Here is a 267,988-nt window from a genome sequence, read left to right on the forward strand (position 1 = left end):
CGACCCGTCGGGACGCTTGCCATCGTCTCTCGCCATGCCCGTGGATTCGAGAATTGCAGGAAATCATTAATGGTACCGTGGCGAAAGAGGCGGCAACTGTATGTTTGGAAAACAACTTAAAAAGACTTAAAAAGACTTTTTAAAACGCAATATTTTAGGTAGCAGAATGACTTTGTAAGTCCAATAGGAAACATACAAAGTTTATGTTTGTAATCTACCATCATTCAATGCAATAAAAGTCGGTACTGGCCGGCTTAGGTCGCAGTTCACCTATCACGCTCTTCGCTTTACTCGTCTTCGCCCCTATCTTGTCTCTGTCAAATGACTAAACGTTATCGTATTATTATTTTTAGCCAAATGAATGCTTTGGCGAAAGACAGAACACCAAATCTTGTTGATCTTATTAATAATCTACTTAACAATAATTCTCGTACCAAGAAAAACATTGTCATAATGAAAGTTTGCCAAAGTAAATCATCTGCGAAAAGTTGGTTGGCAACTGAAATTCGGCCAAAAAACTTCGGCGAAAAGGCAGAACACCTTGGGGAAGAAAACAGTATAGTTTTTACCAGTCATTATAACCATTCCACGCAGACAAAGTCGCGGACAGAAGCTAGATCATTGTCTAATAATATTTAAATGGAATGTAAATCTTGGTTAAATGGAAACAAAACGATATATTGTATCTAAACATCGTTTCCAATAGTTCACTGACCTCCCTCGTTGCACAATGTACTAGTATTGCACAGAACAAGCAGATACAGTGAGCTGAGAAATTATGAATGAATTCATTGATAAAGTCGCCATGCACTTTTACGGATGAAGATAGTTTATTTTCCAAGTAGGCATGGATACAATGCGCTTATGAAAGTCAAATAAAACCCTACACCTCTGACCCGAGAAGATTTAAATCCCTTCTAAATTGTAGGAGGGTATCCCAATATGGGTCCGGCAAGAAACTCGGCTGATGGTATGTTACACAGAAATAATATAATAAATGTGTACAAAGGCGAACTTATCCCCTTATGGGATCTGTTACGCTATTTCATTTATTATAAGAGTTAGAAGCTTCCAAAAATTTGCATGGAATTAATTTTCCGCTCCCTATAATTATCAAAACAATTGAAGGGATGTTTACAAAAACAACAACTGGTTGACACCGAGGGTATCGTGCATATCGTACGCGCCAGTGGCGCCACTTTTGGGGTAATTATGGTTTTTCTAATAAGACAATTTATTTTAGCAAAATCTTACAAAACGAAAAATAGTGGCCACTCCGTTCCGTTTTGTAAAAAACGTAAAAAGTAAGAACAACTAAACTATATAACAAAACTAAAAGTGGCGGAATTTATAGGACTACAACTTACCCGTGCTAAATTTTGCTTGAAATAAATTGGCTTATTAGAAAACACAATCCCCTAAAGTGGCTCCACTGTGCGCACGATACCCTCTTAACAATGTTCTTAAAAAAGTGTCAACCGCTCATATATACATATAGTTATTCGTTTTACTAGGAGGCAAAGTTGTTTATTAACCGCTCGTGCTAATATCACCACCCGAGCAAGCGAAAGATACCATAATTGAACCACGAGCGTAGCGAGTGATTCGAAAAGCGGAATCTTAGCGTTGCGAGGGTTTAAAGGCACGTGGGTTAAAAAAAAAACAGCAAGTGAAACAACATTTTTCACCACACCAACGCGAGGAAAATCCTAACTGTAAAATATCATACAAGATCACATTTTTTTCATTCAAATTCATCATTTAAAAGTCAATTCTACCAGCCAACATAAGGAAACAATTTAAAATTTGCATCAAATTACTTTGCCCCACATGCAACTTTCTCATCAGTTTTTTAACAATCAAGAGAGCCTTTGCCGGTGTGGTGAAAAAATATTTTCCATACCATGAATATGCAAGTAGGCCTCAAAGGCTCTTTTACAAGTCAATACAACATTTATACTAACATCATATAGTGACATGAAAAATACATAACAACATTTATAAATACAACAGCCAATACCTGGGTAAACATTACATTATAATAATCTTAAAATAAATAATAAATGAGTAAAAAATGGGGACTACGTGTGTATGGAGAGGCAGTCGTTTCCTGTTAAGAGGCAAAAATATGCTTTGCGATCCTAGCGAAATAACGGTACTTTTTCTATAAAATTCCATTTCTGGAGAAAACGTTTTCCACAAACTAAATCTTAACAAATCACTTTGGTTTTGATGTCAATCGCTTCAGCATAAAATATTCTAGGTTTATAGGTCACGCTTTATATTTTTTTTTGTATTGCATTTTTGACAAAAAAAAAGGAAAACCTAATATAAACCTAATTTTTCATTGTGTCAATTCCCTTCTTCCCTTCTTCCTCGCGTTGTCCCGGTATTTTGCCACGGCTCATGGGAGCCTGGGGTCCGCTTGACAACTAATCCCAAGATTTGACGTAGGCACAAATTTTTACGAAAGCGACTGCCATCTGCCCTTCCAACCCAGAGGGTAAACTAGGCCTTGTTGGGATTAGTCCGGTTTCCTCACGATGTTTTCCTTCACCGAAAAGCGACTGGTAAATATCAAATGATATTTCGTACATAAGTTCCGAAAAACTCATTGGTACGAGCCGGGGTTTGAACCCGCGACCTCCGGATTGCAAGTCGCACGCTCTTACCGCTAGGCCACCAGCGCTTCTAATTTTTCATTGTGTCAAAAACATATACTCAAACCAGCCATTAACTAGCAAGTTGCTTGAGCATCACTTTCTATAGGAATTAGAAGATTTAGTAACTTTTTAGTACTTTGGAGGATAATTTCTCCTAATAGGTTGAGTTTGGGCAGCTAAAAAAAAATACCTGTCCGTTATTTTAGACTACTCTATAACATATATAAATATAAATTAAATCGGAACCAGACAGTTGGGTACCTTTCCTTGTAAGTCCCACAGTAAGCTCATTAAGGCTTGTGTTGTAGGTACCTAGACAACGATATATATATATAATATAATTATAACTACTTAAATACATAGAAAACACCCATGACTCACAAACAAATATCCGTGTTCATCACACAAATATATGCTCTTATCAGGATTTGAACCCGGGACCAGCCCAGCATCAAACGGGAACCTTTCATAAGTCGCACGCTTAAACCAATCGGCTATCACTGGCTTAATCGGATGATCATTGCATAATCAACTTATTAACTAAGTAATTAGCGTATATCACATAATTACCAAGATAATTCTTATTACAAATGTCATTGACCTACAAAAATGACCTCACACGCCGTCATCCTGATAAGAACCTTTTTCCAACGTCTTAAGACACATTACGGCTTGTACAGAGTTATCAGGTTGTCGACATGGGGGCGAAGTGCAGACGAATTGTCATCACGTGTCTGGTCTAGTATGTTATCTTACGCGCGTTCCGGAAGGAGATAGCGATATAGGTTGTCTCGTATGATATCACGAAATATCAGTAATATTCTTAAGGACTTTAAGAGTCCGTAGTAAGCTCGGTTCTCTATACAAACGTAGCTACGTTCTCATTATAAAATGACTGGCTATTTTTTAATTATTCTATTATAGGTGCGATAGGTAAATGGGCAGATAATGGTACATTAACCAAGTGCAGTAGTGTATGGCACCAACAAACTTTGAAAGGGTGCAGTTTTAAAGTGGTTGAGAAAAACATAGGTATGGGGGGTGATTTGTCGATAAAATTCGTTGCACTATAAGTGGCTAACGGCTCCACAACACATTGTATATATATATCGGGTGTGGCCTGTAACACGACCAATAAATTTAACTGTAGGCTGTACTCCTCAAACTGACCAACATTTGTACAGCGATTTTTGAAAATTATGAATTATTTAGGCTTCCTATTTTTCATACAAATTAAATATTACCTTCAATGTACGCTGTCATCAGTGTAATTGACGTTGATTGTCACGCTTTAAAGTCTTTAAACATAACAAAATTCTCAATACATTGCGTCTTAGAATAAACTTTAAAGTGTTCCAAAAGTCAAAATAAAAGTTATTTTTACAGTAAAATTTTTTGCTCCTGTTACAGGCACCACCCGGTATATACATTTAAAATACATCAATTGTTTGACATGATGCCCACGGCTACTTTCTATCACCGCACCGCCCGCCGTCGGCAGGGTGTTCATCCTCACACCCTAGAACCTAAATGGTCACGCACTGTGCGGTTTAAGAGGAACTTCCTCCCGCGCACGCTCCGGTTGTGGATGAGCTACCTGCCGAGGTTTTCCCGAGGGTCTACAAAACTACATGAGGTTCTTCAAAAAAGGAGTGTACAGATTTTTAAAGTGTCGGCAACGCGCATATAACACCTCTGGAGTTGCAGGCGTCCATAGGCTACGGTGACTGCTTACCATCAGGCGGGCCGTATGCTTGCTTGCCACCGTCGTGGTATAAAAAAAAAATACATATACAAGAATTGCTCGTTAAAAGGATTAAAAAGAATTGCTCTGAAACTTTGTATTTATAATAAGATAAGGTATATCTATGCCTGTAATTAATTTATGTAGCTTCAGATATTTACCATAGTTACCACAGCGACTTTAAGTTTTACAAAACTTGTTTTTGCTCTATTATGTTTTTTTTTAATGCTGGAGCTGGCTGGATACACTAATTACAGTCATAGATATACCTGTATACACCGTGTTTTTTTTTATTTCCGTTAATTTCAAGGGTGCATCCCTGAGCTTAAATTAAGTAACTTCCTCAAAGACACCGGTATTTTAATTAACTCCATTTCAGAGATAATCAATAATTAATTTTTATTTTATAAGACCATTACGAGCATGTACACTTGCCTTTACGAGTATATATTGATTAGTGTTTAGTACGAGTTCATACATTTGCTACTAAACATAAGTACTATCTCGGACGATCGATGTTCGAAATGACATTGATATGTCACAATTTTGAATGTTTAGTTGAGTTAAATGTAATGTCCGTGTTATAACAACGCTATATGTACCTAACAATTATTTAAAATGAGAACGAGGTGAAATTCGGCCGAGCTTGCTGCGGACTCTTAAGATGACAGATATTTAAGAACAATTTATTTTCAGGCCATGAATTGTTGGAAAGAGATGTATCATAAAGCCTCATGAACGTCAGTTGCCGCTCCGTTGGTAGATTGAGGAATGGTAGCCAACCAAATAAGTTGAATTCTTAAGGCATTTCCTCTAGCTTGATAATTTGTGAAAATACTACTAATTAAAAAAAATTATACCCAATAGTGTAGGCTAAAGTTGTCATGCGTGTAATTTTTTTTATTGAATCTTTATTGCACATAAGAGAACACACTGTACAAAAGGCGAACTTAATGACATAAGGCATTCTCCACCCGTCAACCTTCAGGCAAAGCAGATAAGTATTAGGCGGTGCAAAAATCATACATGATAATTTATTATTTATTTTTATAGATTGACGGATTTCAACGTATGAGCTGTCAATGCTGTCATTAGATTTGTCGTAGTCATGGTAATGACTTAGACTATGTTAAAATTATTATTATATAAATCAAAATAGTGAAGTTGGCCGCCAAAATGCCGAAAATATGCATAAAAAATTTGCTTTTTGATATAAATATTATAGGACATTAGTACACAAATTGACTAAGTCCCACAGTAAGCTCAATAAGGCTTGTGTTGAGGGTACTTAGACAACGATATATATAATATATAAATATTTATAAATACTTAAATACATAGAAAACACCCAAGACTCAGGAACAAATATCCAAGCTCATCACACGAATAAATGCCCTCACCAGGATTTGAACCTGGGACCATCGGTTTCGTAGGCAGGGTCACTACCCAGTACCCACTAGGCCAAACTGGTCGTCAATATATGATATACACAAAAAATCAAAAACTTTCATGAACAAAAACTGGAAACCATTTATGAAACACCCAGTTACGATATATTTAGCGCTGTTACAGACGATGGGAGAAGCGGCATAAGGGTTTATTTATCTATTTGTTATGGTATCCTAAACATAACGAAAGTAAATACTTACAAAATTCCACCCAGTTAAATACGCCACTCTGTACTTCTTCAATTTCCTGATATCCGCATGATCAATGTCCATATTTAAACTGGCCCCAATATTAGCAACATAAAAATGGTGCAATATCAAAAACATATGGTACACTGTTTTCCAGTATAATCTAGCATCACTTCTATCGAATAATTTTTCATTTTCAGTTATTAAAACACACAAAACGTTGTAAAAAATGTTGTTTTCTTTCCATATGACATCCATTATGAACTAAACTAACAAATTTTAGTTTTTAAAGCGCTCCGTAAACTAAAACTAAATTTTCGTTATTTCGATTGCAAATCACAATGAACACTGTTTTACTACTTATTAAGAATTAGATATAAAGTTCATTAATGAACTGTTGTTATGATAAGATGTAATTGGTTACTGTCCGTTGCGGTGGGTAGATAGATAGACTTACGTTACGAACGTTGGGTGGCCATACGCAATGTTAAGAATACGAATATTGCTATTTAATTATTTTCTTTGACACTGGCGTATTCAGTTTTATTTATTTGTAGAAAAATCGGAATCATTTGTTTTATTTAGCATTAGAAGCAAAATTAAGTCACGGCAAATATGTAACAATTATAAATCATATACGATCATTTACATTCTTGAATTTTGAATTTTTGAATTTTGCTTTTATAAGTAATATTTTTTTCAGTATGAAGACACGTCAAGATCGTTATATACGTTATCGTTATATTCGTTATCGTTATATTCGGTATCGTTATATTTTTTTCAGTATGAAGACACGTCACCTTTTTACGATTTTATTAGGTCGACCTGTATGTAACTAACTATGTAATGGAATCTAAGGTAACTAATTTAACCATCTTCCAAGGATCGTAGCGTTATGAAAATTGGCAGCTGTATGTAGTTCTGATGACAATACAATAATATGGTACTGTCGAACTGATCTAATGATGGAGCCGGAAGATATGAATTGGAACATCATGATGGAAGATCGTATCATAGCTGTGTTTGGATTTGTTAGAAAAGTCTTGTAATAAACTTTGACCACGATTAAGTTTCAAGGTCTGATGATGAAGCCGGAACATAGGCACTGGCATTCCATAATGGAATATCGTATTATAAGCGTGTTTTTCTAGTGTTTTTGAAACTATTAATTAATTTCTAATGCTAAAAAAACAAACTATACTTAATGTCAAAAATATTTTCGCGGTTATAGCCTGTACCCCTAGTATACATTTATTCGATGGCGTGACGTGACGTACGCGTTTGTGTTAAGTCTCATTTAGTATGCGATTTTGAGTTTCCAAAACGTTCCGCTTGGCGCGCTGTTTCTAAATCCCATACAAAATGAGACTTAACGCAAACGCGTACGTCACGTCACGCTATCGAAAAAATGTACATTAGGGACTCTGATCTAATCGTCTGAATTGATTGACTTGACTGGACATACATACCTATAGATGTACCTAATTGGTAGTTTTCAGAAAATAGTGTATCCAATTAGCGAGAGTCGTATAGAAAATTAAGCATTAAATTTCAGTCAAAGTTAGTTTTGGTACTACAGAATATGCACGCTAAACAGGCCAAAATGGCGCTCTCAAACATTAACCAAACTAAAGGCCTGGGTTTTTGCAAATAGAACCCTAGCTTAGCATGCCCTTTGATGACATGCACACTGAATGTCATTTTACTAAACTGTACACAGTAAAAATTCCTCCTAGAGACAAACCTAAGCCTAAAGCCTTAAGCCTACCGCGGCCGCGTGATCTAGGGCCTTGGACAGTGAGGTTGAGGCATCTATTTCCGACGTAGTCTCTATACCATCGGAGGCTTTCCTGCAGCTTATCTGCTACATCATGGATTCCGAGGCTGCCACGGATGTGTTAGTTACAGCACTTACGGCACAACATTTTAGAAAAATATTTTTTTATGCACCGATTAGTGTCAATAATATACGGCATATTTTTGTTATTTTAGAAATCATTAAAATTACATCCAGCTAATGCAGACAACACTGTCCCGATACCCAACTATTAAGTGGTTATTATCTGTTTGACGTGTGACTTATTGCACGTGATAGTTTACATGACCTCAGAATTGTAAAGTTTATACTAATTACTTAATTAGCTTTACAAATGAGATGCATTTATATCTGTAGAACATGGTACGAAAATGCATTTTGATTAGATAATCTGGGAGCATGGTAGTGCCTCCACTATGACGTGCCAAGCGGAGCGCAAGGGCACTACCTACCTTTTCTATCTATCTCTTTGTATCTCGGTCACCAGCCTGTATCTCATGATAAAGAATTTTCACAGATGATATATTCCTGTTGCCGCTATAACATCAAATACTAAAAACATAATAAAATAAATATTTAACTGGGGCTCACATATAACAAACGTGATTTTTTGCCGTTTTTTGCGTAATGATACAGAACCCTTCGTGAGCGAGTCCAACTCGCACTTGGCTGGTTTTTTTGAACCCGCATAACATGGGTTTCGGTTACCAGATAAACATAATTCTCGGGATATAATGACTCATCAAACACAGAAAGTTGCAATTACATAGCTCTTATACGTTAGATTCTATTGACATCAAAAAAAATCACGATTTCGTTACTGACTTACTCAAGTAACTTAAAACGGTACTTCCTGAAAACGGTCAAGCCTCATATTTTGACTATCGAGTAGAGTTTGAGAAATTAGGGCTTGTAGAGTTGCTTGGCTCTACGTGAGAGCTGATAATTTTTTGACAGTGCGAGCCTTATATATTTGTATGATTTGATATGACATATATATAGTTTTTATCAAATTTCTATAAAGAAAAGCAAGCTACTTAGTAAATGAATCCTCGCGTAACTCTGGTAGAAACGCAGCCTTAAGAGAGTGCACCCAAGCCCGTTCGGATTACAGCGGATTAGAAAAGGTCCGGATGAGCGAGGATCTACTGTTATTTACGATGCAAATTTGTTACCCAAAAGACATTGCATGTGGATCAAACCCAAAACTATGTTCAGATTTTTGCTGTAGACATACCCAAAAGTGAGGGCTATAAAAGTAAATTTTCTTATTTAAGTAACCCTTATCCACATTTTTCTCTCCTGTGGTCAATATTTAACAGTTTGTGTGTGTGTGCGTACGCGTGTGCGTGTGCATGTGTGTGTGCGTGTACGTGGGGTGCGTGTGCGTGTGCGTGTGCGTGCGTGTGCGTGCGTGCGTGCGTGCGTGCGCGCGCATGCGCGCGTGTGTGTGTGTGAGTGTGTGAGTGTGTGTGTGTGTGTGTGTGTCATGTAGGTAATGATTATATCATACTTATGCAAATAAAAAAAGTACCTATTGTCGTTAAATTAGAAAATTAACCCATAAATAGTTCGTTTTTTTAGCATTACAATGAAGGTAACCAATTTTGACGTCTATTTTTATAGAAAAACACTTTTGAAAAATAAGTAACAGCAGAATATGTAACAATTATAAATCATATACGATCATTTACATTATTTTGCTTTTATAAGTAATAGTTACTGATTTTTAAACAGCATTATTCAATTAAAAAGATATGTCAAGATTGTCTACCTGTTTTCTAATGCTTAAACTAACTATAGTCCTTAACTTGTGGGTATTTAGTATAGTTTTGAGTTTGACTCATGACTGACATAAAAATCTGAATGTTCTATTCACTGAAGGATCGAAAACTAAAATTCATACTTACGAAATTCCAATTAGTAAAATATATAAACTTAAAATCGTTAAATTTTCGTATTTCATCCAGCGGATGATCACTGACGCCCTCGAAAATTATGAACGCGATAATATTCACCATCACAGTATAAGAAAACACTATGACATGAAACAGTATTCTAATCCAAAACTTTGCATGTTGGTTGAATGAATTTTTCACTGAGTTACGTTCTTGTACTTCAAAATCGTAAGAAAATCTCGACATTATCAGAACTTTTGATATTTTATCAACCACTGCTTATAAAGGATATTTAAATTAAAATGTTGAAATTGTAAGATTTTTAAGTAAACAATTTAAACTAAATAAGTAAAACAACACTTAAAACACTAGTCTGTTCTTGATTATTTGTTAAGTTAGTTTTGATGCGTTTATGTATTTACATTCGTGACAAGTGTGTAGATAAAATTGAATAACTACCCTCATATTATTGAGATAACTTAATCTATTCGTGCATATACTTTTTTTCACATTTTTTACATGTTAACGGGATTGGTGCCTTTTGCCGATGGAACATTTTAAAATTAAAACTATGTTTTTTTGCTCCAGTAATGGGATGTATGGCGCCATTAATTTTCAAACTAACAAATATCAATGAAAAATTAAACTTAAGCAGCTCTTTGGCTCTTGTTTATAGTAAAATGTTGTCAGCGTTTAAAAATTGACAGTAAATACTTGTTTTACCGGATTTGTTTATAGGGAACGTGCATGAACTGTAGGAGGCAGCACAGGAGCCGTCAGAATTTTGGCGCGAGGCGTAAATGTGATGTTTATTGTTCCGATGAAGCCCACAAGATGGCAGAACCTACTATGCACAAGAACACACGTGACGTGTAAATGTACATGTTTATGGTTCCGATTCAGGCCACAAGATGGCAGACCCTCCAACGCGCACGGTCCATACCATTCCATTACTGGTGCCAGTCTCATCATAGGGGCGTTACCTACTTAAACATTTTTATTTGAAAGTAGTTTTCAAATAACATTATAACGTTAAACTTTAGAGTACAACGTGAAAGACGAATAAAGAATAAAATACTGTGTCCGCACTAATTCGCTTTTTAGCGATAAGACCGCCTGTTTTACCTCTTCTTAATATTACTATTCTGTATTCTTTGTATTGTTTTCTGTATTGAGGTGTGCAATAAAGAGTATTTGTATTGTATTGTTATTCCGTTTACTGTGGGAATATGCCGAATACTATACTAAAACTGAAGGATTTGTTAGATTCTCACGGAACTGCCGAAATACTACATCCTTCGGCCATCCAAATCTGTTTCCCACTGAGGTTTCCCATTGTGTGCATTTTTATCGAACGAATACAGAAGAGCGATAGAGAGGCAGATAATGAAATTCTGAATTTCCTCCCCTCTGGGACACCCTCGGCTCATAACGTCTTGTGAATATATAATATATTCCACCACATCGTCTGCCGTGGCTTGGCGGGTTAGAATATAATAGAAAAGAAGAAAATGGATTTCACTATGAAATAAAATACAATACAGTAAAATAAAATAATTATATCAGTAATTACAGAAAACAATTGACACTGAGGCGCAATCACACAGAGACAAGAGGGCCTAACACGAAGACTGAAGTACGCAATTTGCGGGCATCTTTCTCTTTTACTCCAATTAAGGCATAATTAAAGTGACAGAGAAAGATACCCGCAATATGCGAACTTTTCTTCTAATTTTCGCGGTTACTTATAGCGAAGAAGCAGTGGGGGGAAACTGCAGCGTTCGGGCGTTCTCGGCTCCGTTCGGCTGAACGTTACTCCGAGCAATTATTAGGGGTGGCACAACTTGACCTTTGCGTGCACAGTCACAGATAAGATAATCACTTGAATTTTGACAACCCTAAATAGCCGAAAGGGATAGTGCCATGCATTACAAAGGGACAACATGATTCGTCCCTGAAATGCTGTCAAACTTTGGTTTTGTTGGAAGTTTCCTTTCTGTACAGTAGTACTTTAATTTATTCTGTGGTAGAAGTCAAATACGACGATGCGTCACAGCGTAACTCAATTATGTGGTCTGTACTATTTGCTCCTAGTATTCTAGCAGGCGCTCAGGTAGTTTATGTTTACTTCTATCAGAAAAACAGTACAAGAACATCATTTATAGCTCAGTTTCATTGGTCGATAGGGTCCGCGTGCGGGTTGTGGGAGATGTCCATAAAGCGTGCCATAGGGGCCGTATTCGGGGAACTGTTTTGATTGGTTGATATGGCCCGTGCGGGGGATTTCCAAATGCATGTCATTATGAGTTTCACTAGTCGTTTTACCACCTTACCGCCTGCGGGGAGTCACCCGCATACTGTATTGACCGTACTATCGACTTATGAGTTTCACTAGTCGTTATACCTGCGGGGAGTCCCCGCACATTTTATATCGACCGAGTTATCGACCAATGAAACTGAGCCATTAAACTTCTAGATCTAAATCGATTCTGAGTTCAAGCATGAAAAGGTAACAAATAGTCTGGGAGAGTAACGTTCGTATTCATAATTGACCGAGCGTTAGCGAAGGTAGCCGTTTCACCTTGGGCAAAAATATTTCGTATGTCCGGATGTCTGTAGGTCACATTCCTCAAACGATTCCTGTGAAATTTTGTGAGCAGTTTCAATAGTTAGATAGAACTTTTCTCACGTTTCGTTTTTTGGAAAATCTTCAAAATGGCAGAAATTGCCAGCAGGGTATATGACACTTTAAGACCATTGTGTTTTGATTTTTTTATGTTTATCACAGACGGATCGTCAAAAAAGCATTGACATACTTATATCTATGGACAGGCCTTATGGACACTAATAATGGTGCTAGTTCAGCGGTGTCACTCACGAATTCAATCCAATCGTGCAGTCTAACGCAACTAGTTGCGCCCAATCGCGCGCGTGATACCAGTCATCATCCAATCGCGTTGTGGCGTTAGACTGCACGATTGGCTCGAATTTGTGTGCGTGACACCGCTGTACTGGCCCCATTCTTATTGCCCGTCAGGGGCGTCCTTAGATATATGTCAAATTAAAAAAGTTACTTTAACATTTCTAAGCTTATAAAGTTTATTGCGAGGTCTGAAGCTCATAGAGAACCTCTAGTATTAATATAATTAGTAGGGATTAAATACTCACTACGACCCAGAATGTAGACCACGACCAAAAGTACTTTGTGGCCATCAATACCCGAGGTTCCTTTTTCTGGTCCTCCGTGATGTGAAAATACAGATACAATCCACCAAAAAACACTACAGCAAAATGCACTAAACATGCATTATAAAAACATATTCTTAGCACCAGAAACCATTTCAACATTTTAGATTTCCATAATAAAATTTCCATCATATTTGACTTGATTTGACGGTTCGTTTTTTTTTTATAGTAACGTCTGTTGAGGTTTGAATTCCTGATTATTTGCTACAAGATAATAAACTGAATTTTTATATGCTAGTCGACTTTGAGGATATTTGATTAGCTTAATTTAACAGTGAACGGAAATAAAACATGTAGGCATTCTGTCCGCTAGGGGGGTTCCAAACTACCTACTCGATTGGCAACTTCAGTTCGACCGAGATTTTTTAAATAAACTTTTTTTTTTATAATTAAAAGTATCTTCATGTGTCGGGCAGTGGTGCAGAAGTTATTCTGGTCATTCCAACAGTTGAATCACATTTAATTGCTTACATGTATGTACATGTCAGGTCTCAGGTAATAATAAAATTGTCTCAATACAATAAAATACAAGTAAACAGTACCCCTAGTGTAACTTTGATCGACATCATAACGTGACGAACGCGTTTGCGTTAAGTCTCATTTTGTATAGGATTTTGAGTTTCCAAAACGTCCCGCTTGGCGCGCTCTTTCGAAATCCAATACAAAATGAGACTAAACGCAAACGCGTACGTCACGTTTGGAAATCGAATTTATTTACACTAGGGGTACAGATAACTGAGATAACTTCAGTATTTGGGGTAAATATGCTGCTAAGCTAAAACGTAACTGTGTCGTATACATTTTCATAACAACATACGACTTTTTAGATTACGAGACTAAAAGGAATGATGTTATGCCAAATGAAGTAGACTATTTTATTAACTTCAGTTCGACCGAGATTTTTTAAATAAACGTTTTTTTTATAATTAAAAGTATCTTCATGTGTCGTGCGTGAAGTGGTGCAGAAATTATTCTGGTCATTCCAACAGTTGAATCACTTAACGTATAAGTATTTATTTATTAAATTTTAGTTGCTTACATGTATGTACATATGGCAGGTCTCAGGTAACAATAAAATTGTCTCAATACAATAAAATACAAGTAAACAGATAATATATTTTTATTTATTTAATTTTTATTTAGATTAAGATACTAACGTTAAAAGTGAGTGCCTCAATTCGCCGTTAAACGTAAGTTTAGCGAACCTAATATAAGTTTAAAATGTACCATACTTTTTTGAAAATAAATAAAAAATAAAAAATGTAAATGTTGCTGGCTGTACCTGAACGTGACTACGCACTGCCATACAGATTGATAATAAAATTTATCTAGCCATAAAAAATACTTATTATAGCGGAATATGTTTACACAACAATGAATATTTACCTATGTTGGGTTAGTCTGTTATTTCACTAGACGTAAGATAAGTAGGTACTAACATTGAAATGTAATTAAGCAATTTGTTATATCTAATTATAATTTAATGTATTAAATTATCATTATATTGTTAAATTTTATTAATTAACTAATTTATTTATTTCTTCATAATATATTATGTTGTTGTGTTTGTTGTATGATCCCAGATGGTCGAAATAAATAATAATTTAATTTAATTACAAATTTTAACTAGTTATCTTTTAATCTGCTTGACTGGTTCTTTAAATGATTAAGGCATAAACCTATCCTTGTCCAGGCCATATTCTAATCAAAATATGAACCGCGAACTCTCAGCTGCCAGTACGTACAGCAAGAAGGTTATTAACGGATTAATGTCGCTGATTGGTAGTTATTGGCATTATATGCATTTCATCTACACTTATAGCTGTGTACATTAGAGTAATAGAGATGTCTATTATTTCGTTTACCGGTTTTGATTACAGGCTCTGTAAACGTATCGTCTTATTTAAATGTGTGCGTAATTGTGTATGTGTGCTTATTGTCCCGAGAATTTGAACGGTAATGTTCTCAAACGCGGCGTCCATGTTTATTTCCGTTTACTGCATTTTAATCACTTATAAGACTGTTAGCTGAATAGTCGTGACGCGATTCATTTAATATAATTTCATTTAGCTATCTGTCGACTGTAATGGTTGAAATAATATTTCGTATACCAAACTATAATTGCGTACTTTTCTCGTATGGAGTCCCAAATCAACTATAATATTCATTTCGATACGCTGTAGACAACTATAAAGAATTTGACCAATCACGTGCCGCCGCGCTCCCATAGAAAAGACATATACGGGCAACTATTTCATGATCATACTCATTCAACTCGCGTTTATGTCTTATGTACTACATTTTTGTCTACTGAGTTACTTACCAATTTTCATTAATTATTAAGGTTGTATAGTAAACAAAGTGTTATCTTTTATAGCTTTTCAATCTTATACCTTACTTAGGCAACTAAGCAAGCTGCGTTACCTAAACATGATACTTAACTGAATAACTCTCTATTATATCATGATTGTATAATTACTTTTTAGTATGAGTACTCTAACACTGGGTATTATTAACTATAGAGACTACATCATCATCATCATCATCTTCCTCGCGTTGTCCCGGCATTTTGCTACGGCTCATGGGAGCCTGGGGTCCGCTTGACAACTAATCCCCAGAACTGGCGAAGACACTAGTTTTACGAAAGCGACTGCCATCTGACCTTCCAACCCAGAGGGTAAACTAGGCCTTATTGAGATTAGTCCGGTTTCCTCACGATGTTTTCCTTCACCGAAAAGCGACTGGTAAATATCAAACGATATTTCGTACATAAGTTCCGAAAAACTCATTGGTACGAGCCGGGGTTTGAACCCGCGACATCCAGATTGAAAGTCACACGCTCTTACCGCTAGGCCACCAGCGCCACCATAGAGAATATAAATGTCTTTTATATTGTAGTAATTAATTATACATTTTTAAATTATTATTGTAATGTTTACCCAGGTATTGGCTGTTGTATATATAAATGTTACTATATATTTTTCATGTCATTAAGTATATGATGGCACTGTAAATATTGTGTTGACTTGTGAAAGTGCCCTTGAGGCCTACTTGCAGAACAAATTATTGAATTTTGACTTTTGTATTTTATAAGATAGATATTTACCTAACTACATAAGTATATGCAAGGTAGGTACTTGAATATAATATAATAAAATACATGTTTTTTTTTTCTTTATTTTGATGTGACCACAGAATTAATTAAACAAAGGGGTGACACATCAAAGACGTTTTTTTAAGTGTTTAACTCTTGAACAATTGAATATCATACGAACTTCATACACAGAATAGATGTAGGTACGTATAAATTATACACACAGTTATTTTCTGATATAGGTGGCAAACGAGCAGAAAAAGCACCTTATAGTAAGCGACTACCATCATCCTTGGACACTCGCAACAACAGAGGAGTTGTAAGAACGTTGCCGGCGCTTTAAGATGAGATTTCTATTATTTCACACTATTTTTGGTTTGTGGGTCGTATCGGTCCGGAAATACTGCAGGCGACAGTTCATTCCACAGTTTACAGGATTCAGGCTTATCGCTAATGAGCGATCTCTTCCAGACCTTTGGGTAGCGGAGATGAGAAAAATGCAGTAGGTTACAAGGCTCGGAACCGGTTTATAAAATACCGGTAAATACCGGTTTATTTCGGTTTCTCTGAACTTTTATAAGAACGCGAACGTTTTAAGAACTCTATTGTAACCTAAAAAACTGTTTATTCGATGAGCGACGAAATGGCCGGCCGACCTGGTGGTGTGCTACGTAAATATGTATAGACACTGACATAGGAAGAAATCGGTTTTTATTGCTCTATATCGGTTAATTTGACAAGAACTGTTCTCATAAAAACCGGTTTAAAAATAACGGTTTTGCGAGAGAAACCGCAATTAAAAGGGTTTGCGCCAAGTACATGATAACGGTTTGGAAATTTTACCGGTTTCCGATACTTGGTAGGTAACATGATTATACTTACAAAATTCCAAAGAGTAAAGAAGGCAGGAAAGTAAGTATACGCCATCTTAACTGTCGGCTCCTTAACCATTTCATCCGTGACTTGCGTTGTTACATACACACCAAAACCAAAAACTACACTGTGATACATCACAAGCCCTAAATGCCATAACGTTCTTAATAAATGCCAATTTTTTGTCGATTTATTGTCACTTATATCTTCTATATCTACTTTAATTTCTGCCATTTTTATGAATTTATAACTAATTAATATTTTTTTCAGTTTTAATTAAGTACAATTCAAAGTTAGATTACTTTTAATTAATTTCAATTTATATTGGTTACTTAAAGCCCCCAGTTTGATTACAACTGGTACATTTTTACTTGATATATTGTTTTGTCAAAATGAACGAATGCATTATTTTGCCACCCGCTTTTAGAGCACTGCTTGAGTATGTTAATTACGATTACTTAGAGCATAATGAATGGATTGACCTGTGAAGGTGAACGAGTCTTAAAGGTATTGGTTAGTTATTTGTTTTTAACAAGCAGACAGTCTGCGAACGATGCTGTTAAACTTAGAATAAATTTAAAAGTGGAAAAAAACTGACTTGAACTCACGGCCTCTGGATCGATACTCCAGCGCCCTGCAAACTGACCCACCAAGACCTCATCCATAGCCAGCGAATCTTTCTATCATATGGGTCTAGGGGACCCTAGCTTCATCAACCTTAAGAGCGTTACACTTCTTAAACGATCCAGAGGCCGTGAGTTCAAGTCTCACCCAAGGCAGTAAGTTTCCACTCTTAAATTTATTCTAAGCTAAGCTCTTTAGTGTTCTAAATTGTATTTTTATTACTATTCGAAAGTCTTAAGCCCGCACGCAGGCAGCGTGGGACCCACTTGGCAACTAATCCCTAGAATTGACATAGGCTCTAGTTTTACGAAATACTACTCTTATATACTCATACTCACAATGTTTTCCTTAACCGAAAAGCCTTAACCGAAATATAAAGTTATATTTACCAGTCTCATCTGTATCCGACGTGGATAAATGGGAATGAAACTGTTCCCATTTGTCCTTGGTGAGAACAAATGGGGACGGATCGTTCCCATTAGTGCCCGCGCCGTTCACATGTGGCGGGGACAAATAGGAATACACCACAGTTTGTACAACCAGCCTAGACTCGGACTATCTTGCATGGTATTTGCATAATATCAAATTCTCATGAAAATATGACGTACAAAGTAAGCTTAGACGATATCCAACGACTTGTACAAGTGCGCAGAAGAATCCACGAATATAAATAAAATAAATAAATAAATATTATAGGACATTATTACACAAATTGACTAAGTCCCACAGTAAGCTCAATATGGCTCGTGTCGAGGGTACTCAGACAACGTTATATATAACATATAAATATTTATAAATACTTAAATACATAGAAAACACCCATGACTCAGGAACAAATATCCATGCTCATCACACGAATAAATGCCCTTACCAGGATTTGAACCCGGGACCATCGGCTTCATAGGCAGAGTCATTACCCACGAGGCCAAACCGGTCGTCAATATAGGTTAAATAAATAAATAAATATTATAGGACATTATTACACAAATTGACTAAGTCCCACAGTAAGCTCAATAAGGCTTGTGTTTATAATAAATACCTTATCTTGCCTGAATTAAAATAATATTTTTCTACTCGTCGACTGTAATGATTGAATTATGATTTTATAAATATTGATACCAAATTGTATTTGCTTATTTTTCATGTATGGGCTCCCAACTCAAAAATAATATTCATAAGCAAACGCTGTAGTCAACTGTAATGAAATTGACCAATCACGTGGCGCTGCTATCCAGTGGCAAAGATACCAACGCGCGACTATTTCATGAGTAATATTCATATATTATGCACACGTTGATGGCTTTTGTACTACTGATATACTTACTTACCTAATATTCTTAAATTATTTAAGTTTAATAGTTCGTTTTTTTTTTAATACTACCTCGGTGGCAATCAAGCATACGGCAAGCCTGATGGTAAGCAGTCTCCGTAGCCTATGTACGCCTGCAACTCCAGAGGAGTTACATGCGCGATGCCGACCCTAACCCCCCCCCCCCCCCTCTCGTTAAGCTCTGGCAACCTTCCTCACCGGCAGGAACACAATACTATGAGTAGGGTCTAGTGATATTTGGCTGCTGTTTTCTGTAAGGTACTTCTCCAGTTGGGTACTCAAAAAACCAAGTTCCTTCATTTGCTGTCGCACTATACACCGTGGGCTGGTAAAATCCGACAGATATTAACCACGTATTCCTAAGGTCATAAGGAGATTTTTATTTCTTTTGCTTGTTCTGCATACCTACGATACATTATTTGTTTCTACATCTTAGCATTTACAGATAACAATTGCGAGTTCCCTTTAAAACTTTAATGTCTGTCAGTAGGTATGTCTTCATCATTTATTGGTTGACTGGTAGAGAATGCCTTAAGGCATTAAGTCCGCCATTTGTACCTTCATGTATTGTGCAATAAAGATTAAATAAATAAATGGCTAAACCAAATCACATAGTGGTAGCGTCGCACCCGAAAAAACTTTTTTCACTACGTTATTAAAGAAACAAATTTTTACAACAAATGTTATTATCTCTATAAGTTGATTTTTACCAGCCAAACCAAATGTCAAACCGAAAATGTCAGACCAGGGCATAAATAAATATTATAAATAGTATAGGACATTATGACACAAATTGAATAAGTCCCACAGTAAGCTCAATAAGGTTAAGGGTATGCTTGTTATCGTTTACTCACCGCATTCCATAAGGTACCATATGCTGGAAAATACTTGAAAGCCATTTTAATTAACGGATTTTCGAGCAGCTTGTCCGGCGTAGTCTTAAATATGTATACACCATATACATTTACACAGACAAAATGTACAAAACAAACTAGGTGAAAAAAAGTTTGGAAAAACCACACGAATTTTGAAGGTTGTTTAATTTGAACATAATTCTTGGCCATTTTATTAAGTTGAAGCCAAAATTTGTATTATATTATTACGGTTATTGTATGAAGTTTATTTATATTTTTGACGGTTTATATTACTTATCATTTAAAGTGAGAAAGTTTTTTGATTGTGTAGTTATTGAAAATTGCTTTTAATATACTGATGAAAAATGTATTTTTAAATAGTATTGCAATATTTCATGCTTCTACGAAGGTTGCAGTGAAAACAATGGATCTATAAAGATTACATTAACATTGCATTTAGAGAGAAATTTGCATAATATTTTCACATAATCAATAACATATATAAATAATAATCGTAAACCAAGTTACTTTGATACCTGCTCCATGTTTAGTGTATTGGCTTTCCAAATAAAAATATAATCATATAGGTATATTATTTATGTCTCTCTCTGTGTAAAATATTAATATTTTACCAACCATAAGGTATAGGGAAAAGTGGGGGAATTGGGAACGGCGGGTAATTAAAAACAGTGACATCTACAGTACTTGTAATTGCACAAAAAAATCTTGCACACAAACATAAAGAGGCCTTCATGTGCCGAAGTGACTGTAAGATTCGGAAGTTACGCACATGTGGTCCCGATTAATCGAACAAAATATTTTCAAATTTTGTTATAAATTTTATCATATATCATGATAGATGTAAGCATAGAGTTAATGGAGTCGAAGACTTCAAATTTTGTTATTATCTTGTAGGAATATGGTATCTGTTTTCAAACCCCAGGTGGTTTCGAATTCACCAAAATTATAATCATGAGTGATACTCATTTTGATTGATATTATTCAATTGGAGTAATTAGGAACTAAGGAAACGAGAGCTTTCCCAATTACCCCTTGCATTCTCAATGGTTCCTACTACATACATATATATTGAAAATCCAATATTGTTGACTTTGTATTTTTTATGTATCCCTTGAGGTAAAAAAGATCCTTAAAAAGTGATACTAAATTGAAAATCTTTAGTATTTCCATTTCCCCTGCGGACTGTTTACAATTACGTTTCGGGTAAAAAGGAACGGCAAGGCTTTTATTTTCACCCAAATTTAGTAGGATAACATAAACTTAAAAATATTATTTTGTTAAAATTAGATAGACAGATAAACAAACTAATGGTTCACATAAAAATTATTTCGGCTTATGACCGTTTTATATCTGTTTAGAGCGCGAGCGTTTGAAGTTAAGTGTTCCTAATTCCCCCACCGTCCCCTACTGTAAATAGTTATTTTTTTTTTTATTTAATTTCAGCACAAAAACCCCAACCAGTTTGTGATATCAAAACAAATAAAATATGGAACATAAATATAAAGACCATTCTCACACTGAATCAACATTCCCTCGGGTGCGGAATTGATTTCGTGTGTGTTTGAGCTTTGTTTATTGTAAAATAGTTATGAAACTATGCATTAAATATTGGTAGTAAGCTCAAAAATGTGCTTAGAAATGTTATAGTACAGTACTATTGAGACCAGAAAACGAACGGTTACAGGGCAAGTAGAAATAGAGATACGCGGCCGGCAACCTCGTTTCTCGCCGAGATTTGTATATTGCTTTTCTCTAACTTGCAATGAAAAAAAAGTCGTCAATTTATTTTACTCATAGGTTTACCCAGCTAAATAAAAATACAAAACGAATCTTCTACTATTTGATGGTAGAATTCTAAGATTATTTTCATAATTTGACGTTTAAAAACAAAAGAAAGTTAATTACTTTACAGGCCTAGGTGTATAAGGCTGTATGAATTCCTTTACATATCATCTTCACTCATCGCACCGGATACGTAGTATTTCCGGAGCTAATTTGAAATAAGTCTGTGTATTTCATTTCAAGTTTGAGAGAAAATATTTTTTTTGCTAGTGTAAATCATCCCCGTACCAAAAACCCCAGGCTATCCTGAGCAACAGCTTTTACCACTAGCTTTTGGGCTGATTATTATAATAGTTAAGAACCTTGTAAACTTACCGCATTCCAATTAGTACCATAACACGACAAATAAGTCTTCATCATCACTATCTGCGGCTCCTTCAACTGGTCTTCCGTCAGGTTCAAAAATATCGACACACCATACACGCTGGCCCACAAGAAATGCACCAAAAATAATAAATGGAATATTGTTTTGAAAAGAGTGAGCATAACAGTTTTTTCACCAACAGCAACATTGTCACTAATTGCTTGGATAGTTTCGGTTTTTGATTTTACCATTTTATATTAATTTAAATTAAGTTTATATTACTTTCAATTTATTTATATTACTAGTTAAATTAACACATCGGTTATGTACACAATAGTCTATTAGACTATTAAAATGGCCCAAAATACTATGATATTTTTTGTACTGTCTTAATAAATGCTTGTATATCAAAGACAAAGGAGATTTTTTTAATAACTAATATGTCACAACTTTTTTGTCTATTTGGGCTGGCCTGTTTAAAAATAATCAAATAAATTATTCTATCGTTTATTGTTTTAAATTCCCCGGAAGGTTGATAAAGCAATAAAGGAGTCAACGTAACGGATAATGTGAAAAGACTACTAGTAATAATTATAAAACATGGCATAGTCTGAGATCACGCCCTTTCAGAACGATGACGTATTTTGAGCTATATATTAGGGATCCGCTGGCAGTAATAAACGCCCTTTAAACGAATGCTTTTTCTCGACCGTTTTTTTTAAGGTTCGTCTACATTTTTCATTTTTACCTCAGTGTAACTAAAAAACGCATCTTTACGAAGGATACGTTTTTTAGTTACTTAAAAATAATGGTTTTCATCTTATCTTAAAGAGTCCGCAGCAAGCTCGGTTCTCCATTCAAACGTAGTTATGCTCTGAAACTTTGTACTTACAATTTACAATATGATCCATTTATGTCTGTAATTAGTTTATGTAGCTTCAGATACCATAGTTAAAACACAGCTAGTTTTTCATGCAACACTTGTTTTCGCTCTATTTCGTTTGTTTTAAAAGATCGAGCTAATTGAAGAATTGGCCACCACATCTATTGCCCGACTCAAAACGTAGACCTTACTGACGCTTCGATCAATAATATATATACAGTGTGTCCCTAGCCATTGGACAAAGCCGAAATGTACGAATGTATTAGAGTATTTAGAACCAGTGTACAAAGTATCATAACAACCGGTGTAGCGGTTTCGAAGAAATTAACAAATTATCATTTTTTGCTTTGGAGCAGCCTGTATGTAAATATTTCGAACAAATTGTCAAACACACTGCCAAAGATTAACACAGTGTGTTTCTTTTTGTTGTCGATTATAGCAAATAACTTTTGTTCGAAAAAATTTTTTTTTTTATCTTTTGTTCTAATTAAAAAATATTAATGTCAGAGCATTCCTGAGAAGTAACCCTACGTGGGATTTCAGGGTTTGTCCAATGGCTAAGGTCACCCTGTATATATATATATATTTATTTAGAAACAAACAGTCTTATACAAAAAGAGTAGATGTATAATGTTTTAATTTTAGGCCTATACTTCCCTAAATTTGTTATAGAATTTTAAAATAAAAAACAGTGAGTAGCTAATTAACAAATTACATTAAGATCAACTAGTGATACGTAAGTGATGCTTATCCATACATAATAGCAATCTATACATATATCTCAAATAAGTGAGTTTTGATAAGTTTTCCATCGGTGCATTTGTTCGCAACCTACGCAAAAACTACTACATATATAGAATTTTATTAGAATTTTTGATATCATGAGTTCAACAGAAAACGCCCACTTTACGCAGTAAGTTCTCAAATAATTAATTAAGTTGTCGGGTGTCAGACCGTCAACATCTCCAACATCTCCTGAGGATGCCTCGTAGAGAGGCGAAATACGTGTCGAGTTTTGTACGTTTGGTGGTGGGTTGTTATATTTATTTGCGTATTTATTTTTGCGGTGGGAGGGTGGGAACATTAATTGCATGTAAAAATACGCAAGTAAGTATAACGGGTTAGCACTGATTGACTCGCACGTTATTTTCTCGCGGATTAGCAAAGTAATATTTCTTGTTTTAATTAGCAGTAAAGTTCTGCGTTTCTGTTTATCATGCCTCGAAGTAAATGCGTCCTTTACGCGAGCAATGACAGTTTCTCAAGGGTCTACAGTTATTTATTTTTATTTTATTTAAGCCATTTAATTCCTTAATAATACATTTCATAATTAAATTAATAAATAATACAATAATAAATTAAATAATTATCAAACTAATTCACATGCATTTTGGTAATTTTGTACAATAAGTTTAGTATTTTTTTTTTTTTTTTATTATTATTAAGGACCTCTTGACGAGTAAAGGCCTCCTCCATTTTACTCCACATTCCCCTGTCTTGGGCTATTGTTACCCAATCGACGCTGGCAAACTTTTTTAATTCTTCTTTTTTTTAAGTCTACAGTTATAGAATAAGTAAATAGTACTGCCGTACAGAAAGGAAACGTCCTACAAAACCGAAGTTTGACAGCGATCCAAGGACGAATCGTGTTGTCCCTTTCTAATGTATGACACTATATCTTTCGGCTATTTAGGGTTGTCACAATTGAAGTGTTTATCAACTGTAGTTGTGCACGCAAAGGAACGTCCAGTTCTGCCAACCCTAATAATTGCTTGTAGAAATACGGACCCGAGAACGCCCAAACGCTGCAGTTTCCCCCCGTCTGCTACAGTATAGGTAAAAAAAAGGGTATACAGGTTTTTAAAAGGCAACGCGCATGTAACACTCCTCAAGTTACCGGCGTCTATTGGCTACGGTGACTCCTTACCAATCCAACTAATAATCATTAATGCTTATTTGCCACACACGTGGTATAACAAAAAATCAATCATCGATTATTAATTAGCTGGGAAAAGTCAGATGACCCGCTTTCACAGAAACTATATCTACGCCATTTCTTGAGGTTAGTTGCCAAGCGGACCCCAGGCTCTTTTGAAACCCTAGGTGCATGGAGTCCCAGCGCGCAAATTTTTTTCACAGAATTCGCGAAGCGTCTGGTTGACGTAACTGGTGACCGAAGAGCTGGCAGCTTTCTTGCATAACGTTACAACGAGGAAAAGCCGCTAGCATCCTTGGTGCAATGCCTCAAGGGCATATATTAGATTCAAGCTAGTTATAGTAAAACAACTGTATATATCCATTATGTATACTGTTATTGTAAATAAAAATAGTTCAAGATCAGTGTTGTAAGTAAAAATAATAGTTCAAGATCAGTGTTGTAAGTAAAAATCACGCTTGACTTATTTTTTTAGCATCCTGAACCGGTTTAAGACAATGATATACACAACTTCAATGTCACGACGTAATGTTGCATGTTGATGATAGTCGACAATTACGACAATGCTAATGACAAACGTTAGCGAATGATAGTTATGTAATGGAATGTTTCATTCTAGCATACCTAATTGTGAAAAAACGGAGAGTAGCAAGTAAAAAAAAGCACTGGTGGCCTAGCGGTGCGTGCGACTTGCAGTCCGGAGGTCGCGGGTTCAAACCCCGACTTGTACCAATGAGTTTTTCGGAACTTACGTACGAAATATCATATGATATTTACCAGTCGCTTTTTGATGAAGGAAAACATCGCGAGGAAACCGGACTAATCCCAATAAATCCTAGTATACCCTCTGGGTTGGAAGGTTATATGGCTGTCGCTTTCGTAAAAACTAGTGCCTACGCCAATTCCTGGGATTAGTTGCCAAGCGGACTCCAGGCTCCCATGAGAACCCTCATGAGAGTACTTATGCACTGCTTCTGGAGAGAGTACAAAAAGCATTTTTAAGGTGCCTCTATAAACAATTGCATGGGTACTATCCCTATCTATACCCTACTAAGTTCTTGCTTGGATCACTTGGCTTCAACTCTCTGGAAGTAAGGCGTAATTACAAGTTTTTGACACGTATGTGTAGCATATTGAGGGGAGTGACTGTCCCGACTTGGTGTCAAGACTTGTAAGACTTTCGGTACCGTTCGTGCCAAAGAACCAGCTCAGGCCGCGGTGCTCTAGTCTTTTAGCCGTTCCTCTTGCGCGTACAGTTTCCTGCAGAAACTCTCCAATTCTTCGAGCCCTCAGAACAATTAACGCGTTCTTGTCATCAGCTCCTGACTGCGATGTGTTTGCTAGCAGATGGGTAAATGTATGTCGTGAATGTTTGAAATACTGTGAGATGATGGATGAATGATTTGTTTTCTATTGTTTATCGTATTGTTTGACATGAAATTGTATAATTGCATATTTTAAACCACTTGACATATTTTTAATTTATAATATTTGTATGACTTAATTGTAATTCAATAATTATGTAATTACTATTTTGCATGTATAAATTTGCCAGCGCTTTGGTGCGAACTGTAATGCTGTGTAAATATATTGTAATAATAATAAATAAGTAAATGAGCTGTGACAAAATGCCGGGACAACGCGAGGAAGATGATGAATACCAAAATCGTAAAATCTGAAAGTTGGATTTATCTGAGTGCAAAGTTAAGCGACTCAAATCCAATATTATGACGGCTAATTTTTTCTCGTCATGAATGGCAAAGGCATTTCACCTATTGTGTCGTAGAATTAGTAAAAACACGAATTGTCAATTGTTGGATTGTCAAAGAAAATTATGTAGCCACAGTTAATTTACTGCCATCTTTCGACACATGTTTAAAACTTTCAGAGCGCCATTTGATTTTAATCGTTATTCTTTCATTAATATGCGAGGCCATAGAGATAATTGTCACCACTCTACTGTACTCTCTCTCAGCCGAGTACCAATTTGCTGTCTCGCCACTGTACGGTACGTAATCAAGGCATTATGCAGAACTCGTTTAGAAAAATCATTAGCAGTGTTATAATGACTGGTCAGAATTCTATTTTTAAACATAATTGCATTAGTAGGTAGGTATTATTAGTAGGTAACGGCACGATATTTTCCGTCAGACAACTCAGATATTTATTTATTTCCTCAATTAATGCGTTTATAGTAAATATAAATTTCAGTTCGCATTGGAGAATATACTCGTACCAATCTACGAAAAAAAGGAGAGCTGACAAAAGTTATTCCATCTCTTGTAAAATGTCAATGGTTTGGCAAGGTTTTAGATATTTTGATATTTATTATATTTGAACAAAAATATCTGTGAATAAAATGCACATTGATAATTATAATTGCCATATTTCAAACGTGAAATTGATGTTTTTAAACATTCAAATAATATCACTTTTTTTTAATATATTTAAAATTATATATTTCAGTCACACTATAAAGATGGATATTTTATGACACTCATTGCAATCAATCCTCCGATCCCAAGTAAAAGGTTAATGATATTACAAATAACATGTACATGTCTTATATAGCCATATACGATTTTATTATTCCACGACACTGTAGACCACAGACTTCGCTGGCTCGGTCACCTACTCAGAATGGGGGAGGATCGCGTAGTCAAGGAAGCGTACTTGGGGCGACCAACCGGCCGTCGACCGATCGGGCGCCCCAGGTACCGCTGGTGTGATGTCGTGGAGGCGGACCTGCGTCGGCTGAATGCCAATTCATGGCAGGAAACCGCGCTGGATCGGGACAGGTGGCGTTCTCTCGTTTCGGAGGCCAAGATTCGTTTTGGATCGCTGAGCCAAAGCAGTTAGTTAGTTAGTTACGACACTATAGGCTCCATAGATGGTAGTAGGACCGTATCTCATACGTAGGGCTGCCATCCGTCCAGGTTTTCCCGGATTTGTTCTAGTTTGGAGGTCGTCCGGGGGCCGTCCGGGGGGGGGGGGGGGTCAAGAAGTGTCCGACACTTTTCATGTAAGGAAGCACATTAAAACTACATGTAAAATTAAAGGTCTTGTTTTTAAAAAATATTATTTTCGGACTCGTCCGGGGAAAAAATGCGATTTACGCCAAATGTTCGGGTTTTTTTAAATCTTTGTCCGGGTTTGGCGAAATTCGAGATGGCAGCCCTACTCATACGCAATGCGACAAAATTAAAAACACGCTTTAACATTCCGGACGACATACCAAAAACAACCTACGTCATTTGGTCGGGTTATTTGCCCACCAATAAACCATACTAAAATTTACGGTGGCGAATAAAAAACTGTGAGAAGGTCAAACGATAATAACGCTTTCTCTGCTACTCCTACTAAAAGATACATAAGACTATCCCGTTCCGTCATTTCCCCCACCACTCATGCCCGTATCGTAGTGATAGTATTGCTTGCCCTTTTCCCTTAAACCGCTGCCGGTGGCATTATAGGCACAGAATAGGCATTATAGGGACGAATCATGCTATCCCTTTCTAATGTATGGCACTATTCCTTTCGGCTATTTAGGGTTGTCAAAATTCAAGTCATTATCTTATCTGTGGTCGTGCATGCATATGGACGTCAAATTGTGCCAACCCTAATAATTTCTCGGAGCAATGCTGAGCCGAATGGAGCCGAGAATACCCGAAAGGAGGAGTGTCCCACTGCTATTGGTTAAGTTTTTTATAATAAGTATGTATATATACAGGGTGATTCAGGAGACGTGAGCAGGATCAAGCTTGAGCATTCAGTAAGTTATAAGCAACTGTTTCGTACCAGTATTTGTGAGATTCACGTTCTTTTATTTTTTACTGTTCAAAAAAAAATGTTTTAATTTATTTACGCCATGTATGGTCACCCTCTTTGTTTTATCCATAACAAGTGACAAATTGAATGTCATCGGAGTCTGGTTACTTTTGAAAAATCGTATCTCACTCAAGTGTGACATTTTGTTTTCTTCATAATCAAACTGCTGTCATAACAGTTAAAGAGGTTTTATCTTTCTTAATTAAAAGTTGTAGGGTGTCCATGATTGTAGATTATCAAATTTGTCCTTCCCAAAAAGTTAAATAACAGAAATAAAACGAGATTGTTTTACTTAAATATGATGATGAACGGTTCATTAACATTTACTGCTTGTGTAGGCTTAGTCCTGCTCACGTCTCATGAATCACCCTGTATATTGTACTGTTTTGTATGAGTTTTTTTTATACACCGTGTTTTTATTGAATTTCGTTAACTTCGGGGTATCGGTAAGTACGTTTACAGAAACTAAAAGGCATAGTTAATTTTGAAAAAAAAATTTTTTTTTGTATTTTTTACTACATAGATGCTAAAAACCAGATAGATGCTACAGTTTAATGCTAACACATACACCTCACGCATACGCGCACACACACACACACACACACACTCCCACACATACACCTCACGCATACACACGCGCGCGCACACACATATACACACACTCACACATACACACACACACATGTGGCTTCAATTAGTTATTTAGCTCCTTTCTATTTAATAAAATTCAAAGTTCCTGTTACGTTAAATGTAACTAAATTAATTTTTTAGTTAATTTTTTGTTTCTTTTAACCATTGTTTTGTTATTGTTAATTAGCAAACCAGTAAGGAAGAGCGGTATCTCTTGACACAGGTATCTTGTATACTTAAAAAGAGATGCCAACCTGCATATTGTTAAGTTATGAAGTTACTGAATAATTTTTTTTTTTTTTATACTTTTATTTTTATAAAAAGTAACTAAATGTTGCATATAGCGTTGTTGTAACACGGGCATTACATTTAACTCAACCAAACAATTGAAACCTGTGACATATCAATGTCATTTCGAACGTCGATCGTCCGAGATAGTACTTACGTTTAGTAGCAAATGTATGAACTCGCACTAAACACTAATCAATAAGTAAACCGGCCCTAAGGCAAGTGTACACGCTCGTAAGGGCCTTATAAGATAAAAAATAATGATTGATTATCTCCGAAATGGAGTTAATTAGAATATCGGTGTCTTTGAGAAAGTTACTTAATTTAAGCTCAGGAATGCACCCTCGAAATTAACGCAAATCAAAAAAAACACGGTGTATATTCACATTATAAAACTCTAACCTAATACCTAAGATAAATAAATAAAAATAAACGTTGCCATAACTTACAGCATTCCATATAGTCCCATACGCCCACACATAAGTCTTCGCCATCAAAATCAGAGGCTCCTTCAATTGCTCTTCAGTAATATTATGATACATAATCACACCATATACACTTATCACCCAAAAATGCACACAAAACGCCAAATGACACAAAGTCTTAAAAAAATTTAAAATTGTTTTGTTTTCGTCACTTTTTTCTGTATATTTCGACATTTTATTTTTAAATAGTAAATCTAATTATAGTTATACCGGATGGTCGTATAACGACTAGTAATGACCAAGTATAAATGCTTAGGACGGTCCGGTATCGTTCATCATTAAGTATTAGGGTTCAGTAGGCTGGGTCGTAGAGAAATAAGTAACATGAGTCACTCCATACATCGATTTTCTACCAAAGTCGAGTAGCGGATTTATCAGTACTGATACTTGGCAATAGATGTCGCGACGAAAAGTCGAATGCTCAAAAATGTTCAGTTGATATTAAAGCAAGTTGCGTAAGCAATATTCGCGACCAAATTTCTGCGTGATATCTCACACTTAGTACATAATTATTGTATATATTGAATTTGTCTATATGTAGGTATATTTAAAATGTATTTTTGTGTAAGTATAGCATCATAGTAGTCGACTTGTGTCTATTTTCATATCAACTCTTTACAACACGTTACCATACTAACTGTTTCTGTTTAGCCCAATGATGAACTAGTAGAGAATGCCTCAAGGCGTTAAGTCCGCCATTTGTACTTTTTTGTAAATTTGTACAATAAAGTTTTAATAAATAAATAAATAACCAGATTAACCGGAACTCTATTTTCAACTCCTTCTGCTTGTAATATTAGTTGTAAATTGTCGAGCAATACACTTTTCGTCAGTCGCGACACCCGTAACATCTAGTGTCAAATAGCAGTACTGAAAAATCCGCAACTCGACGCTAGATGGCGACTACGAAAAAAACAATAACAAAACTGTACCCCTAGTGTAAATATTTTCGACAGCGAAACGTGACGTACGCGTTTGCGTTAAGTGTCATTTCATTTTGTATGAGATTTTTGACTTTCCAAAACGTCCCGCTTGGCGCGCTGTTTAAAAACCCATACAAAATGAGACTTAACGCAAACGCGTACGTCACGTTTCGCTATCGACTAAATTTACACTAGGGGTACTGTACCCCTAGTGTAAATAAATTCGATTTCCAAACGTGACGTACGCGTTTGCGTTTAGTCTCATTTTGTATTGGATTTCGAAAGAGCGCGCCAAGCGGGACGTTTTGGAAACTCAAAATCCTATACAAAATGAGACTTAACGCAAACGCGTTCGTCACGTTATGATGTCGATCAAAGTTACACTAGGGGTACCGATGTATGTACTGAGCACTCTGTGCTCTCTATCACTTCGTAAACAAAATGTAAGTAAAACGCTCCATTTCTGTCGAAGGTGTTTGAATAAGAAGGGTTTTAGGTTTAAGTGATTAATTGATGCGCGTAACATAAAATTCAACTTACGCTTTTCGCTTGCAGTATAACAGGTTGTTAATAGATTGGACGTAGTTTTAAAAAGGTCGTAACTACCTACCAGCGGCGGTACCACGGTAGTATTTTTAACGCGTGTTACCATGCCTGTCACGTTCTAACAAATAAGTAAGTGCGAAAGTGACAGGCATAGTGACAAGTGATAAAAATGAAACCATGCTGCCAGGGCAGGTTGGGGCAAAATAACAAACTTTAAATACAAGGTTACATACTGATGACGATGATAGCTACCTTGAACATTAATAAATAGTAGGCATTTTAAATGTAAATACAGATAAACTATTTTTATTATGTACTCCCCTCATTGGAATAAATCTAAATCTTATACCTACACGCAATACACGTACATCACAAAAAAACCGCCCTTTCATGTAAGTATGCTCACAAATAAGCAACATGTAAGTATACTTACATGTTGTTAATTTCCTCTCATAGGGCCTACCGTGAAAACCGAAATTCGTAAATTGTGCCGATCTTTTTTTTATACTACGTCGGTGGTAAACAAGCATACGGCCCGCCTGATGGTAAGCAGTTTCGGTAGGCTATGGACTGCCTGCTACTCCAGAGGAGTTACATGCGCGTTGCCGACCCGAATAACCCTCCCTCCTCTCGTTGAGCTCGGGCAACCTTACTCACCGGCAGAAACACAACACTATGAGTAGGGTCTAGTGTTATTTGGCTGCTGTTTTCTGTAAGGTGGAGGTACTTCCCCAGTTGGGCTCTGCTCTAGATCTGGAATGACATCCGCTGTGCTTTTCCCTACCACACAAAGCGGGATGACATTCATAATGCCCATACCTTTCTTTTGGACGTAGTTTAAGGATATACCCGGGTCCAAAGGGACCTTTCTCTTTTACTCCAATGAAGGCGTAATTAGAGTGACAGAGAAAGATGCCCGCAATTTTTCTTTCGTAACAGCTTTGGTTTTTGCGGTTATAAGCTCTCCTCTATTGTTTGTATTTTTGTATGTTCCGGTCAAATCTTGCAAGCGACTTACATTTAGACCCACTTCCCGTTATTTGATTGAGATGATACTTCACATACATATGTAAGTTGGGTGACAATGCAATATTATGGCACCATCGAGCTCATCTGATGATGGACACATGAGGTGGCCATAGAAGTCTGAGATAAAAAAACGCCTAATTGTGTTTGGGATTTTTAGAATTGTCTCGATGAGTATTCGTTGCGTGTTGAAAGAAAAGTACAGTCAGCGACAACAGCTTGTATCAGAATTTTTTTTTGACAATTTTTTTTTTGATATATTGTTAAAACAACAACAGCTATTAATTTTTATTATTGCGGTTTTGCAATTCAGCTTTCAGTATGAAGTGGAACTTAACCATTTTTTTCGTAAGGAGATTAGGTATGAATAATATTTTGAATTTATCATATTACAATCATCCTGTATAAAAAAGGTACGTGCGGAACGTGACATAAAGAAATACATACATTTCATATTTACAGATAATCAGATTAAGTATGTGACTGACATAATAATCTACATTATAGTAATCTATAGTGGAAATATTCTAAGATCACATATATGACACTTACGTATTGGACCTTGAGGGAATTATACCACATGATCGTCCATAAAAAAAGAATATCATCCTGTATAAAAAAGGTACGTGCGGAACGTGACATAAAGAAATACATACATTTCATATTTACAGATAATCAGATTAAGTATGTGACTGACATAATAATCTACATTATAGTAATCTATAGTGGAAATATTCTAAGATCACATATATGACACTTACGTATTGGACCTTGAGGGAATTATACCACATGATCGTCCATAAAAAAAGAATACATCTCCAGATGTAATGTATTTTTAACCATAGAGACTATACATCTCTATTGTATTGTAGTAATTATTTATTTTAAGATTATTATAATGTAATGTTTGCCCAGTGTATTGGCTGTTGTATTTATAAATGTTGTTATGTATTTTTCATGTCACTATATGTTACTATAAATGTTGTATTGACTTGTAAAAGAGCCCTTGAGGCCTACTTGTAGAATAAAAAACATATTTTTTAATTTTGAACATGATTTATTTTTCATATATTTTAGTTGGCACTTTTTTATACCACTAACATTTATTGCACTATTTAATTCAACACTTCATAATCTAATGTTTACCATGATTAATTATTAAATAAAGATGGAAAAAGGTTTACCACAATTATGAATATGGAGTGAAAATTCACGATAAAAAAGTTTTCATCCCCCAAAAACTCTATGCATTTGAGTCATTTGACATTTTGAAAAACCTCCGTACTACACTAGCGCCCCTAGTGGCGACATTAAATGCGGTAGCCCTTATTCCCATGGGGTCATTTTTAGGGTTCCGTAGCCAAATGGCAAAAAACGGAACCCTTATAGATTCGTCATGTCCGTCTGTCTGTCCGATTATGTCACAGCCACTTTTTTCCGAAACTATAAAAGCTATACAGCTCAAACTTGGTAAGTAGATGTATTCTATGAACCGCATTATGATGTTTACACAAAAATAGAAAAAAAAACAATAAATTTTGGGGGTTCCTCATACTTAGAACTGAAACTCAAAAATTCTTTTTCATTAAACCCATACGTGTGGGGTATCTATGGGTAGGTCTTTAAAAATGATATTGAGGTTTCTAATATCATTTTTTTCTAAGCTGAATAGTTTGCGCGAGAGACACTTCCAAAGTGGTAAAAAGTGTGTCCCCCCCCACCCCATAACTTCTAAAATAACAGCATGAAAAATCTAAAAAAAATATATGATATACATTCCCATGCAAACTTCCACCGAAAATTGGTTTGAACGAGATCTAGTAAGTAGTTTTTTTTAATACGTCATAAAAATTTTAAATTTTTTTTTTTATCAAACCCATACGTGTTGGGATAGGTCTTCAAAAATGATATTTAGGTTTTTAATATCATTTTTTTCTCAACTGAATAGTTTGCGCGACACTTCCAAAATGAAAAAATGTGTGCCCCCCCCCCTGTAACTTCTAAAATAACAGAATGAAAAATCTAAAAAAATATATGACATATTTACATTACCATGCAAACTTCCACCGAAAATTGGATTGAACCAGATCTAGTAAGTAGTTTTTTTTAATACGTCATAAATGGTACGGAACCCTTCATGGGCGAGTCCGACTCGCACTTGGCCGCTTTTTTGACCTCTAGTTACATAGATTTCTATACTTATTTCTTGCAACTAGTCGCAATCCTCAAAAATTCTATGCATTTGAGTCATTTGACGTTTTGAAAGACTTCCGTCTAAACTCGAGCCCCTAGCGGCGAAATTAAACGCAGTAGTAGATATACTTATTTTATTGTAGTTCGATGAAAACACCTGTACTTAAGACGACCAAGTAACTACATTTATCATAATATTTAAACCAATTGCAGTAGCTTTCATTAAATACCTAGAAAACAAAAAGAGCAAAGATTTGCGCAGAAATTACCGCGAGAAGCGGTAGAAATTTTACAGGTGTCGGTGAAATATCAAAAATACTCCAATTTTCTTCTTAAATGTCCCATGATTGATGCCGTTAACATGTTATATAATAATTTATTATTAATATTAATATACCGGCCATTCGTTACTAGCCCAACTAATTAGTAGTAGTACTCGTACTCACCGCATTCCATATAGTCCCATACGCCAACGCATAAGTCTTCGTCATCAAAATTAGAGGTTCCTTCAGCTGTTCTTCAGTAATATTCAAATACATAATCACACCAAAAACACATATCACCCAAAAATGCCCAAGCACCACCAAATGAAACACAGTCTTCAAAATTTTCAAAACTTTTTTCTTAACACGGTGTTCTGTATTTTTCGACATTTTGTTTTTAAATAGTAAATCTAAATACACTTATACCGAATGGTCGTATAACGACTTAGTAATGATATATGCTTAGGATGGTCCAGTATCCACAAACACGAGCACAAACTGGGTTGAAAGACCCGCATCTAAATTAGGCACAAATGGTTCACTCTGGTCCTTTATCAATGTGTGTAAAATTATTCAATAAAATACTAGACACTATTAAATGGACCAATTTTTTATTATTTCGTCAATTTTATATTTTTCACAGATTTTTATAAAATGATAGATTTGAATAGCTCCTTGTTCTGGTCGGAATAAAAATGACCTCCAAATTAGGGACGAATAATTTATGAAAATTCCGATTGAGTTACAGAAAATTTATGAAACGTATGAACAGTGGAATATTTTGTAAGACACACGGTGAACTTGCGCTTACATCGTACAGAATAAGGAACTTTATCTATCCACCAAATTAAATCAAAATCTAAGAAAAAAGAGAAAGCGAAACAAAATAAAAACGGCCCAAATATTAAACCGACTTCAACATATTCAATAATAATTAAAAAGTATTCTTGCTGAATAAATGCTTCTACTTCTTGACAGAACTGTTACGCACTTAAGAACTTACTGAGGTATAATTACGTATCGGCTTTATTTTAGCCATAAATAATGGTACTCGTAATTTTACCTGCTTGATTGTTAATTTTATTTCAAATATGAATTGTAGATGTAAAAAAAAAATTTGTGTATTATAGCTTTGACCGAGTTGAGTTATTTTAACTTATGAAAAAACCATTGTTTAGATATTATTACTTTAATATCTTTGACATATCTATAATTAGTTTATAATTTTAGAATAAGAATTGCTGTGCCCTTGCAGGCTCGTGTCATTGTACTCAATTATATTGTAACTTTATGTAGGTAAATGCAATTTACAATAAACATAAAAAATAAACAATCGTTAATTATTCTTAAGTATTAGGGTTCAGTCAGTTAAACAAATCTAAGTTATAAATGTTCATTTTTGTCTTAAGTTTTTTTATCATGGGTAAAATATTTAAAACAGAAAAAAAACATTCCGAATTCCGATGAATTGAGTATTAGCTCGCCTTTTTTGAGTTGGTAAAAATAAATTCAATTTTTTATTCAAGTGTAACTATATATTAAACAAACATTGTATACTAGGTGTCCATGGGTTACGGTAATTGCTAACTATCAGGTAATTCGTCTGTTCGTTTTCCTCCTATATTCTGTAGTAAAAAAAGTATAGAAACGCCATTTTTCGCATATTTGGGGTTGGTACTGATGGAGTTGAAAAAGCAACCTGTACGCTGTACCTACAGTATATCTGTTAACAAGAGATTATTATTCCCATATTATATAATATTACATTGTGCAACGAGAAGGGTTAGTAAAATTTTGCATGCATGCATTAAAGACTCGAATTTGCAACATTCTTACCAACGGAGTTACACACAATGTTTTTCATCACACTTTAAAAATAATTCTTAATTGTGACATTTCAAATATTCGTCCGCCATATTGTCATTCTTTGAAAGGTTATGCATCGAAGGCACAGACCTATCCAGCATTCAGACACGATTGAAAATTCTGTAAAAATATTTAAAACGGTTATTAAATTAATTAAATAAATATTGTTTAACATGGGCAATAAAAATAAATTATAAACGTCAGTAGGACTAGGCCGATTTGTGTAAGATTATTCCTTTAATATACACACACTAATATATTTACACGTGTAACACTAACTCAATTTGGGTCGCAGCGTCTCAGTATCCGACATTCCATCACACATCCACAGATCTATATGGATCAAATTGCTTTGCATCAATTTGTTGTATGGTTATCCGACGGGTTAAACTACATTCATGAACAAACCTCAAAAATAATCTCGAGACGACTTCGCCATTTTGAAGTTAAAGCGGAAATTAAATTATATCAAATTCCCGCTACTACTCGTCACATGTTGTCTTTGTAACCTCAACTCTTGTGGCGATACCTATATCTATGTTGGTATGTACATGTATGTATAATTACGCAAATGGGATATCTTTGCGGAACCTAATAAGGAGCAAATAGAGAGTTGTGAAATTGAACCGTGATTCGTGAGTGTGAATCGTGGTTGATGAGATGCGTATTTAAGAGGATGTATCAGCTGAGCCCCGTCTCAAATTTAAGATTTTTAGGTAAGGGTTGTGCACAAGATACGCGACGTTTTTTCAGCTATTTTTTGATAGACACTACATATTTTTTCTTACTTTCGGTCACTGTAGAACTATGAGGTACCCTTGTACCAGCAAAACGTGATTTGTCGTAATTTTTTCGTGCCCTTCCCCTATCGAACCTCGTGCGATTAGTGCACAAGCCCTAATTATCTCCGTCCCGCTGACGGCTCCTAAAATTTGTGCGATAAGGACAACAACAGCTCAGGCGAGAAATCCTGCGTAAATATATCAGAAACCGAGGTTTCGTTCTCGACATTTCCCTCCTCTAAAACTTAACTAATCTCAAAACAATGGTCTCTTCTGTGGATATTACAATCAAAGTTAACGCCTCTGTTACATAGATATTCCGTTTTTATTATTTGAGTCTCAAGTACTGAAAAAATTTATCCCGCCTGCAAAGGTGCCGCGTAAAGATTAGCTTCAGATTCCCTTAAATTTGCGATGTCTACAGGAAAAACGCGAACGATTTTTCAAATAAATGTGTTTGACCCTTATTGCGATTTGGAGCCTGTTTCTTAGAGTTAACTTATTATATCTAGAAAGCAAAAAAAACCTTATTAAAAGTCGTCAAAACTTTTTCACCACACCAACTGATAAAGCCCCTCTTGATTGTTCAAAAACTAATGAGAAAGTTGCATTTTATCCACATGTGGGGCAAAGTAATCAGATGCAAATTTTGAGTTGTTTCTTTATATTGACTGCTAGATTTGCTTTTAATGATAATTTTGAATGATATTTTTTTGAAACGTTCATTTAGATTAGATTTTTTGGTATTTCGTAGTTAATATTTTCCTCGCGTTGACGTGGTGTGAAATTTTGTGTTTCACTCGGAGGCAAAGTTTGTTTAAACCTCGTGAAACCCTCGAAACACTCGTAACGTTCAAGACTGCACTTCTCGAACCACTTGCTACGCTCGTGGTTAAATTTTGGAATTTGTTGCTTGCTCGGGTATCAATATTAGCACGAGCGGTTAAACAACAACTTTGCCCCCTTGTAAAACAAATAACTATTTTATTCTATGGTTAAGGGAAACGCTAGAACCCAAACGCCTATAATTTTATAAAAGCAATTTGTAAGACCGTCGATTATTATTATTACAGCCGAGATGCAGCAATTTCTCGCTGTTATTCAATTAGTACATTACATTATTTATGATACTAGTGTTAATTACTGCACTAGGGCGGTAATGTAGCACCATATGTACTCAAATTGTGTACAATTTTACATAGATAGGGTAGTAAATTAAGAAATAACTCAGTGCATATGTAATGTGAGGCTTTCTTATTTACTGGCCGAGGTTTTTTATTTATTTATTAAAGTCCCAATTAATTTTAAAAAAATCGCAGAGTTCCATGTTTACTCACTGCTAAAGTCATGAATGGCTTATTTACAGCAAGGGTACATATTAAACTAATTTATATAACAAAGACAAAGCAAATAAATATATGTTTACAAAATATAGTCGTCATTATTTGATATGAAATAATTTTTAACTTTTTTAATTGATTTAGAGTTGGATAGGTATAAATCTTGTATGTGTTTCGGAAGGCTATTTATTATTTTCGTAAGTATGAAATTATTAGTTCTCGTAAAATTATTAGTTCTACTCGACGCAGCAGGAAAGTGGAAACTTCGTTTAGCACAGCGGGTCGAAAGTTGACGTTTTCTGGCCGGAGGATAGAAAAATAATTTAAACGTCAAAATTGTTTGAAAATCGAAAATGTCAGTATTTGAATATACCTACTGTACTGCCATATAGGAATAGGATAGACTCGGGTAAAGCCAGGGTTAATCAGGCCAAACTAGTAAGTACGTTGATTTTTGAAATATTACTTTGATACACACATTCTTATTACCTATTCTCTCATTCTCATTCATTCTATTAGCGTAAATTAAGGAGAATACACTGAAAAAAAATAGATAGCCGAACTGGTTTTGTAACTTTACTAAATAACTAAACTACGGTTATAAGAAAATAAACTTTGCATACATTTACAAACTTATTTTGTAGTGTATACCCAGTACCTGAACACTGATAGCCAAACACGGTTTTGTAACATATAACACATAGTTCGCAAGTCCCAATTTTTGTGTAAACAGTAACCAAAATTTTGTTACAGTTATGCAAACATTTCTTTCAGTGTATGTTAGATCTAATAAAATGGTCTCAATCAAAATTGTGTATTCAAAATTCATTTATTTCGTTACTATTTTTTTTTTCGAAAAATCATAAAAAAAAACTCTAAACTGGCTCAACCGATCATGTTCAAAGTATTTTTTCGTACTGTATTATACAACTAAACTCCCGATATTTTTTTAAAACTTTGATTCGAAAGTTATAGAGGTATAAACATTATTTCGGACTTTAGAAATAGTTTGTTTCCAAAAGTATTCAATTTTTCTAAAAAAATTTTTAAACATGCAATTTTCATTCAATAAGACTATTAGTCGTACACCTACCTAAGAGTAGGCACTAAATCTAAGACAATTAACACTAATTAACACTTAAACAGAGCAAACACATTCTTATTACCTATTAGCGTAAATTAAGGAGAATATGTGAGATCTAATAAGATGGTCAAGTGCGTGACGGACCACGCACTATGGAGAACTCAATCAAGAGCGTGTATTCAAAATTCATTTATTTTAATTATTAATTTGATAATGGAATTCAATACAAATTACAAATACTTATTACAAACGTAATACAATTTACTAAACTAAAACTACTGTATAAAACTAAAAATCTTAATCTAAAATGGGCCCCCGTGGCAAGGTACCGAGGATGCTGGCAGCATTTCCTCGCTGGATCGCTATGCTCAAGCGTTGGGCGAGGAAGTTGCCAGCTCTCTTATCCCCGGTCCCATACACCAGCCGGTTCGCGAATTGCCGGTATAGGCCCTGTGCTGCGGGGCCCCACGGACCAAGAGTCTCTACTCCAAATGCAACAAAGTTGTAGTTGGTGTCGAGACTCCCGTATTTGCGCTTTTTGAGGGCCTCTGCCGCTTCCGCCGCCGCGCCGGCTTTGTGTGTAGTACGTGCCAAGACAGAGGTCTGATTATATTTTTACTGTAAAATTTATAGTAATGTAAAATGTTAATATTATGTAAAAAAAATCATAATTTTTCGTCGATAAACTTCGGAGAGCTGGAACTGTATTTTTTTTTTCAAAATTTAGAAACAGTTTGTTTCCAAAAGTATTCAATTTTTCCAAAAAACTTTTTAGATACATGCAAGTTATTTTTAAAGACCCATTTAATGATTTGCAACACGTTGGTGGTTTCTGATTTTTTTTGTGACAAATGGGTACGGAGTGCCCCCCTTTACAAATATATTAAAATTGTGTGTACTTAATCCAGTAGCGGCTTACAAAATACACCAGTATTACATAAATATGGGTGTACTGACTAAATACTGATTATTTACTCGGTATTCACCCGTGAGTCTTTACTCACTACCCATCTCTATCGCCTCGCGTCGCGTGTAACACAGGAAATAAAACGCCTCCATATGGGACATCCCGTGGAATGCTCCATATCTATCTACCAGAGTCTTTACATTGACATCCCGAGAGCATTGTCCACAGAAGTGACCTTTTTTCTAAAATATGTTTGACCGTTTTGCCCTGCTATTGAACTGCGTTTCTGCCATTTTGACAACGGAAACCTAAACGTAGAAATCATCAAGTGTAAACATTGATTATTAACGTTAATCATCAACATTCCATAGAGCACAGATAAATATATGTAGACTCGTGGTAGAAAACTGGGTCGATTGTTCATTCAACGAATAATTAATCAGTTAACCGGTTTTTATGACTAAAATCACTAAGCGCGACTCTTCTATCGTATAGTGTTCCGTCATATGTTCCATATATGTTAACGGCACCAATCATGGGACATTTATGAGAAAATTTGGAGTATTTTTGATATATCACCGACAACTCTAAAATTTCTACCGTTTTATGCTTTAAAAGTTGAATGTCCAATTCGTCCTTTATTTTTTCTATATATTTAATGAAAGCTACTGCAATTGGTTTCAGTATTATTAGCCAATAAAAACTATGGTTTTTTGCTCCAGTCATGAGATGTATGGCGCCATTAATTTTCAAACTAACAAATATCAATGAAAAATTAAACTAAAGCAGCTCTTTGGCTCTTTTTTATGGTAAAATGTTGCCAGCGATTAAAAACTGATGATAAATATTTGTTTTACAGGATTTATCCATACCATCTCATTACTGGTGCCTGTTCCATTATAGGGGTGTCTACTATATGGGTCAAAATTCTATTCGTTGACTTGATTTTTGTCCCCAAAAATGTAACAGAGTGGAGCTTTTTGTATGAGATGTAGTTTTTAATTTTTTTCATGTTAAATATAATCTACAGCTAGGAAGACATAGTTTTTGTAGGGTTCCGTACCCAAAGGGTAAAACGGGACCCTATTACTAAGACTCCGCTGTCCGTCCGTCCGTCTGCCACTAGGCTGTATCTCATGAACCGCGATAGCTAGACAGTTGAAATTCTCACAGATGATGTATTTCTGTTGCCGCTATAACAATAAGAACAAAAAAGTACGGAACCCTCGGTGGGCGAGTCCGACTCGGTTTTTTCTAATTTATTTGATAGAAAACACAAATACAATTGTGATAGAGTAGTCAGAAAAAAACGAAAAGTATTTTGACCCACATAATATGTAAGTAATCATCATTTTCCTAGCTGCATATACGATGTAACAAAAACACTGGGGATCCGTTTAAGAGCATATTCGATATCGTTTTCTGATCAGGATCAGCAGGGTCAGGGGATGTTTTTTTTACAGTAAACGAATCTAAGAAAAAATGTCTACCACACGAGTAAATACTTTTTCTCGGTTTCGTTAAACATAAATCTTCACTTCACACTTCAAAATAGCGAGTATATCTTACGAAATTTTGGAGCGCGTATAATAAATATACATAACGTTCATAACGAAAATAGGAAAATAAACAAGATTTACTATATACAATACTGTTTATCTCAAAATTAGGACGAATGAAAAAAAATAAAAAAAAATACACATGAGGTTATGAGGGGGTCGAGTGACGGGGTGGGGGGGGGGGGTGTAGCCAAGAATCTCACCAAATATCACCAAGGGGGAGGGGAGAGTCAAAAAGTACCCGATAAAACCTCACGTGATTTGTGCACAAGCCTCTGGTGACAGACGGACAGCGGAGTCTTAATAATAGGGTCCCGTTTTACCCTTTGGGTGTACGGAACCCTAAAAATGTATCCCACCTGTAAAGGTTTTGGCAGTTGCGAACCCGACTCACAATTGTCAATCCCACATGTTTGATTGTCTCGAGGCCTAAATAATAATAAGTGTATGCTCTCCCCCCTCCCCCCCTATTAATCCAGTTATCGGCGGACAGAACCGATATGGACATCAAAATTGTATCATATCTCACGTGTCAGAATTTACCCTTAATTAAATACATGTAAAAAGTATTAATTATACTTTATTATTTTTCCTATTTGACCGCCGCCTACTCTATGGATGCGTGGCTGTCGATAATGTCACATATGTCATAAAAAATGTGAAATGTACGAAAGAAAACGTTTATTTAAAATAATTTATCAAATAGTAATATCAGTGATTAAGTTTACATGCTGATAGACGAATAGACATTTAATGTCGTTTATTTTCGTTTCAGATAAAGCAACGCATTATTTTTATTTGTCTATCTTATTAGTGGTAAAGAAATATCTTATAAAACGACATTATTGTTATTAAGTCGATCGGAAATGGAGAAACTTCGCTTCGAATTTACGATATTGCCGGGAAGTGATGGAAAGACAAATATTTACTGTGTTACTTCTATAACTACGAGTGATAATAAAATCTATGCTATTCCGGAAGAGCTACAATCAGTCGGTTATCATAAAGAAATACTGAAAACAGCTGCTTATAGTAAAGTAAAAAACAGTTTAACTAAGAGATATCAGATAAGGAGAGTCTGGATAACAATGACCGAAGAACTTAGGAAAAATTATATAGACGAGGATGGTAACATACAATTCGGAGATCAATACCTAGAAGAATTAAATGAAAAACAACCCTCCACCGAACCTCAAAAAGATACGGATGCCTTAGGTAAATTATTGGAAAAATTAATAGAGAATACACAAGAAAACCGACAACAGAGTTTGAAAAATATTGCGGAGAAGTTTGTTATTGAGAAATTTTCGACCAAGAATTCAAACGCTGTTCAGTGGATAGACATTTTCGAAAGAGAATGTGAGCGTTTTCAAATTGCAGACGAGAAGAAGGTTGAAATATTGAGGCTATTCATGGATAAGAGTTGTGCAGATTGGTTTAGTTCAATGATCATAAAATTAACAATGGACGCGGATTGGTCCAAATGGAAAAAGAAATTCTGTGACTCTTTTGCAAATAAAGGATGGAACCCAGTTACGAATGCAATGTTTTTTAAATATAAAGACGGTTCATTGCTGGACTACGCTATTAAAAAAGAGAAATTATTACTGGATATGAGAAGATCGATTGATGCCGGCACATTGGTGGATTTAATTGCATCTGGTTTGCCGGAATACATAATAAACAAGATTGACAGGGAAATATTAAATGATACTGTTGATTTATTTAATGAGGTCAGCAAGCTGGAACACATGGTAAATAGAAAAAGTTACGTGTTTAAGAGAAGAGTGGGAAGCTCCAAAACTAGCAATAAAAATGAAGATCTAAACGCATGTAAAATCTGCGAAAAATTAAATAAAGGACCCCGTTACCACCCAGAAAACTTATGCTGGTTTAGAACAAAAGACGAAGATAAGAATGTAAGGAATGTTGTGAGACATGTCAACAACTCAGTTATTGAAGCTGAATTAAATGAAACGCACCAAAAAAACGAATAATAACACCATTAATATATGTCAAACTGAAAGTAAATGATAAATTTGAATTGAAGGCCCTTTATGATTCAGGTTCAAATGTTTCTGTTATTAACTCCAAGCTTTTAAGACTGAAAGGGAAAGGAAACAGTTTGAACGAAGCAAATTTAATTACAATTAGTGGTGTTAATAAGACAAAAGGTTTGACAAACTTAAAAATAAAAATCTTCGAACTGGAAAAGAATGTAGATATAGATATTCTAGATGATGAAAAATTCAAAGATGACTTTTTGATTGGATTAGACCTAATAAAATTATTCAGACTGAGACAAGATGAAAACTTAGAAATCTCTCAAAAAGAAGAAGGAAGTAATAATGACAAAGATCCTATAAATGATAAAAAAGTAGACATTTTTAACGATTTAGTATTAAAGAATGAAACTCGAGGTGAAACAGAATACAAAATAAACTTTAATGAACATGTAAAGGAAGATGATTTTGAAATGAATATAGATCATTTGAATGGAGAAGAAAAAGTTAAAATAAATACATTAATTGATAAATACAAGTCAGTTTTTGCAAAACATAAGTTCGATATTGGCACAGTTAATGAATATGAAGCAAGGATAGATTTATTAGTTGACAAATACTGTAGTAAGAGGCCCTATAGGTGCACTGAAGAAGATAAAAAAGAGATCGAACAACAGATAGCAAAACTATTAGACAATAAACTAATAGAAGAGTCTTACAGTCCATTTGCTGCTCCTGTTACTTTAGCATTTAAAAAAGAGGATAATAGAAAATCGAGACTATGCATAGACTTCAGGGATCTGAATAAAATAGTAGTTCCTCAGGCTCAACCATTTCCATTAATAGATGATCTGATGATTAAAACGAGGAATTGCAGTTACTTTTCTACCTTGGATATAAACTCTGCATTTTGGTCTATCCCATTACGAATCGAAGACAGGAAGAAAACTGGTTTTGTGACACAGGAAGGACATTTTCAGTGGACAGTGTTGCCGTTCGGGTTAAAGACCTCGCCTGCAATCTTTCAGAGGATACTAAGCAATGTATTAAGAAAACATAAACTTACTGCTTTTGCTGTTAATTATATAGATGATATTCTCATATTTTCTAGAACATTCACAGAGCATATTGATCACCTGGCACAATTGTTGGAAGCAATAAAGACTGAAGGGTTTAGATTGAAATTTACGAAGTGCATTTTTGCATCAAACTCGGTCAAATATCTAGGTCACATAATCCAAAATAACTCAATACAACCGGTAAAAGATAACTTAATATCTATAAAGAATTTTCCTGTCCCAAAAACCCAGAAAAATATTAGACAATTTCTAGGGAAGATAAATTTTTATCATGAATATATACCAAGAAGTGCAATTATATTAGAGCCATTACATAATTTACTCAGAAAAAATCAAAAATTCGTATGGTCTGAAGAATGCCAGAAAGCATTCGAAACAATAAAAAACCTGCTATGCTCCCAACCAGTACTGGAAATATTTGATCAAGATTTACCAATAAATATTTATACTGACGCTTCATTGGAAGGCATTGGAGCTATTTTAAAACAGATGCAGCCTAATGGAAAAGAAAAACCAGTTGCATATTTTTCTAAGAAATTGAATGTGGCACAAAAGAAAAAAAAAAAGCTATATACTTGGAATGTCTAGCTATTAAGGAGGCTGTGAGATACTGGCAATACTGGCTGATAGGAAAATCATTCACAGTTTTCTCCGATCACAAACCCCTAGAAAATATGAACCTTAAATCAAGAACGGATGAAGAACTGGGTGACTTGACATACTATCTGTCTCAATATGATTTTCAAATAAAATATGCGCCAGGAAAAACAAACTTGGAAGCAGACTGCTTAAGCAGGAATCCAGTTTTAGAATGTGATGAAAATAAAGATGAACAATTAAAAGTTGTTAATTTAATAAAACTTGAAGATATTTTAAAAGATCAGAGTCAAAATAAATATATACAGAATAAAAAGGAGAATTTAATTAAGAAACATAACGTTTATTTAAGAAAAATGAAGACAAAAGAGAAAATACTACTATCAGAGAGGTTTAGCAGAACACTTTTGAAAAATATACATGAACAGTTTTGCCACATTGGAGTTGGACAAATGCTGAAAACTATTAGTCCGTTATATTCGGCTAAAAATTTAACAACTAATATCAAAAATGTTTGCGCTACATGTGAAATTTGTATTAAAAATAAATCAAGAGGACGAGACAAATTTGGACTTATGTCTCATTTGGGTCCGGCTACAAAACCTTTTGAAATTATGTCAATAGACACGATTGGAGGATTTGGAGGTTCGAGATCAACAAAAAAATATCTGCATTTGTTGGTAGACCACTTCACCAGATATGCGTATATACTAACATCCAAAACCCAAAGCGCAGATGATTTTATTAAACTACTCAAAAATGTAACAGAAACAAACAACATTGGTATGATACTTACTGATCAATACCCTGGAATTAATTCAAAAGAATTTAAGATTTTCTTGCAGAACAAGGGTATAAACATAGTTTTTACAGCAGTAAATACAGCTTTCTCGAATGGATTAAATGAAAGATTAAATCAAACATTAGTAAACAAGATAAGATGCAGAATAAACGAAAGAGGAGAAAAACGAGCTTGGGCCACAATAGCACAAGAATGTCTAAAAAAATACAATGAAACAAAACATTCAGTCACTGGTTTTTCCCCATCTTACCTTATGAATGGTACAGATGATAGAATTTTGCCAAAAGAACTTAAGCAAGAACTGCAAAGTGATTGGAATATAGATAAAGAGATAGCACTCGAAAATACTTTAAAATCGCACAACTACAATAAGAAAATATTTGACAAAAATCGAAGGTATCATAAATTTAATGTTGGAGACTTGGTGTATGTGGAAAATGGAAACAAGCTAAACAGAAGGAAATTAGATGAGCTGAAAATTGGACCCTATAAAATTACTGAGAAAATTTCAGACTCTATATACAGAATAGATGTCGGTCATAAAAAAGCAGAGTCGAACTTATTCCATATAACGAAACTTATTCCAGTCCCTATTATAGATGAAGAAGGAGAAGAAACGGAGGAGAGTTCACGATCCTGCGAAAATTTTATTGGAAAAATTTTCTATCCTTAGGGGGGGAGATGTAAAAAGTATTAATTATACTTTATTATTTTTCCTATTTGACCGCCGCCTACTCTATGGATGCGTGGCTGTCGATAATGTCACATATGTCATAAAAAATGTGAAATGTACGAAAGAAAACGTTTATTTAAAATAATTTATCAAATAGTAATATCAGTGATTAAGTTTACATGCTGATAGACGAATAGACATTTAATGTCGTTTATTTTCGTTTCAGATAAAGCAACGCATTATTTTTATTTGTCTATCTTATTAGTGGTAAAGAAATATCTTATATACATATCCGATATTGAGACTCTCGTTAAACAAGAAGTTATTCTGGCGTATTGCACATTTTATTCAACATTTAACCTGACGCAATATTACTTCGCGACAATAGAGGCGAAACGCCAACAGAATACCTAATTTAATCATTCGGCGACAAAATGTGGGTATAACTATGCTAATACAACTTTCTACATTTCCCAATAAAGGCACCATAAGTGATTTCCCAATTATAGCACGAAACACTAAAAAGAAAAAGTCGTAAATATATACAAAATTTACAAAACCGGTAAAACTCAAAACCTTGTCCATCGACGCCATTAAGAAAAAAAAAAAATTACAACAAAGCGCGCAATGGAACGTACGCATGCGTAGACATGTTAGGTTCTTTATAGAGGAAGAAAGTAGGTTCATATAAAATGGCATGCAACTCTGCGGCTCGCTTAGTTTAACCTTGAGAAGGACCGAGAAAGCACCGCGCGCGGTCCAAGATGGCTGCGAAAAGTTTAATTTTAATTCTGTTCGTAGTTTTTTGTAGGGTCGAAAGTGCAAGTTTACTTGAAAGATCCTATGATTTTGTTATGGGTTTGGGGAAGAATCTAGCACCTAGTTTTATGTCTATTTTGGACTGTTTAGGGGAAGATGATGCTTGGAATTGTGCGAAGCTTAAGGCGGGAAAAATTTTGGACTCTTGGGATGAAGAGGTTGATAAACAAAGGAGGAATTGGCAAGGTAAGGATGTTACAATAACTATTAAATACCTACCTAATTGTAAAAAAAAATCTAAAAAATAATAATAATAATGGTTATTCCGTTATACCTATATGATATATCGTGATAAAGTGTAATTTTATTATAATTATCAAAAAAAAAAAAAAAAGAATTGGGTTACGCATATATAAATTTTAAATCTTTTCGCATGCTCATAATCTGAACATTTTTATTCTGTATCACAAAGTTTGCAAAAACCAGTGGGTACCAACCTTCATCAATAAAAAATATTTCAAAAAGTACATCGGCCTGATACTTAAAAGACAGGGGCAACAAACCTTTTCCACATTAAAGTGATATTAATTAAAAAGAGCGCATAAATATGCGTATACCGCTTTCTTGACGGAAGCGTGCGCGCTGGAATTGAACCCCACCGCAGCGTAATGGCGCGACCGCATGCGGTATAGCTGTCATCCTACCCGATATAGGGGGCACAGTTGACATATTCAAAACAGTACGTGGCTAGTTTTACAATGTAGATATGCAAAGAAAATCATAGAACCTAGATCAGACATACTAACAATGTCATCTTACCCGATGTAGGGGTGAATTCCAAAAAAAAATACGTATTTAAGCATAGTTAAGGAGCTGTAATCAGTCCTCAGTTAATTGATTCTACTGTATTACGAAAATTAGAAAAAAAATATATATATATATTATAGGAACATTGTTACACAAATTGACTAAGCCCCACGGTAAGCTCAAGAAGGCTTGTTTTGTGGGTACTAAAACAACGATATATATAATATACAAATACTTAAATACATAGAAAACACCCATGACTCAGGAACAATTACCTGTGCTCATCACACAAATACATGCCCTTACCGGGATTCGAAGCCAGGACCATCGGCTTCATAGGCAGGGTCACTACCGACTAGGCCAGACCGGTCGTCAACCATTAAAACCATGAAAACCCAATTTCATGAATGGTTTTATATGGTGTTTATTATACTTAATTCATACACACGTGCATTTATAGCATACGCCAACAGTCATGCGTGTAACTTTAATAGAAACTGACAAAAAAATATGTTCGTTATATAACGGGAAGACTATATTGTATAATACGATGTGGCGCTACGAGCATATCATGGAATGAGTTAATTTGATCGTACTGCTAAATATTATGAGCACCGTGATCCAAACGAGAGCATACTAACGAGATAACTCTCACATAATCCAGTACGCACAATGCGTACGTTAACGATGTATTTAATTAAGTGAAGTACTTAATTTACGGGCCTAAGTCATCATTGTAAACATTTTGTATAAGTTTTAGTTTGATTTTTTAAAACGTAGGTACCTACTCTAATGATATCATTTTTTATAATAATTAATTTAGCTAGGCTTAGTGCAGTGAGTACAGTTCATTAGCGTATGATTAAATCGTAATATCCGCGTTTATATATCCTTCTAATAATATTTAAAAAGCGTGTGTAAAGTTTAATATAATTATAATAAAACTATCATACACTTGCCATGATGCAATTTCATATATCATTACTTTTTATGATGTAATTATTATTATACGTTGATTTTGTTATATTATGATTTAATCTAAATCGTAATTGATATAACTTCTTTTTTAATATATTTTTTAACTCGTATAAATACATATTTTATAATGGCTGTTGTTATATAATATTTTTATATTTCGTTGTGTTTTATAAATATAATCAACAAACATTATTTTTTTATGCGGGGTCGCAGTTCTAACCTAACCTAACACACTTTTTGCTAGATATGCGTTTGTGTAGGGTCACAGTTTTTATCTAACCTGAGTTAGGTAAGATTTATAGATAGAACTTTTATGTCAGTCCTTTTAATGTAATTATATAATGTCACTATTTAGAACAAATATGTTTTAGTGTGTGTAATAATTATTGCAGTGTATATTAGATGAAGTGTAAATATATCCTATAACCATTATAACAAGAATAATAAGTAATGATAAAAAATGTAGTGCACCCATTAAAAAAAATATGCGTTTATCTCCCGAATAATCATAGTAAAACGGAAACAGTCTTACTGTTTATAATATAGCCACTGCGAGCCAAACGAGAACGTACCATTAACGAGATAGCTGTCAACGAATCAAACCCGTATGCCACCGACCTCTAATTAATATCGCCCTAACGGGTCTGTTATAAGATAACATAAGATAATAGAGGATAATATTATACTTACCTAAAATTATTTGAGGGCTTGAAGATTTGGTTAGGCATGTTACCCATGGGTAAGTAATTCTTGTACAGTCAAAAGATTGAATTGGTGACCCATTTCGTACCTTTCACAGTGACAATAGCATGAGGCCTATAGTCACTTTCATGTTGTGTGTCACTGTGACAAAGTACGAAATGGGTTACAAATTAAATCTTTTGACTGTACTATTTGGTGACAAACAAGCTTACAGTCCTTATGTTAACAAACTAACTGTATCCTAGTAGAGGGATACGCGGCTCTTGGATGGTACAATTGTAGCTCTTTAAGCCACACGAAAATTTAATAATTGAGAGGTCTTACTTAGGCCACTGAAAACAACATTAGTGGCTTTTCGAGCTACACATTATTGCTGCGTTTGGCTCTTTTTCAGAAAAGTTTGCCGACTCCTGTCCTAGGACAGAGGTCGACAAACATAGGACGTAATATGTCCTAGGGCAGGGGTCGGAGAAATTTTCTGGAAAATCAACAATTATGTGCGCAGTGGTCTAAGAAATCTAAAGTGTATGTATCTGAAGGAGTGGCAATATGAGATGTGATCATTATCTTTTTCTAGTTCTTTAGAGAATTCCATAGTGTAGGCCATTCAGAAAACCTCGACAAAAGATTACATAGACATAATTAACTTTTATTATACTATTTATAGCACATCATTTTATATGATTAATCTAATTATTTCGTAATCTCTCACTTTTCAAGGCAACCATGATTTCATCAACAGTTTATATAATTATACACTTGTATCTTTTATTTATAAACAATGCAGAAAGAAGCGTTTATGACATTCTTGAACTAATAAGTTAAAATATGTTCTTTTACGGTGCGCAACGCAACAATGAGCCGCCGTTTTTATTTATATAGTTAAACACATAAAAATATTTTTTTTTAAACTTAAAAAAATACATGGCTAGTAATATACTGTCTTACACGTACAATTATCATGTCAAATTTCTCTCAATTACTAACATCACCACACGAAGCCGCATTGGCAATGTCACCATGACATGTTAAATGGCAATAAGAAACGAAAGTGGTTCCCAGGCCATAAACGAAATGACAATCTTTTTACGTAAATGTCGCGTACTGTCATTTAGACAAATATGAAAAGAGATAAAGCAGACGCTTTCCATATAGATTTTCGTACATTGGCAGTATTGACACGCCTACCGCGAAAACTGAAATTCCCTAACTGCGGGGATCATTATTTTTTACTCTCACTAAGACGTAATTAGAGTGACAGAGAAAAATGCCCGCAATTGACGAACTTCGATTTTTGCGATTTTGGTCCTGTTGCTACCTTTATTGCACCCGCGTATTTATATTGCTGTCCCGCTCATGATGCCGATTGTCAATGTCACTGTGCAAACTTGACAGCAATATAATTATACACCGAACATTCTCCTCACGTGTGAAACTCAACACTGATATTGGCGGTGAATTCGCCATTGTGCAAATTGGCAGGGAGTAAGAGCCAGATTAAAAAAATATATATAATTATACGCGTGCAATAGAGATAGCAACAGGTGAAAGGTATATGAAAAGCGTCTCAGCTTTATCAGAAAGTATTTGAAAGGGGTCGGATACCGGTATTTCCTTCGTACAATTAACCGTGACTATAAATACCCATTTTAAAATAAAAATAGAAAAATTTAAAATATTTCACAAAGGTATTCCAAAAATTTTAAACAGCGTGCACCTGTTAAAGACCCCTGTTTGATTATTGTGGCACTAGATCGATCTGTGTAAAATTGTCCTATATTATTTATTTATTATATACTACTACTTACGTATTTTAAAATGTTGGGGACCCAGATACGTGCATTAAGTGTGCATTGAAACAGTAAATTAATCAGTAAACAGAGCGTGCATAAAATACATAAACATAACGATAAACACGCTAATGTCCAAGTCAACAAGCATAACGGATACAATAGATTTTAAACTCATAATTTTTCGTTTCTCACATTAACTACAACAAAAAGTAATATTAACGAGCGAATATTTAATGAAACTTTATCGTTACGGTTACATTTTTGCATATGCATTAAACTTATACCTTTAAACGAGCAATTCTAGTATATATATATATCTACGACCGGTTTTGACGACCGGTCTGGCCTCGTGGGTAGTGACCCTGCCTATGAAGCCGATGGTCCCGGGTTTAAATCCTGGTAAGGGCATTTATTCGTGTGATGACTAGTGATGAGCATGGATATTTGTTCCTAAGTCATGGGTATTTTCTATGTATGGGTATTTAAGTATTTATAAATATTTATATATTATATATATCGTTGTCTAAGTACCCTCAACACAAGCCTTATTGAGTTTACTGTGGGACTTAGTCAATTTGTGTAATAATGTCCTATAATAATTTTTTTTTTATATCTCGGGTCTCTCGATCGGGATCTCGGAAACGGCTCTAACGATTTCGATAAAATATGCTATATGGGGTTTTTCGGGTGCAAAAAATCGAGCTAGCTGGGTCTGATCTCTGAGAAAACGAGAAAGCTCGGTCGCCCAGATATTATACATTATATGCTGGATGTTTGTAAATTGAACATATTTTAAGGCTATACATTTCTCGCTAACATTTCAAATACTTAATTAAAAACAGAGTGAGTGTAGCGTGTTTTATAAGAACACTAAAACGAAACTAGCCACAATAAATATAATAGAAAATAAGAAAACTTTCGTGAGACATAGACATAAATATTTTTAAACGGGTCACTTTACACGGGTCTTTTTAAGTCAAAGATTGCTCAACATGTTTCACTCCATAATGAGGATGTTTCCGTCCGCCAACGCGTGCTCCCGTTGAAGCTCCTCATTATGGAGTGAAAGATATATTTAATGTAGCATCACATCACACGGAAATGCTATTTTTAACCGGAAATTCCCAAGTTAATTGACCCAGACCGCGGCAAATTTTCTAATCCCCAAATGCTAAAAAAGTGGCAAAATATCCATTGTTCTTAATTCAAACGTCAACGGATTCCGATTTTAGATAAATATCATAGTTGACATGATCGAAATAAATCTCACGATCGATATATCGATAACATTGAAAATTGGAATAAAAATAATCTTTAATTCTCAGGCGCTAGTAACCTTTAAATTAATAGGAATTAGATTAATGGGGAAACAAAAGATAATCTGATTCCGGATTTCCAGGGCACATCGCACGGGTATTTTATTTTTTGCAAGATTTTTTTTTAACTTACCCTGTTAGTTGTATGTTTGTGTGGGTCAAATCTTGAAAGTTAAATTTGTCCCACTTCCCGGTTCCCGATTAAGCTGAAATTTTGCATACATATCAAAGTCGATTTTTATTGAAGAGTACAGATATTTGTTCTCGAGTCATGGATGTTTTGTATGTAATTATAAATATTTATATATTATATATACCGTTGTCTAAGTACCCTCAACACAAGCCTTATTGAGCTTACTGTGGGACTTAGTCAATTAGTGTAACAATGTCCTATAATATTTATTTATTTATTTATACACAGAATACATTCATGACTCTAGAACAAATATCTATGATCATCACACAAATAAATTCCCTTACCGGGATTCGAAACCAGGACCATCGGCTTCATAGGCAGGGTCACTACTCACTACGCCAGACCAGACTCTTTTTAGGGTTCCGTAGCCAAATGGCATAAAACGGAACCCTTATAGTTTCGCCATGTCCGTCTGTCTGTCTGTCTGTCTGTCTGTCTGTCTGTCTGTCTGTCTGTCTGTCTGTCTGTCTGTCCGAGGCTTTGCTCCGTGGTCGTTAGTGCTAGAAAGCTGAAATTTGGCATGGATATATAAATCAATAAAGCCGACAAAGTCGTACAATAAAATCTAAAAATTTAATTTTTTTTTGGGTACCTCCCCTACACGTAAAGTGGGGGTGAATTTTTTTTTTCGCTTCAACCCTAGAGTGTGGGGTATCGTTGGAAAGGTCTTTCAAAACTAATAGGGGTTTTCAAGAAACATTTTTTGATAAAGTGAATATATTCGGAGATAATCGCTCCGAAAGAAAAAAAAATGTGTCCCCCCCCCCTCTAACTTTTGAACCATAGGTCCAAAAAATATGAAAAAAATCGTGGAAGTAGAGCTTAAGAAAGACATTAAATGAAAACTATAGCGGACATGATCAGTTTAGCTGTTTTTGAGTTATCGCAAAAAGTTTTCCCTTCATAGTAAAAAGACTTTAATTAGGTACTGATTATGCAAATTTGCCTATTTGTTTAACTCGGGTGAAAGGTACCATTTACTACACTTTAAGCTCCAGTTTAGCTTATTGTGACGGGAGAGTAACTACGGAACCCTACACTGAGCGTGGCCCGACATGCTCTTGGCCGGTTATTTTTTATAGAAGACAGATACAAGCGTGAGAGAGTGGTCAGAAACAAGACAGCAAAAAGAATTTGGACCCAATTTCTAAAAATTCGAAATATTATCTGTTTTTCTATTCAAAAGTGTAATTTAAACGCGAAATCAATCAAAATGGTCATATTGCACTTTCACCCACAAAACTGGTTTCGTTTTGGTCAAAACTTGACTTATGGTAGACCTCGTGACCGAGATGTAAAAATTCGGTGAAATTTGCATTTTTGGAAAGCTAACTTATCATTGGTTTTAGGGAAGATCGGTCTTAAGAGAAAATTAATTACTTTCTTTAGGAGGTCGCAACCGTGGGCGTATCTAATACCTTGTGTGCTACATCAACATGTGTTTGTTCAAAGTAATACCTACCAATGTGTATATGTAATCAATTTCTGTATCTGTTTTTTATGTAGTGTGCAATAAAGAATTTTATTATTATTATTATTACATATATGGATTAGTGATCCTGTAAAAAATCCTGTTTTCATACAAATCGCATCAAAATTGGCACCCACTTAAGAGGAAACATTTTGTCATACAAACCTCGATATTTTCCACTCCGGGTTTTTGGCCGTAGATGAATATTTTTTGTCTGCTATCTGTATATTTTGCTAGAACTAGGTTACTTCAAACAGGAAAGAAACAAGATGCGACATGCAGGTTCTGCCAGGACACAGAGGAGACTGCAATGCACATTCTCTATTCCTGTGGACCACTAATGACAAAAAGAAGTACCCACTTAGGGCGGCACGTATTGCAACCCTATGAGATACAGAACATTACGGCCCTGGAATTTCCTGGATTCAACGGGCAATAGTAATGAACTTTAAAGGGCTGTCATAATAGATTACTGCCTGGTCAACGTGGCACTCAAAGGCCCACAAACTCCAATAATAATAATACTTCAAACAGCGCTAAAATCGGCCAAAAAATGCGCCGTAAACAGAAACCTAGCATACAAAATCGGCATCAATAAACGCAAAAATCAAAACGGCCAGACGCACATAATTTCTTTCTCATTTCGTTCCCAAATTACCTTCTTTTCTTAAGGTAAGGACTTATATAACATGGCAATATATTATTGACCTGCAAATTTACGTAAAATTATACAATACCAACAACATATAAAAAACTTGAAATCAAACATTTTTTTTTTGCTCTCAACATAACAGCGTAAGCAAAATCATATCATAATCTCGTATTTCCTTTTTTTTATACTATGTAGGTATGAAACAAGCATACGGCCCGCCTGGTGGTAAGAAGTATCCGTAGCCTATGTACGCCTGCAACTCCAGAAGAGTTACATGCGCGTTGCGCGTAACATTCCGCACCCTCGTTGAGCTCTGGCAACCTTACCTACCGGCAGGAACACAACACTATGAGGTTTTCTGTAAGGTGGAGGTACTTCCCCAGTTGGGCTCTGCTCTAGATCTGGAATGACAAAGCGAGATGACATTCACAATGCCCATACCTCTCTTTTAGAGTAGTATAAGGACATACGTGAGTCCAATTTCGGTCGAACGGGTTCTGCCAATAACAATAGAATAAAAACGAAATACTACAAAGTAACACAATAAACTAGAAAACACACAAAAACTCCTAAACCATGCGTTCCCATATTAAAAATCGATATACGAATAATACGAAACATTAGCAATATGGAATAATTGAAACTATTGAAAGTATGTCCGTGGGAATGAGTTTTCACTTTCACTATATTGTTAGTATGGGAGCCTGGTATTAGGTTTCTATTGAATGGCTAATGTTATTCAGGCGCAGTAAGTTCGTGATCTTCTCTTACTCTCACTGAGCGTGAAAGAGATGGATGACTGGCTGTACGCGCCCGAGAGCGAGGATATCATGTTTTTTAATTTTAATTATTTATATGTCTTAAATAAAAAAAGTAATCGATAAATTCCCTTAAACACGATATTACCGACATTTTAGACCTATGTTCGTGATTTTTTTTTCTATCGAACGAAAGTCAAGTACTCAGGATTCGAATCGATAGTCTTTCAGAAGAGAAGAGAAAAACCTAAAGATTGCTAATTACATTTTTGGCAGCCATATTGGGATCTAAAAAACGCGCTACGAATTCATTATGTTATTTTCCTACTCCTCTACTGTTATCTGTCATTTATGCATTCATTAACACGAATATAAGAACATACATAAAAGATTTCAAGAAAAGTCTATATTGTCTATTCCTCATAAAAGCTCTTGTGCTTTTATAAGCTATAATGTTACTGCGATTAATGGCTACCAACCTAACAAAACCAAAACGAATACAGTTTTAAACTAAATATTCATTTGGTTGCATAGTAAAAATAATTACTTCATAAGTCAGAAACACGCATGTGACACCCGTAATATAGCAACACCCATAGAGTACGAAGACCGCTTAGCGTTGCTTGTTAGTCTCCGTAGGCTACGGTGGCCAAAATTGAGAAAAAACTGTCCAAAAACTTAATTTAGCAAGTAGCAAGTACCAGGGCCTCATGAGTTACGAGAAGGTGTCGCCGACCGGCCGGCCGCGGCCCGGGGCGGGCCGGCCGCGTAACAATGTATGCTCGCGCGTCTTGGCTATATACTTTTGCTGTAATTTGTTTACCTAAATTAAGATTTATTTTTGTTGACTCGTAGGAAAAATATTGTATGCAACGTTGTATAAGTAGGTCAAAAAATTCTCGTGGCGTATTCCTTTACAATGTTCGCCTACGCCTTCGGCTCCGGCTCACATTGTAACTCACGCCACTCGCCTTTTTTGACCCTTCTTATACAACTGTTGCATAAAATACTATATTACTATAGAGAAACCATACCAAATAATAAAATTGTCGCAATCGCAATCTATACCACGCGACCAAAACGACGTAAGCGCCGTGAAATTCATGGCGTTTACCCATTTAGGTCGCGAGATTCACGCTCCGCTTCTATGGTTTTTTGTTAAAACAACAACTCGTGGCGCAAAATACTAGTTCTCTGTGCCGGTATCATACGTAGTTATAAAGTTCAATGTACGACTTTTCAAGAACTCCGATCTCTGAACTTACTGCATCTTAAAGCTAGTTCGTAGGCTGATCGACAGATAGGCTAAGTGGTTACATTTTATTAAGCATTTTACCCACGACGGACGGAATGACGGATACGTTTTATGCATTAATATGAGAGGCAGTTTGTGAAATTAATAACCTCCAAATCAGATAGATGCGCTTCTCTGAAATGGATTAGTAAAAATACAAAATGTTTTTTTTTCGCTTTAATTGAATAGTGTGGGGTATCGTTCGAGAGGTCTTTTAAAACGAAGGTAGGATCTCTAACTCTTGAACCATGGGTCCAAAAAATATGGAACAAACGCGTAACAAAAGCTTAGCAAATACTTTAAAGGAAAACTATAAGAAACATGATCGGTCCAGCCATTTTTGAGTTATTGAAAAAGTCTTCTTAGTAAAAATACGTACAAAGCGCTACGAAGGTACTCCCTTATGCTTGTAATGTACATGATACTTACTAATACCCCCCCCCCCCCCCCCCCCGTTAGCCTAATCTGACAGAATGGTAACTACGGAACCATACTCCAGAGCTCAACGAGGGGGGTGGGGTTAGGGTCGGCAACTCCTCTGCAGGGCATGTAACTTCTCTGGAGTTGCATACATAGGCTACGGCTTAAGCAGTCTTAACATCAGGCAGGCCGTATGCATGTTTGCCACCGACGTAGTATATAAAAAAAATACTCGGAGCCTGGCCCGACATGCTCTTGGCCGATTTTATTGTTCGAAATGTAGTACATACTTATTTCGGGTATGTTGTTAAGAAACTAAATTGAAAATATTGCAATGATGGGATGCAAGATTAATATAAACTCCGTATTACAACACTATTAATTACTTTTTATGAAAAATAAACAGGGAAGCGCCGGTGGCCTAGCGGTAAGGGCGTGCGACTTTCAATCCGGAGGTCGCGGGTTCAAACCCCGGCTCGTACCAATGAGTTTTTCGGAACTTATGGGCGAAATATCATTCAATACTCGTATTTACCAGTCGCTTTTCAGTGAAGGAAAACATCGTGAGGAAACCAGACTAATCCCAATAAGGCCTAGTTTCTCTGGGTTGGAACGTCAGATATGTATGCCATTTCTGGGGATTAGTTATCAAGCGGACCCCAGGCTCCCATGAGCCGTGGCAAAAAATCCAGGAAACGCGAGGAAGAAGAGAAAGAAACAGAAAAAAAAATAATTAACGGAAAAAACATGTGATGATGTCGCCTATTTTTCACCTCTGGTTTCATGTATTACGTGCGTTCTTTAGTAAATCATTTTGAGGTTATGCAATAAGGTGGATTTGAGTTGTATATTTCTCTAACCAGAGATTTTTTGTTACAGCGGCGGCAGACGCTGAAGCCGGTTCCACCGGCAGGTCCATGGAAGAACTGCCCTCCAAACTTGGAAAGGAGGTGGAGGATTCCCTCACCTCCTTAGCGGATATTGTGCAACATGGTGTGGCCAGGTAAAATAAAATAATATTGGATACTATTGATGACCGGTCTAGCCTCGTGACCCATGTTATAATACAGGATGGAATTCCGAATGTGATACAAAACCATAAATTATAAAACGCGGTACTTTTACAATTAATAAGTAATGTTTTAAAATGAAAAATTATAGGTATTTATATTTTACATCATGACTTATTTATTCACAAACATTGCATCGCCTGAAGTTCCGTTTCAAATATTATTTAACCGTCAATCTGTTATATGGTTGTCATTACATTATTCAAATCCAGAATTTAAGTTACTAACAATTTATATTCATGGTAGATAAATACAGAGGTAATTACAATACAAATACTAAATTAAATTAATAATCAGCTTAAATCTAAAATAGGCTCTGGAGGTATTATACCAAAGATGCTAGAGGCATATCCTCGTTGTATCGCAATACTGATACGTTGTGCGAGAAAGCCGCCAGCTCTTCGATCACCAACCAGACGTTTCGCGATTTCTGCAAAAAACCTTTTGCGCGCTGGGACGCGCTGGATCAATTTAAGTTATTAAAAAATATTTTACTTCAGTATGGCATTTTAATGACGGTAGTAGATTCAGTGGGATATAGGTAGGAAGTAGGGTCCGACCGAAACCGGATTATTTGCTAGACTGAAACCGATGGTTTGGTTTTGCTCTAATTTTGACAAAATCTTCAATTTCAGTAAATATTAACTAAATATCCTGTTTGTATTAATATTTATAATATGACCATGTTTATAAATCATGAGTTTTAGATATTATAACGATACATTATTATTTTATTCTGATTTTACTGCAATTTTTAGTAATTCAATTATATTTTTTACCATGAGTAGTAGTAAGTAGGTACTTCCCCCGTACCTGTAACTATGAGAACATTTCTCTAAGATTTCTTACATTTTCATTAAACATTTCCTACAGAAAATACCCAATTAATTAAAAGACCACTGATTACGAAAACCACAGCAACCACCTGATTCAAAAAGATCCTATCATTAGAGCTCTTCGCTTCGCTTAAGATTATTTATACCTGAGTGGACTAATAGCGTCAAACGCTACGCATGTAGAGCATAATTACTCCGAGTTTCTCTCGCCCACATATACACATATACATCCTGCTTTCTTTGGTATAAACATAATATGTCGAAAAGCCTGATCATAGGCTTGCTCTGGGTTCTGTTGTGAAAAGTAGCAGCTGCTATATTGCTTTGGAGCGAATCGAATAGATGCCAGTAGTTGGAATTGGTGACTATATCTCTTAACAACACTATATGTATGTAGGTCATATGGACCAAAAACTATGGGGCCAATCCTGAATATGCAAAAAAATATGTGATGTCTCAGAAACCCCATATATATATTGAATAATCCCATGTACTCCGTTAAGGAATTTACGGATTTCACTTTTACTTAAAATAACTAACTGATAATTTTGTTTTCCGCTTACTGCTCCTAGACTAGCTACTTATTATTATTAAGGTAGGGCACTCAAGGTCTATTAACACATTACTTATGTTTACATTATTTTTTGTACAAGACTGTTTGTTGCCTAAATAAATAAAATAAATAAATAAAATAAATAAATAAAATAAAATTAATTATACTGACATATATTTTTTTTTTTTTGGAAAAAGTTATATTTATATTTCTTGTAAATTTTCTCCTGACGATCCTTTTTAGGAGATAGAATATTATATTATTTTATGGTTTTATGGAATTCGTACACGTAAATTTCTAGTTTACGACGATCGTGATACGAATACTTATAAGTTTGGCTTAGGTATTGAAATTTATTTCATGAAATAAAATAATCTAATCTAATCATACATTTATGTGAATCATAAGTCGAATGTTTTCTATGTAACAGCAGATTCTTTTCGACATTTTGGGGTTGCCTTCATAGTAAAAGTACTATAGGTACCAGGCGAATATAAATATACATACATACATACATATACTCACGCCTATTTCCCGGAGGGGTAGGCAGAGACCACGGATTTCCACTTGCTACGATCCTGACATACTTATAAATAAACACCTACCTATATATTATATGTATAAATATACTTGTATATAAATACATGGATAACATCCATAACACTGTAACAAAATTCGTGATAGAAACACAAATAAATGCCCTTACCGAGATTGGAACCCGGAACCTCCTGCTTCGTAGGCAGGGTCACTACCAATCAGGCAAGACATAGTTCGCTGTAGAATTTAGTCGAAAAAAAAACAGGCTTTGTCTTAATTACTGCGCGATGAGTCACCCTGTATTAGACATGTGTTGTTAACGAGTGAGTGATTTACATGAACTATATCTTTTGATTGAACTCACTGAAGATTTAACTCGCTCAGTAACTCATCTATCTCAGTGTTACTTGCTCGCTCTATCCCACTCATGATTCGAATGAACCGGCCCAGCCAAATTAGTAAACCGGTGCGAATTCGGAGCAGTTTGGGAGAAATCGGAGGGTGTCGGGAAAACATGGCGGGATCGTATCGCGTGATTCGCCATCTTGGTCGCACTTATGGCTGTGTTTATCTGATTGATTGACATCTCTCTCTAATCACTCGTGAACAAATAGTCTACAGATCCACTGAGCGCAATGAGTGATGAATATCTCCGCGAGCGAAAGATATGAATCAATATTTTCAACTCATTGAAGTGTTTTGCGCATCTTTACCCTGTATGTCATTCAACACCTAATTTTCCTCACGTTCAACAAATACTTGCGCATGTCCATCGGAAACGAAATCTGACACCGTCACTGGAGAAATTTGCTTTTCTACTCAAACAATGATGTTTGGTTAGCGCATTATCTCGATTTTATTAAGTCGGTTAGTTTTATAAGTAGTTTGACCTGAGAGATGCCACGGTCCGGGCTGTCAGTACCGCTGCTTTCTGGGCATCCACTGTTTAGGGGAACCTCGACACGAGAGAAGAAGAAGATGGGAATTGTACCGTTTAAATTAATCTATAACATATAAAATATCTGTTTAGCCTCTTTATTTTTTTTTATACCACGACGATGGCAAACAAGCATACGGCCAGCCTGATGGTAAGCAGTCACCATAGCCTATGGACGCCTGCAACACCAGAGGTATTTCATGCGCGTTGCCGACCCTTTAAAAACCTGTACACTCCTTTTTTGAAGAACCCCATACTGTAGCCCCTCGGGAAAACCTCGGCAGGAAGCTCATTCCACAGCCGAAGCGTTCGCGGCAGAAATTCCTCTTAAACCGCACAGTACGCGACCATTTAGGTTCTAGAGTGTGAGGATGAACACCCTGCCGACGGCGAGCGGTGCGGTGATAGAAAGCGGCCGTTGGCATCATGTCAAACAATTCTTCAGAGAACAGCCCCTTGTACAAGCGATAGAACACACACAAGGAGGCAAAGTCTCTCCTTAGACTTAAAGGTTCAATACCGCTTGTGAGTTTGGGATCGTCGACGATTCGTACAGCGCGCCTTTGGACTGAGTCAAGTCTGAGTCTTCTGATGTCGGTCGGTTAAGATGCTCTGAAAAGCACCTATATCCAATCTAGGTATTTACCTTAAGGGCAGTTAATAACGCTTATCTATCGCTTTCATTCTGTGAACACAACACTCGTTCTTATAATTTAAAAAATACAATTATATTAAACTAAGGGGCAGAGCTATGGTTAATATACATATCTTCATCAAACTATTTATGTAAAAATATTTTCCATAACATTGACATTAATACAATGATGGTCTTAGTGCCGTGAGGGATTAGGTCTCTCTTTCCGTATTTACTTACGTCTTAGTTTGTGAGGCAGTTATCCAGAGAGGAAAATGGGGACTACATTTGTACGAAGCTATCCACTAGCCTTAACACGTCAACACAATAAAACCTTGTAAAATATCTATGTCTAAATACATATTAGTAGCAAAACGCTCGAGATACTCGTATAGAATAGACACAAACAAGACAAATTACATAATATAACAAAAGCAAAGAACATATAAAGTGCCACGAAATGGCCTCATCTCAGCATTTTGCTGGTGGCTTCCAGCTCTGATCTTCCGATTATTTATTTATCGTATGGCTTCGTTACATGTCACTGGATATAAAGTGGTAGAGAGTATAAATTATAGTAAGTAACAACTTAAAATTTAAAATTTCGCCCTACTCAGGTAACCCACCGCTTCTTCAGCCAGGATATTGAAGTCGTTCACTTGGCCCATGTATTTTGTGAGGGGACATTCCATTACTATGTGATCGATGGTCTGGTCTGGATGCCCACACTCGCAGGCAGGAGAGGCGCTCCAGCCCCATTTATGCCAGTGGTGTGCGCAGTTACCAATTCCGGTTCTAAGGCGGTTAAGGGCTGACCATACACAACGGGGTTCTTTGAAGCCGGTAGGAGGTGTTTGAGGTGTGAGAGGGATAAGAGGGTTTGTTTGGTCCTTGTGGTGCTCCCATTCCATTGCCACGCTGATCTTCCGATGAGACCATCAAGTGAGAAATATCACGAAAGTATAACACAAAAGAGTCTAAATTGAAAACAAACTAACTGCTGTAAATCAACACTTACTACGCCTAATTTGCATGTTTACCATAGTAAAAAGCGAAAGTCACACATTACACACATATTTGTTTATCAAAGTATCGAACTAGCGAACATGACGCATTTCGTTCACTTTCACCGTCCGAGTCTGAACACTCCGAACACGAATTATGAGGGAACCGGTCCGCAGGTGTCAGAGAAGGTCGTGTTTAGTGGATCATGTCAATGATATGTTTAATGCTGGTTCTGATTTTGATGTGGGAAACTTCTTCGTCTAATATGTGAACTGGGTTTTTAGGTATTTATGAATAATTGTATAATTTTGACATCTGAGTGTAAATTTATTCGATAGCGAAACGTGACGTACGCGTTTGCGTTAAGTCTCATTTTGTATGGGATTTAGAAACAGCGCGCCAAGCGGGACGTTTTGGAAACTCAAAATCCCATACGTCACTATGCCTGTGACTTTCGCACTTACATACTTATTAGAAGGTGACAGGCATGGTGACAAATGATAAAGAGCCAACCATGCTGCCACTGCAGGTGATGTTTTCTATAGATAACGAAGTCTCGGGCGCCTCAGCCCGGCCAGAACCGTTTTAATGTGAGTCATTAGCTTCTCAACGTGATTTTCTGCAAATTTTCCCTATTATTCCCACAGAGCCATGTCAAGAAAACATCACGAGGGCGGCGGCATCGACAGCATAACCATCTCCACCGGTGGGCAAGACAAAAAGAAAATGAAAAAGAAGAAACAAAAGCCCCCAAAGATCCACCTAGTCCACCCCATGATGATGCAGGAGATGGAAAAGCCCACAGGTCGGGCGTTCGGGGCGGACCCAGTCCTGGGTCATCGGGGAGAATGCAACGAGGAAGGGCAGGGGGATGATGGAAGATTTCTGAGCATGGGAGATAAGGCGTTGGATGCTGTGGCCGAGCATGCCGTGAAGAGTGATGAGGCTGAAGATGGAATTGCGGATAAGAGTGGAGTTGAAGGTTGGTGGTGGTTGCATGACTTTACATTTTAAAGGCTTAGAATAAAAAAAAGTTGAAAAATTACTGTCTTGGGTGAGATTTGAACTCACGGCAACTGGAGCCGTTGCCCAGTGCTCTACCATCTGAGGTACCAAGACCTCATCCAGAGCCAGCGAATCTCTCCACCATATGGGCCTATTGGGAGGCCCTAGCGACATCTACCATAATTTATCCACTTTTTAATTTATTCTAAGCTTAAGAGCATCTGATCTGATCTGATTCTGCTTGTTAAACAAATTAAATGTATATTCTGACATTCGTGGAACAATTTTGTCAAAGGGGTAGTAGCATATGATAGTTTCCAGTTAACTTTTATTTTATTTTTAAGTACAAGATTTCCATAACAGCCAAATATACAAATACAAATACAAATAATTTTATTGAAAACAGTATAAGTACAGTGTTAGCACTTAAAGACTAAGGATTAAGGATAAGGAAAAGTTTACAAATGCCTGAACTAGGAGTTCCTGTGTTTCAGGCAGAATAGGACCACATTAATTAATTTGTAATTATTCACTTAATTATAATTATAAATAGTACACAATAAAAATCTGGTAGGGAGATAACCTTAACAAAATAACTTATTTAAGTATTCTATATCAAAGTACAGTAAGAAATCATTTTACGACTATTAGTAAGTTCTCTGTATCATCGTATGTCATTTTTTGAAGGGCGCGTCGTAGAATATTCTTACAACCAGCATAGCTAAGTGGGTATAAGTCTAGTTTTGAATTTAACCTGTTGTACAAATAAGGGCCCAAAAAGACAAAAAATCTAGATGAAAATACGTGTTTTCTTTGTACGGTTTGTATACATATAATATCTTTACGCCTTTTGTTACTATATGCAGTGTTGAAAGGAATTTTGGTGTGCTGCTTAAGTGTTGTGCTTAATATAAATAGTTAATATAAATATGCTCTCAAAAACAGTATTCAAATTCAAATTGGCTGTAGTTTGACCGAAATTCGTAAAATAATTCACTTTGTGATTGCAAAGTTTCTACAGGGTTAGTTTGGGTCTACGTACTCTACGTAGACTGACAATTTATAAGGGACATGTTAAAATATTGAAAAATTTTGCTGTGTATTATAAAACACATATAAATTATATATGATTTAATAAGTATATTGAGTACTTCTTAACTTGATGATTATTCTTTAGCTAATATTTAAGACTGACGAGGCTACGCTAGAAAGGTCTGGGACTGGGGCGAGGCTGCCGACACTTTGTTTCATATGACGGATGATCGGCCATTGGATACTTTCTATAGGAAAATAAATATCGGACGCCTCAGCCTGGATTCGGATAGTGTGAGCTATCCATTAATATTAAAGGATAATTGACAAGGAAATGCCATCGGGTTATGTGTTGACGTCATAACCATAATGAAAAAAAAAATGTTTATTGCCAAAACTACAAAAAATACACAAAAGGAAAAAAATACATTTCATTGCTCAATAACTTACACAAAATACATTTACATCATAGAAGTATGTGATTTTGTGGTATAGGCAATGGGTACTAGTCTCAACTTTTTGGTAGATAAATGTGTATACCCTGCAATTGATCATTCATATCAAAGATTAAGATTTACCTAAGCTACAACACATTACAATTGGGATCCCTAACTAATAGTTAAGTATAATTTCAGGAACAAAACAACATTGAACAATACTGGTAAATACATTGAAAATGTAATTGAATGCACGTATGAATACATCTTGACTTGCATAACTTGCATTGCATGTAATATGCAGTAAGGATGAAATATGCATTTATTGCATGTAATGAATATTCTTCTATATTAATAACTATGAGTGCACGAAATTCTTAATGCCCGTAAGGCCCGTCCTTAGATATATGTCAATGGGTTTGACTTATTTTCTAAAGTTTTTTTTAAACTAATTATAAAGGAAAAATCGAAAACACATTAATAATTTTATATACAGCTAATTTTGTCTTATAAGGAATTGTATGTTGTATAAATATCAAGCAAAATAAGAAAGCATCTACTTAGTGAAATCTTGTTCATTTTAAAAGCATTTTAAATTCGCATGAGCATGCATTTTATCATTTAACTGCATTTATAACGTTAAATTTTAACGATTTTCTTATTCAAATTGCTACCGGACTTTTACGATTATGAAATGTATAATTATTCACGAGAATATTCTTAACTATGAATAAATTACTTATTGATTTTCACTTCCGTGTATAGAAGCTATATTCTAGCCATCCTAGATTTTTTAAAGATATACTTATGCAAAACGAGCATCATAAAATTAATATACGACCAATAGAGGCAAAAACAATTCATTATACATATTTGTGATATTTATGAACCGACTTCAATTCCAAGAAGGATGGGGCTCTGAATTCGACTGTAGCTATTTTTAAACGACTTCAAGATTTCAAAAGGAGCAGGTTCTCAATGCAGTCTGTGTTATCATTAAATATAAGGAACTTGGTATTTCCTTATCTGTGGTTCGTCTTCTATAATATTCTTATAATTTTAGAGCAAAGAGGCAAAAAGAAGAAGAAGAAGAAGGCCATCCTGAAGCTGCTGATTCTCGGAGCCGTGCTGAAAGCCAAGATCGGGACACTGCTGCAAATTCTGTCATTCAAGCTGCAGGTAAATTACTTTTTTTCTATACTCAAAATTTAACTCTTTAGCCGCTGAAGACGTCAGTCAAATATTAACTTTGCATGCCGACAAAGTTCCCGATGAGTCAATGACGAGCCGCATACGAGTATGATAGGCGTGGCGTTCAAGGGGATTGATGGCTTCTTTACACGATGGCCCAGCGTAGGCCAGTCCTAGGGACGCATTTATGCGTTAGAGGGATCAAGTGATATTGCTATCTCATTTCACCGCATAGCTGCGTCCCTTACACTGGCCTACGATGGGCAATCATGTAGAGGACCCATTACATATTTCGAACACTCATAGAAAAAAAAACATAATTTAGCTTCGTTTATCGCTATCGGACACGCTTGACACGCTCCTGTATGCTACATAGTCTAACGCTGCTAACAAAACGATTAGTGATAGTGACGTCACGGTCACTGAGAGTCCATCTTGAAGCACCTTTGAAAAACAACAAAAAATTGCGTTTATGTATATAGTTGATATAAAATCTTCTTTTGAATAAAATGTCGAATCCAATTTATTCCTTTTGGTAAGTTAAAAAAAAAAAACCTTAAATTGCGTTTAAGGTAAGCTTCAGGTCCTGTATTTTTTATCATTTCTATATATTATTTTAATTTCCACATTATTGTAATGAATTGCATATTTGCTATCTATTTTACCAGAATTTGTTATAACTACCGTTGGACTATTAGTAATGTCATCCTACCCATTCCGTACGTCGCCGTAGACGTCGATTACCAGGAAGTCTTCTTCGTTAAGAGGAAATATTAGTTGAGCCCCTTTTCAGATTTAATACATTTAAATCAATGTTTCTAAGTTGTTAAATCAGTGTAAAGTAAATCAAAAATGTGCGATAAAGACAACTGCAACTCTGTCCAAAAATCCGACGTAAAATTCTCAGAAATCGAGGATTCATTCCCGATGTTTTCCTCCTCCAAAACCTAACCAATCGTAATGAAATTTTGGGAATGGAATGAAAAATAAATTATCTGTGTCTGACCGTTTTGATTTTTGCATTTATTGTTGCCGATATTGTATGCTAGGCGTCTGTTTACGGCGCATCTATTTGACCGTTTTTAGCGCTGTCTGAAGTAACCTAGTTCTTATCAAAAAAAGCTAAATGTACAGACACAGGTACTGGTAATATGGAACTCGTATATAATAATCATCTAGGGCCAAAATCCAGACAGAGAAATGTCGAGAACGTTTTATGGAAAAATTACATACAACTAATGTTTCCTCTTAATGCACGCATGGTCACACATGAATGTGGATGAACGGCAGGCGATGAGTTTATGGACATAAGTAGTAAAATTACTGGACTGTACCACAGATCATATAATACTGTACAAGCCAAACCACAGATCATATAATACGCCAAACCAAGTAATATCGTTTTATACTACAAGTACAGGGAGCAATCTAAGCACTTACAAAAATATAAATATGCAAATTATTTTTTTACGGAACCCTCGTTGGGAGAGTCTAACTGGAAATTGACCGTTTTTTTTACTTTTTACTAGTTTTGTAACACATATTTTTCCTTGTAGGTTAAATTCTTCATCCTCGCGCTGATCGGTCTTGGCATCAACCTGGCGCGGTTCTGGATCGACGTGAAGAAACAGCATCAACCCCCGCAGAAGGTGAGTGTTCATCATGATACCTTACCAATAAGATGAATGTGGACTAGCGCTACTGTGTACAAACGTAGTCCCCATTTTTCTCTTTCGATTTTGACCAAAAAAATCACTAATTAATGTATGTGACTTATTTTTTATTTATTTATTTAGAACACAAACAGTCACATATACAAATGGATTTGAAGTACAATGTAGAGTACTTAACATACTTAAGAATCATAGACCTGGAGGTTCATTATTAAGTACATAATTACATAATATAATGTTTTGTTATTGTAAACTGACAGGTGAAATTTAAATATGTTAACTCTAATCAATAATAGGTAGTACCTATTTTATACATTCGTAATACAATAGAGAGCTTTACTGTCCAGTCCCGTGTTTAGGCCAAAAAAACTTATTGGGTGACCTAATGAGGGTATGAGATAATGAGGGACCTAACGAGATTGAAAAGCTTGATTATATAACTACTGTATACACTACCTTTTCTACGGGTCATTTAAAATAATACTATTTCTATTATAAAAACTAAATAATTAAAGAAAATTAAGTATCTAAATAGTACAAAATACATCAACGCGTGCATAATATATGAATATTACTCATGAAATAGTCGCGCGTTGGTGTCCTTTCCCACGTCATTAGTCAATTTCATTATAGTTGTCTACATCGTTTGCTTATGAATAATATAGTTCAGTTGGGAGCCCATACATGAAAAGTGCGCAATTACAGTTTGGTATACGAAATCATAATTCAAGTCGACGAGTAGAAAAAACACAATACTCTTTATTTTGACCTTAATAAATAAACGATTATCACAACTTAAAAGTAAAGGTATGATAATTGGTGATGACGACCAGTTTGGCCTAGTGGATAGTGATCCTGCCTACGAAGCCGATAGTCCCCTGGTTCAAATCCTGGTAAGGACATTTATTCCTGTGATGAGCATGGATATTTGTTCCTGAGTCATGGGTGTTTTCTATCTATTTAAGTATTTATAAATATTTATATAGTTGTCTAACAAGGAAGGGTACCCAACTGTCCGACTCCGATTTGATTCATTTTGATATATGTTATAGAGTAGTCTAAAATAACGGACACGTATTTTTTTAGCTGCCCAAACTCAACCTGTTAGGAGAAAATGGCCTTCAAAGTACTAAAAAGTTACTAAATCTTCTAACTCCTATAGAAAGTGATGCTCAAGCAACTTGCTAGTTAATGGCTGGTTTGAGTATATGTTTGAAAGCAGCAAAAAATAATGAGCACGTGTTTTGTTATATCGGCTAAAACTCATTTTTTCCTAAAAAAATCGACATTCAAAGTTTTATTATATTTTATTTATTTATTTAATAATAAAGTAAATATTGTAATATTACATTTGTACGAATTATTGTACCGTTTATGCTCAAATAAACATTAAAACAGGTAAAGTAAGCCCTAAATGGCTGACCTATTAGCTATGTGCGAAGTTGGTGCTGGGGCAAATACAAGCAACACCAACGCACGACTCGGTGAAAATATTAACTTTTGTGGGACATCTTCATACTATTTGGCAGCCGCCATCTTAAAATAAGCAATATGTCCCACACCAACTAGGGCGGCGCCATAGTCATGCACGGAACAAACAAATAGAAATTGTTTATTGACCTACACTACTTTACTCGCATGAAAGAACATACATATAATTTCAATCCATCGAATGTTCTAGTAGAAACTTCACAATCCATAGATAATATATACAATTGAGTTATTTTAATGTATGTGCTTAAAGCAGATACACTTTCCAGATAGATTTTAGGACATTGACTCGCCTATTGCTATCTATATTTCTGTGGCCCTAGTGAAAAAGGGTACAAGTCTCTGGCAGCGCAGGTGTAAAGGGGTGTAAGTTCCACGTAACACTTATGCCCTTATACACCTAAACTGCCAGAGACTTGTACCCTTTTTCACTAGGGCCACAGATTTATTCTTTTAACATTATGGCTACGTCCAGTGCTATTTCGCCAGTATCAAGGTATTAGGAGCTTTAAATACGACTAAAATTGTATGGTTAGTACAAGACAGTGTACGGTGATTTTATTAGCTCTTGTAAAGCGAGATAGCGATAGCTGGACTTTACAAGTAGCCTCGGCCCGTACCAATGAGTTTTTCGGAACTTATATACGAAATATCATATGTTATTTACCAGCCGCTTTTCGGTGAAGGAAAACATCGTGAGGAAACCGGACTAATCCCAATAAGGCCTAGTTTACCCTCTGGGTTGGAAGGTCTGATGGCAGTCGCTTAAAATACTAGTGCCTACGTCAATTCTTGGGATTAATTTCCAAGTGGACCCAGGCTCCCATGACAAAGGGACAAAAATGCTGGGACAACGCAAGGAAGCTAGTCAGAATACACCTGTTAGTCGGCAATTATCTGAAATCGCATGCGATTTGATGCACCATTTGTTGCAACATTTATAGAAGCCTTTATATTTACATATCAGCAGCCGATCTTAAGATCAGGCAGATCCTGAAATTCCTAGGCATATCGTTAAACGTGAAACTCTTTGTCTCATTCCGTGAGTCGACGAAGCCCCGCTATGCGGGGCTCCTCTATTTCTGGACAGTTTGTCATTCATTCTTTTTTTTCTGAAGCCACCTAAGGCACATATCCTACCTATGACTACCGTCAAAACATTACACAGAACATTACAATCTGCCTGATCTTACGATCGGCCGCCGATATATACAAAACGCCAAAAATCATAATTCACGCATGTTTTCGCTTTTCATATCTCACTTAACTAATACGAATGCTTAACGGTATTCGCATCACGAAAGAAAGTGCTTATTACCGCGACCTTAATCTTTAGATTAAATATTATAATTAACTGCATAAAACATGCTTGTGCGCATATTAATTTGGTAAAACTCGGTCTAACGAATATGATCTCTATTTCATTGTGTTAAGGTTGATTTATATTAGGAAAGTACGTGGGAAAGAGGGTAAGGATTAGTACCTAGTTGTATGAAGGATCGTAATACGGATATATTTATACTTCGTCTAAAATAAATAGTGAGTAACCATATTCAGCCATTAGGATTAGATAGAAATTCACAGAAGCAAGCCTATGGTTTAAAAAAAAAGCACAATCTTTATAACCAACTTATTTTTATTGAAGTAACAAAAGAAACTCTACATACGGACACGTAATCTTCCTTGTGCTCAACGATGTACACTTAGGAAGATCTCCTGAGGGATCTCATTAGCAGACAAAAATTTAATTTAATAAAAACCGGCCAAGAGCATGTCGGGCCACGCTCAGTGTAGGGTACCGTAGTTACTCTTCCGTCACAATAAGCTAAACTGGAGCTTAAAGTATAGTAAAATGTTAACCAAGGGATGAAACGGTACCTTTCACGCGAGTTAAACAAATAGGCATATTTGCATAATCAGTACCTAATTAAAGTAAGTCTTTTTACTATGAAGGGAAAACTTTTTGTGATAACTCAAAAACAGCTAAACTGATCATGTCCGCTATAGTTTTCATTTAATGTCTTTCTTAAGCTCTACTTTCACGATTTTTTTCATATTTTTTGGACCTATGTTTCAAAAGTTAGACGGGGGGGGGACACTTTTTTTTCTTTCGGAGCGATTATCTCCGAATATATTCACTTTATCAAAAAATGTTTCTTGAAAACCCCTATTAGTTTTGAAAGACCTTTCCAACGATACCCCACACTCTAGGGTTGAAGCGAAAAAAAAATTTCACCCCCACTTTACGTGTAGGGGAGGTACCCTAAAAAATTGAATTTTTAGATTTTATTGTACGACTTTGTCGGCTTTATTGATTTATATATCCATGCCAAATTTCAGCTTTCTAGCACTAACGACCACGGAGCAAAGCCTCGGACAGACAGACAGACAGACGGACATGGCGAAACTATAAGGGTTCCTAGTTGACTACGGAACCCTAAAAAGCGACCTGCCCTGTCTTCTACGGGTTACACAAATTACACACTTAAACCTTCCTTAAGAATCCCTCTATTGATAGGTGAAAACCGCCGTTCCATAGAAAAAAAATCCGTTTAGTAGTTTTTGAGTTTATCGCGAACATACAATACAGACATACAGACAGACAGACGCGGCGGGGGACTTTATAATATGTAGTACGAGTAGGTATAAAAACCAGACACTATCAGTAATTTTGTCATTATTTTTAACATGTTCATTGGCATTATTTTTAACGGTACTTTGCGTGGGTTCTTTCGACCAGGGGGTAGTCAAAACAGTTGATTACGAACCATTGAAAAAAAGAGATAAATAACAATTCCATCGCTCATAATGTTCATTCTTACCGAGGACAACGCCACTTTTCACAACAGTCATATCACGAGTTCCCATATAACAAGTCGAAAATTCGAACTTGCCTCTAGGGCCGAAGACACTACTTAGACTGAGAAGAGCAACCTCTTATCTGAGCATTGATAAACCTTACGTCTTCTCAATAAGATTCATTTTCCGTTAACATAATGGACGGTGGTAGTTGCATTCCGATACATCCGCGGTGCAACTCTTGGGGTCGACTGTTGCACTTTCTCTGTATGCATCTTTAAATCAGCAACTGGTTATGGCGGTACCCAGAAATATACGATACAAACTGGAAGTATCACCCTTAAGAGGAAAGGGGACGGCCGCTTCTACAAAACGTAGTCCCCATTTTCCTCTATGGATTTTGACATTATGGAAAATATTTTTACATAATTTGATGTATATTAACAATAACTATGCCCTTACGTTTGACTTTCTTCGATTTTTTGATTATTGTAAAAATGAGGAGCGAAGAACAGGTTTCATACAATTTTTAGGGTTCCGTAGCCAAATGGCAAAAAACGGAACGCTTATAGATTCGTCATGTCCGTTTATGTCACAGCCACTTTTTTCCGAAACTATAAGAAGTATACTGTTCAAACTTGGTAAAATGTATTCTATGAACCGCATTAAGATTTTCACACAAATATAGAATTTAACAATAAATTTTGGGGGTTCCCCATACTTAGAACAGGAACTCAAAAAAATATTTTACATCAAACCCATAAGTGTGGGGTATCTATGGATAGGTCTTCAAAAATGATATTGAGGTTTCTTATATCATTTTTTTCTAAAATTAACCGTTTGCGCACTTGGCCGCTTTTTTAAATGCTTCTAACTCTTATAATAATGAAAAAAATCGAAAATAGTCGTAGTCGATATACAACAAATTGTGTCAAAATATTTTCAATAATGTTAATATCTAGAGAAGAAAATGAGGACTCCGTTTGCATGAAAAGGGAATTTCGCGCGGGGCCTCCACTTCGTTTATTGTTTATTCATACAACACACAAGCTTACAGTTCAGTACCCCTAGTGTAAATTTAGTCGATAGCGAAACGTGAAGTACGCGTTTGCGTTAAGTCTCATTTTGTATGGGTTTTTGAACAGCGCGCCGAGCGGGACGTTTTGGAAAGTCAAAAATCTCATACAAAATGACACTTAACGCAAACGCGTACGTCACGTTTCGCTGTCGAAAATATTTACACTAGGGGTACTGATACCAAAGCGCTTACATGTTAAATAATAATATTAATAATTAGAATTATTTACAATATCCACAAATAGTTAAACATTACAAACTAGGTACAGTCAGCATCAAAAGTAGCGGATCAAATAACGATTCATAAGTATCTACCATTCTGTAACAGCTTAACAAAAAGTGATGTCTTTAACATAGAACAACTAAGACTGTAAAAGATATACTTTTGAGCACGAATTTCAGAAATTTATCTATATTTGGAAAAGTTATCCGGAATATCAGATACTTTTGGCGCGTTGTTTCATCCGCTACTTTTGATGCTGACTGTACAATCACTCCATATAATGATGCATATCGTATCCTGATGCGTAAGCCTAGATACTGTAGTGCATCAGACATGTTTGCGACGGCCAGAGTACCTGACTTCTTCGCGATCCTCAGAGCCAGGGTAGCCTCCTTTTCGGAAGCTATTAGAAGCTTGAAAAACGACATTGTGAGGACGATAACTGAGAACCCAAATAGTCATGTTTTTAGGCATTGGCTATCTGTTCATCAGAGCGAGAACCGGAAATAATAATATTGAATTGTTTAATACTCATTATTTTCATTTTGTTAAAGTTAAGCTAGTTTATAGTTAGTTTTTAAACATATATGGGTTTTTTTTATGCCTGCAAGAAAACATTTTATTATTATTTATTTATTATTATTATTAAAAACATATAAAGCTGTGGAAAACGAGCCTGGTGAGTCATAAAAGACATCAACATCAGAGAGCCTACCACAAACCACGTTCGACGTGTTACCTCTCTGTTGCACTTGTAGATTCATACGTAAGTGTGACAGGGAGGCAACACGTCGAACGTGGTTCGCGGTAGGCCCTCAGGTCTGTGGATTGATAGTTCGTTTAGGAGTGAGTCTTTCGTCTTCTGGCAATTAGCGACTAAGATGACCTGCTTTATAATCGGGAAGATTAGGTTTATAGAACTTTATTTTCTCAGAGAAACTTACCTAAAACACTCGAAAAGTATTCAAAATTGAAAAACTTCTACATTAAAAAATTTTGGTTCGAAAATGAAAGTTTTCTAATGTTCTGTGAACTTTCCGAAAACTTTTCCATATACATGAGGGCAACGTACGACCTTGTATTAACTTACTGCCTCAGAGTTGACAGACTGGTTGCATCCCACCGCTGCATGAAGGTCTCGAGGTCACCTTGCACTTTCTCTGCATTGATGCACCTAGCAGCGATAACTTGAAATAAAGGCTATGATAGACTAGATAAGTATCGAACGTGAGAACATTTGCGATAGGCCAAAGATATATACTACACATGTGGGGTAATTGACCTGACTAGATAATACACAACACAACACACACAACACAACACAGCACACCCCAACACAACACAACACAAGACCAAACGATTAAAAGTTCTCTTCTTCTTCTTCTTCTTCGCGTTGTCCCGGCATTTTGTCTGGAGCCTGGGGTCCGCTTGGCAACTAATCCCCATAATTGGCGTAGGCTAGTTTTTACGAAAGCACCTGCCATCTGACCTTCCAACCCAGAGGGTAAACTAGGCCTTATTAGGATTAGTCCTGTTTCCCCACGATGTTTTCCTTCACCGAAAAGCGACTGGTAAATATCAAATGATATTTCGTACATAAGTTCCGAAAAACTCATTGGTACGAGCCGGGGTTTGAACCCGCGACCTCCGGAATGAAAGTCGCACGCTCTTACCGCTAGGCCACCAGCGCTCTACTACTATTACACGCCGCTTATTATACGCCGTCCTATTGCTATTAAAATAATTTAGAATTTGTCACTAATATTTCAAAACATATACTTGTTAAGGTGCCGTAGATTCAGACAGCAGAGTTTTTCTCTGCATTGATGCAGCTTGTATATAGTCAAGTGTAAAAATATGGGTGTCCGCATCTTACTCAAAAATATGTCCCATAGCATCTTATTCCAGTGTAATAAGAGCGTAATACCATATTTATGAGACGATTCTTTCGATACATATTTTTGCACTTGACTGTACCGGCGATAACTTGAAATAAAGGCTATATAGACTAGATAAGTCTCGAACGTGGGAACGTTTGCGATCTTGGAGGATTTAACAACTGGACCCCTGTAATTTTCTGTACAAAACAGTCCGTTTTTGCAGGGGTGGGGCACGCCAAATGTATGGGCCATGTCCGATAAAAATCAGTCCATACAATACATATGACCATTAGCCGAGCTTTCCGACACAGGGACTCTTAAAGGCGCAGCCCAGAAGGTGCGAGAGTTATTTTAAACGTCAAACTTCTATGAAATAATGACGTCTGCTGCTTGCACCGTCTGGGCTGTCAAAATCGCTGCCAACTTAGCTTGGTCTGGCTCTAATTTCTCGTGCAAGATGTACCGCGTGCAGTAGAAAGTGCAACGGTTGACACTAAGTTGACCTTCATTACGCCACGGGCGATAAAAGCGGAGATGACTCATTCATACTGATCCTGTGGCATTCGTGTTTGCAAACTTGTATGAAAGTGAAATAATTGACATTGACTCTGTGAGGGTCACCTCTTTAGGGCACTTCATTATTACACGGGCAACAGAAGCGAAGATAACTCATAACAAGTCTATTTGTTGTCGGCAATCCATATTTGCACATAATTACATAATAATGCATACAAACTAATTGATAAACAAATATAAAGTCATTTTAAAGGACAATTTAACAAAAAAAATCAAAGGATTGTCGGCAATTATTGAAAAATCAGTCAAGTTATTAACACCTGTCATGTGTTAATAACTTGACTGAAAGTGCCATCCTTAACGTAGTGTTATATTGTAACGCATATCTCATAAAATATAATAGGTGACGTGTGTGGTCGAGGCCTTAAGAACGACATTTATTTATTTTAACTTTATTGCAGTATAAAAAAAGTACAAATATCGGACTTAATGCCTTAAGGCATTCTCTACGTTATCTAATTTGTTTTCCTTTATGCTGTTCCCATTCTAATATTATTTCTTTTCATTGCGATTACAAGTTTATATTATAGAGTGTAGAGGTACTTTCAATAGTAATGTAATGTCATTCTTAATAGTCACTATTCACGATAAGAACGTAGATGACTTTTTATTATTTATTACAGCTCTTACCTATAAGTTTAATGTCGGGTGCAAAACTTTTAGTATTAAATTTACTAGTATTGCCACCAAGAAGGCCATCAAACAGTAGAATTGTCAATAGTACTTGTGTAAATGTTAATGCACACATTAATCACAAGTTACACAATTTATCTCCATGACCTTTCTCCGCGCTTTCCATGCCCCGTGGCAAACCATGCATCCGTGACTGAGATTATATTTCTAAACGCATCAACATTAATATCGGAAACAAGCTTGTAAGAATTTGACAATGTATGTGGTATCTCGGTTTGCGCCATTCACGATGACGCGCAGATTTGTCGAATCTCTCCTTTAGTAACATGACAATACGAGTTAAAGCACGCGTCTTCGTGAATGACACGATCTAGAACGGTTTTTAAACTAAGGTATTCCTAATTAGCCCCGATTTAGCCCCGATAAAGCGTATGTAGAGCGCTGCCATTGGTGCTTTAGAAAAATCCCCCGAATACTAGCCAATCCCGGCAGCTGTATTTGTTATAGACCGCGGGCCAGGAGCGTATTCCGTCAGTCATCGCCTCCCGGCTGATACTTTGTCAGATGATAGTTTAGATGTTGTTTTAAACTAAAAAAACCGTCAGCCGGTTCTATCGCGGTGGAATGACCGTCAGCTGTAAAATAAAAATATGCGCATTACCACTTTACGTGCGGCGAAGTATGCGTAATGTGTAAATTGCGTAATCCGTTGATGGCTTTTCAGGCCTTTACTGATAAAATGCTACATGCAAAGTTTCATGATTTGTTATTGCTATCATAAAAGGTATAGCGCTTATTTTTTATATATTCATGCGTCCAGCTGATGTACTTATCACCGTAATATAACCGGCTGAGGTTTTTTTAGTTAACAACAGCATCTGAACGATTATTATTATTATTTAAACTTTATTGCACATAAAAAAGAGTACAACAGGCGGAATTAATTCCAATGGGCATTCTCTACCAGTCAACCATAAGGCAAAACAGAAAAACTTCGAGGTGGGTGCAGTGAGAAATAAACAAAAAGACCGTAACTTTTGAGCGAAATAAAATTTCTAAATATATACTATAGTATGTTTAATTATACCTTATGACTATGAGTACACTAATATATACATATATATTGATAAACAAGGATAGATACGTATACATACAATTGCACGTGCGTTATGGGTTACCTACCAAGGTAGGGCACAGCACAGCGGATATCATTCCAAATCTAGAGCAGAGCCCAACTGGGGAAGTACATCCACCTTACAGAAAACCACAGCCAAATAACACTAGACCCTACTCTTAGTGTTGTGTTTCTGCCGGTGAGTAAGGTTGCCAGAGCTCAACGAGGGTGCGGAATGTTAGGGTCGGCAACGCGCATGTAACTCCTCTGGAGCTGCAGGCGAATATAGGCTACGGAGACTGCTTACCATCAGGCGGGTCGTATGCTTATTTGTCACCGACGTAGTATTAAAAAAAAAGGTGCATTAGCAACAATAAATGAATGTATGTGTAATATTATTTTAATGATGTGCGAAATAATTGTAAATTAATCACCTACTGTAGCCCTCTTATATTGCTGTGCCCTTACAGGGTGTCACATGTACCTATACCTATATGTTCCATTCCATCCATGCTTGTAATGTGATATGCAATAAACTATTCTATTCTAAAACTTGAGCCGATATTTAGTTAATTAGGTATTAGTATTGGTTTATTTTGGTCACGTCAAATCAGGGTACGATTATGAATCAACGCACGTATGCGACGCGCTCTAATCTTATGTATGTATGTTTGTATGTCTGCATGTATATGGGTAAGAGGTACGGCCATCCGCTTTCAGACCTGTTTGTCAACTGGTTGGTGAATTTGTTGTTTTACTGGTTTAAGCTTAATAGTGAATTTATATAGCCGATTCTGAAATATCAGTTTGATATAGATCGTATCATGAATACAACATTGATCGTGAGCACCAATCTGTTTTTTTGGGCTATTTACACTTAAATTGAATAGTAAAGAATAGAGATAGAATTCCGGAACTTAGTAAATTTGTTTTTGGAAACTCACTTTTCATTACCACTCTCTTTTTAAAATTTCTCAAATAATTAATAGAATCAGGCGTTACTTTGCGGAAATCCATGCTAATTAAAACAAGAAATATTCCTTTGCTAATCCGCGAGAAAATAACGTGCTAGTCAATCAGTGCTGACCCGTCATACTTACTTGCGTATTTTTACTTGCAATTAATGTTCCCACCCTCCCACCGCAAAAATAAATACATAAATAAATACAACAACCCACCATCAAAAGTACAAAACTCGACACGTGTTTCGCCTCTCTACGAGGCATCCTCAGGAGATGCTGGAGATGTTGACGGTCTGACTCCCGACAACTGACTGAGCTGTCTAGAATGGTCGGCCATATTTATACCTTGATCAGTCCCCCTACTGTGCAAGTGTGTGTGTTTTTTTTTTTAATTTCTCAAATGTTAATAGTTAGTAAGTTATTGTCTAAAAACAAAATACCGTTTTTTTATAACTTGTGCAATTTTTAAGTGCTAATACACAGTTCTGATATATTTTTCTAGACATAATTCCAAATCCAATGAGGTACCAGGTACCACATGTATTTTTAAGAGCAGTATCTCTTTTTTCACCAGTAGGGCTAATATGGTCGGCTCTTTATCATTTGTCACCATGCCTGTCACGTTCTAACAAGTATGTAAGTGCGAAAGTGATGTGTATAGTGACAAGCGATAAAAATGGAACCATGCTGCCAACACAGGTCTCTATTGTCCCCATAAAATTTTAAGTCATAATGTATTGTTTGTCCGCATTTTCGTTAGCCATTTCGTTTTTCTCAGAAACGCGTAACTTTTCAGGATTGCCATAATACAAACCTAACCTAACCTATCTATAGGATAACCTAAGGAAATTCCTGAAAATGTAACGGTTTCAGAGTTATGACTAATTATAATATGACTATTATTACATTATGACTTTCAATAATTATGCCAAAATAAAGGGATCCGATTTTCACCATTTTGAACTTGTCGACTAGACTATTATGTTCGCAAATTCCAATTCTCGAGTAACAGCATTTTTTGATATTGTTATGTAAACTCCTATGTTTTCTGATGAGGCATTTCTTATAAGGGTGCGCGCTTATTGGTGCGCGTGAGATGCCTGATGATAAGGTCGTATGAAAATGAAATGTAACCACTTCAAATTGTTAAAGCCAAATAGGCCTCCCAATCACGATGAATAGGCAGGTTCAGATATCTCCGGAAACATTCGCCGGAAGAGATATTTATTCAACACAACGGCGCTACGTAGAATAGCTGTCTAATTATTATTAGTACATAGTATAATTAAGGAAGATTGAGGACTTCACACACATTACGATGTTTTCCTTCACCGAACAGCTAATACATTGGCGGTACGTTGTAATATGTTGTCTCGCAGGTTTGCACGATGTAATGGGAATGTCAAAATAACGCTATTTAAAGCGTTTTGCCAGAACTTTTACACGTGCAGTCTGTGGACAAATTATACTAAAAAGGCCCTCAATGCCCTGCGCGTCCAGTACAACAATGGGTTCAGGATGTTGTTGGGACTGCCTCGTTTTTGCAGCGCGTCAGGTATGTTCGCGGAGGCGCGCACTGATTGCCTTGGTACAATAATACGCAAAAGGACTGCCTCCCTGATGCGTCGCGTGCGTGACAGTTCCAACAGCCTCTTGCGCCTAGTGTTAGAATCGCCTGCTTGCGCCTTCTGGAAACACTGGGAGGGAGTACATATGGGATCCAGAGGCTTAGTGTATAATTTATTATGAGTTAGTATAGTAGTTAACTAACATAGAATTAAGGGAATGTACACTAACACTATGGACATGGTCCGAAATAAATAAATTGAATTGAATTGAAATTGAATACTAAATTTCGTACATAAATTCCGAAAAACTCATTAGTACGAGCCAGGATTAATTTGAACTCGCGCTCTCTCGCGCATGAGAGGAGGCCTGTGCCCAGCCATGGGACGTATATATAGGCTAAATTATATATCATAATATATAATTATGGAAGAATGTTTACTGTAGTATAGTTCTTCACCATAACTAATGTAAAAAGTACAGCACCAAGCATGAATCTTGACAAGCATGCAAAATACACGCAGAATTTTTTTTTTTCACCACACCAGTTTGTAAAGGCTCTCTTGATTGTTCAAAAACTCATGATAAAGTTGCATTTTATCCACATGTGGGGCAAAGTAATCTGATGCAAATTTTGAGTTGTTTCCTTATGTTAGCTGGTAGAATTGACTTTTAAATGATGATTTTTAATGATAAATATTTAATGACGTTCATTTGCATTTGATTTGGTTTGATTTTGTTAATATTTTCCTCGGGTTGGTCTGGTGAAAAATTTTGTATTTCACTCGGGGGCAAAATTTGTTTAACCCTCGTCCCTTGAAACCCTCGCAACGCTCAAGATTCCGATTTTAGAATCTTTCGCTTGCTCGGGTATCAATATTAGCACGAGCGCCGGTTAAACAACAACTTTGCCCCCTTGTAAAACAAATAACTATTAAAGTAGCAACAAGTTAATCCTTTTTCCCCTACATACATTAAGGCCCCAGGTTTGTGTTCTTCACTCACTCTCACTGAGCGTAAGCGTGAGCGAGATGGATATGCGTACTCGGGACCGCGGAATTTTGATTTGTTGTAAGTTTTAACAAAAAATGTTTGATGCTATTTTCATTTTTTTAGCCTTTGTGTACAAATTGTTAAAAAAATTTAAAATGCGTTTTAATGTTCGTGAGTTTGCTAATTAAATTATTGGAAAAAGTATTGTTATCTAAAAAAGAGGTGCGATTTTTCAAAAACTCCGCTCTTTCAGAGAGCACCGACCACCTACGGCAACTTAATTTCAGGTTATTTCAAAGTAAACGTCCACGTTGAGAGGCTAATTCCAATAGTTGTTGATAACTTGATAGCCCGAATAAAATAAATAGATGTGCTGTTCACATTTTAAATTCATCAATCTATGAATTCTTAAGTTATCAATAGGGTTGTTTCCAATTTTTTTAAACGCTTGTATTACGTTCTATATTAACTAAAAGTTGCCCTAAAATTCAACTTTTATACTAAAAACGGCTTTAAATATGTTAAATTAACAAAATATATTTTGACAGATGCTTTCGCGCCCAAAACGCTCTTTGAAAATTGTGTGACGTCACAGTTTACGGTTTGACACATAACTACATACACACGTAGAAGATACGAACTGTCAACTGACATTTGTCATTTGTTGTTTATCGCCTAACTGTCAACAGTGTCAATCCGAGAGTTGTGACGTCATCAGAATCTTCCATGACGTTTCGAGTTTGGTCACGTGACGTGTGCGAAAAGATATTTTAAATTCAATATTTACAAAAATATGGTCATTACAGGTCCCCTAAAAGTAGTTTAACATGTTCTTATAAGCCAAAAGAATTTATTGGGATAAAATTCTGCCCTAAGATTTGTAGATGGAAACAACCCTATTATAAATAAAACAATTTACTCTTGTAAACACAGTGCACGGCTACACCCGGCCGACGCCATGACGCAGTGTTGCTAGCGCATCAGCCATTTATTCAGTCAAACACCACAGATGACAACTGTAGAAACTTTGTCATTCTTCGACAATGCAATATCATTTGAAGATTCTATGCTAATCATGATCATCATTCAAATTAAGAAGTCAATTGCATAAACCGGTTCTATACAAACCATTTCGAAAAATCCTGACTTTCTCTTCAGTGTAAGTGGTCACGAATCATGATAGGATCAAGTTGCGGCCATTTGTTTCCGGCGACCGTATTGAAGTCATGACTCAACGAAGTAATTTCGAGAATTGGAACCTTGGTAATATGAATTTCTAGGGATACGCGAGAAAAATTAACACATCCCGTTCTTATGTGACATATATTTTATGTATTTATTAACAACTACAAATTCCCTAACATTCATATTCGCATTCGCACATTCGCATCCGGGACATTCGGATTCGCGAATGTGAAGAATGCGACATTCCTGACAATCCCGACATCCCAGCCTCTAAGCTAAATTTTAACTCATTTTTATTCATTTTGAGGACTGATTTGCTTAGATAATTAATTTGAAATTACCTTGCCTAATTGTGGTGACAAATTCAATACACAAAGGGTCTAGCAGGCTAAGCGAACAAGAAGTGCCCCCAACGATGGATTTTGTCGATATTTCTGGTAGTGTACTGTTAGGTCCTAAGGACCCTCCATGCTTAACATCAGACCTCGATTCTCTTTTGTTTGCGAGTTATTCAGGATAACGTAAAATAATTAGGGTATCATTGAAAGTGTCATATTTTATAAACGATTCAAGTTACGTGAACCAAACAAAATTATATTTGATAACAATAAAAAAAACTACAAAATGCATATTTTTACCAGCATCCTGTCCTTAAACTTCATTGCAAAAAATAAAAATATTTTTTTCCCTCCCATTTTTTTTTTTTACTTATCGCGGAGGTACACCTCCAAAAAAAATATGCATGAGTAGCCACTAATGTCCACTACATACACATATAAAAATATTTGCACAAATCTTCGTGCTTCATGTCAAAAAAAAACGATTCTCCAATAAGTAGTCACTGGCATTATATGTACAGATAGAAGTACATCAACGATGACGTGTCAGCTTTGATAACATCTGACACATAATATTATCTGCATTTGTTTTTTGCATTTTGTAGTGGAAAATGGAAAACATTAAATGCAAGTCTTGTAAAAAAACATTAAAAAATATCCGTGGGAAACAAAAATGCATAGAAACAGAGCAAGAGGCTGATTTATATAGCAAATGCACTAATATGTTAATTTGCATAAATGATTTATTGTGTGGTAAGTGTCGGCTTTTAGTGTATAAACATAAAGCAGTAGCATCAACTTCTGCGAGTACATGCACAACAATTGGCGATGCTGGCTCTTCGTCTGCAACCTACTGATTTATGTTTATACCCTAAAAGTATAAGTGGAAATCTATAGTTTGGACAGGGTCCGTCTCATTTCAAACATGTACAGAGAGAATCATACTGTATTTGTCTTACGCTAGTACGAGCACCCACCAAACCAAAGAAATAGAGGAGTATAGTAAACACCCCTATAATGGAACAGGCACCAGTAATGGGATGGTATAGACAAATCCTGTAAAACAAGTATTTACCATCAGTTTTTAATCGCTGGCAACATTTTACCATAAACAGGAGCCAAAGAGCTGCTTAAGTTTAATTTTTCATTGATATTTGTTAGTTTAAAAGTTAATGGCGCCGTACATCCCATGACTAGAGCAAAAAAACATAGTTTTAATTGGTTAATAATATTGAAACCAATTGCAGTAGCTTTCATTAAATACATAGAAAACATAAAGGACGAATTGGACATTCAACTTTTAAAGCATAAAGCGGTAGAAATTTTAGAGATGTCGGTGATATATCAAAAATACTCCAAATTTTCTCTTAAATGTCCCATGATTGGTGCCGTTAACACATAGTTTTCTCTGTTCTTATTTACTGACAAATTGGTTAGCCCGACCATATCCATTAATAACTTTGGTGAAATGCTATTACACGAGTAATTTACGAGTATACGAGAAAATAATACCTATCTTGTTCCAGTTTGCAATTTGTTTCTTTAAATTGTGGGGTCAACTTTCGAAGTCAAACTATAACTGGTTTTAATTCCATTTCTTTGTGAAATACTGTTTTTGCGTGCGTGCATTTCTCTACAAAAATCTATCAACCAACTTACTTGAATACATTTTTCAATATTAAACTTTATCTACTTAGTTGTAAGGTTCTGAATGCAATAATTAAACTTGTTTGGTAAGTGGGTAAGTTACATGTGTGGTGAAATTTGACATGAATTTGCAAAATTTTTGAGTGAAATTTTTAAGTGTGTGAATGTTTTGTATGCATACATAATTTTCAATATTATTGTCTGTATGTTTTACGGACGTTTATATGGATTAATTCGAAAATGTAGAATTTGATTTAGCTCAAAATGGGAGCCTGTTTTTATACATATATGCACATGTCATGTTCTTGCGCGCTTATATTAATAAATAGTACATTACGATACAAGTGCGAAAAGTAGAAAATTCGCAAAGAGTGGCGATAGATGAAAACACGACCAAATGGAGTGTTTTAAATCGATACGAGTTGCGAATTACCTTTTCGCACGTTTGTACAAGGTTTTACAATGGCTCTTAAAATTTTCGACATAGTTACGTAATGTGCTAATTATCGCACTAGTGCGGTAAAGTATCACCACATGTGTTGAAGTCTTGTCAAAGGTCCCACTTGTCGCTTACCCTGTTAAAGCGTCCATATGGCAAGTGTAAGCATCACAATAGTTAATATCCTGTATGTGGCCTTATACTGATAATAACGTGTAGTATGCACCGGGCTTTATACTTTTTGGTTGTTGTGTTTATATAAATCATTTTAGTTTTATATAGAGAACTGTCAGATTTTGGCGGAATGCCGTCGACCGATATTATGTACGATTTGTTCTTAGTTAATACGGTGTATTGATGTAATAAAAGAAATATTAACTGGATGCAGTGGTTTGTATGATAAACCCCATTTGCTGAGCTTTAAAACAATGGACTTCTACATCTCAGAAAGCGGGATTATGAATTCAAATGCCCACATAGATATTGGATGCACTTAATTTATTTTCACTTGTATAGAGGTGCATAAAAATGTAAGTTGCTTGGTCTTTTAAATGTTTGTTTCATAGTCGAAACAGTTGAGTTGATAGTATATAAATGATACAAGATTTCATTAGCTTGTTTGTTTTGCTCGCTAAAGAGAACGATTGACAGTTCGTTTCGTTTGCATAAATCAAAAGTTTTGTTTTAAATTTTCAATGTACTGTACATAGTTACATACATTTGCTATGGTATTGACCTATTTATTAACCCGTGTTCTTGTCATTGTTTGTTTTCGGTTTTGTGAGATGAGACGGAATACAATGAGAGTAGATCTCGAAAATGCAAGCGCAAGCAATCAACCATCAACTTTCTGGTGAGACAAGAGCCATACTTAAGAGCCTGTGACATGGTTATGAAGGAAGGCAACGCGGTAAGGATGGCATTGTGCAGTGCAAGTGCTCAGTGAATCTAGTTATTAACACTGAGTTGTATAATGACATTCTGTAAGTTGAATGTTGACTATTACTATTTTTGGATGGACTAATGGCAATGAAAGGTTTTTTTTAATTATGCATGAGTATATAATACTTATATATGTTAAGAGATAACAAAAAAAAGGTATTGGATTGGTATCCTAGAGGTTTTTGCTATGATGGAATGATGGTATAACTAAGATGAGAGGAAGAACTTAATCTGTCAGCGGGCTAGAATTGTAGGACAGTGGCCCATGATAGTTTTAAAGAAAAAGAGCTAAAGGAGGCCTTTAGCAAGCAGCACACTCATTAAAATATACTTCTATCTACTTTGGTCTCAATAGAATCTTAATAAAAATCATTTAAATCATTTTGGATAAAATACACAAATGAATTCGTTTATGATTTGATAACAAACAAATTATTTATTTATAAAAGTTATTTAGGTTTTAGGTACTCATATGGGAAAATTCAAAAGAAAAAAGTTAATTGAAGATATTGAATGATATAGGTATAAGCATTTACTTGCCTATCATTGCTAAGTATATTGAAAATTATTTATCTGGAAATTTAAAGAGAGGCAAATAGAAACAAAACTGAATGAATGGAATCACACACACTATATGATTTTTAAATATGAAATGATACTGATAGTTTCATGTCTTTTTCATAATATTGTTTTAAATGTAGCATCACAATAATCTAATTTTGTATATGAGAAATATTTACATAGGTACTTATACAATTTAAAGATGAAAATAAATGTTCTGAATTTTTGGAAATTTTAGATATCATTTGATGTAAGTATGGAAATTTTGCATATTGGACTATAGGGATATTATTCCAGACTTGACATCTTCACTGCGGTAGGTGGTTGAAAGACCCCATACAAAGTATAGTTAGTTACACTTAATGCTGCAGCGAAGGTATTAACCCTCACACCTCACATACAAACCAAGGAAGTTAAATTAATATCATTAATGATATTAAGTACCATTTTATATTGTAAAACAGACTTGCACCAATTTACTGCTGTCATGTTCCTCTACGGTGCCAAAATATAAATTACAATTTCAAAGCATCATTATTATCATTCAGGGAATATGATGTTGATGTCTCGGGCCCGTTTTGGATTTTGACATTTCACATCATGCAAGTATTTTTATTTAGAATTCTTGTAGCTCTATTAATACTATATATAATACTTAATACCTTTACATAGTTGAGAAGCAGTATTTATCTATGTTTGTGTGTTTTTTATGCATTTTAGTAAGTGCAAATAGCATAGTGCAAATTCTGCCTATAAAAGCATTAGTTTAACAGGATTGAGTGAACAGATTACTTTTCTGTGCTGTCAACACACATGGTCATATTGTTGAAAATATTAGTGTTGTCAAAGATTTCAAAAGTAAAGATATGCCCATTCATATAACCGAACATTCTCATTTGGTGTGCCTAGTTCGATTGCTACAATGCACATTGATGGTTGATGAGTTTGCATCAGTCGCATAGTTACTTTGGAGTGCACGCTTGGCTCGCATTCACTGACAACCGCTGTGCTGGCACCATACTGGGTGCCCGTAAGTCCCATCTTTATGAAGAAATTTATAAGTCAATGAATGTTGTATTATTTTTCTTAAAGTTACTAGGTATGAAAATTTAAATAATGCAGCTGTACAATCCAATAACAAATCACGAATGAAATCATGAATTGTTGCTATGAAATACAATTTATTAGTGACTTATAGTTTCATTTGCTTTAAGGGTGAATCTGAAATAATTATTGTATGACAGGTTCAGGTTAATAAACTTAACAGTTAGTGGTATTCAATCATTAAATTTCAGGTTACTAAAAAGTAGGTAAAGGTGTAAGTAATGGACACGACCAGAAAGTGTCTTACAAAGGTAAAAGCACTTTACTTAGTTATATAAAAACATTGTAAAGTTTGAGAAAATCAATTTATATAAAATTAATATGCTAACAAAATCAGTGTTCCTTTGAAAAGACAAGACTTACAGGATTGTCATTGAAAATTGACTTAAAATGTAAAATTGATGAATACAACAGGTAACACCAATTATTTACTAAGACATTTTAGTATGGTTTTGTGAAGAACTGTGTGATTGACCTAAACAAAGGATATACACACCAGAGTGAGTTATGTGAATGAAGTTAAAAGTAGATAACAAAGATTAAGACACACATGATTTTGTGACAGAAGGTACAGTGATGACAAGAAATAAGTGGGTGATATTAAAAATATTTAGGCAAAACAACCGTGTTTAATAAACACAAAATTAGTGATTGCATTTTCGCCATGAAGTGTGTTGTCATCACTAGTATAGGCAATAACCGGATGTAACAACGAACAAAAAAAAAACACGTTTTAAAAGTAATTATTTTCAGTGTTGATGAATTGATTGAATATTTATGTCATTTTATTTAATTAATGTTGTGACATCTGATTACGATTTCAGCACCTATGAGTAAATCAGGTACCTAAGGAAAATCTTAGGCAACAGAGTTCCGATAACGATGATGATGTATATGACTGAACATGTCGTCTACAGTGACGGTGTCAGCGACGGTGTTTGCCTCGATGTCTATAACGGTCAATAACTGACCAAATCGATGATGATAACGGAGCTGGGTGATTTCGATGACAATGTCGGCGATAATGCTTGACTGAACGATGATGATCGATTTTGATGACGATATAGAATATAGATGATGATTAGGTATATTATAGTAACGATTGATGATGTTGAAGATGATAATGACTGAATGATGATGATCGACTTTGATGACGATATAGAATATAGATGATGATTAGGTATATTATAGTAACGACTGATGATGTTGATAATGATCGACTGTGTCGATAATTATGGCTTATAAAATGTTCATTGTTAATGATGACTGTGACTAAAACGATCTTTGCTACTGCCAATAATTATAACATTTTTATTTGTTTTATGTTTCAACGCTGGTAACCTGGCTGGACGAATGAAGTTGATGATAAGCGAGGGTCTCGCAGCAAGAGCTGACTAAAGCAAAGAAGGTTAAGCTATTACATGGTGATGTCGGCAGTGGGGCAGGGTGCAAGCTGCCGATGGCCAGGGCCGCTGAGTGAGAAACCGGCGTACTATACACGCCGTGTCCAGGATATAGCAATCTGCATCTGACCAGCGAGAGTCTCTGAGTGTTGGGTTGGTTGGGTTGGTCAGTTTGGCAGACTGTCTAGTACAGGCCGTAATGGCAGACTGTTTATTATGTTAGTTTATACTTTGGCTGACAATCTAGAGCAGGCCCTGATGGCAGACTGTCTAGAGGCCATAAGTAGGTATATATGCTGTTAAGGTACTTGTAATATGAGATACTTGTAATTTGTTTGAATTTATATTTGCGGTTAGTTGTATTTTATAATTGTTGATGTGTTTTTTTAATTGTATGCAAATTCCATGTTGACGTGTAAAAGTGCCCTTGTGGCCTATTTGCTGAATAAATGTTGAAATTGAAGAAGTTGGCCTTGTTGCCTGATTCATTATATTCGTTTATACTTTGACAAACTGCCCAGAGTAGGCCTTGAAGGCAGACTGTCTAGAACAAGCTATGATAGCAGCCTGTCTTCTAGAGCAGGCCGTGATGACAGACTGTCTAGACTAATCTAGTCTGAAGCAGGCCATAACAAATTAAATCAGTACAATGATTAGGTGTGAGGTTTGGCAGACTGTCTAGAACAGGCTATGATAGCAGCCTGTCTTCTAGAGCAGGCCGTGATGGCAGACTGTCTAGACGAATCTAGTCTAGAGCAGGCCATAACAAATTAAATCATTACAATGATTAGGTGTGAGGTTTGGCAGACTGTCTAGAACAGGCTATGATAGCAGCCTGTCTTCTAGAGCAGGCCGTTGTGGCAGACTGTCTAGACTAATCTAGTCTAGAGCAGGCCCTAACAAATTAAATCATTAAAATGATTAGGTGTGAGTTTTGGCAGACTGTCTAGAACAGGCTTTGATAGCAGCTTGTCTTTTAGAGCAGGCCGTGATGGCAGACTGTCTAGACCAGTCAAGTCTAGAGCAGGCTATAACAATTTATACTTTGGAATGATGTCTAGAGCAGGCCTTGAAGGCAGACTGTGATTGTTTATGATGTGTTATATTTTGTTAAAATTCCTAGAGCAGGCCTTGAGGGCAGACTGTGATTTTTGATGTTGATTTATACTTTGCCAAACTGTTTAGAGCAGGCCTTGAGGGCAGACTGTGATTGTTTGTGGTTTGTATTATATTTTGCCAAACTGTTTAGAGCAGGCCTTAAGGGCAGACTGTGATTGCTTCTGATCATGTTATATACTTTTTCAAACTGTTTAGAGCAGGCCTTGAGGCAGACTGTGATTGTTTATGATCATGTATTTATACTTTGCCAGACTGTTTAGAGCAGGCCTTGAGTGCAGACTGTGATTGTTTATGATCATGTATTATACTTTGTCCAACTGTTTAGAGCAGGCCTTGAGTGCAAACTGTGATTGTTTATGATCATGTATTATACTTTGCCCAACTGTTTAGAGCAGGCCTTGAGTGCAGACTGTGATTGTTTATGATCATATATTATACTTTGCCAAACTGTTTAGAGCAGGCCTTGAGTGCAGACTGTGATTGTTTATGATCATGTAGTATACTTTGTCAAACTATTTAGAGCAGGCCTTGAGTGCAGACTGTGATTGTTTACGATCATGTATTATACTTTGCCAAATTGTTTAGATCAGGCCTTGAGGGCAGACTGTGATCGTTGAGGTTGGTTTATACTTTGGCAGACTGCCTAGAGCAGACCATGATTGTAAGTTAGTTCATATATTGAAAGACTATCTAAAGAAGGCTGTTAATGCTACCAGGTGTTGGTTGTATTCAATGACTGTTTACATGATCTCAGATTCAAGCATGTTAAGCGTTAAGATTTATTTCTCAATAAGCTTAAAGGTTACTATTGGCTATGATTGATTCACGTGAGCCCATACTGTGCATAAGAAGTGTACTGTGTAGAAGTTTACAAATACTGTTGTTGTGAATGTTTATCTTTGATATCGATAAACGTGTTACGATATATTGCTGTTGTTATTAATGTTTATAATTACTTTTAGTGAGAGGGCTCACTTTTAAAAAAAAGGATGGCCGAAGCTGTAAGCATCACAATAGTTAATATCCTGTATGTGGCCTTATACTGATAATAACGTGTAGTATGCACCGGGCTTTATACTTTTTGGTTGTTGTGTTTATATAAATCATTTTAGTTTTATATAGAGAACTGTCAGATTTTGGCGGAATGCCGTCGACCGATATTATGTACGATTTGTTCTTAGTTAATACGGTGTATTGATGTAATAAAAGAAATATTAACTGGATGCAGTGGTTTGTATGATAAACCCCATTTGCTGAGCTTTAAAACAATGGACTTCTACACAAGCGACAAAGTGAGACTTTTTGCTTGGAAACAACACATATGTATTGTATTTTTTTACACTTATTCATTTTATTATTTAGCCATACAGCGTTCTCACTATAAAATGCGGGTGATTTTTTTTTATATTTATCCACCATGTCTCGCCTTAGTCAATGGATGCGTGCATCTCCAGGGATGTCATGTCATTGTTCATATTTTTTTCCGACTTAACCCCATATTAGTATATAGTGCTTTGCCTATAAGGCTAATCGTTTGCTACAATTAACTAGCAGGATGGTCTTCAATGAATCTATTACTCACGTATTTTTGTAAATTTCCCAATTGTGACCGCGGCTGGCAAAACTCCCACTTTGTCGGTTGCCATAAGGACGAGATTTCATTGTATCTTTATACGAATAACCTACGAATAACAAGACGTCCTTATGGCAAGCGATAAAGTAGGGCGTTTTACCGGCCGCGGTCACAATTAGTGTTAGGTACCTACTCTAAATATGTACTATATACTGTGTCCCAGAAGTAACGATACATTATTTTCAAAATATTTAATACATATAAAGTAAGCAATTAAAGTAATCATTTTGGCTGAAAGTTGTAACTAAATGATTAAGTTAGTATTAAATTTGCGGCAAAAACAACTTAAAAAAAAATCTTAGAATGTTCACGGACTGCCGCATTACAAATGTTCCAGATTTTGCAGCAATTGTTTTGGCCATGCTAGATATTGTTTGCTCAAATTGGCTATTGATACAATTTTTTGGTCGTAAATACACATTTTTACGACTGTTTAATATTGCTTTCCAGGAACATCGTTGGGATCTGCCGGAACATAGGTTTCATCAGCAATAAATCGTTGAGTAATTTCCTCAGTTGACTGTTATACTCTTCGGCACCCTCTTTTGGCACGTTCCTCTTGTTCTATGTATCTAGGAGCTGTAATGTGTTTCACAAAAACATAAAATTTAGATCGTTTCTTTTTATTTTGGCGACAGACAACTTGGATATTTATTTTGTGATTTATATGCTGCCACTCTGACAGAAGTTGAAGGAGTCTTATACCTCATTTCATTTACCATGGCGGGATTCCCCTTGAAACGGTCATTAGACGTAAACAATACGAGTTGTGACAGCAAAAGATACCCGGCAAACTTTTTTGCGGCGTCGTGTCTTACATGAAACTGTCCAGTCTTGATCCTTTTGTGTTATTATTTGACCACACGCTGGCTTTGAAGAGCAGAGCCCGTAAAGCGATTGTTAAACAATAGACGGACCTGGCTACGTCCTTAAACTACGTCCAAAAGAGAGGTATGGGCATTGTGAATGTCATCTCACTGTGTGGTAGAGAACAGCGCAGCGGTTGTCATTCCAGATATAGAGCAGAGCCCAACTGGGGAAGTACCTTACAGAAAATCGCAGCCAAATAACACTAGACCCTACTCATAGTGCTGTGTTCCTGCCGGTGAGTAAGGTTGCCAGAGCTCAACGAGAGTGTTGGGGTTAGGATCGGCAACGCGGTTGTAACTCCTCTGGAGTTGTAGGCCTACATAGGCTACGGAGACTGCTTACCATCAGGCGGGCCATATGCTTGTTTGCCATCGACGTAGTATAAAAAAAGATTCCCGTCATGGTAAATGAAATGGGGTATAAGACTCCTTCAACTTCCGTCAGTAGCAGCATATAAATTTCGACATAATCTTTGACGCTTTATTTTCAAATACTTAAGTATATCCAATAACGAAATTCCCGCTTTAAGTGACAGATTACGAAACCAAAAACACCATGACACCAAACTTTTCTTATCTTTTTAATAATATTTCAGCCAGACTTAGAATGTTGTCTCTTCACTTCTAGGACACCTTATTCTTCCACTCAGTGTTGGCCGAACGTTAGAATTGACCAATAACCATTACAAATTGAACCGTAAACTGTAACCGTGCGTTACTGCTCACGGTTAAATTTGTAATGGTTAATAGTCAATTCTAATTAACATTCGAACAACACTGCTTCCACTACGTAGTTTAGTTAGAGTTTGATACCTATGAACAAGTTTGAATAAATATATATATATATATTTGTATTTTTGTCTGCAGGTCATATACTACGAGCATGCACAGCATCAGCACCACTATGATCATGAGGAGGAACCTGGATGGGGCCCGTGGTCCCGAAGCATGGACCCTGTTGAAGTGAGTCTTTAAACATTTTACACTTGGTAATATCAAGAGTCTTTTAAGGCAACTAATTGGAGAGTTTGTAAGTCTTTTATAGTGATTCTACGTTATATACAACGTGTAGCCTGTAAGAGGGACGAAACATCGAAATTGGCCTGGTAGCCCACGTGATTGTATGCTTTAAAATAGGGTGTGAAGTATAAATACGTTGTTTAATATTTTTCTAAGGCGAATGGTCATGGGGAATAACTACAAGGTTTACCATAAGCATTCTGCCCCACCACACCTTTTATTGTACAACGCACCGTTTTATTCATTGTGACCGCGGCCGGCTAAACGTCCTACTTTGTCGCTTGCCATAAGGACGAGATTTCCTTGTATCTTTATGCGAATAACCTGATAACGCGTCCTTATGGCAAGCGGCAAAGTGGACATTTTGCCAGCCCCGGTCACATTTTATTGCGCAGAAATACGGTAACCGATACTACGCACGTACCGTTGAAATATTCACTCTTCACAGGCCAACACATTGTATACCTACATCTCATGGAATTTCTTATTCTCTCGGCACCATAGCTTAGCCCATCACGATAGGACCAGGAGAAAGCGCTTTCACCCGGGACTGCATGAACCGACGACCCTTTACCTTTACATTCCTTGTCTTTCCTGTCTTTATTCGCAAGCCTGTCGCCAACCAGTTTGCTAATGTTTACTTCAATCCATAGAGAGATGAAAGATTGAGCTGGCAGATGACCGAACGAGATGCTCTTATGGAACTTTCAGTACGAGTAGCAGAGAAAGCCTTATGATTGTCGCCGTCTTATTTTTTATTTATTCCCCATCATAACAGGAACTTATTAAAATCTACAGGATAAAACGTTTTTGATTTTGTCACATTGCGTATGTTCTGTCCCTCACGGGCACTCGTATAGTACGTCTATGGGATCCTACCATCTATGTTTCAATTGCCAACCGGCATAGAGATTGTGGTCAAATGCTTAGCTTTTGGTAATAAAAATAATAATAAAAGCCATAGCGGCCATTGAAAACTCATATTGTGTACCTTACTGAAACCCCGGGTGAAAACCAGCTTGAATTTGGAATTTGTTGCCCAGGAATAACTAATGTATTGTTGGGTCGGGACGCATAGGTAACTATTAGCTCCCACACTAACGTTTTCCAAGCGTCGGCGTCTAGCCAGCGCTATGGAAAATGGCGTCGCTATGCAGTTGCGCCAACGTTGCGTCGAACAGCAGCCATAGGATTCACTTGACGCCGACGCTCGGGAGAAGCTAGTGTCAGGGTGGCTTTAAAATTAAACAATTTATCTCCTACGCTTAATGCCAAAAATTCAACATATGTAATGCCAAAAATGCCTCACCTACATCATTTTGGAAAAGACTCCCAACAACTCCCATACAAGATATCAACATCAGCCAGCCAAAATGTATGGGAGAGCCAATTTTTTTGCGATTTCGCGGTTAGTCTCATAATAAAAGTTGATCAGTATGACCTATACAACGTGTACCCACCTCACTTTCAGTGGCTGGTGTAACACGTGGAATGGTTGTTGATCCCTTTACAAAGTAAACTAAAACAGACGCTTTAAAATAAACATTCTTTTATTTTCAGGATTCCGATTTGGATGACATCAACTCGAACAGCCCGTACAGAGCGCAGGAGAAGCCAGCGACCTATATCCGACCTCTTCTCACCCGGGTCTAGGCGTATGCTTGTCTCTTTTCCTCTAGTCCCAGTAGCTTCGTTGTTCGGTATTCGGTAACTTATGGTGTATTCTTATTTGTCCCAGCCAGGCACAGATGGGAATAGGTGCATTAATATGAATTATGCCCATCTGTCCCCGCCTTTTGTATGACGGCGGTAACGTGGAGCGGGGACAGTTGGGAATACACCCTTGTTTGATATAAGGTTTGGGATATTTCGTCTATCAGATAATACGGGAAAAATCGACTTATAATACGACAACTTTACGTAAGCAGTGAATAATTTATTATTAAAATAACTAAATATTATTTATTATGTATTAAAAAAATACTATAGAACATTGTTACATTAATTTACTAAGTCCCACAGTAAACTCAATAAGGCTTAAAAAAGGAAGGGTTTTATTTAAATTAATACCTATTTTTATGTCGGTATTATCCATCAGTCGGAATTTTCCTAAAAGTGCTTATTTGAAAAGGGTCAGTAACCAAAAACAACAGAAATACTGAGATTACAGGTCTTTCTACAGTCACTTTAGGTTTTAAGGCTAGAGTACCTAAGGGCCATCCCACACTAGCGTCTCCTGAGCGTCGGCGTCTAGTCAACTCTATGGCTGCTGCTCGACGCAACGTTGGCGCAACTGCGCAGCGACGCCATTTCCCATAGCGCTGACTAGTCACCGACACTAGTTTGGGGTGGCCCTAAACTAGGGTAATTTATTAAAATAACGGTGTAGTATTAAACCTTCTTAGATATTAATCAAGTTTACCAAAAACGGAAACCAGTTAATATTTTTACAGTTTAAATGTGTATACGACATCAATTTGGTAGTCCTTAAAGACGAAAGGGGCGACCGATTTTCCATACAAAGTCCTCATTTACCTCTCTGTAAGTGGCATTGGCTCAGTAATGGTTCATATACATCAAATTATGTAAAAATATTTTAAAATGCGTACTACGTTTGTATGGAAAGGCGGTTTCAGGACGGTCGTCCACTTTCGGCATAAAGTTTGTAAGCCAGTTTTATGTGTATTTCATAAAAATGGGGTAAGATCAAATAATATTATTTAACAACATATTTTTAGTTTACAAAATATCTTTAGTCACGTGCAATATTTCGGACTCATTTTTTTAGCCATCTCTTATAATACGCACTGTCTTGGGTACAAGTAACGATCGATCTTGCCTCAAATCAAATTATCCGATTTAAACAATACTTACAATAACTTGTTTTATTTTTAATCGTCATGGGAGCACATTAATTATATTAGGTTATTTAGTTTAACTTATTTATTTCTAACTAAGCTATTGATTACTACTTATAAAAGTGTACAAAATAATGTAGATTCTATCGAATCATTAGAATATTAACTATTGCATTTATATTTATGTTATAATTTATTATTACAGTTAAATATAACCTCACATTTATTATTGTATTACATTATTGTGTTCAATGATCATTCTAACTTGAAATGTTAGCATACATGTACATATTAGTATGTATATAAGCTTTCGTAATATATACACATATAAAAGCTAACCCATAATACGAACATTAAATGTACTTTTTTCCGACCTAACCAACTTTGAAAATAAATTTTAATTGTTATAATTGTTATTGTTGTTGTAATTTTTAATAAAATGTAACCCCGTTTCCATATTAATTAAAACTGCACGACTATTTCTTTAGCGCATTTATTGAATGTGCATTGATTATAACCTATATAAATTAGTACATTACGATACAAGTGCGAAAAATAGGAAATTCGAAACGAGTGGCGATAAATTAAAACACGACCGAAGGGAGTGTTTTAAATCGACACGAGTTGCGAATTACCTATTCGCACATGTATCGTACAACGTTTTACAGTACATATGGCCCTTTAAATGTTCGACACAGTAACATAATATGCTACTTCTCGCACTAGTGCTATAAAGTAGCCCCATATGTACTGTAAATTAAATTATATTTTTGTAATTTATAAACGGCTAGGTATGTTGCTTTACTAGGGTTGCAGAAATCAGCAAAGTTTCACAAAAAAATGTCAAAATAAAATAACAATTTGGATTTGTCTAGACGACTTATGATATTTTGATGAAACTTTGTATTATTTTCTAAATTTATCAGTATTTTAAGTATTTATTTTAAAGTAAGTGTTTATGTAAGTTGTCGCCATAATGTATGTATTTATTTATTTGATGATTTTCGATGGTTATTAAATATTATTATACTTGAACTATGAATTTTATTGCTTTTTTTTTCAAGCTTAAGAAAAAATACTCGTATCCACTCACTAATCCCCGTTATTTCTGGTTGGGATAAATGAATGAGAGGCAGTTTTATTCCCATCTGTCCCCGAGTCCCCGCCACACGTGACCGCCACTATACAAATGGGAATGAAGCTACTCAAGGTGGGGACAGACTCAGTACACCCTAATTAAGTACCTATGTAATTTTTAGGGTTCCGTACCCTGAGGGTAAAACGGGACCCTATTACTAAGATTCCACTGTCCGTCCCTCTGTCACCAGGCTGTATGTCATGAGCCGGATAGCTTGACAGTTGAAATTTTCACAGATGATGTATTTCTGTTGCCGCTATAACAAATACTAAAAAGTACGGAACCCTCGGTAGGTGAGTCCGACTCACACTTGTCCGCTTTTTCATTCTTCATTTAAACCAAACAGGTATGTATTTACCTAATTACTTATGTCCATGCTATAGCTGCTTGGCCAATATATCCATATTTATCATTTAAAATTTCACATAACGTGACATAACATATAATAAACGAACATGAACGAATGAGTAAATGTGTCAATGTTATTTAAGCTTAAATAATCTTTTTGCCTTTTGGTCAAACTTGAATTTGGCTGTTGCTACCGGTGTTAATTGAAATTGACCAATAACCATTACAAATTGAACCACAACCCGTAACGGACGGTTACAAATGACGGTAAAATTAGTAATGGTTAATGGTCAATTGCATTAACGTTTCGACGAACACTGCTATCGGTATGAAGAATGAACATTTCAGAATCCCACTGTTATTGTATACTAGCGACCCGCCCCCGCCTTGCACGGGTTACACAAAATCTTAACAAATTATACCTAAACCTTCCTCAAGAAGCACTCTATTGATAGATGAACACCGCATGAAAATCCGTCCAGTAGTTTTTGAGTTTATCGCGAACATACATACACACGGCGAGACGCACCGGGGGACTTTGTTTTATAAGGTGTAGTGATTATCTACATGTTGAAATGAATGAAACAAAGCAGTTATAAAAACCAAAAAATATATTTTCTCATTACTCCATACATATTAACACATTCGGATCAATATTTACCACAGGCACTAAATAACAGATAAAATATCTTGCCCCAATACTATCGAGGCGAGAACCTAGGGTTCTCAGGGGCATAAGTGAAACTCCTTAGCTCATACGATACGCCATCTTGATTTTCGTGACCTAACTCTCTTATATCGTTTCTAATTTCCGAGTCAAACTCACTGCAGCCCCCGAATACTCTATTTGGCGCTCTATCAATTGAGACTGGGCTCTCATTGGTGGAAATCTCTCGCTTGGCATTGGTGGAAATCTCTGGCTCCTCATTGGTCGGTTTGTCGTTGTTCGGTATGGTCCGGAAGATGGCCGAGTGGGCAGTGGCCGTGTCGAGGTCGGCTTTTCTGGAGACTATTATACGTATGTCTGTGTGGAGGTAGAGTTTGCCGGATTTTGAGGTCATGAATCTGAAAAAAGAATGATAAATTCAAAAACATGACATGGCATAAGGTGGTATCATATAATAGGTACACATAGTTATTAATAGATTGTAATTTTCCGGACAAGGTGTCGATTACCACGGCGGTGGAACATACAACCCGCTTAATAATAAGCTACTACCGTACTCTATGCACGCTTGATATTCCAGGGGTGTTACATGAGAGTTGTCGATTATTAAAAACCTCCCAAAAAACGTATCTATTTACTATTTTGACCAGATATTAATAATAAACCATCCCTGCCCACCGACGTGATATTATAGTACTACTACCAGCAGAAATAATCAATTTAAACCTAAAATAGTTTAAGGTATTTCTGGTTGGCAATGTTGGAAACTCAATAGTTGAGCGAGTAAAAGGACCTCTCGAATATCGGCATTCTAGAACAAGTGAGCGCACCTGAGGTGTATGAGGTAGCGCAGCCACTTGTGGCGGGTGCAGGGCCGCGGCGCGGGCGCGCGCGCCGGCATGTACAGCGTGCGCTGGCGCAGGAACGTGCGAGCGAGAGGGGGCATGCCCGTCAGCTCGTACAGCACCACGAACATCTTCACTAAAGTGCCGTGCGGGTTGAACAGCGACACCTGGATGGTGCCCGAGCGCGGCACGCGGTAGCCAGACGGCCCGAGGTTTATGTGGCCCTGGAACAAATGGTAAGGTTGAAATCGTCTAAAGATAAAATTTTAGGAATGACGCTTAAGGCGGCTTAAGTTGCAGCAGGAAGAAATATAGCATCGATTGGACCTGGGAAGCCGAGCCTCCCCCCCCCCCCCCCTTTTGGGGGTAGGCACGGTACGATCTCGTGGCTACCACGCAAAATCAGATTTGTTTGACCTTAGTAACAATCGTGCAAAGCGACATTGGGTTATAATCGCCAAATCCTAAAAACCGAAATTTTCGTGTTTTCTCGATTTTTGACAAAGTTGCGTTCGCCGCTCAAGGTCTTGGATTTGGATTATTCATTGGATTATTCATCGTCATAAACAAGTCTGCAAAAAATCAAAACTACTGGATTTGGCGCAAACGCTAATGTATAAAGTTACTGGATTATACGTAGACTGGAAAAATATGCCTATCGGGGATAGGTGAGAATAATTTTCTTTCCGTCTATGCCTACGGGGACAGATGAAAAGGAATCACATTTCCATCTGTACCCGCCTCTCGGGTGGGTCACCGACCACTACAGGTGGGAATATACTTTTATTTTTGCTTTACAAAAAAGATATACCTGTGTCAAAGGAATTAGTATAATGTGGGGTGGGCAGAACGCCCTAACATAACGTATCTAATCTACTCGTATCATTGAAATTTAACATAGAAAACTTACCATATAAGGTGCGTTGGTGCCGCCCGGGGCGTAGAAGAACACAGTGACAGGCAGGCGCTTGTGGGGCGGGCAGAACGCCCCGGAGGCCCCTATCTCGGCGGTGAACCCGTGGACCGTCGCCACCGGCTCCAGGCGGCCTTTTAGGGCGGATTCTTCGAAGCTACCTGTAAATGTAATTGGATGATGACGTTTGTTTTTTCTAATGAATCGTAAAGAGTTGTTAATACTTTCTACCTCTTCTCTCTTTTTTAATTTTTCTTTCTTTTTGTATTATTTGTTTTTTCTTTATAGTTGTTTTTGCTTTTTTTTTTGCCACTTTCTAGCATTTTAACGTTTACGGACTCATACATTCTTTTGTAACTCAAATTGTTTATAACTAGAAAAATAAAACTTGTCAAATAATACATCACTACTCTGTCTGTCTTCTTAGACTAGATCGATATTGTGTCAATAATAAACTAGATATAAATGTGTCCAAATGCTATGTCATCTCTTTTACTCGTAAGTGTAATGTCATTAATTCTAACTATTTGTTAAAAAATGTGGTTATCTCCAAGTGTAGTGAAATAAGGGACTTGGGTGTCGTAATGGACAACAAGTTGATCTTTGATCGGCACGTTGATTCAATAGTCAACAAAGCTTTCAAGGCACTTGGTTTTATCATAAGATCGTGTAAGAACCTTAAAAGATTAAAATCAGTTAAAATTCTCTATTGCACATTTGTAAGGAGTCATCTGGAATACGCCTCTCAGGTTTGGAACCCTTGTTATGACACTTATATTTCCAAAATTGAAAGAATCCAAAAAAAGTTTATTCGTTTTCTGAGATATACATTCAAAATTCCAAAACAAAGTTACACACAGCATTGTGCCCAACTCCACCTGCTAACTCTTTACATCCGGCGGAATATAACCGATGTAATTTATATTATGAAAATTGCTCAGAACCATGTAGATTGTCCTGATCTGCTAGCGAAGTTATGATTCTCAGTCCCCTCACGCCTATCCTCTCGCACCAAACGAACGTTTCATATTCCCCTCGTTCATACTAATTATAGGAATAACTCATTTCTTCTAAGAGCTGCTAAGTCCTTTAATCAGCTTTGTAAACATCACGATCACATCGATCTGTTCTGTGATAGTTTTAATTCAATTCGCAAACTATTGAGCCAAGATTTCTCCCACTGTTAACTCTTATGCAATTCCATCTTATTTATTTATCTTTTGTTCTTCTCGTTGAATGTTTAACCCAGTCTCACTGTCAAGCAACATAGTTATAAGCATAATAGTTATTATTAATTCTGCAATTTCGCACGCCATGTTTCTACCTGTGGAAACTTGTAATTGGCTTACTGTTTTTATTTCGAAACCTATTTTGTTACATTAGCTGTAAGTTTTCCCAATAAATGAATAATAATAACGCTTTTGTGATACTTCTATATATTGATTAAATATAATTTAGAAGTCACTGTACATAGAGGACGATGAAAAATATAATCATTATGACATTTTAATTTAAAAAAATAATATTTTGTACATCTTGTGGTTTTATTTCTGTCCTAAGATGTGAATTCCAATATATCCAAATATATACTATGGTTCAAACTACAGCATATTAAAGAACAGTCCAAAAATTTATTTTTTCTTAATTTCGTTCTTATAAGCGACTTTCTGTAATCAAAGTAACTTAATTTCAAAGAATAACACCTTGAGATACATAATCAATAATCATCTATGGTAACTTCCAATGGAAACATACTTCAAAATTAGTTTCAAACTTCTTTTAACGATTTCTCAAAAGTGCAATTTTAACATGTGTAAGTTTGTTTTTTTTTAAAGTATTGCATTAGATTACTCATTTAACGTAGATTTAGGATCTATACTTAACTCAATACCTACCATAAGGAGCCTTTAGGCATGGACGGCTACATATATTTTTTTTTTACTATATTTTAAAGTAGACTCTAGACTAGACTTCTGGGCGGAAAGAGAAGAGCCGTGAAATGTATGGGAACGACTACATTCTACGACTCCTCTCTTTTCGCACTTTTTTAATGTCATAAAGCTGTAATAGTATTTTATGCAACAGTTGTATAAGAAGGGTCAAAAAAGGCGAGTGGCGCGAATTACAATGTGAGCCGGAGCCGAAGGCGTAGGCGAACATTGTAAAGGAATACGCGACGAGCATTTTTTGACCTACTTATACAACGTTGCATACAATATTTTTCCTACGAGTCAACAAAAATAAATCTTAATTTAGGTAAACAAAGCAAAAGTATATAGCCAAGACGCGCGAGCATACCTTGTTACGGGCCCGGCCCGCCCCGGGCCGCGGCCGGCCGGTCGGCGACACCTCGTAACTCATGAGGCCCTGGTACTTGCTACTTGCTACATTAAATTTTTGGACAGTTTTTTCTCAATTTTGGCTACCGTAGCCTACGGAGACTAACAAGCAACGCTAAGCGGTCTTCGTAGTCTATGGGTGTTGCTATATTACGGGTGTCACATGCGTGTTTCTGACTTATGAAGTAATTATTTTTACTATGCAACCAAATGAATATTTTGTAAGTTGGCAGCAATGCACTTAGTTTAAAACTGTATTCGTTTTGGTTTTGTTAGGTTGGTAGCCATTAATCGCAGTAACGTTATAGCGATTAAAAGCACAAGAGCTTTTATGAGGAATAGACAATATAGACTTTTCTTGAAACCTTTTATGTATGTTCTTATATTCGTGTTAATGTATGCATAAATGACAGATAACAGTAGAGGAGTAGGAAAAGGCTATAAAGGTACAAAGTACGGCATTATAACTTATCAAGCAGGGCTCAGTCCGATCCTGAGTTTGGGCGTGGTGGGTCGGGTGGCCGGTGCAGTCTGCGGGGGGCGGGGGAGGCGCCGTCCACGGAGCGGCCGGTGGGTTCTGGCGAGGGCGGGGCGGACAGAGCGCCGCGAACTGACATGGAGTATCACTCACCGAGCAGGCCGGCGCTGGGCCCGATGCGGAGCTTGGGCGTCGCGGGGTCTGCGGGCGGCGGCGGGCTGCGCGGGCGGGCGCGCGCCGGCGCCGGCCCGGGGGAGGGGGAGGGGGGCGGCGCGGGGGGCGAGGCCGGCGGGGGCGGGGCCGGGGAGATCGGGTGGAACAGCGCGCTGGGGGAAACAACATTATTACATTATTAATAACAGGATTACACGACTAAGGACCACTTGCAACAATCACTAACCCGTGGTTAACCGGTTAAACCTGGAGTTACCATGGTTACCAGTACGATTTGACACCGGGTTAACGGTATAACCGGTTAACCCTGGGTTAGTGGGATGGAGCAAGCGGCCCTTAAAAGAATATCGAAATCTATCTTCACCTCCATCGCTCTCGCATCATTAAAATGTTGTAAAACTTTCTAATCGAGAGGCTTCGATATCGCAAGTTTAAGTGCAATCCCGTCCGTCCCCGCAACGTTTGTATGGAACGCGTATAAACGGGAACTGTGTCCCCGTGGACGCCATTCGATAAGACACTATTCCTATATGTATATCACCGGTGTTCACATTTGAAAAGAAACTATTTCCATGTATCCCCGGTGGGTATGGATGAAAAGAAAGCTATTTCCATCTATCCCCGGTGGGCACGTATGAGAAGAAAACTATTTCCATCTATCCCCGGTGGATACTGATGAAAAGAAAGCTATTTCCATCTATCCCCGATGGGCACGAATGAAAATAAAGCTATTTCCATCTAACCCCGGTGGGCACGGATGAGCAGAAAACTATTTGCATCTATCCCTGGTGGGCACGAATGAGAAGAAAACTATTTCCATCTATCCCCGGTGGGCACGAGTGAGAAGAAAACTATTTCCATCTGTCCCCTGTGGACACAGATGAGAAAAAATCGTTCCCCGTCTAAAACCACCTCACCTATACATTTTGATCTGTATAATAATAACGTACAGTATTTCCATGAATTAAAATTAGCATAATTACGTAAAATGGAATTCAATACAAATTACAAATATTTATTACAAACAATACAATTTAACCTCAATACTTCGTAATCTCACACTTTTAAAGATCAACAATAATCTTATGAACATTTTATATTCAATTCAATTATTAAACCTTTTATTTATATCAACTTCCAGTTCAATAAATGTGAATTATTAATATTTCAATGAAATTAAATGTTACATTCCAGGTATGTCAAATGTTAACAAAAGCTATCATATTTCTTAACATTATTTGCCATTTATATTGAACTCCGCCGTTGCAGGTAAATAAGAATAAGACGTGAAATACTCCTTCAGCCATGACATTATTTATCGATCGCTACCTATGTATACCAGAAGAAAAATAACAAAATAAAATATTACCTACCTTTTAATTCCAGAGATTCCATTAATAGAGTCATCAAAGTCGAAACAATTGTTCCCTCTTCTTAAAGGCGCTGGACTAGAAGTCAGAGGCAACCCAGTTTTGGTATGAAACACCATAGAGGCAGCCGAGTCAAAACGCCATCTAAACCGGTCCATCTCTGTAGGCGAAGGGACCTGATTATCCGGCCCCATTTTCTTCGGATCCGGATCAACGAAACCATTTTGGTCAGGAGTATCACTAGGGGAATCTATTTCACATCTATCAAAAGTCCCATAGTCACATTTCTCATAAAATACATAGTCATCGTCGTTTATAGAGAATGTTTTCTGTCGCTTCGATTCCTTCGGCTTCGAGAATACTGTGTCATCGTCTTTCAAGTTTAACTCCTCAATATCTGCGTTGTCTTGGTTTTGTGCTCTATCTGACACTATCTTCTCAATTTTGTCAACTATCGGGAAAATTCTTCTCAATTTAGGTCTCTTTATGACCTGTTCTTCTCCGTTATGACTAAAACCTAAACTACTTATATCACACTTTATATTATAATTATCACATTTATGCTTTTTTAGCGCTTTAATATTATCATCTTCATATTTCCTTCGAGCTCCGGTCTCGTCTTTGCACCGATTTATAGCATCGAGCAAAACTTCGGATTGGTCGATCGAAGCTAAATTATAGTTGGCTTCGGATCGGACCATTCCTCGATCTATACAACTCTCACATCGGTCCACTAGAGGGCCGCCACACGCACAAGTGACTTCGTCAGTTTGTGTGGCCACCGTGTTGGTCTTTTTAAACTCTGCCGGTGTTATACTATCAGTTTCAACGAAAGGAGATTTAGTTTCCATCCTGCTAGCGGGCAGCGTCAAATAAGTCTGATTTCTATAGCACCCGATCGCACGGAACCTGTCAAATCGCGCCGCTTGCAAGATCGGAATGGACGTATGAGTCTCCTTCGACTTCTGTAACCCGTCGCCTTCTGAAGACGTGCTGTCGCAGAGTTTCTTGAGCTTGCTCTCTTTCCGCAACCGCCTCTTATATTTGGCTATCTCTTTCAACCGCCTCTCGTCTAACTTCTTCGGTTCCTGACCTAAACTAGTGGAAGATCTATGATTGCCGTCGGACTCGTCGCATTCGCACTTGTGTTTCCCGTTCTCGCTGCAAGGCGTATGCATCCTGTCATCAACCACTTTCTTTTCCGGAGCAACAGAGTATAAGTACTCGGTGGAGGCGGGCGTGGATATGATAGACAGGCGTCGAGTCGATGGACCCGTGTTAGAGTTAATTACATCTAAATCTGGTGAGAACTTGGAACCTCTCGGTCCCAGAGTGAGATCATTAAGCTTCCCGACCAACTCCTCATGTATATTTACAGGGACTTCTTTGCTGGCGCGTCTTTTTGGAGGGCAGGTGCACTTGACTGTTGGTACCTTGTCGATTCTTGGGAGGCTCTGGAGTGTGACCTTGAGATAGACGTTGTTGCCGATGTCGGTGATGGGGAAGGTGTGGTCGGTCGGGGGTTTGCTGAAGTCGGCCATCTTGTAGCTCTCGCCGGGTATCTTGATGGAGTAGACGATGTTCAGTTTGCGTGGCTCGTCGACGTCCTCGTCGCAGTTCGATTCGAGTTTTTTGTAGTTGCACTTCTCGCGGCTCAGTTTACGCCTGAAACGGAAATACATTTATAATTAAATCAATTTGAAAGGTTTTATTAACTCTCGCTCAAATGAATTCAAAAGTATTATCCTGTCTCGCGGTAACTTGCTAAGAAGTTACACTTTGTGGAAGAGCCTTTGAAGAAAACGAAACCAAAAAAATTCTTCTTCAAAATTAGATCAGATCCTCCGAGTGGAAATTGATAAAAATAAATTAGATCGTAAGCTTGGAAGTGATAAAAAAAACGGTAAAAGCATTTATGACTCGTGGTCTAATTGAGTTTACGAATATGACATTTAAACTGCGTATAGCGCTCCAGCAATTTGAAAATTATACTTTTAAATATGAACCCAGAACCAAAGGTTTGATGATTTGATTTATGAACTAACCTGCGTTCCCCTGGTTCCTCCGGCTTCCCGTTGCCCTTGAGCCTCGCCAGCCAGGCGGACAACTGCGAGAAGTGGAGCTGCGAGCGGACCGCATTGAGGAGCCACTGAGATGTTATAAACGCGGGAGTTTCGTGGGACCTGCAATTATAGAAAATCTAAATGAATAAGTCGTACGTATCTCTTTTAATATTATTATAAATATGAAAGTCGTAAACCTATTTACTGCAGGCACAGGCTGCCTGGAAGTAAAGGAAATCAAAGCGCTGCCCTTGAGCTCCATCATCCGACGCCTGGAGATGGCGGAAGAAACTGTTGAATAAGAGCAAAAAGGGGGCAATTACACAATGTCGTGGAAAAGGCATGGGTCGAAATATGCACAGTGCAACGGTCCCCAAATCTTTAAGATATGATAAAATAAGATTGTACATATGCTTGTTCATGTGAATCTATCAATGTAAAATAATGGAATGAAATATGAAATGCTTTTTGGCAGATCACAAAAACGAAGGAGAGTCAAACTTGACGCCTTTCTTGATCACTGAACGGAGACTGCTTAAGATCGGATATGGCTCTTAAATAATAAAATAATGAAGTAGTTTCAGCGAAGAGTTTCGTCCTTGACTCGTTGAGACTATCGATAGGTAACTAACTGGATCAGGGGTAAATGCAGGTGGTAGTCTTGGGCACTACGCATAGTCTCACGATTCCTCTCCCTGTGACCCTAATAACCCCAGAAAATGTAGATTTTTTTTATAACGAGCGCGCGAATGCTCCACTGCTCGAAGAGCACGCGTTAGTGGTTGTGCTGTTTATCGTATGAGGAGTTTTCTTCTACGCAACTGATCGCCTGGTAGCATTCTACCCAAGTACCTAGTGTGTTTGATGTTGATTCCAATAATTGTTCCGACTGTCGTGACAACGAACGATCTCATAGCCAAGATCCTAGACCAACATCTAGAGGCTCTCGATAGGTGGCTGGATCGAAGGTCAGATGTAGACAGCGGTAATCTTAGACACGGCGCGTAATAGTAGGTCAGTTCCTCTCTCTGCGGCCCTGACCACCGGCAGCTTGGGCCTTGCCCCGCTGCTAGCGGCACTCTAGATTACGATTGCAAGATGAGAAATAAAACGATATAACATACTTGGTGACGAGAGGGCGCATGCTCCATCGCTCGAGGAGTAACGCGCGCTGTTGGTTGTGTTGTTTGTCGAATGATGAATCCTCTTCTACGCGGCTGATCGCCTGGTAGCAGTCGGGGCAGTCTGGGGCCAGAAGCACCTGAAAATACCGTACAAAAGAAATTAGGCAACAGAGTATATACCTAGTTGCTCTGTGAGCTGTAGACCTGACGAACCTCCATGGTACTGCAATTATGAAAAAAATCCAAAAATTTAATTGATAAAATAAAATCATATAATTTCATGAGAATCGGTTGAGAAATGTGACCAATAGAGAAATGTGACCGCTGGACAGCTAGACATACAAAGTAATATTTGCCGAAGCAGAAACGGAGATGCTTTGCGCTCAATAAATAGTTAGAGCCTAATTGTGGCTTTCCATTACAGAAGGGTCCTTATGCTTCAAGTGCAATAAGGTCCTTTTCATCTGAAATCCCAACATAAATTCTGATACAAAGGTCCTTCTTGCACATGAAGCATAAGGAAGGACACTTCTCTGATGGAAAGCCATAAATGCCTATTGTATAACAACTATATGTAGTCGCAGTTTTAGTATCTTTCAAGTAAATAAAGAAACTTCCAATTATATTACAAATTAACTAACTCCATATGGTTTTGCTCAAGTCTTAGGTATATAGAAGAACATAATTTGATCGTTACATACAAGTATGTACCAAAAGTCAGAACATGTTAATAAAAAATCAAAAGCAATGAAACGGAACTTTGTAAAGATTACGACACCCGGTCCTATACTTTCATTACACTCGTAAGTACTTATGTAGTTCAAACATTGATAATGATCTTCCGTATAGTCATGTTCATCTATTTACGATCCAATTTAATGCGTGTTAATTGGATAAATTGTCAGTGAGTAAAAAAGTAGATGGCATATGAACACGCGCGGTATATAAATGTATCCGGCATGTTATTGTGAGGGTATAAAACGCTAGTTCACTTTCACTACTTAAGTGTTAATGATGGGCTTGCCTTGACTAACTACAATTCTGATGGAACAGAATATCGTTGGAAATTAGATTACGTGGTTTTAGAATAATCAAATATTGTGTACTTCCAATTTAAATTTTTAGACACTTTGCGAAGTACAGAAGAGGAAGTCTGTAACTTGTCACCCCGTTAAATGATTCTTACAATCTTCTCGCCAGATATGTGTGCCAGCCGCATTGAATCTAATATTTTGGCTCTGCAGCTTTGGCATCTCGCACTTGAGGTGGACCACCCATCAGTTAGAAATAGACGGGTATATAATCTATCTCGTGCGCGGGATATTCTCGTGGTACACTCGTTCTGAAATTGCTGGAGAGCCAATATCAGGTGATTTATGAATTTTATGATATATGAGACAAACGAGTAGACAATTCACCAAGCAATTACAGTTGCCCATAGATACCCGCAATACCAGTGGGGTTGTAAGTCGTTGCCAACCTTTAATATGGGAGTACGAGCTATTCTTGAAGGTTTCCTTGAAGATTTGGTGTGTGTAAAGTAGTGCGACATAAAGAATTCATCAACAAAACCAGCCTTGATGTTGATGGGTATTTGGTCGTTCCACAGAGTGTGCACGTGGTCATTGAAAGACGCCTCGACGCCGAGTTTGTCTCATGGTCTGGTGTCAATCTACTAGGAGTGTAGTGCTGTACTAACCTCAATGCAGATGGGTGTCTGGTCGTTCCACAGGGCGTGCACGTGGTCTTTAAAAGACGCCTCGACGCCGTGTTTGTCTCCTGGTCCGGTGTAAGTCTACTAGGAGTGTAGTGCGGTACCAACCTCGATGCAGATGGGTATCTGGTCGTTCCACAGGGCGTGCACGTGGTCGTTGAGAGACGCATCGACGCCGGGCTTTTGTTCATCCTTTTCGGGTTTCGGCTGGGTCACCACCTGGAAATAACAATGGCAAATTATATTTAACTAGTATGTTGATTCACAGTTTGGAATCCATTCACAGGTTACGGGTTTCTAGGATGAAGGGTGACGTCATAAATCAATTCAACAAAGGTGCATTCTTGAAACAGCAAGGGAGGAACAAAGTCAAGAATTACACTTGTAGATGTGGTAGGTAAACTTGCCTTAATGCTGTTGCCAAGCGTGCCGGTAAGCGGGTGCAGGTGCTGAGATAAGTAATAAACACTAAGCGTTCGTTTTGCACACAAGGATTTATTGTTTATTACGGCACACAGAAGAAACAGTTAGCACAATACACACAGTCAATAAAGAATAGAAGGAGAAAGAGCGAAAGCGAAAAGAAAGCAAACTATCTAACACAATGCAAGCGGAATGCAGTTCGGCTCGGAAGCACAGTAAAGCGCATGCGTCTCGCGTCGCGGTCTCAGAGATACTGAGTGCGCCTGCGGCGGCGGGCGCAATACATCGCTGTCAGCGCTGCAGCCGAAGGCCGCCCGTTAGACCGTTGCGTACGGCGCACAGCGCTTACAGCGGGACTCGATCAATTTACACCAGGACGAAGTGCATACCAACTAGAAATCTAATAACAAAATCTGTCGCTCTGTCCGCGAGTAATTTAAATACATATTTATATTGAGATTTTAGATCTAGAGTATTATTTAACTACTTATTTATTTATATATAATGTAATCTTAATATTAGTTATAAATTATTATAACTATACAAAATTATACATAATAATTATTATTTTCGGAATGAATTAAGGAAATTTACACACAATAAATTATCAATTCTTAATAATAAATTACAAATTATAGATTGGATCGATTCCGACCCCACATCACCCCCCCTCCAGAGACCGTCAAGGGCGATAGAGAAAAAAAAATGTTAATAATAATCTGGAATACGCACTGCACGTCCTGACTTTGTCCTTTTTACTGTGTTTTCAGTCTCTGGAGTAGGTTGAGTAGGTGGGACAGGAATAGGTACATTGGGCGTATCAGCCAGTATGTATGCAGGTTTAATACGATCTATGGACACTGTTACACTTTTGCCTTTCACACGCAACTTAAACACTTTTTCACCTCTGTCGAGCACTTCATACGGACCAGTATACGCTGGCTGCAGTGGTGGATGACTCGTATCATCTCTGAGCAGCACGTGACTGGCAGTTTTGAGGTCTTTATATATGAAGACTCGTCTGTTGTTCGTATGGCGTGACGCCGGCACTGGAGTGAGATTATGGGCAAACTTACGCAGGCGTGCGACATAATCCGTCACATCAATGGTGTCATCGGGCGTCTTGGCGTGTAGTAACTCTCCCGGCAATCTCAGTGGCTCCCCATACACGAGCTCAGCGGTCGAAGCGTTGAGATCTTCCTTGTACGCACTACGTATACCGAGCAGGACCAAAGGTAATGTGTCTACCCAGTTGCTAGTCGCGTGGCAGGTAATAGCAGCTTTCAACTGGCGGTGGAAGCGTTCCACGAGCCCATTGCACGCCGCGTGGTAAGCTGTTGTGCGGCGATGCTGGAATCCGGCGAGCTCAGACAGATGTTTGAACAGGCAGCTCTCGAACTGTCTGCCACGATCTGTTACGATCTCGTTAGGGCAGCCGAACCGTGATATCCAGCCGTGTAGAAGTCCTCGAGCTACGGCTTCTGCTGTGATCTCTTGTAGAGGTACCACCTCAGGCCAACGTGTATATCGATCGACAGCTGTGAGGCAGTATTTGAATCCTTGAGATACTGGCAAGGGGCCTATGAGGTCTATATGGATGTGCATAAATCTCGCTCTTGGAAGTCTGTATGTCCCAAGTGGCGCAGAAACGTGGCGAGTGACCTTGGCTCTCTGGCATGACAAACAGGTACGTGTCCATTCGCGGCAATCTTTATTGATACCTGGCCAAACATACCGGTCTGTGACGAGCTTTATGGATGCATTAGCACCAGGGTGGCTAAGGGAGTGCAAGCTCTGGAAGACTTGTCTGCGCAACTCCTTCGTGACATAAGGCCTGAGTGTCTGGTCACTTTCGTTGCAATACAGTTCGGCCTGAATACCTGGCAACTTGAACTTCCTCAAGCGTAGCGAAGTGTCACTATGTAGGAGCTCCTGCAACTCTGCATCTCTCGACTGGGATTGCGCTAGCTTCTCCAGATCGATCGGCTGTGTGACTTCCTCAACGCGCGACAGGGTGTCTGCCACCACGTTGTCTTTCCCAGAGATGTGTCGTATGTCAGTTGTGAATTGCGCTATGAAGTCCAAATGCCTGAACTGTCTAGGTGAGCAGTTATCCTTGCGTGAGTTAAAGGCGAAGCAGATGGGCTTGTGGTCCGTGTAGATTGTAAAGTCCCTGGCCTCGACCATATGCCTGAAGTATTTGAGCGCTTCGTATATGGCCAGGAGCTCACGGTCGTACGGTGAGTACTTACGTTGCGCGGGGCTCAATTTTCTGGAGAAGAACGCCAGGGGCTGCCATTCCTCGTCGATATACTGCTGAAGCGCGCCGCCCATGGCGGTATCAGAAGCGTCTGTGACAATGGCCAGCTTAGCGTGACTATTCGGATGCGCCAGCAACGCAGCCTGACATAAGCTGTCCTTACATCGAGTAAAAGCCTCGTATTCTTCGGCGTTAAAATTGACGGGATGAGAAGGCTTTACGGATCCTGTTAAAAGTGCATGAAGCGGAGCCTGACACGCTGCTGCCCCAGGGATAAATCTGCGGTAAAAATTAACCATCCCTAAGAATCTGCGCAGTTCCCTCACATTCTTTGGGACCGGGAAGTCTTTGATGGCCTCGACCTTGGAAGGGAGGGGCTTGGTACCTCGGGCTGAAATGCTGTAGCCCAAGAACGTTACCTCCGACGCACCGAAGACACATTTGGAAGTGTTAATCACCATCCCGTACTCCTGGAATTTGGCAAACAACTGGTGCAGGTGCTCCTTGTGAGTTACTTCGTCTTTGGAGTATACCAAGAAGTCATCTAAATAGGCATAACAAAAATCCAGTCCCCTTACCATCTCGTCCACAAACCGTTGGAACGTCTGGCCAGCGTTCCTGAGCCCGAACGTCATATACGGGAACTCGTAGAGGCCAAACGGTGTGGTAATTGAGGTCTTCTGGATGTCTTCTGGGTTCACAGGGATCTGGTGGTACGCCTTCTCAAGGTCGATGGTGGAGAAAATCTGGCAACCAGAAATACTGTGAGCAAAATCATGTATATGACGAATAGGATATTTATCCGGAATAGTCCTTGCATTTAACATTCGGTAGTCACCGCAAGGCCTCCAGCCGTTGTTCTTCTTAGGGGCTAAGTGCAGGGGTGACGACCAAGGTGACTCTGAAGGTCTGGCTGTTCCATTTTGAAGCATCGCGGAGAACTCGTCTTTAGCAATTTTTAATTTATCCGGGGCCAACCGTCGAGGAGAGCAAGACACAGGAGGCCCTGGAGTAGTCCTTATAAAATGGAGGACGTTATGCTTGGGAACCCGATGCACGCCAGATGGGCGAGTAATGTCGGGGTATTCAAGTAGTATGCGATGATAATCTGACTCACCCGACACCACTTTGACTGAAGAAATTTCGTCCGTCGAACATCCAGGCAAAGCCACGGTATACAAGCTAGTCGTCCTGTCGATCAGCTGTTTATTCTTGCAGTCAGGAAGAAGGTCGTAATATGCTAGGAAGTCGACGCCGATTATTGGCTTCGTCACATCCGCAACAATAAACTTCCAAGCAAAGTCGCGGCGCAAGCCTAGGTTCAGCACTAAGTGTAGGTAACCATAAGTTATTATTGGTGAGCCGTTCGCTGCAGCTAACTGATAGTTGGTTGGTTGTCGCCGATATTTAAGTTGTGACCTTGGGAAGACACAGACGTCGCTACCAGTATCCACGAGAAACTGTATCTTCGTCGATTGGTCAGTAACAAATAAGCGACCAGGGCTAGGGCAAACGGCGGTCGCCATTAACGAGTGCCCCTTTCGTTTCCCGCCTGATAGTCGCACGGTTTTACGCACTTTGTTGCCTTCTCACCGAACTTCGCATGATACCAACACTCAGGAAACTTTTGGTAATTTGACCGCGACCTCTGAGAGCTGGAGCGGGTGCGGGACTTGCTCGATGCACGAGATCTCGATCGCGACGGCCTGTCACTATTGAGCTGACTTTTGAGCGCTTTCATGTCCTTGGTCAACTCACTCACTTGCCGCATGAGAATAGCCATTTGAGGATCAGGCGCTGATGCTGCTGCTACTTGAGGAGTTGCTACGTCGTGAACACGGTCGGCCAACTCGGCGAGCTCTTCAATTGGGTCATTGGGCTTCGATGCGATCACGAATTGCAAGTTGCTTGGTAGGCGAGACGTCCAGATAGATAAAAGAAATTCATCAGGTATATTCGGCCCGGCCAAATGACGTAGGTGGCGGAGAAACTGGGAAGGTTTTCTATCGCCTAACTCTTCCTGGCTAAGTAGCTGCTTTACCTTCTTTTGCCGCGATACCGAGAGTCTTTTGATGAGCTCCTCTTTTATTTTCTTGTATTTGTCGGTAGCTGGTGGCGAAACAATTATATCCTCTACCTCAGCGGCGTACTGCGAATCGAGCTGCGCGACGATGTAATTGTACTTGGTTGCATCCGCAGTAATATTCGAAACACTAAATTGCGATTCCATTTGAGCGAACCATACTGCAGGTTTCTCCGGCCAAAACACAGGCACTTTCACACCGATGCGGTAAATTTCCGTTGATATGCCGCCATCTTGAGTAGTGTTTCTTTGTTTGCTCGGCCCAGGCTTCTCCGGACCGTTATTCTCAGTATCGCTCATTTTCAATGTTCCACGGGGTCACCAATGTAGATGTGGTAGGTAAACTTGCCTTAATGCTGTTGCCAAGCGTGCCGGTAAGCGGGTGCAGGTGCTGAGATAAGTAATAAACACTAAGCGTTCGTTTTGCACACAAGGATTTATTGTTTATTACGGCACACAGAAGAAACAGTTAGCACAATACACACAGTCAATAAAGAATAGAAGGAGAAAGAGCGAAAGCGAAAAGAAAGCAAACTATCTAACACAATGCAAGCGGAATGCAGTTCGGCTCGGAAGCACAGTAAAGCGCATGCGTCTCGCGTCGCGGTCTCAGAGATACTGAGTGCGCCTGCGGCGGCGGGCGCAATACATCGCTGTCAGCGCTGCAGCCGAAGGCCGCCCGTTAGACCGTTGCGTACGGCGCACAGCGCTTACAGCGGGACTCGATCAATTTACACCAGGACGAAGTGCATACCAACTAGAAATCTAATAACAAAATCTGTCGCTCTGTCCGCGAGTAATTTAAATACATATTTATATTGAGATTTTAGATCTAGAGTATTATTTAACTACTTATTTATTTATATATAATGTAATCTTAATATTAGTTATAAATTATTATAACTATACAAAATTATACATAATAATTATTATTTTCGGAATGAATTAAGGAAATTTACACACAATAAATTATCAATTCTTAATAATAAATTACAAATTATAGATTGGATCGATTCCGACCCCACACACTCTTAGTTCGAAAGACAAGAACATACCTAGGGGCCTACCCAAGATGACAATCGTTGGCGAAAACGAAACGAAACGCCATTGTCTCTCTAACCTCTTCCATATCAGTGCGATAGAGACAGGTAGCGTTTCATTTCGTTTCTCTGCTAATGATTGGTAACTTAGCGTGGTCTTCGTAGGCCCAAGTGCATAGGGCTGAGGAGAGATATAGGTTCCGCGTAAGAAACGATCGCTAATATCACGACATAGCGTGCAAATTAAGCGCGAATATTTCACTTGCAGATCATTATATTCTGCCCGACAGTCAACGTACTTATCTGTCTTTATGTTCTGATTAATTTTTATCATTAAACCAGGATAACATACCTGCTGGCTGGTGGAAGGGCTGGCCGCCAGCAGCTTGGCATGCAGCAGGCGGTCGTGCGGCGCGCGGGGGGTAGGAGTGGGGCTGCGGGCGCGGATGATGAGGCGCCCCAACTCCAATAGCAGGTTGGGCCCGGTTGCCGGCGGCGCCGGCGGCGTCTCGCAACTGTGCATCTGGAATTAAACGTTAACAATTACATAGTGTTCAGACTTTTTAAAGTCAATGTGGAGAAAACCGTCTAAAAGCTATTTCGTCGTCATAAACTCTTTCGTTTGTACAATACTGCAGTTAAGAAGGTCGGTAGAGAAAAAGGAACGAAGTCCTTTCTGACTGGATTTAAGCTAAGTACGTATTTAAATACGAGACGTCTTGACCTATAACGTAACGGTCTACCCAGCAATACATTTTATAAGTTGGACTTCCCTACATCGCCCTTCATAATATTACACTCTTTTGAAAAATAGTCCTCAGGTAATTTCATACCAGTTAGAGCCATACCCAAACCCTATCTATCATTAATCGATACAATAAGATGTATATCTGATTAATTCCCCCTATTCCAGTTACTTCATCCTTTGAAAGACTAGTCAAAGCCTGATAAGTTTCGACAAACACCGTTATTAGGTCAATAGGTCTACTAGGTTTCTAGGTCGCTAGTGGCCATTGCTTGAGTGAATGAGAGCAAACCAGCATAACGGGGCCCCAGGTCTGCAAACACTAACATACACTGACAAAAAAACCATTTTAAACAATTGACATAACATTAACGTTTCATGCTTTAAACAGTTCCATATGAGCATATCGAACAAAACAGTAAATTTTACTGTTCAAAAAAGACAGTAAATTTTACTGTTTTGAGTAGCTAAAATGTAATAGTGACTGTTCGTTTATTTTTATAGTTTTGTCAATACTTCGAAATGTTCAAACAGTTAACGTAACTGTTTTATTTTACAATTTTTTTAGACATAAAATTTTTTGATATTGTATTTTAATTAAAATCACTTTAATGTGTGCTCGATAGATCATATTTTTTTCAGTGTGTAGGCCATACTGGTAAAGTAACTTTTTTATCCCATGTTGGTAGCAAACAAGCATTCAGTTCGCCTAATTGTAAAGGAATACATTTATCTCTTCGCCAGACAGTTTCTGATATCTTGCAGCTAAGACATTCAGGAAAGTAACTTATACTGGGTTGCAAGCGTCCATAGGCTGTGTCCGGTTACCATATATCAGGCCGTGCGCTTGTTTACCTACCACCGCTGTGGTAAAAAAAAACTAGAAACCTAAACTAGGAACAGAGCATAGTGCAAGCGACAACTGCATAAATCGATACGTCATTGAACAAAAGAAAATGTATGTAGGTCACATTCTATGGCCTTCATGTCTTTATAAAGTAAGTGGGTAATAGAAAACGTGATACAGATTCAATGGTGGGAGGTAATTCGCATTTTGTATAGCTAAAAGCGTGATCCGACCGATGTAAAAAATTGTTTTGGACTATTGTTTCATTGAGTGAATGAATAAATAACCAATATTGAAATTTAACTTTCACTTCATGGACAAAGACAGGATAGTAATGTTTTGTGTTGGTGTGAAACACACCTAAATTAGATATCCGAGCGTGCAAAAACACCTTTATATTATAATCGCCTCCTGCGTGTGGCAACACCGTTTAACTCTCTCTCTTCCTACCTGCTCTCGCAGCGTTCATAACTACCAAAATGTGATAGTTTAAGTTTTTCTTCTAATAAACGTGATAAAGTGCAGTGTACCATTTAATTCAAGCCTCTACAACCTTCATTCTTTACAGTGTTGGTTCTTTTGCCTAAATATGGTGACTGATTTTGAGCTTTTAACAGACATGTTCCTAAAGATTAGATCGTTAAATTTTAAAGTTATAAAGCGATTTACAGAAGCATAAATAATAAATGTAGATTAAAGAAAGTCTATGTTAAATGTCATTATCTTCGCATAGGATTATTATAGTTACTTGAAGGCCGTGAAAAATATAGCCTTATGTAATTCGTATCAGCGAAACGAATCGATTGCGAAGCTCATTCAGCAAAATCGGTGCAGTAGTTTTGACTATTTTTCCAGCTGTGATGGAATAAGCGACACAAATCCGCACACAAGAATGACCTTAGTCGGATAAAAAAACAAATTAACATGTTTTACCAATACAATGTATCACAATGGCCGACACGCGACAATTTAAAGTTCATTGCGCTGACCCCTGACAGGAAACGTGGCAATAGGTAATCTTATTTAAAACTAGAACAGGTTGCTGTTTTGACTAAAGTTTATCTTATCAACTTGGTAACATTGTTGGCTTGGTTGGTGCTGAGCATACGTTGGTTAAGAGGCTGTCAATACCTAAAGCGCGCACACTGTCTATTTGTATCGGAGTAAATGAGATAGCACTGTCGCATGTTACTGGGCCTGGGCAAGGGAATAATAAGAAAAATATTTAAATAAAAAAAAGTGGATTATTAGTGTAATATTTTACTCAATAGCGGTTTAGATATAAATGTTTTGAAATTGTGATTTTAATTGCAGACCCATAAGTCAAAACAATAAAGACATAGAACCATTTAATTGTGATTTTAAGGCCAATCTTTGCAATTATTTTCTATCGAGCCGATTTCGTTCAATCATGTATCGAGTACAACCACGGTCTTTGAAATATAATTAATATGAACATATATTTTTCTTACTTGACTAAAACAAATAGTCTTTCTTAAAAAACTGTTTAAGTAACATCAATTTCAAGGACATTGGGTGTTGACAGCCTCTTAAGATGTTATCAGATATATCGGAGCGGCCAAGGTGCTCAAAAATATCTGAACACGCCTCTATTGTCAAGGCGCTAGAGTGCGTGTTCAGATATTTTTGACCACTTTGGCCGCTCCAATATATCTGATGGCGACTGTGCAAAGCAATACAAATTCGATGGTTTGAGATAACTGTTGGCTACCTTGAAATACGATTACGCCATTGTTAATCACATTAACTACGGTGCTATTTAATTTAATTAACTATAACGAAACGTGATAAAATAAATTTACGTTAAGGCTGTTAATTATTCTCGTAATAAGCTATTTAAATAGCTGTTGTCTGACCGGATCCCTTTGTTTGGCATAATTATTGAAAGTCATAATGTAATGATAGTCATATTATCATCAGTCATAACTCAGAAGCCGTTAACTTTTCATGAATTTCCTTAGATTATCCTATAGATAGGTTAGGTTTGTTTTATGGCAATCCTGAAAAGTTACGCGTTTCTGAGAAAAACCAAATTATGGCTAACGAAAATGACGACAAACAATACATTATGACTTAAATGGAATTTATGGGAAACAATAAAGACCCGTTGTCTGACAGACTAGAATGTCAAACGATTTTAAATAATAAATACCTAGTAAACTAAGAGTGACTTGTTTTCGTATCTACATATAAGAATAAGAATAACTACTAACTAACTAACTGCTTTGGCTCAGCGAACTAAAAAGAATCTTGGCCTCCGAAACGAGAGAACGCCACCTGTCCCGATCCAGCGCGGTTTCCTGCCATGAATTGGCATTCAGCCGACGCAGGTCCACCTCCACGACATCACACCAGCGGTACCTAACTAAAGCGGTACCTAATACCTAAGAATAAGAATAAGAATAATATATTTATTTCAAGAATTTGTCATTACAAGAGCAGCAGTCAGGGATCGGAAACCGGTATTTTTTGTATGGGAACGAAAACGGTATTTTTTCGTTCTTTGTTAATTATTTCATTCCTAATCGGGCAATCTAATAATACGAAATCGTTATCTAAAAACACAACTGAGTCCTACATTTTGAGTATAAAATAAACCGAAATATATGGTTATTTCGATGTTTTTGCAAAAAACCGGTTCCGATCCCTGGCAGCAGTACATTGATCCCCACACTAGGCTCAGCCTGTAACGTGGGAATCTCAGAGAAGTATCGAAATGGTGCGGTTCTTATTTTTACAGAATACTAATGTATTAAAGCTAAATTAATATAAGATTTTTTTATTATATGACTAACTATCAAACTAAGCACAAAGACAGTTAAGGTCTCAGTAAGTTGTATGTAAGTGAAAGTGTTTATATGAGGGTATGTGTGTATGTATGTGAGTATGTATGAATATGTGCGTGTGAATACTACACAAACACTTTAATACTAGTGAAACTACTAAAATATCCTTTCAGTATGGATTTTAAATAGGATCTAGATGTAAGTGCAAACAAATGGTTGTAAAAATATAAATAATAAGTGTGACATAATATATAAAATTAAGACTAGATATGGGATTATAAAAATATATGCATGCATAATAAGTACCAAATAAGTAGATTCACGAATAACGATTGAGATTAGGGTTGCCACCCGTACTTTTATAAAAAGTATTGTACTCTATTTTAGCTTTGTGTACTTTATATTTTACGAAGCACTAAAAGTACGCCAAAATACTTTATTTACGACCTTTATTCATTAATTATACTTTTTTAAGCGAAACATGCAAATTTTGGAAATTTCATATCTATATTCACCAGGAAAATACATTTGACAATGTTCCTGAATGCAACCTTAAGAAACAATGCTTCCATTAAGCTTATCAGAAATGAACTACTAGTTTATTTAAATTTGTGCATGCCATGCTTAGAAGCTATAAACATATTTCAAGCTGATAAGAAACTGTTAGCCAGTGCGAAATCAAACAAAAAATATGTATTTAAAAAAATACAATAAAATACTTTATTTTTATGCCGTGTACTTTTTATTTTTGTACCATCAGACGAGAAATACTTTATTTGGGGCGCAAAAAGGTGGCAACCCTAATTGAGATAATTGTAAATTAAAATATGTATGACATTGCAATGCCCTGCCAGGGCCCATATGACTCTGAATGTACTTAGTTATTAAGATTTGTACTAAGCTATGGTTGCAATAAATAAATGACTAAATCCGTTACCTTATTATTTACGTCGTCAAAAAAGATTTATAGGTTTTCCTTTTTTTTTGCAGAAAGAAAAAAAAAGAAAAAAGCGAAACCTAGAATATATTATGCTGAAGCGATCGACATCAAAACCAAAGTGGTTTGTTAAGATTTAGTTAGTGGAAACCGTTTTCTCCCGAAATGGAGTTTCATAGAAAACGTACCGTTATTCCGTTAGAATCGCAAAGCTATTCTTCCCTCTTAAGGTGCATAATTTAAAGTCCGAGAGCCCAATGACAAATATAAAACCTATTTAATTTGAATAAATCAGCTTTAATTATTTTATGCTTTCAACTTATCGTTCGTATCGTTTTTATATCACATTGATGGTAAACAAGCACACACTGTCTGATGTTAACAAGTTACCGTAGCTTAAAGACTTCAAAAACCCATTTATTTTGTTATTTTAGGAATCCCATCTTACTTACACACAAGTGTATTTGTATAACCCATTTAAAGGTATTTAACCGAGTCTATTTGCGTCCCGCTGCGCTTATCTCCCCTCCCCCCCCTTCTAAATATAACACAATGGCTGCCGTTTCACGAGTAAGTGGGAATTTTCACTTCCGTGTCGCAGATTTCTCGTTTTATGTTGGCTTTTGATGTTAAAGTGGATTTAACGGAATGTTATCATGAATATATGTTAATAGGTATTGTGTGTTAAAAAATATCATACCGAAAATAATGCAAAAGGTTCCGACAAGTTAGAAGCTACTATCAGCATAAAAAAACGTACAGAGTGTAAATTTCGTCACCTGCAATAATTTAGGGTGTGAATATATAGATACTGAGACCATACAACCGCGAAATAATGAAAATAAAACCGGCCAAGAGCATGTCGGACCATGCTCAGTGTAGGGTTCCGTAGTTACTCTTCCGTCACAATAAGCTAAACTGGAGCTTAAAGTATAGTAAATTGTTAACCAAGGGATGAAACGCGAGTTAAACAAATAGGCAAATTTGCATAATCAGTACCTAATTAAAGTCTTTTTACTATGAAGGGGAAACTTTATGCGATAACTCAAAAACAGCTAAACTGATCATATAGTTTTCATTTAAAGTCTTTCTTAAGCTCTACTTCCACGATTTTTTTCATATTTTTTGGACCTATGATTCAAAAGTTAGAAGGGGGGGGGGACACATTTTTTTTTCTTTCGGAGCGATTATCTCCGAATATATTCACTTTATCAAAAAATGTTTGTTGAAGACCCCTATTAGTTTTGAAAGCCCTTTCTAACGATATCCCACACTGTAAGGTTGAAGCAGAAAAAAAAATTCACCCCCACTTTACGTGTAGGGGAGGTACCCTCAAAAAAATTAAATTTTTAGATTTTATTGTACGACTTTGTCGGCTTTATTGATTTATATATCCATGCCGAATTTCAGCTTTCTAACACTAACGACCACGGAGCAAAGCCTCGGACAGACAGACAGACAGACGGACATGGCGAAACTATAAGGGTTCCTAGTTGACTACGGAACCCTAAAAATCGGCGCTGAAGTTGACATTTTCTATGGCAGAGTCCATTTTTTTTTCTCGATTTCGGAATTGGTCCCATAATAAAAGTAGCCTAGTATGACCTATATATTCACATCGCAAATTTTTGCAGGTGACTAAATTTACATCCTGTACTTATACAGGAGTCATAACTGCTTTTAGTCTATGTATAGGGAGCGTGTATGAACTGTAGGAGGCAGCACAGGAGCCGTCAGATTTTTGGCGCGAGGCGTAAATGTGATGTTTTTTGTTCCGATGTAGCCCACAAGATGGCAGAACCTACTATGCACAAGAAAACACGTGACGTGTACATGTGCATGTCTATGGTTCCGATTCAGGCCACAAGATGGCAGACCCTCCAACGCGCACGGTCCCTATAGTTTAATATGTACATTTTACTGCACGTAAGGTGAACTTAATACTTTATGATAATTTCTAACATTCAACCTATTTTGTAGCACTTCATCTTTCCTCCAGGATCTCATTTTAAGGTTACTAGGTCACAAGGTCAAGAAAATAACACAGTGTGTTAATCTTTGGCAGTGTTTTTGACAATTTGTTCGAAATATTTGATAATGATGACATTTTTCAAAAGTCAGAAGCTTATTAGTGTCATAATCATAAATAAAAAAAGATAATCAAAGAGGTCGAAGGTTCCATACTATTATTTGCGGATATTACCTTAGGAGCTACTAACACATACAGGCTGCTCCAAAGTAAAAAATGGTAATTTGTTAATTTCTTCGAAACCGCTACACCGGTTGTTATGATACTTTGTACAGTCAAGGTATTAAATATCGACACGGACAAAGTGCCAAAAATATGTATACACAACCTTATTGCCTATACATTAAAGTAGTGTGTACATATTTTTGGCACTTTGTTCGTGTCGATATTTAATACCTTGACTGTACACTGGTTCTAAATACCCTAATGCATATGTACATTTCGGCTTTGTCCAATGGCTAGGGACACACTGTATATTAATATTGATGTGTTTTAAGCTGCAGCTAAACTAATTACAGCCATAAATATACCTCATGTCATTGTATGTGCAAAGTTTCATTACAATCCAAAACGTAGTTTTAAAATGAGAACGAGGCTCTGTTTTTATGGGTAGTTGAAATTCAGCCGAGCTTGCTGCGGACTCTAATACACAACCATTTAACTGCAGCAGTTAACTGATTCCTCTTTACATGTAACCATTGAACCTGAATTCCTCAAGGAACGAACAAAGAGTTCGGCAGGGCGCGGCCGGCCCTTGACACGCTGCACCCCGGTCGACCCAGTTCCGTGACCTACTTCTGGTGCCGAATGCAACCCGCCCCAGTTCACCCTGCGTTCGGGATGCCTCGTGAATTTTGTAGCGGACCTAAAATGGTTATATTTGAATTTTTTAACACTCCAGGACCCTGTTTGCAAGCTTTTATTTAACTTTGCCCTGTTAGTGTGGGTTGGATATTTCAAGTTAAATTTGACATACTTCCTGATTCCCGCTTGACCTGAAATTTTGCATACATATGTAAATCGGATGACAATGCAATATTACGATGACATGGAGCTGATCTGATGATGAAGACCGGAGGTGGCCATGGGAACTCTGTGATAAAACAACGCAAATCGAAAGTGTTTGAGGTTGTGTTAGAATTGTCTAGGTTGCCTGTGGCAAGCAAAAGAACATTCAGAGATAAAAGCTTGTACCAAAAATATTTTTTTTTGCTAAAAAAGTACTATATTCGAAGTCTAAAGTATTTTTCAAAGAAGATTTTGTATTATTTCTTACTTAGTTGAACACATGTAAAAACAAAACTAACATGATACCGACAATTAGAGTCTGTATTTTTATTTTCGAATTTTGTGGTAAAACCACTTATCTATTTTAAATATCGCTAGTAAACCACTTGAATGCCTTGATTTAAAAATTCAACACCAACAGAAATGAGTTCGAAGAGAATCAACTGCATTTCAAAGGGCACCCATTACAAATTCATCCGTCATTAGTCCTAACTTTAGCTCCACAAAATCCCTGGCCGCTAATACACTGTGCCCTAATTTGGCAGTTCCATCGTGTTGCCACGGCCGTGACGACTGAAATAGACCGCACAGTGAGCGCATTTACTTATCATATCGACCAGTTTAGTGAACTATAAACTATACTAAAATCGCCCGTGTAAAAGACTGGTCTTTGATGTCCTTTGAGAGCTGTCGGTGCTAACTTTAGCCTCACAAAATTCCTGGTTCACTATTTAGTGTGTCCTAATTTGGCAGTTCCATCGTATGCCACGGCCGTGACGTTTGAAATAGACTAGACAGCACTTTGTATCTTCCTGTGCATATCTGCAATGAAGACCAGTTTGGCCCAGTGGGTAGTGACCCTGCCTACGAAGCCGATGGTCCCGGGTTCAAATCCTGGTAAGGGCATTTATTCGTGTGATGAGCATGGATATTTGTTCCTGAGTCATGGGTGTTTTCTATGTATTTAAGTATTTATAAATATTTATATATTATATATATCGTTTTCTAAGTACCCTCAACACAAGCCTTATTGAGCTTACTGTGGGACTTAGTCAATTTGTGTAATAATGTCCTATAATATTTATTTATTATATATATATCTATCATATCAACCAGTATATTAACTTAACAACTAAGCTGGATTTGTAGAAGTGTAAAAGACTCGTTTTTGATGGACTTCAAGCGTTTTCAGTCCTAACTTTAGCCTCACAAAATCCCTGGTTCACTAATACAAGCGAGTGTGCCCTAATTTGGCAGTTCCATCGTGTTGCCACGGCCGTGATGACTAAAATAGACTGCGCAGGGCTCTCAGCTTCTTTCTAAGCGTATTTATCACAACGGCCAATAGTGAAGTAATTAACAACTCGTGGAGTCGTGGGTAAAAGACTTGAGTATCTGGAGAATTTATAGATATGATCTATTGTCAAGTAGCAAGACTGATAAATCCGCTACTTGACGATAGATGTCGACTACGAAAATAATAAGCGTTTTGGTAAGGAAACTGATGTATGGAGTGAGCACTCTATACTTACTTATTTCTCTATGACATCAGTAACGTCTGCAGGGATCTCCCTACCCACTTTCGCAAAGCTCGCTCAAAACTTATTACAAATGTGTTTTTACTTAGGTGTATGGAGTCTTGGAGTGAGCACTCTATCTAAACTTATTTCTCTATGATAATTAGAGTTCGGACTTTGGACTTTAGATTAATTTGAAAATGTATGTGTATCTATCACGCGTGATGTAAAACACCAAGCGTTATGACCGCATCGCGTTGAAGCATGGAGCCCTCGCATATGCATATGCATACAGCTTGTATGCGTGCATGACAATTCGGTTTAAATGTTTAGCATGCTAACACATCGCGTGACTTCACTTCCTGATTCGATAGAAGTCTAATTATGTGTATTAAAATACTGTAATACGATGTTTAGCAGTTTTTTTTAGAACAGATGTAATTCGACTTATATGTTATATTATCCGTAGAGTGAGAATACGTTTGTGCCATACGCCAATTACATTGGTTTGCAGGTGAGTGAAATGAAGGAAATATTTTCTTTTCGAAAAGTTTTACATTTAGGAAATATTCAATTTATTTATCATTCATGCACATATGTTTACTAGTTATAGTACCATTATACAAATATTTTGTATTAAGTGGTAATTTAAGCGGTATGTAAATAGTTTTTGACTTAATAAATTTCTAATGTAAGTATAAATCTTCAAAATTCCTCGCAAGCTCGGCCGAATTTCAGTCCCATACAAACGGAGTTTCATTCTCATTTTAAAACTACGAGTTGGATTGTAATGAAACTTTGCACATACAATGACATGAGGTATATCTATGACAGTAATTAGTTTAAATAGCTCCAGCTTATAAAACAACCAAAAATAAGCAAAAACAATTTTTGTATGAAAAACTTAAATCCGCTGTATTTTTTTAACTATGGTATCTCAAGCTACATAAACTAATTACAGCCATAGATATACCTTATCCTATTGTAAGTACAAAGTTTCAGAGCAATCTAGCTAGTCGTTTTGAAATTAGAACCTAACTACGTCTGGAAGAGATCGCTTTTTAGCGATAAGACCGCCTGTTGTTTACCTCTTCTTTATGTGTTGTATTATTTGTACTGTTTCTGTATTGAGGTGTGCAATAAAGTATATTTGTATTGTATTGTATTGTACGTTGGTATGGAGAACCCAGCTTGCTGCGGACTGTTTAAAATGTCTTAATCATACACTTACATTAAATGAATTTCCTTCGTAAAAACTTCACCACACTTTAACACGATCAATGAACACGTAACGGTATATCGAAGACGCCCACATTAAACTCTTTTTTCTTTAATGCCTCAAGGCATTAAGTCCGCCTATTGTACGTTATACTTGTACTTGTGCAATAAAGTTTAAATAATAATAATAATAAAGACCGTCATATTGTATGGCAACACAAGCACTAAACTAAATATCCGATAACGCAGTGAAAATATTTCTTACATTTGTAAGCCATTTTCTATTAATTGGAGGTTCATTAAGTAATGACTTCTGTCAGGGGGAGGAAACTAGAGCGTTCGGGCTTTCTCGGCTCTGTTCGGTTTAGCATTGCTCCGAGCAATTATTAGGGTTGGCACAACTTGACGTTCCTTTGCGTGCACAACCACAGATAAGATAATTACATGACTTTTGACAACCCTAAATAGCCGAAAGGGATAGTTCCATACATTAGAAAGGGACAACTTCGTCCTGCTTTGTACAGAAGTGTCATTTCTGAACTGTAGTACTAATATTTATTCTGTGCTTCTTTTTAACTATTATATACACCGTATAAAACTACTTAAAAGTCTCACGTACAGACGCCGGCATACAATCGTAGTTACGCTCTCATTAAAAAAAACACTGATCCTTTTCAAGCAAAGAAATGGTTTATGTTTATAAATAAATATAGGACGTTCTTATACAAATTGACTAACCCCCACAGTAAGCTCCAGAAGGCTTGTGTTGTGAGACTTATGAGTACTCAGACGACGATATATATAATATACAAATACTCAAATACATAGAAAACATCCATGACTCAAGAACAAATATCTGTGCTCATCATACAAATAACTGCCCTTAACCGGGATTCGAACCCAGGACCATCGGTTTCATAGGCAAGGTCACTATCCACTAGGCCAGACCGGTCGTCAAATTATAGCCCGTTTAGATAATATGACTCTTTAATGTCGGGTTCAGCCGAATTAACTAATTACTCGACATCATTTCTTAATGAGACGTAAATGAATGTGGTTTTATTGCGAGGTTTTACTCCTCCTTTCGGGTATTCTCGGCCACATTCGGCTCAGCATTGTTCCGAGCAATTATTAGGGTTGGTCGTTCACGTCCCTATGCGTGAACGACCACAGATAAGATAATTACTTGAATTTTTACAACCCTAAATGGCCGGAAGGGATAATGCCATACATAGCAAGGGATTCATGATTCGTCCTTGAATCGCTGTCAAACTTCGGTTTTGTAGGAAGTGTCATTTCTGTACGGTAGTACTATTATTTATTCTATAGTTCTAGTTTGTGCCATCCACGAAGACGCCCCATTCTTCCTATGCGTTTATAGAATCAGACCAAGCTAAGTTGGCAGCGATTTTGATAGCCCATCCTGTGCAAGTCTTAAGTAAACGTCATTATTTCATAGAAGTTTCTTCTTTTTCCATTATCTGGGATCGGTTCTCCTTGTCATCTTTTTCCATACAGGACGATTTGTTGTTTATTTCATAGAAGTATGACGTTTATAATAATGTACTGTAAAACTTTGTACAGTCGCCATCAGATATATCGGAGCGGACGAGGTGCTCAAAAATATGTGAACAGCGCCTTGACAATAGAGGCGTGTTCAGATATTTGTGAGCACCTTGGCCGCTCCGATATATTTGATGGCGACTGTACGATACATGTGCGAATACAGGTATTTTTTTTTAATTTTACTATTTTTCGCACTTGTATCGTAATGTACTATTTTACAGTACATACGCCTATTTTACCGCGCTAGTGCGATAATTAGCACATTACGTAACTATGTCGAAAATTTTAAGGGCCATAAACTTTGTACGATAGATGTACGAATCAAAACATCTTCGATCGTGTTTTAATTTATCGCCACTCGTTGCGATTTTCCTATTGTTCGCACTTGTATCGTAATGTACTATTATTGACCTAACTAGCTCGTAGTCGTAACCCATGTATGTAATTTAGTTCCGCTACGAAACACGCATCCACGTCCCGTAAGCGTTCAATCTTGCGTATAAAATACAGGCGTCAACAGTAAGTAAGTAAATATTCTTTATTGCACCAACAATTATACATTTTACATACATGTAAAACTACAAATGAATTTTAAAGGAAAATAGAACCAGGTAACAACAGGCGGTCTTATCGCTAAAAAGCGATCTCTTCCAGACAACCTTTAGGTAGCAGGAAATTTCGAACTCATACAAAAGTCAACAGGTAGTGCAAGGAGCTAAATATGGAGACTATTAAATACAAACACACATACAAGCGTCAACAGTGTTGACCGAAACGTTAATGTAATTGAACCGTAAACTGTTACGGTTTACGGTAAAAAAAAAACGATAAAAATGTGACAGTCACTACAAAACAGTAAAATTTTCTGTCTTTTCGGAACAGTAAAATGTACTGTTTTGTTCGATAGGTGTCGGAACTGTTTAAAGCAATTTCAATTGATCTCAGTGCAGTAACTGTCCATCGGGGAGGAATACAGGTATTGGCAGAGATCCAAACTTTCGTATTGAAGGTTTAATGCGTACTTGGATATTGTAAGACGTATATAAACTTTATGGACCAAGTTACGCCTGGTCCATAAAGGCCGTAAGTGGTTGGAAAATCTATTTCAACCAGAATTTATTGCGCGTTAAGTGAATGAGTTTTCGAATGTCAGTTAAATACATTTAATATGCGTATTGATCGTGTCATTCACGAATACGCGTTCCTTGACTCGTATTGTCGTGTTATTAAATGTTAGATTTCTCTGCAAATCTGCGCGTTATCGTTAATGACACGAACTATAGTGGGCAAACCCGATAAACCCCGTTATCAGTTCATTGAAAATAAGGATTCACAAAAATACGTACCCTAAATTCGCCTTTACGACATAACTTCGCCTTAAATAGAATGAAATCATAATCCCACTATAAATTTGTATCATGGATATTTAGTAATTCAATGTTAAGGATCTGAAATATGCTTTTTAGTATATAGAATTGTTAATTAATTTACAGTACATATGGGGCTACTTTATAGCACTAGTGCGAGAAGTAGCATATTACGTTACTGTGTCGAACATTTAAAGGGCCATATGTACTGTAAAACGTTGTACGATACATGTGCGAATAGGTAATTCGCAACTCGTGTCGATTTAAAACACTCCCTTCGGTCGTGTTTTAATTTATCGCCACTCGTTTCGAATTTCCTATTTTTCGCACTTGTATCGTAATGTACTAGTTTAAATACTTTCTGTTTAATTTCAATTAGGTTTTACGATTACGCATTTAAACTAAACGAGGTTATTTTTTAACATTCCAAACAAAGACAAACTGTGTCAAACCTCTCAAGTACCAGGAGATAATAAATCTAAATCAGTTTAATTTCAACACGTACTAAGAGTACTTAATATACCTATATCCGTCTCTTTCTAACTCGGCTTTTATTGTTATTGCGCACTCGCTTCATCACGCGCGAGTTGACTGACCAAAGGATTAGACGAAATTTAGTTTACAGTATATGTAGCTTTGCAACATGATTTTTCATAATTTTGGTGCCAAGGAAAACTAGTTGACAAAATGGTGAACTATTTTGGTGTAAGAGTAATAATAGTTAATTTTTATTTGATTAGGATGTTATTAATACATAATAATTACAAATCAATAGGCCATGTTTTACATCATCAAACTAATAGACAGAACGGCAATGAAATAAAACTATGATAAAATATAATAGATAACGTAGATATCTATAAATAACAGCTGTCATGATATTATACATTTTAATGAAGTAATACAAATGACGGTAAATTTAGGTATATTAAACAACTGTTATCGATTGTAGAATAGTATACTGTGGTTATCACTATCACGATACGAATATATATATCGCTACGACTTGTCTACTTTTTTTCATCGAAACAATGTGACTCGATTTAAAAAAAGTCATGGGTAATTCACCGACTTGTTAGTACCTTGAGCAGTATCAAAATGTGCCCTGTACGTACACTACACAAACACATATTATGTGTTATGTGCAAGCACGAGGCATTGGTAACGGTACCATAGTTTATACTAGGTATACTTTTCTAAATAGACCCAATTCTGTTTCTATCCACTTTATACTAACGTCAAACGCGACGTAAGCGCCATCTGCCATAAGGTACCGTTCCCGTGGAACGGCCCATATGATCACATCGAACTGATTCGATGATGGAAACTAGAATCGCTTTCAATGAGTAGTAGGCAAATTACTGATTTATAAGACGGAAAAGTACAGTCAGCAATAAAAGATTTTTGAAAATGACTGTTTTGATAAAGAAACTTACTTTCAACTTCAACAGGTTGCATGAACTATGTACCATGGCTAGCGTGTACACAAGTGACCTATAAAATAAACACGATAAGATACGACCGCAAGGCCGGCGATACGTTATCGGAGCACTATCAGCTGCGAAAACAACCAGACCGAATGGCACCGATAACGGGTATTTTGGTGCAAATTCCGGATTCTATTGACTTTGGTGATGGGCCGTGCGAGCACGAAGCGTGTCTGTTTCAGCATGGGCAATAATGCCTTCGTGCCATGTAACACAACATCGATATCGTACTTAAGAGGGCGCGTAAAGCCAAGGAAATTAGACAGGAACAAAAAATATTTACGTAAATTTTCTTGCCATGTTTCATGTAATTTTAAGCATATTGTTTTAAAATGAGAGGTACCTTTGATTGTATGGGAGAGGCTTTTTGGAGGTAGATTGGTGTGACAAGTCTTTATAAGGCAGAGGGAATATATTTCCCGCCTGATTTTTAACTTTATTACGAAGTGTTAGGGTTTCGAATAATAACCTGACACCCTTATGTCTTGTAAAGGGTTGGCCCTGTAAAATAGTCTAATGATAAGCCAACTCCTCCTTTCTCAATTTATTTCGCATGTAACAACACATGTACTTAATAAACTTTGTACATTGATGAGGTAGCATTCTCACTCTATTGCGCATAACAAACTGATTATAGTAACTCTTAAGATCCTCCTAACTAGTTATTTACATGTTTATGTCAGGAAAAGATTATGTTTCGTATGTGTAAATGCGACCAATTTGTCAGAAATATGTATACGAACCTCTAAAATAATTGTGCCTGAGAATCATCAGCAATATTTTTTAAGATATTAGTAAAATATTTTAGTTCTTGGAGTGAAAAAGATATGTAATAGGAAATTCGTGTCTTTTTACTAAAATTCTGGACTACAGTGCTTATAGGGTTATACTAATACTCAAACCCGCTAAAGGGCCCAAAATATTCATATAAAAAGTGCCGAAGAAAAAGTAGACTGCTTGGTTCCATCAAAAAACAGTTAGTTTTTCAGATGTTCAGTGTTCCCTAAGTAACTTTGTCCGAATTTGTTGTAATATTCTATTTTCGCACATCGGTCAGTGTCTGGTATTTTCTTATCTATTTTCTTATCGCATGCTACCTACATATCGTATGTGAACATGAACCAATATCTCAGTCCGTCATGTAATAAAATCACACATAAAGTTAAATGACTAAATCTTCCATATTATATGAGCGGAACTGTGTAGACAACATAAATAATGTAATATCATATGATAATGATGCAATTTCCCACCTTATCTGTTGCACAAGTCCAGGAAATTGAGCCTGCGGTAACGCGCCGCAAATGTAAGGTTTTCCTGCTAGGTACGAGTAATACCTATAAACTTTTAAATTGGTTACCACAATAAACAATAACATGTTTTTAAATATATTTTGTGGGGTAATATTTTTACGGGCGATAAAATAATAACAGTACCTGTATGTAAAGGTCATTTGTGTGCATTTTTCCTTAATTTTATGTTTCGAAGCTCGGGTATAGAAAAGGATTTTGAGGTTCTAGTTTTTTGTCATTATCAGTTATCAGACAACGGGAAAACGGTTTTTCCTATTGTAACTTAAGGGCATTCCATATAAAGATCGAACTTGTCGGGGACGTGACGAGTATGCCACCTACCATGATCCTGCAAAAATCTGTATTAAATACCTATATTCCTATATACCATTCAATTTAAATCTAAGTTATTAAACGTTATCATGCAAAATATCGGCTTCTTAGCTATATCGGAAGTGTTTAAACAAACATCACGTATTTTACTTGACACTTTTCTGGAATGCCCCCTTAGTTGTCGGAATGACACGCATGTTCATTAATTAATTGGAAATTAGAAGCTAAATGCAATATTTAAAAAATAGGTATGAAATATAATTATCTATATGAGGAACGCGCAATTCATTTCATAGAGCAGGTCTTAAAAACTATTAGGTATAATGCAGTATTCCCCCAAGTGAAGAACTTGATAAGGAGTTTTTGTTATTATTGTTTGATACGCACTTATTTAAATAAATAGGTGACAATTTATTGCATATATACCTATTTATCAGTCAGTTAAGTAATGTTAATATGCTAACATATGTAGACATTGTGAAATTCCAGCAATGTCACACACTAATGGGTCAAATGGATGATAACATCTTTTTTTAAATCGGTTAACAATACATACACAACAAAAGCACGTGCATGTTTGACATAGGTACATAATTAATGTAAACTAACCATTCCGTTGACAGTGACAATATTTATATTACGCAGCAATTTGTAAATACCACCAGACTATTATGTCATCTAAACACGCGTGATGCATACAAAAAGCATGTGGGCACTCTACGTATACTACGCTAATCAAAATCATCTGGGACGATAGCAACGTCGCAAAACCGTGTTAAATGAGCGAGACAGACAGTCAGACGTCCCCGATCGCCCGTGAGCTAGAAAAGGACAGACATTTGTTTGTCAACATTCCGCTATTTTAAATATAGAATCGTTTCCGCGTATCAACTATTTATTTATCTAACTTGTTTGATAATATTTTTGTTTGGATTTGGAAACTTCGAATATACGTAATGCGTTTTTAAACGTTTTTATTGTTACATAAATAGAGTTTAATTTTGAATGATTTGCTCGCTTTTCTAGTAGAAATAAGTTTGCAAAACTTAACAAAGGCAGTTGTCGAAGTGATTCATACAACGCATTTTACAATAAAGTCAACAGTTTTCGCTTCTATGAAAAATAGCAGTTCATCGAATTCGTTTTTTGCATATATTAATTTTTATTTTCTCTTATTATAGTGGCTTAATTATTATTATTATTAAAGCTTTATTTATTCCATATTTTGAACAGTTATATATATTATATTTTAAAAACATGAATGATAGATTTATATGGACCCCGTTTGGGTAAAAGCCTCCTCCAACTTATGCCATTTTTCACGGTCTTTGGCTGACTCCATCCAGCTTGCACCTGCGACCTTATAAATGTCTTCTGCCCAACGCCTTCGTGGCTTGCCTGATTTTCTTTTTCCTTGTGCTATAGGCCCTGACCATGTTGTTGTTTTAAGTGTCCATCTTTTATCGTTAAGTCTAGCAATATGACCTGCCCATTTCCATTTGAGTCTCAGTGCATGCTGAAGGGAATCTGTGAGTTTGGTTCTCTTTCTTATATCTTCGTTTCTTACTTTGTGTATTTTTCTTAAATGTAATAGACTTCTTTCCATCGAGCGCTGACAAACTGCAATTTTATGTTTTATTTTGTTGGTGAAAGTCCATGTTTGGCTTCCATAAGTTAGGCTGGGCAAAATGCATATATCCATTACAGTTTTCTTTAGTTTTAAGTGGTAATCCCCTTTCAAAATTTCTTTTAGTGCCCAGAATTTTTTCCAACTGCAGTTGACCCTTCTGTCTATTTCCTCCTCGTTGCTGTCTGCGTTAAAGGATACTCGTTTTCCCAGATATATATACTCATTGACATATTCTATGGGGTTACCTGATACGTGTATCTGCTTTCTTTTACTATAATTTGTCATTACTTTGGTTTTTTTGGCGTTCATTTGTAGTCCTACTAATTTGCTTTGAGTATCCAAGGTCTGTAGCATTTGTTCTAGCTCAGTAGCTGATTCGGCGAAGATAGCAATATCATCTGCAAATCTGAGGTGACTTAGGTGACAGTTTTTAATTCTGATTCCCCTGTTAGTCCAGTTGATTTTCTCAAATACTCCTTGCAGTACAGCTATGAACAGTTTTGGAGACAGAGGATCACCTTGTCTGACGCCCCGTCCAATGATTATCTCATGCCCTTTGCTTTCTAGTTTTACTCGGCTTGTACTTTGTGAATAGATGTTCATAATAATGTTTATATAGACCTTGTTTATTCTGTTTGATAGAAGTGCTTTCCAAATGGAGCTGTGAGTTATACTATCAAATGCCTTTGTATAGTCCACAAAACCAATATATAACGGGTGGTTGAACTCTTTACATTTTTCAAGTATCTGTTCCAGAGAGTGGATGTGGTCTATAGTGGAAAAACCGGAGCGGAAGCCTGCTTGTTCGATTGGTTGGTTGTTGTCAATAGTTGGTGTTAATCGGGTTAGTATTACGGAAGTAAACAGTTTGTAGACGCTGGACAGTAGACTTATTGGCCTGTAGTTCCCGATGTCTGCAGGGTCGCCTTTTTTGTAAAGAAGTATGATTTCCGAGGAGCACCACTGTTTAGGGGCTGTTCCAGTTTCAAGGACCATGTTAAACAGTTTTTCTAAGTAAGGAATGAGAGTCTGGGCTCCAATTTTTATGGCTTCATTACTTATGTTGTCCGGACCCGGACATTTCTCAGATTTTAAGTTCTTTATATGTCTGAGGATTTCCTTCTCCTTTATTGGCTCAATTGGATCCAGGTTGAGGTCTTTTGTGGATTCATTCTCGTCATTATTATCTGGCTTCTTGTAAAGCTCTTCATAAAAGGATGTGGCATGATCTATAATCTCTTTTCTTGTCTTGGTTTCCTTTTGGCCATTTTTTAGTTTATCAATCCAGTCTTTGTGTGTACTTAATTCTTTATATGCTCTTTTACAGCTTCTGAATTTATTTAAGTTTTTCTCTATGACAGTTTTTCTGTGATTGTTATAGTCCTGTTTAATTGCCTTGTTAGTTATTTTAAATAGGTGTTTTAGTTCCTGTTTCATATTGCTTGTTTTGGTTTTGGTCGCTATTAGTTCTGTTCTTCTGTTTATTAAGTCTATAGTTGATTCCTGTAAAATTCCTCTTGTCTTTTGGCTGTCCTGAATAGATTTTGCAATCTTAAGACTCCTTACCATAGCATATTCCAATTTATTATAGAAAGTTTGGCTGTTATTGTCACATTTTGTAAGGTCTAACTCTTTAGTTAAAATTTCTCTTAATGTTTCTATGAATGTAGATTTTTGTTTGTCTGTTTCAGGTGCTTTGGGTACAGAAGTAAAGTTTTTTCTATTTAATTTAGGACAATTCATTGTGAAGGTACATCTCACTAATCTGTGGTCGGATGGAAATGAGAACTTGTTCAAGACTTCTATGTTTTTTATATTTTTGGGTATGTTGCACATAATAAAATCTATTTCGTTCTTAATTTTTTGATTAGGAGATATCCACGTCCACTTACAGTTAGGTTTCTTCTTGAAGAAGGTGTTCATTAGAGACAGTTTTTGTTCACAAGCATATTGGACGAGTCTTTCTCCTCTTTCATTTCTTGTTCCGTATCCATATCTACCCATTACTAGGTTTTCATGTTTTTTGGGTTGGCCTATCTTTGCATTAAAGTCCCCCATGACTATTACTATTTTGTCTTGATTTTCATGAGCTCTTCTTAGGTCACCATAGAATGTATTAACCTCATCTTCGTTTGCTGATTCAGTGGGTGCATAGGTCTGTATTATTGTTATAGGGACCTCTCCAAATTTGAGTTTTAGAACCGCAACTCGTTCTGATATTCCACTATAACTAACAATATTTTGTAAGAGGGTCTTTTTGATAAGGAAACCCACTCCATGGAGCCCTTTCGTTTCTCCTTTGTAGCAAAGTATGTATTCTTGGTGTTCTTCGATTTGGCAACCTAGTTTCCGTACTTCACTGAGACCCAATATGTCAAATTTAATTTTATTAAGGGCATAGGTTAATTGTAGTAGCCGTTCCGGTGAAGATAGTGATCTTACATTATAAGTACAGATTTTCAGTTCATTAGGTTTAAAGTCGCCTCTTTTGTTTTTTGTTTTATTCTGTGATGGTTGTTTACTATTTGGAATGTGTACCTTGGCTGTTGTTAAGTCTGTTTCCTTGGTTGGAGGGTGTTGGTCTGACGTCCCACGGGGACCAGCCGGGTTGGGACCTGATACTTTGGTTGTTTGTTGCTTTGGTTGCTATGATGTTTCATCCTGTCCGTTTGCTGACCGCTGCCTCGCATATTCACAGGAGTTTGAGTTCGATCTGGCTCTCATCAGATCAAAGGCATTTGTTTTATTCTGTAGTGACGATGACGAGGTAGCAGTCTGTTGTTTCTTCGATTGAGAGTTGCTTGAAGGGGAAATAGACAGCTCTCTTTTTCTGTTTTCTCTCATGTCTGGGTTTTCTTTGATTATTAACTTGTCGTATTTTATATAAGCCACCTTTCCCTTGTTCCTTTCTTCAACTAATTGAGGTATTAATGCCTTCCTTTTTTCTAAAACCGCTTTGGAGTAATCTTCTGCAAGTTGTAAAACTTTAGACTTGTTCTTGTTTCTTAGTACTTCTGCCTTTTTCCATCTGTTTACAAAGGACAGAACCGTAGGTCTTGGTTTCTCGCTAGTTTTTTCCTTTCCAATGCGGTAAATTTTATTTATCTCAGGAGCTTCAATGGATATGTTGAGTTCAGTCAGGAATTGTTCTTGCACCTTTTTGATAAGTTCTATCATAGATTTCTCCCCTTCATTCAGCCCGTGTATTATTATATTGTTGCTTTTCTTTTCGTTTTCCATAAATTCTATTTTTTTCTCGAGTAAGTCCACCTTCTTAGTTAATTTTTCATTTTCTTCTATAAAAGGTTTTAGTTTCTCATCTATTTTTTCAGTTATTCGGTTTGTGATTAATTCGGTTTGGTTCTGCATTTCTTTTTGCATATTTGCAAAATAGAGTTCAAATTGCGCTTCCATGTTTTTGATGTGCGTAGAATGGAACGTAGTTTTAGTAGGATATTGACTCTGCACACTGGCAACACTATGATGACAGTAGGACGTTAACTGTCACTACTTGTCTCTGCTTAAATCGTAACCTCTAAATATCCGCCCGTTTTTTGTCCCGAAATATGCTTTTATAATCGGCTTTTCGCACCAAACTATTATTTCGAACACTTTTTATCACTTTATCTATGACTTGTAACTGTTTTTAGTGGAAACTTCTTCTTCTAACTATTTATTTTGCTTTGTTTTAAAGGAGTAACACTACCGAGAGTGGCTTAATTATAATAGGTATATTATCGTGAAAGATATTTTTCTGTTAATAAAGATCATCATAGCTTGATGATTTCGATTATTACAATTAGGAGGCATTTTTCTAGCTGTCAGACACTCTAGTTCTACGTTCTACGAACAGTACGAACTACGAACCTAAAAAGTCTATTGACGAACTATGACAGCCAATGCTTGCTGCAGATGAATATTAAACATATAGATGACATGAGTATTAAACATATAGATACATTTTAAGGTTGAAAATGACTAATATCATCGTAAAAACAAGGAGACTTGAGCCCTTTTTCGAATTTAAGGTTTCAAGATAATTTTAAACTGTTTAAAGTGAAGACAAGTTTCCGATTGTTTATTTTTAAAGTGGATAGTTTTAAAGCGGTCATCGTCCTCTTATTTTTACCCGACCCCCTGACAGACTTATGTCAAAAGGTCAGTCACCCCGTTTTAAGTACGTATAGGTTGTGGCCCTTTCCCCTGTGGTGGCATTATGATAATTGTATTTTAATATTAACCCATTCATTGCCGACGCCTCATATTTTTACTCATCACGCAGTGCCGCCGCCTTCCACGCGACGACGCGAATTCGCGTCCGCGGCATTACGTTAACATTTCATGGACGCGAGTTCGCGTCCGCGGCATTAGGTTAACCTATTTCAAGGGCGCGAATTCGCGTCCTCGGCATTACGTTGTCAAGGACGCAATTTCGCGTTTTCGGCATCGTAAGTGAAATTTTTGCGCCTAAAAACAGTTTTTGTCGAAAACGTATTCAGTATAGACGTGACGGCCGTATACTTCAGACGTATATGAGTTTTTAATGGTTTTTAGTAAGATTATAAAAGTTAAAGAAAGTGTTTAAAGCAAGTGTTTAGATAATGGACAAAAATATTAAATATTAAATGCAACCCATTTTATTATAGTTAAATATACAGTCGAAAATGTTTAGTACCCCTGGACATAAACATGTCTGCGTATCTAAATTATTTTAGTAGTTTGTATTATTAATTGCCACAATCACTTATAAAGTATATGGCACATGATTAAATTACTATCATTAAATATTTTTCGCGATAAAAGGTAAATGACAATTACCTAATATAAACATAATGGACGGGAATCCGCCTCCGCTTCACCCGAAATGAAAATGTTGAGTATTACAAATGTGTTTATTTTAATAACCGGTAACAGTATACAATTTGTCTTTAAAAATTACATCTCGGGATAAGTTTTTTTAAATAAGTGTTTTTCTAGCAAAAACTATTTTTTCTAAATTACAAATGCACTGAATCCAAAAACCGAAGTATAATATTCTCCTTCAAAAAATAAATAGTTGTTTTCTAGTAAAAAAACGAGGCCGCGAAATCGCGACCCCGGAATTACGATCGGACGTGAATTCGCGTCTTCGGCATCCGAGATAAGAATTATGAAAATTACAAATGCACTGAATCTAAAAACCAGCAACAGTATAATATTATCCTTCATAAATAAAGTAACATTTTGGTATCAGCATTTAAGTACAGTTGTTTTCTAGCAAAAAAAAACACAACTCGAGGACGCGAAATCGCGTCCTCGGCATAACGATTACACATAACATGGGACGCGAATTCGCGTCTTCGGCATCCGAGATAAGAATTATGAAAATTACAGATGCACTGAATCCAAAAACCAGCAACAGTATAATATTATCCTTCATAAATAAAGTAACATTTTGGTATCAGCATTTAAGTACAGTTGTTTTCTAGCAAAAAAAAAACAAATAACTCGAGGACGCGAAATCGCGTCCTCGGCATTACGATTACACATACATAGGACGCGAATTCGCGTCTTCGGCAATGAATGGGTTAACGTAAGTATTTGCATTTGAAACAAAGTTTAATTAAACAGAAAACATGTCTTTTGACTTTTGTGTGACTTACAAATTATGTAAATGTAATTTACTTACATATATCAAGTATTGTAAACACAGGTATTCTCAAAACTTAACCGTTATCTGAACAAATAACCTATGTGTTAAATTACTTATATTAAAAGTTAATGCTAACACTAAACCTTTTTACAAGTTTTTATTTCACTTGCCCTGTTATAGTTAGTGTGGGTCAATGGGTTAAATTTAGCTTTTAAGATTTGACCGTCAAATCTTAAAAGCTAAATTTAACCCACTTCCCGATATCCGAATGAGCTGGATTTTGAATACATGTGTAAATCGGATGACAATGCAATATTATGATGACATGGAGCTAATCTGATGATGGAGACAGGAGGTGGCCATGGGAACTGTGTGATAAAACAACGCAAAATAATTGTGTTTGGGGTTGTTAGAATGTCTCGATGAGTATTAGGTAGCCTGTGGAAAGAAAATAACTTATTCGTTGTGTGGTAAGTGGTAGTTGGAGAGCTATGTGCCCTAAGATGGCAGACCTAAGGCCTGAACCTAAGGGAGATTTCATTGACACCTTTAAAACTAGGTCTATTTTAAACACGTATTACTAAAAATTACCCCAATACATTCCCCTAGTCCCGTTTATTTTAAGGTAAAATCTTCCAAATCGACCTAACTTTACTGCGCAACAAATGACGTAACCAGGTAAAAAAGTACCAGGAAGACATAAATCGGCAAGCGATTACGAATTCAGGAGTCATATTCCCACCGCCTTTAGGATCCTAGCCGAGTTTAACGCTCTAAGAACCAGTATACCGATATTCGCATAGGTAAATAGGATTTGAGATCAATTTAACATGGTTCATTTGGCAGTGCGATTTGTTTGCAGATACGCAGCTATGGAAATGAGACTAACGCATTGTTCTAATCAATAATGGATTCTCCGTCATACGCAATACGGTACACGGGGATAGGGACATATCTACGCATAGGCAATCATCAATAGGTAATTATTCAGTAATAATAGGACAATAACATCCGTGGGCTTTATTTACTGTTTGAATATCAAAAAACAATCATCTGCCTCTTTACGTGATATTATAATGAAGCGTTAAGATGCTCAGACATATCTGATCACGGTTGTAATAAGGTATAGTTCATGTCACGATGATGCGCAGATTCGTCAAATCTAACTTTTAATAACATGACATTACGATTCAAGGCGTGAATGACACGATCTATATATTGCAAATTTGCTTCATAAATAGTATGTGTAGGAGGACTAGGAGGGGGCGTAGAACTAGGAAGTTAGAAGGGAACAGAAGATTTGTCGGACCGCGACTTGAGACTGAATCGCTTAAAGTCGTCTGGTTCAAACAGAAATATATGTACATATGTATAATACTCAAAAGAAAATAAGGGCCACTAAGAATTTTGGTCATCATATTACAGGAAAACTAATTTTATAAACCTTAATATATAACAACCAAAGCCTTTTTTAAATGTTATTAAAACAAATACAGGCTGTTTTGTGAAAAATACGATGTGTACTCGTAAAATGTAAGATAGGTGTACTCTGTACTGTGTACTGTACCAAAAACTGTACTGTCCACGAGTTTTTGAAATTTATATTAAAAAGAACCTACTAAAGAGTTACTCATTTACACATTACAATAATAATATAGGCCTTGCCACTTCCACTTTTTTTTATTCAAGTTGAAAAAAATAATATCCGCAGGCACCAGATGAGGTCAGAAAAGATATAGATACCCTATCTGACATTTAAATTTGGCAAACGAGGCACCCAACATCCTGTTTCCACGTTGTGCTTTTCACGGAACGTTCAAAACGTTGAACGTTTTCTTTTGAGCAGTATATTATGAGTCTAGGATTAGTACTGTTAATGCGATTAATAACTACAGGCAGATCGATATAAACACGTGTATCATATACTTAGTAACAGAACTAACATTTTGTATGTAAACTACAAGACAACCTTGGCTATTGCCAATACTAACGCAATAACCTGCTTTCATTCAAAAATATATTCTATTACAGCAACATAAAATCCATATTCGAAAACCGAAGAACGCACTTATAACTTTATTCTATACACTTTCGTAATACCGTTTGTTTCAATTTCAACTTAATTTTAAAAGCTATAAGGTTCAATTTAGGTTGCAAATGAACTGTTCGATTTTCGAATGCATTGCTGACGTCACGTTCGACTGGCATAGAAACGTTGTTGTCAAGTGGAAATTGTAAATTACCTCCTAGCGTTTATGATGTCCGCGTGTATTGTAACCTGGTACATGTCTAATAAAAGATTGTATGAAAAGGTTGATTTTATGACTCCTCTACAAGATGGGCCCGCCCATCAAGGATAGTTAGTTGGGCGAGCGATGGTGCAGCATACGCATCTACACGTAGCCCATACCATAGTACGTGCTCTCAACCATCGCATGGCCATCTCGCTAGTCCAGCGCCTGGCCATCTTGTAGAGAAGCCAGTACTGGAACCCGTTTATTTGGATTGATAATTTACAGAAATTTATTTTATTACTTGAGGCTTGTCACAGTTATTGCCGCTATTATCAAGTCAAGACCCGATGATGTGATAGTGTAGAAATCGAAGGAACTCTTCATATAGTATAGGCACATCTATATTACTAATTTGGATTGTTTTTATAGAATGCATTTGCTCTCGAAAAGCAACATTTCTTCTTTTTCTCGCCACTTCCCGTTACGCGGAGTCAGCTTTCTTAATTCTGAGGGCCTACCGCGAACCACGTTCGACGTGTTGCCTCCCTGTCACACTTACGTACGAATTCACAAGTGCGACAGAGAGGCAACACGTCGAACGTGGTTCGCGGCAGGTCCTCTGAAGCCAAAGCCATACCACTTGCTCCGTTGATAAGCGTCGTCGGGAGTTTGGCCGTTTTTGTATGAATAATTATGAAGTCGGTTCTTTTTGCTAAGTATTAGTAGATAATGAATTTTAAAAACGATTAGAAGTCGTATAAAGGTCACAAAAGCGATCTAAAAGCAATAACGCATAGGCGTCTCATCGTCTACTCTTTACGCAACGGAGCCTTGGCACGGTTTACGAGCGCTTAGAAACATGTGTTGGTCTGTATTCCTATCCATTGTGGAGATAAACCAATGTAAGTAGACCTCTAAAATCCGTCTAAGCTAACTTTGCAGCGTTTGAACAGAACAAAGTGAAGCCATGTCATTATAAATATCATATTTTCATACAAATTTGACATTAATTATGACATCGCCCTGCAGATGCCCTGCAAAGTTAGCTTGATTCAACTCCAAATGTGAGTTCTGACATGAGAAAAATTAAAAAGCAAATTTCAGCTCATACAAAAATCTACATACAAAATGTGACGGAGTACATTTTTTGGCCGCAAAACACAAAACAACGAAAATAATTTTGACCCAGTTACTACGCAATTGTATTAATTTTTTTTAGTACTTACGCAATTTTGGAAACTTTCCGACGGGACATAGTAATTCTTAATATTCTTATATTATCTCGTGCGCTTGTGCTTAGAAAAAGCTATTGAAATAAGATTTATAGTCGGAAATACGCTCACGATCTCCGTGAGTGAGGAGATAATTATTATAGTGTAGTTGCATAATAACACATTATAGTACGAGAAATACATAAACAAGTGGCCGGCTGTCTTCAATAAATACCCGATAGATCAACTATTTCTTGTACATAACAAAGAATTTGTAAGAAAAATGTTACAATAAGACCTTCTGTATTACATATTTGGTACCTAAATAGCACCCAAGATTGCTTAAGCTGTTCCAGCCACCACTGATATTATTTATGTATATAGGTTTATAAGAAAATAACTTGGATCTCAATATACTGGAATCGATATTCAGTGTGATTGTCAGATGAAAGCTTTGTAGTTAAGGTTACATCTCATTAAATCGACCTACTGAACTTTTCTTTCGTAACATTAGAAATTCGACTATACAGGGACTACTATCGCAAGCTCTTATCTCATATAATTCATTCACAAAAGCAACCGTGCACGTGCAAGAATAAGGTGGAAACTTCAATGAGACGAGGAAACATTATCTACGCTTGTGAAAATCACGCGACACAATATCCACGAATGTAAATGCGTTATGATTAAGCGAAATTAAACCTTGAATATATCGCATTAAGACTGTAATTGAGATGGTCCATGTACAGAAATGCAAGTACGCTCGGTTTATGCGAAATGAGACTTTGAACTTTCCACGTTAAGGTTGTTTAGAATGCAGTTGTGAGGTAAACTGCAGTGAAGTAAAGTGAAACGTGGATGAGTAGGTAGATGACGTCACATTGTAACGTTTCAGTTATGGACGCCTGGTAGTTATGTGACGCATCCAAACGGATGTTTAGATTATTTAGCTGAAGTCTTGGTTAGTCAATGTTAGTCATTCGGGAGTACAATTTAATAGGTTATTTGTTTCGTTTCATACAAGTTTTTACTGCCCACTGTAAAGCGTGAATGAATGACTTCCATAATTAAGGTGGGTATGCATTTCTGCAGCTTGCAAAAGTTGCAGAAATGCATCTAACGAGCCTGGACTCTAACAAAGAGAATTGATTGTAATAGAGGTAAAGTCTAAGTAAAAAACGTTGCCCTTGGTTTGACATCCAAAACAGATGGCGCTGTACTGTGCCATATGTTTTGCGGTCACTGAATTGTCAAACGTCAACTTTTGACAATCACACAGTTCAGCGCCATCTCGTTTACCTGTCAAATTTGAAGCACGAAGTCGTCTTAGTTTATACATCTTACTCAATCAATATAATATGTTACGTCGTCTCATTATGATCCTATACTTCCTATGGTAACTTTTTAGGAGATAAAATAAGGATAAATTATTATATTTATTATATATATTAAATAAAATAAAAATATTTGTTAATAATGTTAGTACTTTCCGCCCTTCGTGTTCCAACCATACTTCCTATATCAAAGACCAAGTGAATCACATTTGACCTATAGAACGATGACGACATCGTTTCGTAAGAAATAATGAAACTATTTAATAGGACGTAAATACAAGTATAATCACTATAATCAGTGATCTGTACCCCTAGTGTAAATTTAGTCGATAGCGAAACGTGACGTACGCGTATGCGTTAAGTCTCATTTTGTATGGGTTTTTGAACAGCGCGCCAAGGGGGACGTTTTGGAAAGTCAAAAATCTCATACAAAATGACACTTAACGCAAACGCGTACGTCACGTTTCGCTGTCGAAAATATTTACACTAGGGGTACTGATCTAGTAAAACGCACACAAGCTCACGATTTAGGTACGGTGTGAGTACTCGTACGGGCAAAGAATTAAATTTCTGGGACACTTGGGGAATAATTCCCCCGCTTTGTTTTTGGTTTGGGCCTTCTTTTTTATGGCTCCTCTACACGATGGGCCATCATACTGGCTCACTAAGATGGGCCAGAGTGTAAAGAGGGTAGTGGTGTCGGATGGCTTATGGCGCGGCGGGACGGCGATGGGATGGCCACGGTGTTGGTTTTTCGTCCGCACATCAAAGGTATTGGGGCAGCGATGGTGCGTACGTACGTATCTACACGAGGCCCATTCCATAGTGCGTGCGTGAACCATCGCATGGCTATCACGCAGATCTCCATGATAACTCCTTCTTTGTATTATACAAAATAATGATAATAATTCAATTCAATTCATAAACAAAAGTATGCAATTTTTCATCAATGTTTTCTTATGACGTTATCACGCAAAATTATCTTCCGTAAACCGATTTTACAGACAACCATTTTTTTTAATGATCTGTTGGAATGAAATAGGGTTGCCATAATTATTCGGAACGACACTTAAATACGGTGACAGTCGTAACATTTTTATAGGTTACGCTTTAAAAAAATACATTTTGTTTCGCAAATTTTGGAAAAAAGGAAAACCCATAAAAAAACCTATTAGTTTTTCATTGTGCCCTAATTACACATAATATACATATTCCAAATTTCTAATTCTACCAGGAAGGCAGGAACACAAGAATAATAATTTGAGATTGTTTTTTTTATCGTTCGAACGAAAGTCGCTGTCCTTGCTAAATAGCGACACGCGGTTCCAACTGGGGGCCGATTCTGATGCAACAACCTGTTAAGGTTTTCATCTTGTTTTGAAACGACCATGAGTCGTGTCATCATCATTAGGCACCCAAGCTCATCACGTTAACCTACATAACATATACACAACTGACCCTCCTGCATAGAACTTTGTTTGTAGGGCAGGGCTTCGCTGGTTGAGGAATGGGAGAGTATTAGACCAATAGTGGGACCGGATTTTTGCCCTATAAGTTTCGATAATTCTAAAGAGTGAAAAGTGATGTTTATCTGGTATGGGACATATTTTTAAGCATATTTGTAATATATGAAGAAAATTTAGAACGAGCGTTAGATATAAATAAGGTATTTATGTATTTTTATTGATGAATTTTGAATATTGAATTAAAGTACAAAATTTAAGCATCGTCTTTTATAATATGTATGAGGCTTTATGCTATCAAATTTTTAGAAAAAAAATCAGCGTGCTACTTTGTCAAACTCAAATTAGCTTATTATTTTGTCAATATTGAATTAAAGTTTGAAAAATCCACAATATCATATCTAAATTCTTAAGTTAATAGGCAAGGCAAAAAATTAGAAGAATAGCATATGTGCTTTACAATTAATATGCGTTTTTTGTCCTGTAAGATCTAATATTGAATTAAAGTCCGTAGAGATAAGTCTATTACTATAAAATAATATATGTAGCCATTTTATGGAAAGTAAGAAATATCTGTGTGTAGCTTGCATTGTAATAGTAAAATCAACTTAAAAAGGCGCGAAATTCATAACCACGCCGCGCTGGTCCGTCAACATGTCGGCTCGGCGCGCGGGAGCCTATCGTAGCCGACCTAGTGAGCGATAGATACCTCGGCCCGCCCGCGCCCCCCGCTCAGCTTCGCAAGCGCTGTTTGTATTTTCTTTCAAATCATTCATTTGTTTGTTTATCGTGCACATAAATTAGATGCGGACATAACATGAATTTAATTATAGAATAAAAGTTATTATGACTTCAAAATGTTTGATATGTGTACTGTACTGACTTAGTAACAGAGAAAAAACGAGGAATTGAGCAGCTAATAACTGCGAGCAAATAATCTTTCTTGGTGATGAGAAAGTTAAATATTTCTACGGGAAGGAGGAACTACGTTTCCATAAAAAGTGTAGATTATACATTGAGTCGAAGGCTATACCGGCGTACAAAAGACTAATGGAGGTGGCATCAGAGGGCTTACAGCGAACCACGTTCGACGTGTTGCCTCCCTGTCATACTTACGTACGAATTTACAAGTGCGACAGAGAGGTAAACACGTCGAACGTGGTTCGCGATAGGCCCTCAAATGTACAGCCAAGTGACGATGATGAAAATTACATTTTCAAAACTTCCGATCGATCTAGATTAGTCTTATGTTTGGGAAAACGCGTGTTTTCGAGTTTTCATGCGTTTTTCTTACGACGCAGAATATGGTCGCTAATTTCGTGTTGTCGGCCACTGTCCGTCTGGTCCAGCGGGTTAAGACGCGGACTGCTAAGCGAGTGTTACGGGTTCGAATCACGCCTGGTGACTAACTTTTGTTTTTTTTTATATGTTCAATTTTATATATAATTTTTTAATTTTTATTGTTTTAGACAAGTTTAATTTAGTAAAAGAATGTAGTTAAGATTATCACCTATACACCACCATATTACAATAAATAGTTAGTTATAACCGAGCAAAGGTCGGTCGCCCAGGTACTGTATAGTTATTGCAGGTAGTTCGCAATCACATTTACAGTACATATGGTGCTACTTTAGCGCACTAGTGCGAAAATGAGCATATTACGTTACTGTGTCGAACATTTAAAAGGCCATATGTACTGTAAAACGTTGTACGATACATGTGCAAATAGGTAATTCGCAACTCGTGTCGATTTAAAACACTCCCTTCGGTCGTGTTTTAATTTATCGCCACTCGTTTCGAATTTCCTATTTTTCGCACTTGTATCGTAATGTACTATTTTAGCACAGGCATTATAAGAGAGGTATGGGCATTGTAAATGTCATCTGGCTCTGTGTGGTAGGGCACAGCACAGCGGATGTCATTCCAGATCTAGAGCAGAACCCAACTGGGGAAGTACCTCCACCTTACAGAAAATCGCAGCCAAATAACACTAGACCTTACTCATAGTGTTGTGTTCCTGCCGGTGAGTAAGGTTGCCAGAGCTCAACGAGGGGTGGGAGGGTGTTAGGGTCGGCAACGCGCATGTAACTCCTCAGGCGTACATAGGCTACGGATACTGCTTACCATCAGGCAGGCCGTATGCTTGTTTGCCACCGACGTAGTATAAAAAAAAAAAAAAAAAACACACACAATTAAAATATTTCATACGACATGTGCTAGTTATTTGTCTCAGTGTAAACAAAAATATATCATAATTATGATATCAATTTTCAAATTCAAAATGGCGGACATGTTTTATAACTTATTTTAAGAAATTATGAGTAGTTTAAGACTTTAAAAAGCAAGAAATTGTTTCTTGCTTCTGTTTGTATATGTATCATGTAGTATTTGATGTTTTCATTATTTTTGAAAGTCCTCACGGTGCCGATTACGAAAATGACATCCATTATGGAACCCAAGATGGCGGACATTCATTTTTCTTAAAAATCGGTATGGGTGTCATCTCCGAGGTTCTTCGAGGTTCCGATTACGAAAATGACGTCCATTTTGCAATCCAAGATTGCGAACATTATTTTTTCTTAAAAATCGATATGGGTGTCATCTCCGAGGTTCCTCGGGGATCCGATTACGAAAATGACGTTCATTTCGAAATCCAAGATGGCGGAAATTATTTTTTTCTTAAGTCGATATGGGTGTCATATCCACGGTTCCTCGGGATTCCGATTACGAAAATGACGTTCATTTTGAAATCCAAGATGGCGGACATTAATTTTTCTTAAAAATCGATATGGGTGTCATCTCCGAGGTTCCTCGGGGATCCGATTACGAAAATGACGTTCATTTTGAAATCCAAGATGGCGGAAATTATTTTTTCTTAAAAGTCGATATGGGTGTCATATCCGAGGTTCCTCGGGATTCCGATTACGAAAATGACGTCTATTTTGAAATCCAAGATGGCGGACATTAATTTTTCTTAAAAATCGATATGGGTGTCATCTCCGAGGTTCCTCGGGGTTCCAATTACAAAAATGACGTCAATTTTGGCGGTTCTTGTTGGTGCAGATTTCAAAAATAGAGACCATTTTAGAATTCAAGGTGGTTGATATAACGGCTACACACATCGACACCCATTTCAAAAAGTAGCGTCCGCCATATTTATTATCAAAATAGATGCCATTTTTGAAATCCACACCCCTAAAAACCCAGAAAACAACACCCATGACGACTTTTTCAAAAAAGTGACGTCCGCCATCTTTATTTCCAAAATGGACGTCATTTGTAAAATTAGTACACATACATCATACAACATGAAAACTAAAAACATTTCCATCCTCTTTTGGGCAGTTGTGTAAGTCTGTGATAACCCTAGGTAGGTACGGAGACCTTGAGCGGTGTCGGCATTTACGCAAACATCAAAGGCGTCGGCCCACTGTTACTTTTTACACTGTGCTTTTAGTGTGTAAACGAAAACGTCACATGATATATCAAAAGAAAAGTTATTTTATCTTATACCTTTAAACGAGCAATTCTTGTATATATATATATTTCTGTGATCTCGGAAACGCCTCTAACGATTTCGCTGAAATTTGGTATATAGGGGTTTTTGGGGGTATACAATCTATCTAGATTAGTCTTATGTTTGGGAAAACGCGTGTTTTCGAGTTTTCATGCGTTTTTCTTTCGACGCAGAATATGGTCACTAATTTCGTGTTGCCGGCCACTGTCCGTCTGGTCCAGCGGGTTAAGACACGGACTGCTAAACGAGTGTTACGGGTTAGAATCTCGCCCGGTGACTAACTTTTGTTTTTTTTTATATGTTCAAGTTTATATATAAGTTTTTAATTTTTATTGTTTTACACAAGTTTAATTTAGTAAAAAAAATGACCTATGTAATAAGAGAAATCGACAATAGATGGCGTTACTCTGTGACAAGTGCTGTAAGGTTAAAATCCATTGTAAATAATAATAATTGTCAGTTCACATTTTACTTTTTAAGTTTATGTAGATTATCACCACCATATTACAATAAATAGTTATAACCGAGCAAAACTCGGTCGCCCAGGTACTATATTACTAACTGTACTAGGTTGCATTTTTAACAAGTTGGTCCAGTCCATGGTTGCCTACATTTTATATAAAAATCGGTTAATCTAGGCGACCATTAACTGGACCAACTTTTTTAATACGGCAACTTTAAAATAAGTCATAAGTCATAAGTCATAAGTAATTTATTAGTAAAACCAATTTACACGTTATAATTATTATAGAGCTTATTTACATACGTCGCAAAATATACAATTCCAAATCAAAATCAAAAACATTAATATTAATAATATAAAAAAAAAAACGCATTACTTAACATCCTATTCGCGGAAATTTAAGTATTCATTATAGTCGTAGAACGGATGCTCAACAAGCCAGCGTTTGAGGCGACATTTAAAAATTGCCAAGTTTGGGGCGCTGGTGATGGTGTCAGGTAGTTTGTTATAGACGGCAGGCCCCATGACATGGGTGAGCTTGGCCGATTTGGCCAACTTGCGGCAAGCTTTCATTTGATATATTATACGATGAAATAACAAACAAAAAAACTATCCGTACGCAATCTTACAAGGCAACCTACTTGAAATGTATCACTGTGAATTTTGTCTTACATTTATTTCTTATCAGAAATAAATAACATGAGGGTGCATATACCTTATAACGTATCTCTATATAGCTATCGGTTATCAATATTAGCATTAGTGGTTAATAACAACATTCCCCTTAAAACAAATAACTATCGCGAGGAAAATACCAAGTCCAAACATCTGAAAAAAAACGGGAAAGAAAAGCTGCAACTGGCTTTTAAAATGGTACAAGGAAGGGTGGTCATCTGTATGAGAATGTGTTTTTTTTGTCTCTATTTGACCCAATGGTTGACTGGTAGAGAATGCCTTTTGGCATTAAGTCCGCCATTTGTGTTTTTTTTTTGTTTGTGCAATAAAGTTTAAATAAATAAATAATATTCATGTAACGCGATAACGAATTCTACATGAACGAAACCGCGGGCAATACCTATTATAGTAACAACAAAATAACAATTTTCTATTGCTATTAATTTAAAACACGCTTTAGGAATTTTTCGATGGACCGTAGACGCAGTCAAGGACACCCCGCTCCCCACTACCGTTGTTCGCTGCCTCCTGCCACAGCGCGCGGCGCGCGCAAACTTGCCGCGCGTTTGAAACGTAACGTATTTATATAAGCAAGGAATGCATACATATCAGTAATGAGTGTCGCCGTGATTTTATATTACTAAATTTTTGTTTAGTAACTGAGATCATTGTTGATGATCGATTATTATTAACTCTACAAACTTTAATTCAATATTAGCTATACTGCTTAACCTGAAATCAATATCTAGACAAGCACATTGTCTACATGTCTAACTTTTTACTAGAATACTAAGTTGATCCATAATATCGTAATTTTGCAATATCAGCAACTCTAATTCTATATTTACAAAATAACTCGTGTTTTTACGTTTACCAGAAAGCAGCTGTTCCAGATTTCTAAAAACTGAAAATTGTACATAAATTGAAGTGTTATTCGATATGCTAAAGTTTTCTGTAACTTTAATTCTATATTTACTTAGTTATTAGCAAAAATTAAAATATTTAAATATAACCGAAAGCTCAACCTTAAAATTTCTAACTTTTTACCAAAGTATTATTTAACATACTCCCAATGACATATCAAAAAAGAAAAAACTTTAATATTATCGAAACCCATTTTTGTTCAACCGCTGGTCTATATCGGGCTGCCAAGAGGGCGTACTTGGGAAGACCAACTGGTGGCCGCTGGCCGCCTAGTAGGTCGGCCCAGATACCGCTGAGGAGACAGTGTGGAAGCGAATCTCCATCAGCTTCAAGCCGATAAATGGCAGGAAACGGCGCAGAGTGGGAAAAGTGGCGTGCTCTAGTTTCGGAGGCTAGACCTAGAGACCTTTGGGTGTGGCTGAGCCATATTAGTTAGTTAGGGCAGTGGGGGTCAACTATCTCAACAGCTGACTGTACAAGATTGGCCATCAAATAACAAAAGAGCGACCAAAATCAGAATAATGTACTTGCTTTTTAGGGTTCCGTACACAAAGGGTAAAACTGGACCCTATTACTAAGACTCCGCTGTCCGTCCGTCTGTCCGTCTGTCACCAGGCTGTATGTCATGAATCGTGATATACAGACAGTTGAAATTTTCACAGATGATGTTTTTTTTTTTTTTTTTTTTTTTTATACCACGACGGTGGCAAGCAAGCATACGGCCCGCCTGATGGTAAGCAGTCACCGTAGCCTATGGACGCCTGCAACTCCAGAGGTGTTACATGCGCGTTGCCGACCCTTTAAAAATTTGTATTTCTGTTGCGGCTATAACAACAAATAATAAAAAGTACGGAACCCTCGGTGGGCGAGTCCGACTCGCACTTGTCCGGTTTATATAACAGTATAATCCAATACATATAATCTCCCATATCTCCTGAATGACACCTTGTCGTATTTTTCAAGTCTACCTACTAACCTCACGTTTTAGAACATTTCAACCTTCGGTTTCGACAAAAAATCTGATTTTGGTTGAGACTAACTACAGTGTAAACTCTATATAGCTACACTCAAGGGACCAGATGTTTTTCGGTTTTGACAAAAAATCTGATTTTGGTTGACACTAACTACAGTGTAAACTCTATATAGCTACACTCAAGGGACCTGTACCCCTAGTGTAAATAAATTCGATTTCGAAACGTGACGTACGCGTTTGCGTTTAATCTCATTTTGTATGTGATTTAGAAAGAGCGCGCCAAGCGGGACGTTTTGGAAACTCAAAATCCTATACAAAATGAGACTTAACGCAAACGCGTTCGTCACGTTATGATGTTGATTAAATTTACACTAGGGGTACAGATGTTTTTTGACGCTACTACGTATGACGAAAACTCTATATTTCGTTATATAGAGATAAATTAATACTAAAGTATACCAACTGCAGCCAAGAAATGTGGACGTTATAGGGAGTGAATCGTTATATTGAGTGACGTTATATGGAGTTGACACTGTATCTTATCCTATGCTAAAATGACATCCAATATCTCAAAACCGAGTCGGCCTCCTGGCATATTTACGCATTGAGAAATCACGAAAGTGGCCCAGCGCGTTTCCGCATTTTTCCTCGGCTATTCCTGCTTGAGTTTCATGCGCGCCTGGTCGCCGCATTTCGAAAGTGCACTTTTATGTTGTTTAATGAGGACGCGTAAAGGCGGGATTCCAACAATTTGCCGGCACTGTGCAGCACAAGCATAATCAGTACAAAGATGCTTGTGCCGCACACTGGTGGAATCCAGACTTAAAGTTTAAAGAGGCAGAAGTAAGAAGATAAATGGTATGGAATGGGTACTTTGTACGTGAACCAAATCAGGTATTTTAGGCCGTCCGAGCCACAAGCCGCGGGAGGCATAATTCAGTTTAATTTCTACAAAACAAACAAAACTCAACTTTCAAGATTGTTCAAAAGAGTCCAAATTAGACTGACAGCCATGAACCCTTCAAGAAAAGTGTGCTCTTAAATTGCAACAACGCCCTCGCTACTGATGTTGGAGGTATCCATGGGCAATGCTAATTGCTTACTATCTGGCGATTCGTCTGCTCGGTTGCCTCATATAAAACTCGGAACCGGTTTCCAAAATAGCGGTAAATACGCGGTTTATTTCGATTCGAGTCGTTTTAAGACTTTATTGAAACCTAAATAATCCGATTTATTCGACGACCGGCCGGCCTGGTGGTGTGCCGCATAGAGCAAGATTCCAGAGCCGCCAGACCTTACTTATTTTCTCATGAATATAATGTATGGGATATAATATAGTGTTAGTATATACATTTACCCCCTTATTCATAAACGTGTACTAAAGTTACGATGCCGCTGATCATCATTTGTCCCTTTCCGACGTATTGGTATGATGGAAAGAGATAAACGATGATCAGCGGCATCGTAACTTTAGTACACGTTTATGAATAAGGGGATTAATGTCTGTATACTTGCTATATTGGCCCGACGGCCATTTGTCCGGTACAAGGTGCTAAAGTTAGGTAAAAATGTAACTAACTTTTCTTAAATTTTCATGGCTGATTTTTAAGTATGTTTTAGAAAATATCGGCTCTGGGATCTTCGACTACATAGGCCGGTGCATCATACCAATACGTCGGAAAGGGACAAACGATGATCAAGTTAGGTAAAAATGTAACTAACTTTTCTTAAATTTTCATGGCTGATTTTTAAGTATGTTTTAGAAAATATCGGCTCTGGGATCTTCGACTACAAAGGCCGGTCCATCATACCAATACGTCGGAAAGGGACAAACGATGATCAGCGGCATCGTAACTTTAGTACACGTTTATGAATAAGGGGGTTAATGTCTGCATTCTTGCTATATTGGCCCGACGGCCATTTGTCCGGTACAAGGTGCTAAAGTTAGGTAAAAATGTAACTAACTTTTCTTAAATTTTCATGGCTGATTTTTAAGTATGTTTTAGAAAATATCGGCTCTGGGATCTTCGACTACAAAGGCACCGACATAGGAAGAAACAGGTTTTTATTGTTCTTGAGCGGTTAATCTGGCAAGAACTTTTAGAAATGACTTCCTAAAAACTGGTTTAAAAATTACGGTTTTTCGAACGAAACCGAAATCAAAAGGTTTTGCGCCAAGTACATCTGCTTTGCCCGAATGTTGACTGGTAGAGAATGCCTTATAGCATTAAGTCGGGCTTTTGTACGATTGTAGTTTCCTTTGGGCAATAAAGATTTAAAAATTGTTTTTTCTTTTTTTTTTTTTTTTTTTCAACAAAAACCATACATATCTCGCAAAATAGTGATCCTATAAGTATGGGTATGGTCTCATTCGATTCAGCGGAAAAAAATACACGAAAATGACACCTCACTCGCCTAGTTGGTAAAATGTGCATTTTTTTTAATGAACCCCCTGCCCATACCCCTCGGAAGGGGGATAGAACCCCTAAATTTTGCTAGGACTCTGCAGATCCTCATTTATAGTCGTATTTTACCCGTACTATTTGGAAATTTAACCGGTATCGGACAGAACCTTGCTATAAAATATTTTTTTCAGGAAAACATTGCGGTTAGTTCAGTTGTGTCAACATTCGCGTACGGTCAATATGGAACAATGGTCGTCCTTGCGATTATGTATGTTTAATTATTTAAGGTTCTGCACGTGATACTACACCACTTTAGACCGGTATGGTTCTATACGGAGTAAGTATATACTTTATTGTACTTAGAAATAAAAACACGAGCAATACAGTTACAATTACTGCCTTGGGTGAGACTTGAACTCATGGCATCTGGATCGACACTCCAGCGCTCTGCCAACTGAGCCACCAAGACCTTTTCCATAGCCAGCGAATTTTTCCACTATATGGGTCTACGGGACCCTCGCGACATCTACCGTAAGAACGTTACACTTCTTAGACGGCTACCGGAGTTCCAAGTCATATTGGAAATTCACCATCATTAATAGCATCGTTCGCAGACGTTTCTGCGAACGATGCTATTAATGATTGAATACACATTGCTACAAATAAACATAAATAGAAATATAACAATAAAAGAATGCATACAATTATTGGCTACGTGCGAAGTGCATGATGGGGGTAAGTAAAGCGATCCCAGCGCATAAGGTGGTAAAAATTAGAACTAACTGCGGATAGCGTCTTTAACATTTCGTGCAGGATATATGGCTCGAAATGAAACTTTAATTTATGATTACTCCTGAAATATTTATTTAAATTGTATGGTGTACAGGACCATTGTAATCTGTATGAAATTGTAATTTTGGAGTACTGGAGAACTCCTCTGGAGTTGCAGGCGTACCTAGGCTATGGAGATTGCTTACCATCAGGCGGGCCGTATGCTTGTTTGCCGCCAACGTAGTATTAAAGAAAAAACCTCATGTATGTGCAAAGTTTCATATTCAACACGTAGTTTTGACGACCGGTTTGGCCTAGTGGGTAGTGACAGTGACCCTGTCTACGAAGCTGATGGTCCCGGATTCAAATCCTAAGGGCATTTATTCGTGTGATGAGCATGGATATTTGTTCCTGAGTCATGGGTGGTTTCTAAGTTTTTAAGTATTTATAAATATTTATATATCATATATATCGTTGTCTAAGTACCCTCAACACAAGCCTTATTGAGCTTGCTGTGGGACTTAATCAATTTGTGTAATAATGTCCTATAATATTTATTATTATTAATTATTAGATTTAAAATGAGAACGAAACTCCGTTTGTATAGAAGGTGAAATTGAGCCGAGCTTGCCGGAGAATCTTAAGCTTTGTCTCTTTCTAATCAGCTCCAGTGTCAAAATGACGGTTATCATCCGCTTGTTAGATGTGAAGGATGACTAACGCCATAAAAGTTTAACTTTACCGCCAAATACGTCAACTGACGTACGTGGCTACATCGCAATATCAACCTTTTTGCATTCGGACAAGGTTCACGATGCGGCGCACACGATAGCCGTGGCGTTCGAAGGGCTAAAAATAATTCGTGCTATTGTCACGGTGACAAGGAAGTAATTACACAAATCTGAGAGATCTGTTATTTTTGCACTAACCGTTTCATCCTTCGGATTCCTCAGCAGATTGGCACACTCACCTGCAACGAAAATAAATAGGTATTAACAGCGCATACATACACAGATAGTGCGTATGCACGCGTCACTCCACGCTGCACGTATTATAGAAGGCTGAAGGTGTTGTAGACAGTACAGTACCCCTAGTGTAAGTTTTATCGACATCATAACGTAACGAACGCGTCAAAGGCAAACGCGTACGTCACGTTTCGAAATCGAATTTATTTACACTAGGGGTACTGTACCTCTAGTGTAAATAAATTCGATTTCGAAACGTGACGTACGCGTTTGCGTTTAGTCTCATTTTGTATTGGATTTAGAAAGAGCGCGCCAAGCGGGACGTTTTGGAAACTCAAAATCCTATACAAAATGAGACTTAACGCAAACGCGTTCGTCACGTTATGATGTTGATCAAATTTACACTAGGGGTACTGATGTAGTGAATAATCCTTTCCCAACGTTTTTTACGGAAACGAACGTGTTATGCTATTTCAGTCAGTCTCAGTACAATGTATTGAGGTTGTCTGAAGTATTTTATTATTTTCGTAATAATTAATCATTTGTCAACCTCTTTAGGTAACTGATACATATACTTGACAATCAGTATAGAAACGTCTAACAGACTTTTATTTTATTGTCACACAAATAAATAGATTATTAATTTATGAAATAATACATATTTTTGGTTTTTAACAGCGTAACAAGCTTTTATTCACGCAACAAGTATTTATTATAATACCCATCAATAAGTAAGTTATCTAAATTTGTAGTAACTCCCTGTATGTTAAATTACGTTATTTTTGCGTCAACGGCATGGAAAGTACGGGCCCTGCAGCGGTATCATGGTCGCATTTTTATCACCTGTCATGTCATGCGTCACTTTCGCACTTACATATTTGTTAGAACGTGACAGGCATGGTGACAAATGATAAAGAGCCGACCATCTTAGCCCCACTGGTGACAATTATCAGCTGACAATGAATTTTTTTTTATTGGTAATCAGGATAACAACAGCCGTAAATAAAACTAAACATATAAATGCTTACATAAAAGAAGGCCAATGACAGTCATCCATTAAATTGCAATACGTAACAAAATAAATAACAAAAAAATTAAAAACAATGAAGATGTGCAATATACTACACACAAAAGCTCGAAAACTTAAAAATACATACCAGTCGTAAATATGTACTTAATTAATAATCGAGTTTAATTTACTTTTGGCAAAAATTTGCCGTAGATACATTGTTGATCTAACAAGTAAATTATGAATTGACGCTACGTACTGCCAGTATAGCTGGGGAGCCCTAAATGGGATTTTTGTAGTTACTCGAGCACGTAAGAAAAAAATGATTATGATTAAAAACGATTATGAAGTAAAGGTTTACAATTTGGCATAAGTGATTGGAACTTCCTTTTAGGTGAATGAACCTGTATCAGGATGCCCCGCATCTACATAACTTACAGTCTTGTTACTTAGTAGTAGGGAAATATTGTATAAGTACATACCTATTGAAAGTTTTATAGCTTTTTTATTATATATATATATGCTATTTGATTTGTGTTCTAACGTAATTAATATATGAATATATGAGTGAATATACGAATGTAAATATATATTTATATACAGATAATCAGCAAACGAGCAGACGAGCCGCCTGATGGGAAGCGGGTATCGTCGCCCATGGACATAAGCAACGTCACAGGAGCTTAAGCGTCGCCGACCCTTGAGAACCCTAAATACCCGCTTGAAGAATCCCACACTCTTTCTAATTCCACAAGTAGCCGTACCACGAGTTGACATTTGACGTTTACCTTAAGTTTACCACCGATAGATTGGTGTAACAAAGAGGGAATGCGATCGAGTTCAAGCAGACGCCAACGTAAATGTCGAACGCCAACTCGTGGTACCCGTCTAGTTCATATTTCAACGAATATAAATTCAAGTAGATTAGTAAACAGGTGTCATTTTTAATCCCTACCGAAAGTACTGAACATAATACTTCCGCAACAAAGCATTAGAAACGAGGTAATCCGACCTTAACACGGATACAGGGCCTTGGTGCGCATGCGCAAGGGCATAGGGCGAGGCGTGGGCGTTTCGACATTCAGATTTACAATCTGGGACAATGAAAACGGGTCAGTTTTAATGGAAATTTGATATATACTAACCGGTTTTCATTGATCTTAGTTATAGTACAAAAGTCTTGTATAGCTATGACTGGTCGGTAACTTGTAAATTACTCTAAGACTGCGTTTCCACCAGAAATGTGCGAGAATGTGTATTGCGTAGAGGGGGATGTGTTTGTTAAGAACGCTGAGCTCGGACAAGTATAGGTAGATTAGGTTTGTTTCATGCCAATCCTGAAAAGTTACGCGTTTCTGAGAAAAACCAAATTATGACTAACGAAAATCGGTCAAACAATACATTATGACCAGGGCCAGTACTTTTCATGCCGTTGACGCAAAAATGACGTAATTTAACATACAGGGAGTTACTACAAATTTAGATAACTTACTTATTGATGGGTATCATAATAAATACTTGTTACGTGAATAAAAGCTTGTTATAGGCTGTTAAAAACCAAAAATATGTATTATTTCATAAATTAATAATCTATTATTTATTTGTGTGACAATAAAATGAAAGTCAATTAGACGTTTCTATACTGATTGTCAAGTATATGTATCAGTTACCTAAAGAGGTTGACAAATGATTAATTATTACGAAAATACTAATTGGAATCATACTCTAAGCGTGACGTCATTTTTCTGTCAACGGCATGAAATGTACGGGCTCTGATTATGACTTAAAACTTTATGGGAATCAATAGAAACCCAATTAGCTTACTAGGAAAGTCTACCAGTTCTGTTATGGGACAGCTGCTGGTGTTATTTTTACACTGCCCAGTGTCATATGTTTCTAAACTAACTAATCAAGTAAAACTCTCCTTTAATTTTTTAAAATTGTCCTCTGAAATTATTTTTGTTTATTGTTTATTCATTCATGCAACACACAAGCTTACAGTTCAGATACCAAAGCGCTTACATGTTAAATAAAAATATTAATAATTAGAATTATTTACAATATCCACAAATAGTTAAACATTACAAACTAGGTACAATCACTCAAAAACATACATAAAGCTGTGGAGAAAGAGCCTGGTGAGCCTGGAGAGTAAAAGACATCAACATCAGTACCCCTAGTGTAAATAAATTCGATTTCGAAACGTGACGTACGCGTTTGCGTTTAGTCTCATTTTGTATTGGATTTAGAAAGAGCGCGCCAAGCGGGACGTTTTGAAAACTCAAAATCCTATACAAAATGAGACTTAAGGTGGTTCGATTTTCATACAAAAAACAATCGCTATTTATTAATTAATTACACAATATTATTACATAAATAGTTGCGCATCTATCTACTTTCGAATATTCATTTGCGCTAAATTAATAGAAAAACTTTGTTTCATACAGAAATCATGCAATAATCAACGTTATATTTGTATAAATTTTACTCATGTGTGTGTGACAAATGTCGTGTACAAATACATTGCGGCGTTGCCACTCCATGCATCGGCGCGACGTTGCGATGTTTGACGCGTTTTTAGCTGACTATATCGACACTGACACTCAGTGTGACCAGGCGTACGATAATTGTCGTACATGTACGATAATTTGGGCCCCGGTGTGACGTAATGTTCCAAAGAGCATTATCGTACACTAAAGTACTATAATTTCAGCCCTTGGATGATGCCACCTTAAAAGTCTAGTAATTTGAAGCAAAATATGACACTTTCTCTCAGAAATAGGCTAAAATTAGTATCTTTTGGGTGTTCGGCTCCTTGGTGTAAGTTTAAAGTTTAAAATGTCATAATTTCCTGTATACCGTTTGAGTCTATCCCAAAAATACACAAACATAAACAGATTTTTTTGCGCAATTTAGACGAAAATTGTCTTTTTTTATTATTAATTGGAAGTTTAAGCTTATTTTGCAAGACATTTTTAGGGGCTGCCTTTTTGATTGGCGTACGATATTTTTTCAACGGTACAATAATATTGACACTCAAGTACGATAATTCTCTTCCGCTCACCTGGCAACACTGCTGAAACTTGACAGGACCTGGGGGCCACCGCGAATACCTAAATTCGCAAATTGCGGGGATCTTTCTCTTTTACTCTCACTAAGACGTAATTAGAGTGACAGAGAAAAATGCCCGAAATTGACGAATTTCGATTTTCCCGGTAGCCGCCCTGGTGCTTGAGGTACTTGATAGAAAACAACGCTGCCGCATGTTGTGAATTGTGATTTTATGTGTTTTTGGATTGAAAATGATAGCAACGTCTAAATCAAATTACAAAAATCATCGATATTCTGGTCAGCGAAAAACCAGGAAAAGTGTAACTGTAAATTGGAGTCTACAAAAATGACCAATTCATAGAAAATATGACCTAGAAACTAGTTCACTTTTATAAAACTCAATTTTGCCCGAGATTGTACTTAGGCGAATACCTAAGGGAGCTAAGTGTATTGATCTTGAATAATTAGTTGGCTAATACATATATGACTCCAACATGATATGGACATTTACATCATAACTATTATACCTAGTTGGTTACTAAGTTCTGTTACTCGATTTCTTTCTTTCTTCCTAGCGTTGTCCCAGCATATTGCCACGGCTCAATGGAGCTTGGGGTCCGCTTTGACAACTAATCCCAAGATTTGGCGTAGGCACTAGTTTTTACGAAAGCCACTGCCATCTGACCTTCCAACCCAGAGGGTAAAACTAAGCCTTGTTGGGATTAGTCCAGTTTCCTCACGATGTTTTCCTTCACCGAAAAGCGACTGGTAAATATCAAATGATATCTGTTCTGAAGTTCTGTTACTCGATTTGCAACCTCTTTATTTCCGTTAAAACAAATGCTACCGAAAAAATAAAAAATGACATAATGTGGTGGATTTGTGAGCTATAATTATATACCACAACTAACGCTTATCTCGTCGTATCTATAATGAATTAGGGCCTAAAAGAGAATCGTATTCCAAATTCTTGAAACGCTTGTATTACTTTCTATATCAACTAAAAGTTGCCTTAAAATTCAGCTTTTATACTAAAAACGGCTTTAAATATGTTAAATTAACAAAATATATTTTGACAGATGCTTTCGCGCCCAAAACGCTCTTTGAAAATTGTGTGACGTCACAGTTTATGGTTTGACACATAACTACATACACACGTAGAAGATACGAACTGTCAACTGATATTTGTCATTTGTTGTTAATCGCCTAACTGTCAACAGTGTCAATCCGAGAGTTGTGACGTCATCAGAATCTTCAATGACGTTTCGGGCTTGGTCACGTGACGTGTGCCAAAAGATATTTTAAATTCAATATTTACAAAAATATGGTCATTACAGGTCCCCTAAAAGTAGTTTAACATGTTCTTATAATCCAAAAGATTTTTTTGGGATACAATTATGCTCTAAGATTTGTAGATGGAAACAACCCTATTGCGTTGCACAAATGTCGGCACCCGCCAAATATGATTTTGGGTGTGTCATACTCAGGGCTAACACAGATTCATTTCTGTGAAAAAGGTGTGAAAACCGGAAACTGGAAACCGTTCTTGAACCAATAGTGAAGCCCTTAATCCACACCCTATTTCAAAACCAGCCATGGATCTTTGAACAGGACTCAGCTCCTGCACATAAGGCAAAAACAACTCAAGCCTGGTTTCGAAGGAACAAAATTGACTTTATTGCCCACGAAGACTGGCCGTCCTCCAGCCCGGACCTTAACCCCCTGGATTATGCCATATAGCAGGTTATTGAGGAGAAAGCCTGTGCTAAACCCCACACAAATCTTAACTCCCTCAAGCGGGCCATAGTTAAGACAGTGACGGAATTAGACATGACAATCGTGCGTGCCGCTATTGATGACTGGCCTCGTCGTTTGAGGGCCTGTGTCAAAGCCAGAGGAGGCAATTTTGAATGATATTGTCATATGTAATTCCTGATTTTGTGTACTTCATTTTAATATATACTTTATTAAACTTTCGTTGGTATATTTTATGTAGATAAAGATTATTGCAGTAACAGAATTTAATAACCAACTAGGTAGAAAACAATGCAATACATAAACACATAAATTGGATATGATGTGATCCGTTGAATGAAATTGACAATAAATAAAATAAATAAATAATTTTCTATCTCTAGGCATTGTGTGAAACTTCTAGTTGTGTCAAAATATCGGGAAACCAATAATATAAACAAACATGGTAAATATCTCATTTCTTTTTATAATGGTTATAAATAGAATAGAAGGCCATCCAATTTTGTAACTCACTGTAATTTAATTAAATGTATCGTAAAAAATTTTTTTTAATTCTACTGTAAAATATTACTTACTTTTTTAAAGGCTGGGCAGTAAGGGATTGCTTGAATTTTAGAACAAAACAGCGTTTTTTTTTTTTTTGAAAAAAATACCGGAAAATCTGACTTACAAATTTGGACTTTCTTAGGTTCATTCTACTTAGAATCTTCTCCACCCTAGCATTAAAAAAAGATATCCTAAAATATCCATACCATTACGTGACATTTTAGTGTGAAAGAAATTTCAATGTAAAACTAAAATTTCAATACAAATTTTCGGGGTTTTTTAGCACGAGGATTGATTATGCTAGTGATTCTGAGTTGGAAGAACCCAAAAATATCATGATGTGTGAGAATCAGATTTTTAATATTTTTATGGAAAACGCTCATATTTCTCATAAAATAATTTATTAATAATAGGTACTTGATAATACTGATAACAAAAAAAATTTTAATGAGTCTCGAACCCACATCCTCTTGCATGTATTTCCACGTACATACCGCAACGCTATTGAAGCCTACTCCCGCTGTGCCAAATTGTCTACTACAAGGATCCCAGTAAGACTGTTTGAATGTGTGAGTGATACTTAGAAATAGAGTCAAGAAACATTCTGTCGACATTAAGAGCAATTCCTAGCTGAGCAACTTTTCAAATATCGAATTTTTGAAGCTATGTTTCTGTCGCGCTGCGGTGGGCGGGAGCCGGAGCTATCTAAGTGTGAGTGCGCGCACACAGACGCGAGACTCGTGCGCTCGCTCATTGCGCGCCGTTCCGTCGACATCGCCCGCGAGCCAGACGGAATTTATTCTGCGCTGCCCGACGCAAGTTGTTTTTGTTGTTACTTACCACGTAATATTGTTTTTCATTTTTATATTATACTGTATCTATTACACCCTAATACCAAACACCCTATCACCTGTACTAAATGTATTTTATACCTATGATAACGAAATAATAAATGATTGATTGATTGATTGATATTAATTACCATATAGGTAAAAACTGCAAAAAAGAATGATGTCTCAGCTTCGGTTGTCGTCGTACAGTCAAGTGCAAAAATATGTATCGAAAGAATCGTCTCATAAATATGGTACTACGCTCTTATTACACTGGAATAAGATGCTATGGGACATATTTTTGAGTAAGATGTGCACACCCATATTTTCACACTTGACAGTACCTATCCGTATCAGTAAGTTGGGAGTGATCATGGTGTGTTGTGAAATTCTGTAAGTAGGTATAAATATACCTATGGTTAAACTACAATCTATTTAACTTGTAGTACGATGGGGCTAAACTTGGGCCGCCTTATTGAAGAACGTATCGCAATGACAATCTGGGTAAAGTATGTTGGGATAATGCCGGACAATTTTGGGACCAATTGAGAGAACTCGTGAAAAAATGTTTTTTCGAGATCTCAACACGTGACAGATTCTTGAAGTACGTAGCGAATCGTTAAATAATAACCGTAGATTCGGCCTGAATTTTGGTAATCTTCAATATAGAACGGTTTTAGTTTTGTACCTGTGTAAAGATGAGACATACTTTTTTTTAGGGTAACGAGTGTTTTGCCATCAAGGGAGAACATTGGATGGTGAAAAAAAGTTGCTTCTAATGGAAAGAGAATAAGGTATCACAAAGAAATAGGTCCGGTGTCTACCCTTTTGTATCCGATCTTAACCCTGATACAAAAATTGGTAAAATTGTGGCTCTCAAACTTTGATACCTATGTCATAAGGCAATTTGATAAGTAAACAATGTGCTAAGAAACCTCTTATTGTAAGGTTTACCCGAAGTAATAAAAAAAAACACTAAAATAATAGATACGTTGCGAAGTTTTGACAATTTAAGATTTCGTGAACTGTACAGGTTTAGGGAAAGTGTAAATGTATTGTTTATTGAATGAAATGTACTGGAAGATATTAAGTACTTAAGTAGGAGGGACAAAAATCAAAATAAAAAATAATCGTGCCCAGTCATTTTTAATGAAGGTCGCCAAAAAAATAAAAATCAAACTTAGAAATCAAAAAGACTAAGTAGTTTTTAAAAAAAGTCAAGGTCACTGAGAGCCCATCTTGAAATATGGAAAATAATTAAAATTGCGATTTTGTTGGTTTAATTTTGCAATTATGTATATATATATATATATATATAGTTGATATACAATCTTTTTTTTTATAAAATGTAAGGATCGTATGTAAAGAGTAAAGTAAATATATAGGAAAAGAGAGCCCTCTTGAAGCATTTTAAGGAAGTTAATTTCGAAGCCCTATCTCTATTTTGTATCCGAAACTAGCAATGTATGTATGCGTGCACATCTACATATGCATCCGTATGTGTAGGTACTTTATTGCGAGAAATTGCTCATTTGCTATCTATTTTACTCGATTTTGTTATAAAATTGAACATGTATCATCATCCCTATACAATATAAATACTCTTTATTGCACACCTCAATAAAAGAAAACAATACAAAAGAAAACATACACATAAGCACAGGTAAACAACATGCGGTCTTATCGCTAAAAGGCAACCTTTGGGTTGCGGAAATTAAAAAAAATTACATTGTCAGTAACCCTCGCGCTGGTAGTGGTACTGGATAAAAATAATGGTACGAAAGTGTGATCAAGAAAACAATAAATGTGATAATTAAGGTCAGTAGGTAAAGTGAACAAAATTTAAAGTTTGATAATCACTGCTGTTTTTTAAATAGGTAAAGATCTGATTGTTTCTGGTCTCTCGGTCTACAGCAGTGCTAGGTCTGTTAACACAATTACAAAAACAAACACAGTTTCATCACAATACGCAAAATAAATTACAGAGCGAAGATCGGATAGAAGAAAGAATTCGCGAAATTTACCTTGCTCTCTGTGATTGCACATAGCACAAGCCCGACTCCCTGAGCGACGCGGGACACTGACAGTCGAGGCGCAATGAAATGGCGTCTTACACAATGTTGCCAACATTAAAAAATAAAGCCAAATTAGGGGGAAATGAATGTCCTACGTTCTTCACCCGCATCCGGTATTTACCCAACATACTTACCTTAATCGTTGAACCGCCGCATTTCAAAATGGCCCTTATTTTGATATCGGCTAGCCGTAATGTAATACGGCGGATTATACAATACGACTGCGATACTTAAATATAAATCCCCTCGTCAATGTAATTTCATTAAATTTGCTATCTAGTGGCAAACATCAAAGTAGTTATCTTTTACTTGTGACGCACAAGTGTGAGCAATGTAAAATACTATATTTCTAAAAAAAATTGCCTACTAGGTACGTAATAAAAGAAAATGTGATTATTAAATTATAATACGAAAGGTGGTCAAATCGCAAAATGCTGTCGTTTTATTTAAAATAATGAAATAATTAGACCAGTTCCGAAAGTACCGGGAAATCCCGGTTCTTTAAAACAGTACCGGTTCTGCAATCCCTAATAAGGATGTTATGCCCATCACTATTCCTTCTGTGTATGTATATTTAGAAACTGTCTCCGCCTCCAATTCGTGCGATAAGGACAACTGCAGCTCGGACCGAAATTCACTCGCAAAAAACTCAAAAATCGAGGTTTCGCTCTCGACTGTTTCCTCCTCCAAAACGCAACTAATCATTATGAAATTTTGGAAATTGCAAGAGGAAGAAATAATCTATGCCGCTATGTTTTGATTTTTTGGATATTTTTTGTCATATTTGTATACAGTGCCTTTTTTTACAGCCAATTCAATTGAGCCGTTTTTGCGATTTTCGAGGCACTGTATCTTTCTTCAAAATAAAATAATCCAAAAAAGCAAAACATAGCGGCACAGATATTGATGATATTGATCTTATTTGAAAAAATCACTGCTCTAGGTTAAAAATCCAGGGAGGAATCAGTCGAGAGCGTTTGTATGGAAAAATCGCAACTAGGAATTCCTCTTAAGGGGTAGTTTTTGTACAATGAAGTGTTCAATGTTTGTTGTAATAGTTCAATATTTATTTAAAGAGTGCGCTAAACATAATTTACAGAATAGAAATACCAAGACTACTCCACAAAAAAATTAAAACTCAAAATTTGCAATTGTGGCGCCATCTAGTGAGGTTTAAGCTTTGGGTAACCTAGTCGAACCACCTTAACGCAAACGCGTTCGTCACGTTAGGATGTCGATCAAATTTACACTAGGGGTACAGGTCTTTGGATTGATAGTTCACGTTAAACCTCACTTTCTGTCAAAACTATTTAAATGAGGCCACAAAATTGACAACAACATGACATCTTCAAGAGCTGCTTTTTCAGCAATGTTAAATAAAATTTAGGCTGTTTATTAATAAATCAATCTAATGAAAGGTTCAATACGCAGCCTTGGTGTCTATTTCGAAGTCAGAACTTGGTACAAAGAAGTACGAGTAAGGGCAAATGAAAGGTGAATTGAGTCAACCTCAAGGCTCAGAAACCGGTTAAATTTCCAAATCGGAATCATGTCCTTGGCGCAAAACCTTTTAATTTCGGTTTCGCTCGAAAAACCGTTATTTTAAACCGGTTTTTTATGGGACAGTTGTTGTCAAATTAACCGGTTTAGAACAATAAAAACCGGTTTCTTCCTATGTCGGTGTCTATGTTTATTGTTTACGTGGCAGGCTGACCGGCCGTTGCGTCGCTCGTCGAATAAACCGTTTTTAGGGTTCCGTAACCAAATGGCAAAAAACGGAACCCTTATGGATTCGTCATGTCATGTCTGTCTGTCTGTCCGTCCGTATATCACAGCCACTTTTTTCCGAAACTATAAGAACTATACTGTTGGTAAGTAGATGTATTCTGTGAACCGCATTAAGATTTTCACACAAAAATATTAAAAAAATAAAAAATAAATTTGGGGATTTCCCATACGTGAGGCGTATCTATGGATAGGTCTTCAAAAATGATATTGAGGTTCCTAATATCATTTTTTTCTAAACTGAATAGTATGCGCGAGAGACACTTCCAAAGTGGTAAAATGTGTGTCCCCCCCCCCCCCTGTAACTTCTAAAATAACAGAATGATAAAACTAAAAAAAATATTGTCAATTCAATCATTTCATCGTCAATTCGATCAATCGCTTATTATTTGAAATAGACTTAGCAACCATTACCATATTGAAACACAAAACTTGAGGCAAAACAGCTCATTATTTATTTAATGTTTCAGAGAAGGGATGTCACGAATGTCGCATTTTTCACATTCGCGAATCCGAATGTGCGGATGCGAATACAAATCTTAGGGAATATGTAGTTGTTATTAGAGATGCAACGAATATTCGGCCACTATTCGGTATCTGGCCTATTCAGCCACAATTTCTCTATTCGGCCGAATACCGAATAGGGGCATAGTATTCGGCCGGATACCGAATAGTACGTTAACACGGAGATAACGGTAAACGAGGAGTAAAAGGAGTAGTACCTAACAAACTACAAGTAATCAATTATTGAGATCAGTATAATCTTTCAGACTACATTTATATTCATAGATAGTACAAAGTCATGAGAAAAATAATACAAAAAAAAACCGCTAGCCGAATATTCGGCTATTGGGCCGATGGCTCTGCCGAATATTCGGTATTCGGTCAAGCCACTATTCGTTGCATTTCTAGTTGTTATTATCATTCCTAATTAGAAAAAAATCTGTTAGTACATAAAACATATGTAACCTTAGAACGGGATAGTGTTGACAAATGCAGTCTACTGGTCAAAATGCATTACTTGAAAACAGTTTGGGCACACTGCCCATACGCGAGTCGACGAGACAGGACACGACCTGCGCACATTCGCATTCTCAAAACAGTTGCTTCATTTGATGCGAATACGAAAGTCGATGTGAATATTTAAAATGATGCGAATATTCGTAAATACGAATGTGAATATGCGTGACATCCCTATTTCAGATTACGACCAGTCAATGCACTCTACATCGTCGCCAAATTGGCCGCCATCTTGATAAGTGTACCTTAAGTAGCTCCTTTGTGTGGTAATAAAACAATTTAAATAATGAATTCAGGCGACGTACTAGGTCCATGTTCACTGTGGTCTGTGGTTCAAAGTCAAAGCCATTGCACAGTAAAGGTCCGACCACACCGGTGCTTAAAAACGGTGACGCACCGTAAACGTACCGTTTTTATCGCATGCTCTTCACACCGCTGATCAAAACAAGCTGACGGTGCGGAATCGCATTGACGTACCGTAAACATTACGATTTAAATGGAGGTCATGCGATAAAATCGTGACATTTACGGCGTATCTTGAGCAGCGGTGTGGCTGGCAAGCAATAAACGGTGCGACTGCGATTCCGTACCGTCGTGGTTTATTGAGCAGCGGTGTGGTCGAACCTTTAGGGTCATTGTTTCGTATACCGGTTACGTATAACCGGGTTGCAAAATCCAAACTGGAAAAAATGCGCACAAAAAATGTAATTAATTACTGGCGAAAAAAAAGCAAAGACTTTAACTTAAGTATATTTTATCAAGTACGCTCAAATATAAAGAAATTTTTATTAATTATATATAATATAATATAACACCTTTTTCCTTTTTACTGAATAGTTATAGACATATTTAAAACATTGTTTAAGAAAAGTTAATATGAAACGAAATGTTACTAGTCCTTAAACTTTGTTTCTTCCATGAAAGAGAAAGTGTCTTAAAAATGTAAAGAAGACATTTAAATTAAATAAAAAAATTGCAAAACCAGTGATGTTATCGGATCGGAAAACTGGAATCCGTCAACGACAGGTTTTTTGGCCGATCGAATTAGCGAAGTTCTACTGTATATTTATATTTTCCTGATAGGCCCTCGAGAGCCAAATAAACTTTTTCTCTCAGCCTTCAAAAAGTCGTAGCAGCAGGTTAACAGGGCGCAGGAAAAACAATACCCCTACTTATCTGTATAAGCCAACTCAATTTAACTACATAACTTGCCAGAAATCCTCACACCTCGCGTCCGACCTACCCCAAGCAGCTAGACTCTTTGTCGTCTGTGCGTTGACCTAGGTCTGGCTAGACTATCCCCCGACGCTAGATTGGTTTACAGACTTCAAAAAACGTTCAACGATAAGTGCATTGGGGTCATTTCGGTAGAGGGATAGTTTAAAATGGCAAATACCTATAAAATCAAAAGTAGGAATGTCACGAATGTCGCATTCTTCACATTCGCGAATGCGAAAACGAATGTAAGGGATATATATTTATTATTATCATTAATAGAAATGATCTGTTAGAAAAAATCCTAATTAGAAAAAAATCTGTTAGTACACAAAACCTTAAAACAGGATGTTATGTGTTGAGAAATGCATTACTTAAAAACAGTTTGCATTCACTGCCCATACGTGAGTGGACGAGACAGGACACGACCTGCGCACATTCTCATTCGCAAAATATTCGATCCATTTGATACGAAAGCGAATGTCGATGCGAATATTTAAAATGATGCGAATATTCGTACATACGAATGCGAATATTCGTGACATCCCTAATCGTAAAAGCAACGTTTACTAAACATTTTGCTTACTGTTGCTACATTAGCTTCTAGTTTTTTAGATATTCGAAATTATCCAGCTTTCGAAGTTATACCACATTTCATTTACCATGGCGGGATTCAACTTGAAACTGCACTAAGAAAATGTTGATTTATTGTTTAACAATCGCTTTACGAGCTCTGCTCTTCAAAGCCAGCGTGTGGTCAAATAACACAAAAGGATCAAGACTGGACAGTTACATTTAAGACACGACGCCGCCAAAACAGTTTGCCGGCTATCTTTTGTTGTCACTACTTGGATTGTTTACGCCTAATGACCATCTCAAGTGGAATCCCGTCATGGTAAATGAAATGGGGTATACCCCAATAATGTGCATAAAAGGCATACTTACTGGTTCCAAACAAGCAAAACATTTTAAAATTAATATCACAGTATTTTTCAGTATCATAATACTTTATCAAAACGATTTAAAGCACTTTTCAAGGCATTTCAATCCACATCGTGGGGACTTCACACTTTTCTAGAATAAGAGTTTTTAGTTTATTCAATGTTACACTCAAAGATCATATACGCGTGTTGTAAATTTTATACTGACATGATATCTAATTAACCCAGAAGGTTCGTGAGAAAATTGTACGCGATTTTAGTGGAAATCTTGAATGGGTTTTTTTTTAATTGCTTACTGTTTTCTCCCATAACATTTTTTAATACCACGTCGGTGGCAAACAAGGATACGGCCCGCCTGATAGTAAGCAGTCACCGTAGCCTATGGACGCCTGCAACCAGAGGTGTAACATGCGCGATGCCGACTCTTTAAAAACTTGAACACTCCTTTTTTGAAGAACCCCATACTGTAGACCCTTGGAAATGCTCGGAAGGGAGCCTCGGAATATATTCCAAGTTGAAATTCCGTAGTGTGCCTTATTAGGACTCACTTCGTGGTGTCAAGCTGAAGGAAGACCTATTACCACAATTTTCTGTTACTTTAAATATTAAGTACCTGGGCGACCGAGCTTTGCTCGGTTATAACTATTTATTGTAATATGGTGGTATATAGGTGATAATCTTAACTAATTTTTTTTTACTAAATTAAACTTGTCTAAAACAATAAAAATTAAAAAATTATATATAAACTTGAACATATAAAAAAAAAACAAAAGTTAGTCACCGGGCGAGATTCGAACCCGTAACACTCGTTTAGCAGTCCGCGTCTTAACCCGCTGGACCAGACGGACAGTGGCCGGCAATACGAAATTAGCGACCATATTCTGCGTCGAAAGAAAAACGCATGAAAACTCAAAAACACGCGTCTTCCCAAACATAAGACTAATCTAGATCGATTGTTTACCCCCAAAAACCCCCATATACCAAATTTCAGCAAAATCGTTAGAGCCGTTTCCGAGATCCCGGAAATATATATATATATATATATATATATATATATATATATATACAAGAATTGCTCATTTAAAGGTATATTAATTTATGTATAATGATTTATGTTATTTTTGTGCTAATAAAATTCTTCTTATCTTATCTTAAATGTATGTTTCAATAAATGCGCAGTTATGTGTAGAGGGACCCGAAAACAAATAAGTTACATATGAACCACCAAATGAAAACTTAAATAACTTCTTAGACAGTCATGTCTGAAAAATATATATACGGACAATGTGCCAAAACTATGTATACACGACCTTATTTTTTTTAATACTACGTCGGTGGCAAACAAGCATACGGCCCGCCTGATGGTAAGCAGTCTCCGTAGCCTATGTACGCCTGCAACTCCAGAGGAGTTACATGCGCGTTGCAGACCCTAAACCCGCCCCCTCTCGTTGAGCTCTGGCAACCTTACTCACCGGCAGGAGCACAACACTATGAGTAGGGTCTAGTGTTATTTGGCTGCTGTTTTCTGTAAGGAGGTACTTCCCCAGTTGGGCTCTGCTCTACATCTGGAATGACATCCACTGGCTGTGCCCTACCACACAAAGCGAGATGACATTCGCAATACCCATACCTTTCTTTTGGACGTAGTTTAACGACGTACCCGGGTCCAAATATTAAGGTATTATTTCCCATATATTAAGGTAGTGCATACATATTTTTGGCACTTTGTCCGTATATATATTTTCTGACGTCACTGTACTTAACAAACACCTTAGTTAAGTGGTTGGCAGACCTAGCTACGTAGATAATAGGAATTAAAAATTAATTAGTCAAAAACATATAAATACAAATTCATTTACTATGACAGGTGCAGTTAACTCCATACGGACTCAATTTGGCGATTGCAAAACATTATCATTAAGTGCAATTAATTTGTGAAGTGGATTATTTGATGTAGCAATGCATAATGAAATATGCAATATGTTTCTGGGTGTTGTTGACATAGTCAACACAATGTTATTGGCAGTGGAATTTAACTTTTGATATTAAATATTAGCATAGGTACTTTTTGGAAGCAGAGCATGCAACTTTCGACCGAAAAGGACATAAATATATGTTTTGTATTTATTTAATTGTACATAATTGTTTTGTTTTTATTTGACGACCGGTCTGGCCTAGTGGGTTGTCCTGCCTAAGAAGCCGATGGTCCTGGATTCGAGCCCCGTTAAGGGCATGTATTTGTGTGATGAGCACAGGCTCCTTGTTCCTGAGTCTGATGTTTTCTATGTATTTAAGTATTTGTTATATTATTTATTATATATAACGTTGTCTGAGTACCCACAATACAAGCCTTCTTGAGCTTACCGTGGGACTTGGTCAATTTGTGTAAGAATGTCCCTATAATATTAATTCATTTATTTTATAACATTTTATTTTGTATAGATTTGTAAGTACATAAAGAAGCACTGTGTTTTGTTTAAGTACTGCTGTCAAAATACATTTCATCGGCATTCTTTTTAACCGACTTCAAAAAAGGAGGAAGTTCTCAATTCGACTGAATTTTTTAATGTTATTTCGCGGAAGACGCTGGTTCAATTGCAGCCTCGGACTTCAGTAATTTTGATTTCTATTTCATTATATAATTTATGAATTTCAGTACTAAAAATAAAATAATTGTCATTGTCAATCATTTTCACTGAATTAAAATTGCTATTTCAAAAGATCCACATATTTGGCTCGACACTTTTTTTTTCTTTTTTTTTATTGTAAACTAAAGACTTATATACACTTTATAAACAGGATATACAAGTCCCCAAAGTGAGACTCGTCCGCGACGAACGGTGTCTGGTGCCCGACTGAGACTGAGAGCATAGTCCTGGACAGCAGTCTGGCCTGTGTCTAGACGAGGTGGGTGGAGGTGCAAGTGGAAGTGCATCTTGCGTTTAGAAGTTAATAAAGAGGGAGTGTTTTGAATTGGAAAATGTATTTACAGAGATGTGATTTATGGTAAGCTATATGATCAGAACCAAAAAGAGGAAGACTATTGGATTAGACTAATAATTTGTGATTTCGTTTCAGACGAAAGTGGAGGACTCGTGCGAAATCGGTTTTTTCATACAAGGCCTCATTTTCCTTTTTTTTTAATACTACGTCGGTGGCAAACAAGCATACGGCCTGCCTGATGGTAAGCAGTCTCCGTAGCCTATGTACACCTGCAACTCCAGAGGAGTTACATGCGCGTTACAGACCCTAACCCCACCCCCCTCGTTGAGCTCTGGCAACCTTACTCACCGGCAGGAACACAACACTATGAGCAGGGTCTAGTGTTATTTGGCTGCGGTTTTCTGTAAGGTGGAGGTACTTCCCCAGTTGCGCTCTGCTATAGATCTGGATCCTCTCTGGATGTTAACATTATTGAAAATATTTTGTCACAATTAGTTGTATATCAACCACAGCTATGCCCCTACGTTTGATTTTTTCTAATTTTTAATTATTATAAGACTTAGGAGCATTTAAAAAATTGTATGAAATTGGGACTACATTTGTATGGAGAAACGGCCATCCGATTTCCTCTTAAGCACAGCGCAGCGCAGTAAATATCATTAGATCATTACAAATGAAATGAAAAGTATTTTTTCATCACACTTGCTCGAAAAAGATCTTATTTCAGCACAAGCCTTATTGAGCTTACTGTGGGACTTAGTCAATTTGTGTAATAATGTCCTATAATTTTTTTTTTCATGCAGGTGTACTGAAGGACAAAGACCTATTTTGTTCCCGCGGGAGTTATGGATGATGAAAAAACTATAACTCCCTAGGGAGTTATAGCTTTTTTCATTAATTAGCTATGTCACTTATTCATACAAACCAAGTAGCATAAATGAGTTTTACTTTTAAAATACTGACCTTAACAATTTAATATTTTTGTTTATGTTTAAAATTATTTAATTTGATTAATTTAACAGCCGTTAAAAATATTTTTACATCATTTTCAATCGTGGCTGAATGCTGAATAGGTCTGTGCCTTCGATGCCTAACCTGTCAAGAATTACATAATGGCGGACGAATGTTTGATATGTCACCGTATTCAAGAATTATTTCGCTTAAAATTTAGTTTTTTCTTTGCAAGTGTGATGAAAAACATTATTTGTAACGCGGGTCTTTAATTCCCTCCAGACTGCGGTTGTCGGGAATTACCACCCTCGTATCCAGAATTTCATTTACCCCCCTCGTTGCACAATGTACTATTACTATATGGAATTTGTTGTTTTATATCACATCGTTAAGCAAGTAATGTGACAGCTTTGATTTTTCTTTTCCAATTATCAAAAAATACCGCCATAAAAAAAAAACCGTTCCGTGTCGCAAGGTGTCTGGTTTTCTACAGAGACTATCTGCTACTAACGAGAGCAGACATCTGTGAAGCAGCCTGGGCAGCAGACATCTGTGATGTCTAGACGAGGTGGGTGGAGATGCAAGTGCATCTTGTGTAGGGGTTCAAGTTAATAAAGGAGTTTGAATCGGATTGCCAAATGCATCCCTGTTGCATTCCCCAGGGTTCACTGCGTTTTCAGATATATGACCAGACATGGGATTCTAGGTGGCTATAAGTAAGGAGTTGCTTTATCGATAAATTAAATTATCAGCACTTTACCCTAATACTAGTGATCATGCTTGCTTCTTTTGTAACTGTTCTAGATCACAGAAAGCATTTATATGATCGCTAGGTTAGAAAATAATGATGATGAATGAAGTCTCGAAAATCCCATTAAAAATTCACATGAACACGTTCAATAAATTATAATTTTAAAATAAAACTTGGAGAAATTTTAGATATGATATGTATTATTGAGTTCATCAATATAGGATCTCCGTACAGTCCCTATTTTGCCCCCTAGAATCCGATGTGTGTCTATGACCGAGGCGGTGAAAGGGTTAATATCGCGAAAAAGAGGTAGATGTGATTAAACCTGTATAATGTTTTGTTTAAACACACCAACAGTTTTCGCCATCCCATATCAAAATAAAATGAACAGACATATTTTTAACTCAACAGATTCATCAACTTACAGAAAGCATGCCTGTCAGTTTTTTGTCACGTGTCCAGCGAAAAAGAATATAATTAGTGGCAAAAAAACATGACGTCTTGACTTGACCTTGCCGCGATCGTCTACCTCTGATGACAAATTAGTGGGAATAGGTGTTGTAAAAAAAGCTGGTAGCCCAGCGGTGAGGCGTCTTCTAAACATAAGGTCGTAAGTTCGAACCTTCGAACCCGACCCCACACCAATGAGTCGGAACTGTTTCGTGACAGATCGCACAGACTAAACGTTAAATGTGGTGATGTATGTTGAATGCAAAGCAAAGTGGAGGAAGGCAAGTAGGAAAGCGGGCCCTAGCAAAGGCCGGGATAAAGCTAGGTAGAAGAGACATGATAGGCAAACGAGCAGCCTAAACGCCTTATGGTAGCAGTTAGCTACCATCACCCATGGACACTCGCAACACCAGAGGAGTTATAAGTTGCTGACCTTTAAGACGTTCTTTTCTTGACAAGACGGTGCCTCACCTGGCCAAGTACATGCTTGCTCCGGACTAGCTCATACCAGGGGACACAATTTGTGAGGAGTGACACGCTCTGGGACGGGAGGAGATGATTACAATCGACCGGCTATGCAGCCTCAAGCCAATTTTGGGAATGAGGAGAGACAGGGTATATGAAGACGTTTGAGAGTTGTTGAGGTAGTGCTCCTTTCTCTCGCTGGTCGCTTCGTTTTATAAATGTTGTTCAATATGTACTAGACGTATTTCTTCTTTTTCTTGAAACATGCCGAAGATTCTTGAGTAACAACCACGTATCGGCAGGTCGCTGTTACCACCTGTTTCAATGCAGCTGTTTGCCAACTGCGCCAGTATAGGATAATTAGGATATACGTAAGTCGGTGAAATTAGGCTACTTATTCTCGAGAAAGAATTTAAACAAAAGAGGGCTGAGATGGAAAAAGCTTGCACTTTTTTCGCCTATCGAAGTTCCTTCGTTCCAAAGCGTCCGAAAAAATTAACAAGTTTGTGACGTATTTTCACATACGTTTTCTCCCGTTACACTCACAATTTGTATGAAAAACCGACACCCAAAATTTGTATGAGAAACTGGGGACGCTATTTTCTTTATTTCCTCGTGAGTCTTAAGTCGAAATAACCCAAACCAAATAAAAAAAAATTGTCTGAAAAAATGAATTTGCGTGTACTAAACATTTTTCCAGCACTTCTATTTGCGAATGACCTTGTAAAGTCCCTAACCCGCACTGGGTCAGCGTGCATGCACTGTCCATCGACCCCGGGTGCAATAACCGTGGCGCAAAAACATTTTGTGAGGCCGATGCACTGATCAATCAATGGCCCCTTACATTTGCTGATGTCCTTTTACTCCTGTTCAACTCTCTGTCTAACAACATTCGTTGGAAAGGGAGGCAAACAGTAATTACAGGTTAACAACGACTAGTAAATAAGTTAGACCAAGTGGTAAATTAGTAGATTAATTGGTACAAAAGAATTGTCGGCCGAGTGTAATATTAACAGGCTAGAGAAGCAAGGCCGTTTACTAGCACAAGGCTGGCAATTCCTATTTTAGCCGAAATAAATGTGTTTACTCGTATTAGTAGGTATTTTAAATTAGTTCAACGTACAGCGCCGCCAAGAGTGTCGGTATAACACTCGTGAATTTTACAGGTGCCACACATTGATGTACTGTCATGTCATGTATGTTTGTCACTTATAAAATCGTTTCACGGCAGCGCCATCTGCATCGAGCTTTGAAAATTGTCACAAAATACGATGTGCGACCAATATTTATCTGTTTAACTGCTAATCAAAATATATATATTTACTATATATGTAGCATTTTTAGGGTTCCGTACCTCTAAGGGAAAAAACGGAACCCGCCATCCGCCCGTTCGTCCGTCCATCTGCCTGTCTGTCAAAAGTGTCAAGGCCCTTTATCTCGGGAACGCGTGGAAGTATCGAGTTGAAATTAAAACCATATACTCAGGTCTACAGTTCCTTGAAAATCTAACTTCTATGTTATCGTAAAAAAAAATACGGCCTTTTATGCCACAAAATACGTATATTTCGAGATTCTCAAGAGAATCAAAATTTATATGTTACTTCCCGTTGGCCTAGAACTATATGAAATTTGGCAAGTAAACTACAAATACAGGGAAAAATCAGAAAACCATAAAAAAGTTTAATATGTACGGAACCCTCGGTGGGCGAGTCCGAAAGAAGTAGTGCGTAAGAAAACTAGGTAACAACTTTTTTTAATCATTCAGTGACTTTATATTCAAGCATGTACCTGTAGTAGGCGAACATCCTACGTACACAAAACACGACACTCCAAAGTACCACGGACAGAATTAACTGGACATCCGTAAATCTAAATTTGGTCAGTATTGTTAGTACGAACCACCATTTTCAGAAGTTGTTTCATTACACGAGCTATATAAAGTAACTTGAATCTTGAAGGACGGGTGAACAATGGCATCCGACGAATTGTCTCGCAAAAAAAACGCACACCATGTATGTATACTAAAACCCAGCGCCCACTATTCGGCATGGCACGGCAAGGAATCATTCGGCATATTACCGAGGCATACTCAGGCATGCCAAGGCGTCTTAGACATGCCGAGGCGTTCTTAGCATTTCTGGACACCTTGGTATGCCTAAGAACGCCTGAGGGATGCCTCGGCATTCCCAAGCACACCTCGACATGCCTGAGGACCCCTTGGCATGCCTGAGTATGCCTCAGTAATAACGGTGTCAAAACATTCAAAGATAACCGCCTCACTAGCCTAGGCATAAAACGCCAGTTACGGAAAGAGAGACCTAAGCCCTCCTACGTGTACACGTTCAACGCAGCTGGCCAACTTTATTGTCACGCGTGCAATAGAGTATTTAAGAGCAAGTTCGGCCTAGCCAGCCACATTAGGGCTCATGCTAGACAACGTCCATGTTTATTTAGGGTCGCCGTCATCGAAAACGATGAGGAGGACTATATATAATATGCCGAATGATCCCTTGCCGTGCAATGCCGATAGTGAGCGCCGGGCCTAACAGGGATTATATTTAGGCTTGGATTACTTAGTAATTCGTCACTATTGTATAGAGTGAGGAATCCAAACGAGGCAATGAGCTTTATCGTTGACTGTGCTGTGCTTTTCTTTCAACAGGCAACTAATACTCATCCCAACAAAATTAGATTGCGTTGTTTATCACTGAGTTCCTATAGCCACCTCCTGTGTCCATCATCAGATGAGCTCGATGATGATATTGCAATTTCAGCGTTGGGTAGCGTTACAATCATCAATTATCACCAAAGGGGAGGGTCAAAAGTAGGTCAAATATCGTCGCATGATTTCGGGACCAGACGTTACCAAAAGAATAAGGATGTTTTGCAATTTTTTCCACTCCGACCGGAACGAACAGAAGATGTTTTTCCACTCTTGCTATTACATGAGCGGACATCAGTACAATATACAAAAAAAGTACAATAAATAGTAGTTATTATGTTACTGAGCATCGCGTAACGGAAGCCATTGCTCGTAAGTAATCTCATTATGTAATATGCTCTTTAGTTACTGTTACACATAACTTATATGACTCATGTTTTTCTGGTATTGGAATATCTGGAATTGCACATGACTGCACAATCAAGGAACTGATTATACTTTAAGTATGGTGTCGGCAGATCATCCCATACACATCCGTCAAGTATTATTAATTTTTAGATCATTTTCAGATTTGTGATTGAACTTCACAATGGCAAAGTGACCTCGAGAATGTTTTTTTTCGTCATGATTTTTGTTTACTTAGCTTATTTATGCAGTGAACTAACGTAAAAATTTGCAAAATTAACTAAAAGCAAAACAATATGATGATTTTGCCAATGCCATGCTCCGCGAGCACGCTTAACATTGGCAAAATCTTAAGATGGAAGCTATTTATTAAAAGAAGAAGGTGACTTTCAACAATTGAGGTTTCAAATATGGATAATGGAGGAGGGAGTGTTTTAAATCGACACGAGTTGCGAATTACCTATTCGCACGTTTTTCGCACAACGTTTTACACTTTTTACAGTATTAGATTATCGACATAAATACGTAAAGTGCTACTATGTACTGTAAGATTGTTAACTAACGACTTCTGCGCAGTCGTGGGCAAAGCCTAGTCAAAAAACATCAGCAAACTTGGCCTAAACGTAGAATTCACAATCACCAGGACACGATAAAAAACCAGGATGCCTCGGGTCTGTTGACCCAAGGTTCAACCGCCTTCAGCTTTCGACAAAAACACACTTTTTATGCTCCCCTGGTAACAGCGCGCAATTATACGTGTTGGGTTACGTCATGCAGTAGCTGTGTTGTGGTTTCTTAAGTCCTGGTACGTGAAAGCTCTTTAATTCTTTAAGTCCAGTCCAAGAACTTTTAATACGAAGTCTAAAAATATCGTCCCCCTAAGACGGAGATCTCTAGAACTAATATAATGTCGTATGCATAAAATCTTTGTTTGTGTGTATGTATACTTCGTGTCATCCACGATGACGCGTGTACTGTTTTTGATGATAACTTTATGTACCGTGAGGTACAAATTATTTTAAAGGAGGTACTAAATAGTACAAATTAGGTACAAAAATATGGTATGCTATTCATTTAATGTTATTTAGGTACACACGCCATTCTGACTCCACTATCTATGGTATGACATGACAGCTGCAAGATCAGGGCCCCATTTCTCGAAAGGTATTAGACTAATATTATTAGTCCAAGAACTGTGAAGTCGTATGGACTACCATAGCACACACTAATAATATTAGACTCATAGATTTATAACTAGCCTAGATGCCTAGTCTGTACATCCCTAGTGAAGCCATTTCGAGGGCGACATTATGTCGCCCTCGTGTCATCGTATCCGAACGGCCCTCGCAGTACTCAAGGTAGAGTTGGTTTGTGTACACCTCCCGGTTATAAATTAAAAAATACACGAAAGATGGTTGTTTGTGCGGTGAATTGGTGTCACAACACATCAGTGAATAAAAACAAACCGCCTGATATAACATTTCACGCGTAAGTATCCAGTTTAATGTGATATTTTTACGTAATTGTAAATACAAAAATCCAAATTTTCGTCAGCCGCCATTACTTATAAATGTTGCCAGGTGATATAAATCTTTTTTCCTGCAAATGAGGCATGACGATTACATTGATAAAATTAATATGCTTACTTTAAGTTCCTTGTATGACTATAGAAAATATTCTTTTTTAGTTTTTCATTCTTTTATTTCAAATTATGTTTTGTCTTTTATAAAATTACAGTTTAAATTCATATTTTTATTTTGTGTGATATTCGTTTTAGATTTCCGACTGATCCGCTACTGTCTGCGAGATGGATGGAAAAAATTAGATTAAATAGGAACGATGCAATATGGAAACCGACTAAACATAGTCGAATATGCTCTCGCCATTTTGATGAGCAAGTAAAGTAATTTTTATTTGTGGAACACAGGTGTTACAGTTAAGGTCTGTAAAAACGAAACGCAACTGTCACTGTCGCACTTATATGGAAGACTGATAGAGAGACACAAAGCGTTTCGTTGTCGAAGCAATAGCGATTGCAACCTTGGCTAGGCCGGCAGGTACAATTACTAGTACTGACGATAAATAGTTATTTGTTTTACAAGAGGGAAAGTTGTTGTTTAACCGCTCGTGCTAATTAGCAATATTATCGAGCTAAGTAGATAAAGATCCCAAAATTTCTAAAAATGGAATCTTGAGCGTTGCGAGGGTTTCAAGTTACGAGAGTTAAACAAATTTTGCCCCAAGTGAAACACAAAACTTTTCACCATACCAACCCGAAGAAAATATTAAATGTAAGATATCAAATAAAATCAAACCAAATCGAATCCAAATGATCGTCATTAAATATTTATCATTTAAAATCATTATTCCAAAGTCAATTCTACCAGCTATTATTTGTGCACATTTGTAAAATAAAAAAATAAACGTTTTTTATTTAAACATTATTTCATAAAGTACAGAAATGCAAAGTCCTTAAAAGAAACCTTGAAAGCTTTTGCTATAAATTTAATATCTACATACACACTCCCAAATGATTGATAGCCAAGTATAAGGATGTGGTTAAAATCCATCTACTTTAAGGGGAATAAATGAACTCTGGCAACCCGTTTTTGTATATATGTGTGTGTCGCTGAGCGTAAGACACGAGCGTCGCACGCACACATCGATCGTGTTTCGGCTTCACTTTTGGCAGATTAGCCTTATGAGGACTAACTGTCTATGTGTGATAGGTCAGTGATTAGACTAATAACGTTCGAGAAATGGGCCCCAGTTCATTAATTGTTATTTGTTGGTACAATAAGCCCCTTATTCCGTCTAAATAGCAAGGAATGTACTACATTTTTAAGTCATGACATGTCAAAACAGGAAGTTAGTAGTCATCGGACGCCAGATTGTGAAATACTTAGTCATTAGTCGGCTTATCGTAAAAGGGAAACACGGGAATACCACATGGTGCAAAAGATTATAAATATTTATAATATGTTCGTATGCCAATGAATTTAGAAATCGCCTGTGGCACCTTAACCGAACCCAACAATCCCAACATGTATCAGCAATTATTTAGGTTCACGTCTATCTTGTAGACATAAAGTGTACTATACAACTTTCTTCAGATTGAATGACCCTTTTCTGCATAAATGGGCACTCCTATTTCGTTAGCTTATGTGAAAAATAATAACATTCACCTATTTCACAACATTTTGAAAAAATATATTGCAAAATGTTGTGAAATATGTGAACGTGCTTTGAAATGGAAATTGATAATTTGTAAAGAACATAAATTCAGAGGATTGATAAGAGTGTCGAGACAAGTACTGAAATAAAATTTAAATATTGGTGAGGTAACCAGCAATCCAAAGATGTGGGTTCGAGTCCCACGTTAGACAGAGTTGATCACAGTTAATTTTTCATTGCGGTCTGACATCTGTAACTTATAAATTGTACTGTGAATTCACAATAAAAAAGGAGAAGAATCAATATGTTTATCAAAAACGTCTTCATATATTAATATTGGATTTTTACCATATAAAATTAAAATTTTAATGTTATACTTAATTCTAATTTAATTTTAACATGAGTGGCACCCCTTTACAGTGTCAATTTAGTTTAGTTTAGTTTTAATTTAGTAATAATAACTTTGTATGCACTATGGGTACTGACTGCCTGAAATAAAAGCCTTTTATTTATTTTTTATTTTTATTTTACCTTATCTAAATTACCTACTCTGATAATATTCTTCTGTTTAATATTTTGCTCGTCAGTACCCCTAGTGTAAATAAATTCGATTTCGAAACGTGACGTACGCGTTTGCGTTTAGTCTCATTTTGTATTGGATTTAGAAAGAGCGTGCCAAGCGGGACGTTTTGGAAACTCAAAATCCTATACAAAATGAGACTTAACGCAAACGCGTTCGTCACGTTATGATGTCGATCAAATTTACACTAGGGGTACTGATCTATCGGAAATACCTATCACCAGCTTATTTTGTACTAAAATAATACTCAGGTTAATCATTTACTTACAACTGAAAATAAATGAAAATTAGATGTCATGTTTTCGAGATTTTTTTATTCTGCCGGGCAAACAACATTTCAATATTTTGATTGGAGTCTGCCCTTGAAAATACCGTCTCAGTGTGATTTTTTTCATAAAAATGACCCTTGATTAAAATGTGTAAGAATTCAATATAAATACAAGGTACCATAACCTCTACAATAATAATGATAAAATAATAATTCAGCCTATATACGTCCCACTGCTGGGCACAGGCCTCCTCTCATGCGCGACAGGGCTCGGGCTATAGTCCCCACGCTAGCCCAATGCGGATTGGGGACTTCACATACACCTTTGAATTTCTTCGCAGATGCATGCAGGTTTCCTCACGATGTTTTCCTTCACCGGAAAGCTAGTGGTAAATATCAAATGATATTCCGTACATAAGTTCCGAAAAACTCATTGGTACGAGCCAGGATTTGAACCCGCGACCTCCGGATTGAAAGTCGGACGTCATATCCACTCAGCCACCACCGCTTTATTTGTAACCTCTACAAACTCTACAATATGGGACATATATAAATAAATAAATATAAGAATTTTATATTGATATAAATCCATATGTAGTTGTTAGTTACATTTACATTCTTTTTTTCTTTTTTCCTAGCGTTGTCCCGGCATATTGCCACGGCTCAAGGGAGCTTGGGGTCCGCTTTGACAACTAATAATTAGTTACATTTACATTGAATTTATAAAATAGTGTTAGTGTAATATAAAATAGTATTTTATACAACCGTGATATAATTAGAGAGCTTTTTGTTCGAGTGCCGTGTACTCAGCAAGCTTCGTTGCCTAAGTAAGGTACGAGATTGAAAAGCTTAATTATATCACTATTGTATACAATACCTTTTCTACGAGTTATCTAAACTAATCCTTTTTTAACTATAAAACCTAAATAATTAATCAAATTGATAAGTAGACAAAAATATAGTACAAGACATAAACGCGCGAGACCCCCGCCCGCCCGTCCCCCGTTCTGTAGGAGCGCGGCGGCTCGTGATTGGTAATTTTTTTTATAGTTGACTACAGTGTACCAAAAGATCGCAATTATAGTTTGGTATACGAAATCTTCATTCAACCATTACAGTCGACGAATAGAAAAACTGCGTTAGCTCATCTTAAATAATGAATCCATTAATTTTTATTTTTACAAGTTAAGTAGATACTTTAAACGCAGCGTTAAAAGGGTTGCAGCATTCACCCGGTCAAAGCCCGACCTTTAAGTTAAATAGGTCTAACCCCGCAGGGTTAATGCACGCAGACAATGCAGGTCTATATGCACCTATACTTATATTTATAACACATGCATGTGCATGTAACAAACAGGTCGAAAATAAGTAAGAAGAGTCCGGGAGACTTGCCTATAATCTGTATCTTTCGGTATTTCATACAATTTTGAGTACTTAATGCAGTAGCGGCTAAGAAAATACACCTATATTTCAACTTTATATGCCCCTTTCAGCACTCATAGTTTATATCCACCAATTTGGGTATAACCGAGTAAATACTGCTAAATTGAGTTAATTACTCCTGAGTATTTTCTCACTACCCACCTTTAGATATGGCTACCATTTTTCAATTAGCATTTATCATTGCGTCACGCTCGCGTGTGACTTGCGGCAATTTTACTCAATTATCAATATTAAAAAAGTCCCAGATCCGTAATATATATTAATATATACTAAGTATGAGTACTGTAGTTCATCGAGAAAATTGGAAGTCTAGGGGGAGGCCTTTGCCTGGGCAAACCACACACCACACACACCACAAACGCACTAGCACTAGGGGCACTAGGGGGTGCACTGCTGGCAGTGGGACAATTTATAGACTCGTTAAATATTACACTTTTACACAAATTTACCTCGTCCCAAAGTATATCTCTTCAAGGTACAGGCAGGGGGCAGCTGCCCCCTAGAGTTCAAATGCGGCCCCCCCGCCGCCCCCTTCGTAGGCCGGGATACTACGGACTAAGTTAGGAGGCAGTTGTATTAAATAAAGCATAATTCCGCGCTTGATACTTGATATTGCGCGCTACGATCGTTCATTGATCCATTTCTGTACATAACTGTATTGAACCTTTTTGTCCGGTCGATATATATTTCCATTTTTCGCCTTATTTCAAAGGGGTAAGGTTCAAAACTGTAAATGTATTTTTGTGCATAGGTCAATAAACAGGGACAATGTACTTAAGCGTACACTCGGTCAAAATTATACACCGCGGGGGTTCATTTCCTTTGCCATGGGAATCACCAAGGGCGTAGCCAGCCAGTCAACTAGGGCAGAGGGGGGGGGGGGGGGGGGGGGGTTAGGTTCGGCAACGCGCATCTTACTCCTCTGGAATTGCAGGCGTACATATTACGCTACCTGCTTACCATCAGGCGGGCCATATGCTTATTTGCCACCGACGTAGTATTAAATATTTTAAAAAAGGCGGTCTTCATATTGGATGCGAAATTAAAGAAAAAAGGATGTGGTGTGCGAGCGAGACATCGCTATAATATGTGCATAGCGCTGTCTCACTCATACACCGGAGTGACAGTCACATTAATACTGACTTACTGACGAATACCTATATGAATTATAGTAGTGTAACAACAACACATAACAAAATTATACTAAAAATCTACACATAACAAAATTATACTAAAAATCTACACATAACAAAATTATACTAAAAATCTAATAAAATTAAAAGTTCTAAAATTAAAATTAAAAATTGATAGAAAAAAAAATAAGGTTATGCGGTGTTAAAAAATAAATGAATAATTATATGTAACTTAACTACTCACTGTGTTTATATACCTAATAACGTTTACTAATATTACGCCAAGCAAATTATTATACTACGCCAAAATTACTATACTGATTTAGAGCAAAATATAGGCAATCACTAAAAATTACGCCCTTTCGTGAAAACGTGATATAACAAAACCTGAAAAACGTAATTTGCCAAAATTATTTCTTAAATAAAATTGGCTACGTACAGACTACATTGTTGCCCCAGACCAAAAAGCGAGCTAAAAAGTCTAAAAACTCAACAGTTTCAAATAAAACAATGACTACCTGAGACTTTCCAGTAAAAGAAAGTCGTTTCGAAAGTAAAAAGGCCTTAGTAATAAAAAAAGTTGAAAAACCTGAGGTTCGCGACCGGGCCACGCACTCCGAAGGGCGTACGGCGATACGCTATAGTGTGGAGAACTGGGGACAATGCCGGAATACCGGTAAATTATTACGATGAATAAACACTCGCAGATGGCGCTGCAATCGTTTAAAACCTGAGATTCGCGACCGGGCTACTCACTCCGAAGGGCGTTCGGCGATACGCTAGTGTGGGGACATTGCCAACTGGAATACCGGTAAATTAGTACGAGGAGGTTAAACGCGCACAGATGGCGCTGCAATCGTTTAAAACCTGAGGTTCGCGACCGGGCTACGAACTCCGAAGGGCGTTCGGCTATACGCTAGTGTGGGGACATTGCCAACTGGAATACCGGTAAATTAGTACGAGGAGGTTAAACGCGCGCAGATGGCGCTGCAGTCGTTTAAAATCTGAGGTTCGCGACCGGGCTATGCACTCCGAAGGGCGTTCGATGATACGCTAGTGTGGGGACAATGCCAACCGGATTACCGGTAAATTATTACCACGAGGTTAAACGCGCGCAGATGGCGCTGCAATCGTTTAAAACCTGAGGTTCACGACCGGGCTACGCACTCCGAAGGGCGTTCGACGATACGCTAGTAATGCGAACTCATTGGCCTATCGCTGGCCCAATATTACAGGGGTCTATGTTACATTTTCAAGATAGTTGAAATTCAACTTAATGTCACTATGACAATGTTCAAATTTCAGTTCAATAAAAGTGAAACATAGAACCCTGTAATATTGGGCCAGCGATATATTACACAAGTAATATTGAAAACCAGTATGCGTGTCCTAATAAAATTTGACACATAACTGAAAGGAAGCACTACAATTTTGAACATATCGAAGTAAAGCCGGAAAACCGGTAAAAGTGGCATAATAAAATTTGGCACCCAAGTAGCTTTATGCGTGAAGGTCATAAACCATTGAACTTCCGTTATTTTGCTGATGACGTGAATGTCTGAAATAAATCCCAACCAGTATTTTGCTGGTAATTGACTTATGTTACGTTTTTATGTGTATTTTAATTAAAAGCGACTATTTTGTTAGCGTGTATTTTGTAACTGATTTAACGTTATTTTAACGGCCTCCTAGCCTAGCCTAGTCGGCAGTGACTGCCTACGCAGCAGGAGGTCCCGGGTTCTAATCCTGGTAAGTGCATGTATTTGTTTGTTTATAACAAATTTTGTTCCTGGGTTATGGATGTTACCATTGTTACCTATGCATATAAGTATGTGTTTATGTACATAACTATGTATATCGTTAGCCTAGTACCCATAGTACAGTCAAAGAATTTAATTTCAGTAGCATTTCGTACATTGTCACAGTGACGATCAATATGAAATTCACTAGGGACCTCATACTATTGTCACTGTGGAAATGGTACTGAAATTAAATTCTTTGACGGTACAAGTTTTGCTTAGAGGCTAGGTGGATTTGTGTATAAAATTGTCACAAAACAATTATTTTTTACTTATCAACTGCGATCTATTAATAACTATAAATAGTGTTTATATTAAAGTGCACATATTTTGCTCAAGCTCAAAAACATGTTTTTTATAAATATGTTATTGAAATATCATTCAATGTAGTCACTGTAGTTATCAGTTGTAGGTCAATAATGCTATGTTAACACATTAACAACATTATTGACAACACAGGTAGGTATGTTTTTTAATGCATTCAATATTAAACAACAATGACTTTGACTTAACGTCTTACAATATTAGCTGAATATGAGCATTATGATAGTCCGATAGTAAAAAAAGTTTATTTTTACTTCTTGCACTCTAAAGATATGGAATATTATCACAAACTTAACTATAGTTATTTGATTTTCAAGAGGTTAAAGTTATTGTTAAACCCCGCGTGCTGAAGCGAATGGATCGAAAAGTGGAATCTTGAGCGTTGTGAGGATTTTAAAACGAGGGTAAATCAAAGTTAGCTCCCGACTGAAACAAAAAAATTCACCACACAAACGCGAGGAAAATACTGTTACAAAAACATTACAAATCAAATTCAAATCAACGTTATTACATATTTATCATTCAAAATCATCATTTTAAAGTCAATTCTATCAGCCAACATGAGCAAACAACACAGAATTTGCATCAGATTCCTTTGCCACACATGAGGATAAATTACATATTTCTTATCAGTTTAAGAAGTACAAAGCAAAGAGAGCCTTTACGAGCTGATGTGGTAATACTTTGACTTTACTTTTCTCTCAACAGTCAACTAATATACGAAATTTCAACTCAATTGAATAATGGGAAGGGGGTCTAATTTAACTTCCAAGATTTGATTACAGAAAACGAGGTGAAACTAAATAAAAGCTTGTAAATATATTAAACAATAAAATCCGGAAAATCGATACTCCGGAATACGAAGCTGCCTCCGCCATTTTAGCTCATTATACTTTTAATCGGTACAAATGACTTGTCCACTGTAAACACGGTAAGATAGCACTATCTTTGCCTAGACATAAATTAAGTCTATCACGGCTGCTTATAATTGCACTTGCAATAATTATACAATCAGAAGGGAATAAGAGACAACTGTTTTATTATTAATTTATAAGGTAATTTCCCTGGTTAATCTGTAAATACATAAACAATAAATCAAACGTTTACCTGGTAATATATCGGGGATGTGAAGTACAGAGACTGAACATATACTTAAAACAATACACGACGACATTTCCATCTTCACCACTTATACCTAGATGGTTGGCAGTCTTCTACTGTGCGTTTCTCCAGAAACATCCTGCCTCGGCAAACTAAACTGTGGAAACTGTCGCCTGCGGTATTTCCGGACCGATATGACCTTCAAACCTTCAAGAAAAGATCGTACCTCCATCTTAAAGGCCATCAACGCAATCGCCTAACTTACGACGCAGTTTTTAAATTGTTAGGTATTACATTTACCTTGTTTGACACTCAACTAACACAGACTTTCAGGTTTTAATGGAATATAGGTATATAGCTTAGGCTATTTTCGAACTGAACCAATTGATGTATACTGCACAGCTGTGATTGAGAAAAGAAACCAAGTTTGTTGACTTTACGTAGAAGGTAGATAAATGTTTTACGTCTTAGTTTACATCACTACAAGGTATTTTTAGATTTACTACTTTATGCTAATATATATACTGTTTTTATAATGGTCTTCGTATGTAAAATAGGGGACGAAAAAGGGATAATGTGAATTAAGGTCCAAAAAATATTGTCGTTTTAAAACACTTAATGTTTCCATACAACACCTGTCTTTATGTGCGTGTTCGAAATACCCATGTTTGAAAAAACCAAACTAATGTGCAACCGACAATGTGCTATGCGGTAAACAAAACCGGGTTTACCTATCGATTTTACCATACCATGCCAAATATTTATTACCAAAATTTTCAAATAAAAACAGGCATATACTTAGGTAGTTAGACAGCCACAAGTCAGTGCGAATATAGCGACCGATTGGACTACAGAGTTTAAAAGTCTAAAGACATCCAAAAGTAAGATTTATAACTAGTAGAGTAGTACAAAATCATGGTTGATTGACAGATTGTTGACATCCGTTTTGGCAGCCCTTCATGTCGATCTACCCGGAAATAAGATTTCCGAGTCCAAAGTACAGAATACATTTCCATTGAGAGAAAAATATCTTTAAGTTGGGTGTACTCAAAATGATCTTATTCTCATAACAGCGTGACAATGACAGTGTTTGACGCACGGTATTAAAAAGCTACACCACTTACGTCCTTCATACGATCATCACTCATCGTCACACAAAGGCGTCGGTTTCCTTTCTTTCATTCGATTCGAATAGAACCTAGGCAGTTTCTTACTTGTCTTGTAGGTAAGGCGGGCTTCTATACGGTTCCACTGCTCTGATGTGTGAGCGAGACATCGTTATATACAAGCGTAGCGCTGTCTCGTTCGCACATCGGAGCGGCGTACGGATCCGCTTCAGTGTGATAAGCACGTAAGGCGTTGGTGAAAGTTACTGTAGCTATAATAGCTGTTTAATGTCAAATTACTTTTAAAGTCAAGGTCTACGATATCGAAACGAGACAGTGATTAATAGTTTTAGCGGACCAATTCGCAATTTTAAATTGTTAACCTGAGTATATTAAACACCATTTTTCCCCAAATTTAAGTATCAGCTGTAGCTGTAGCTAGTAATTATGCAGAATAATAAATTAAATATGCAAATTGAAAACTAACATACCTAATTTGCATTAGATAAACAACAGTAAATAAAATTACAAAACTACGTATTTACCTGTCCTAAATCAATAAAATGAAACAAAAAATGTATTATAGGAATAATTTTCCAAATTATGGATAAAGACTTTTTTTAGACTTTTCCATCATCTGTAATAATTTATTTGGTCCAAGGTCAATGTAGGTAGTTACTACATACCTATACTTCGTTTTTTGCATTAGAGTAAGCGATCATGATGTGCCTTTTTATTAAAAAATCCTTTTCAATAATAAATTATAGCAAATACTGACAATTATATGTATAGCATAGGATGTTCAATTACATTCTTTTAGTTTCAAAAGTAATAGGTAGGTAGTTACTATTTTTTAAAGCAATTTTCAATAATAGATACGTCAAAATCATGTAGTCTTTTCATCAGAAAAGACTACACGATTCAGCCATCACACCACGAGGCATCAGCCAAAAAGACCAGGTATACCTAATTCAAATTATTTAATATTTCTTAGAAAAATTGACTAAATGTATAAAACTAATTTAAGCCTGCTTTTACCGTAGGTTCATAATATATTTTTTTTTAAAACTAGGAGTAGCCTCAACCGCCATGTTAGATACAAAATGGCCGATTCTGACGTCACAAAAACAGCTGTTCGGGTGCGAGACAGGCAAAATACTAGTTACTGTCATCATTCAAAATGAAGATCCAAAGTTCACTATTGAACAAAGTCTCAGGTTTTACGAATGCAACGGTAATTTAAAGCAATTAAGACCGAATAAACAATTTAATGCCATATGACTTCATTGTATAATCAAACAAAACAAATGTTAACAGAAATCTAAAGTAATAATAAACACGTCAAACACACATACGAAGATTAAACAATTTGTTCAAAAGGTGAATATTTACCGTTCTTCCAACATAGGTTCACGTACACAATCTAGATTTCAAACCGGTAAAATCGATAAAAAAAGCACAACACTAACCGGACTGACGGACAGGTCTAAAGGGCTTGGCTGAGAGCTTAACCCGTTATAATAAAGTTGTGCTTTGGTCCAAGACCCAGTAAAAAAAAAAAAACCACAGCTGATTTATCCTGTAGGATCAATTCACACTCCACAGTTATACTTTCATTACTAGAAGTAAAATTCCTGAATCACTTTTGTTGTTTTTCACGGAAATATACTTCAGTAAATAAAGTATGTATGCTAATAACCAGCCAATATACGTTGTATACTCTCTGTAAAGAACTTAAATGCAACAAAATACTCTGCAAACTGCCCGAGTAACATGCCAAACCTGTATATCTAATAACTTTCTAAATCCGTAGAGGATCACACGGCAAGCAAAATTAACACGAACACTAAGAAAATAGCTGTCCGATCATGTATATTATGCGGTGAAACCACAGTGGAACCCAAACATATGGAAAGACATACCTTTTTTTATTAGCAAACTTAGTCGTCAACTCCACTTAATAACACCTACGCTATAATATCACACTTCGATAATCGTGTCTTTTTCTCTTCAAATACATTATTACACTGTGAGACAAGTCCGGACACGCAGAAATGCTGTCCAAATGGATTTTATACTCAGGTAAAACGCTTTGATAAATCTGAGCGAGCGTCCAAATATCGCTCGCTCTAGTCGCAAACTAAAATGTCAGCTGGTTTCGAACTCTCCCATTGGCCAATCGATTGCAAGAAACCAGTGAAATCGTGGTACAGACACAGATTTAACGTCCTGTCTCTTTTTAGCTCCTCGTGTCTCGCTCACACCCAGTAATAGCTCAGCGACCTTGATACGATTTTCATACAATCATTAACCTTTTTGCATACAATTTTGTTTACAATACATGTTTTTTATTTCGGTCCATAAATTTTCATTGCGTTGTAGCAGTTTTATGCTATAGGTTTCTGGAAATAGATCATATGGGAGACAAAGCAATGTGTCAACAATTATAATATGTGTCTGTAGCACGAGAATCACGGCATATTGACATTTGAAGAACGGTTCTCATTGGTCGATGCACAGCTGTTTTTGACGCGAGTCGGCCATATTTGTTTAGATCATTTTTCAATGCTAGATGGCAGCAAAATGTGGTCAACAACAACTAAAATAGTAATTCAATGGTAAAAAATAAATATCTATTAAAGATTTGATAATAATATATATATTAAGCGGTCGAATTCTGTTTTAAAATATTCCTTGAATGCATACAAAATCAAAAAAGATATCCATATGACTTTACGTAAAGTCAAGTAACTGTATTGATCTACCCGTTGTCATAGCAACGAGTTTGTTTGATTACAATAGTATGCAACCAAATTAAAGAGGTTTCTAAATATTAGTAATTTTTAGTCAAACAATCGTATTTTGTTTATAATCGGTTAATTGATCTGGATAGTTATCGTTAACTTTCCGTTGATAACTAAATATCCATTAAGATGGATTCCGCTGACTTAATTGAGAAGGAAAAAGAGTTTAAAAAGCTGAATAAACAATTAGAAAAGAAGACAGACAGTTTAATGAAGCAAATAGAAAAAGCAATGGTAAGTCGATTGTTACTCGATATCAGAGGGCCTACCGCGAACCACGTTCGACGTGTTGCCTCCCTGTCACACTTACGTACAAATTTACAAGTGCAACAGAGAGGCAACACGTCGAACGTGGTTCGCGGTAGGCCCTCAGTGTGTTGGCTGGCCGAAAAGTTAATGCAATTTGTAATGGTTAATGGTCAATTGCAATTAACGTTCGGCCAACGCTGCTCAATACTTTTGCACGTTTTGCTTCGCTCATACTCTTTGGTTTCGCTTTAGCGCTTTAGCTCAGGAGTGGAGTAGGGGCACATTTACTACAGCGCCATCTAACGAGTGTTACAACTAGGTATTGAGTAATTTTACAACTTTTCTAAATAAGATTACTAAAATGGTATTTGCGTAAGTATATTCAACTGTATATCAATAAGTAAAAAATAAACCGCAAATTTTTTTGTTTCAGCAAAAGCCCGATTTTTTCTCAGAAATACCTCAAAATATTTCACTACATGAACAATCAAATTATAAAAAACATTGCTGCGAAACTCCTAAGTCTAGCCCTTCTCCAAAAAGTACTCCAACAAAAATTAAAACAAAATCACCCGCCAAAATAACTGTCAAGCCTGAACCAGAGACAAATTACAAAGACCACGGCTGTGACCATCATGCCTGTGATTTTAGAACCCCGGAAAAACGAAGGGACTTCGATAATGAGTTTTTACACGCTTTTGTTATAATGAATATTCAGGAAAAGGTTCTGCCGTCGTCTTTTACAAAAGGTGAGGAAATACATTAAATTTAAATACAAGAGGTATGTTAAGAGCCCATTAGCGTGCTCACTAGCGCCACTGGAAAATAATTATGATTATTTTAATTTTACGATAGATATTTTAAACTACAGAACCCTAAATAAAAAATAAAAAAGGGGCCGCTATTTACTGTATTTTGTATTTAAGTACCTTCTGAATACATCAAACTAGTTTCTATTTTGCTGGATTCGTCGACCTATAAACTCAAAACAAAACCGGCCGTTTTAACTTGCCTAGATTGACGAATCCAGCAACGTAAAAACTATTCTGATTTATTCAAAAGGTACTTAAATACTACATGCAGTACGTAGCGGCCCCCTTTTTTAAATATACATTGTTAAATTTAAATAATCACAATTATTTAGCAGTGGCGCTACTGAGCACGTTGATGGGCTGTTAATTTCTAAGTGTTTATTTTAAGTATTTGTGTTAGTTATCATATTTCTTCACACCAAACTTTGTATTACAGAAAATGCATATTGCACTAGGTGCTTACAAAATATACAAAATAGTGGTAATATTCTCTTTGGGTGCATATACTCTGGCAAACCAGCTTTATTAGTAGAGAAAGGCGCCAAATTTGAAAAATGAGAAGGATAGATCTACTTTAATAGGCATCTAGTAAATCCTTGTTTATAGGTATTAAGTTTATAGTTTTAGTTAGAGGAGGCTCTTATGTTATTATGTAATAATATAATACATTTTTTTTTATTGTTACTTAGAGAAAAGTGCAATTTAAAAAATTTACAAATACTATTTACTATAATCCAAGTATAGGCCATGTTGTACGTATTATAACTAATATAAGTAATAGTAAGCAAAGTGTGATATTGTGAACTACTTACATTTTTATTTTGCTACACCCTTTCCAGGGTCCATGTATGTAACATATATTGGTATGCAAATAAATCTCTATCTATCTATCTATCTTAAATACTATTTTTCTAGTGACAATCTAACTTGGCTTGCCAGAGTATACATACTTTATTTTTCAGGTGGTACAACTGTGGAAAGTGTATGTAAATTTTTGGCATCCAAGGCAAAACTGCTACAGGAACAAGTAGATACATTGCAAGCTACTATTGATAAGAAAGTAAGGGTTTTTACTGATTTTTAAGATACTTTAATCAGTGGATTAGATAAGTAGGTCAATGTGGTACTACTACGAAGGTATGTATACAAATATAAGAGTTTTTGCCTTATGAGGGTCTTCTGAGTAATATTTTTTATACGCCGGTCTTGTTGTCCACATGGACAAACGAACAAGGCGAAGTACCTTAAGTAGTCTTTCCAACAATTTTTTTTATGCCTGTCTTCTCCACATTGACCTTAGCTGTTTTTTGAGTTGCGATTCTGACCTACATGTTGATTACAGGCGTCACAATGTGAGAAACATCTAGCGCGACAAGCAGACCTGGAATCTGAGAGAATGACGTTTTTGAACAACATTAACAACTTGAATGCTGACCTGAGCAGCGCTAAGGCCAAGTGTGCGTCGCTGCAAAACCGGTTTAATGTAAGTCTTCAAACACTTCTTGCCTCGTACAGCTACACAGTGGGATGAACTGTCTTCCGCGGTATTTCCAGATCGGACTGATACGACCTTCAAACCTTGAAAAAAAAAGAGCGTTCTCCTTCTTTAAGGTCGGCAACGCACTGCACGAACTTTCAACCCCTTTAATGTTACAGGTGTCCCAGTTCGATGGTAATTGCATAACATCAGGCAATTTTCTTACTCGTTTGTATCATAGATATAAAAAAATGTTTTGTTGATGATTTTGGTACTTTTTTAAGCAATTATACATCACGCCCGTCTGCAGCCCCTCTTTGATAGAATCAAATGGATACACGCGGCCCGTCCGGCCGGCTTGAATCTTCATGGAAATGTGACTTTACTTCTTTTACTACGCGACCTCACAGCAGGCGACTAATTAAACTATATTGAATATCGTTTACTTGATGCGTGTTCGCAGGAAAAAGAGCGTATTTGCGAGAAACAGAGATCGGAGTTAGACAGCCAAGCATGCCGTATGAAGCAGCTGGTATCGAAGATTGCCAGCGAAGAATCCAAACAAAGCTCTTATGAGAGAACTGTCGATAAGTTGCGGAAAGAACTGGAGAGCGCTAAGATCGTTGAAAAGGTTTGCTTACAAGCCCATTTATTTATTAAAGCGTCGCAAGATCCCAACTATCCCAAGACTGGAATTTGTGTAGAACCGCCTAAAATTATCACAAAATTCTAAGCGATTTAAATTTTTAAGGTGTCGGTAAATGATCAATGTTTTGTGAAATAGAGAACGTGCATGAACTGTAGGAGGCAGCACAGGAGCTGTCAGATTTTTGGCGCGAGGCGTAAATGTGATTATTATTATTATATGTAATGCCAAATTCTTGAAATAAATATTATTCTTATTCTTATTCTTATATATATCAATATTATAGCGCAAAAAATGGCAGAACCTACTATGCACAAGAAAACGCGTGACGTGTAAATGCACATGTTTATGGTTCCGATTCAGGCCACAAGATGGCAGACCCTCCAACGCGCACGGTCCCTATACTAGTTTTTCAGTAGAAAAAAGGCGCCAACTTCAAATTTTCTATGGGACGATAATCCTTCGCGCCTACATTTTTTAAATTTGCCGCTTATTCTACTGTTGGAAATGGCTTAACAGGCTTTGCCTACTTGCATTCTTTAGATGATTCTTCACTTGGAATAGAATTCGCATTTATTTATTTTTCGGTATTTTCTATTTTAATTCATGATGTGAACTTGTTTCAATACAATAATTTATACTATTGAAAATTTTAATGTGTAACCCATTATTGCAGGAATTTCGATCAGCATCTCGGGAACTTTCGGCCTCGCATCGCAACGCCATCTCTGGATTAGAGTCACGAATTAAAACACTGACGTCTCGTATTCACAAACAAGCGGAGCTCATTGAAAACTTGAAGCGACAAAATGCGTTGTTGATCACAGACACAGCAATCAAAGCACTTGAAAAAGAATATTGCAAGTTTTTGGATAAAGATTTCTGATAATCTTTTTGTTTTATTCTTGTTCCCATTACTTTTACACATGTCAGTAGATAGTAGGCTGCGCAAGAAGTTGATATTTTTGTTAAGATGATAAAGTTTGTCACGTAAATTAGACGGTGGGACGGTGGAGGGCTAAGATGGTCGGCTCTTTATCATTTGTCACCATGCCTGTCACGTTCTAACAAGTATGTAAGTGCGAAAGTGACAGGCATAGTGACAAGCGATAAAAATGGAACCATGCTGCCACTGGTAGGTCGCCAGGTAAATTATACCTTTAAATATCATGTTAGCGCGCTAATGTTTTCACTTTATAAATATTGTAATTATTTCATCGATTATTCGCAAATTAGTTTTATCGATTACCAGCGAAACATGAGCCACGAACCTGGCAACATTATTTCCATGTTAAATCCTTCTAGCAACATCTATGATCTGTCAAACGTTCGCTGACGTAAAATTTTTCCACTGCATAAATCTTTGTTTTCACGACGAGAAATCTTAGACGTCCGCAGTTTAAGCCTCAAAGGCAGCGCGTAGCGCGTGATGTGATAGTGGTACCCATGTCGGACATGGAGGGCAAAGGCCAGGAGGCCATGACCGATCAGAGGAGACCATTTTTCTACCCAGACAGCAGCAGCGATACCGAGGAGTACAGAAGGGATAACGAAGATAGGAGAAAGAGGTTGTCTAAGAGGAATATGCCTCCTATGAGGGCGCGTTTGTCTTCAGCAAGCATGCCTCCGAAAAACCAAGCAAACACGCCTCTTCCTTCGACGTCGTCAGCTCAAGATCCGCCTAGAAATGGAAAGCAGCTATGTGAAGATAGAATTACTTTGGTAGTAGATAATACTAGGTTCGTGGTAGACCCAGCGCAATTCACAGCTCATCCCAATACGATGCTTGGCAGGATGTTCAGTTCAGGTATATTATTTTGTTTGTTAAGAGTCAATGGAATCTTTCCTTGTCATTTTCAGACCACTTGGATGTGATTAGTGTGAAATTTGACCTACATTAGATGTTCATACAACATTGATTTGTTATTGTGAATCTATATTTCTAGTTATTGAATGTTATTTTGTCAATATAGAACAATGACATGTTCATAAGATACAAAAATATACTATTAGTCATTGCTTTGTGCAAACAACAACTTTCGTACACTTTGATTGATCATTATTTGTAGTTATTGTGGCAGTATTAATAAGACTACATTACAAAACATAATATTCCCATAGGGTAGCATTTCCCAAACTATGGGTCGTGAGTGAATATTAAGTGGGCTCTGAAACTTGTAGGAACTCTGAGCATTACCAATAATATTTTTTGCCCCCTTTTTAAGATGTCCAAGAGGTGGATCCCGAATTTGGCAGTTTTGGTTAGGCAGGTCGGAGTCCAGTCAACTTTGGAACCTTAGGGGATTGTAGTAGTTTCCCTGTTGAATGATGCCTAGGGTCGGCTTTAATTACCTAACCCCAAGAATTATTGGTACAACATTTCTTTTTACATATATACTTTTATTTAAATTCACTATGAGTGTTTTAAATATGGACTACTTCTTAATATCTGATTCAGTAAAAATTTTGTTGATAAATTTGGACTTCCTTAATTACTATGTGACAATGCATATGATGCAGTTAAAAAGTAGCTAGTGGTAATCCTAAATGGAAAAGTGCATACACATAGAGTTTGCACTCACTAGAAAGGTCCCGAGAAGTACTTGATGTCAATCCATATACCATTTCATTAACTAGTAAATAAATATCTGCCGCCCTATCTAATAGATCTTACCAATCAACCTATTCCTGCCGGCATCACATTGGCAGACCTGTCATTTTATGAGCCTTCCACTATTGATATTTTTGTCGGGGCAGAAGTATTTTGTGACGTCTTAGGTTCCGTGCCGCGCAACACGGAATGCACGGAACGTTATGAGCTATGCCACATTGCTGAAGCGCAGCGCTGCTTTCAACCCGCCCTTGATCCGCCGACTGAATGCGAAACTGACGCTGCGTGGGCGCTGCCACCCACCCAGATGTTACGGAAAAATTGATTAAGTGTTATATTGATATGCCTCGCTCCTGAACGCTTCCGCGTCGGTGTGACGGAGCCATAATAATAATACAAATACAGACCCTACTTTCAGGTCTAGAATTCACACATCCCAATGAGCGAGGAGAGTATGAGGTGGCTGAAGGCATCTCGGCAACAGTGTTCCGAGCCATTCTCGAGTACTACCGTGGCGGAGCTATCCGTTGCCCGCCAGCTGTATCCGTTCAGGAGCTGAGAGAAGCCTGCGACTATCTGCTGGTGCCGTTTGATGCTGATACTGTTAGATGCCAGGTATGAATACAGGTGTCTCGAGCCTCTCAATCTAATATAAACCCCGTATTCTAAATTTCATATGAGTTGTCCTTAGAAATGGAACAGTACTTCACATTATGAAAAACCAAAAAAAAAATTTTTTTCGGATTCTGCATTATTAGCAGAAAAGCAATAATCAATAGAATATGCATTGTAACATACATGTTTACATAAATTAAAACAAATTCTTTTCGAATTGTCAAAACAATAGCCAGTATGGTTTAATGTGATGTACATTCACCTGAAATGTTGCATTAAATAGCTACATTTTTGTGCTTTTTATGAATTTATTAATCCCTCAACTTTATACGTCAAAATTCGCCGGCTAAACCATCCTTGGAGTTCAAAAATTTAGAATTAATGCATCTCTTAATGTCACATCTCTGAGAAGCGGTAGAAGCGAGGGGTTGAACACCAATTTTGTCCATAAATTTCTGTGGATTATGATTTTCCAGTAAATTTTACTAAAGGCTTGTGCCATGGCAATATTCTGCAGACACCATAGATAGATAAAATACTCTTTATTACGATACGAGACTATATACGAGATACAGCTTCAAGAAAAACAATTGATTAAAGATAGAGGCAGACAACAGGCGGTCTTATCACTAAAGAGCGATATCTACTAGCGTCCGTAATGTTTTAGCATATCAAAGAGTTTTAACCCACAGATTGTGATGATTCCAACTGGTACCAAAGTCTTTTTATGTTTCTTTGGATTTGGCATATCTGTGAAGGCATTTTTTTAAATTATTGCAGCATCGTCGCAGCATCCGCGTTAAGTTTTGCTTTATTTTATTTTTTGCCATTAGTTCTTAAATTGACAACAGGAAACAGTAGCACTTACTTGCGACCATCTTTTTGCATTTTTTCTGAAATTGAGCTTTGAAGAGGCCTGAGTTCAGGAGTCTCACGACCTTCCACGTTTTTGCCGAAATTAAGAGTTAAACCTGCTTATCACGTTTCTAGAACCTCCGCGGTCTCCTCCACGAGCTGTCCAACGAGGGCGCCCGGCGGCAGTTCGAGAACTTCCTCGAGCGCCTCATCCTGCCGCTCATGGTGCAGTCGGCGCGGCGCGGGGACCGCGAGTGCCACGCCGTGGTGCTGCTCGATGATGATGCAGTCGAGTGGGACGAGCAGTATCCTCCGCAGATGGGGGATGAATACAGTCAAACTGTGCTGTCCACGCCGCTGTATAGGTTCTTCAAGTATATTGAGAATAGGTCAGTATATTATATTATCATTCTCCCGCTCATGGTGCAGTCGGCGCGGCGCGAGGTCCGCGAGTGCCACGCCGTGGTGGTGCTGCTCGATGATGATGCAGTGGAGTGGGACGAGCAGTATCCTCCGCAGATGGGGTATGAATACAGTCAGACTGTGCTGTCCACGGTGCTGTATAGGTTCTTAAGTATATTGAGAATAGGTCAGTATATTATATTATCATTCTCCCGCTCATGGTGCAGTCGGCGCGGCGCGAGGTCCGCGAGTGCCACGCCGTGGTGCTGCTCGATGATGATGCAGTCGAGTGGGACGAGCAGTATCCTCCGCAGATGGGGGATGAATACAGTCAAACTGTGCTGTCCACGCCGCTGTATAGGTTCTTCAAGTATATTGAGAATAGGTCAGTATATTATATTATCATTCTCCCGCTCATAGTGCATTCAGCCCGCCGCGGCAACCGCGAGTGCCACGCTGTGGTACTGCTCGATGATGATGCAGTGGCGTGGGACGAGCAGTATCCTCCGCAGATGGGGGATGAATACAGTCAAACTGTGCTGTCCACGCCGCTGTATAGGTTCTTCAAGTATATTGAAAATAGGTCAGTATATTATATTATCATTCTCCGGCTCATAGTGCAGTCAGCCCGCCGCGGCGACCGCGAGTGCCACGCTGTGGTACTGCTCGATGATGATGCAGTGGCGTGGGACGAGCAGTATCCTCCGCAGATGGGAGATGAATACAGTCAGACTGTGCTGTCCACGCCGCTGTATAGGTTCTTCAAGTATATTGAGAATAGGTCAGTATATTATATTATCATTCTCCCGCTCATAGTGCAGTCAGCCCGCCGCGGCGACCGCGAGTGCCATGGTGTTGTGTTATTACTATTAGATGATGATGCAGTGGAGTGGGTCGAGCAGTATCCTCCGCAGATGGGGGATGAATACAGTCAGACTGTGCTGTCCACGCCGCTATATAGGTTCTTCAAGTATATTGAGAACAGGTACCCAAAACTTATTAATGAACATCATCTGTCAGTCACTCTCATGTACAGTCAGCTGCAGAGATAACTGACCCCTCCTACATATAAATTTGTCTTGGGGTGGAGGGGGGTTAAAAATATCTGCAGGTGACTGTACTATCTGCTAGATAATGTTGTGTTTTAAATTAATTTTAACTTTAAACCTTCAAGAAAAGAGATCCCATCTTAAAGGCCAGGCCAGTGTTGCGTGTGTCCATGGGTGACGGTATCCGCTTATCATCAGGTGATTTATCTTTGTCTGCGCGTATAGACATACGTTGGGGCTGATGGCCAGGATTTGCGCTGATGTGGATGGCAGGTTGTAGAAATGACGAAGGCAGCGGGTTCTTCGAATTAATTATATAATTCGGAATTTTTCTACATGGTTTTTGAATCAATTAACGTTATATAAAAGGAGCAAAAAATAAGTACGTATAAGCTACGTGGTAGTTCGGTGAGAGATCGAAAATGTGAGTGTCATTCTCTGTCTTCATTGGTGCGCGCAGGGATGACGAGCCGCTACACCATTGGCTGCCGATCACGACATATACGCGATGGATGCCTCTCATTGGCTGCTGGTGACATGACGCGATAACATGTATGTGACGTAGGTGCATCGCAGCCGGGGATGAGCGCACGGGTCGCTAGGCGCGGCCAGGCTGAAGGTCACAGGCCGCCGCCAGTTTCTATGCGGTTTAGGTATGCCTTAACATAAGCTCCCGGCCTTGGAAGAGTCAACTTCCAATGAGACGGTGAAGTTAGTCATCATGCGTAGGTAGCGGGCAGATCTTCGAAAAGGCTCGACGTACAGTGCCGCGGGATGTGCGGATATCGGCCACTCGGGAGACGCCGTCTTTACCCGGGAAAGTCTTGGTGATTCGCCCTAAGCTCCATTTGAGGGGCGGAGCATGGTCCTCCTTGATCAAGACGAGAGTGTCCACCTTGAGGTCGTCCATATTTCTCGTCCACTTTGTTCTGACCTGCAGCTCGGATATGAACTCCTTCGACCACCTGGCCCAGAAATGTTGTCGCATTTGCTCCACTCGCTGGTATCGTGTCAGACGGTGTACGGGAGCGTCGTTGAGGTCAGCGCACGCAGGAGCTGTCAGCGGACGTCCAACGAGGAAGTGAGCAGGGGTGAAAGGGGTGTAGTCTTGCGGGTCTGAGGACAAAGGACTCAAAGGCCTGGAATTCAGGATAGCTTCGCATTGAGTCAAAATCGTGCTAAACTCTTCGTAAGTTAGCTTAACATCACCTATCACGCGTCGCAAGTGATGCTTGCAACTCTTAACACCAGCCTCAACCAGACCAGCAAAATGACTAGCATAAGGTGGTGTCATAATAAATTCAATTTTATTCGAATTCGCGTATTCTTTTATTTCGCCTGAACATGATTTTAAAAACTTTGCAAAATCATTCATAAGACCTACAAAGTTCCGTCCGTTATCTGAATATATTTTTGAAGGTTTACCACGACGCGAAATGAACCTTTTCAACGCCAGTAGGTAAGCATCTGAAGAGAGATCGGTAACCAACTCTAAATGAACTGCGCGTGTAGCAAAGCATATAAATATACATAAATACGCCTTAACAGTTGTGGCTCCCCGACCTTTGCGGTTTAAAATGTAGAATGGACCCCCGTAGTCCACAGCGCAATTGACAAACGCGAACCCGGGTTCTAATCGCTCTGAAGGTAAATTACCCATAATAGGAGTTAGCGTTTTACCCTTAAAACGAACGCAAACAACACAGCTGTGTACCACTTTCCTAGCTAAATTCCTACCGCTTACAGGCCACCAGGCCTCGCGAAGCGAGAACAATATATGCTGCGGTCCTGCGTGCAATAATCTTTTGTGTTCATATCGGAACAATAAAACAGTAAAATGGTGCTTACTAGAAAGTAATATCGGGTGTTTCTTATCGTAATCAAACCTAGAAGAATTTGTAAGCCGTCCTCCGACTCTAATTACCTTGTTATTGTCAATGAACAAATTTAATTTGGCTAAGAAACCCTTTGCGATACATTTGTTCTTTGTCAATACATTGTGAACATCCGATAATGACTCCAATTGCGATAAGCGCGAGAGTAATATTTCAGATTCCCTCAGTTCATCTACAGTGAGCGCACCGGTTCGACGTGCATCTTTATTGCGCGCGTTATGAATGAAGCGAAGCACATATGCGGCCGCGCGTTGCATACGGTTGAACTGAGAAAACCTGTCGAATGTAAATAGGTTATTATTGTTATTGTCGTTGCATACCAGACTAGTCATAGGATTAGTTTTACGTTCGGGTATCTGGGACTCGTCTAGCAACAATGACGGATCGACACTCTGAGCATTATAATTAATGTCATGAAGGAAGTCGGGACCGGTCCACCAGAGACTGGAGGTGCGAAGTGCGTCCAACTGTACTCCCCTAGAAACCAAATCGGCCGGGTTGCACTTGCCGCTAACGTGATGCCACGAATGTTCTTTCGTTATTTCGTGGATTTCTGCAACCCTATTTTGAACGAAAGGTTTTAGTAAATTAGGCTGCATTCGGAGCCAACTTAAAGCAATTGTTGAATCGGTATAAAATATTACTCGGTTGAATTTTGCGCGGAACGATTCTTTTATTTTATTATATAATTTAGCGCCCAATAAACACGCGGACATTTCCAATCGAGGCGTACTCAACGGAGGCGAAATTGGGGCCACTTTACTTTTTGAGCATAGCAACCGGACGGTAACAGCTGATTTATCATCAATCGTTCGTACATAGGCGCAAGTGCCATAAGCTAATTGGCTTGCGTCTGAAAATATATGCAATTCTATACATATATGGTCATTGCACATAACATGGCGTGGTATGCGAATGCTAGGTAAAATAGCTAGATTGTTTACAAAGCGGTGCCAGGCTTGCGTGACGTCATCGGGAACCGCTGCGTCCCAATCCACCTTTAATAAAAACAACCGTTGTAATAAACATTTAGCGATAATTATCATCGGACTTAATAATCCGAGCGGATCAAAAACCTGTGATGCCGTGGATAATATTATGCGTTTTGTGACAGGTTTAGGATTTGACTCGTGTCGCGTATGATAGAACAATTCGTCACTTTTGTTGTACCAACCGAGACCTAAAGTCTTACTATGCGCGTGTTCGCCTAATGATAATTCCTTTGATGTATCATCATTATAACGTTGATCGGTACAATCGAAGTTAAAAACCCATTTTCGTAATGGGAAGCAACCAGAACTTAAAACTTTCGCGGTTTCGTCACAAATTCGTAGCAATTCGGGAATTGTAGACGATCCAGAGATCAAATCGTCTACGTAAAAATCGTCTCTAATCGTTCTAGCTACTTCGGGGTCATTACATTCTAGCGCCAACTGTTTGAGACACCTGCAACTGAGGAAGGCAGCGGCCGCCGTGCCGTATGTAACGGTACTCAGCTGATATATGTCAAGGTCGTCGCATGGATTATCGCGCCATAAAATAAGTTGTAAGTCGCGTTGAGATTCGTCAATTAAAACTTGTCTATAATGTTTTTCTATGTCGGCGCATGCAACAAACCTATTTTCGCGGAATCTCAGCAATATGGCAATCAAATCGCCTTGAATAGGTGCACCTACGCGTTGTATGTCGTTCAGCGACTTGCCACTGGTCGTGGGGGCGCTAGCGTCGTAAACGACTCTAAGACGTGTTTTTGTGCATGTTCACGATAAATTCCATGGTGGGCCAGAAAGTAGTTAGGGGTTCCGTAGGTATATACTCGTTTCATATGACCTAACGCGAGATACTCTTTTATAAAGTCGCTGTACATGCCTTTATATATAGGATCGCGACTGAGACGTTTTTCTAACGACATAAAGCGTCTTTTTGCTTGCGCGAATGAGTCACCGAGAGATTCGGGAGGTTCTTTGAGAGGAAGTTGCACGCAAAACCTACCATCCTCGAGACGGGTGGTTGTTTTGACAAAATGGTCTTCGCATGCAATTTCCTCTTCGCTGCGCGAATTGTGCGATTTGTTGTTTGCCTGCACCTCCTCTATTTCCCAAAACCTACGTAATTGATTATCTAATGATGGCTTGTCAAGAGATTGCGTAAAATTACAATTGATAGGCTTCGTGTTGCGCGTATTAGAGGAAACAGGTCCGGAAACAATCCATCCTAACTTAGTGTTTACTAAAAATGCCCCGTTTGTTAAGCGAGTTATCTCAACTTGACCTTCGAGGAGCTCCCAAAATAGGTCAGCTCCTATAAGTAACTCAACGGGTTGACTTTCATAAAAGTTAGGATCTGCCAGACGTACGTTATCTGGAATGCGGAATTGATTACGTTTGCTCGGAAACGTAGGCAATGATGAGGTTAATTGCGGTAAAACCCTACATTGTAATCGCGCCTTGAAATTGGTAACAAGTGAATTTATTTCGATTTCACATACTCGCGAACTATGTGTAGCTAAATTCATGATACCGTTTAATTCTTCAGTGGACTGTAACGATTGCGGATTTAATTTGTCACACAACGCTTCGGTAATTAGACAACCTTCGCTCCCATTGTCGAGAATCACTCGCGTTTTATGATAATTACCGTAATTATCTGGAATTTCGACTAGGGCAGTTGCTAACATTACAGGTCGCCTCGAAGACAATCGCGCGTATACGTCTTCGTCTATGTGTGCGTTCGATACCTGCAATACGTGTTGTGCGTGTGCGATATTATTATCAGTGATCGAGGAGGAGGAGGAGGGCGACCTTGATGCGTTGTCTGTTGCCAGCAATGCTACGGAGCGCTTGTCACTGGCACCTTCCTTCTCGTCCTCGTGAATTATGGAATTGTGTTTTTTGTTACACTTTCTACACGGGCCATATCGACATTCACTGGATGTATGTCCTGTTCGTAAACAATTCTCACACAAACTTTTATCGCGAACTAATTTTAATTTATCTTGCAAAGTTAAATCAATGAATGCTTGACACGAGTACAAAGGATGTTTACCGTTGCACATAAAACATAATTTTTTGTTTGGTGTTTGTTTGGAGTGAGATTTGGCGACGGACTTTTCGGTAACAATATTGCAGTGAACCTTTGGAGCCGTGTGCGCGTTATGAGTGTATGATTTTTTAGCATCATGCTGCGGATAAGTGCTATTAGTGTTAGACCGGCTGTGCGTAACCAATAAGGTTTCTAACATATCGGCGCGGTCGCGAATGAATTTAAGCAAATCATCTACCTTAAGCGCGGCTTTGTTTTCGTTCGACACTGGTAATAAAGTGCATTTATATTGCTCCCACTCACGTTCGGTGGTGGAATCTAATTTAGAGACAACTAAATAAATAATTAGTGTATCCCAACTTTCTGTGGGCTCACCGAGCAGTTTTAAAGCGCGTAAATTCTTTAAAACTGTATCTAATAACTTTCTTAACAGTGCCGGCGATTCTTTGTTAAGCGATTGTATAGAAAATAAGGCCTTTACGTGATTGTGTACTAGCAATCTACTATTGTCATACCGGTTCAATAGCAATTCCCAAGCAATCGTGTAATTATCTGCCGAAAACTCAAGTGAATCGATAACAAGAAGCGCATTACCCTTTAGCGATGACTTTAAATAATGGAACTTTTGAATGCTGGTTATTTCTTGCGAGTTATGCACTAAGGACGCAAATGTGTCACGGAATTGTAACCAGTGTTCATAAGATCCGTCGAAAGTTGGCAAAGAAATGACGGGGAGCCGAACTGTTTGGGCTAAATTATTCGAAGCTTGCACTTTAGGTTCGTTAGCTTTCTCCGAGCATTTCACCATACATTGAGTTTCGGCCAAAATCGCGTAATATTCGCTTTCGAATGCCTCTCTGGCTTGAAAAAGTGAGTCCATTTCGCTATCGGGAATTAAAATTTCTAGCTGATTATTAATTTCAGTAAAATCATCGAAAATACCCCGAGCTCCCTGCATGCGTAAATTAAGCTCTGTGCGCTGGGTATCGGACAAAATTAAACCCTCAAACGTTTTGACAAACTTTTTGAAATTAGTTAGCCTACATTTTACGGAACCTCGCCTACGGCTTAAATGTTTTATCTTTTCCAAGTCCGTTTCTTGATTAGGACCTAACGCGGCGTGAAACACAAGATCATCTTTGCCAGTCATTCCGCGAATCGAATAAAGGCAGGCGCCAAGTACTCACAGTTGCAATCACCACCACGGTCGAGCACAGCAAGGCAGCTAGCGGTAAAGCTGATGCGGGCTGCTTGCAGACTTTTGCGAAGGTCGACTCGACGACGTGCGATAGGGTCACAACGAAAGCACAAGCACTGGAATTGAGAAAAGCACGGTATGACGCAAGCGTAAAAGGGAAAGGTAGGAAAGGTAAGTTGGCTCGTCTCACCGAAGATCTTCACCGCTGCCGATGACTCAGGTCGTTACAGCACTCTGCCGATGCGTTCTCACATCCAATCCGTGTATCCAAGGCTGGTTGATATCCGGTCTCGATGGATCAAAATTTATGTCTGCGCGTATAGACATACGTTGGGGCTGATGGCCAGGATTTGCGCTGATGTGGATGGCAGGTTGTAGAAATGACGAAGGCAGCGGGTTCTTCGAATTAATTATATAATTCGGAATTTTTCTACATGGTTTTTGAATCAATTAACGTTATATAAAAGGAGCAAAAAATAAGTACGTATAAGCTACGTGGTAGTTCGGTGAGAGATCGAAAATGTGAGTGTCATTCTCTGTCTTCATTGGTGCGCGCAGGGATGACGAGCCGCTACACCATTGGCTGCCGATCACGACATATACGCGATGGATGCCTCTCATTGGCTGCTGGTGACATGACGCGATAACATGTATGTGACGTAGGTGCATCGCAGCCGGGGATGAGGGCACGGGTCGCTAGGCGCGGCCAGGCTGAAGGTCACAGGCCGCCGCCAGTTTCTATGCGGTTTAGGTATGCCTTAACAATCTTCTTGTTTGCCTCCTACATGATAAAAAAATAACTAAGTATCTTGACGACAGCAAAGCTCAAAGGAAGAATTATTCAAATAATAATACTTAATTCGAATTGCTGATTTCGTTAAAAACTAAATTGCCAAATATGTGACGTCACACAGGGGGTAGGGGGTTTCCAAATGTGACCAGGTGTGACAAGGAAGGGGGAGGAGTAAAAAAAAATAGTAATAATAATAATCAAATAATAAAATAACTTTACTTAGCTACATGATAGCTCACAACTGCTTACAAGTAATAAATGATACAAGGTGAACTTACCATTGTAAACAATTTATAAACAAGTTTTAAGGTAAATGCAATGAATTATGAATTAGTGTGATTTATGAATGACTTTTCAAGATTGTTTTCCCTTTATCTAATTTTATTATGTTGTGAAATTATTATGACACTGTAATATTACACATGTGTTTTAATAACAAAACTTCCGTGAGACACAGACATAAATTACCGTGCGCCTGCGCCAGTCCGTCAACACAAGCTCCTGTCGACACTCCTCGGTACAGAGTGAAACATGTCGAGCGTTTTCGACTTAAAATACGTGAGTGACCCGTTTTAATACACATGTGTTTCTTATTTTTCCAGAGATGTTGCGAAGCAAGTGATGAAAGAGCGTGGACTCAAAAAGATTCGTCTCGGCGTGGAGGGCTACCCAACTTATAAAGAGAAAGTTCGCAAAAGGTAATAAGACTTTGCATATATTCGTTATTTATTCCCATACTTTTTTTGTCATTACCTATAAACTACAGGTCCAATATTAACTACAATGATAGCTCTCATATGATTTCTTAATTTTTCGTTTAATCGTTTTTCATTTTAATTTATTGTAATTGCGGAGTTTTGTTGAAGTTTATGATATTGATATAGATAAAACAGTGTATGTTCATAATTTGATATTAAATTATTCGTGTGATCCTTTTATGAAACTCATCGCTATCACGAGCAAAGCGAAGCGCAACCTACCCTTTCTCAAAGCGCTTCGTTGTTTTTTTTAAATCCCTATGACTTATTATTATTTAATAAGCAGGCAGGCAGTTATCACAACTGATATGACCTTCATAAAAATAGTTATCCAAAACGAGTAGTAGATATACTTGTCTAATTTATTTTCAAACTGGTTCATATTTTGTGCTAAAACCACATCTTCCGGGAGTTTGTTCCAAGCCCTCACCGCTCGATTGCTGAAAAAGTGTTTGTATGGGTTCCTTTGAGACATATGCCTTTGTAGCTTTAAATTAAATTAAATTAAATAAATTAAATATCATTTATTTTCAGGCAACTATGGCCCATATATACATACCTTACAGACTAACATACATACAATAATAAAATCTTAAAATATAAATATCATTTTGACGACGCAGTTACAATAGTTTAAGTGATCACCTCTCAGAACTGATGAACTTTCCTTGGACTGTGATGAACTTGGCTTCGGATTATACCAGATAAACAAAATTCTCGGGATATTATGTCAATAGTGGACTTATTAATCATAAAAAAAAACAATTGAATTGATTGTGACGACCCGTCTGGCCCAGTGGGTAATGACACTGCCTATGAAGCCGATGGTCCCGGGTTCAAATCCTGGTAAGGGCATTTATTCGTGTGATGAGCATGGATATCTGTTCCTGAGTCATGGATGTTTTCTATGTATTTAAGTATTTATAAATATTTATATATTATATATATCGTTGTCTAAGTACCCTCCATACAAGCCTTATTGAGCTTACTGTGGGACTTAGTCAATTTGTGTAATAATGTCCTATAATATTATTAATTGCATAGCTGTCATACTTTAGATTTTATTCATACCTAAAGAACGCCGATTTCGTCTTTGCCCACTAAGGAACGTTGGGTAAGGAATTTGGGAACGGTTTGAAAAAGCTTAGAGCGAGAAAAAACCTTTACATTCCAGGCCCGGAGGCCGAGCCGAGGTGATCTACAACTACGTCCAGCGGCCCTTCATCCACATGTCCTGGGAGAAGGAGGAGGCCAAGAGCCGGCACGTGGACTTCCAGTGCTTCAAGTCCAAGAGCGTCACCAACCTCGCCGAGGCCACCGCCGACCCCGTCATGGAGCTCGAGAACCGGGTGCGCGAGCTGGAGGTGGAACATCAGGTACCCTATTGCCATTTCAAAAATATTAGGTCATTACCTATGAAATTGGCGTTTTGTATGGAAAACTTTAAAGAAATTCGATTTTTCATACAATGAATTTTGCGGATTATTTTGTGATGGCATTTTCAAACCAATCAAATTTTTGCCAGTAATCTGAGACATTTTTAAGGCACATTTTATATCACATATTTAAAAAAAAAAATTGTCCCGTCAGAAAAATAAAGTCATTCAATAAATAAGTCATTTAATTACTCGAGCCGGCAGCACATGAAAAGAGCTGTTTTCAGGGCGGTATTCTGAATACATAAAACAATAAAAGTAGCAAATAATTGTATGTAAAATCGTTGTTATGTAGCGCACTAATAAAATTAAAAAATACTATTAAATGTTAAATAAATAAACTATGACATGACTAATACTTATGAACAAAAACGCCAATTTCATAGGTAATGACCCAATATTACATTTTTCATCGCACTTGCTCGTAATAGTATTTTATACAATCGTGATATAATAGAGCTTTTCAGTCGAGTACCGTGTGTAGGCAACGTAGCTTGCTGAGTTGCCTAAGTGAGGTACGAGATTGAAAAGCTTGATTATATCACTATTGTATACAATACTTTTTCTACGAGTCAACAAAAATAATACTTAAAACTAATGAAATCATATAGGTAAACAAACTAAGAGTATACAGCTATTTAAGATACGCGAGCAGCCGCGATACCTTCATACTCGTGCGCGCCCCGGCCGCCGGGACCCTTCATACTAGGGCGGGGTGGGCAACGACACCTTCTCGTAACTCATGAGGTCCTGGTACTTGCTCTGCGCGAAATTAAATTCTTAGACGGTTTTTTTCTCGCTTTTGGCCACCGTAGCCTATGGAGACTAACAAGCAGCGGTAAGCGGTTTTCGTAGTCTATGGATGTGGCTATATTAAGGGTGTCACATGTGCGTTTATAGCTTATAAAGCAATTGTTTCTACTATACAACCTAAAATAAATAATTCATTTGAGCTATCGTTTTGTTTCGTCCTCTTAATTGCGGCGAGCTGTGATTGGTCAATTTCAGTATAGTTGACTAAACCGTTTCGAAATGAATACTATAGTTGAGTCCATACATGAAACGCACCAAATTACAGTTTGGTATACGAAATCGTAATTCAACCATTACAGTCGACGAGTAGAAAGAAGGTGTTATGATCGTATCTAAGCGATCCGTAAATCCTAAATGTCGACCTAGGGCTGTAAAGTATTTTTTCATCGCACTTGCTAGGCGTTGCGATTAGAGATTCCTAAATTTCTAGTCCTGTAATATACGTCTGAAATTGGGCAGGAGGTTTTTTTTCCCTTTTTTGCACTAGTGTGATGAAAAACATCGTTCGAGCTTGTGGTAATAAATTCACACTCATTCGTAAATTCTTAATAGTAAGTACATTGTGTACTAAGGGCGGTAAACAAGAATTTACGAACGAGGTTGTACTTGATAATATGTCTATCATATGACGTCTTGAAAGCCTTGTAGTGTAATATCATAATATTTACATATACAAATATTTTTATTTTCAGCCCGAGCCTCCAGCGGAGCTCCCGGCAGAGGAGGAACCGGCGCAGTGACCCGCTCGTACCACGCTAGCGCTCTTAGCTAGCTTCTGTTGGCATTGCGCCTGACGTTATACCACTCTTATACCATGTAATACCACACTTGTAACATGGAGACCACTGTATACATTAGTAGGTTGGCTTCTCAGAGTCATTTGCTACAGATACTAGAACCGGCGCAGTGACCCGCTCGTACCACGCTAGCGCTCTTAGCTAGCTTCTGTTGGCATTGCGCCTGACGTTATACCACTCTTATACCATGTAATACCACACTTGTAACATGGAGACCACTGTATACATTAGTAGGTTGGCTTCTCAGAGTCATTTGCTACAGATACTAGAACCGGCGCAGTGACCCGCTAGTACCACGCTAGCGCTCTTAGCTAGCTTCTGTTGGCATTGCGCCTGACGTTATACCACTCTTATACCATGTAATACGACACTTGTAACATGGAGACCACTGTATACATTAGTAGGTTGGCTTCTCAGAGTCATTTGCTACAGATACTAGAACCGGCGCAGTGACCCGCTCGTACCACGCTAGCGCTCTTAGCTAGCTTCTGTTGGCATTGCGCCTGACGTTATACCACTCTTATACCATGTAATACCACACTTGTAACATGGAGACCACTGTATACATTAGTAGGTTGGCTTCTCAGAGTCATTTGCTACAGATACTAGAACCGGCGCAGTGACCCGCTCGTACCACGCTAGCGCTCTTAGCTAGCTTCTGTTGGCATTGCGCCTGACGTTATACCACTCTTATACCATGTAATACCACACTTGTAACATGGAGACCACTGTATACATTAGTAGGTTGGCTTCTCAGAGTCATTTGCTACAGATACTAGAACCGGCGCAGTGACCCGCTCGTACCACGCTAGCGCTCTTAGCTAGCTTCTGTTGGCATTGCGCCTGACGTTATACCACTCTTATACCATGTTATACCACACTTATACCATGGAGACCACTGTGTACACTAGTAGGTTGGCTGCTCAGAGTCATTTTCTAAAGATACTAGAACCGGCGCAGTGACCCGCTCGTACCACGCTAGCGCTCTTAGCTAGCTTCTGTTGGCATTGCGCCTGACGGTATACCACTCTTATACCATGTAATACCACACTTGTAACATGGAGACCACTGTATACATTAGTAGGTTGGCTTCTCAGAGTCATTTGCTACAGATACTAGAACCGGCGCAGTGACCTGCTTGTACCACGCTAGCGCTCTTAGCTAGCTTCTGTTGGCATTGCGCCTGACGTTATACCACTCTTATACCATGTTATACCACACTTATACCATGGAGACCACTGTATACACTAGTAGGTTGGCTTCTCAAGAGTCATTTGCTAGAGATACTAGAACCGGCGCAGTGACCCCGCTCGTACCATGCTAGCGCTCTTGGCTAGCTTCTGTTGGCATTGCGCCTGACGTTATACCACTCTTATACCATGTTATACCACACTTATACCGTGAAGACCGCTGTGTACACTAGTAGGTTGGCTTCTCAGAGTAATTTTCTACAGATACTAGAACCGGCGCAGTGACCCGCTCGTACCGCGCTAGCGCTCTTAGCTAGCTTCTGTGGGCATTGCGCCTGACGTTATACCACTCTTATACCATGTAATACCACACTTGTAACATGGAGACCACTGTATACATTAGTAGGTTGGCTTCTCAGAGTCATTTGCTACAGATACTAGAACCGGCGCAGTGACCCGCTCGTACCGCGTTAGCGCTCTTAGCTAGCTTCTGTTGGCATTGCGCCTGACGTTATACCACACTTATACCATGTTATACCACACTTATACTATGGAGACCACTGTATACACTAGTAGGTTGGCTTCTCAAAGTCATTTTCTAAAGATACTAGAACCTGCGCAGTGATCCGCTCGTACCACGTTAGCGCTCTTAGCTAGCTTCTGTTGGCATTGCGCCTGACCTTATACCACTCTTATACCATGTTATACTACTCTAATACCATGGAGACCACTGTGTACACTAGTAGGTTGGCTTCTCAGAGTCATTTGCTACAGATACTAGAACCAGCGCAGTGACCCGCTCGTACCACGCTAGCGCTCTTAGCTAGCTTCTGTTGGCATTGCACCCGACGTTATACCACTCTTATACCATGTTATACTACACTTATACTATGGAGACCACTGTATATACTAGTAGGTTGGCTTCTCAAAGTCATTTTCTAAAGATACTAGAACCGGCGCAGTGATCCGCTCGTACCACGTTAGCGCTCTTAGCTAGCTTCTGTTGGCATTGCGCCTGACCTTATAACACTCTTATACCATGTTATACTACTCTAATACCATGGAGACCACTGTGTACACTAGTAGGTTGGCTTCTCAGAGTCATTTGCTACAGATACTAGAACCGGCGCAGTGACCCGCTCGTACCACGCTAGCGCTGTTAGCTAGCTTCTGTTGGCATTGCGCCTGACGTTATACCACACTTATACCATTTTATACCATGTTTTATAACTCTTATATCATGGAGACCACTGTATACTCTAGTAGGTCTCTATTACTCTTAATAAACATAATAAAGCAAACTGTGTTTTGTTTAATAAATCAAACGCATTTATACTGAAAATACAAAATTTGAAAGATCTTACGTGAGATTCGAGGGGAGATTTCAAAAAACCTCAAAAGCCCCTCACTAGTTTGATACACTGAACTACGATCGCGAGTACAAGCTCCTGCTAATGGTCCTCGTAATGGATTGAAATTTTCATGATCAAGATCACAGCTAATTTTGATTTCATGTCGAAATTATTTGAAAACAAAAATTTGATTGACTCGTAACAATTTAAACTGGGTCACTCACGCTAAGTCAAACAGAGCTTGTCATGTTTCGCTCTATAACGAGCAACTTTATCTAGAGGAGCCTTTCTTTTTTTGCCACTTTTTTTAAAGGACAGTACATATGGTGCTACTTTCCCGCACGCGTGCGGGAATGAACATTTTCCGTGCATACGTCGAAACTTTAAAGAACCATATGTACTGTAAAACGTTGTACGATACACGTGCGAATAGGTCATTCGCAACTCGTGTCGATTTAAAACACTCCCTTCGGTCGTGTTTTAATCTATCACAACTCGTTGCGAATTTCCTATTTTCTGCACTTGTATCGTAAATAACTATTTTGCCACTTTTGTGTTATTTCTAGTCAGGATCGCGAGCCCTTTTCATCCTTATGGGAGGAAAAATGTACCAAAATTTCCATACATTCAAAGTTTCCTTTTTGTTACCGCCATAAAAAATATATGGGGAAATGGTAACACAATAGAAAAAAAATCTGGGACATTATAGAAGGAGCTCGTGATTTTGAGTAGAGAAAAAAAAAGATTATGAAAAAATACGAAATTAATGCAAGTGGCATTTTAAAACTTGAGTGACTCGGTGTATTATATTTAATATGAGTACTAAATAATAAATATGATAACACTGTGGAATCCGTTTATTATGACTGCTTTTTTTTTCAAACAATAATATACAGCATTACAGACGAGACCAAAGCACTGTACAATTCAGATTATACACTAGGAAAAACAGATCACAATCAACTTTCGTTTATATTGACCACCCGCTTATTATGACGTAATTACTCTGCAAAGTTTGGTTCTCATATAAAAACCAAATTTAGGAAATTGCCTCGCTCTGTGTGGACCCGGCTATAGACTACAAACTTTGCATAAATATGTTACGACGTTTTTTTTAAACGATTGCAGCGTCCGCGTTAAGATTTGCACGTTAATTTTCATTCTCAAACATCTTGTGACAACCAGCGTTACTGCGCAATGTATGAAGCCATACAGCGCCATCTACTGTCAAATTAGAAGCACGAAATTGTCTTGTACTTTACACTGATACACACCACACATGGACTGAATCAAAAATTCAGTACCGGAATCTCTATGGTACTTCATAGAATACATTCAGATATTTTGTCTAGGGCGCCTGTATTTGTATGGATAAATAAAATGATATAGACAATATCTGAAATTATTCCGTGAACACAGTGATTAGGCGGGTCCATACACAGCTACCTCGAATGACGCCATCGTGCCGAGCAAATTGATTCGGTATTTCCTCGCGAGGCAAAAATTTGAAAACGCTGCTGAGCGAAGACGCGCGAGGCAAATAGCAAGCAAGATAGGCAAGGCTTATCTTTCTTACAAAGTCGGATAAGATGACTTCGCTTATAGTCACATATAGCTTATTATGTCCTATTAATCATATTTTCTTGAAATTTTGAAATTAGGACCGGTTATCTTAGATCATTTAACCAACCGGAGACGCCTTGTCTGTAATATTCTGTACAAAACAGCCGATTTTTGCGGGGGAGGGGCAGGACAAATGTATGGTTATTTGTAGGTAACCAAAGAGAATCTGAAATAGAGGTGTATTGTCAAAAAAACTAGCGACGTAAATTTACTGCCATATTTCGACACATGATTAAAACTTTTAGAACGCCATTTGACTTTGATCCTTATTCTTTTACTAATATGTTTTCAATTTGTTAAATATCAAAAAGTGGCGCCATCTTACGGGGCATTACCTCAAGGTTATGGCGCCATACCTTTGGCCTTTGATCTATTAGATGGCGCCACTTTTTGATATTTAACAAATTGTATTTGAAAAAGTCAAATGGCGTTCTAAGTTTTAATTATGTGTCGATAGATGGCAGTAAATTTACGTTGCTACAAAGTTTTCTTTGACAATATACCTCTATTTCAAATTCTCTTTGACGTAACGTACACATAGCCATACATTCTCAACAATTTTCAGTTAATGTTATAACCGGATTAACTCGAACTCTAATTTCAACTTCTGCTTGTAATATTAGTTGTAAATTGTTGAGCAATACAATTTTCGTCAGTCGCGACACTCATGACATCTATTGTCATGCAGCGTACTAAAAAATCCACTACTTTACGCTAGATGTCGACTACGAAAATAATAAGCGTTTTAGGTAACATAACTCATGTATAGAGTAAGCAGTCTGGTGTTGCAGGTGTCCATGGGCGGCGGTAATCGCTTACCATCAGGTGATCCGTCTGCTCCTTTGCCTCCTCTACCATTAAAAAAAAGCACTCTATGCTTAGTTATTTCTCTATGCCTTTGATGTCATTATATGCGGATTCTACTGTATGTCGAGTTTCACTGGAGTTTCCTAGTTAAAATTACTTGTAAGTCGGTGTACGTTCCATAACGCTGAATAATACAGTAACAGAACGAAAGGCAAAGAAAGACCCATTCATTTTTAGGTCCTACTGAGCAACTTTTACTATGGCACCAACCCGAAATCGCGAAAAAAAATTGATTCTCCCATAGGAAATTTCAACATCAGACACACCTTACAGAAAATAGCAGCCAAATAACACTAGACCCTACTCACAGTGTTGTGAGTAAGGTTGCCAGAGCTCAACGAGGGGGGGGGGGGGGGTCGGCAACGCGCATGTAACTCCTCTGGAGTTGCAGACGTACATAGGCTACGGAGACTTCTTACCATCAGGCGGGCCGTATGCTTGTTTGCCACCGACGTAAAACAGGCTTGGTCCCATAATAAAAGTTACTCAGTATGACCTAAACATTAATGGGTCTCTTTCTTTGCCTTTGGTTATGTTACATTCTGTATAATATGAGAATAGAATGTGTGTGAAGCAGGGATCGGAAACCGGTATTTTTTGTATGGGAACGAAAACGGTATTTTTTCGTTCTTTGTTAATTACTTCATTTCTAATTAGGCAATCTAATAATACGAAGTCGTTATCTGAAAACACAACAGAGTCCTACATTTCGAGTATAAAATAAACCGAAATATATGGTTATTTCGATGTTTTTGCAAAAAACCGGTTCCGATCCCTGGTGTGAAGTACATAACATATACAAATAAATACTAGTACGCTAAAAGTAGTGCAAAATGTAGGCGCATAACGATGTAAGGGCACAGATTTTAATGTTGACCTGTCCACGGTTCAAGCTTGTCACGTTTTCAATCAAAAAGTACCACTTTGTCGCTTACCATAAGGACGAAATTTGCTTGTATATTTATACGAATAACCTGTCAGAGCGGCTCTTGGTAAGCATTTGGTTGACAGTACGGTCACGTCTGTAAATATCGATACGAAAAAAGTACCAAACAGTATGTATACACGACTTTATTGCCCATATATTAAGGTAGTGTATACATATTTTTGGCACATTTTTCGTACCGATATTTTCAGGCGTGACTGTACTAACGCTATGACATCACCAATGTAAACCCTAAATTGCTCAACGATTAAAGTCCGTGACTAAGTTTTATGGTAAATTGATTGTCAAAAGTTAGTGATTGAAAACCTAGTTACCACATGGATGCGCAGCGCCATCTAACTTAGTTGTGAAAACTACTGCTAGAATATTTTGTACTACCGTCAACTGGGGTGAGTAAGAACGGCAGGGGTGGACTAAACATGAAATGAGTTTAACTTGAAAAGTTTCTTAGAAACTATCCTCACAAATGGTATCATACTAAATCTACTATTATTTTCAATCTCAATACACAATTTGTGTAGGTAGTTTTGTCTCTTTCACCCTGGTTGACGGTACTTTAATTCCCTCGTTTATGCTAATGCAAATGTATGTAAAGTACTTAAGATAATAAATGTATAATTTGTATAATTGTTACTTATACATTATAATAATGTGGTGAAAAGGCAACTCTTTCTGTCATATCATTGCATTATTTTTTGGGATAATAAATGCTATTTTGTACGCAGATGTATTATATATGAATTTTTTTACGTTTATTTTTAACCCTTATAAGGGAGTCAGGAATTATGTGAAATTGAACGCTATCACTTTGAAAAAAAAGTCCAAAATCAGGTGGGAATTATATTTCCTCTGCCTTTAAAATACTACAGTTGGCTTCATACGTATTAGTTCATGTCAAATTTAACCTTTAATAATATGACAATACGACTCAAGGCAGGCGTCCTTGTGAATGACACGGTCCATACTCTATTTAAATATACCTCTTAACTGAAACATTGCGTTATATATTATATATACAGTCGCTATCATATATATCGAACCGGCCAAGATGTTGACAAATACATGGATCGTACAACGTTTTACAGTACATATGGCCCTTTAAATGTTCGACACAGTAACGTAATATGCTAATTCTCGCACTAGTGCGGTAAAGTACTACCATATGTACTGTAATAGTACATTATGATACAAGTGTGCTAAGTTGGACATTACACACGAGGCGATATTGTGCAATAAGAAAGCCGATGTGTGTAATGACCATAGCACACGCGTTTCATACGACGTTTTTCAACACACAAAATTTATTAATTAGTTTTTTTTTGTCAAAACAGTAAAAGTACATATATATTTCTTGTTATATGTCACATATTAATAAAGGTGACAGTCCATTTCCAACTGCAGCAGCACTACCGTTGCGACATTACTGCTGCGTCATTACTGCAGCGGCCGACTGCTGCTGTTTGCGGCGTGCAGCAGCAGCGTTCGTCAGTTGATTGTCAAAGTCAATGAGTTATGAATAATGTCACTGTCAGACGTATAAATAAAATCACTAATTAACTTAATTGTATATTTGTATTTTTGACGAGAAGAAGTAAGTGACGATAATGCTACATGGTACACGAAAACGAAGAACAGTTTGCCTTTCTACAAGAGTCACAGTCAGTCGAATCGAAAGCAGCTACGCAATATGATTAAAAAACCAGATATTTGTGGTGATCGTTTGTTTGCCGATTAAATAAGTAGCAATTTAACTTCAAATTGAAGAAATACAACCAAATTACTCGAATTAAATTAAGGCAGAGGAGAAATATTTCTTCACTTAAGGTAAGTTAATATTTTGAAATTATCTTCCACATCCTCTTGACTAAATGCGTGACCACCGCACATAGAAACCAGACGAGAGCAGGGCTCATGTTGTTGTTGTTGATGTAGAAGTCTGCGGTAAACGTCCCCTCAAAAAGCCAGGTAGACTCTTTTATCCCGGGTTTACTTTATTTCTACAAAGGGATTCGTGGGTTTCGGAGATGGCGATGCGACACGTGAGAATAAATTCTCCAATGCAGTCGTTCAGTGTTAGCAAAATATTAAACCCATTTTTACTTTCTTTAGGTACCTAACAGTAAAGAATAAATTGATTTGTAAAAGCTATAATTGCGCAATTTACACTGAATACTGTCCAGTTTCCTATTTCAAACTAAGTAAAGCACAAATTAAAATTTTATAATCGCTTTTGTGTTGCAGGTGTCCATGGGCGACGGCACTCGTGGTCGTGGCAGATACAGTTTATGACTAGACCATATAAAACTTGACGGGCGAGACAGGAAATCCTTTATGAAGAAAGCTATTTACGTCAGCCAAGTGGCTGATTGAAAGAATATTTAATAAATGAATTGGAATAATAAATATTTTCCTCGTGTTGTTGTGATGAAAAAAATTCGTGTTGCATTCTGTAGCAAAGTTTGTTTAACCCTCATGCCTTGAAGCCCCCGCAACTGTCAATACAATTTTACTTTTAAAACCGGTGTCACTTCGCTCGTGGTTCAATTTTGTAATCTTTCTTACGTTTGAGTATTTGTACTATTATTAGGTAATACAACTTACTAATTGCTTCTTTTAGCTCAGGAATGGCTTTGAAATGACAAAATGAGAAAGTGTCACGATATTATACACGTGGGCTGGTAAAACCTGATAGATTTTAAAGTTGTATTCTTAATTGCATTTACCTAGAGGCTAAAATATCATACAAAGTTTTCTGTAATCGGTCTTCCTTCAGAGATAAAGGCAATTCTTGCGAAAATTTGTTTCTGCAATAACTTTGTGAGAAACGCCTTTTTGGCTGCGGCGCTGCCTTTATGTGACTAGGTTTAGACATACCTTCTGACAAACATTACTCAACTAAAAAGAACACTCGCAATTTTGGTCTATAGATGAATGAAGAAAACTTTACTTCTTCGTTGTAATGTTTTTTTTTTTCGCCAAGATGTAGAAAGAAATAACGTGTTGTGTGCAGAAAATGGCTTTTTGGTCGGCTTAAAGAAAAAACAGAACTTTTTTTTGCCAAATTTGACTAAACATTTTTTGCTCCTTAGGAATGCGTGCTTAAAATCTGTCGGGTTAAAACCCGACAAACCAACCCACGGTGTATATAATATGAAATTACGACACTGACATTTTATCACGCCAAATTCACTGTGTCACGGTATTGTCAGCGAGAATTCAGTAATTAATCCTGTTAAATACGACCATCACTGAAACTCCTAAGCACGCCTCCAACTCCAGAAGTGATATATGCGCGTTGCCGACCCTTTAAAAACACTTCTTTTTTGAAGAACGCATACTGTAGACCCTCAGAAAAACAGACAGAAATTCCTCTTAAGCCGCACAGAGCGCGACCATTGTGGCCACTAAAAAATGTAATCTATTATGGTTTCGTAGTATCCTAACACAAATACAGAGGATACAGAGTAAGCTATTTCATTCGAAACATTTTCTCAGTCAGACTTTGGAAAAAGAGAGAAAGAGGAAAGAGAAAGGAAATTGCATACGACCACTCCATTCAGTCTTAGAATCATCATAGAAATATTATGTTGTCACATTTTTATGCTGTTTATGCTGCGTGTACATGATTGTATGATGAATAACGGTTAGCATACCAACATCGATCTTATTCTAACACATAAATGCGTCCTGTAATTTAGTAGTAGTAGTAAAAAAAAAAAAATTGTACAAAAATGAAAAAAAAAAAACAGGAAAAAAAAACACTCATCATTAGTACAAAGGCGAACTAGTTTTCCAGTTTTTTCTCTATGATTAGTCATGTAAATAATTTATTTATGTATACATACATATATAGCTACTATCTTCTTATTGCCTACCATGAAAATCTTAATTTGAAAATCGTATATTTGCCTCTCTATCGCTCTTGCCCTTTCGGGCTTATAGCTGTTCTCGGAAAACTACGAAAAAAAGAAAGAACAGTTTATTTAATGAATTTATCAGGAAACATAAAAAAAAACAATAAGAGTAATGCCAAGATACAGAGGGCCTACCGCGAAACACAGAAACTATCGGGGTCTTTATCCGCCGGTGTAATAAACTCCTTAGAATGTAGTGGTTATATCCTCTGCTTAGAGCTACTAATATCTGTGACCAAAGACATTTCTGTAAAGATTTGACGTGCGGTTCGCAGTTGCGGTCGTATGTACACCAAACACTAAAAATCACCATGCTACGTGCAGTCGGTCTTGTCATTCATTTTACTATGGAAATTGACAATAACACCAACGCGTTCAAGCCGCTGCAGTAATGTCGGAGCAGTAGTGCAGCTGCAGTCAGAAATGGACTGTCACCTTTAGGGTCGGTAACGCGCATGTGACACCTCTCGAGTCGCAGGCGTTCATAGGCTACGGAGACTACTTACCATCAGGCGGGCCGTATGATTGTTTGCCACCGACGTATTATATAAAAAGCGGCCAAGTGCGAGTCGGACTCGCGCATGAAGGGTTCCGTACCATTTAAGACGTATTAAAAAAAAATCTACTTGCTAGATCTTGTTCAACATTTTACCACTTTGGTTTGGAGTCCAAAGTTGTCCAAAGTTTGGACACACATTTTACCACTTTGGGACTGTCTCTCGCGCAAACTATTCAGTTTAGAAAAAAATGATGTTAGAAACCTAAATATCATTTTTGAAGACCTATCCATAGATACCCCACACGTATGGGTTTGATGAAAAAAATTTTTTTTTATTTATTGACGTATTAAAAAAAAACTATTCACTAGATCTCGTTCAAACCAATTTTCGGTGGAAGTTTGCATGGTAATGTATATCATATATTTTTTTTAGATTTTTCATTCTGTTATTTTAGAAGTTACAGGGGGGGGGACACACATTTTTTCACTTTGGAAGTGTCTCTCGCGCAAACTATTCAGTTTAGAAAAAAATGATATTAGAAACCTAAATATCATTTTTGAAGACCTATCCATAGATACCCCACACGTATGGGTTTGATGAAATTTTTTTTTTTTTTAATTTTTATGACGTATTAAAAAAAAACTACTTACTAGATCTCGTTCGAACCAATTTTCGGTGGAAGTTTGCATGGCAATGTATATCATATATTTTTTTTAGATTTTTCATTCTGTTATTTTAGAAGTTACAGGGGGGGGGACACACATTTTTTCACTTTGGAAGTGTCTCTCGCGCAAACTATTCAGTTTAGAAAAAAATGATATTAGAAACCTAAATATCATTTTTGAAGACCTATCCATAGATACCCCACACGTATGGGTTTGATGAAAAATTTTTTTTTTTTAAATTTTTATGACGTATTAAAAAAAAACTACTTACTAGATCTCGTTCGAACCAATTTTCGGTGGAAGTTTGCATGGCAATGTATATCATATATTTTTTTTAGATTTTTCATTCTGTTATTTTAGAAGTTACGGGGGGGGGGGACACACTTTTTACCACTTTGGAAGTGTCTCTCGCGCAAACTTTTCAGTTTAGAAAAAAATGATATTAGAAACCTCAATATCATTTTTAAAGACCTATCCATAGATACCCCACACGTATGAGTTTGATGAAAAAAGATTTTTTGAGTTTCAGTTCTAAGTATGGGGAACCCCCAAAATTTATTGTTTTTTTTCTATTTTTGTGTGAACATCATAATGCGGTTCATAGAATACATCTACTTACCAAGTTTGAACAGTATAGCTTTTATAGTTTCGGAAAAAAGTGGCTGTGACAGAATCGGACAGACAGACGGACATGACGAATCTATAAGGGTTCCGTTTTTTGCCATTTGGCTACGGAACCCTAAAAAAGGGATAGGTATCAAAAATATTGAGGATATCAATTTTTTTATTAAACTCCTACTTTCATTAAGGAGCAGGCAAAAAATAGACGTTCAAATTGTGGTATTGTCATGTATTTTTTGAATGAGTTTAGTTACAAAACACGTATAAATGAACTATAATTATTTACATCATAATGCGAATATCTACTGGTTTTTTTACCCTACTTCAAAATATAAAAAATACCGCAGTTTTTTTGCAACACTAAGGACCATTCACAATGTCCAAGACCAAGTAAAGTATTAAATAGCCAATTAACAAATAAATTGCTTGCCAGATAAAACTTACTGCAAAACTTAGCATTTTATCTATCAGTTAAGCTTATTTGAAGATTGTGCAACGCCAACGTTAACTTTATTCGTGAAATAAGTGGCAAGTAGCTTATTAAGGACTTTACTTGGACATTTTGAAACAGGCCCCTTATTCATTATTTGTGGCGTTCCACCAATGCCGGATTTAGAGGTCTGGAGGCCTCGGGCAATAAAGGAGTGGAGGCCCCCTGGCCCCAAATTTTTTCCAAATAAAATGGTAAATTTACCGAATTCTCAATAGACCCCTCTTTTGTGGAGGCCCGGGGCAGTAGCCCCGGTTGCCCTCCCCTAAATCCGGCCCAGCGTTCCACGCGTCGGCGCTTGCGTCGCGCACCACCGCATTAGAATTGATTGGAGCAACGTTAATAATAGTGTAAGCCCCAACCACCATAAGGTACCTTTACCGTGGAACGTCACATTTTTCTTAGTATTTATAAGATGACCATATAGTGCTCACACATACATGAGTTTTGTTACCAAAACGCTTATTATTTTCGTAGTCGACATCTCGCGTCAAGTTGCCGATTTATCAGTAAAGGTAGCAGGAGTTGAAAATAGAGTTCCGGTTAAAGGATGACTTACGCTAGACCGGCCCGTGCCCGGGTCGAGGCGTCCGACACGTCATTTTCTATGACGGCTAATCGGGGATCACTTGGTGCTCTCCATAGAAAACGAAGCGCAGGAAGCTCCGGCCCGGCCCCGACCCGGTCTAGCGTGGGTTATCCTTAGTCCGGTTATATTATGATATTAGCTGAAAATTGTTAAGCATTAGACTTTTCGTTCGTCGCGACATCTATTGTAACGTAGCAGTACTAATAAATCCGATACTCGACGCTAGATGTCGACTACGAAAATAAGCATTTTGGTAACAAGGAGATGTATGACATTCTGCTTACTTATTTTTCTATGACCAAGGAGATACAAAGAATCGTGAAGATTCACAAACTCCTACATTGGCCACATCTTAAATAAAAAACACTAACTATTAGGTATGTAGTGAATTTACTACATCTTTCGACTCATGAATAACACCAAAGAGAATTTGAAATAGAGGTGGATGGTCAAAGAAAACTTTGTAGCCATAGTAAATTTACTGCCATCATTCGACACATGATTAACACTTTTAGAACGCCATTTGACTTTGATTCTTATTCTTTAACTGATATGTCTTAGTGTTAAAGTTAAATATCAAAAATTGGCGCCATCTAATTGATCAAAAGCCCAAAGGTATGACGACTTCGTTTCAAGCGATGGCGCCACAATCTTTGGCCTATGCCCGGTAAGATGGCGCCACTTTTTGATATTTAACAAATTTAACACATATCAGTGACAGAATAAGGATCAAAGTCAAATGGCGTTCTAAAAGTTTTCATCCTGTGTTGAAAGATGGCATTAACTGTGGCTACAAAATTTTCTTTGACAATCCACCTCTATTTCAAATTCTTTTTGTTCGTACATTTACGACTCTCACAAACCAAAATATATGTGACCGCGGCCGGCAAACCGTCTCACTTTGTTGCTTGCCATATTTTCCTTATTAGGCTTAGAACAGTTAGAAGGCATTGCGATGAATTCCTTGCGGTTCAGTCTTGCAAGTATCTAAATATATCTCTATCTCTCTAAAAGTGACTAATGATAATCTGACAATCATTACATTATGACATAGATCCGTGGGTACGCACCCAGGATCGTTCTAGCTTGAATCATGCTATATGCAAGTTGCGTAAAGTATATCAGCAATCGCATTCGCACTGTCCTTTGATGGATACGGAGCCGCAGGCGGGCGTGCAGCCGCTAAAAGACGCGGAGCCGAGCACGGGCACGGAGCCAGACACGCAGGTGGTGCCGCACGCTTCGACGGTGCCGGTTATGCTCACTTCTCCAGAACCTATCCCTCCGTAGGAGCCGTCAGGACCGAGTGAGCTAGGAGTGTTGCAGCTGGAGCTAGACTCACAGGGGATAGAGCTGGTAATGCTGTAACTGGGGCAACTGGAGCTAGACTCACAGGGCCTAGAGCTGGTAATGCTGTAACTGGAGCTGCTGCTGCTAGACGCGCTGGGGAAACAGCTGGCAATGCTGTAACTGGGGCAGCTGCAGGTACATGCGCTGGGGTTACAGCTGGTAATGCTGTAACTGGGGCAGCTGCAGCAGGAGATACTTGGGTAGCTAATGCTGCAGTCGTTCAGACTGTAGCTGTCGTAACTGACAGGTAAGCTGTAGCTGGATCCGTAAACACAGCTTTGGTCCCTGATTGTCTGTGGGAATAACATTGACATAAATAGTCACTTCAAACTGAAACTCACAGAAACGCAACTCGCACAAGTCCCTTCTAAGTAAGAGGAATACAAGAACATGAGTAAGACAAGAAGATGTGTCTCATAGTGAAGACTCTCGATCAAAACTTCATTTAAAGCAATTTTGAAACTTCACTCATATTTTTTTTAACTTAACGATAATATTATAAAATATTTTTTCTGTAAACTTTATCATCGGGTCCAAAATAATACTTACAAATAATAAGCAGTGATAAACTAAGCTGGATCTAAATGAAGCTGGATCACTATAGTATTAGGAAAAAAGTATCGATAATTTTATTTATCGATATGGGTACAGTCAGCATCAAAAGTAGCTGATCAAATTGACGCTTCATAAGTATCTACTACGTACCATTCTGTAACGGCTTAACAAAAAGTGATGTCTAACTAAGACCGTAAAATACATACTATTAAACGTGAATTTTAGAAATTTATCTATATTTGGAAAAGTTATCCGGGATGTCAGATACTTTTGGCGCGTTTTTTCATCATAAATAATGAATTTTGCCCGTTAGAATGTGATGTCTGGTTCAACAAAAAAAAAGGAAAATCAATAATACGTACCGGTATATAGACCAAGTTGCTCGCATAAACAGCAGGTCCGTTGATCACGGTGTAGGTTCTCCGGGCTGAACAATAATTGACCTGTGGGGAAAGAAGCCAATTTTTAAAGACTTAATTATCACCTCTTGTACTTGTAAGCGTGTAAGCGAAAGAAAGTTGTATTTTATGTTCATAAATTATCTATTATTGACAAATACGATACCAAACAATCTTGCGGATCTGCAAGTTCAGCTACCAGGCGGAGGACGGAGGACATCTGTAATGGGAAGGCGCTGCTCTACCAGACCCTCGGCAAAACCGACGAAATGCCATCAAGACGAAGAGATGGAGGCGTGAAGAATCTAAGGGACATCATCCCGGTGTTCAAGGGGACCGATCCATCAAACATGCCTTTCGTGGCGAATGACTTGCATCGGCTACCTGTCTCGTTTGACCATGTTGACGTTTCCAAGCTGTTAAAGGATATCATTTTCCTGAAGGACAGACTAGCTGAAATGCAGGCTAAGTTAGAGGTATCGAATAATACCATTAGTGAACTACGTTCTGAATTAGCGTTCATACATAGTGCTAGTTCGTAAAGTAGGTCAGATAACTCTAACATGTGTGGCACGTTGCGCGGAATGCGTTCATCGGCGGTTTCGAGTCCGCGAATTTGGATGCGTCGACGTTTGCTGACCAGGCAACTGCTGACCCGCGCCCCACCGCCCGCCCGTCTACGATGACGCGCACTGTGCGCGCACACGCGCACATCACGTGAGAGTACGGTGACCCCACAACTAAGCCGCCTGCTGTGTCCAAGTCTAAGCAGCGGCCGAAGAAAGGGGTGCAGAGTCTTCGTGAATCTGTTCACATGGATCGATCACAGCTGACTCTAAAAGAGTCAGGATGCGACAGAGATGGTTTTAAAAAGGTGGAGAGGAGAAAGAAGCCAGCTCGTCAGAATCATTGCGGTACCGCACCGACTGGATCAAAGACCCAACCATTTGCTGCGTCCTGCAACACCGACGATGCTGCTGTATGTGTCCCGTTAACACTACCTTACGAAGGTCGAGGAGATCTTAAAGTATGAACGAGTCAAGTCCGGATTCGTCGGAGTCGGGTCGTGAAGTTGGAATCTCGACACAATGTACATTTTGATTCTTTAGTGGTGAGCATTCCGACTGAACACCTAGCGACCTTCACCAATGATGAGTTTTGGCCGAAGAGTGTCAGGTTCCAGCGGTTCCGCGGCCGGCTCCCTGACACTGCGGAGTTGCGAACTGCATCGCAACCATAATTGTGTGTTTTTAGTTTTTAGATATATTTTAAAATAATATGTATGCTAGTTTATATACAATACAATACAAATACTCTTTATTGCACACCTCAATACAGAAACAGTACAAATAATATAGTATAAATAGTATATATCTATGGGCCAATACTTGCCTAAATAAAGATTTTCAAATTAATCATCATCGTCAAAATATTAAATGTCAACTATTTACATACACGTGTTTATCAATTAATGACAAAATACTAATTGTTTAATATCAAATTAAGGCCTATTGAAGTATTATTACAACGTACCCGCATAGAGAACAAGTATTTTGTTTTGCACCATGAATTGATGTTTACAACAAACCATTAGAAGCGGAGCGTGAATCTTAAGGCGCTTAAGACGTTTTGGTCACGTGGTACACGTTGCGTGTGCGACAATTTCATTCCTTGGTATGGCTTCTCTATAGTAATAATAGGTAGGTATGTTTACCTGTATTAGGCATGAGATGCAGAGAGCGAATATACTGATGGGAGACATCTTTAAACCAGACGATCTGATGATCTCAGTGTCCTTGATGTGAGATATATTCAAACCACTGGTTTTGATGGACGTCAAATTCTTCTGACGGACGTGTAAAAACTATTGTTAACTTGAAAACTGCCATTTATAAATACATGTTTTAAAACATGAGACGTTGATAACGTTGTCAATGGAAGCACGTGGTTTTACTAAGTTCTAAAATTTCTAAATGTTCTGATATTGGTTGTAGAACGTGCTCAACAGTTCCTAATTAGAAATTAGCTAATAATAAGTAATGTAATAAATGTTGATAAATAAATAAACGAGCGATTTCTTAATTTGTTTTACTCAAAAGTGACCTACTTTTTTTTTCTCATGTTTGGAAAGTGGGTCATTGTTGCTTTACGAAGTGTGAAGAAAGCGATACGTTTCTGTAACAGAGTATTTTTCATTTTAAATGGATTTTTTCGATAATTTCCATTTTTATATTTAAATTCCGCATTCCATACATAATTATACTTTTACCTAAATTGTCAATTGAAAGTACCCTTAAGAAGTACTATGTAAGGTGTATGCAAGTCTATTCGCTACGTGGACGACTGTCACGCCACCTAGCATCCGCAGATCTAGCGGAAAACGTCAAATCACTACATCTTATAAAACGTCCCCCAAACTCAAAAACTACTAAACAGATTTTCATATGATTAGGTTTTGTGTAAAATTGGTTGAAATATGACGATGTTTGCTAACGCTGTCGGAAAAAATCACTCTAGGAGCTTTAATCGAAAGCGTATTAGGCAGATACCTTTGAGCTATAACAACATAATGTATCGTAGGGTTGTCTGTATTTCATTGGTCTACAAAAAAGTTCGCGATGATGTATGTCTATCTTTTAAGGAAAACTTACTATTAAGGTCCGACCGAGATCTCGGTCTCGGCATTCTCGGCCAAAAATCGGGCCGACATCTCGGTCTCGGCTCTCGGCCAAATTGGGCCGAGATTCTTGCCGAGACCGAGACTAGGCAATAAGTTATCATTGGTGGATCTGAATTTACCGCGCACGAGCGCCCGTTTCCAAGCCACCCGTTGGTTGCATCGCCCGCTTGGTGTGACGTTTTTTGTGGTTTTGATTGGTTTCGTAGCCACATTTTAAGCCAAGTTCTTATCAAATACGGTGTTGGGATCGGATAGACTCGGTTGCGAGTAATGACTTGTTCTCGGTCTCGGCCGAGAATACCATTGAATCTCGGTCTCGGTCTCGTTCTCGGCCGAGACAGAAAAAGCGTTCTCGGTCGGACCTTACTTACTATACCTACCCATTCTTAAGATCTAGAAAAACCAAGATCAGATTAAGAAGAGGTAATGATTTATACTGATAAATCATTACCAAATTAAATACGTTAATTAAATAATTACATTAAGCATTTCATACAGATTACAATGGAATGTTAAACCATACAATTCAAATTAATATAATAGGAGTATAAATTAAAAATTCAATTTCATGCATATAATTCTCATTTCAGAACCCGTAGTGTAAATTTCATTCGATAGCGTGACATGACGTGCGCGTACGTTGAACAGCGCGCCAAGCGGGACGATTTGGAAACTCAACTCTTTGGGTACAGTTTAAATTATAACTGGGAATCGTATATTTTAAGCGTTAATGTATTCAATATTTAAAGCTCCAAATTTTATTTATTCTAAAGAAATATTACAAAAGTAGAATATTATATTACACACAAATACAATTAGAAACAAATACACACAAAACAATAATATACAAATAAACTACGTGTACAATGCTTAATAAATATCTTATTCTAAAAGACCTCCGTAAGCTGCACCGGGTGCAAAGGTGCCCATCACACTTGCCGCGTTACCGCGCTGGATAGCGATGGCCAACCTCTGCACCAGGTACGAACACGCGCGGGCCTCGGAGGTCTTCTCCCTAATCCTACGTCCCACTTCCCTAATAAACGCTATGGCGTCAGACCCCCAACACCCCGTTGTCGTTGTCGTTGTCGTTGTTGGAATCGTATTAATTGAAATCAATGTTACCTAAATGTTAACGTTTTCCTTTCACCCGAGTAATACACTTTACTTTTCATTTCGAATACGAGGAATGTAGGTAAAATTCATGCGCATTTAAGAAAACACGGTTAGTATAAACTTAACTAGTATTACTTGAGGGTACTTTCAAGTAAAAATATCGTTATTTATGGAATGGGGATCATTAGATCAGAATGGAAATTGTAGGTACAACAAATTCATTTAAAATCAAAATTTTAATTGTATATCGTAAAATAGAGAAAAGCGTACATAGAAAGTACAGTGCTCAGGAGCAGAAACGTATTATTTTCTGCACACTTTTAAGAATAACAACGACCCACTTTCATAGCATGATAAATGAAAAATCTAGTAAACAACCCTATAATGGAACAGGCACCAGTAATGGGATGGTTTAGACAAATCCTGTAAAACAAGTATTTACCATCAGTTTTTTACGCTGGCAACATTTTACAATAAACAAGAGCCAAAGAGCTGCTTAAGTTTAATTTTTCATTGATATTTGGTATTGTGTCATGATGCCATTTAAATTTTATTAAGTATTTATTATTAAGTAATTATTAAAGAATTTATTATGCCATACATCCCATAACTGGACCAAAACAAACACAGTTTTAATTTGTTAATAATGTTGAAGCCAATTGCAGTAGCTTTCATTAAATACATAGAAAACATAAAGGACGAATAGGACATTCAACTTTTAACGCATAAGCGGTAGAAATTTGACAGGTGTCAGTGAAATATCAAAAATAGTCAAAATTTTGGTGCCGTTAACCTATTATAGTTTCACCTACTAATTTCTAGCAGTCTATCTACTACCGTTGGTTGTAAGAGATTCGCTCTTTAGCGATAAGAGATATTGTGTTTTGAATAAAAAAAATATCAACGTGTGCAATGAAGAGAATTATGTTTTATTCTAGTTTTGACCACCGTTAAACACAAATACAAATTATTTATTGTTTGAACAGTGGTGGACAGTGGACACGTGAAAAAATATCGCTATCCTCAGGCCCAACCTCGAAAAACGAAAATTTAAATATTTTTATCTTCCTCTCTATCGCTCGAATATGCAAGAGCGATAGAGAAGCAGATAAAGAAAACTTGAAAACAACGCGATGTTCGCGGCTGGCTCTCGCGTGTTATTTCCGATGCACCGGATATTCGGTTACTATCCGGTATCCGGCTAATCCGGCCTATATTTTAGTATCCAGCCGGATACCCCATAGGGAGTACTATCCGGCCGGATACGAGATGGTAAATTTACTTGATTTGGGGTAAATACATTGAATCTAAAATACAATCACGATCATAATCGAAGAAGTATTATAGTTTTAAAAATCCACACGTAACATTTGCGTAACACAGCAAAATAATTATTTGTTTATAGCAATATATGCGAGCGCACGTGTTCTATAAACGATGTTACTCCGCGATGAAATGATGAAACTGATTTCGAACCTAGAAATGAGTCCGTGCAAACATTTACGTAACACTAACAGGAAAAACCTGCACGACGCGCACCTGCAAAACCCAAAATCACAAATGTTCCGTTGGTCGGAAATCGGCGGCCGGATACCGGATATTCGGCCTGAGGCTGATTATCCGGTATCCAGTCAAACAACTATCCGTTGCATCTCTACTAATAATCCATGAAATTAACTCATTATCCCATTCCCATGCTCAATTACAGAGTAAGCGTAATCACTAGGAATGTTAATGGTAACAACTTCGTAGTGCTGTACCCGTAGTGTAAATTTAATCGACATCATAACGTGACGAACGCGTTTGCGTTAAGTCTCATTTTCTATAGGATTTTGAGTTTCCAAAACGTCCCGCTTGGCGCGCTCTTTCTAAATCCAATACAAAATGAGACTAAACGCAAACGTCACGTTTCGAAATCGAATTTATTTACACTAGGGGTACTGTATTGGTTTTTCGCGCGAGTCGTGTAGGAAATATTAGCGGCGTCAACACACAGTAAAAATGTGAACTTTCATGGGATAACATTTGTTCTATGTTCTTACTAGGGTAATCAGATCTGATTTCCGGTTTTACTGGACAATTGCATAGAAAATACGGGATTAGAGGCAGAAATACGGAACAGGCCGTTTTTTTATTAATAACCATTTTTTTTATTACGAAAAGTTGACATAATCGTTATACAATTGCTAAATGTCTTAATGAAATGTCTTAAAAAACAATATGAAATATTTAAAAAAACAACAATAATTATTATCTGGAAAGTAAAATGTAAAATCATTTCATTGCGTTGTTGGCGTTGATTGTGTTCATGCAAATAAATAATTTTTGATTTGATTTAATAATCAACTAAATAACCTATGCATACAAACTTTGATTTCTTTTCTATATTGATATCAATCTCAATGTTGTTCGAATAGCTATTTTTATCATTAAATGCCATTGAATCAGAAAATTACGGGAAAATGTACTGTTCCGTTTTGATTTCGTCAAATAACTGTTTGGTTATTAAAGGTAGGGCTGTAGGCCCTAGTTCTTACCAACGAACTAGAATTACTTTAGAGGTGTGACTTGAACTCAAAAAGGACCCCACAAGTATTGTAATGGTACTGTGCCACGAGTAGCAATGTGACATAGAGAATTTTCAAAATAACAAATTTCCCATGTAATGTTGTCGGTATTTCTGCACGTTTATTTCCAAACCCTCTTACAGTTATCTTATCTTGCAGTTAGTTTTGACAGCAGCGGCTTTAACCTTCGCGAGGCCCCGGGCGGCCCTTGTAAAAATCTGCTCTGCGAGGCCACGCGAGGCCCTTGTATAAGCATGTGATCGGGTTGATGCGAGGCCCTGGGCGACTGCCCTGCTTCGCTACCCCCAAAGCCGCCAGTGAGTTTTGATTTAAGTATATGACACTTGAAATACGCGAATGAGCAACGTAAATTATTTAAATATTATATTGGAACGGTGGTTGGTAATAACTAGTTACGAGTTATTATTTTAACTTTTGAATAGTTTAATTAGTTAAGTAAGTCACAGGAAATGTATACTTTTTTCAACATCAAACAAGCATACGGCCCGCCTGATGGTAAGCAGTCTCCGTAGCCTATGTACTCCTGCAACTTCAGATTTACATGCGCCTTGCCGACCCCTCGTTGAGCTCTGGCAACCTTACTCACCGGCAGGAACACAACACTATAGTAGGGTGTAGTGTTATTTGGCTGCGGTTTTCTGTAAGATAGAGGTACTTCCCCAGTTGGGCTCCGCTCTAGATCTGGAAGGACATCCGCTGTGCTGTGCCCTGCCACACAACGCGAGATGACATTCACAGTACCCATACATCTCTTTTGGACGTAGTTTCAGGACATAGGTACCTGGGTACCTGGGTCCAATATTTCCTTTAATTTTAGATACCGACTTATCTACCAATTACCTATAACAAAATCGATGTCATTTTTTTTCCCAGCACTAGTTGCGCTTTGAAACATGTAGTTTCTTACCGGATTGCTTATTTTGTATTATTATAGAAATACTATAGGATTAATTCGCAACGTACAAACACCCACACTGTGGACCTTATGCCTTTTGTAATAAGGTCCACCGGTGGACAGTTAACAGTGTGTGCGATGGCATATGCATAAACATGTGAAATAAACAATTGCTTTAAATTTGCGGGGAAAAGAGGAAGGATTATTTCGCCTTAGGTATAAAAAATTTGTGTTGTCAGTTAAAGGCGGTTAAAGTATTTCAACACAATACTTTTGTTAAAATAAGTAAAACCAACCAAAACCAAGCAAAGGTAAATGGCGGTAGCGTCTCTGTGATATGGTATTTCCATGGTAAAAGTAGTTTTCACCGTCTTAGCCCACTGTGAAAACTAATTTACATACTAATCTTGACCGAGTAAGGCATTTCGTGGAAATTATTTTAAATGAAAAAAAAAAAAAGTTAAGTATGATCCTAAGTTACCTTTTTAAATCGCGATTGAAGTATTTTTTCCACGATATTAGTTACTAAAGCTTAAAAATAATAAAATATAAGATAATAAAAGTTATGTCAACATAGATAATATTCGAATAAATATGTTCGTATTCGTAAGTACCTAACTTGTATTAACTAATAGATAGAAACGAGGCTATAAAATAAATATTAATTCATTTATTTCATTATCTTTTAGATATGGTAACGGCACCAGTCATGGGACATTTAAGAGCAGATTTGTAGCATTTGTAACTCATTCTAATTTACTCGAAGTAAATATATTATTATAATTTAAAATACGTACTCACCTCTCTTAGCGGAGTTCTTAAGAATTCTTACTGATTATTTTTCAAGAAAAAACCAAATTTAATGAATCATCAAACTTAAGAAGCTCTATGACTTGTTTATGGTAAAATGTTGCCAGTGCTTATAAACTAGTTTTAGTTACTTATTTTACAAAATTTGTGGTTTTATGTCCCATTACCGGTTCCTGTTCCATTATAGGGGTATCTACTATATGTCGCATGTAATAGCTTTTTCTATATCACGTCATTCATAACTTATCTTTTTATCGTACTTAAATTTATTTTTTAGTGCAACATGACAATAACACAAGTTTTTTATTCTCTGAAAAGACGATTAGATGACAGGTAAGATACTTATTTTAACAAAAAAAAAATCATAACAGTATAAAATCTAAGCACCTATAACCTATTTATTTGTTCCCAAAATTGTCATTTAAATATAAAATGTGACGACTTCGAGCAACACAGGGAAGAGAGACGGCATTCATACTATTTCCCCTCTGCCAAAGCATAGGTACAACTGTGCCTATGGCGGTGCATGTTGCGACTCGTCCGTACACAAAAAGAGATCGAGGTGTGCAAGATTTGTCTTTGACGTGTGTGGAGGGCACACTCGTGCGCGAATTGATGAGCGAAGCCGCGAACGCGAGTGTGGATGGCCCTCGCGTCGATTTCGCAGATTGTTCACGCCTTCGCGCCTTCTTCCCCGTTTTTGTCGGTATTTGGCCCGCGTCAAAGGAGACGCGAAGCGTGAACTTGCAAGACTCCACACTTGCAATCGCTTCGCGCCGCGATTCGCTCACGAGTCGGTTAATCTGTTAACCTGTCATAACCTTCTATGGCGGCTACTTGGTTATATTGGGTGCGAACTTGATCAACCAAAAATCAATTTGACAGTTCCCAGTTTGAATCAGTGCAGCGAACGAAAAAAACATAGAAGACTAAACTCAAACAAAATATCAGCGTAAAAGTGGCCCCACTATTAAAACACGCAGTACTCATAACGGACCAATTGCAACTCGTCGATGTTGACGTCTTGTTTTCTTCGACGAAACTGCGTTTGACCATGATTAGTCAATTTAAACCACCCAAACTACGATTGGTGTATTATAAAATAAGGCGCTGTGATTTGCTGTAGCATTGACACTTGAAAATACATGACAATGGAAACCAACTCCACGTAGATGGTTTCATGCGATATAGAACGTTTTAAATGCTATATTTTGTATGATAATTTGTTATTTTATTTTAAAGAGTAAATATACATAGGCTTATTATTTGTTCGTTTGTCGCACGTGTTTAAAGGCAATTAAGCCTCCGAACCAATTAATACATTGTATCGTTCATGCAGAAATTCGTATTGAACACGTCGTCGTAGGAACAGTTTGTATGGGAATGGGAAAATATCATTATTGTTACTATTTTCTTTGTGGGGCCTACTCCACATCAAAGTACGCAAACAAAACAGAGTCACAAAACCTTTTTCGTGTGGACCCACTCACGACAGCCGACAACATGGCGGCGCGCGGGCTGGCAACCGTTGCTAGACCGCCGGTAACGCGTGTTACCTACGTCACGGGATCGATCGCTCGCACATCGTCAACGCCAGTTAAATCCTATCCGCGTACTTGACTAGTAGCTTACGTGATACTAACCTATGGATTCACGGACTAATATAAATGGTATGGTGCATGAACCTAACTAGTGTTTCGGTGAACTGTGTGTGCCTGTGCTAACCGCTTGTGTTTAATAATAACTTTTTAACTGTATTTCGAACATTACTATTGTTTATTAAGTGCGTGCATTATTATTTACGATCCACGTAGGCTTAACACCCACACTTGCGTTCTTTCCATATTTTTTCACCGTTCAAACCGTCCCTGGACCTAGAAATATTGCAATACCAAAATTAGCCAAATCGGTCCAGCCTTCCGCGAATTTAACGAAAAGTTATAAATAGCAGCGAGATCTTTACTTTACTAAGTAAAAATGTACCTATACATAAAAAAGCGCCACCTACAACGACGATTCGTATTTACTATCACGAATTTAAATTGTCAAAATAAAAACCTGAACAAATTTAAAATGAAAGTTTCTTAATATAAACGATTGTTTAAAATGCATAACATCATCCCCATATGAAACCTGTTTTGATCAAGAGAAATCAAAATAATATGATCCTAGCTAAACTATACGTGAAAAGTAATCCCATATTGTTTCCAGTGTTTGATGGAACGACTAGCACATCATTTATCCGCACAATAAGGCATATTTCTTTTATTAAAGATATAATTTTAATACTTCTTACTACGACTGTGACAACGGGCCGCCATTTGCGAACTAAATAGCTCCGCGGCACAAAGTTGACGCCCCGCCCGCTTCGGCACAATATGTGTGGGGTCATTTTGCAGAGCTAGTTCGTCATCTATGTTTATTATCAATCACTGAATCAGTGCCTTGCCGCAAACTAAATCCGATCAGCTGACGCTTCGGCGCCATCTTGCCGCGAACCAAACTGCGAAATCGCCGTGAAGTTGTGCGAGTGTGGAGTCTACGTCAACGTCGCGGTATGTTCGCGCCGCGATTCACGCGCATAGTCTGGAGGGGGCTTCATATTCTATGTATTTGTGTCGTCATTACAGATTGGATTTTGTATGTAGTGAGTGAGAAGTGCGACTGTGTGCACATTTCCCCCCGCAAAAAATGACAGAATGATTTGTTCGGTAAGATATCGCTTAGGCTCCTCCCCTCTGACGTGTCGAAAGCCGGTGTTGCTCGAAGCATCAAACCACTTTTTACAATCTTACCTCAACATGCCTTGTTTAGTAACTAAGTTTTAGATCTACAATGATTTTAGGAAGATAATTTTGTTTTATAGTGATGCAATGTCACCCCTGAATTTCACGTACGTCTGCATTCTTAGTTCCATGCTAAGCTCCATTGGCTCTTGGCCACACAAGCAGTTCGGGCGACGCCGGCTGGATTTTATATTGTCCATGTACAATATTCTTTTGATCGTTGTCGCCATAGCTTTACCGAGTTTGGGCGCAACCTACATTTGGAACAAGAGAGAGACGATTTCGTTCTTCGATGTGGGGCACGTGCTTTTATGCATGTTTTTGGAATTTTTGTTTTTGGTGAGTGCTTAAAAGCATTTATAGCACGTACTCGCCCAAACAACGCAACTAAAGTTAAACGTTTGACAAGAACTTATAGCACCATCGGAATAGAACAAACCTCGAAATCTCTGGGACAGTCCTGAAATTTGGTATGTGTGTAAATAAAAGGCCCCATTTTCATTTCCACACCATTTGACATTTGGGGACCTCGAGGAATTGAAACCATCTTGGCTTAATAAGCTTTAATGTCGTTTTACACCATATTTTCCGAGATAACGTAGATTTAGAGTAAAGTGCTAATTTCTCCAGGATTGGACACATTTTCCAAGATGGCTGCGATTCCTCGAGGTCCCCAAAATTTCAAATGGTGTGGACATGAAAAAGCGGCCTTTAATTTACTTACATACCAAATTTCAGGACTGTTCCAGAAATTTCGAGGTTTGTTCTATTCCGATTGTGCTATTACATCCGTATATCATCACTTAAAATAAATTCTTGTTTAGTAATTTCATTTGCCTTACTCGACTATTTTTGCATAATATATTTTTCAGTATCGAATTTAATCGTAATTTCAGCAAAGGTTATTTATGCCCTGGACGGCTAAATATCAAGTGATAATTAAGGAGTACTTACTTAAATTCCACCTGTTTTACTTCAGGAATCAAACGCAGTACGCTTCAAAGGTTTGTTTCTACGAGTCGCTTAATTTATCCCTTAGTACATCTTAATCTCTTCAAATAACATTTTTTCTCCCACTGCAATAATTTTAGAGTTCTGATTAAAAATACCACTTGTCATTGAATGTGTACTTTGTAATAAATTACAAATAATAAAAATAATTATATTGGTATTCTGTTCAGATACATACGCAGATCCATAACATATCAGTGATATTCACATTGTTAATGGCCTGTCAGATGTTCTGTGGTGTAAGCCTGTTTACTTTCATGCCATGGTACAACAACTACAATAACAGAATGTTCATCCTGGACCGACCCGCCAATCGTACCTTTGAGCAAGCCGTGTATTTCTACTGTTTCACCGAAGACGTGTACACTACCATAAAGGGCTATTGGGTACTCTTTGTATTCAATATTCCCACCACCTACAATACTTCATGCGGCGTCGTCGCATTCGACCTTCTGCTTTCCCTTATTGTCTTTCAAATTTGGGGGCATCTTAAAATTTTGAAACACAATGTGTTAAGCATATTTCCGAAGGAAGGCATGTACTCACCGGAAGAGAATATGAAAGTCCGAGAGATCTTAAAGGAAATCATCGAACACCACAAATTTATCATAAAGTAAGTTTCAAGAAAATGTAATTTAACACGAAATATATTGATAAAGGAGGATTCAAGTGGGTCAGAAACGTTCGGAAAAAACCGGCGTCTTTTCTGTGAACATTACGAATGTGAACGATTTTCACTTTAGAAAGAAATAAAATTTCAACTGTCTAGGTATGAGGAGATACAGCCTGGTGACAGATGGACATACAGACAGACGGATGGACAGCGGAGTCTTAAGTTAGTAATGGGGTCCCGTTTTACCCTTACGGTATCCTAAAGTGTTTGGCCCTTGGGAAGTTCTGCAAATAACTTGGAGGATTTAACAACTGGAGACGCCTTTCTTTTCTGTACAAAACAGTCTGCCAATTTTTGCGGGGGGGGGGGGGGGGGGGGGCAAGTCCAAATAGCCATGTCAGATAAAAGTTAGCCCATAAAATATATATGACCATTGGCCGAGGATTTCGACACAGGGGTAAACTCTTAAAGGCGACTCCAGTTGTGATGAGACTATTATTCCATTCCAGGTTTGTGAACAAGTGCTCCGACGCATTTAGTGAGGAATTGTTTGTCTTTTATTTGCTGATGCAAGTCATTACCTGCACAAGTTTGCTTGAGGTTTCCGCTCTGACGGCAGACGCGCTGGCTAAATACGGACCAATTACTCTCGTGGTGCACCAACAATTGATTCAAGTTTCTATACTTTTCGAAATGATAAGTTCTAAGGTAATTTTTGTGTTGTCCGACGAATGTGGAATCCGTTTAGACCGTTTATTATGACTGCTTATATTGATAGTTATTGACCAACCGTTTATTATGATGTAATTAGGTAATTACCTACTGTGCGAAGTTTGGTTTTCATATTTCATTTTGATATTCTTGTTTTATAAGAACTAGGTTACTTGAAAAATGCTGAAAACGGCCAAATAAAACGCCTAGCTTACAAAATCGGTAACAATAAACGCAAAAATCAAAAAGACACAGATCATTTCATTCTCATCTCGTTCTCTCAAAACGACTACGATTGTTTAACTTTTGGAGGAGGAAAATGTCAAGAACGAAACATTGATTTCTGCGATCCGTCCCCGTTAGCGCGATACCAAAATTTTTTAAATCTGAGATGTGGCTCAGCTGACTTTTCCTCTTATTTGTGAACTTGTATTGACAGAGCGAGCAGCTGATCGACGCCGTGTACGCAATGCCGTGGCAGAGCATGGACACCAGCAATCGCAAGACAGTGATGATCCTGCTCCAGAGGTCACAGACCCCCATCGCGCTCAAGGCCGCTAAGATGGTGCCCGTGGGCTTGCAGACTATGGCCGCGGTTTGATCTAAACTCAATATTGTTGGGCCCTTATTTAACTTGCAATGTTTGATGTCCGGGTCAAATCTTGCAAGCTAGATTAGACCCACTTCCCAGTATTCGATTGAGCTAAAACTTCACATACATACGTAGTCTGGTTGACAATGCAATAGTACCATCTAGCTGATCTGACGATGGAAATAGGAGATGGCCGTAGGAACACTGTCATAAAACAATGCAACCTAATTTTGTTTGAGTCTGTTATGTTTGTCTCGGCGGGTAATAGTTGCTTGTTGAAAGAAACGCACAGCCAGCGATAAAAGCTTGTATCAATATCGTGGCAAAATAATATCTTAAAACCTTCTTTTGTGCATATCTATCGTTGGTTTCGCTCTACCGGCAATCTCTGTATTTTTATCCTTCTTCATTGAACAGGCTTCATAAATATTCATTCATCAGTGATTTCTTTGCTGTCAGTTCATATAGAATATCAGCGTATCAGTCTCAAATCAAAACAAATGGCGGACTTAATGCCTTATGGCATTCTCTACCTTTGATACATTTGACCTTCGCCGTTCTATGGTTCAACTAGAAATGTTTGCCTAATCCTCAAATATTATTTTCATTTATTTTTCAGGTCCTGAAGACATCGATCTCCTATTACATGATACTGAACACCGTGGCTGGAGAGCGTTAAGGCACCGAACACTACGCACAAAATTCAACTTTACTGAAACGATCGATACCTAACGCATGTCATCAGATACAAAACTGTCAAAACTGTTCCCATGAAACCGGTTTAAAAATAACAGTTTTTCGAGCGAAACCTAAATTAAAAGGTTTTGCGCCAATTACATTATAACGGCTTGGAAATTTAACCGGTTTCCGAGTTTTGCTCTGATCGCAGCTCGCTGAGCACTGAGCGGACGGCCGTGCTTGTCCGGGATCGCGGAAATCATTGTCATTGAATAGTTTTTCTTTAACAAATAAAAAAGTAATCAATGAGTTAAATAACCTTATAAACTTTAGAACCAATTTTCATCAAGAGATGAGATATTACATGTTATTGGCACTTAGGTATCTTAGGTATATATGGGCTCCAGTTTAAAGCCTAAAATATTTAATTGAATTTTAAGTTAAATTTATTTCAATAATAATATAATTTTTTAAAGTAATGCTAACACTGTATGGACCAAGGTCTGAAATATTTTTTTTTTATATTTTTAAAACGTCAGAGCTTTTGGACGGTCAAATACGACCTGGTTTATTCATCAAGCTGTAAGTAGAGTTGGTAGAGTGAACCTATTTGTAGGTATACAATGGGGTCATTACGTCACACAACCACAGGCGGTTATCACTGAGTGTTTGCGCCTAAATAGTTACACATTTTTAATGTTGAGTTTTTAACTACGCTCCTGATTTTATCCATCGAGCGAAAGTTGTTTATTCAGGTTTCAAATCGATTAAGTTACTAAAAAAAGGCCTTACGGTAAAGCCTGTGTGGACGCTCGAAGCGGGGCGTGCAGCGTGGCGTCGGGCTCACAAGTGATGTGAAATGTGAACAGCGTTCACTAAGGCCGCACCTATACGTTTGCATAATATGTTTAACATGCACGCTGCCCCGCTCCGCTGCACGCCCAACTCGAGCGTCCACTCAGGCCTTACACTTAAGATTGCCTTACATATTTGCTGTCAACCATATTATGAGTTAAAAAGCGCATCTATAAAAAACGCAGGCGCTTCCTTCTGAGGTGTTTCCCTTGCGTATGACATGGGGTTCTTCTAGAGGCAGGTACAGGGTGGACAAATAAGAATGATACACTTTGTTTTTAAATTTTAATTACATTAAGTGGAAATTTTACTAATTATTTTTTCATAAATATATTATTCAGGGTTGGCAATTGTATACGGAAAATAATTTCTGCCAAATGTCTACCACTAGCAGCAAGCAATTTTATCTCAAATGTTTCTGTTGTTTAAAACGTTGTTTGCTCGATTAATTTTGAAAAAAAGTGACAGTGATTGGCACCCAAATTCCCCAAATGTTGCAGCTCTTGACTTATTTCTGTGGGCTATCTAAAATTACGTGTCTATGCTAACGAGCTGATGAAATTTAAACAGTTAAAACCGACTATTCGACACAAATGTACTAAGATAATGCCAAAAATGTGCGAATAGATGCTGAACATTGGGATGATAAGAGCTTACATTTGCCTGCTGTTAGAGGTGGACATATGTCAGATATTATGTTTCGCATGAATTTGCCAACGCTGAAGAATATATTTTTAAAACAATACTTAATAATTTTTGAACTTAATACAGTTAAAATTTAAAAACAAAATGTATACTTCTTATTTGGCCACCCTGTATTTAGGTTTCTCAAAGTTTGGCAACGCATAAGTGGCTCCTCCGATGTTGCTTATGTCCATGGGCGGCGATGACTGCTTCCCATCAGGCGGCTCGTCTGCACGTTTGCTGCCTATTACATAAAAAAAAAGGTAGGGTGGGATACGAACATAGTTTATTTTGCTCGGGGCAAGACAAACAGTATGATGATTCCATGCAAGTGTTTGTCTTGTCCCGGTGATAGTCTTATTATTTATTATTATTGTGGTTTGTGGGCCTTTGAATGCCACGTCGACCAGGCATTGGTCTATTGTGACAGCCCTTTAAAGTTCATTACTGATGCCCGTTGAATCCAGGAAATTCCAGATTCTTTGGGCCGTAATGTTCTGTACCTCATAGGGTTGCAATACGTGCCGCCCTAGGTGGGTACTTCTTTTTGACATTAGTGGTCCACAGGAGCAGAGAATGTGCATTGCAGTCTCCTCTGACTCATGGCAGAACCTGCATGTCGCGTCTTGTTTCTTTCCGATTTGAAACATGTGTTTGTTCAATTTACAGTGTCCAGTCAAAATTCTGGTCACCGCGCAGACTTTGTGTCTTTTGAGCCCTAGAAGCTCCCTAGCATTTTTGCTGTTGAACCCTTTGATTAGAGCTTTCGAGTGTTCTTGTCCTTTTACGAACTTCCACCAATCATTTGCCCTTATTTTTTCTAAATTGCTGAGCAGTGAATATGCATCCCGTTTTGTGATTCCACAGAACGGTTCTGGGCCGACCAGGGGTGTGTCTGCGCCCTTTCTAGCAAGTTCGTCCGCTTCTTCGTTTCCGTTAATGTCGGAGTGCCCTGGTACCCATCTAAGTGTGACTTTGTTGGAGTTTGCCAGTGCATTGAGGTTTGTTTTACAGTTCTGGACTAGTTTTGAGTTTGACTCAAGGGATTCTAGTGCCAGCAGAGCAGCCTGGCTGTCTGAGTTGATGTAGATATGTTGGTGTCGTAGGGTTTTATCCAGGTTAATCTCCGCACATTTGTTGATGGCGTAGACTTCAGCCTGGAAGATTGAGGCCTGTGTGCCCATGCTGACGCTGGCTCTGAGCTTAGGTCTCTCACCATAGATCCCACATCCTACATCAATGCCTTTCTTGGAACCATCCGTGTACCAAATATGGCTTCCCTCTTCGACGAACATTTGGTTGTTGGTCCATTTGTCTCTAGGAGGTATTTCTACTGTGTACAGTTTATTAAACTGACATTCAGTGTGCGTGTCATCGGTGGGCATGCTAAGGGTTCTATTTGCAAAAACCCAGGCCTTTAGGCGATAGTCTTACCTCACCTTACCTTAATTCCTTTGGCTTTATGTTGGGTTTTTTACAAACGATATAATCTGGTAAACAACAGTGTCAGTGAGTAAGAACCAGGAAAACTATTCTCATCCCTTTCTTTTGGGTGCTAGTACTAGCGACAGAGACAGTCCTGGGCCAAACTATAACACTTAAATTCCATTATAATCAAACCCACGTAGGTTTTTGCTGGGTTTTATGAAAACGATAATAATCCAATGACAAACAACGTGGACAAATGCGACCTTCTGACCCGGCCGGGCCGCGGAGATAAAACTTTATTACGCAAAACTGTTTTCTTCGAAATGTTTTTTAAGTAAGTAAGCAAATATAATACCTAACTTTTCACTTTTCTAATCACAAAAGGAAATATTCAAAAATAGATTTACAATGTAAATACAAGAAGCAACAGGTGCAAAAGGGCCGCTTCGCTGTAATACAGAATGAGGGATAGCATCAACACGATACTAGCTATGTTTGCAGGCAGACGTAATTTATTTTCACAAAAAAATAGTAAATACAACGAATAAGCAAAAAAAAAAGACACAAATACAATAGGGACAATATGGTAATTTTTTTTATGTGTTTTTAAGAACTTATCTTGATGTTCCTTCAAATAACATTATTAACAGATTTTTTAAAATAAAATATATCTTTTGTCTAAAATCTTCACCGTCTACCGAAAAATTTGAACCTTTTTGTTTGCAGTGAAAATTATCGCATACCTATCGTCGATTGCGATTTTGCTTTTAGTTTGTCAATAAATAAAATAATAATAAAAATAAAATATTTTTATTCAGTAGCTTAAAAGACAAATTACAATATTTTAAGTGAGAAAACACTTGTGCTAAGAGAGCACCGCTCTTCCACGCGGTTAATTTACAGTATCTTAGGTGTATAAAGTATGTTAAACTATAGAAAAATAACAGATAACAACATTTGTCAATATGGGCTTTTCTTCGTATATGAACAATAAAAGTACCTGCCTTAATTTTCACTTTAGTAATTGACATGTCCCATCATTATCATACATGTATAACTGTAAAATTATAATATTTTAGTATTTCCTCTTCTTATAGGCTTTAATTATCAATGGGGTTGGCCGGTCGAAGTATTAAACAGATGGCGCCATTATGGCTTGCCCTGTCAATCCCTAGAATTGTGTCAAATTCTTGTTTTTTTTTTTTTGGAATTTTGTGACCTGGATTCCAGTACTTTAAGCCAAATCTCATAGAACAAAACTAGAGACAGGGGCAAGCTATGATGGCGCCATCTATGCAAACCTTTGACAGTTGCCAACCCCATTGTATGAACTCATTTGAGTCTGGGTTACCTACGAGACAGGCTGAGCCTAGTGTAGGAGCCAGAGCAACCTGTAGTTTATTTCATAGCCAAGGTACCTACATTTCGTCAATTGTGTTTAATTAGGTTAGTCTTAATACCCCTGTAAACATATTTGTATACACCTACACTAAAAAATTTGAAGTTTTTTTAAAGATCTAAGGACGGGCCTTACGGGCACTAAGAATTGTACTAGTTCAGCGGTGTCACTCACGAATTCGAGCCAATCGTGCAGTCTAACGCAACTACATAGTTGCGATGAATCGCGCGCGTGATGCGAACTCATCAACCAATCGCGTTGTGGCGTTTTAGTACGTACGATGAGATTCTTAGAAACTTTTATGGTAATTTTGCTATAATTCATTTTGAAAGTAAGCTGTATCTTTGAAAAGTGTTTTCTATGTCTTCTAAAACTAGATAATGTCTAATGTAATAGTACATTGTTGATACATGTGTGCTAAGTTGGATGACGCACACGCGTTTCATACGACGTTTTTCAACACACTTGCGAGGAAAAAGAAATTTTAATTGTTAAATCGGTTAGTAGGTTCGGTTAATAAAGAATATTATTATTATTATTATTATTATTATTATGCAGTGTTGCATCTGTGAAAACAAATGGAAACATATTCTGTATTTCCCTAATAATTGGTAATTGGTTTAATTTTACTAATCCCGCGTTCGTTTTTAGGGTTCCGTAGCCAAATGGCAAAAAACGGAACCCTTATAGATTCGTCATGTCCGTCTGTCTGTCCGATTCTGTCACAGCCACTTTTTTCCGAAACTATAAAAGCTATACTGTTCAAACTTGGTAAGTAGATGTATTCTATGAACCGCATTATGATGTTCACACAAAAATAGAAAAAAAACAATAAATTTTGGGGGTTCCCCATACTTAGAACTGAAACTCAAAAAATCTTTTTTCATCAAACTCATACGTGTGGGGTATCTATGGATAGGTCTTTAAAAATGATATTGAGGTTTCTAATATCATTTTTTTCTAAACTGAAAAGTTTGCGCGAGAGACACTTCCAAAGTGGTAAAAAGTGTGTCCCCCCCCCCGTAACTTCTAAAATAACAGAATGAAAAATCTAAAAAAAATATATGATATACATTGCCATGCAAACTTCCACCGAAAATTGGTTCGAACGAGATCTAGTAAGTAGTTTTTTTTTAATACGTCATAAAAATTTAAAAAAAAATTTTTTTTCATCAAACCCATACGTGTGGGGTATCTATGGATAGGTCTTCAAAAATGATATTTAGGTTTCTAATATCATTTTTTTCTAAACTGAATAGTTTGCGCGAGAGACACTTCCAAAGTGAAAAAATGTGTGTCCCCCCCCCTGTAACTTCTAAAATAACAGAATGAAAAATCTAAAAAAAATATATGATATACATTGCCATGCAAACTTCCACCGAAAATTGGTTCGAACGAGATCTAGTAAGTAGTTTTTTTTTAATACGTCATAAAAATTAAAAAAAAAAAATTTTTTCATCAAACCCATACGTGTGGGGTATCTATGGATAGGTCTTCAAAAATGATATTTAGGTTTCTAATATCATTTTTTTCTAAACTGAATAGTTTGCGCGAGAGACACTTCCAAAGTGAAAAAATGTGTGTCCCCCCCCCTGTAACTTCTAAAATAACAGAATGAAAAATCTAAAAAAAAATATATGATATACATTACCATGCAAACTTCCACCGAAAATTGGTTTGAACGAGATCTAGTGAATAGTTTTTTTTTAATACGTCAATAAATTAAAAAAAAATTTTTTTCATCAAACCCATACGTGTGGGGTATCTATGGATAGGTCTTCAAAAATGATATTTAGGTTCCTAACATCATTTTTTTCTAAACTGAATAGTTTGCGCGAGAGACAGTTCCAAAGTGGTAAAATGTGTGTCCAAAGTGGTAAAATGTTGAACAAGATCTAGCAAGTAGATTTTTTTTTAATACGTCTTAAATGGTACGGAACCCTTCATGCGCGAGTCCGACTCGCACTTGGCCGCTTTTTTAAATAAAAAATGATGTGAGTAAGTAAAGTGTTCAAATAATTTATTTTTGATTTCTTTCGTTGATTTGTATTTGATTGTTTTCATAAGGCCGGCACCAAAAGGAATACACCAAAAAGTTTTTTTTTAACTTTAAACTTGCACAAATGAGCAAAGGCAGAATCTTATACAGCCACACTTAAACGTTTTTACGACATTAAATAGGTTTTTAAAGTTATTTGGCATTATTCATGTAAATAAAATTAAATGTGAGATAAAAGTTGCTTCTTTTACTTATTAAAACTCTTATTTATTATTTAAATTCCCTAAAATAGTTTAATTTCGTTTAATCTCGCACATGAGAGGAGGCCTGTGCCCAGCAGTGAGACGTATATAGGCTGAATTATTATTGAATAAAACAAAACAAATGTAAATCTCTTCCAAATGAAAAAGAGTAAACAATTCATTAAAGGTTCAATTTCAACACACTCAAAAAACAAAAGTTAAAAAAAAAATCATAAGCTAGTTAGTTTTCCAAACATTTGACCTACTAAAATATATATTACAATACAAATTACCTTATACAACATCATGGCCATGGCCACCAGGTTTACGGTTTACTCCAGCTCTTCCTGAGTCTCCAGTACAACACGGCACAGCTGATTAACACAAAGATGGACACAAGTATAGCCACCAGCGTCACAGGGGCAATGGTGGTGAATGTTTCAGAGACAACCAGTTCAACCTGCCCAACTGCGATCCCTGAGCCGTCCAGCTTCCTTGAGACACATCTGTAGATACCAGATTCGGCTGGTGTAACATTCTGTAAGAATTTCAACAATGACTATTAAAATTTTAATAATGAAAGATTTAAAGTTTAATCTTAAAGTGCGAGAATTATTAACTCATAGAAATGGGACTTAATCGCGTATTACTTTTTAAATTTACCTCCGACGTTTCGAGGACGGCGTTGTCCCCGTGGTCTCGGAGAAGACTGGCTAAAGGTGACATCAACATCTAGCCGCGCGAGTTTTTCGAACTACCCGCGCACTTGGTCTTGTTTATCAACTTGAACTTTTTGCGCACTTGAGATGTTACTCTGTCGACACACAACACTAACGATATTCGATTTTTCGACTGTCGATATTCGTATATACATATACTAATGACTGGATTCCATGTGGATGAGATCCTCAACTTAGAAAAACTTAATACGCGATTAAGTTCTGTTTCTATAAGTTAATAATGTGTTAAAATCGTGAAAGTTAAAATCAAAGTGCGAGAATGTTCTACGCTAGCCAAAATAATTGGTAAAAACTGTAAAACTAAAATTATTTTTACATTTCTAAGCATATTTGGAGCTTATGGAAAAAAGTTATAAATATATTTATTTTATTTTATTTCAGCATACATATAAGCATTACAGTTCTGTACCAAAGCGATTACATACTAGTCACATTAGATTACTTAATATTAAAACATTTAATAAATATTATAAGTTTATAATACACAAAAATTAATTCATTAGTAGTTCCATACTCCTTACCGCAACTAAAACCCCGAGGCATGATAAATTTATGCCATTTTACAAATATAATATTGTTGACTAGCACGTTATTATTTCGTGGATTAGCAAAGTAATAGTTTTGTTTTAATTAACATGGATTTCCGCAAAGTACACTGAAAGAAATGTTTGCATAACTGTAACAAAATTTTGGTTACTGTTTACACAAAAATTGGGACTTGCGAACTATGTGTTATATGTTACAAAACCGTGTTTGGCTATCAGTGTTCAGGTACTGGGTATACACTACAAAATAAGTTTGTAAATTTATGCAAAGTTTATTTTCTTATAACCGTAGTTTAGTTATTTAGTAAAGTTACAAAACCAGTTCGGCTATCTATTTTTTTCAGTGTACCCTGATTCAATTAATTATTTGTCATAGTTACCTACTTTATTATTTATATCAACAAGTGGAATATGTTAACGTATTAAGAGATCAGTGTCTATTAGGAAATAAAAAAGAAAATTTGCCTATTTCAACCAAAAACCAAAAGGGTACTTATTATCGGTTGTCAATTTCCATAAAGTTCCAATTTGAAATCAACCTTATCGACAACCGCTAATGTAGTACCTTTTGGTCGAGAACGTCACAAATATTCTAGTCTACTTACATCAATGTGAAGTTTTCCTGATAGCACTTCATACTTGTACTTTCTTTCATCATAATAGTTGTTGGGGCCAACCACCTTGTCTGTGTCAAACAGCCAAAACATAAAATTGTGGTTGAAGTCATTACTGTTACATGTTAGCACAGCGGTGCCTCCGGCCGGGACTTTCACTATAGAACTCAGAGGGGCATCAGTTGTAGCCATTTTGAAATTCCTTAATAACACCTTTCTCAAGTCTTTTAAATCATCAACACTCTTGGCTCACTGAGTACATATTGGACACATAAACATATCAACCGATTCTTTATCTACTGCGGGTCAAGGGTTATCTCCACGACAGTGCCCCTTATCACCTTCCAATGAATTCTGTATATATGCGCTGTACTCAGAGACTGATTCGGTTTGATCATTTGCCTCGCGTTGGATTCACATCGCACCATGGAGTTGTTCGCGCTCTCGAGTCTGCTGTTGGCTGCGTCGGTTTCCGCATCACCTCTCGGCGATAACCAAAGTTCAAAACGCGAAGACAGTGCCACATCGCCTATCAATATAAGTGACTCTCCTTTTTTGAAAGTAATAAAAACAAACGACATAACCGTACGTGACGCTATATACTTAACACCTGCAGTGGTATTCGTCGGTACGGAAGACAAGCTGCTCCGATGTCTGTATGAAGATCCTGATGAGTGTGAAGTCATGTTTAGCAGTAACTCCGCTCTTTATTCTTTGCTCGTTACTGGGGAGTATCTCTACGCCGGACTATATTCAGGTCAGCTTCTAAGGTGCGACCCTAATCAAAAAGAGTCTTGCAAGGTTTTTCAAACAATCGGATCATCTGTAGATTCTTTGGCGGCTGCTGGTCGATATTTCTACGCGGGTCTCGACAATGGTACCATCCTACGCTGTCTACATGAACCACAAAGCTGCCGACCTTTCCATACAATGGGATCCAGGGTATACTCTTTGACTCAAGTCAATGAATATCTCTACGCCGGCTTGTTAAGTGGTGATTTAATGCGCTGTTCTTTAAGAACTGAGAATAGCTGCATCAAAATGCAGAACTTTAACTCATTTGTTATGGGCGTTGCCAAAACTGGAAATACGATTTCTACCGTGACTTGGGATAATCGTTTGTGGAACTGTTCTTTAAAAACCAATGATGTGACTGATTATTGCGATTCCGTGCCCTTACAATACAGCAATCCAAGAGGCATAGCGTCGTTCAATGGCATATTGTATATGCCTACTAATGATAATGGTATTTACACTTGCAAGTGGGCGAATAACACTGACTGTTCTAGCTTCGGAAATTTCAAAAGCACTCGCAGTATAGCCTTTGCATACCGGACATATCATCTACAGAGCCGTTACAAGAATGAAGATATAACCTGTACCTGGCAGAGCGATGACATGTGTCCACCGACTGTTACATACTACAATGTGCAGCAGAGAGCTCTGTTGGAGGTCCATGTCAAAAATAACAGATTGTACAACGCGTTCGGTTCACTTGTGGACACGACCAATGCTAATGAAGGAAGGTCAGGAAAGGCCGCCATCTTTGCAATGGGGCCTGATGGTCGAATATTGGTATCGAATTCCCATAAAAAGGAACTACTACATACATCGAGCCTCTTCGCTGGGAGCCCTGTATCTGGTGCAGGGGAAATTGTTGTCAGGAATGGTGTTGTGGAGAAAATCGTCGCCTGTTCGGACCATTACTGGCCGGACGTAGGTTTAAACCGGCAGGTGGTTGAGTCTTTACGTACGCAAGGGTATACGGATCCCATAAGTTCTCTCGTGTGTGAAGAAAACGATAAATTAGATAAACAATTTCTAAATGCAATAAATTTTTGATAACGTATATTTAATTTATGTAATTTATTGTACGGTAACGTAGCATAAGTTGTAAGTTGAAATTTTTTTTTTCATCAAACCCATACGTGTGGGGTATCTAGGGATAGGTCTTCAATAATGATATTTAGGTTTCTAATATCATTTTTTTCTAAGCTGAATAGTTTGCGCGAGAGACACTTCCAAAGTGTGTGTCCCCCCCTGTAACTTCTAAAATAACAGAATGAAAAATCAAAAAAAAATATATGATATACATTACCATGCAAACTTCCACCGAAAATTGGTTTGAACCAGATCTAGTAAGTAGTTTTTTTTTAATACGTCATAAATGGTACGGAACCCTTCATGGGCGAGTCCGACTCGCACTTAGCCGCTTTTTGAGAACTCCAATTGTACAAACAGCATGTTTAGTAAGCAAGCTTCGCTACCTACGTTTTTTCATCTATTTTTAGGGTACCGTACCCAAAGGGTAAAACGGGACCCTATTACTAAGACTCCGCTGTCCGCCCGTCTGAAGTATTTCTGTTGCCGCTATAACAACAAATGCTAAAAAGTACGGGACCCTCGGTGGGCGAGTCCGACTCGCACTTGTCCGGTTTATTTCTCTTTTTACGACTAACAAAGTAAAGTAAAGTAACAAAAGGCAATTATTGAATTCTTTTAATATAATCTGAAAATGCAGTTTTTGGAATCCATTTACTTTACTAAGAAATTTACTACAACGACGCCCTTAACTCGCATTGTAAGAAATGTATATTAAAAATTACTTTACAGTACATATGGCATTACTTTACCACTCCTATTTTTCGCACTTGTATCGTAATGTACTATTACATTACTGTGTCACCGTAAAATAATATATGGAAAATATAAAATAAAGCGTCATTGTAAATTGTAAACTTAAGAACTGCTAGAAGCGGTTTTGACATTCTAAAATTTTCATCCACATCGGCTTTCTTATTGCGCGCTCGCTTACAGCTCGCGCACACACAATATCGCCTCGTGTGTAATGACCAGCTTAGCACACTTGTATCGTTATGTACTATTACAGTACATATGGTGCTACTTTATAGCACTAGTGCGAAAATTAGCATATTACGTTACTGTGTCGAACATTTAAAGGACCATATGTACTGAAAACGTTGTACGATACATGTGCGAATAGGTAATTCGCTACTCGTGTCGATTTAATGTACTATTACAGCTGTGTATTTTTGTAAACTTGATTCATTCTATTAATAAAACCTTGTCATCGTAAAATAATATATAGAAAATATAAAATAAAGCGTCATTATGTATACAACATTTGCTCTTTATTTCCAAACAAGTTCCATCTTCCTTTTTTGTTGGTGTCATTTTTTTTGGATCCTGGGGGAAAGGGTTAGTTGCATCCGCATCCGCACTGTCCGCAGATGGAGACGGAGCCGCAGGCGGGCGCGCAGCCGCCGAAGCAGACAGTGCCGAGCACGGGCACGGCGCCAGTGACGCAGGTGGAGCCGCACGCGTCGATGGTGCCGGCCGCGCCTACCTGTCCGCAGCCCTGTCCGCCGTACGAGCCGCAGCTGCCGCCGGAGCTGGAGGAGCGGCTAATGGAACCGCTCAGCACGGACTGAAAAATATATGTACATTGAAAATTCCGTGGACCCGTTTTCTTTGCTCTTGAGTGTTCATGAAACACTGCGTTATTTACAACAACATAATCCTAATAGCTGGTGTGCTACACGTAAAAGAAACATTTCTTGTGTATCACACGAATCATTAAGTACCTAATTCAAAATTAAAACATATATTCATGTACACATATATATATAAACAGCCTCTCATCATAGACTTAATACATTTACGATTACTATTAACTTTAGTCGGATGACTCGTAAATAAGTAGGTAAATAATAAATGTCTTAAACAACACAAAGAAATACAAAATCGGGCATGTGAAGTTAGGTAATAAAATTATAAAGTAATTTGTTGTAAAGTAGATTGTTAACCAAGGGATTTCATCCGAATTAAACACTATACTTTTCATTTCGAATACGAGGAAAGTAAAATACATTTAAAAAACACGGCTAAGTATAAACTTCAGTAGTATTTCTTGAGAATACTTTCAATTAACATTTTAGTTAAAGTTATCGTTATTTTTTGGAATGGGGAGTTAATTACCAGAGTGGAAATTTACACAAAATCCTTTTTAAACCAATATTTACATTGCTTATCGTAAAAAAGAGAAAAAAAAAACGTATTTAGAAAGTATAGTGCTCTAGAGCAGACATGTATTATTTTCTGCACACTTTTTAGAACAACAACGACCCACTTTCAGAGCATGATAAATGAAACGAATCTATTAAAGTTAGTCGTTAAAATAAATGAAAATTTAATTAAATAAATTTACCTGAATCAGGCAAAGCTGGAGACAGAGGACGAACACGGTGAAGGGAGACATGTTGCTGGTCTTTACTTTCAAATTTACTTGAAACTATACTTGCTTTTTTAGCTGTTCACCCTTTTATACTGAAGTGGTTTCAATGGAATGTTAAAAACATTGATAACTCGAACACGTACATGAAAATCTGTGTTTTGTCTATTAAATAGTATTTTACTGAAACAATGAGGCTTAAGCTGATAGTGACTGTAGACGTGGACAATCACAGGCTGTTTAATTAATTAGTCTATTGTTTTAAATCAAAAGAATTTTCGAGTAGAGATAAAAAACCATTTATAAACTAGCTCTGCAAAGCGAAGAGTCATTCTAGTGAAAACTTCCACTAAGAACAAGTCAAGATGGCCTTTAAAGTTGTGATCTTCTGCGCTGTTGCTGTCCTTGTCCAGGTAAGTCGCTTTATTCATTTAATTTTAAACTTTTCTACACACCAAACACCATATATATATTGTAAATATTTTTTCAATTATTTATCCATTTTGTTAGTTTATTCATTCTCTCAACGTGCCTGTAAAATCACTGCTGTTTTTGCCAATACTGCAATTACCATGGCTTTCAAGACAGAATACAAACTGATTGAAATATGGAATGCAAGCAATTCGATGCTGCCTAAAGCTAAAATTTTAGTTGTACTACCTGTTACGAAAGTCTCATAAAGTTACTGTCTTCTATAAATATTTATTATCCTGCAGGAAAATTATGGATGGCTTAATCTCGTTTTTGGCTGTTTTCACTCTGTATTGTTTTTTTATTAAGGTGTACAATAAAGAGTATTTGTATTGTAACGAGTTAGGGACTCAGCAGACCGGAGAATCCTAAAAATGGTGTACACAGCTATTTGTCAATCCGTAGCTAGTTATTGTGTTTGTATCTGGGGCAACGCAGCAAAAACCACGCTCCTAGGTGCGGAACGGGCCCAAAGTTCGGTGTTAAAAGTTATGCTTAGAAAACCTTTTCTCTTCCCCACGTCTCAATTATATAAAGAAGCCCGGGTCTTGAACATTCGACAGCTCTTTATACTCCGAGCCTGTATACTTACCCATAAAAATTTGATTGGCACGGTATTGCACAATGATATGCTAAAAAAGCGCACTTTTATACTAAAAAAACCCTCAACAAAAACTAAGTTTGCTAGGAGATTCGGCAGCTATGGGAAAGCATCAGTGTACAATTCAATTGTAAAATACTGCAACATTAAGGAGCTCCCTGTTAAACAGGCAAAGCGAGTTATATGTGACTGGTTGCTAACTATTGATTATAATAAGACTGAGGAGATAGTGCAGTAATGATACGGTGATACACGCTTGTATCGAGAAATAAACATTAAATATTAGGTTAACAAGTCTCGATTTTGCCCATATGTTGTAGTAATTTATGTTGCTTAACTAATACACTTATCCTTCCACTTAGCCCTAGGGGACTTGACTGACAGACTGACTAACGAAAATCCCTAGTAGCTATGGTTTAATAGTAGTATCTATATTTTTAGGCATAATTCTCTAGTTTTTAATTCATTAACTGGTTGCCCAAGATACAGGCTATGCCTAGTTTGGGGACCCCTGTTCAAACGGTTTATTATAAAAGTATCGCTGTATGCACGCAACCTCAACTTAGTGTATATTTCCCACTGTTGAACCCATGCTTGTGTGTGCAATAATAAATTAATTTTTCATTTTCATTTTCATTTTCATTGTATCGTAATCCACGTGATACAATAACTGTCACTTTTTAACACCGCGGGATAGAAAGTGACGCACATCGTTTTTATCACGCTGTCACGTAGACAAGAACGACCATCATATAAAAGAAATTGTGTTAGATTTGGGGCCTTCAAGGTTTCACAGTCAAACTACCCAACTTATGCACGTAGGCACTAACACTCAGTATTTATTTATATATTCTTATCAGATAAATAATAATAAATTTATTATGTTGATTTGTGTTGCAGACCATCTCTGGTCAGAAATGTGGCTGCTCAAGCGGCGGCTCGAGGGGCTCCAGCAGCTCCCTCAGCTCCAGCTCCATCTCAATCTCCAACAGCGGCGGCGACCTCCTCGTCAGCAGCGTCGGCCCCATTTCTCCCTCCGGCATCGCCGTCTCCTCTGAGCTCGGCCTGAGCGGAGACTTGGACGTTAACGGGGAACTGCCGTTCCTGAGCGCCGTGGAGTTCTCGGGCAAATATGACACTAAAGGGTCTGGCTGCGTCGACTACAGCTGCGGCAGCTGCGGGAACGTGGCCATCACCAGCGTGCAGGGCGGTTCCGGCTCCGGCTCCGGCTGCGGCTGCGGCTGCGGACGCTAACATCATCAACTACGATGACTTGACAACCTGAAATTATTTTTGGCTTTCTTACTGCAAAACACGCAATTGTGCAAATTCATTAAAATGCATTAACAAAATAAGCATTGTTTTTATCTCATAGAATTACGTAGCGGCCTAGCGGTAAGGCTTTTTAACGGATTCGAGTCCCAGCTCATACTTAAGAGTGTCTTGGAACTTATGCTAAATAAAAAATTATTTGAAAAATCTGACTAATCTAAGAGCTAAGAATCCCCCCCCCCCCCCCGAATCACAGTCATTTTCAAGCTTGCCTGTTTTCTAAATTTCATACTAATTTACTCGTAAGTATCAATGTGATCAAATTTCGCGTTTATGGTCGCTTACTACCACGAACAAAACTGAACACAAGAACAGCGACGGCCCTTATTTGGTGGCGTACCTTACTTATTTTCAGCATGAACAAGACTTTCCTAATAATAGTCGCTTTCTAAAAGCATTGCCAGTGCCAAGTTTGGGATTATTTTGAACATTTATGTCACATTTTTAATGAGTACCTATTATTCTGCCTTCCTAAGCTAAAGACGGTATCTGAATAACAAATGAATTAAAATATAAAACCTTTAGGTTGAGATTTTAAGGTACATGTTTGCATGAAATTTTCTTTTTGCTATGAAATGATGATATTACTTACGTCAAATTAGGTCCGGAAATACTACATATCAGGTGGCATGAGTGAACATGATATGTAAAGGAATTTCATACTGCCTTACACACCTAGGACTGTAAAGCAACCTTCTTTTGTTTTTTAACGTCAAATTGTGACACAACGTCTTGGTATCCACCCATCAACTAGCTTCAGTTAGCTTGGTACGGTGATTTGTTGTGCATATTCGTTGCTAAACAACGGCGCTGGCGCATCGCGCTGACGCGCGGACTTTCGGGTTGTACACCGCTGGTAGAGTGGCGAGCCGAGTAGGTCGCCACAAAACAAACTGACTAAATTTTTTTGTTTTAATTGCAAGTTTGAGAAAAGCATTATACATATCTCGGCGAGAAACGGGGTTGCCGGCCGCGTATCTCTATCCTGCATTTTAGTTTAGCAGTTATGCCTGGTTGTTATAAACCTGCCTCTGACTAAATTTTTATTTAAATATATAATCTATGCAACAGATGTTGTTGACGCCCGGCATCTCTCAATTTCCATGATAAAATGAGTGACGTTCACCGCCGCATTACTGTCGCGATTATGACGTTCATTTCGTTACTCTTTAATCTAGGAAACTGACAGACAGCGGCAACAACGACGCCGCAGCAGTCATGCAGCTGCAGTTAATATCGGTAAGTCACTTTTAACTTTCTGCACAACAACAATTTATGTCAGTGCAGTGTCATTCGTCTCAAGTCACAAAGTTGCGTCATCCGCACTGCGTCATATACACTTTGTGTGTAACTTACGTTAAAATATAACGGTCGTTTTTTTCCGCGCGACATTTTTCTCTTGACGAAATGACAAATACATAGAGGACAAGCGAATGTGCTTTAATATATCTTCATTTCAAGGTTTTTTTTTTCAACTAAAAGGATAATACCAAGATTTTGTATTGTCGAGATCCAGATTACAGAACTTCAGTTGAGACCAACTTTCAAAGTATAAAAAGATTCACTTATACAATCAGCACCAATAATTGCGGACAGAAATATGACTCAACGAAGTATGAGCCAACTTATAAAAGATTTACAAAAAGATCTCAACAGTTCGCTTTCAAACCTCAAAAGATATCTAATTTAGTAAAGCTTATAAGAGAAAGTTAGATTAGGTACTTTTAATGCTTATAGCGTAGTCTCATCCGCTATTGATGATGTTTTTTTTTCTTACTTAAAAGTAATTGTAGCCATTGTAAGCATTTATTTTTCGATGTTAACGAGTGACTTTATTTAAAAAAGGTTCTTGGTTAAAGACTGTATTGTTCAGAATTGATTTAATTCAAGGCATACGGGATTCAGAAATTCATTTAGTGTGAGGTTTTCGGTGAGGAATTTAGTTGCATCCGCATCCGCACTGTCCGCAGATGGAGACGGAGCCGCAGGCGGGCGCGCAGCCGCCGAAGCAGACGGAGCCGAGCACGGGCACGGCGCCGGTGACGCAGGTCGTGCCGCACGCGTCGATGGTGCCGGCCGCGCCCACCTGTCCGCAGCCCTGCCCGCCGTACGAGCCGCAGCTGCCGCCGGAACTGGAGGAGCGGCTAATCGAACCGCTCAGCACGGACTGAAAAATATTGTACAAAATTCTTTGGACCCGTTTTCTTTGCTCTTGAGTGTTCATGAAACACTACGATATTTTCAACAACATAATCCTAACAGCTGGTGTGTTACACACATAAAATAAATATTTATTGTTTATCACAAATCATGAAATAATTCAAAATTAAAATATATATTCATGTACACATACATTAAAACAGCCTTACAACTCAATATAGGTACTTAGTATTCACTTTAGTCGTTAGACTCCTACGTAATTTAAAAAATAATAAATGTCTTTTTCAACACACTTGCTCAAAACGACGTTTTTATTCCACCAATTTTTGGCTCATTATCCTAGATATTAAACACGCGTGCTTTTTCTGTATATTATATCACTCGTGCTTTTTCATGATATTATTCGACTGAGTTAAGAAGGTAACTGATTGCTAATAATATGCATGGAAACGGAGCCTTCTCAATTTGGTCGAGTAATACATTTTTTAAACCAACTATTAGGTTTCAAATGTTAGTTCAAAGAGGTTTTATCGCACCAAACATTTTTTTATAGATTAAATTATCTCGTATAGTTATTAACGAATAAACATAACATTTTATCGATTTGATCTCCCCCCGTCGAATAGAAATACGAAAATGTTAGCTTTAAAAAAAAACTGGCTGTTTGTCGATTTCGTTCGCGCCTTTGCCTTGCGCGCGCATTGGAAACGTGTGTAATTTTTTTTAAATAGTTTTGCATGTTTTTAGTTTATATATTGACGAAAATGTCATTTTCAAGCATTGAAAATGAAGAACACATAAAATTGACGCTGCCAGTAATACTAATAGAGACAAGAGCAGAGAACGATAGCCTTTTACCATCAAAATCGGATGAAAAATAACTGGCAACATACGAATTAGTAGCAACAGCGGGTCTAAAATGGCTACAGACAGCCCAAGATAGAGAGAAGTGGTATAGCTTGGGGGAGGCTTTTACCCGAAAGGGGCCCACATATTTTTTAAGTCAAATTTTAAGTTAAATTATTTTATTTTAATTTCTATATTTATTTTGTTTAAAGTATGTGTGGAAGAAATAAAGCTCTTTATTATTATTATTACGACGCACAACGACAACGACCCACGACAACAACGACCCACTTTTAGAGCATGAGAAATGAAACGAATCTATTAAAGATAGTCGTTAAAATAAATGAAAATTCAATCAAATATATTTACCTGAATCAGGCAGAGCTGGAGACAGAGGGCAAACACGGTGAAGGGAGACATGTTGCTGGTCTTTACTTTCAAATTTACTTGAAACTACACTTCCTTATTTAGCTGTTCACCCTTTTATACTGAAGTGGTTTCAATGGAATGTTAAAAACATTGATAACTCGAACACGTACATGAAAATCTGTGTTTTGTCTATTAAATAGTATTTTACTGAAACAATGAGGCTTAAGCTGATAGTGACTGTAGACGTGGACAATCACAGGCTGTTTAATTAATTAGTATATTGTTTTAAATCAAAAGAATTTTCGAGTAGAGATAAAAAACCATTTATAAACTAGCTCTGCAAAGCGAAGAGTCATTCTAGTGAAAACTTCCACTAAGAACAAGTCAAGATGGCCTTTAAAGTTGTGATCTTCTGCGCTGTTGCTGTCCTTGTCCAGGTAAGTCGCTTTATTCATTTAATTTTAAACTTTTCTACACACCAAACATCATTTATTATAAATATTTTTTTCCACTATTTATCCACCTTTTTGTTTTATTCATTCTCTCAACGTTCCCGTAAAATCACTGCTGTTTTTGCCAATCCTGCAATTACCATGGCTTTCAAGACAGAATACAAACTACCTGTTATGAAAGTATCATAAAGTCACTATCTTGTATAAATATCTATTATCTTGCAGGAAAATTATGGATGACTTAATCTCATTTTTGGCTGTTTTGACTCTGTATTGTTTTTATTAAGGAGTGCAATAAAGAGTTTTTAACACCGCGGGATAGAAAGTGACGGACATCGTTTTTATCACGCTGTCACGTAGACAAGAACGACCATCATATAAAAGAAATTGTGTTAGATTTGGGGCCTTCAAGGTTTCACAGTCAAACTACCCAACTTATGCACGTAGGCACTAACACTCAGTATTTATTTATATATTCTTATCAGATAAATAATAATAAATTTATTATGTTGATTTGTGTTGCAGACCATCTCTGGTCAGAAATGTGGCTGCTCAAGCGGCGGCTCGAGGGGCTCCAGCAGCTCCCTCAGCTCCAGCTCTATCTCAATCTCCAACAGCGGCGGCGACCTCCTCGTCAGTAGCGTCGGCCCCATTTCTCCCTCCGGCATCGCCGTCTCCTCTGAGCTCGGCCTGAGCGGAGACTTGGACGTTAACGGGGAACTGCCGTTCCTGAGCGCCGTGGAGTTCTCGGGCAAATATGACACTAAAGGGTCTGGCTGCGTCGACTACAGCTGCGGCAGCTGCGGGAACGTGGCCATCACCAGCGTGCAGGGCGGCTCCGGCTCCGGCTGCGGCTGCGGCTGCGCACGCTAACATCATCAACTACGATGAAGTTATTTTTGGCTTTCTTACTGCAAAACACGTACCTATGCACAATTGTGCTAATTCATTAAAATGCATTAACAAAATAAGCATTGTTTTTATCTCATAGAATTTCGTAGCGGCCTAGCGGTAAGGCTTTTTAACGGATTCGAGTCCCAGCTCATACTTAAGTGTCTTGGAACTTATGCTAAATAAAATATTATTTGAAAAATCTGACTAATCTAAGAGCTAAGGTACCCGAATCAAAGTAGACCCAATTCTCAAGCTTGCCTGTTTTCTAAATTTCATACTAAGTTACTCGTAAGTATCAATGAGTTCAAATTTTGCGTTTATGGTCGTTTACTAAATTGTATATTTTGGGACGTATGTAAATAAGCTCTATAATAATTATAACGTGTAAATTGGTTTTACTAATAAATAACTTATGACTTATGACTTATGACTTATGACTTACTACCACGAACAAAACTGAACACAAGAACAACGACGGGCCTTATTTGGTGGCGTACCTTACTTATTTCTCGTATGAACAAGACTTTCCTAATAATAGTCTAGTCCTAGGGTAACGGCGGCTATTAACGCGGGTATCAAAATCGACGTCTAACACCGCGGTGTTTACAAATACGCATTTTGCAAGCAAACAGATCTATTCTCTAAGAAATAAAGCATACACAAAACAAGCTCATTCATTGGTCTATCGTGCCCATTAGTGTGCATTTGTGTGAGTGTAACAAAAAACTCGCAATTCGTCAGTTTGTGCGACGGCGGCGCAAGAACCGGTTGTTCCATACAGACGCGTGACACCACAGGTAAGTGCACTCCAATCTTACTTAGTGTTTTACGTAATAGTTATGGCAAATAAACTAGTGCAATGCCTTTTAAGAGGTTGTGTATTGGTTTCTACACGATTTTGAATTACTTTTAACTTAGTTTTTGACCGGAAAATACGTTTAAAATTGAAAATAAAATACAGCGGTGATAGGCGCCAATTATTTCTGTGGTAAGTAATTCCGTGGTATGCCACGGTAATAGAAAAAGTGGTAGTTTTGTTATTTACTCTTTAGTTTTGGTACAAATTATCAATTTTATAATTTCTTTTATTTATTCCAATCTTGATCTATTCACGCTATTAAAGAGCTATTTCCGTGGTATGGAAAGTATTGAACTAACCCTTAATTTTTAACAAAAACTTCAGCACCGATTTCCTTGTTTCTATGGGAACCCTTAATCTGTCAACTTTTTTTTATTTTGAGTTAAAACCTAAAATTTACTTGCCAGTTATGTGATTTTGTCTTTACAAGAAGCTTGTAATATACGTGTTTGATTTGATTTGAAAAAACATCTGTGTTTTATTCTTTTTATGGGTCGGAATTAGGTTTAATTAAACTCCAAATTAAGCCTATTACCGATGGTATGATCATATTACCCTCGGTAATAGAATGTATAGAAATCTATTACCGACCCAGAGAAATATCGAATGGGTCGGTAATAGGCTCTTAAAGAGTTATCTATTACCGAGTGACTATTTGGTATTGTATTGAAATATCGCATTTAGGGTACCGCAAGTACAGATTTCGTTGATAAAATTTAGACTTCAGTTATCATTATCAGATTTAAATTCTTCTGTTTTCTGATTCAGTTATTACTCTGACAGACAAGGAAGGGTACCCAACTGCCGGACAATTCCGATTAGATTTTTTTTTATATAATTTTATTTATACAGTAGTCCAAAATCTCAGACATGATTTTTTTTAGCTATAAGAATCAGCAATAAGAAAAGTACTGTGATTTGTTAGTTATAAACGGGTAAATTATAACACATAATATGTGAGAGACTTTATTTAACTTAATTACCTTATCAAAAATATTAGAATTAAAAATTTTCATGTTTTTATATATAGTCGAAATTTTATTAGGTGGACGTTTACCATTTCACTGTGGTAAACTTTCACTCAGGTGGTAAACGTCCAGCTTATAAAATTTCGACTATAATTTACGCTGTGCCTTATGAGAAAATGTTACTTACTTGTTTTTTTTGTGCAGCTAATTATGTCAGTAAGACAAACTCTTATCAATCTTTATAGCATTTAAAAATTACTTTATTTAATAACAGGCAGGCCTATTTGTCATATACGTCCTTAGTAAAACTTTACTAACAATAATTTTTGTTGTTTTACATGTAAAACATTCAACTTATAACTACAGGTACTTATACAGGTACTCGTGGGTACTTGGTAAGTTAACTATTTAATATTGTTTGATTGTGCCGAAGTGTAATTGACCGAAGCGTAGCGTAGGTCTACGTTTTGACTCGCGCAATCTGCTTTCGTATGTCCGGATGTTCTCCTCTACAGGTCGCAATTCTCAACCGATTCGCGTGAAATTTTGCGACCATATTCTATGATCAAATAGAATTTTTTTGTCGATCCAGTTTTTGGAATTTTTTCAAAATGGCGGAGTCATGGTACGTCGCGCCTAAACAAATAGCCGTATCGATATCATAAGAGTTTCCTCCTTGTGAGACATGGTTACAGAGTGATTTGCGAAAAATTCAGATATTTTAGAACGCTGGTTTAGGGGGTATTTAGATATTTAGGTTTTACTCGAGAATAAGTAGCCTAATTTCACCGTGTCACATATATCCATTCGTGGCTCAATTGGAATACACTAGCTTTACAATCATGCGGTTCCGGGCTCAAATCCCGAACAATGAAATCTTTTTTGTTTGTTTTTTTGCACTTTAATTTCCTATTTTTTATTGACTAAGCTTTGTAACAGGGAGAGAGAAGAGGACCCTGGATCTATTCCCTGAATTGTAACATTTTGTATTTTTTCTTGTATTTAAATTTCGTATTGTTGATCAAGCGAGCACGAAGCGCGAGCAAAGCGTATTCGTTTCAGTTTTATTGTCTGAACTTTTTTTAGAGCCGTTAAAGTTCAAGGAGACGGACAGTTGCGCAGGCGAAAACGGGTTCATGTTTAAAAAAATCTGAGCAGTTTTTACATTTAGATTAATTTATCAACTTTGGCTTTGCTATAGAGACGTAGTTGTAGATTGGAATATTGATATTATATTATTAGAAGTTTAAACGTAAATGTATGTTATATTGCTTTAATAAATAAAAAATATACAGGGCGTCCCACGGCGATGCCACATGGAGGGAAAGTACCTTAAATATCATAGATAGCATATTTTGCTGAAAGAAGACTTCATTTTATTTTTAAAACTTAGTTAAATTGCATTCATACTTTTTTAATTTTTTTTGAAAAAAAAATGTATGGAAAAAAAATATCGCGTCATTGGAGGAAAAGTACCTTAATTTTTGTAAATGAACATCTTACTGAAAGAAGACATTATTTCGATTTAAAAAAACAAGTTGAATTGCATTTTAAATAATTTCATGGTTAAACCGGGAATCGAACCCGCTACACGAGAAAAAAAAATACCTTGTAGCTTTGTCATACCGATCGAAAGGCTTCAATGTGAGAATTATTTTTTTGCCAATTAACATAGTGTTGGAAACAAAAGGAAGACCATTATTTTTTTCATTTGATGTGAAATTTTGATTAGAATAATGACATTCCCGTATGGGCATACAACTAATCTTTCATTTTAAAGTACCTATTACTAATGAATCAGGACCCACTTGAGAAGTACGCATCATTTCCTTATTATAATTGTAGTGCATGATAAAATGATAAAGAGATAAGTAATAAGTAGGAACGTACCTGTTTGTATGCAATCAATTGAGTTTGTGTGCATAATGTTCTGCCGTATGCGTAAACGACAACGAGCGTATTTTAATTCTTGCTATAATGTGTTTAAATTCCGTGTTTCGTGTCATTAAATTAAATAAATCTGTTAAAATAAGTGTCAATTATTGTTTAAACATGTTTTAAAATTACTGACTAGGCAGAAAAACAAGTATCTTAAACTATGATCAGGTGTTGAAAGTAAAAAAAAAAAGTTTAAAAAGTTTGTTGGCGGGAATTGACTATTTTATTTAGTTATTTCGCTTTACGAGGATTTTGTTACGACGGTATTGTATTAAATAACCATGGCGTATCAAAATAATGTTGATTTAAT

General features: G+C 37.4%; 14 protein-coding genes, 1 long non-coding RNA gene and 1 other non-coding gene across 20 annotated transcripts in view; 6 read left to right on the forward strand and 10 right to left on the reverse strand.

Moving 5' to 3' along the window:
- LOC133532012 (androgen-dependent TFPI-regulating protein-like) overlaps positions 1-30,207 on the reverse strand; it is a 41,468-nt gene extending 11,261 nt beyond the window's left edge. The window contains exon 1 of one of the 4 annotated variants that reach the window (XM_061870495.1): positions 29,961-30,207. In XM_061870495.1, coding sequence (XP_061726479.1) covers positions 29,961-30,170 — 210 coding nt within the window. In that variant the 5' untranslated portion in view covers positions 30,171-30,207. Of the gene's footprint in view, positions 1-6,056; positions 6,385-12,926; positions 13,024-21,957; positions 22,277-29,960 lie in introns of those variants that run through there. The other 3 variants (XM_061870494.1, XM_061870496.1, XM_061870493.1) reach the window with 3 other exon arrangements.
- Positions 30,208-48,288: 18,081 nt separating this feature from the next.
- Positions 48,289-98,892, forward strand: LOC133532010 (uncharacterized). The gene is given in 9 exon segments (XM_061870489.1): positions 48,289-48,644; positions 59,665-59,788; positions 65,005-65,172; positions 65,174-65,241; positions 65,244-65,339; positions 67,895-68,010; positions 69,579-69,671; positions 95,117-95,212; positions 96,830-98,892. Coding segments are annotated over 9 exon segments (1,095 nt in total). The 5' UTR covers positions 48,289-48,403; the 3' UTR covers positions 96,923-98,892.
- A 1,314-nt stretch (positions 98,893-100,206) lies between these two features.
- On the reverse strand, positions 100,207-194,387 carry LOC133532004 (protein Atossa). Of its 2 annotated transcripts, XM_061870479.1 has the most exons (11): positions 172,688-172,724; positions 158,421-158,461; positions 117,459-117,629; positions 111,409-111,519; positions 109,587-109,723; positions 108,445-108,582; positions 106,403-108,064; positions 105,009-105,181; positions 102,036-102,199; positions 101,111-101,349; positions 100,207-100,678 (listed from the first exon to the last, which is right to left on the reverse strand). In XM_061870479.1, the coding sequence occupies exons 1-11, from the start codon at positions 172,707-172,709 to the stop codon at positions 100,315-100,317; spliced, it is 3,222 nt and encodes a 1,073-aa protein (XP_061726463.1). In that variant the 5' UTR covers positions 172,710-172,724; the 3' UTR covers positions 100,207-100,314. The 2 variants fall into 2 exon arrangements, with proteins under 2 accessions (XP_061726463.1, XP_061726464.1); XM_061870480.1 differs by lacking the exons at positions 158,421-158,461; positions 172,688-172,724 and adding an exon at positions 194,161-194,387.
- LOC133531886 (uncharacterized) lies at positions 135,452-139,595 on the reverse strand. The gene has a single exon (XM_061870289.1). The coding sequence runs from the start codon at positions 139,301-139,303 to the stop codon at positions 138,536-138,538; it is 768 nt and encodes a 255-aa protein (XP_061726273.1). The 5' UTR covers positions 139,304-139,595; the 3' UTR covers positions 135,452-138,535.
- On the reverse strand, positions 157,117-157,189 carry Trnad-guc (transfer RNA aspartic acid (anticodon GUC)). Its single transcript has one exon. It is a non-coding gene; the product is annotated as a tRNA-Asp (tRNA).
- Positions 194,388-194,945: 558 nt separating the features above from the next.
- LOC133532013 (paramyosin-like) lies at positions 194,946-199,113 on the forward strand. Its single transcript, XM_061870497.1, has 6 exons — positions 194,946-195,276; positions 195,725-196,040; positions 197,066-197,163; positions 197,446-197,586; positions 198,044-198,211; positions 198,903-199,113. The coding sequence occupies exons 1-6, from the start codon at positions 195,172-195,174 to the stop codon at positions 199,110-199,112; spliced, it is 1,038 nt and encodes a 345-aa protein (XP_061726481.1). The 5' UTR covers positions 194,946-195,171; the 3' UTR covers position 199,113.
- Positions 199,114-199,520: 407 nt separating this feature from the next.
- On the forward strand, positions 199,521-217,326 carry LOC133532039 (BTB/POZ domain-containing protein 10). Its single transcript, XM_061870527.1, has 6 exons — positions 199,521-200,033; positions 201,256-201,452; positions 202,443-202,696; positions 211,289-211,384; positions 212,619-212,820; positions 214,386-217,326. The coding sequence occupies exons 1-6, from the start codon at positions 199,673-199,675 to the stop codon at positions 214,431-214,433; spliced, it is 1,158 nt and encodes a 385-aa protein (XP_061726511.1). The 5' UTR covers positions 199,521-199,672; the 3' UTR covers positions 214,434-217,326.
- On the reverse strand, positions 204,058-210,585 carry LOC133532006 (uncharacterized). The gene is made up of 2 exons (XM_061870483.1): positions 210,084-210,585; positions 204,058-210,009 (listed from the first exon to the last, which is right to left on the reverse strand). The coding sequence occupies exon 2, from the start codon at positions 209,843-209,845 to the stop codon at positions 207,344-207,346; it is 2,502 nt and encodes an 833-aa protein (XP_061726467.1). The 5' UTR covers positions 209,846-210,009; positions 210,084-210,585; the 3' UTR covers positions 204,058-207,343.
- Positions 217,327-227,618: 10,292 nt separating the features above from the next.
- LOC133532071 (uncharacterized) lies at positions 227,619-231,637 on the reverse strand. The gene is made up of 3 exons (XM_061870561.1): positions 231,265-231,637; positions 229,515-229,595; positions 227,619-228,890 (listed from the first exon to the last, which is right to left on the reverse strand). Exons 1-3 carry the CDS (start codon positions 231,310-231,312, stop codon positions 228,369-228,371), a joined length of 651 nt encoding a protein of 216 aa, XP_061726545.1. The 5' UTR covers positions 231,313-231,637; the 3' UTR covers positions 227,619-228,368.
- An 8,580-nt stretch (positions 231,638-240,217) lies between these two features.
- On the forward strand, positions 240,218-245,702 carry LOC133532070 (odorant receptor 10a-like). The gene is made up of 6 exons (XM_061870560.1): positions 240,218-240,764; positions 241,322-241,429; positions 241,607-242,049; positions 242,559-242,757; positions 243,200-243,355; positions 243,972-245,702. Exons 1-6 carry the CDS (start codon positions 240,513-240,515, stop codon positions 244,029-244,031), a joined length of 1,218 nt encoding a protein of 405 aa, XP_061726544.1. The 5' UTR covers positions 240,218-240,512; the 3' UTR covers positions 244,032-245,702.
- A 2,089-nt stretch (positions 245,703-247,791) lies between these two features.
- Positions 247,792-249,039, reverse strand: LOC133532042 (uncharacterized). The gene is made up of 2 exons (XR_009801634.1): positions 248,458-249,039; positions 247,792-248,415 (listed from the first exon to the last, which is right to left on the reverse strand). It is a non-coding gene; the product is annotated as an uncharacterized LOC133532042 (long non-coding RNA).
- Positions 249,040-250,782: 1,743 nt separating this feature from the next.
- LOC133532020 (uncharacterized) lies at positions 250,783-252,751 on the reverse strand. Its single transcript, XM_061870510.1, has 2 exons — positions 252,528-252,751; positions 250,783-251,175 (listed from the first exon to the last, which is right to left on the reverse strand). Exons 1-2 carry the CDS (start codon positions 252,726-252,728, stop codon positions 250,963-250,965), a joined length of 414 nt encoding a protein of 137 aa, XP_061726494.1. The 5' UTR covers positions 252,729-252,751; the 3' UTR covers positions 250,783-250,962.
- Positions 252,752-255,666: 2,915 nt separating this feature from the next.
- Positions 255,667-256,894, reverse strand: LOC133532032 (chorion class high-cysteine HCA protein 12-like). The gene is made up of 2 exons (XM_061870522.1): positions 256,765-256,894; positions 255,667-255,984 (listed from the first exon to the last, which is right to left on the reverse strand). Exons 1-2 carry the CDS (start codon positions 256,813-256,815, stop codon positions 255,757-255,759), a joined length of 279 nt encoding a protein of 92 aa, XP_061726506.1. The 5' UTR covers positions 256,816-256,894; the 3' UTR covers positions 255,667-255,756.
- A 215-nt stretch (positions 256,895-257,109) lies between these two features.
- LOC133532023 (chorion class high-cysteine HCB protein 12-like) lies at positions 257,110-259,215 on the forward strand. The gene is made up of 2 exons (XM_061870513.1): positions 257,110-257,201; positions 258,761-259,215. The coding sequence occupies exons 1-2, from the start codon at positions 257,154-257,156 to the stop codon at positions 259,112-259,114; spliced, it is 402 nt and encodes a 133-aa protein (XP_061726497.1). The 5' UTR covers positions 257,110-257,153; the 3' UTR covers positions 259,115-259,215.
- A 1,842-nt stretch (positions 259,216-261,057) lies between these two features.
- Positions 261,058-262,649, reverse strand: LOC133532037 (chorion class high-cysteine HCA protein 12-like). Its single transcript, XM_061870525.1, has 2 exons — positions 262,568-262,649; positions 261,058-261,359 (listed from the first exon to the last, which is right to left on the reverse strand). Exons 1-2 carry the CDS (start codon positions 262,616-262,618, stop codon positions 261,132-261,134), a joined length of 279 nt encoding a protein of 92 aa, XP_061726509.1. The 5' UTR covers positions 262,619-262,649; the 3' UTR covers positions 261,058-261,131.
- A 96-nt stretch (positions 262,650-262,745) lies between these two features.
- Positions 262,746-263,990, forward strand: LOC133532026 (chorion class high-cysteine HCB protein 12-like). Its single transcript, XM_061870515.1, has 2 exons — positions 262,746-263,004; positions 263,545-263,990. Exons 1-2 carry the CDS (start codon positions 262,957-262,959, stop codon positions 263,890-263,892), a joined length of 396 nt encoding a protein of 131 aa, XP_061726499.1. The 5' UTR covers positions 262,746-262,956; the 3' UTR covers positions 263,893-263,990.
- Positions 263,991-267,988: the final 3,998 nt, after the last annotated feature.

This window comes from Cydia pomonella, chromosome 26 (genome assembly GCF_033807575.1).
Source record: "Cydia pomonella isolate Wapato2018A chromosome 26, ilCydPomo1, whole genome shotgun sequence".
Classification (NCBI taxonomy): domain Eukaryota; kingdom Metazoa; phylum Arthropoda; class Insecta; order Lepidoptera; family Tortricidae; genus Cydia; species Cydia pomonella.

Bases quoted from the DNA above. Each gene is read 5' to 3' on its own strand.
- LOC133532026 (XM_061870515.1), top strand. From the start codon at position 262,957: ATGGCCTTTAAAGTTGTGATCTTCTGCGCTGTTGCTGTCCTTGTCCAG. The intron at 263,005-263,544 runs GTAAGTCGCTTT...TTTGTGTTGCAG, and splicing joins CTGTTGCTGTCCTTGTCCAG to ACCATCTCTGGTCAGAAATG.
- LOC133531886 (XM_061870289.1), bottom strand. From the start codon at position 139,303: ATGGAAGCGCAATTTGAACTCTATTTTGCAAATATGCAAAAAGAAATG.
- LOC133532004 (XM_061870479.1), bottom strand. From the start codon at position 172,709: ATGTTTTGCTTGTTTGGAACCA. The intron at 117,630-158,420 runs GTTAGTGCAAAA...GTTTAATTCCAG, and splicing joins GGAATCCGAAGGATGAAACG to ATGCACAGTTGCGAGACGCC. The intron at 108,065-108,444 runs GTTAGTTCATAA...TTTCCGTTTCAG, and splicing joins GAGGAACCAGGGGAACGCAG to GCGTAAACTGAGCCGCGAGA.
- LOC133532020 (XM_061870510.1), bottom strand. From the start codon at position 252,728: ATGGCTACAACTGATGCCCCTCTGAGTTCTATAGTGAAAGTCCCGGCC. The intron at 251,176-252,527 runs GTAAGTAGACTA...AAATTCTTACAG, and splicing joins CAGGAAAACTTCACATTGAT to AATGTTACACCAGCCGAATC.
- LOC133532013 (XM_061870497.1), top strand. From the start codon at position 195,172: ATGGATTCCGCTGACTTAATTGAGAAGGAAAAAGAGTTTAAAAAGCTG. The intron at 197,587-198,043 runs GTAAGTCTTCAA...GCGTGTTCGCAG, and splicing joins CGCTGCAAAACCGGTTTAAT to GAAAAAGAGCGTATTTGCGA. The intron at 198,212-198,902 runs GTTTGCTTACAA...CCATTATTGCAG, and splicing joins GCGCTAAGATCGTTGAAAAG to GAATTTCGATCAGCATCTCG.
- LOC133532006 (XM_061870483.1), bottom strand. From the start codon at position 209,845: ATGACTGGCAAAGATGATCTTGTGTTTCACGCCGCGTTAGGTCCTAAT.
- LOC133532032 (XM_061870522.1), bottom strand. From the start codon at position 256,815: ATGTCTCCCTTCACCGTGTTCGTCCTCTGTCTCCAGCTTTGCCTGATT. The intron at 255,985-256,764 runs GTAAATTTATTT...TATATTTTTCAG, and splicing joins TCCAGCTTTGCCTGATTCAG to TCCGTGCTGAGCGGTTCCAT.
- LOC133532023 (XM_061870513.1), top strand. From the start codon at position 257,154: ATGGCCTTTAAAGTTGTGATCTTCTGCGCTGTTGCTGTCCTTGTCCAG. The intron at 257,202-258,760 runs GTAAGTCGCTTT...TTTGTGTTGCAG, and splicing joins CTGTTGCTGTCCTTGTCCAG to ACCATCTCTGGTCAGAAATG.
- LOC133532070 (XM_061870560.1), top strand. From the start codon at position 240,513: ATGTCACCCCTGAATTTCACGTACGTCTGCATTCTTAGTTCCATGCTA. The intron at 240,765-241,321 runs GTGAGTGCTTAA...TCGTAATTTCAG, and splicing joins TTTTGGAATTTTTGTTTTTG to CAAAGGTTATTTATGCCCTG. The intron at 242,050-242,558 runs GTAAGTTTCAAG...ATTCCATTCCAG, and splicing joins CACCACAAATTTATCATAAA to GTTTGTGAACAAGTGCTCCG.
- LOC133532037 (XM_061870525.1), bottom strand. From the start codon at position 262,618: ATGTCTCCCTTCACCGTGTTTGCCCTCTGTCTCCAGCTCTGCCTGATT. The intron at 261,360-262,567 runs GTAAATATATTT...AATATTTTTCAG, and splicing joins TCCAGCTCTGCCTGATTCAG to TCCGTGCTGAGCGGTTCGAT.
- LOC133532039 (XM_061870527.1), top strand. From the start codon at position 199,673: ATGTCGGACATGGAGGGCAAAGGCCAGGAGGCCATGACCGATCAGAGG. The intron at 202,697-211,288 runs GTCAGTATATTA...TTATTTTTCCAG, and splicing joins TTCAAGTATATTGAGAATAG to AGATGTTGCGAAGCAAGTGA. The intron at 211,385-212,618 runs GTAATAAGACTT...TTTACATTCCAG, and splicing joins AAAGAGAAAGTTCGCAAAAG to GCCCGGAGGCCGAGCCGAGG.
- LOC133532071 (XM_061870561.1), bottom strand. From the start codon at position 231,312: ATGTCTCCCATCAGTATATTCGCTCTCTGCATCTCATGCCTAATACAG. The intron at 229,596-231,264 runs GTAAACATACCT...CTTTCCCCACAG, and splicing joins GCATCTCATGCCTAATACAG to GTCAATTATTGTTCAGCCCG. The intron at 228,891-229,514 runs GTACGTATTATT...TTATTCCCACAG, and splicing joins GCAACTTGGTCTATATACCG to ACAATCAGGGACCAAAGCTG.